Below are 253,822 nucleotides of genomic sequence, written 5' to 3'. Positions count from 1 at the left end.
GGTGATGCCAAATAAAAATTATTTTTAAAAACCCACAAGCTGCTTGTTCTAAAGTTTTCGTTTTATGCCCAACAAGTTGATCTCTGTCCTTCAAGGTAATAAAATACTATGACAAGCCAAGAACACATAGTTCTTGTCTCTTTTTTTGTTTTTCTTAGTGAGAAGCCAAGGAAACGCACATGGCTGAGAACCTGCAGGTTTGCAAGCAGGAAGAGCAAACTCCCTTCTTTCAGCATCACAAAATATTTTCTACTACTTCTGTGAACTAAAAAGCCCCTACAAAGACCTAGAGCATTGGGAAGCATTAAAAAAAGCTGATTTTTTGAAAATGGAAATAAAAGAGAATTATGTAAATAAAATAATTTTTAAATGGGAGAACAGAAAAAACAAAATTATACTTAAAAATATGGGGGAAATAAGCTTTTGCAGGCAAAATAAAGAGGGGGAAATGAAACTGAATATAAGCACAAAATTAAATGGGAAGGACAGAAATGAGTGATTCAGAAATAATGAAGATACTCTTTCATATCCATTTGGAAAGAAATATCCATAAAGGATGGACAACTTAGAAGTAACAAAAGGTTTATAAAAATAGCTGTTCCTAAAAAGCAGTCAAGAAAACATTTGAAAAATATGCAGAATTGTAAGTCCATCAGCCAGCCCAGCTGCTGTGCATCCTAAGGGATAATAGGTATTTGCTATGAAACTTCCTATAGCACTGTCAATGAAGCCTGAAAAGAAGGACAAATACTAGAAGACTGAAAAAAATTAAGTATGGCCTCTCTTTTTGAAGAAAGCATAGAATGACCTTTGCAAATCCAATCCAGGAGCTTATACTTGACTACTATGTATCTGATTCTAGAAATGCTGTGTAGCAAGAGGATGCTGTGTTTCAGAGAGAAGGATGTAATTATTTTAGTTAGAACTTTGAGTTAGTTCATGAAGGCACTATGCTGACAATGAAAAGATGCTTCATAAAAATAAACCTTTAAATGAAATCTACAGCTCACAGAGAGACCTCTCTAGGCAGGGACTAAAGCAGGAACCTTGCACACACAGCCCTCCTTTTAACACCTGATGATCTTGGCACAGGAGCTATTGGCTTTCCAGATGGTTTATTATGTATTTGCATAAAAATCTTTTTGTGATTGTGTGCTTTGCAGTATGTCTGTGCTGTAATACAAGGGAAGGCCTCTCTGTGTTTCAGTTTCATAAGGCAGAAGACTTGCTCATTTGGTCTTCACTTCTGGCAGGTGATTGTCCCAGGATACAGTTTGCACAGGATATTCAGGGAGCGCAAAGGTGGGATACTTGCAGCACTCTAGCAGAGCTGCAGAGTTGAGGGTGAGCAAATTGCTCTTGCTTCACAACATAGACCATTGGTTTTAATGAAAATTACAAGCTGGTTTTAAATCATCTAGTGGATCTCTGCAAAATCTATGGGAATGGGATGTGTGGGAGACTGGACTGAATTTTCATTATTTCAGTCTCAAGAAATTTAAAATGATTCTTTAATACCTCTTAAGGCAGTTCTTAGTTGCTATTTTCTTTCTTTCATTTCAAAGAAACAATTTGAATATTTTACCTGTATGACACCTAGCAAGCAAGAAAACTGTATTCTCCTCCTGAAGGGCACTGAGGCAAAGCAGCCTTAATGTTATTGCAAGATTTCTCAGGGAATCCCAGCCAGTCTGTTCTGCCCACACTGCTAAATAAGATGGAGGCTCCTGTTAGAGACAAACCATATAGGAAAAGGATCCTGCTGTGGAGAAGCTGAGTGTCACTGAGCTGTTGGCAGTCTTCTATGGAAAGTTGGTTTTGTTTGTTTTTTCTTGTCTAGTCTATATAATATATATTTAAAGTTGTGTTTGTTGTTGTTTTCTTTTACCATTACTGGGAATCTGTTATTTCTACATCCCTTGTCTTTAGTGTACTTCACGACACAAGAGAGTTCTAAATATATCTAAATTTATTTGGTAGACTTCTGTGTTTATACAGTTCCCACTGAAAGTGAGGTCACTGAACCAGAGAACTGACTCTCCAACTGGTTCTCAAACCCCTGTAGCATCTCACTGTCATTCTTGGCACATGAAGCGTGACCTCTTGTCCCACAGTGGCAAGGCATATTACCAAGAGGTTTTATCATAGTCTTTCTCCACATTTAATTAGTAATATTTTTTTCACAGCAGTGCATCTACCTGGCAGTTTTACTTTTTGTTTCCATTAATAACTCTATGGGGTACAGACAGAAGTTGAGAAATGAAACATCCTTGTAAACACTTGCATTTCTGGGAAAATACAGCATGGAATAAAAACCTGAAAATTATACTCACATTTTATGCCCTACTATTCCCCAAATGAATTTAAAAAAATCATGGGAACCACCTTTGGTCACAATGAAGTATCATGTGTTGAAACCTCATCACATCGACACATCACCAGCTAAGTTTAGAGTAAACTTCTGGATGCAATCAAGTAACCCATGGCCTTGGCAAAGATCTAACTTGAAGTCTCATGGGAAAATAATTTCTGGCTCTTAATTTAAGGCAAGGCCAAAAGAATCGAGCCCTGAAACTCCTACAGTTAAAACCCAGAAATCTCATTTTGATTTGAATAGTGAGCTTCTCTGTTGGTAGCAGGTATGTGCATAAGAGTTAGTGAGGCACAGATCTCCTGCTACTTTGCTCTTAATGTGGAAAAATCAATCACGCTCTTTAAACAGCAGACTTCAGATGAAACACGCAGTGCTCAATGGTTGTGAAAAGGCTTTATTTCCAAGACTTTGATATGAAGGGGAAGTTAAACAGAATTTTAACCTTTTTTGTGAGTACTTTTGAAGTGACTGAAGATCTGATTTTCATTTGCATCAAGGCTTCTGCATTAAGCTTGAAGAACCTTAAATGGGCATAAGCTGTAATTAGGACCTAGTCCCCTGTCTCTCCTAGCTTAAGGTATGTAACAACTCTAAATCTTTAATGTCTATGGATGCAGCTCCAGGGGAGAACCTCTGATGTCCAGAGATTCAACTCTAGGGAATAGTGGCAGCCTGGCAACAGCCCAGGAATACGATTAAATAAAGTCTGTCCTCTGAAACCCCCAGAAAATCAGTGTGTTTAAAAGCATTTAAAATGTATTATTTTTCTTTATACTTGCTCTTTTCAGGGTTCGTATCATACATATTATATAAATAAGGAAAAACTACTACAGTTTTGGGGTTTTTTTCAGTGGTGAGGAAGCCTAATAATTATCATAGTTTATTATCTGAGTATTTTACATAGTTGAGACATTGACTGTTATTTTATTTTTCATATATTATTTGTACATAAAAAGTATTAATGAATAAGGTCCACCAAGAAAAAGCTGTAGCTGTAGTTTAAATGAGCAAATCCAGCTCATCAGCCAGCTGATGCCATCTAAAATATGGCCCAGTTTAATTCCCCACAATGGCATGACTTTATCTCGCTGTTCTCCCCTACCTTATGGCCACAAAACCAGTAAGAATGTAATTTTCTTTGAGATTTTTCTCTCACATGTAGGTGAAGTTTCTCAGTGGATTCCTCTGTTACTACCAGGGCTCTGGCATGCAAGGAAAAAGAAAAAAAAATGCAAACCAGATGAAAAGCAGCGTTGCAAATATCTCATTTCCATTGGCAGCCAGGTTAAGAAAAGAAGGTTACAAGGGTTGTGACAGTTCACCTCTTGGCCATGAGCAGTCCTAGCAGTGAGAGGAAGGAAAAGACCAGTAATACTGAGCTGTGATTCTTCAGCACAAATCCTGTGCCAAGACATCTGTGTTCTGAACAGAAAGAAATGGAACCATTTTGGTAATTTGTCTGCTGGGTTATGGGTAAAATGTGTCACAAGAAGGATGCAGGATATGCTGGGAAATTTTTACCAATTGTAGTCCACATAGTAACGATAAAAGATAACGATGAATGAAGGCAGATTTAGTATACTCACTGAATTATTTAGCAGATGTAAGAGAGAAGAAAGCAAATGCGTGGTGTCAGGAACCTCATGATATCTCTGGTGCAAAGGACAGCAGAGGAGTTAGACAGACCCTGCAAGAGATGTACCTGAGATGCAAGAAAAATCCATTCAGTTTGAAAGCTACTTGGATTTTTTCCATGCCAAGGCCTTGTTGGGACATGAGGTCTCCCATGGCTTCTTCCCCCCACCACCAGGTAGCAGGGCCTGTGCATATAAAAGTGAGGAAAGCACTTCTATTTGGCACAAGAAATCTAGCAAGAATTTTTCAGCTTGTGAAGTAAAGCTAAAGAAAGCTGTTAGTCTTATAAGGGCAAGTATACAACATTAAAAAAAATCTATAGTACATACTATATTATTATATTGATTAAAATATCGTATTGCTATATGGAATAAAGGTTTAAAAAAAAGGTAGTCCCAGGGCCACAAAATGTGGAAGGTGGGAGAGTATTCCAAAGATGTACTGAAATATTCTTTTCTTGCAATACTGTTCCCTGCTTATCTGCTAGGAGACAGGATACTGGAATAGATGAAACTTGGGTCAGAAAAGCATTTTATTAGTCCATTTGTTTATACTTCAGTTACTGAGATCTTAGGTTAGATGTTTCATACTACAGTCAAAGGAATAATTCATTAATGCCCTTTGTGATAGCAATAATAATATATACCCTGCTGCTTATTTTCTTTATAAAAAGCAACAGCTATATTTTAATTCATAAACATGCATATTACATAATTTAAGTTACATGAAACTGAGCGTCAGAGCATCATACCTAGAGATGAAATATATTGGGTTTGTACTTACATACTGAAAGACAGGCTGTGTGTGGAGGAGTCAAAGTTGGATTTACTCTTGGAAGGAGAAAGTATATGTTTTGCTATTACCAGATTTTTCCCAAGTGTCACACAAAAAGGTTATTTCAAGCATCACTAATTAATTTATATCCAACCTTTTAGACATAATTGTAGTCCTATATAGATGAAATGGGTAAATTTGAGAGGAAACTGAAGGCTCTGACATATGTGAATGTCTGTTTAATATTTTTGTGATTTATATCTGCTAGACTTGAAAACATAGTTTATGTTGAAATAAAATTTAAAGAAAAAACAAACAAACAAAAAAAGCCCAACTGTCAGAACAGGAGGCAAAATCTGAAGTTTAGTAGCTGCCACTAATGATTCCAGATCAGATGCTTTCATGCATAGCCTACTAACCCAAGTGAAGGTGTATAATGAAAAATGTCACTGAACTGAGAAACATTTTCAGGAGCTGTTGTTGAGTTGGTAGTTGTCTTTTATTATATATTTTAGCTAGGAACACATACCAAAGCATGTTCTAAGTTATGTATAAATAACTACATCTTTCCCCTATGCAGAGAGATCATGTCTCTGAATATTGGTAAAATTCAGGATGCCAGAATATACAACTCCAGTACAAAAGCAAGATATAGAAGAGTTGATTTCATTTTCAACAAAAAATCTTTTCTCTCTATGGAAGAGAGAATGAAACAAAGTTTTTTACAGGTACTCTTAGTTGGAATAGGCTGAATAATAAAGTTTATAGAAATAGATGTCCTTTTCACAAAGCAATAGAGAGCAAAAATGCAAAAGGTGGAGACATGCCTTGTCGGACATCAGGGAGAAATTCATGGGTATGTCTCCTTGGGCTTATTCCACTGAATTAGTTTTTTCATTCATTGAAATTGCAGTAATTAAAGCAATTAAACAGAAGTGCACTCACACCACCTTTTTTCCACAGTCAAGGTGTGTTTCTTGTTAACCGTAGAGTCTACGTTTGTATATTAATAAATCCTTCAATATTCCATTAAGCTATTCAAGAGGTGTTTTTCTAATGGTAAATTATAGGATGCCTACCAGAAGCTACAGGCGTTTGGAAACTGGATTCAAAGTAACAAATCCTGTGATTCTTGTGCTGGCATCTGCTGATTTTGCCAGCGCCACTTTTGACCTGCTGACAGGCAGCGTAGGGTTGCTGCTGAGTGCCCTGAGCCTGTCTATCAGTGTACACACATTGGCAGGTGGGCAGGCAGATTGATTTGGCAGTGCAGTTCCAAAGGGCTTCTGGGGACATGGGAATATTCTTAACAGACAAGGAGAAGAAAGATAAAGACTGAAAAGCTGTTTTTCTGGAATCATTGCACACGATATGAGACATGCTTGTAGACTCAGCCAACTAGCAGGACTCCTGCTAGATGGTGAAGCAAAACTCAGATGTCTCGGCCTCATAACAGTTTGGCAGAAAGGCAAAGAACACTTCATAGAAATCTGTGTCCTCAAAGTCACCTAAGAGTTGCTGCACCAGAGCAGCAGTGTAAAAGTTGTCCCCAGTGCAGAAGAAATAGGTTGCTCTTGCTCTTTGGGAAACTGCCTGCCCCCACTTACTGCCTGCTAGTAGTTAACCAGGTTGGGGCTGGCAGATCAGCTTCTGGGCTTGTTGCCACAGAAGATTGAGATGTTTCTTTGAGCAGTGCTGCTCTACCAGGTGTATACACAGGAGGAACTGGCATATCTTCAGAAAGCAGAGGAAAGATATTTGTGTCTACTGATTTTTGGGAGCACCTTTTCTGCTTCATTTGCTCTGACAGTGCCTTCCCAATGTTTGTGTTCAGAGACTCCTATATGAAACTAAATATACCAGTTGGGAAGGGCAGGATGGACCTCTGCAGTAGTCCATGCACATGGATAATAGGGCATTAATGATTGCTGCCTAGCATCTATGCCCAAATTTGCCTCAGACTGCAATAGAGGTTAATAAAAAACATAAAAAAGGTATTCCCATGTAGCTGGCCCAGATACCACTTAAAAATACGAAAATGCTGCCAACCATTTCAAGAGCAACAAAGGAGTAGAAAACTTGCTTGGTGATATTCTCAGGGAGAAAGGTAACATAAGAAAAGGCAGAAAGTTCCTTGATGAGGCTTTTTGAAATAAAGTATAAGGATGGCATGCAACTATACAGGCTGATGGAGACAGTGGCAACAGAATCTGCTCCCTAGTAGTCTGGACACTTCAGAGAACTTCACTGTAATCTTCCTTACTCCTTATTCAGCTGTGAATAAAAACTCTTAGTTTCACTTCTTCTGCTTGAATGAAAAAAACCTTTAGACAAATTCTGACCCCAATCCCATATATGTAAAACAAGATTAACTTGCTTGACTTTAATGACATCAGTTGGGGCGTACTTTACAGAAATTCATCAACAATTAGATCACTTGGCTTAGGTCAAATGTATAAATAACAGAGGTATTTCCAGTGCTTTCTCTCTAAGGTGATTTCATTTGGCTGTCCTTGGAGTCAGTCTTTGCTCTGAGTTCAAAAAGACCTGGATTTCACCCAGGGGTGTTCCATCAGCTTAAATCTGGCCTAAGTAATACCAGAATAAGCTCTACCAGCTTAGTGAACCATGTGAGCATCCCTTCAGTTCCAAGTTTGGGGCTTTCAGTACACCTGTCCACGACTCTAAAAAGGCTGAAAGGAAACACATTTCATCAGTGCTGGGAAAACAAGAGAAGAGAAAAATATTTGCAATTCCAAAAGAACTAAATGGAAAAACATTGCTTAGAAATAACTATACACACAGCCTTTGTCTGTGGATCAGGGGTAACTTGTACTGTACTCTTTGATGTGGGATTTTATTTTCAGACCACTGCAGACACAGATTTTTTTTGAAGCAACAACTGTACTATTTACTGCATGCTACAGCTATTTTTAAAAAGAATTGCCACAAAACATGATTTGAAAAGAACTTTCATGTAAGACCCACAAACTGCTAAATCTCCTTACCAAGTAGTACATATTTCTATCAAAAATAACCTCTATTTAATTTTTCTCAAATAATAACATCAAGTTGTTACATAATTCTTTACCTCAGTAGACATCAGTGCTCCATTCTTTTCCTGTATGTTAAAGGGAGGGAAAAGGAGTTTGCTTTGATTCTGCACTACCTTGTCTTTATGTATTATACTTATCATGCAAAATAGATGCAGGCTACTATCCGTTACTTGAGCAGATCACTATGCACAGTTTGAAACTGGTTTGCCCAGACAGCTGCACATGAAACAATGTGTGGGAGAATCAGGGCCCTACACTCAACTGAAGACAATCCCGGACTGAGGGCCATACTCTCACATGACATAAGTCAACATCATTCTATTCTTAATGGAGCAAATTTTCTGTAGATAAGGATGTGGCCATAGGGGTGCTCAAACTGGTAAAGAGAAATTTCATATGGAAACTAGAATGGGAAAAATAGCCCAATATCCAACTTTTCATTTGATTATACTGAAAAGGAATTGTCTCCACTAAATGTAAATCTTATTAATTAAAGATGGAAAACAGCTGATTTTTTTTTAAAAATAGAATTGCTGCTTCTCTTGTTTCCTCCTCGCAAGCATCCCTTCTTCTGAATCCTGGGACAGAAAACTGTCTTTCCATAGAAGGTTTTGAGTAAGATATGCTTACCCAGTCTCGTGGCAAATTTGCCTTAGTCTCTACATATGAACAAAATATACTCCCTTTTAGTCTTTGGTTTGGCCATAAAGAAAGAAATAAATTTTGCATTTAGGCATACAACATCCATTCTGACCTTCATCTAACTGGAATCCCTGCCTGTACAATCCCCTCAGATGTGTGCATACAGCTTCTAATGGGTAAATTTATACCGGTGCCAAATTGAGCAACACTGCCTTGCCTGGGTGAATAGCTTTGCCAATTTGCAGCAATTGAAAGGACAGACTTTGAGGTCAAGCATTTTCCCTGTCTGCCTGTCTGGGATGCCCAGAACTATAGGTTTTCTAATGTGCTTCTCATGTTAAGGTATGGGCAGGCCACCGATGTAAGAAAGTGCCCTGATTTGGTTCTTTGGCACCGTTGTATCCAAACCAGTGACAAAACATAGAGATCTGAAACTAAGTCAGATATCCCGGCCTTTAGTTAATCAAAGCTGTAGTGTAGGTGGGCCTTGCAAAGGGTGGAAGGAGCTCCAGCATCTTGTCTTCTTTTGTCTCGTTTTGTGCTGCTGTCCTTGCCACTTTTTTTTTTTTGAGTGATAAATACAAGCAAATATATGTGCATATAATCTGCAATGTTATTTTATATAACTCAAGATTTACCTGCTATTTATATAGTATATATAAGCACATTGAGAATTTTCTAGCAGAAAATTTAAGATGACAACTGAAAAGCTACTTCTACATTTTCAAAGATGTGAAAGTACTATCTGTTAAGGAGCAAAGCTCTAAGCAATGTAAGTAATTTTCTCCCAGACCCCTTTCCTTTTGTACTCCCTCCTTTGCCTTTATTGATGCTGCTGCACTATTAAAAATAGTGCTCTAGGGTAGACCTCAGAGCCCCAGTTCCTACCAACCTTTTCCTTCCTTATTCTCAGTAGCAGAAGCTACTGCAAGGTTACTTTGTGATCAAGAAAATAAGTTTGTATAATGCCCCAACTCTGCAGCTTTCAACTGTTCCTCATTTTTTCAGATTAGTGCCTTAATTAAGTCCAAATGTTTTTCATTTTCTCTCTTATGATCCCTGCTCTGAAACCTGATGCTGGCCATGGATGCTGTCCTCTTGTGACCTTTTCTCTTCCTGTTCCTGCGGCTGGCTGGCTTTTAAATTGCGAGCAATTGTAAGAGGGTGACGGTTGCACACTTTCTAGTCTACACACACACCTGGGGGGCTGTTTGCTCTGTTTCTGAAGTCAGAATCAGTCAGGAGTCTGCTTTGCTTTTCCCATTCTCTATGAGGCAGAAGTGAGACAGAAGAACAGAATTTTAGCCAGTGGATAAAACAGTTCATACCATTCACCTGAGTCACTCTCAGTATAAACTCTTAATGCAGTGCAACAGTAATTTATCACGCCACACAAAATGTATAAACAAGATTTCTTAAGACCAGCCATTGATTTCAAGGTGATTATTTTTAGGGAGCTATCCTGCAAGTTGAGCCTCAAAATGTTCAACACAGAGGAAAGAGTTCAATAGAATAGAAAGGCAGAAATTTTAAGACTCATTTCAAAGTTAACCTGAAACAATGAAGTGCAAATTTTGCCAATGCAGTAAGTCAGCAGAGCTGAACTGAAGACAACAGACTAAAATTAAATCAGCTAAGAATCTGGCCCAAGAGAATAAGGAAAGAGAAACTAGAGAAAACAAAAAGGGGCTTGGTCTATTTCTTACGGCATGAGTAGCCCCAGTTACTGGAACTACACTGATGTAAAATTGGTTTATGTAGCAGAAAAATCAAATCATATGTCAATTGGAATTGCATGACTGATAGTAAACATAAAAATTAAGCATGAAAACCATGGTCAGAGACAATACTGTTGCAATGGGAAAAATATGGCAGTAGTATCCTGAAGAGCATTTGCATTACAAGTAAGTTAGTTTTTGTATCTGCAGGAAATAAGAGAATTTCTATTTTATCTCCAATAGAGAGCAACAGCACGTCTTGCCTCTCAAATAAAACTGTGTATCACTAACCTCATTTCTCTATATGAGGTGTAATAACATTGTAGAAAGCATGCACATGTGCTCACAAGAATTGCAAGTACCAGAAAACAAATGACGTACAGAAAAGGAAATTGTTTGTTTTTTCAGTGCAGGGTTTGTTCATTGTTCCCCTCAGAGAGAGAGATGTGCAGACAGTATGTGCTGAGTGAAATGAGTACCCCTGTCTTTTTGACCCCTTTAAAATTATTAGAATTAAATCTATACTTTGCTAAGTGAAATGTTTCAATTTAACCAAACTGTGCTGTCATGACCATACTTACATTAGGAGTTTAAGAGCCCTACTTTGCCCTCAGCTAATCCCTCACATATGAGGTTTTCATGGTTAAATTGTCTCCTGTGTAAGTAATCAAGTACGTATGAACTCTGCTGCTAGGGAAATTGAGCACAAGTCAAAATCTCTACGAATGAGTTGCTAGGAAGAGTTGGGCTAAGAGGGGGAGCTGGCCTCAGTCATCAGGTCTTCCTGAGTCTCTTTCTTACCTAGTAACTAACTCCAATGAGAATCTTAAAGACGAACAAAATCTGCTCCTGTACCAAGAATATAAATTCAATGTGTGCTCCTGCTGCCACCCTTCACTGTTCTATTAATTCTCATAATTATACTGTGAAAAGCAAACACCCATCATCTTAAAATAATACTGGTCCATGGAATAAGATGAAAGACCTAAAGGACAGCATCACTGTGTAAGAGTTTCCAAGTTACAGGCAAGTGTGCCCAGCAGGAATGAAAAGGGCAATAACAGAACTACCAGTGCAGAAGCCTTTTTTGTAGAATCACTGGAAAATGTTTTGACCAAAAAACAGCTACTGATCTGAAAGCATCTTACCTCATCTAAGAATTCCTTAACCTGTTCCCTGTTCTGTGATGGATAGTCCTAATTGTGCTAGACACCTGGCTAGAGCTTTTCATTTGAGTAAAAACTGATACAAAATTATCTTCTTCAGCCTTCTTGGCTTTATAGCTTTTCTTCGTTTTTTAAGTAGAAACAATCACTTTCCTTGGATTCACCTTCATTACTACTGAACTTGACACTATGTCTCTTGCTGTTTGCATCCAATTTTGGATCAGAAAAAACAGAACGAGAAAAGACAAAACACAAATTTTCGTCTTTCATCATCAGGCTATTTTTTCAGTGCCCTTAACACTCCAATTCGGTTTCATTTTACTTTCTTTGGGCATTTATTATGAATAGCTTAACCAGTTTGGTCTCTTTTTACAGTGTCTGTAGTTTCTCTGATGTGGAATAATATATACTACTGTCCTTAGAAACATTTCTTTAAGGAGTTTACAGCTGGTTTTTTATGCCTATGTGTGCTTACCTACCTGCTATCTAATACTTTATTGAATCCCCCACACTTCTAGTCCATTGTCTTTTTTTGCTCTTCTTCATTTCCTTTCCAAGGATCAAATACCCTGTGACTCCAAGGTTACTCTTTCATATGTAATCTTTCACAGTCTCATATCATTGTTTACTGCTTAGCATCACATCTGTAAAAGTTCTCTTTCTGCCTCCTTACTCCACTGTTTTAAACAAGAATTGCCAGTGATTCCAGGAACTCACTGGACATTGGCATCATGTTGCATTCTTTCACCAGGGAATACCTGGACAGTTAAAATCCCTCATATCCTATTCTTTGTTTGATTCTGCTTTTTGGACACAAAAATATTCACGTCTTCCTTGTTTATTATTTTGCAATTCCCACAATCAAAGCCTTCATGTTCTTTTCCTCTTTTACCTTCTCAGAGATTGTAACTTGCTCCACATTCTCAACACACCTATGTACCCTTGAATGCAGAGCAGTGTATCTTGTTCCATCTAATCTTTCCTGACCTTCCTGAACAAGTTCATGCTTTTTTTATTCATATTCCAGTCATGCCACCACCTCAGCACAGTTTGTGAGTATACTGGGGAAGGGAGTACCCATTAATGGGTTAAAAAAGTCCTAGTGCCATTAAGAAGATGTATTTTTTGGAAAGCCTGAGGACTTAAAAAACTGAAAAAGAATTAGGGGAAGTCTCCTGAGGAAAAAGGAAACTCTCAGAAACACAGGACAGAGCAGATAGAGTGCAGCATGACAGCAGTTCACACTACTCACCTTGAAGCAGAAGATAAAATGAGACTGGATAAGTGCTCTGAGAGATCTGAGAAACCACGAGTGGTTGTGCTTATTGGACACCACAGCAGGGAACAAGAGAAGAATTTGCTTATACAGACAGAACTCGAAAAATTGAAATAAGTATGTTAAGAAAGGAGTATTTTCCACTACCTACAAGGAGAGAAATTTTTAGAGACATGATTTGTGCCAAATATTTTCCTGTGCTTGATGCATCAGCAGGATTCTGGCAGGTGTCCTTAGGAAAACAGAACACATATTTGCACCTCCTCTGGGAAACACTCTTTCTGCAGATAGCTGTTCGGGTTGCGTTTGGCATCTACAATATTTCACAGGAAAACACAGGAAAGAAACAGTGGTGATGGTGAGAGTAATAAAGTATTAGATAATATTCTTACGTACAGAAGACAGTAGAAGAGCATGACCAAAAGCTCTGAGCAGCCAGAAATTTACCAAAATACCAACAGTAAATGCTGTTTAGCAGAAATAACACATCTGGGAGAAATACTGAGATGTGGATAAGCCACTATAAGGCCATTTCCAACACATTTGCTTCAGTAGGCAAGAAGGTTGAAGACTGCATTCCCCAGCTGTGCCTGCCAGGTTGGGAAGTGCTGACTGCTCAATCTGTCCAACTCCAAACCCACAGGGTGTACCTTGACAGAGGCGTGGCTGTGGCCATGGTGAATCATTGCAGGCAGCCCATGGTGGCTTACAAGGACCTGTGGCAGCTTGGGTAGCAGATGGATATTATTGGGCAGTAGCTTTGGCTGGAACATAGTTCTGTTCCAGCACATGCAAAGCCAGAGACCAGTAACTTAGGTATCATGGGTACAAGTAGAAATGGTGTCACTGCACTCATGCAGAGAAGGAAGTTTCAGCCTGAAATCAGGGGTGAAAAGCAACCATGTTCTGTGGAAAGCAGAGTCTGTTTGGCTGATTGAAGAACCTAGTAAACTTCCTATAAGGATTTGAAACTTACTTTTACAACTATGGATATCTGACTTAAAATCAAATACAAATCTGGTAAAGATAAATAGCTGAAAATATATTTTCTATACCACAAAAAGGCAGAGTGCAAAAACCAGAAGTAAATTTATCTTAGGTCAGCCTGATAAAACACTGCAGCCTTGGACAAAATGATTGCCAGAAGCTCAAGTGCCTATTAGGGAGAACACCACTATACTTTTTTTACACTTTTTTCTAAATAATCACAACTGACCTTTTTTGGTGACAAGGCGCTTGGCTAGATAAACCTCTGATCTGGCAGAGATTACTTCCTCTTAACTACAGGTGAGAACAGGGTGTACAGAAAGTAGAAATCCATGAGCAATGGTGTGGCATATACAGCTTATTTCCTCACCCTGCTAAAATGGATTTCGTGTTTGGAAGTATTTCATTTAAAGGCATCGAACAGTGATTCTGAAGGCACCACAAAAAATGTGCTTAAAAGGATACATGAAAGTCAACCAAGGGACTGAAAAATCTAAGAGTAGGGCCAGGGTTGTTTTATATTGGCCTTAAATAAACAGTGCCATTGTGGGAAGTTAAATATGGTAGGATGTGCCAAAAATACTATTCAAGCAAAAGAGCTTATGTTGGTAGCAAAATATCTCCCCCCTCTCCTCTCCCCTGGCATGAAACAGGCATAGATTTGTTTATGTTGGCTATATAAACTTCGTTGCTCCAAGAGAATTATTCTCAATTCCTGAAATAGCCTCATTTGAAGATATCAGAATATAAAAGGTGATCTCATGCAGTAGCTGTTTCATGGCAGCTGAGTTTTCTCCATTATCAGACATTATTCCTAAGCTGGCATAGAGGTTTGGAGGGGTGACTGATGCAGAACTAGGATCGAATCAAGTCATATTTTGCAAGAGAGTCTCTTACAGGCAGAGACCCCATGAGGGTGTGAAATTTGAGTCCCAGAATGCAATATAAACAAAACAAAAGGGTTTACAGCCAACCTGAGAATACGAGACCTGGGAAGCATGATTTGTCCCTCAACTGAGTAAACACAGTAGCTGCATTTTACAGCTCCAAATTCAAGAGGTCATTTCTGCCTGAAAAAGTATCAGCATGTGCTTAATGTCCATTGAATACCACTGTAATCTGAGCCACAGTCCAATCAGTCTAATAGGCAGGTCACAGAGGAAAAATATCCTCAAAACACACAGAGATTTGCATGCAGAAAGACAACACTCATATGTCTAGAGAACCACAAAGGGCAGAAGAGGTACAAACACTTTGCCTAATGCAACTGCAGCTGAGCAATGACTGGGAGTCTGCTTCATACATAAGGCAAAATTGCACAAACCACAATTTCTCCTCTCTGGGAACTAAGAGAGCAGTTGAGCTAACCTTCTGCACGCAGCCCAGTTAGCCATTTTCTGCAAGGAGAACATTACATTTAATCCAGCTGGGAGGTCCCCATTCAGGTCTCTTCCTAATGCTGCCTTTAAGCTTAATGTTTAATGATTCAAGCTGCCCTCATGCTTTTATGAATACAATATGAAAGAGCTGGAAAAACAACTGTTTGCCTCTAAGATTCATTGCCATCAGATAAAACTATGATATTTATGTGGTGTATGATACTAAAGAAAATTACTCTCCTGAGGCATAGCTCAATGCTGGCAGGAAACCGTGCAAGAGATGCTTGTTTTCTGGAACTGCTGAGGAAATTTGTTATTTCAATATCATAATAAACAATATGTACATTTAAATATTATTCCATAAAAAACTCTGTACTAACATTCAGTCAATAAGACTTTTGCTTTGTGTTTTTTTCCCCAAGGATTTTATTCAGGTCAAAACTCAGAAATGAACAGTGAGAACATCAAATTTAAACTTTTATATTAAATTACTCAAGAGCTGAGTAGACTGAGTCCATGTGGAGAAAAATGCAAAGGATCTTCTTTTCTCCACTTAATCATGCAGGTTACATTTTTCTACTGTTCTGACTTGGAGATATGCAGAAAACAAACAGTAGTTATAACATAAAGAAAATTTCACTTGCCATCCTTTATGCTTTCAAATGGAAAATGTGAGAATGCCACAGACTGAGATTTTTATTCATGTAAATATGTTTTGTTATGTTTCAAGAGTTTGTCAGACCAGGAGAGTATAAAAAATTGAATTTGACAGTTAATTTCTAATCACCTCCTTTATCACTCATTGCAGTGCAGTAATAAATCCTACTTCACCTCTCCCTTGGACTCTTTTTATTCAGGTCACTGCGTTTCCATGGCTGTTGTTTTCATACCTAAGCCTCCTTTACTGAGCTCTCATGTGTACTTCAGGATCCATCATCAGAACTCCACTGTCTTTCGAAGCCCACAAAGACCTAACATTTAGAAATATTACATTAACAAAGGGAAAGCAGTCTATAATTGGATTTTTCTCAATGTATTTAGTGCATTTGGTGATGTATATCCTTTTACCATGTCATCTTCTGTCTTAATTCACACAAGAAAATGGTTAACAAGTGATAAAATATCTGAAACACTGTGTCCTGCAGCAGCCCTCTGGGCCAAAGATGACCTGGGAAACAAGGGCAGCAAAGTTGTGTTGATAGGGAATATAAAGCCTATTTTGCATAAGGAGGTCAGAGGAGCTTGACGCACTTATGTAGCAAAACAAAAGCTGATAAAGAATGTCATTGGTCTCTATAAATACACCAGGAGGTTAAACATCAAGGAAGGAAAATATCTTTTGAAGATAAAGTACAGTGTTGGCACAAGAACAAATGGGCATAAACTGCCCATGAATGCATTTTAACTGGAAACTGAAGGACATTATGTAGCCAGTTGAGCATTCAGCCAGGAGAGAACAGCCTTCCAATGTGAGTATGGGGGCACAAGAGAGGTTGTAAGATAGAGTTCGAACAGCTGATGAAAGGCATTGTGTGATGTGGCCTAGGGCTAGTGGGGAACTGGGCTCCAAGACACAGGGGGTCCCTTCCAGCCCTCTGTTCGTTTGTTTTAATTTTCCTCAAAGGTATTTGGAGATTCTGCATGGTGATGTCTCACAGCTGGTAAAGGATATGGCTCAGAGAAGAAAAAGAAATAAGCAACATGTTTTAGTTCACCATATGTATGTTATCACTTTATTCTCAATTCACAGGAAATGAACAATCATTTAGTACTGACAGGTACATACTGGAACTTACTATCTTTCTTTTAAACCTTAAAATAATGTCCTACAGAAGTTTAGCATTAACCTTGAAGTAGACTTCACATTTTTGCCAAGATTACTGTGGTATCTTGTGAAACCTAAGGGGGAAAACAGAAAAAGAAGGCAGCAGGCAGAAACAATACAAATTGCTGCCAGAATGGCTGAAATGTTAGCAAGGTTAAAAAAAATGTCATCCAAAGCTCTCCTGCTCATAGAGATACCTCAGTGAAAGGTCTCTTGGGAGCTGCAAAAGGTTAGGTAGGTCTGATTTTCATTGGGGTGTAACCCAAATTACCTCTTTAATAGACAATTAGACAAGACAAAAGTAATGGTAAAAGCAGCAAGTGTCTCACTGAATAAAAAGACTACAGTTTGTTAACTGCATTAAGTGGAGTGGATTACAGCTATATAAGGGTAGGTCGTTTTCAGGTCTAAGACAAGGTCAATGTTTTGCATTTGTTTACCAGGATGATTCAGTTTGGCTTTTTACCTAACTTTTTAGTGTTTGCCTGAGAAGAGGTGAAGGTAAGGTATGATAGCAACTAAAGAAAAACTCAGGCCAATACTTTCTAGTGTTACTAGAGAGTTCAACATGCCTTTCATTAAAAACAGATAAGGCCAGGACCTCAGAAGCAGGCAAGTATCCAACTCTTATCAGCAGCCTGTTTGTCTAAAGGAGGACTCTGAGTGACATCTGAGAGATAGTAGGCTCCTGCTCAGTGTTCCCACTTTCTCCTTTTCCACTGATCAAGTAAATACCAGTAGTGGCATTGGAAAGTCTTGGTTTTTCCAGCCACCTATTCAACTGGTGGTCAGGATGATTTCTAAATATCAAATAGAAACAGAACCATTTGAGTTGTGAAAGGGTGTTCTGGAGACCACCTTGCCCAGTCTGCTCTTTAAAGCAGGGTTAACCTGTCCAGTTGAGGTTTGAGTATCTCTAAGGACAGTTCTCACAATCTGTCTAGGCAACCTGGCCTTTGTTCAACTATTCTCACTGGGATTTTTTGCTCCCATATGTCAAATTGGAATTTTCCATTCTTATATTTGTCTTACCTCTTATCTCTCTGCTGTGCAGTTTCAGAAGGAGTAAGTTCCATCTTCTCTACAACCATTCCCTAGGTAACTGAAAACAACTGTAAGATTTGTCCTTATCCTTCTCTTCCCCAGGCTCAGCAAAGCCACTTCTCTCAGTCTCACCTTATTGCCTCATGCTCCATCCCTTTGAGTGTCTTGCTGGCCACCTTCTGGAGTCTACCATGTATTGATATCTCTCCTGTACCAGGTGATCCCATACTGGCCACATTATTTCATGCAAGATCTCATGATTGTCAAGGGGAGAATAGTCACTTTCTTTGACCCATTGGCTTTACCCTTCCTAATACAGCCCAGTATGCAGATGGACCTTTGTTCCCTCAGGGCACGCTATTCACTTGCTTAACATGTTGTTCCCCAGGACTGTCAACTCCCTTCCTGGTGAATCACCACCATTCTGGCTGACTTCAGCCTGTTCTGCTGCATGGGGTTAATTGAGCCCAGGTGCAGCATTTGCTCTTTCCTTTGTGAACTTAAAGTTTTCTCATGTTGCATTGCTCCAGCTTGTCAGTGTCCTCCTGAGTGGCAGCTATTGACCACTCTCCCCAGTTTGATACCATTTGCAAATCTGCTGAGAGTGCGTTATGGACTGTTGTCTAAGTGCCTAAGGAAGACATTAAACAGCATCAGACCCACTGTTAAATCCAGAAAACTACTTGACTGGTTTCCAGTTAGGCTGAACCATTGGTTGATTTTCTTTGAGCCTGACAATTCAGCCAGTCTACCAGAAATCTTCAAGTCCAGCCATCCAGTCTATATGTCCCCAGTTTGGCTACAAGTATGCTATGGGAAATAATCTTTGAAGTATTGCAAAAATCAAAGGAAATGCCATCCATAGTATCCCCCTCATGAGTAAGTCATCTCATCACAGAAGGCCCTTCCTTTATTCATTCACTTTGGGTGTGCCAGGCTTAAAAGGTACAGGCAGGAAAGCTAACTTCACTTTCCATCTCTGTTTTTTTCCCCTGTGTGTACTTGCATTTGTTTCACTACAATCTATAAAGTCTATTTCCCTCTTTCTATATTGTGCTAGGAGTGATATAAATGGACTAGCACCCTTTTTTTGAGCTTACACACATTCTCATTTTCTTTTCAGGATTTTTTAAATGATTATTCACATGACTTGGACCAAATTGAAGTCTTGCAAGTAACTGTGAGGCTGAACTACCTACAGGTAATTTTTAGTACCCTCACAGGAATGCAGTTAACTTCAACTCATCTCCAGTCTGAGTTGGTGCTTTTGAAGTAGGTCTTCATGGGGTGAACAGGAAGACTATGAGGGTTTTATTATAGTTGGCTTCCTTTACTGCATTAGCGTTTATATTTTCCCAGTAGAAATCCCCAAATTGAAAATATAGAGGTGTCAGCTAGCACCACTTTAGTTAAGGTTGTGTCAACATTTCCTATAAATGTTGTTTTCCTAGGGTTTATAACTAGACCGTAAAAATGTGCTCAGCACAGAAACTTGGCATGGAAGAGTCCAGCCTGAGAGAGAATTTTCACAATTAAAAATTAAAAAGTCCACTCAGCTGTTTTTAACTAATATACATATAATTAAATGGAAATTAGTTGATTTTAAGATGCATTTTTTCAGCATAATTCAAAACAAGCTTTTATTTTAAAGAATACTTTCATGAAGGGATTATTTTATTAATGTAGTCTTGTTGCGCTTGGGAATTTTGACAAAGTCAAAATTACTGAAATATTGCACACTAGGAAATAGTGACTACCTCTGAAAATGCTGGTTTGTATAAAGCTCTTTGCTACACAAGAAAATATTTTTAATAGGCAGGGCTAATATTGCATAATATGATGTTTGCCCAACATTTCCTATTATAAAATCACATTTTGAGACTTTGTCAAGTTTTAATCATTTGGCCTGGTATTTTATATTCCAGGTGTATGCCTAAGGCTGAATTTTTGAAGAATTTTTTAGCAAAACAGTTTAGCAGATTCTGGGAACAGGAATTGAGAAAACATTTTGTTTTATTCATATTACCAAAAAAAGATAACAAACTTTTCTTCAAATAAGGCTAATTTCTCAGGGATTTTTAGTAACAACTCAAAATGCAGGAGTGGAGGCAAGTGGCCTTTTCAGTTGTGAAGTGTCTGTTGCTCTCTTTATAGAAGTCTTTCATTTAGGTCCAGTTAGAAACTTTTGAATCAAAAGCTTCTTTGCCCATGCTAAGTACAGACATTTTTATTTTAGGAGCTAGTATCTACATACATCCCATCTTTAGGCACATATGCAAGCTTCTCAGGACTGCTGGAGTGGATCAGAGAAGATACTATTTGTCTACAGAGTGTGACTGCACATATTCTGTCCCCTCACAGCTCCTGTCTGGGATGAACTTAATATGTGCACCATCTTCACCCTGGGCTGAATGTATTCTATCCAAAGTCAAAGAAAGTGGATTTCTCCAGTAATGTTTGCTCCAAGCAAAAGTCAGGGATGTGAACTCTCAGAAATATCCCTGCCAGCACTGAGGCAGTATAAACAAGGAATTCTTCAGAGCAGCTGGAAAGGAGGCAAAAAACTTGACTAAAGGAAAACAACTAACAGATGGTGGGACCAAGAAATAGAAACTGATTATGACTAGGAATTCACTGACCAAAGTGGGAAGGACATGACTGGTAAATTCTGGACTCCTCATTTAAGAAGACTGAGGCTGAGGGCCAGGATTTGGGGCTCTGGTGGATGTTCTGAGAGAACTGGGCAAGAAAAAGATACTCTTTCTTGAGAAGTCTTTTATTCCTTTTCATCGCTGTCATCTTCTCCACAACTTTCCTTACAAGTGCCAAAGCCTGTCCCCTGTCCTGACTCTGGCGAAAGAGTGTGGAGAGAACCATGCTGATCCAAGGTTGTTCATTTGGCTTGTGCCTTGTGTGTCTTACGAACCTGCTCCATGAGCCGCCTTCAATGCCATGGTGCTGAGAGTAGGGGGGACCATACCTGAAATGAGTTGCCTTCACTCCAAACGTGCATGCAGCATACTTTTTATGTAGAACTTAGCAGGCAAGATTTCCCTTGTTTTTCCTGAAATAGGAGCAGATCCTACTGCCTGAAAGACTTCCCTTCCATTGTAACTATTGCAGAGGTCTCTTGAAAGAAGTATTCCTAAAGAAATTGCTCAGCTCTAATCCCAGGTGAGGGTTTGAGGAGTTGAGATGTAGCTGCCATCCTTGAGACATAGTTTATATCTCCAATGGTCAGGCCAGGCTGAAGTTTTAGACATGTCTGAATTTCAGAGAGAGAGTTGTGAACTTTGAACATGGAGCCAAGCACTGCTCCAAACTCTAGCAAGTCCTGAATGGTGCCTAGTGGAGCCTGTGTTGGTAAAGCCAAGAATTCATCATCTGGATGTTTTTCTCCTTCTCTGTTGTATTACTTTAAAGACACTAAAATCACATTATGGTACACTGTTAGTGTTAGCTTTTTGTATATGCAGCTGATGTGACTGAAGATGTTCAGCTCCCCACAGCTGGGAAGAGGACTGCATGGCCTTCTGAGTGGAAACAGCAGAGTGCTCACAGGGCAGCCTGCTATAAAGTTCAAGGCAATGCTATGAATAGCGCTGGGGTCCTTGTTCCAGATGAAACCCAAAATTCAGTCTTCTAAATGTCTTTATTCTGAGCAAATAGCAGAACAATGTCAGAGTGAAAGATCTAAGAGAAACCCTCTTTGGTGTTGAGCTCTTCGAGTTGGAAATACTATATATCCCAATTAAATACAGCCAGGCTGTTTGAACTGCTGTGTTTTAGTAAGCAAGCAGTATATCACAGCAACACCTGAGGGTGCTGCTTTGATCACAGCCTGTCAGCATTTCCGCTGTGAACTTTGTTTATTAGAGGTAAGCTGCAAAAGATCTCGCTATGCTGAAATTTCAGTGCAAAGCCAGTCCCAGTCACCAGTTAAGAGAATCAGGGGGATAGAAACTCACATAATAGTGTCATACTCCTATGTGGGATTTTCTTTTTAAATCTGAGGCTTTTCTCCATTTCTGAAAACTAAAGTTTCTATATCATCTTCAAAGTGCATTAATCCTTACTGCATACTGAAGAAGAAAATCAAACATCTGAATTATTAAGTGAGGTGCTTGAATGGCTGGAAAACTTCTCATCAAATTTTCATCCATTCATTTTGTACAGTTTTCAGGACACAAACGAAGCGTTCCTCATCCTGTCTTCCTGCTGGACTCTGAGGTGGTTAAACCACATCTAACAGGCATAAAGGATGGGGTGGGGGAGAGAAGAGAAAGGAAGTGTCACATCCTCCGCTTTGAATAGCTAACACGCTCACAGCTTTGCTTAGCCGAATGCTTAAATCCTTCATCTGTCTGCTTGCTAGCAGGGGCCTGGGATCGGGTGCCTCTGCTGCGCTCTGTGATCAGCGGGTCTCAGTGCCGGGTTCTCCCAGGCTCCCCTGCTGAAGCCGCTCTGCTTTGTATGAGCTGATTAAATATTCAGAGCGATGGGAATGAAAAGGGCTCTGCGGCGTGGGGCGGGGGTGCTCATCCAGGAGGCCGGCTCCCAGTCCCCGTGCCAATGAATATTTAATCGCTTTGTACCGAGTGGAGGAGTTACAAAAGGAATCCCTGAAAGTCTGTAGCTTGGCAGCTCGGGTATTTAACCAAGAAGAGTCTTGGGTCAGAGCCCCTTTTCAGTATTATTCAGAAGAAGGGATTTAGGAGTAAACCCCTGAGAAATGCTTTGGCCACCACGGTCTTCAGGACACAACTTCAGGGTTGTTATGTGGAGCTGGCTTAAGTACTCAGCTCAGTGGAAGGAGCGATGTCCTTCCCACCCCGACTTAGCCATCGACGCGGGCAGTGCTGTGTGCACTGCTGGCCTCTGAGCACTGTGATCCCTTCTAGACAACGTGCAAGGAAACCAAGACACCCGCATTGCCACGGGCTGTGGAAGGGGGCTAAACTTAACTTGCAGTGCTGCTACCGCCAAGTCCCTCGGTGACTTTTGTGCTGAGGCTATCGCTTCACAGAGTCGTTTTTCACCTTCTTGACGGGCATCCAGCGACTTCCCTGGACAGCGGTGAGGTCGTGTGCTTGCTGTAGGTGAGGCACTGCCTGTTGAGAGGACAGGGTCTGAGCATGTCCTCTCGGATGGGCTTGGAATTGTAGTGTCAGACAGCTTGTACTGCTATGTTCTTGATCTGTGGTTGCCCTAGGGAAAAGAGACTTTAGAGAGTCCAGCACCTTTTATTGCTACAATATTCATAGGAAAAGTGAATGTAGGTATTTGGCCTCCTGTTTTGTGATCACAGCAACCTTCCTTACATATTTCTATAACTGCCTAGGAATAGGTAACTACGTTATTATACACTGGGGCAATTTGTATCTGCAACCATATATAACTAAAGCAACATGTATACATACAAGTAACATATACACACAAGTGTATACATCTCTATCAATAAAACTCAGGGCTCGCACCCTCTGGCAGTGATCGTGCCTGGCTGTTAACAAAGCAGTACTCCACAGCTCCCTGCGAAACGTTGCCATAGCTTATCACATCACTTCAGCTGTCACACAAGTTCATTATGGACAAAACCCCAGCCTAGATTCAGAGAAATGTTTACAGGTGTGCTGAACTCTCTGTGAGTGAAATTCCAGCCCTGTTTAGTAACACACTTGATTTCAGCAAGATCCAGCAGCTGATCCAGGGTTGACATCCCAAGGTGTGTTGGCCCTTCTCTGAAGCAGCCTGGGCACATCAGTATTACCTGCAAGTTACTGCGTTGTTTTTTATAGGAACTTGATGAAAAGTGGACGAGTTATTCTGTATCAGTTTTTGTGTGGTGGGAGAGAGAAGCAGCTACAACTGGATTTAGGATGCCAAAGGGACTCCCTCTGTCCTGCTGGAGCCCACATTGCCCTGCCCTGCCTGCAGCACTAACCCCTCGGGCTATGCTCCCGTAGAAACGGAGGCAAGCAGGGTCAGAGCTACGGGTGGGCTCCTGGCGTTCTCAGGAGGTTTCCCGTACGTCCCGCACCCCATTTGAAGGGCCTGCCCTTACTGCCTTCCCTCAGGGCTGTTGCTCCTCCCGAGAAACGTGACACTTGGGGAGCCTCCTCATCTGCTTTCATCCCTCCTCTGCCAGGTCACGATCACAATGTGCGAAACGGCCTCAGCCTTCGAGTGAAATCGGGCCCCGCGTTCCCGGTGAAGGTGACCAGATGTCGTGGTTTCAGCAGCAGCCCTGGCTCCCGCAGGGGAATCGCCTGGTCGCCAAAACGCCCCACTCTGCCAGTCCCCCCGCGCAGATGGCTGACTTGGAAATCCCACCCCAGTGCCGTCGCGTGGGAGATGCCGATCGGCCAAATCTGCTGCTGTCAGCAGAAGACAAAACCTCTCACAAGCCATGTGGCTGGCGATAAAAGGGAGCGGGCACAGGAGCAGCCCCGGGGAGGCCCCTCAGGAACAATAGCAACTCTTTCGGGATCCGACGAGGGAAGGCTGGACAAAGCCTCACACTGCCCCCAAACTCCAGCTGCTGCCTCAGCACAAAACAAGGGGCTGCAAATTTGGTTTCGTTCATGTAAATCCTCTTAGGCGGTTCGAATGAGGAGAGCAGGCGTGCACCCTCGTGTGTCACAGTCCCTCCCTCGGCCCTCGGTGCACGCAGCGTCAAGTGCCAGGCGACAATTTAATTTGGGTTTTTTTGAATTTATAGGAACGAGGTGCTTGCCGTGGTGGGAGTGGAGCAGAGAAACAAGCAGTAGAGGGGCATGGAGAGTATTGACCTGAGAAATTATGCCTGCCCTGTGCCGTTTTGCCTGGAAAAGGGATGAACTTTTCATGTTCTGAAAAGCCAGATGAACAGCACAAGTCATTAGTCACCCAGGTATTTACAGTGTTTTTCCTATTTCCTTTCTCCCATGGCCTGTGTGGTCAGCAGTATAAAATTCCTAGGCACTCCCACCTAAACACAAGTTTCCTGTTTATGCTCTCAGTGGCTTTTATGTTTAGCTGTTAAAACCCGTTGTCTAAAGTACCATAAAACAATATGAACAGAGACTGCAGGTGAGCAAGCAGGGGGAAGAAAAGCAAAGCCATGAGCAGGCTGAGCGGAGGCTGGTCTGGCCAGGGAAGCGGGGCTGAGGGAACAAAGGAACAAAGATCCGCCGCAGCCAGGCTGCTGCTCTGCTGCCCGAGAGCCGCAGGATGCGCCGGCACTGCCGCCTCTCTGCCGCGGCGACCTCAGCCAAAGGGCTGGGTTGGCTGAGCTGCCTCATCTCAAATCATCGGAAAACACCTGATATTAAAGCTTAAATGTATCAATGGGTAGTAAAAGTTAATCAAGGTTTGTCTTAGAGTTATGACACTTATTTGGGGGTATTTCATTACCAGTAGGATTACATTCGTGCTGCTCCTGTTTGGTCTGTCAGCATTTACACTGTGCAAGTTCCTCCTTTAATGTCAGTAATGTCTGCTTCATCCTGAAACCAAGAATAAAAGTTGTTGACTAGAGCAGAGATTCTCTGAGCTGCAGAAGGGAGAAGCTCCAGCTGATTATCAAACCTACCACTGGAGCCCCTGCAAATTCCTGCTCTGCCTCAGGCTTTTATACACATTGTTCAGACTGCACAAACATTTTAAAGTCATGCTGACATCAAGATGGTACTTTGTTGTGACCACATGAGATCATAATTTCTGAAGACACGGAACTCGGTAGCAGACTCACCACAGATTTAGGTAGCTCTTCCCTGAACCTTTAGGCAACTTTATATCCATAGCCATATCTATATCACAAGGTACAATGATCAACTAATACTCTTACACCCTCAAATATGCCTGCTGTTCCAAATAACATTATCATTGGCTCTTATCACCATAGATATAAAAGTAATCATAAAAATATAAAATAGACCTTAAACTACCAGAAAATTCATAATTAATACTAACATGATTTCTGTGATGACCTTTTATTCACAACAGTGTGACATAAGGGCATTTGTCAATATTGTCTTTGAATTTTTTGGTTGATTTGGTTCAACCAGACACTTGCAGCTATTTAAACATAGTTTTGTGTATTTAATTATGTCATACTTGATGCTGGTTTATACTACATATGGCCTTTACATTTAATTTATTTCATCCAGTAATTAGTAAAGAATAATTAAGCTTCCACTACTATAACTGCTTCTCATGATCTTGTGTCAGGTAGAGCAAGATGGAGCAGAAGCAGCAAAGTTTGTGTTTCAGATACTAAGATTTATCTGCTTTCAGGTTATACATCAGTGATTTCACAGTTTCTGTATACAAAGGAAGGACTGAAACAAAACAGCATGTTACACAACCTATGTGTTCCCTTACAGAGATTAGCATAAGTGAATAATACCTCCACCGTGTTCAAAATCACAACATACACAGGGAGATGATTTTATGTGTGTATATAATGTATATAAATACTTGTGACCTATATATTGCATAGATTTTTTTGTTATTGTTCATGGAGACGAAAAAGGTTCTTAAATGTGTAAAAGGATTTGATATACAATATATGTAGCATCTTTTCAACTGCTCTCTACTGACCACTGTTTCATGAGTGATACATGACTTCTCAAATGTTTTTAAACACTTTTTTGACTATAGTCTTATTTCCAAATATCACTAGATTTTCTGTGTATGATGCATGTACATGTTCCTTTGTTCATGTTGAAGGTTTGTTTATTATTTTTAACCTAAATTTCAGGCCCTTCAGCAGCTACGCTATGGGAACAATGTTACCTGAAGCACTGAAGTGGACTGAATATATTTGTGCACAGTGGGCTCCCAGAACATGTTTTAAGTGTGTGCTTCTTCTGAAAGATATTGGGTTCATCTCTTCTGGATCCACTCCACAAATCAAAAAGAAACACAGGAAGTGGAGCCAGCTGGGAGACTGGCTTTGGAAGCTGGTTCCTGGCCCAAACTAAGACACTGATGTAGATACACCAGTGTTCAAGTTTGGACCCTATGGTCATGGTTGCTTCGGATCTTCCATTTAAGTACACAGACTTCACAACAGTGTGTTCCCAGATCTCATCTTCTGATAACCTCTTTGTAGCCCTGATTAAATGAACCCCTTCCCTACATTCACCACAGCAGTTTACACTCCTCCTGATCCCCAGCTGACTCCAGCAATTGCAGAGAGGGGTAAAAAAATCTATTTGAAAGCAACTTACTGGCCTGGCTGTCAATGGAAAGTCAACACAGTCTGCAGACCAAGCTAATTTGTAGATATGATGAAGTGTTACTATAAGAAAGAGATGGGGAAAAAAAAGAGAAGGGAAATCTTTGAAGATGTCAACAAAAAGGAAGTACTTTTATGTAGCCTTGGTTCAGCAAATCACTTCAGTTTCATACTCAATATCCCAGAGAGGCATCAGCACCTGGAGTCCATGCAGGCAGGAGGTAGACTGGGAAATGACTCACTGGTGCAGGAATACAAGAGAGGAAGCCACTGGGCATCATCTGTGGGAACCTTTGAAAGGAAAAGAAAATGTCTTAGCTCACAGAAGCAGATGCAATGTGTGCATCTGACCAACAGCATAATTCTAAGAGCAGCTAAGGAAGAATGAAGAGAAAAAACTGCTTTAAGAAAAATAATCTGAAATCTATATTTAATTCTACAAGCAATAAAGCTTTTACCTGTGCTGAGGCAAAACCAGACCTGTCAGAATATGATTTTTGCCTTGCTGCTAGTTCCTAAGTGAAAGCAAACAGGAGTTTCTCGAAGAGTACATTTTGTTTCCTGTGCAGGCTACAGGGCTGCTATGTGGCAAATGAGGACCTTCTTTTGGCCCTCTTCCTCCTTTGCCAGGGACAATGCACAAGTGTGTCCTTTACTTCTCCATCTCTTGGAATGTATGGCCTTCCCTTTCTCCTGTCACAGAAGTTCTAATGCCAATAAAAATATAAAACAGGCATAACAAATTAGTTGTTCCTTTGTCAGGTCACTTGACAGCTGTACTCCTGAAAGCCAGAGAGCTTTCAGTGGCCCCAAGGGAGCCGTGCAGTCTCCAAGCTAGAAGTGCAGAGGGTTGAATTGGGGCAGAAGAGGAAAGCCTGAGCGGGCCTGCTGAATTGTCTCAGGTGGCTTGAGGCTCTCCCAGCAGTGTCCCACCTGGGCAGTGGTGTCTCTGCTGGCCATGCTTCCCTCCTGTGCCACCTGCTTTTCTAGAAGCATCTCATATCAGTCACTGTGCTGTGAGGGGTCGTGCTAATCCAAGCAGGCAGGGTAGAGGGAAAGCAACATCTTCTCTCTAGCCTGGATTTCCTGTTGGGCTAGAGGTCACACCGAGAGAGAGGCAAGAAAGAGGTGAGGGGCAAGTCTTAAGGAGCCAGCCAGCTAATGCTGCAGTCAAGACAGATTTGCACCCATGGAGTAAAAGGTATTTCCCCTATGCCCAGGCACATTTATAAAGAGAGCATGCATCCACTTCCTCTGTGCACAGCAACTCAAGAGGTTTCTTCTCTCTTCTCTTGTTTATCTCAGAGCTGCTCCTTGCAGCTCCACAGCTGGAAATTACACTTCAAAAGAAAAACATTGCTTTTTGTACCACTGACATTCAAAAACGTAATTCCAGCATGAGTCTGGATGCAAATCTGATCTTCCCTGGAGATGTTTGGTCTGGGCACATTTTTAACTTCAAAAAGTAAAATGACTAAGTATGTGCTCCTTGCCTCATGTAGACATACTACTCTTTCCTCCCTGAATTTGGTGCATCTTTCATTAAAAAGTAAAACAGAAGTTCGATTATTTGCTTGTGGTTATGGCTACTATTTTTGCATTTTGACCCAACCAATAACATGGGTGGTCCAGCTCATACACGAAGGTTGACTTGTACTCCTGAACTACAGCTGGGTGGATCTTCTGTAATGAGACATGAAGCCAGGTGGACACAGATGTACGTCACAGGTCAAGTTTGATTCAAGTTTGCAGAGTCACAAGGCTTTTAGCAGACCAATTTCTGCTTCCAGGTGGGAGTCAGAAAAAGCTCTAGCTTCATCTGTTTTTTTGAAAATCCCCAAACAAAGCACGGCTCAGCAGTTCGAGAGGAGTTTGGCTTCATCTTTATGAATTTCATAGGGAGCAAATCCATGCAAATGAAAACTGCACAAAATAGCTTCAAGAACCCCTGAAGCCAGGACTGCTGAGATTAATTTACTGTCTCAGTTTACTTCCCAAGTGTAAGTACACAGTGATTTCTGCCGGTCGGCTTCCATAAAGTCAGTAGGAGTTTTGTAACACGTTCCATTGCTACAGTCACTTTCCATTATCCATGGGTGGTTTCTCTGTTGGCAGATAAGCTGCATCCCGGCCCTGAGCCAGCTTGTTGCAGTCTGACTGGGATGGGGCTCTTAGCTCAGCCTTGGCCCCACACACCTCTGGGTGACCATGGAGCAGACACTGGAGCTGCCTGCTTCAATCTGCTGTGAAGTCAGGAGAAACTTCGGGAGGATTTGGAAGGGGAAGGGAGGGTGACAGAAGGCAGTAATAGGGCTGGGAACAAATAGTTATATGCCTTTGAAAAACAGTTTATGTGGGATGTGCACATTGAGAATTCATTCTTCACTACTGACTGCATTTTTTTAACTGAAAGGGAAAGATATGTCAGTGCTTGTAAACCCCAAGGCACAGGGTAGGTACTGCAGGGTTGTACCTCCCTGTGGGTACCAGCCAGCTTCATCCTGCCTGGGGGAGGATGCTGCCTGCTCTCATGCCCATAGGCAGGCATTGCACCCTCTCTCCCCCCATTGCTGGGTGTTGGCAGGTGCAGCCACAGACTCCACACCTGCATGGTTGCCTAATTTCCACAAATATAGCAACCCCAGGTCTGAGCTATTACTTAAAGTTCAGCACCTCCAGAGTAAAAAATTGATCCAACAGGGGTGAGTGTTCCTCAAATGAACAATTTCTACTTAGTCTCTTTCTGATGGAGAGCAGAGAGAGAAAATGAAATGAAAAAAGGATCTGTTTCCCAAGTCTATGATAATTCTAAACAGCTCTAACATATACAGTCCTGCCTTTACAGAGGACGCCACATACAGTATATATGCACATTTATATACTCAAAGCACATGTTGCATGGCAATTTATCTGTGGGATGGTGCCTTGGAGCTCTATCAAGTCAAAGAGGATTTTAACCACAGATTTGGGGTGGGATTCAGAAAGGAGATTTTATTGTTAGCTAATCTTAAGGAAAGAGGGTTAACACACACTTGGGATGCTGTGTGCAGGGAAAGTTAAAAAATAGTAAGCAGAGAAGAAAAGAGGCACTCAACATGTCAAAATTATATAAAATAGTCCATTTAATCATCTTTTTCTTTCCAAACAATGAAACTGGTTTTCATGGAGCTCCTCACACCTGCTCTCCATTTGCATGGCTTACATAGAGCTGTGTGGCAAGGGCATTCTCTGCAGCAGCACAATGTGGGCATATCGTTCATGGCCATCACAAGCAGTCTTATCCCAGTCCCCCAACAACAGAAACATGGTATTTTCTTCCCTTTGAACTTCTATATCACACAAGATTTCCCAAAGGTGAATAACTGTTAGGTAAGAATTATTAACCCCTGATAGCCTATTTTGAAATGAGATGAATGCAAAGTTGCCTGCACTAGGTCACCTTCCTCATGCTCTATTCACTGAGCATACAGAAGCTGTGAATTGCCCTCTACTAAAATCAGAGCTGAAATTCCAAATCTGCACAGAGGTCCATTTTAAGGCCTGTTCTGGCAGTTTCTGACTCTCAGTGATTGACATCTGCTGACACTGGCTCCTCCTCAAACCAAACAGTGTGGTAAGAGAAGCACTCCAGTTAGTTCAAAATAGGACATGATGCCCTTATCAGTGATCTGCAATTCCTTTGGCTTCTCCAGATGCCACTGAAAGTGCCTCTCTCCTTCCAGCACTATGCAGTCCCCTCAGAGCTGTTACTCTAGAGCTGTGGGGGTCGGAGGAAAGGTTGGGACATGCCCTACACTCAGGCAGCTATTGGAAGGCACGATCCTTTTGAGGGTTTTCTCTGGTCAGCACCCCATGTTTCACTCCACAAAGCTGCAAGAAACTCCAATAGAAATTCTGAAATTACCTCTGAGAAGCACATTTCTGTTCAAAATTACCAAGAAGAATATAGAGAAGGTGGCTTGGGGCTCTGTGACCATTTCCAGGCACGACCAGTGGGTCCTGGGAGCATGTTCTGCAAAGCGGTGTTGAGCTTCATTGCTCTACTGCTTTCTGTGTGGGGATGCAAGGACACAAAATTCAAAGAACCAGGATGAGCCAAAAGTGTCCCCAGATCACAAGAGCAATCATCCTAAAAAACTTATGCCAAATTGAATAGTCACACAACAAATGCTGTAAATCCTGTGTAACCTCACTTGTCTGTGAGTGCATGACTGATGCCAGATTTGTTGAACAGAAAGACTTAAATCACCTCAAGCTGAAAACTGCATTAAGGACCAAAGAGCAGACAAAAAAGCCTGTTCTTCCCTCCCAAGCACATCTCTCCTTGATATATGACTCCCAAAGTATCAAGAGCAAGAGGTCGTACAAGTAAAAATCAGCTCAAGGTGTGTGGGATGAGAGGAAAGAGAGACTTAGACACAGTGAGATACTGTTGGAGATTTGGCAATTCCTCATATCAAGCAGAGTGAAAATTTCAGACATCAGCAGTTTGGTCTAAACCCACTGTTTTGCATGTGGGTTTTACAAATCCAAGCTTGCACAACAGATGTCACAAAATGTCCCCAGACATGTCTAAGAGACAATTCACAGGCAGCTCCCCCCTCCTACTCACTTTATGGATTTAATCCATAATCCAGGAGTTTGATCTCAGGCATGTAAATGTTTGAATTAAATGCTTGATTTGGACCTGGCTCCTCATCCTGTCTTATTTCTGCTTGGGTTTGTTGGGAATACAAACCTTCAGACTGTGGATGTGTCATCTATTTTGTTTCTGCTGACGTTGGCATGTGAACATATCCTGCTTGTAAAGACGACGAGGTCGACCCCTGCTGTGACCAGCTGGATGTATCTCATAAGGGACTACCTCCTGTTGAAGTAAATTGTTTTTACTTCTCAAACAGAAGCCAGGAGACTTCTACAATTAATGGCCTGAAATACTGGAATGCCTGAAATCTCAAAGAAAACAGGTTGTCAGAGCACTACTCATAGGGTCTGAGAAGTGGTGACCTGTTGAACTGGGCCTCCTCAGTTATGGAGGACCCAGAAAGATGTACTGCAGGTTCATACTAACTGATAGTGATAAGATAAAAAAAAAATAATAATAAAAAAAATAAAATAATAAAATACAATATCTGCTATTTTCTATGTACGACCTTCTGCAAGGTGCTGGACCTGCATAGATGCTTCACAGAATAAAGAGCACACTGGTAACTGGAGAGGTGTTGGTCTGGTTATGGTAAATGACAGCTTTATCTGAGCACTTCTGCACAAACCCTGTATGCCCAGAAATAGAAATAGCCATACTGAATACATTAATTATTGCTTTTTCTAATTGCACAGTTATTGTTTCATCTCAGCAAAACTCACTGTTGTGCATCACACACATGGGTACTTGATATCTCTGCCCATAAGGGCTGTCTCTACATTTCAGGGCAAACACAGCCTGCTCTGAGGCTTTGGGACAGACAGCCTTGTAGTTATTTTACATGATAAGGGGAGACAGGCCACTTCAACCAAGGATGTGTGGAGAAGTGGGAAAAGGATGAAGCTCCAGCGTGGTTAGGTACTGCTTATTCTCAAAGGCTCATATTCACAGAAGGAAAGTGCATGATCATCTCAGGGGTGCACATGTGCTGTAAACATGCTGTTGAATACTGCCCAAAAACCGATGGAGGTGCATGGAGCAGGAGCAGCTATCCATCTGTGCATCCCTGACTAAGTCACAGCTCTAGTTAGGCCTGTCCTACATGAGTTTCTGGGGCACTGAAAGCAGAGAACGCTGTTCTGCCATAGTGTGACTTTCAGGACTCTTAAAAGGAAGCTAGTGTATCTACTGTAGCACAGATCTACACTGTAGCTCACTGTGTCTTAACTTCTCCACCTTGAAAGCAGTATAGGCACCCATCAGTCAATATTTTGACAGGGTCTCCTCTTTTAACTTTTTTTGCTGAATACAAAATGTACTCGTCCCCTTGGGATAATGGCCTGGAGAAGAGGCAGATGCTTATGTCCATGTACATGTCAACCCTGTCATCACTCTGTTGTGTGCTGGCTTCATTACCAGTTGGAGGAGCTCAAGAAAAGTCTGAAAGAGTACAACGGAGCCAGATGAAATTTTACTTACCACATACTTGAATAACTATTTCTACTGCAACATGATTCACTTTTCATTCTTTGTAAATTCCTCCATGATGTATTCCTAAGAGTCCACTATCTGTTCAAAAAGCTGCTTCATCCTCTTTTTAATGAGTATCAGATGCATCTTTGCAATTTGGACCAGCTTATTCAAGTCTGGGCTTCTGCAACCCAACTCTTAGAAATACATCCTACATTCATTTGGAAAGAAAAAGACACTGAAATCAAAAAACACAAGAGCTGGACCCAGTGGTCCAGCACTATGCTTGGAATGTTATTCAACCTAAAAGCAGCCAAACAGAACCCTAAATGATTTTGTTTGATGTTTAGTGAGAAGGTACCTGCCAGAGTCACATGTTTTAATGTGTGTCCATATGCTGAAATACTGCCACTAACTTTCTAATCTATTAGATTCCACCTCCTCTTTGTCCTCTCATTTCCTCTTCCTGGAAGGGAAGGATCAGTCCTATGGGTGGGATCCTGGAAGACCAAGGACATCTGAAAACAACCAAGCCTTTCTTATCTGTCATTTTGCCTCTAAGTTCCCTTTCTGCAGTGAAGACCCACTGTGAATACAGACATATGTTTTTAAAGAGACACAGTTTTTTCTTGCTGATCGCAATGTAATTAGGAAGCTATTTGGCACACACAGAAACTTCTGTACTAATTTGGCACTATCCCATCCTGCTACTGGCAGCATTGGTTTCGCTCTCCGTTGGCTACTCTCCTAGATGTCTTACAGCTCCTGGAAACATCAGCCATGACTATTCAGGGGATAAGTTTTGCAGGATGCTGACACCTTGTACAGTACATCCAGCAGCAATGTGGCTGTGTGATGTTGGCTCATTATCAGACTCCACCACTGGATCTTCTGATGGGGTATAGCATTGTAGAGACAGGTGCATGGTTTGTATTGTATGAAAGCCAGCATTAAATTTCCCATTAATTCAGATTCCATTACAAGGATTTATCTGAGTTATGCTTCAAAATGGGGTCCTGTGTCAATTCCTCATTAGCATTTTTTTGTTGAAGAACTTAAAGGAGAAAGCAAATAGTTTCCCCTTGGGCCTCACTTGCTTTACTAGGAAAGGACACATCCAGCTCCTGAGTTATGATGTTTCAGATTTCAGAGGTCTCATATATTGTTGTTGATTATCCATGGGGACATGGGTCTCCCTAATCTGACAAACTGTGTCTGGCGTTCTTCTGTCACTTAGATCAGTAAGTGAAAAAACACGTATTGCTGGTTCCTATGTAGCAACTCTGGAAGAGAGGAGCTCATAACCTTTACACAAGACTGCTTTTATCATGATCACTTGACCAGTGACTACTTTCTTCCTGCTGTTTGGATATTCTAGCTGTCCCACTAAATCAGAACTGCATGTTCTCCAAGTGAACACACATGCAAAACATGAAATAATCCATCGTGATGAAGCCTTCACTTGATGTACTACAGGACTGAAGCCACCTCCTTGGTACTATCAATTCATTTTTAGCAATCCTTTGAAATTCAGCCTGTCTTGTTGTTCACTCAATTATTTGAGTGTCTTCCAGGGGCTTTTCCTGCCTTCTCCAGAGCATTTTAGAACAGGGAAATGTAAAGCTACTTTCTCTTTCCTAGCCCTCGCTCCTGTTTTCTCAGTCTCTCCTTGGTGTGAGTGGCTACTTGTGCCTCCTCCTGCCTACTGAAACACTTCTTGCAGCTCCCATCAGTTCCAGGAGTTGTTCTCAGTATTGCTGACACCAGCCACTCATATATCATGACCTACCAAAACCAAACATGTGGAGAAGTCATTAGGCTTTTTCTGTTTGCTTTTTGGAAACTTTGAGAGTCAGATTTTTGGTTTTGTTTCTACAGGTATGAAAGCAAACTGTTCACTTCCTTCTTTCAATGAAAACTTTGATTTTCAGACAGTATTGCCACCAGTGGGAAAAGCCCCAACAAACAACACTGGGATGAGGTTCATAATAAATGAGGAGGGTCACACAGCACAGAATATCTTCTAGTGCCCTCCTGGCTTACACTTAACCCAACCCACTAAACCAGGCCAGGGAAAACATTTCTGCTCTTAACATTATGTGCAGCCACTATAACTAGTGCAGCTGCAAACTTTACTTTTATTAAAGGCTGGTGTTTTTCGAATCCTGTAGAATCCAGTAAAAACTTTCATCAGTGAATTCTACAGGTTTACTCTATCCTACTTATTCATGGTTCTCTTTATCAGCTTTAAAAGTGTTGTCTTGTAAATGCAACTGTCCCCTTTTCCTTGTTTTCTGCGACAGGCAGAAGAGCATCTGCCTGGCAAAGATGTTGATCCTCTATGCTCATGAAAATGTGGGAAGAATTAGGTCCTTCCTGCAGATTTGACTGCATTCTCCAGAAACTAAGCTTTCATTCAAAAAGCTAATGAAGTGTTTAGCCCTTCTGGTAGCAAAGATAACCATGCTTCAGTTTGCGTTTTGCAGAGGTTATCCTGTGTCAAAGCCAGAGAAACTGCTATGAAACCAAGGAGTTATGAGTTTCCTCTATTTATCTTAAATGGGAACAAAGTGTAAAACAATGTGTCAGGGATGTTGGTGTGCCACAGACTTGGAGACAGACAAAAACTTTGCTGAAGAGAGTCTGTTTGAGAAATTGATTCTGATTGGATGGGGGTTCCCATGGCATTTTGCCATCTCCTGCCTCCACTTCACTCCTTATTGTTCACTGGCATTGCTCTCCTCCAGTTTCATCTCTCAGTCCTTCCTTGCATGGTTCCTTCATGTGTCCTGAGTGAGACAATTTCTTTTTTTCCATATGGGTTTATGCACCTAGACTGTAAATATGACGATGATTCATATATGAAAGGCAAGATAGGCCATGATCCTGGTGGGAAAATGACAGGGAGAAACTTTGGCAGAAGCAATTGGAGATATCCTGAGAAGGAGAAGCAGGACCAATGCTGATGATGAGTCTCAGACACCCCTTATGCGAATCCAAATCTTTCCAGTCTCCCACCTTTTGGTGCATTGCTAGAAGGAGTGGCCATCTCCTAGAAGCAAGTGACCAACTTCATCATCCTCAGCCCTTCCACTCATTTGGGAAACATGAATTATTCACATGTTCTTTTATCAGTTCACATTGTACATGTGGTGTCTAAAGTTGCAGGCAGCAATGAGGCTGCTGGGCCACCCCTCTGTGTGCACATGTGGCTACACGTGCAGCCACATCTGCACTCCAGGGGAGGTACAGTCCTATTCTCTCCTTAATGCATCCCCCCACTGCGGCATCTCAGGCACATTTTTTTTTGCTTCTGCTGCTTAGTATCTTCACTGAGCTGTCCACAATAATGCTCAGTTCTTCTCCCCAGAGATTACAGTTAATTCAGAAGCCATCAGTGTGTCAGAGTAGTTTAAATTATTTCTTTGAAACGCGTTACCTTTTAGTTCAAGTTCATCTGCCATCATGTTAGAACAACCACTGCTGGTATTAGAGTTGTCTGGTGTTTCAAACAATCCTTTGCAGCTTTTCCTTTCTGATCAAGCTTTTATCAGCTGCATATTTTGACATTTCATTGTTCATCAAATTCCTAGTGTTATTAGGAAATGCAGCACTTAGCAAATCCACTGAAACTATGATCATAGTCTTAAGACATAGGAAATAATTCTAAAAATCTCTAAAAACCCTAATGGATACATTTCTTATCTCAAAGTCCATATTTGTCTGTTATCTGTTGTAACCAGATCCTCACAGGAACTGAAGGAAATCAGTGTAATATATGTACAACATAGTCACCTGCACAAGGATAGATAAAAAATAGTCCCTATAGACATCCTTAGGGCACTTCACTCTTAATCTTTTTCAGCCTCAGGCTTCAAACATTTATTTCCACTACCAGCTTGTCTCTTCAGCAGTTGTTAATCCAGGACAAGATTCTACCTCACCTTCTTGTTACCAGACTTCTTTCATAGTCTCATAGGCAGAATCCTATAGAAGGGTTTTCAACACTCTAAATTAATTATATCCATCAACTTGCCTTAATGTACTACTTTTTTTAACTCACAGAATTCTGTGAATTTAGAAGAAGCATGATTTACTTCTATGTCTGTCATGCCAGTATGTCCTTATCAAATTAGGAAGATTCATGTGCATTTTTACTCTAATGTTTTTCTCAATTTTCTACACATGGAAGTATTTGATAAAAAAATCATTCTTAGTTCCTTTTTTTAATGTGAGCTCCATATCGAGCAGTTCTATTTGTATTGGTACCTCAGCTTCTGCTCTATGTGAGGGAAAATTCTCTCAGCTTTTAATCACAAACTACCTTCAGATATTACAGTCACCTCATCAGCTCTTGGAATTGACTGCAGCAGAGAAAGCTGCAAAGCTTGAAATGAGAGCTTTCAACAATTTTTTTTTAAAGATCATTTTCAGATAACTATCTTACGACAAATGTCCTCCATAATTTTAACAAATCTCGTTATAATAATTCACTGGGTCTTACACACAAGCTGCTGTGATACAGTCATTTCCATGAATGACTTTATTGGGAATATTATTGCAAACTGAGGAAAACAAAAGCTCTGTGGGAACTTTAACTCTACCAGCTAGACTACTGTACTTAGCTATGAGGACTATTATTAACCCAGTTACAGAAACATTTACTTGAATAATGAATGAGATATTACTGCATGCTGTAGGCTGTGAGATTTAAAAAGAAAGTCTGAATGTGTTCACTCAGAGAAGTGGAGGAAAAACAAGGAAAAAGGAAGTATTTTGTCAAATGTTTAATTTGTCTTTTAGGTTAGTTTGGAAAGGTATCGATCAACATCTGAGGATAGTGATCTTCCTCCCAAAGACTACCAGGAAAACCAGTCCACCTGTGAAACTGCACCTTTGAGAGACTGGAATATAAATTAGGCCTTGACACAAAACTCATTTTTTCTTCTCTGTAGAAATGGAGCCTCTTCCCTCTCCCTCACTTAATCCCACACAACTCAAAGCAATTTTTTATCAAACTGCCAGGAATGCCACAATCAGGCAGTACCAAGGCACTTGCTGGCAGTCCCAATCCCTACCAGGCTTTGAGTTCCCCCTGCCTAGAAAGATGGCCAACAGTACCACAGTGCCCTGGCTGGCTCTGGGCAGAGAACCTGGTACAGAGGACTCAGAGTTATTACAGAGCCAGTATCAGGAGGGACCACTATCCCTCTGGCCACACACCTTCTTGGGGTCTCAGTCCATTGGCGTTTCCATGCAAGAAGCTGAGAGCCCCCTTGAGTATTTTATGGCCACCTCCTCGGGCATTTCTGGTCCTTTCAGAAGGAGAAAGGATTTGCAACTAGGTCTTCCATGTCACACACAAAGGGCAAAATGAGGCAGAAGATGAAGGAGGATGAAATGACACCTCCCTTTCTGGCTTTTTCCTTCTCCCTACCTTCTTGCCAAAAAAAAGAAAGAAATGAAGTGAAACTATTTAAGTGCCTCAAGCTGAACTCACAAATAGTTTTAGGACATTAAAAAGCCACATTTCCGTGTAAATTTACTCTTCCTCCAAGGATTTCATCAGCTTCTCCCTCACTCCTGGTTTTATTTTCTGACTGCTTATGGCATGTTTAGAGCCCAGCAATGAGTCCATTGTTAACACTGCTCAGTCTTTGGTTTATTTGAAATTATTTTCTTCCTCTCTAGGGCTGCCCATAAACTGTCTTTTAGATGTTTCAAACTTGCAATCTCATTTACACTCTGCCATTCTTTTACTTTTTGCCAATTCTCCAATCACATTACTAACATACTTTTTCATCATCTCTTTTTCTAGAACAGTATTTTGACTTAGCCCAACAGTTAAGTCTTTGCCTATGTGAAAATTAGCCATTTACTCTCATTTGTTATTTTTCATTAGGCTGAATTCACACACACCAATTTTGCACTGATCAAACTGTCAGCTAGGAAGAAACTTTTCCAAACTAAAAGTGGCACTGTATGCTATTTATCCATTCCCTATCCACACATTAGTAAACTATCCTGTTCACTTCCCAATTAATTCACTGAATGCCTTGAAGGCAACTTTTTGGTAGCACACTGGAAAAGAAACTGTTATCTTATTTTTTTCTGTGATTTTTAAAGATTATTAGGGCTACTTTTACTGCAAACACAACCTACAATAATTTTGTATTTACTGCCTTTTTAATATGAGGCTGTTTATATTTCTTCTGTGGATACACAGAGGAGGGATTTAAATTTTCTAGAAGACACCTGGATCACTCAACAACCTGTTCTGTCTTTCTCCTTGACCATCTGGCAGAGGGATCAGCAGGGACCCAGTCCTGGACTGTGTGTCCGTACTATGATAAATGGGTTGTCTGCTCTTCTTACAGTGGGAATCACCCTGCCATGTCCCAGGGACAACTTGAGCTTCATATTTATAGTCTCATAGCCCATTCATGTGATGAGCCTGAGACAGGCATTCACTAAACATGATGTGCTAGAGAGCAACTCTAGCTAAGATGAAATGTGGCACAGAGAGCAGGGAAGCAGCATTGCACATCACTGGAAGACCTCTTTGCTTTGAAACCTGTGGTTTCAATAGACAATTTTACTGGTTTTGCCTCCCAAGTGTTTTTTCTCCTGTCTCAATTCATCTTGTCACCCAGAAAAAAATTTAGAGTTTGTAAGGTGACACAAAAGTCATTTGAGTAAGACTAGATTAATTTCTATATTGTAGTCATTTCAAGAAAAAGCAAAGCTAATATTATGTCTGAGGGTAAAGCATATTTGGCCTGCCTTCCTATATTAATGAAAAGTATATTCCACTGAGTATTAACACTAAACAACATTACCTAGAGATATGTTAATAATAGTTTTGTAGCTTACAGGAAGATTAAGCTTTGACAATTCCCACAGAAGTCCAGCATTCTATGTAAATTACTCTTAAACCTTAACAACAGTACTACAGAACTGATAATTTATTTATTTTTAAAATGTCAGTAGGATATGACCACTGAGATGAAACATCTCATTTTCAAGAACATCTTCAGGGATGATGGCAAATTACAGGCACTCATAGTGATGCACTTGGCATTAAAGAAGTCAGTGTATGATCAAATATGACAAGTGGAGGATTGTTGTTATTTTTTTCATAAACAGAACAATAAATTTGCTTAAAAGGTGGATAAATTCTGATAGAATATAATATTCTGTAATTTGATGTTTTAGTTCAATGGCTCTGAATAAATAAAGAATTTTGTTTGGTTTTTATTTCAGAAATTTAAACTGTGCCATCTTCACAGCTCTCAGTCTGTGTTAGTTATCAAACTAAAACTGTCTGGTATTGCACTAGACAAAGAAATAATAGCCTAATAAATAGCAAAAGAGTTTTATGCAATTGTATTTTTTGCACTTCTCCCCGTCAGGGAAACTGTCACAGCATTTCCTGCTGCGACTTTATATAACACAGTGCTGTGGGGCTTGTATTTTCTTTCTTATGTGAAGTTCTTTTTCTTCAACTATTTTATCATTAATTCTTCTCTGGGATTTCTTTTTTTTTTAATCTCAGAATTTCCACTGTGGTACAAAATTATCCTGTCACCAAAACACCAATGGCACATGAAAAGTTTCTTTTGCTGAAATTAAAAAAATAATAAGTGGAAAGATCCACTTTCTGTCAGAGCAGCAATGGTCTAGGAATTAACCTATCTGTACATATGCATCCAAAGATCACAGAAGATATGAAAATATTTTTATGGCTCAGTGTAAGATTTTCCTATTTAAGAATGTCATGCTGTACCTTTTTTACTTCTTTTAGTAATATTGGTTTTGTAGGAGGATGCCTTAAAAAAAAGATACAAAGAAAGAAGTGCTTGGTGCTGCACAACTCCCACTTATAGATGCTGTCACATGTTTTAAAGGCTTTAGGGTCAGACCTTCACCTGGTACAGGTCAGTAAGGCCCCACTGACTTTAGTGCCTGCTCACATCAGGTGGGACTTCAGCTTTCATCACTTTATTGAAGTCTATGTACTGTAAAGTTGGTTAAAAATTAGAAATACTTAGAAAACAAATGTTTTCAAAGTGCCTGATGTTGAAACACAGTGTGGTCTCTACGGAACAGATATTTGTTCTTGTGTAGTCACTGTGGTCACCACTGAGAGAAGGACCACTGCAAGGCTGCATGGACAAAGCTTTGCTTTCCCAAGACTCACTTGCCTGAGTCTCAAAGCCTCATGCTTGAAGTGTAACCTTTCCATGGGTGTGGAGGACCAGGGCACACCAACTGGGACCAACAGCACAGGACCAGGGCTCACAGACTGGCACCTACAGCTACTCGGTCTGTAGCAGCAGGACACTCACAAAAAGCTGTGCTTACACCCAGTGACACCACCAGAGGTTCTTTCAGAAGCTCCTGAGTGCTCAGCTGTCAATCCTTCAATGGAAAACTATTTTTCATTTCCAAACTACCCAGAGCTACACTGAGGGAATGGCAGGTGCTGAAGTGCCCATGCCCAGTGCAGTGTTGTGTGCCTGCCTCCTGTTTCCCCTGTTTGCCGTGCACTGCTGGACACCCAGACAGACCAAAATGCCAGGATCATAGTCATCCCAGCCCTCAGCTGTGGCATAAATGACTCAAATACTGGAACAAAAATCCAGGAAAGGCTCAAATCCATCACTCTGCAGGGATCTTTGTGCTGTCTTGCTGGGGAAAACCCTTCTTCATTGTTCCCCAGGGCTCTCTTCAGTAGGGGAGTTACATTAGTTTATATACTGCTTCTTTACCATGTCCACTCCCTATCCAAAAACAGGGGCAATGATTACCTGAGAATTTATTTAAAATCCTTCTACTGTTCTGCCCCTGCCATGAGTCTTGGGACTTTCAGAACAGCAATCAGACTGTCTCAGGATTACTTTTACATCATTAGGAATGGCACCAGTCCATTCTTTTCCTCCTCATCGTATGTTACACTGGTTTCACCCTGGCCACTGCTGAGCTTTGGCCTGCAGCCTATAGAGTGCTGGTTCAGCAGGACCTCCTGCTGTTTTCCCTGTCAGGAAGCTTGAGATGATCATCTGCAATAATTCTCATAGACAGTGTGGGTTAAAAAACTGGTTCATGACTATTTTGTGTCTCATGCCCACCCCACAGCCAGGTGAACCTTGCATTCTCTGCCCAGTTCCCCTTTCTGTCACATCCACACAACAGAGCACCAATGGCTGAGAAAATCTCTGCCAGGGTTTCTACCTGCAATTCAAAGCAAAGGACTGAATGTGATAGTGTGCATGCACCTGGGAGCATGACAGGATCACAGTAAGGGCTGTTTCCTCCAGCAGCCACCTGCAGCAATTGCCTCCTCCAGCTCACAAGCCTTCAGTCTGCAGCTTGAAACCTCAGCAGGGAAATCTGGGTACTCAGCAGAGCTGAAACACACACCACTGTCTGCTACAGCTGTATCCCATGTCCTCCAGCAGTCCAGTGCACTGGGGTTTAAGGCTGAGTCCTGAACAAGGGAAATACATTCAGGCCAAACATCTCAAAAATTGGATCAGAAATCTACATCCCAAACAGAGTAAAACGCAAAGAGATTCCCACTTCAGACTAGGCTAGACAGAGACATGTAAGAAAGACAGAAAATTTCTACAAAGATTGGAAAGGGGACTAATATGTTAAAAGAGAGGAATAGAGCTACTCTTAATACTGCCAAAGGAAAAGTGTGATTGATCTCACAAAGCTTGAGGCAAAGGAACAAGAGTTCTTCAGCAGCATAAAACACAAGGAAGTAGAAGTGAGACACTCAATCCAGACTTTGCCTCAGTTTCCCACAAAGGTGATGAGCTCAATCATGAGAGAAAAATGCAGAAGACAGTAAAATGAGATGGAAATCATGGTGGAAACAAAACTCAAGGAGTTCAATGCCCTTGGTTCAGAGAAACTGGATGATCTCATCCCTGTGTTCTGAAAAAACTGTCCAAAAATAATGGCAAGATGGATGCTTCGGAAGGAAAACAAAGAGCTCAGATTAAGCCTAGACTCCTTAGTCTGTCTCAGCAGTATTCAAGGTTTAAAACAGATTCTGAAAAAAATCATAATTAAGGAAATGCATGTGAAGGGGAAAAGTGATAAAGCACAACAGTGATTTTAAGGTAGTTTCTGCCAGATTGTCTTTGAAAAAACAGGAAATTTATTTAATAAATTATTTCAGCGAACTCTCTGGACTCCAATAGGATATTTTGCTACAGGTCATATGGAAATCCTGTCTTTAAACTGGAAAAGCTGGGGTCAGTTGGGAAAGTGGAAGGTGAGTAAGGAGCTGGCTTGGAGTTAGGAGTGTGGAAGGAAAAGGGGACAATGAGTAATCCTGCAAGAAATATGGGGCTGGAGGGAGGTTACTAGGCGAGACTCCAGAGTCTTAATATTTTGATAACGACCTTGTCAAAGCCATTAGAGCTGTGCAGATAAATTAGCTGGTGACCTAATGTTAAGGAACATCATGAATAGCAGAATACCATACCAAAAAAAAGAAGTTACTGGCCCTCAAGGCTAGAGTAAAGGGAAGAGATGAAATCCTACAGTACCAAAAATGAGCTCATGCACTTGGGAAAAATTGATCTTCGTACAAACCCAGTCCTAGCTTTGAACTATGGAATTTGCTCACTCATGCCAGCCTAACACAAGAGTTATCTAATTCTCATTGACTAGAGTATGAAGGAGTCTCCAAATCACCTTTAAATTATGGAACATAATTGCACAGGCAAGGCAAGAAAAGGTAACATTTGGCACTGCTCCAGGGTGCCCCTTCAGCAGCAACTTTCATAAAATCCTCCTGTGAATCACAGCCTCACACAAAGGCCACTGGAGCTTTCTATGCTGGCAGGTACCCTGCTGCTGACTCACGGCTGCCCAGGTGGGACAGCCTGTCCCCACTCCCTGGCTGGGCACAGGCAGTGTGGGGGACACAGGAGAACTGAGTGTCCAGACTGCAATGTCTGTCTTACCACAAGTTTCTCGACAGTCATGCTCAGGAACAGGGAGTTTGGAGCAGGTTCAGTAAAAACAGATGGTCAACCTCAGGGGAATGGTTTTGGAGCAGAGCAGTCCCAAATCTCTCAGTAAGAAACTGCAGGAGCTCTTTTTTCACCCTAATGTGGAGATGGCAACTTTCATTTCTTGGCACATTTTTTTTGGTCAGTTTTCATGTGCCATGGAAGGCATAGACTCAGAAGGCTTTTTGCAGAGGAGTTTCTCTTGAGGCACATAGAAGCCTCAAGGAGAAACATTAGCCAAAAAGGAAGCAGAATCAGACTAAATTTGTTCCCTTGCCATATTGCTCTGCCACCACAGAGACAAGGGATTGAATTCAGGTCTAACCATACGTGTTTGAAAAATCACAGATGCATTTCCCAGAGCTAGAGGTACTTTGCATAAACTGAATGGAAGCAGTTTGGATTAACCTGGCTATAGATCCAGCACAGAGCCAGAATTTGGGTGTTCTCACACAATAGGCTGGAGAAAAAGGAGTCTTCTTTTAGCTTGCTGAATAGCTACTGAATAATATTTTCAATAATCTTTAAAGAGCACTTGCAATGATTAAATCTGACTCTATAAGCAGAGGATAAAGATCTCTGAAGGACTGAAATGGTAAATATTCCAAATATCAAGTTCTAGAAAGGTGTGCAGATATACAGTTCTGTATATGAAAAAACTATTAAGGTATTTATAAAAAGCTAGAAAATAACCTACCCACAAATCTCTCAAGTCAGAAAAATAAAATTAGTAGCTATTTTTCAGCTTTGAAGGTAAGGACGTCATAGGTGTATCCAATTTCCACACGTTAAGACCTCAAAATTACAGTCAAATAAGACTTTGCAGGCATTACTACTGCAATACCAGGGCTTGTCTATAAAAATGCACAGAAAGAATTTGTCTGAGGAACAGGAATTCTGATGACATGGTATCATCAAGGAGTTTGGTAAAGATCCCAAACACATCTATAATACATGGGCTGAAATCATGGTTTAAATTTATTGTTCAATTACAGCTTCAGGCTTTTGGAGTTCACTGCTGCCAAGAAATATATATGACATTAAATTATGGAATATTTTGTTAAATATTTTAATATGTTTGAGTACTTGTAACATTTTATTTAAGCATATTATTCAGAGAACAGAAAACATTGCTCTTTTCTAATTAAAGGTGTGAGTCAGCAAGACCAACAAAATGCTTACTTCAGTGTTGGAGGAAACTCTGAAGAGAGAATGAAATCCTATTAGAAAGTCCCCTATTATCCTGGCAATGCCTGCCTGAGTGACATCTCAATGTATTTTTGCTGAGTTCAGCCTTACAAGGCCATCCACTTATGGCACAAAATTTCATTTCACCATTAATTTATTTGATTTGTTGAGAGATTAATAGGCATGTGAGATGTTAGTTAAAATTTCAGAGTACATCGTGAGGCTCTGTCAGATAGAGGAAAGCTATTATTAGCAGGAGTGTAGATGTTATTTGAAGGATGGAGGGTCATGAAATCTCAGGTGGGACTGGCCACATGGTGGGAAAAGCCATGCAGACCGTGGGCAACATCTTCTCACTGCTTTGGCCAATGATTCCTGCAGCAAAACTCATTAAAAAAAAAACATGAGATAAGAGACAGTACTTTAAATTTCCAAAGAATATTCTGTCAATGTTTGAGGTGTTTTAATTCTAGTGACCACACCTGCAAGACACACTCAACCACATAGCTCTGTACAAGTATGAGGATTAGTAGACTAAGAGTTTGATCTCTCACTTACAAGGTTGGCCCCGCACCTGAAGAGCTCAGCAGCTGGAGGTTTGGCCAGCTACATCTAAGCTAGGTAGGTGTGTTCCTTGGTACACTCATGATCTGTCATCCAGAGCACTGAGATCCAGTTTTCTTTTACCTTTCCCTTTCTTTGGAAATTACAGCAGACAAACAGTGCATCCAGGCATCACCCCTGTATGGTTTTAGGATTTCAAGAGGTTACGTGAGGTAGGAAGTGCCCTTGATTCTGTAATTCATATGAAACTCTGTGGAGCAGCAAAGCCAGTGCAGAGGATTACACAAAGTTTTGCACCTTTACTCTGGCTCTTTTAATTGCTGGATGGACCAATCATTAAAGCAGCTTGGATAGGCCTTTTGAATTTTTTTGAATGATTTGTAAGCATCCAACTTTCTCCATTGCATTCAAGAACCAATAAAGAGGCTGTCTCTGATCTAAACTCTGTTAAGCAGCAATGCAGTGTCTAAACTGGGATACCCTCTCAGCTGCAAATTTTTAATAAAATTTCTAAATGGCAACATTACCGTCATTAGTAATGAAGTAGATACAATTATTGCTAAGTGAGCAGTCGATACATATTGATAGCATCACCTTCAAACATGCAGGAAAATTGCATTAGTTCCCGAGTGCATCCTACAGGGAACAATCCCTCATTGCCACAAGACCAGATAACCATGTTGTTCAAACCCATACAGTTAGACGAATAATTCTGATAACTTCTGATAGGTTTGAGAGAAAAATGTTTTCAACAACCTTCCACAAACCAAGGCTCTGATCCCTTGTGATTGAGGGGTAAATCCACAACAGAGTATGGCTACTCTAATGTTCTGTGCCCCACTTCTACTCCCCAACCTCCCTGATACTCCCTGTCACCCCAAGTTTGTCAGCTGGATACACTTGAGATGAGGGTCAGAACCTCTTCAGGCAATGACTGCACATGAAACCGGATTTCTTGGTCCTGGGAGGTCCTGGTAAAACCAGCTGCCATGGGGCAACATGGCCACTTGGTTCTTAAAGTGGGTGCTGAGCCTCAGGAGAAGGATCCCGCCTCTGAGCCATGCCTGGACAGAGACTGGTGATACGGAGCTCTGGGCCAGCTCTATCTCCTAGACAGCAGTGGCACCTCTGCTCATTCCTGTTGCCTTTTCTTAGCTATCTCCCTCAAAATCCAAGACCTAACCCTCCCATGCTCTCTCTGGGCTGTAAGCAGGCTAGATCTAACTCTTCCTTCTGCATCCTCTTCCTAGTCTCAACCACCTTCCCCATAACCATCCTTCTAGGGGACTTTCTGAAGTCCAACAGCATTGCCACTGTACAAATCTCCTGGAAACAGCTGTCTGCTTAAGTTTCCTGTATCTTAAAATAATTTATGAAAGGCTTATAGAAACCGTGGCTGAAATTAAAGCTGATAGAAGAGACTGGCATGATTTGAAAAGCCCAGTTCACTGAGAGTCATGAGAGTCACTTGAAGAAAACCTCTCTGAAGTGATACCGTCATTGCTCTGGATGAACATATGTTTGTCTTGTTCCTGTGGAAGTGTAGCACATTCTCCACCAAGACGCAGTCTCATTGTTCTAAAGAGGGATTTTCTGAACATCTGCAGGTTGTCCAAATGCTAATCTTGAAATTATTGAAGCAGTTCTCTAAAGACTAATAATTTTCCAATACATGTCAGGGTGTTATTCTGAATGCTTTTTTTCTCTTTGTTTATCCACAAAACATGAAAGAGCTTTTCCCATTTAGGGCATGAGTTTACACCTTTGAATTAAGTAGGAATATTGTTACTGAAATAATTCAATTTTTTTTTGACGTGGTACATAAAATAAAGCGTTTACAACAGCCCTGACTTATGAACATCATGTATTTTCCTTTTTAAGGGGAGTGGCATATTAGTGTTGCCAGAAGATAAATGTTCCCTGTTCTCTTTCCATGTCTCTCTCATACACATATATTTATAGTAAATGTCAAGAAAATTACAGCACCATAACTGAGAGTTTAGAAATTGCCCAGAACTATAAAAATGTTGGACTGAAAACAGGCAGAAAGAGCTTCTGACTTGCTGAGCACTGACCATGAATGCTGCAGTGGAAGATGGACATGGAGTTTGTAGTAAGAAACTGGCAGTCTCTTTAGTGAACTATCACTCCCTGTGGCTGAAAACATCCCACATAAGACATATCCCCAAAACCATTTGGGCTGAGACATAGATCTCCTCGTACTAGTACCAGAGCTTAATTTCTGCACATTGACAGTGTCAGTGTTCATGCTACCAGCCATTAAGCTTAACTCTTTCCCTTCCAGACTACTCCATTAGTATAATGCCATATTTTCTATCTGAAGATCTGTTTTATCTCACAGTTAAAGCCCTCAGTGTTGGCAGAGGACTGGCAATGCAGGATTTAACATTGGCATGTGTGCCCACAGGCAGAAAAGCCAATGATAAATGCTGTGGATAAGCAGGAAGATCCAGACATCAAGGTCTTTACTGTAAAGCATGAGAACACTGCAGCCTTCATGCCATGGCTCCCACCACATCCCACATCTCCTCTTTGCAGCATGGCTGGGAATGTCTGGGGGTACTTGTATTGCTATTCCCATATATATGGGAAAGGTGTGGATTCAAGACACTGTGACTCTAATTCACAAGCAGTTTTCAGAATTTCAGTTTTGCATGCAAAGCAATGACTCCCTTAATCCTGAATATTTTGCTATAGTCTTCGAATGCTGATGATTATTTGGAAATTACAGCTGCAGTGGTAATTTTTTTAATGGGAAAATTTTGTTCAGACAACTGAATTTACTCACTGCTTGAGAAATACACCTGTTAGTGCGGTTACTTTCCCATATAACTCACAAGGAAGATGCTGCTTTACACCCCTAATGTTAAAAAACTAATAGTTTCTTCTAGGAGTGAATGTGCAGAAAGTAAAATGACCCATAAGGATTCATAATATTCTGGGAATAAGCAATCTAAGACTGGGTAATCAGAATGGACAAATACCATAAGCACAGCAGTTTTGCCAGTAGCCACTTGAGGTTAAATAACTTGCTTGAACCTCCTTCAGACAATCATGTCAGGACTGTGAAGTCACTGTGGCAAAAGATAGATGATATTGTGTGAGTCCAAAGACATAGCTGAGGTTTATATGCTTTGTTCCTGGAAATGGATCAAAAATATTTTTGTTCTTTATTGAACTTGTCATTATCCCAACATGAAATTGGGAAATAACCAATACACTGTATTCCTCAGAAGAAAGGAGAAGGGAGACTGAGGAGCTTTCATGCTCTTTCTGAACTGAGAGGTTAAAATGCTTCTGCAGATTTTCCTCTGAATTTACTTATTTTTTCCTTTGAGAATTTTGCAGGTGGAAATGTTTCCTGTGAAAAACAAGGCTCCCAAAGAAAAGTAACTACATTGTTGCAGCAGTTGAAACCTTGGAACTACTCACAGACATTTTCACAGACTGAAGAAATAGCCAGGCAATAGGCGTTTTCAAATTGTTGCTATCTACCTTAAATCATCCAGAACAGCCCTATGTACTCCCACGTTTTGGCCTGAGGTGCAGGTTTCTTGGGCCTCCTGGAATAACTCCAAATCCCAACTGAGATGATGGTGCCTTAAGTGCTGCAGCCCGGCTTCTATTGCTGTGCAGAGCTCGGGAAGAAAAGTGATCTTGGTCCTGGCCAACAGACCACAAATTACTTGCTGAGCCCACTGTTGCTTTGTTTCCCCCAAAATAGAGGTTCTCTTCTTTTTCTGACCATGTTTTTTACCCATATGTGATGCTGATTTGTTCCCAAATGTGAAAGGAGAGCCCTGGTGGGCTCTGAAACTATAGGGGCTGGAGACTTGTCAAGCAAATGGAAAATCTCATGCTTCCTTTTCCAGACCTGACAGAGCTGGCAGCCATCTCCAGCAGCAGGTAGATCACCACCTTCCTGGAAGCAGACCCCACATTCACAGTGTCCTAGTTCAGCAGGAGGGACCAGCTAACCCTGTGTGGGGGTGATCAAAGCTGTGTGTTCTACCCCCTCTATTCATTCCCCAAGGTCAATGGGCCATTAGCAGCAGCTGCCCAGGGAGCCATTATCACCTTCACACCCAGCCTGAGGGGGGTGGAGCTGCTAAGGGGCCATCAACAGTTCAACACCCCCTGGCTCTCAGAGTTAATCACCCATTGTGTGAGTCCCCGCCTAGGGGGAGGGACTGGGTGCTCCCTGAGGGTACATAAGTGGTGGGTAAGAAGACCTCAGGAACTTCTCATCGGATCCAGAGCAGCAGCAGGACCTCAACAGGAGGAGATCACCACTCTCACCCAGACCACAGCCCTCACCTGCACCAACAGGTTTTTCTTTTCCTTTTGTTCTGGACTTGAGGGAACCACAGGGGTCTCAGCACAAGGGCAAACAAACCCCCTTGGGTTTGTGCCCCAGGACACTGGGTTATACTGCTGGGGTTTTGTGAGTTGAAAGCAATTTCCCTTGTGTGTCAGTGCTGTTATTGTAATATTATTATTAAATTTTAGCTCTGACTTATAATCTCTCTCATGGTGAGTTCATTTCCCCTGCTGGTTCATCTTTAAACCAGCACACACAGTCTCTCAGGTTAGGTCTGTTCTAGGATTCTGGTTTATTAGTGACAGCAGCAGAAAAAGCTCCCTTTGGACGCACATCCCTCCTGTTCTCCACCATGCCTTGTACCACTCTGTGCAATGTGACAGTGGCACGGGCTCTGCCAGGCTGGAGATAGCAAAGGGAAGAGAAGCATTAGGGGCAGTAAATAAGTGCATGTGAAAAGTTAACGTCATCAGTCGAAACCCTCAGATATGGAACGTTATCAATCTTTAAAAGTTATTATGCAGAAGCAGCTACTGAGTGCATAAATATTTTATAGACCTTAAACTATTGAACAGTTATTGGAGCTGGGACTTAATCTCCTTCAGCCTGACTTGACAAAATAACAGAAAAGGGGATCATAGTGAGAAAACAGACTCCAGACTGGTGTGATGAAATCCTGGAGTCCAGCCAGAGAGCCCATTCTCCTCCCATACCAGTAATTGTTGTAATTCACTGACTTTAATTAAATTACTTTTTATTCACCCCCAAAATAATCAGGAAAAGAATGGAGTGCAAAACGTTTACTAATCTTTGAAAGGTTTGCAGTGTTTGAACCTCATCACCTGTGATGTAAGGTCATCTGCATGGTAAATATTCCTAGTGCCCTTCAACTGCAAATGTAGACTTCATTTTGTCATAAAACCAAAGGGATGGACTGGATATATGAGGGTCTCTACACAGGCCCTGAAGCTCTGCCCACAGATACATAGGAAAATTACCAGTGTTTTCCTGAATGAGTGATTTATACTGTGACTGTGACACTTCACTCACCGTAATGGTTTTATTTGCTGTGTAAATTTTAGGAGAAGTTGGAAAGTCCTCCAGCGTAACTTTACAAATGGTAAGACTGAGCTTCTCCCAGCTGCACAGAAAATCCTGTGCATGATCCCACTAAACTGCGAGCTGGGCTTTGCAAACCCTTTTATTTTGCATTGACTGCTTTCCAGCAAGTGGCTATGACTTGCCCTGTCTGCAGAATGGCCCTGGAAAAGTCTCTCCTTCTTCCTGGGAAGGGAAGAACAATCTCTTTCAGACTCTCTCCTGCCATCAGGAGCTGTGCCTGTTCTCTGCCATGACTGAACCCTATGCATGCTCACAGCACAGAAAATAGCTTGCTCTTTAGCACAGCCTGACAAATGTCTTCTCTTTCTCTTTGCTTTTTGCTTGGTTTTTTTGTTTGTTTGTTCTTTTCTTTTGGTTTAGTTTTTTTGTTTTGGTTTGGCTTTTTTTGTTTTGGTTTGGGGTTTTTTCCAAATCTCTGTGTGTGTAAGGCAGGGAGGTCTGCTTTCCTGGAGTCACTCTATAAATTAGTTGACCAGCTCTGACCCTGTGGTACAAAGGCAAACTTCTCTATTAATCTACTAGAAAAGGGTCTCATTGAGGTTAAAGGGAGGCTGATTTCCAACCCCTGTTTTCACTGAATGTTTTCTCAGATTTTCTAATGCAAAACACTGGAGCAGATTTTTGCAGTAAAGGTTAAATATCCTTTTCTTTAAAGAAAAGTGTCCCTTTCTTTTACTTTTAAGACTTACCAGCCTTGATCATACTGATGAAAGCACTTGTACCAGCACAGATTGGAGAAACACTGAGCATGATTAGACTGTGTCTGCATGATAGCAGAATAGCTTAGACCCCATTAAATTAAATTAGACTCCCCATTAAATTAAATTATACTCCTCTTTACTTCTTGGGCTCACCTGACAAAAAGAAAATGAATTGCTGTGATTTACACACTGCTTTGGCTTGTACCATCTTTCTGCTTCTCGACATGTAAGACATACACATTTCAAGACATGCAAAATAAAGTAAATGAAGTTGTATTGAAGGAAACACAAGAAAGATGCAACTTTTGTTGACCTGCATGTGAATTTGTCTCAGTCCTGGCAAGGATGGAAGCTTTAGCAGGTATAGCAGGATGAAGGCCCTTCTCCTGCAGACCTAGCCCTATTGCCACTTCTGGGTTTCTCTGGTTTGCCTCAGGGATGTGGAATGGTTTTTTTATATATTCCACCTCCCTTCTTCATCCTCCGTTACTCCTATCCCTATGAAAAGCATGGAATGACATTCCTTTTATTACCATTGAAAGAAAACTTGTAACATTTCATTCACTCATTAGCAATTTTTGGTGCTTGTTTCCCTCCTGTGTGTAAGTGAAGCTGGGTAAAGAAAAAGAGATACTTCATTTTGACTTTCTGCCTACTCAATATCCCTCTCCTCTTCTTATGCAACAGCACAGCATATTATTTAGACATATTTTGTGCATTAAGCAAGTGTTTCCAGTAGCAGCTGCTATAGAAACATTGTGTTAAACTTTAGGCCGTGTTTTATTTTTAAAGTTACTTCTTCACAATGTAAATTCTGACTCTGGAAATTTCCTTCCAATGTTTAACCAGCCCTTGGGAAACACACTTGTAGCAGCTGTTCTTTTGAAGCTGGCACACAGATCAAGCTGCGTGTTAGACTAAGTGTGTTCCTCATGTCTTCATTCAGCAGAGTCACCATTTAAAGGCTGAGTTAGATATTTCCCAGCTTCAGCAGTGCTGGTGAGAATGCAGTCAGCCTGTGCCTTCAGCTGTATACTTTCAGACTTTCGGGACCTTATAGAGCTTTAGGGGTTCAATACTGCACCATATGCTGTTTGTGAATTTGCCTTCACCCAGGCAAGATAATTGCCTGGTTTTTGCATTTTTTCTGATTTTTCCTCACATCCTTTCTTCCTTCACTTTAATCTTTGCTCACAGACACCTGCTTGCAAATGTCTACATATTAGAGAGGGGCATCATATTTCCTCCATGTCCACCTTGTATGTATTCAGGAACTATTTTACATCATGCTGAATTTCTCAAAAGCCTTAACTTTGAGCTGCAAGAAATCCTACATTGTTGAAATGTAACTTTATCTGAGAATCCTGTAGAATTAAACTCGATGACAAAAATGCTGGAGAGAGTTAAGTTGTCTTCAAAGTCCCTGCCTGTGTAGAGCATTTTTTGAAAAGGTACTGCGGTTCTGCTCCAGGGATCCGAATGTTCTGGTTACATCACAGAATCTTTTCTATTATAAATCCGCTAAATCACTGATTTTTCATAAGAAAATATTAATGAAATACAAAAGATACATCCAAGTGCCTCCCTGTGTTGTGCTACACTCTTTTGTTGTAAAATAAGTCTGATTTTATGCACCACAAGGTTGATTTACTTTTTCTGCATGTAATGCAGAAAATTTCTTCACATGAAAGTTGCATTCAGTAATATTAGTTTCTTGCTGTTACAAATACTGTCATATGAGTGTGTCTTTACCAGCTCAGTGTGTCATCTCTATGGGCCAACATTTTTGGTCCTAAATGCAGCAGTATGAATAAAAACAGTCTCCATTTTAGAGGTGCAGTGAGTAAAATGCCTCTCCTGGAGTCACCTGGAGTGGGGGTGTCCAGCAGTATAAGAGCTCAGAAAGTTTTAAGACTCTCCAGACTCCCAGGTGAGGGAGTTTCAAGACATAAGGATATAAGTAGACTACAGATGCCAGTGCATGTTAACTATTGTTTTAGGCTGAAGTTCTGTTTGGCTGGTGAGCTGCAAGGTGACCTGCTGATAACCACTGTCTTGTTCACATATGGTCCTGTAGATAACTAACAGCCCTGGCCCCTGCATGCACAGAGCAGGAACAAAGCCCCTCTCTGCCTCATCTATAGAGGAAGATAACAGGAATGGCTGGTGAGGGCATGTCAGAGGCAGCAGAGGATGCCACAGGGATGATAAAAGTGGGGTCATGACAGCCAAAGACCAAAGCCTTTAGGTGCATGGCAGGAGCTGTGAGGAGACTCCTCGCTGTCCTGCATGGTAAAGTGTGATCCTACTCTCTCCCCCTTCTCAGCTCTGGACTCAGCTCTGCATGAGCTATGTCATGCAGCATCTGCTCTTGTTGTGAGATAAGAGAGTTAGTGAAAAAAGTAATATGGATACACAGCCCAAAATTCATTATAGTCAGGTTAAAATGGACAGTGAAAGGATTTCTATTTGACCACATGTGTTCATAGAAGTTTCAGTACAATATGATTCATGCCAAGAGGGCCAGGAGGGAAGGGTATTGCAGAGCAGAGGGTCCAAAAAATAACCAATTGTGCACAGGTGGACAGTGTAAATTATAAGATCTCTTAGAATGCAATTAGTGAGAGAAAAATGGATTATCTCAGTATTAAAACAAAAATTGGAGCATTGACATTTTGGATATAAAGACCTCCATGATTATTAGGTGGCAAATATGGAACTGTTTGTTCCATGTCTTAAGAAAAAATATGCAAGTTAGATGAGTGAAGTCTTTGTTTCAGCTTTTGTGTACTTCTGCAAATGTTTAGGACTCCGAAATTTAGTAAGAAGAAGACATAAGAAGTCTTCCTTCAGGTTTTTTCCCTAATGAGTCTTCAAAATATTGTCCAGCATATTTTTTGATCAGTGCCCTGATATCAGGATATCATACACAGTTTAAGAAACTGAACCAAAAAAAAATAAAAAAAAAGAAAAGAAATTTAGTAATACTTGCTAATCCTAGTCTTTCCAGGAGCTTGGCAAAAATGTTATGGAATACATGCTTTTCAAGACTGCTAGCTTTGGCAAAGCATGCCCATGAATGTAGCTCATGAAGACTCTCTAAAAAGCTTTCCTGTCACTACAGCATGTGTTTTAAATAGTCTATAGTCCTCAGTAATCTATTTTCTGGTTTCCTTCCAGGCCTCTTCATTGCTATCTCCACTTGCTGCAGAAATTGAGTACTTGTGTACGTGGGAGGCATGGTGTAGCATGGATTTATCATGGAAAAACAGAGCACTCCTTATTGGAGGCACACTGCTAATACCTCTGAAAGACTACAGGGCATGTTGGAAGGGACTTAAATCATCCACTGGTATTTATTTCAGCTCAAAGTTATGCATGCAAAATAGCCATAAAAAGGGTAGCTCAATGAATCTTTCCTGCCTTGAACTTGCACTGCACCTCCCAGGTGACCTGCTCTGGTGCAGACACATGGCACAATTGCTCTCCCATCTCTGTCCTCCTCCCTCCTCCCCGTCTTCTGAGGAAAGAACCACAATGGGAAGCTCTCAGCTGCAAATCCACTGTCAGTGTCCTTCAAGATGTGAGAGCCTCTGGGGGGGGACCCAGTGGCCTAGCAGAGCTCGACTGGCACCATCCTGCCCCTTTGCCTGAGACTTCCCATCCGGGGACACCAACCCCAGTGCTGGGGTCCCTCTGGCAGCTCCCAGCCAGGGCCCTGAGCAGCGGCATTGCTGCTGCCTTGGGACATGTAGCCAGACCTCAGGGGTTTGCTGCTCCCACCTCGTGCTGCTGCCCAGGACAGTTGTTATGTCTCAGCCCATATGCTTCCTTTCAGAGGCGAATGGCGCAATTCCTGTATACATCTGCTTTCTCAGTTTGTCAAGTACTTAAGTGCCTTTCATCTTGAAGTATCCTAGATGATAATATGCACTTATATAGCTTAAGCTTCTCTAATGAATGAGGTTCTTCATAAACACTCAGTAATTAAGCCTCACAACAGCCGGAGGAGCTGGGAAAAGCTCTTTGTAGTGGTGCAGAGGGATGAGCTGAGGCTGTGGGGAGACAGGCGAGGTTGAGGCTGCCAGCTTGACTCACAGTAGCCCAGTGGCCATGAGGCACTGGGAACTGCATCTGCGCAGGGGATGGTTGCCCTTGTGTCCTCAAGGATGGAGCATGGAAACCCCAGTCTTCTTCCCAGAAATTACTTTCCATATGAATGAGGAGAGTGAAAACTGAAAGTTTTCTGCTTCCTCAGTGCCTGCCCACTACCTCTGCCCAGAGCTTGTGGTGGCCCAGCCCAGCCCCTTGCCCGTGTTCATGCTGTGTGTTGGGATGGGGACCCTGGCATGGCTGCCATGTCCTACGGGTCAGAGACACTGAACTCAGTCATCACAGCCCCCTGGGAAGTTCATGTCCATTTTGGCCAGAGAATGGCAAAGGGTTTCTAGGCAAGACAAGAGGCAAACAATTTGAGACATGCATTCTGGAAGAAAATGAAAAAGAGAAATGTTGATATAGTCGTGAGCATTTCCCATAAGAAAACATTCCAGCCAAAGGAAAAAAGAAAAGTGCTGAACAGGTCTGCCCACAGGCCTCTCTAGCTCTGGCTCTTTTTTTTACCTTTCTCAGCACTGCTGTCATCTGTCACTGGCAGCTCTACTGTGGGAATTTCCTTCCTCTCTGTCTTTTTTGTAGCACTTTCAGCACTGTGACAATCAGGAATTGTCGGTATCACAATTCTAGCTTTCAGCTAAAAGAAAGGACCTCTTCTATAAGGCCTTTCATTGTGTTTTCCACAGTGTGTCTTCCAAAGATATAATGAAATCTGCTTGCTTGGGTCAAAGAACTTGGTACTGTTCACACTCACGTAGCTGCTACTTGTCCTATTGTGAGCTCTTATACAACTTTCAGATACTGAAGTAACCTTTGCATGTGTTCGCCCTATCTCCTTTCTTCTGCCACCTGTTTTCACTAATCCATAGGATTCAGGTATCCTGCTGAAATACCTGACAGTAATGTTGCTTTCTTCCCATAAAGAAATGAACTTACCCATTTCTCATTTTTCTGAGCCCTGAAGTTACCCACTCCAGCAGCACTGCAGGACTGTGTTTTGCCTTGCCAAGGCACCAGCACAACTCAGACAGCAGCGAGGCATTAAGGGAACCCTGTTCCTGTCCTTTTCCCAACTCTATTGTATGTTCGGCTGCACTACCAAGGAACATTTTTGATGGCCTGCCCTGCTTGCCCTCCTGCCCCATGGAGCTGGTCCTCCCTTGCCATTTTATTGCTCCTTGATGAACCTTTTAGTTCAGTTGTGCTTTCATTCTCCTCCCAGCTTCCCCATGCATCTACCTCCCTCTGTGCTGAGGGTTTTTCTGCCCTCTCAGCCCTGTGTTCAGCTCAGCAAGCTCTAGGCTTGCCTCAGTCCCCAGCAGTAAGGGACATGAGCCTTGTGCCTTCAGCACACGCTCACCAGTAAAATTGCACTAATGCTTTTCTTTGCCTCCTTTTTCTTCCCTCCCTCTCCCTTGAGGTGAGATCTGTCTTTCCTTATACCAGAGTGTGAGCAGAGAGAAACCAGACTCAAGGCAAAATTCCCATTAACTTCAGCGGGGGCAGGATTTCACCTCAAGTGTTTCATGTTCTGGGCGCTGGACAACAACATGAAAGGACTCCACACTTGTAAAACTTGAGACGCCACAGCCATTCAAGCCAAACCAACACAGATGCAGTTCCTGGTGCCCCCCCAAGCCCCTCTCTGCAACCACGCATGGTCCTCCAAGGCCTGTGAAGGTCATTAATCTCCCTCTTAGCTGTTTATTGTCACCATGTTGGCAGCTATTGCTGAGCTCGGTGTTACCTCTGCACAGCCTGAGCTGGGCTCTGACTTTTACTGCTACTACCCAGCAGTACTTGGAGCCTTGTTGTCTTTCAAGGCTGCCTCTTCAGTCCAGCCTTTCACATCTTGTTTCTGTTATTGCTAATGATGAGGCTTCACAAGACTTTGGCTGGTGCCCTGCTTCTCTGGCTTCCTGGGACACTCATTTCCCCAGCACTCCTGTGTCAAATCAGTTCCTGAAATCTATCTGTGTCTTCCTTGTTCTCCTGTGTGCTTTTCAACTACCTTCACTGCTGCACTGAGTACCAGTTGTTGTACCCAGCAGTGCCCATTCTCACTGCAGATCACAGTGCTGCCTTGTGCCTCATGGCTGTTCTGCCACTTGGACACTGTCTTACAGTGGCTTTACCCTCGGCTCCCTTTATTGCTGCAAGCCACTGGTCTCTCCCAGCATTCTTATGCCTGTGGCTGCTGACAGCCTGTCTGTCAGCTTACCCTGGGGTCTTGATTTTCCTACTCATCAGTCTCTTGCTGAGCTGGTGTTTAGTCCCTGGGAGGATCGCTGCAAGAACACAGCATTTCCAAGCAGACATCTCTTCTTGTCTTTGCAGCTTTTGCTTCTGGCTCCTTACTGTCATTCCTGCCTTTTGCTTGTTTTGTAGGTACCCAGGGGAAGAGGTCTTGTGCTCAGATTCCCATGGTACTGACTCATTTGAATTTTGCTGCTGTGCATTACAACCTACTGTCTGAGAAATGTATCTTGCATTTCATGATCTCAGTTCTTGCCTGAATGCCTTCCACAGAGCCCATTTTCAGAAAGAGAAGTAACAATTTAATATGACCATGTAGTTCCTGCCTTTAAAATAGAACAAATCTGTTCTGATGTTAGTTTAGGGCTGGTATTTTCCTGGCTTGATCGCTCAATGGTCACAGTATTTGATGTACATTCTCTGAGCATCCCATGTTGGCTGGCAGAGATACTCCCTGGATTGTCTGAGTGTTCATCTCCTGATGCCAATCTGCTGGGATTACTGCTCTGCCTATTGCTGTGACCACATATGGTTTCTTACCAAGCAGCATGGGTGGTTTCTTTGTCACTACCCCTTTTAGAAGAGACCATGAACTGCCTTACTCTCTATAGCACTTGGAGTTTTTTGGTACTTTGTTAGATGCCTAGACATTTCTAACTCAGTTTCATCATGTATTAAATACTATTTATTTTCCTCATAGAAATGCAGATTGGGTGTTTTTCTAAGGGCAGTACCTTATTTTCCACAGTAGTACTAAAAAAACCAAAGCAAACTAATCATGTAGTTGCTTGGTGTAATTACAAGTGTCATCAGGATCTCTCTGGGATACTAGTGATGCTTAAAAACTCAAAGTTGAATTAATGGACCGAAAGAAAACAGAGAAGACAAACTCTTCTCTTGGTCTTGCTCTATCCAACAGTGTGCTGGGACTCTCTTACCAAATTCCCAGGGCTGCTGGAATTTGCTTTGCCTTGTTCACAGTTGTCTTTCTGAGGCAGCAGGCTGGAGCTTTGGTTGTCCCATAGAGACCGAGGCTGGTGACTCACTGAGGAGGCCCCCAGGGTGTCCCTGTGCCTGTTCTTGGTCTTTCCAGAGTGAGAAAAGGCAGCTGCCTGTCTGTACAAATGGTCAGATTTCTTCTTTTGGTTGGGGCTTGTCAATCAACGTTCTTCAGAAATCAACAGATGTCAGACGTGGAGGATTAGCATTGGGCTACCTTTGTCCTAATGTTCTCCTTCTGACCTTTGTGCTGAGGCTTCAGAGTGCAGACACACATTCCCACCAACTTCTGTTGCACAGCTGTCTCCAATAGTCCCAAGATGCTGGAGCTGCTGGTGCAGGTGGGTTTGTGCTGCAGCACCTCTCCACCTGGCCAGATGCCCAGGGGCATTTCTGCCAAGCTTTACTTGCCAGGAGCTGCATCCAGCCTTGGTAAATGGCTGAATGGCTCATCCATCTCACTGTGCTGCAAGTGGTGCATGCTATTTCATACACTGTTAGGTATAATAATATTATATAATAATTCTATTCCATATTCAGTTTAACTGCCTTCAGCCAGTGGCGGATACTTGGATACCTGACGATTTTCTTCCAGCCACAGGCAGACCCACTCTGTGCTGGGATTGGAGGATGAATGAAGCCTGTTTTTGCACACCTGCCTGTTCTTTATCACTGTCTTGCAAAAACAACTGGTCTGCAGCTTGGCAATCGTGGGTGAATTCTGTGGAGAAGGGCAGGGGAGACTATCTCCAGCTTCAGCCACATCTCGGGCTCTCAAAGGCTGTGATCTGCAGGGCCTGCCTCCCAGGAGGGTTGTTCAGATACTGACTATCGATCCACCCACCCACTCTCCTCCGGCAGAAGCCCTGAGTGATCCTGGTGACAACAGCTGTCTTTAGTTATCTTCTCACTGGCCACAGAATAGGTTTGTGCTATGACCCAATTCTTGATGGCTTTTCTCCACCTCATCCTGCTCCATTCACCTGCCTGCACCCACAACCTGAATATTTCTTTTTCCAGACAGTGCAGAACAGGACTGAAAGCTTTCTCTGGTGTCCCATATCTGTTCTGCTTTTGTGTTCATTTTTTTTCCCAGGACAGTTTAGTGATCCTCACTATTTTGAGGAATTTATCTGTGGTTTAGAACTGTTTCTTTCACTGACCATTCCTGCTGGAAGCACATGTCTCTCAAATGACCCTCTCATTAACTGAGGAATATGTAATGTTTCCAAATTCATAGTCAATGCCAGATTTGTCATCTGTGTAGCATAATCTCCATTTTCCTCTTGGGCAGTCTCATCTGCCTGGAACAGGCTATTTGTCTGACACTGTTAACCACTGGTTCTGTGGTTTGGACATTACTTCTTGCTGAAGTCTCACTCACTCCTTGTTATTTCCTGTGTGCGTGTTGAGATCAAGAGCAAGGGAAAGTAAGCAAATAGAAAAGCTTTACCTTCTATTTTGTCTTTTCAGGGCTATGGCCATGGCTCTGTACAAACACTCAGGTTTTGCTCTTGTTTGCCTGCTACTCAGAGTATCTCCGTGGAGTCTCCACCTGCTTTATCTACTCTTGGAGTCTATTTGTTAATCCTACAATCTGCTAACAGAATTTATCCAGTGTTGGGACCAAAGGTGGGAAAATAAAGGCAATGTTATGCAAAGAAGTTGCACCTGTGACAAACACTGAGCCATGTGCACACAGATTGACCCCTTACTGCCTCCTCCAAAATATTCTGCCTTTCAGACTGTTTTCCTCCCCCAGCTTCCAAGCTGGTTCATATATCCAGAGTCTAGCTCAAGACCTCCTACCAGCATGACCTCCTACCTTGAAATCGCTCATTTTATTAAAACATTCTTCCTAGGTAGCCTGGGTCTATTTCACAAACAGGGAACCACAAATTCCAGAAGTTCAACTCTTTACTCCAGGGGGAAAATAACAAAAAAAAAAAAAAAAAAAGAACATTTATTTGAATAAAAACAAGTGATAAGAAAGAGACGAAGAATGTTTTATTCCTGTATGATAGGAGAAGGGAAAGCTTTAGATGGTTGGAAAAAATGGCAAATTAGAAAGTCAGATATTTCTGATTTCTAGTTCCTGCCAAGCAAAGATCAAATGTCATAGTGTAATTGTTTTCATATTAAACAAAGACAACAACATTTCCTTGCAGGAGGATTAGGGCAGGGGGTGGTAGAAAGGAGATGCTGGGACATCACAAAATTTGGACTTTGTAAATATTTCATAGAGTAAAAGCTACTTCTACTAGACTCCTCTGTTTGCTTCAGCCAGGCAATACAGGTGTCCACATGTCCCACTCCAAATGTAGCACATGTCTTGTATTAAGGTAGAATCTGGCTGGTATATTGAACTAATAGACTTCTGTCTGTCTTCTGCAATGAGGAGAAACCACAACTTCTTAGAAGCATATTTTGGAAAAGTAAATAAACAAGGAAAAAATTGTGGTCTCTAAGGGAGTTATAAAGTTTCAGTGACAGAGAAGGCTGAATACCAAGACTCTTTAATTTTTATTATGCATTTTTCTAAGTAGGAAGGAAAAAAACTACAAATCTAAAATAAAAACTATCAATAGCATAAGAAAAGAAATGGAACTGAAGGTTTTGTGTCAACATCTGGACCTGGGGCTTGAAAACTAGGTGGCTGAGGTCATTCCATTTTATAAACCAAGCTTATGAATGGTATACATAGCATATGAACAAGTGCAAAACCTGGAGTCACATAAACAGTGTATTTCATTCCTGAACACTGAAATAACATAAAAGCCAGAGTCAAAGGGCTGGGCTCCTCTCACCATATGCACTTCAAATATATGAGGAGGGTCTATGTGACACAGAAATAGTGATGCTGTGAATACAGAAAATGAGACTGAGCAATATTTACATTACCTTTTCTTTTTTACAGAGGTGAAGGGTAAGATTTGTTTTAACCATAGGCTGATTTGGTCAAGGATATGGGCTCCACCACCTTTTCAAAGTTCTCTGAACAAATAAAATTAATAAAATGTTTTCATAGGATCAAATTCTCATTGTAATCTGAGGCCATTTCTTCCATTAAACACATATTTACTTATTAAAGCAAGTAAGAACACTCTTTCTTTACTGAAGTTAAAAAATTAAATTAAAACTAAAATTAAAAAATTAAACAGACTGTTCCTTCAAATCTTTGGCACCCTTCTCTCCCACGCACCTTCCTGTCCCAGGCAGGAGGTCAGTCACTCACTAGTGCACGGGGATTACTTGTGACAGCTGTATTTCACCTATGACTTTATCAGAAAAGCCTGCTCTGCTCTCAATATGGCAATGGAGAGCTGTATCTGTAGCCATATATTGGCCCCATGCTTTTTGGTTGAAATTAGCAATCACAGTAAGTTAAAGGGCAGCTCTACAGCAGAAAGTTCTTCACTGCTTCAAAAAACAAAGCCCATGCCCCTCAAATCCAGTGACACTTCTGAGACAGCCAAGTCTGAACACAGCAGCGTAATGCTCCGCCACAGCCGAGGAGACAAGCAGTCTGTAAGAGCTGTCAGGGGAGGAACAGCAAGCAGAAGGCAGCATTCCACTGCGCCAGCCCTCGGTGCTCCTGTGACTTGAATGCTGCATGCAGGTCCGGTTATCTCATTTCGGAGAGTACACGGCGGAACTGCAAAGAATAAAGGATGTATGATGCGGCTCAGAGGTCTGGAAAAGCGATTGTAGAGGGAACCTGCTGTGGCTAGAATTTTCAATTTCAGAGAAGAGATGATGTCTCTTTATATCATTGTAATGGAAATATGTGAAATTACGAATAGTGAAACTATAGATGAGTGGAAAAAAATTGATTTGTTATTAGGAATTGAAGACTAACATAGCAGATATGTACATCTATGGGTGGTGAGCCCAATGCTCCAAACTGAACTTCTTATTGTAAAATTCCTTACAATACCAATTGCTATAAAAAGGGAAGGTACCAAGGAGTCTTATTCTATAGTTGCTCCTTTCTTCATGGGGCTCTAACATGGTCCTGAAACACACCAGGGGCAGGTCTGAGTGGTTGAAGGGGTTGGGCCTGATCCAGAGTACTAGTTTCTGTGTTCTTAAGAGAATTATGGGTAGGTGGCCATGCAGCATGCAACCATGTGAACATCTTCGTGGTGGAAATATGAACATACATACTACAAACATTGTGAGCTTGGAGTTGCAAGGGAAGAGTGTAGAGGAAGATCACACCAGCAGACTTCATTCCTGAGGATGTGGACACAACCCTTCACAGGGGATTTGCCTTCAAACTCAACTTGATTCACTTTAGTCTGAAGAAGAGTGAATGGGGATGATGGTATCTCTTTGCTACGTACTTATTACCTTCATCTAACTGACAACACAAACTTTTTCAAAGAACATGCCAGTGATCTGCATGAATCATAGCACAAAGCATCTGTTTAGGTTTGTTTCACTGAAAATTCTCGCAAGGCAATCTTTATCTGAGATTGCCTTTAAAATAAAAACCTGACTACTTGGACTTAAAAGGTCTTTGTCAACTTTGAAAATAATAATTGGAAGCTCCTTTCCCCTCTCTGCCTTATGTTTGATTTTTGGTATAAAATAATTTTAAACCAGTGTTGTCTTTCACTAGGTCAGACCACAGCTCAGGTAGCAGTACTGTGACAAATAAACCCCTCAGAAACCATGAACCAGAAAGCTAGTGAGAGATCATAAACAAGGGATGGATGAAAGGGTGTTACCAAATTGTAATAACTTTCAGTCCTAGTAGCAGCACCCAATGATTAGCCAATGGGATTTTCAAGACATTGCTCTGGGCCTGCAGATGATACAGAGAGGGCCAAAGTCTGCAAAGTTAATTAATGTAATTTATATACACCACTCTAAATAGGGCCAAAGATGAAGTAGAAAAATTGAATGACTCAGAGAACTGTTAAGGAAAGAGAAAATTTTTTGCATATTGAGAAATTGTAGACATCAAAATATGTTCTTACATGATGGCTGTGCTTATTTGATGTCACATGCAAATTGCAATCATCACAGCCCAGATGGCTTTCCTTTGGGTGTCTGGATAAAACCAAGGATTTATTACATGACAGAAGTCACAAGATTTAGCCTAATGACAGTAGTTCTTTGGGCTGGAGCTTATTCCCTGCTTGTGGGATGGAGGGGAAAAGCTGGATCCCCACTGCAGTTATTCAGTAGCTGGGCAGAAAAATCTGTCCCTCAACATGATCATTTCAGCTGGGTTTTACATGACCCCAAATTCCAGCAATGGGAAAGCCTTGGGTAGAAAAAGAAGTATTGTTCAGTTCATTTTCTTCGAAATGTGAAACTATTTCCTGATCTCATACAGTCATAGAAAATTTCTAAGGAAGCTCATGAAATTCTTTTTTATACAATTCATCACTAGGGACCTATATTTTCATTCTTTGAATTTTGCGAGTGATTTCAAGGGTTTTAGCATTGAGGAAAACAACTTGTCTCCATAACATCACAACAAAGAAGATATCTCTTCCAATTTCAGACTCAGTCTAACAATTTATCAGAACAAACCTTTTATAAGATTTCTGAGTGATTTGTTGTTGCTACCATGAAAATATTTTTTATTTAGATTTAGGCGTTCAGCATTTCTGCTAATGTTGCATTTCAGACACTATCTGCATGGTGGATGTTTCCACTATCCTTTCCTTCATGAGGGGACATTGATGACAATAGGAACTTTAGCTACTCATGCCTTTTCAGGAAAGGTACTACTACAGAAAAAAATGTCCTGTCCTGTTTTTCCAATGTAAGAGTGAATATACTTGATTAATGTATGTTCCTACTGTGCTCCCAAAATGCATATGCCTTCCCCAGCCAGGAAAAAAACCTTAATGGAACGATGACTTATCCTGCATTCAGGAGAAAGGTGATACATCACTGTAATTCTATGGAGTTCTGTAAATGTGCAATGTGCAGTTTTTGCTCAATTTTTAAAAATTTGAATCACATTTTTTTCTGCCAAAATCTTTGTTATGACACCTTGTATGTTTTAATATTTATTTCCTTTTCATTTTTTAATATTCCCCAGAGACAGCAAAACATGTAGACTATCAGTTAATATTTTACAATACAGTCCAAATATTTAATTGTATTGGTTGTTTCAGTGACTTAATCACCTAGTCACTGGGATTCTATTTCTATAATACAGATTGTCAATGAGTTTGGAAGATCAGTTACATTGCTGAAGACTGGAAATAATCTCCTTTCAAATGACATAAATAGTTGAACAATTCAGGCAAAATATGCTCTGAACGTACATCCAATGCAAACTTTGGCTTACATAAGTCAAAACATCCTCTCTGTTTTTCTTTAAATTGATTTTATAGACTGCTAGGTGTCTGTTTGAGTTATACTTTATGTTGTGGCATTATTAACATTATGCTTTTGTGTGTATATACTTGAAGCCACGTTTATGATTTTTTTCCCCCAACATAGTCTTATATTACTTGGATTAAAGATGTGGGTGCAAAGAGCTCATTTTTAAACAGATGCAATCAATATCACAATCTTTCAACATCTGCAGTGCAGAAATGCAGAGAACCTGGAAGGTTCAGGCTTTCCAAAAAGGAAATATCATGAGATGAAAGCCAATTAATATTTGGAAACTACACCTCATATATTTGACTTAAAGATGAATTCTAGATACAATCTCATCAGCCTTTCTATTTCTATTTAAATAAAGCATATTCTTTAATGGTTTATAACAGCATCAGTCAAAATCTATATTTTAGTGTACATTATATATTTTATATGTTTTTTTATAAGTACTGGTTGGTGAGTGTGTATCAAACCTGGTAAAATTGGCCGGCGTTCACTCAGTTTGGCTGCAAAGAGAGCCAAAACATGTTCTTGAAACTGAAGGAAAAAACCTGAGGTGAGGCATGGAGCAAGAGCAGAGAGTAGACGTGCTCCATAAAAAGGTCCTTTGCCTGCTTTTCTAGTAGTATTCACCTTTTAACACAGTAACGTCTTTGGAAGTGGTAATTTTATGGCAAATCCAAGGATGTAAACACCCAAGTTATGTTCCAGCACTACTAGGAGAAAAAAGCCTTGTCATAATGCCAGGAATTCTCTTCGAAACTTTGGGTGGGGACTTTGAGGAGTTAACTGATGCTGAGAAGGAGCATCTGAACATGAAATCCAGTAACTTCAACAGCTCCATCATTTATGGAAGCTTTTCTTCTGTGATTGCTAGGAAATCCAAGGCTGGCCAAGAGGAAGGCAGCCCGGCTCTCTGAGCAGCCCTGGGCTGCAGTGAGCAGGATGGGATGAGATGCCCAGGCTCCTGCTGCCAGAAGCAAAGAGGAGAGAAGAGTCAGTTCCTGAGAACAAAGGTACTAGTGTAAATGAGACAGACATCATCACTCAGTATCACAGAAGGACTGGGGCCTGGTTATGAACCACAAAATCTGTCTGGGAGCTCAGCTGAGCTCTGCTGGCAGAGGGAGCAGTGGCAGTGCTACCTGGAGAAGTGCAATGCACAACACTTCTGAAATTCCACCTTTGGAATTAAGGTCACTGCAGCATGCCAAACTTCATGAAACATTTCAACCTTTTGAAATGTTGGGTTTTATGGTGACCTTAAAAGTGTGAGGCTGGAGCAATGTGTCAGGAAGGTGGATACTTCTCCAGCTTTGCAGTGCAGCCTGCTCTGAGGCTAAAAATCTAAACAATTGTAACTTAGATACAGCCAAACAGATACTGCATTGTTCTCACTTTTTGTAAAACAAATTCATTGCCAGACTGAGACCTTGCATGCCAAGTTTCAGACTGAAGTGCATTTTATGGCTGAGTTATAAGCCCCTGGAAGAAGTTTGCAATGTAAATGCTGACACAGCCAGAGCTGTAACAGAATGAACTGTATTGCAATGATAGCTCATTTACCTCTAGCAAGGAGCATATAAGGAAAACTAAAGAATGTATTCTTGCTGCTACAGATCATTTAATCAGTAAAACTTATCTCTGATTTTATTTGGTAGGTTAAAACTACGAAGTTTGTGCATTAATTAAACAAGAGTAACAATAGTCTGTATATTCCTCTGCACCTCAAAATTTACATATTTGCCTGTGATAAAACATATTTATTTAAAATTTATTGAAAACTATTTTACAGAGAAGGACAATCAAGAAAGAACAGAAAAGCATAACACAGAGTAAGCAAAATTGCAGCAGCTTATTGCAAATGACCACAACCATCACAAAAGGCACATACAGGTGACTGTTTTATGTGATTGAGTACCCAAATATTAGCTGGTGCTGCTTTTTTCCTAGATATGAATAATCTAACAGAAACCCCAGAAATACTCTACTGTAGTATATCTGCTTAACTGAACAGGAAAGCCTTGCATTGAGTTAGCAAGTTAAAAATGGGAGGACAGTCATTCCTAGGTAATCTGAAGAGAGCACTCTGGAAATTTTGACCACTGACTGCCAGTGTCTGCTGCTAACCACATATACAGCACATCTGTTAGGGATCTACGTGGTGTAGAATGTGCTCAATCAAGTTATCTCTAGGCTGGTCCTGTACAAGAACCACTGCCTACGCTTTGACATTTTGTAGTGACCTCTCTGATGTCCATTACTGGGTCTGGAAACTTGGGCTTGGCAACCTGCACTGCAAAATACACCTTCTAATTCTGAAAAGTGGTTTTTCAGGCATTGCTGTCATTTCTCGATGAAATACATTCAGCCCTCTAGAGCAGACAAATAAGTCTACCCATGCAATGTACAATGTTTTCTTCTGTCCTTTATAAAACTGAAATGACTGAAATAATAATTCAGGAGATTTTGCTCTCCTTGCTCCAGTGTGCCTTGGCAGTCCCCACACAGTGAATAGTTTCTCCAGCTTCAGTGGAATGCCTCTTGGATGGAAGATAGGGATCACAGTGAATTTAGCTGGCCTGCTGCTGCTGCAGGAATTCAGGAACATGCTCTTACACATTACAGAGGAAAAACTACACAAATGTACAATGGCAAGTACATATTGTCGACCTTGTATCCAAGAACAACTATTGTATACATTGAAGTCTTTTGGGCACTTGTTGAAATAAGACCCGTCAAGAATTTGTGGTCTGAGTTCTTTTTCAGTCTTTATATGATGAAACTGAGAAAGTTTCTGAGCAATTTTGCAACACTTCCCTGTATTGGTACCCTTCCATTATCCCCTCACCAACAGTTCTGCACAGCTTGCTGATTGTCACCTTGAGCTCAGAGATTACTGATAAATCCTACACTTTTCTGCTTAGGCACAGGAATTGAACTGAAAACCTTGAACTGATTTTCTTTTTTTGTAATTTGTCTGTTTCTCCACCTACAAAGCAAAAGCAGTTTTTGCTCTGTAATTTAACTGCCGCCTCTTTTTCCATCCAGGTTGGTTTGGTATTTCCTCTACAGACCTCAATTGTTGGCATTAAAAACTTGGCCATTTCAACTCCACTGAACTAAAACTTGGCAAATAGATTGTCAGCTAACATTTAAATTATTCTACCAAGGTAGGGTTTTTTTTTAATGAGTAATCTATGACCAGTTTTTGTCCCTGCAATCCCCACTGCACTTCTAGGTGTCCTGAAGGTGAATTACTGGGAGCAACTGCTTTGGAAATGCTGCTGATTCCCTTCACAAACACATGAACCAGAGACTGTAGAGCCCAAGCTCTGAACCGAAGTGCAGTTACCATTCTGTCTGTTTGTCTGTCTGTCTTCAAGTAGCCTTTTTTACTACTTCTCCATATCAGGCCAAAATATCTTGGCAGAAGCTAAAAGGTAGACAGTCCTTACCAAAGTCAGAAGGGCAGAAAAGCAAGAAGGCATGGAGGAAATCTCTCCTAGTGCAAGATCTGGGCTTGGTCACCTCAGTGCACTGGTAGGGTATTTCTTGTTAAAAAAGGAAACATATAATTAAGGATTTTCTAGTTACAGTAATTTACAAGAAACTTACCCAGTAACTATGCTTAAAAATGGTGGGACCGTGGTGGGAAGAAGCACAGAAGAAGCAGCAAGAGCCCAGGAGAATGTTCACCCTAACTCAGAGAAATAACTTGCCAGAGGAAAGGATAACACAAAGAAGCTACAATGTAGGGCCAGGTGAGCTGGGAAGTGGGAAAAGCCCTTGACCACTGCCTGTAGAGGTAAAAGCATGAAGTGTAAAATGCACCCAAGTTCACTTCAATGCTGATGAGACAGTCCTGGCATTTCCTGACCACCAGCTGACATCCCTGTACTTGTGGTGTCTCCAAGTACGCGTTGACAGCCACTCAGCTCTCTTCCTGAGTACATCATAGTGGCATCCCAGCAGCATGGGGAGCTCGCTTTATGTGGACAAACCTTTTGGCAGTCAGCCCCACTGCCATGGCCAAGTACAGAACATTTGCCCAGAACTAGCTGGTAATTAAAACCTGATCCCAGAAGAAAAAAAATAGCCAGGAAAAAATAAAATAAATTCTTGTTCGTCCAAGAACTCTGGGTAGAAAAGGGTGGAGCTGCTCAAAGAGGCATATCTAAGGATGATATAATTTAGTTTTCTTCCTCAGAAAGACATGAAAAGGCAAGTGCAAGTCCCATCCTCCCCATTTCTGACCCCATGGCCTTATAAATGCTATGGAACTGGTGGGAGCTGGATTCACTTTGGAACAGCAGGAGTAACAGTGGAAAGACTTTCTGACCATGGTCTGATCATAAGATTCCTGGGAAATGTGGCAGACACTACCTGTTGTTTCCTGGCAAATTGCATCACAGGTAACTGCAGTTTTTAAAGGAATGCACCTTCTAGAATTGCCTGTTTTGCAGGGAAAGGAAATATTCAGAACACTGCGGTTTAAATTCTGCATAGCAACTCTATTTTTGATCTGCTAGCAATGAAAGGCTGATTGGGTTCATGGTGCACCTCAAGTTGTCCCTGACTGACGTGGGAAAAACTGTTCAAAGTCTAGTATACCAGGATGGACAACATTATTTTTCTGAATCCAGTTGCAGGGTGTTCTCTTGGGATAGGTGGCATACCATCTGACTCATCTGCTAGTAGGGTGTGCTGCTAAGTGACCACAAGTTAAATAAACTTGAATTCCTCAGTCATGACTGAGGGATAATGAGGAAAGTTCCCTTTGGCTTTGCAAGTAGCTTCTGCAGGTGTTGGACATCTGGAACTCCCTCAGCTCCCAAGACCTATAAACCATTGAGAAGAGAACAGATTTAGTAGATTATTGTGGATTTCAATGTAACACAAAATCAGAGACCTTTCTGATGAACAAATGCTGCCTGTAAGTCCTAGCTACAGTTGTTACCATGCTAAATGGCTTTTCTCTAGAAGTTACCACAAAGTCTTTGGTTTTCATGAAAACCATCTAAGCTGAACAAGGTACCTGGTAAGGACAGTCCACATAAAACACAAAAATAAATTCTCAGGCATGCGAGACATCTATTCCTTCATATGTCAGGAAAACAGAATACATGTATAAAGCCACATAATTCTGTAAAGATAACTTGTGCTGAAATTCAACAAAGCATGTTATTTTTAGTGGTTGCAGATCATAAGTGGACATTTTACAGAGAAACCTACAAAAGTTAGTTGTGCTTTCTGGTAGTAATTACCTCCCACAAATATGACTCACTTCTGCAGTTTAAATGCAATGGTTTAGTGTCCCAAAATCAACAGTTTTATAAATAAATCTCTGAATCACAGACTGAATGCCTGAAGTGTTTAAATATTTCTTAGTGGCCTGGGAAGTAGTTTGCATTTAAGATTTTTACTTCATAACAAATTCCCAGTGAGCAGAACTGATGCTAAAAGGGACTGAACGCAGACAAAGTAGGAAGGCTGCAGTGATACAGAGCTCTAAAGGAGAATAGCATAAACTAAATTTTCCCAGTCTTTAATACTTCTGCTAACAAGAAGTGGGATTGCCAAGTTAGATGTGAATAGGACCCAGGATGGAATCAGTTTTTCATTTCACAGCGTCCTCTTCCATTGAAAGGGTACCTGGAGCTGGGGTGGCCTCTGGCATGGCTTTCCATGAAGAACTGAGGGGATGGTTTCAGGTCTCCAGGAGAGAGAGTGCAAATCACATCCATAAGAAATGAAGAATGATAACAAGAGAGGAGGACTCTCCTTAGAAAGGCAACTCACTACAAGGCTAAAGAAGAAAATTTCCCTTTGAGATAATTGTATTTTATGTTGTGAAAACTATAGTATTTTTTTTTAAATGACATGGGAAGTGTCCCGAGGTGTTTCACCTGTTCGAGTGTAGGTGAATGCACTCAGGTTTGCTCCCTGACGTTTAGCACAGAAGCGTTCCTGCAGGAGGGCGATCCCTCCTGTTGTGGCGCATCCACGGTCCCCAGGGGAATGTGTTATGGGGTCTAGGGAGAGGAGTTGCATCAGGCATCCTCTGTCCCGCCTGCTGCTGCTAAACATCAATTTCCAGCTTTTTCTGGGTTCGCTTCCTGCTCTGCAGCTGTTCTCGCAGCCGGTCTGTCTGCCTGGAGTTGGCAGGACATGGGGAAACACATCGGCGCGGCGGCCGCCCAGGGGTTGCTGCCGGAGGTCGGCGATGCTACGCGGCCGCGGGCGCTGCGCGGGGCCGGCCCTGCCGCTGCTGCCCCAGCGCTCGCACCGAGCGGGGTGCGGGGTGCGGGATGCGACTCCTTCCCGCAGCCCGGAGGAGCGCCGGAAGGTCGCGGGCAGAGCCGCGCAGCGCAGCCATTCTGGCAGCCCCGGCTCCTCCGGGAGCGGGCACAGACACATGGAAAGCTGGGAGGGGAAAAAAGGCTAATCTCACCTGTGGAGCTTTACACAAAGGAAAATTAGCTCTCCCGGAAAAAGCATTATCTTTGTTATGTAGTCGTGTGGATTCTTCTAGTTTCGCTGCACGTTAAACTCAAATTTTGCTCAGTTAGGAAGAAAAAAAAAAAACAAGCAAAACCATTGCTCTCTGAGCTGATACTGCCACACCAGCACGGCTTGCTTGACTAGAGGTGACCTAAATAATATTAATCTGGTAAGAAACCCAGAAATATTTACACATCTACACAATGTGAAAAAGTCCTGATTTACACAGTTAACTTTGAAAACAAGAACACACAGAAGACAAGAAATGCAGATACATATTGGAAACCTATAAACCCTCTATCTTTATTTATTTACAAACTGATAGTTAAAATCACTACTGAATCTGGGATTGGTACTGAGAAGTGATGTATTGTGACAGCACAGAACATGCAGTCCTTTTTATTTCTATTTAATTAGAGTAAGATATTACAGAGAAAAAAGGAAAAGGCAAGAGAACAGAAAGCTAAAGAAATAGAAGTTGACTAAAAGAAACAGGGAAAAGAGCAGGGACATTTTAGATGTCATTCCCTGGCAATTAATCAAAAATTTCTAAAAAGTTCAAGCACAGACTCTGAAGCCTTATCTTCGTTTAGAAGTCTCAATGTGATCTAGAAAACAGCCCACTTATGAGTAAATGCATTCACCTCTTGGCTGACTCATCCTCAGACATTTGCCTTTCTCCTTTATTTATATTTCAGCTGCTATAAAATCTCTAACGCTTCTTCAAACCCACCTTCGTGAACACATGGATCACTGCTGTTTCTGCTGCATGACCACTCAGAGATCTGCTGTACCAGCCCCTAAAGCAGCAAATACTCCATTTGTGAGTTTTAAAAATATTTTATTGGTAACAGGATAGCGAATTTATGTTCCCTCTTCTCCTACCTCCAGGAATTGGAAAGTGTGATAACTTTGTCAGCTTCAGTTCTATCTCTTTACATTTATTTTGTCTAGAAATAGATGTTTCTCTGATATTATGCAAGCAATCATAATCAAAAACAAAGCAGTCATTACAAATATTGTGCAGCTCCATTTTTTATGACTGCACACAGTATCGTGTAACCAATTGCATTTAACCACTCCCTACAGTGATTCCCTGTGAGCTGCAGGCTGAATGTGTTGGCAGCCAGTGCAACACTTACTGTCCACAGGCTTCCAGCCCTGGTGCAGTGAGCAGGCACATGCTGTCTAAAATTACCTGAACTAATGCAACTCAAAAGAGTGAAATGCCTCTTGATACTCCTACTTAGACTTTTACATTATTATTTTACATAAAATACCAGTGCCTTGAAGAAAATCAATATATAATAATAAGGATAAAGTGGCATCATCAATGATCAATATAACTTTTCCTTTCAGAAAAAAATCAGGAAGGGGGAGTAAGGTAATAGAAATTAGCAGAAACTTAAAAGTAGAAAATGTGAGGTTGAGAATTTCAACTAACAACGAGAACAAAATGCAAATGACAGAGGAGGGAGGTTATCATGAACTTGCTGATTGATCATAGGATTAGCACAGTTGAGTCAGTGTGGTACTGAGAAATTACAAATACAATTATAGGATGAAAAAGATGATCATACTATACAGAAAAGCATTGACAGAGCAAAAGAAGAAATCAGGTTCTTGTTCAAGGCATTGGTAACACCCCTTCTGACATCTTTTGAATAACTGGGATACTCACATTCAGAAAGACAAGGTCAAATTGGGGTAGGTGCATAGTAAGGCTATGAGGTTAAGCAATTTATTTTATGAGGAAACTGCCTTATGAGACTAATAAATAAACCCTGCTACATAAAGCCAGGGAGGAGATATGGTTGTTGTCTTTAAATCTTTTCTATTAATGTCATTGATGCCAAAGGAAAAAAAAATAGACACAGGTCTTGAAATACCATAGCAATGAAACACATTTGCAGAACTAAATAGGTTTGAAAACCCAGGGTGGCTTTTCTGAATAACACCTGAGAGCTATGCAGGCACACCAGCCTTCCCAAGGCTGATTCAGAGATCTTAGACTGGCCCAGTTAGCATCAAGATGAAGCGTGTGGCAAGAAGAGCTGGTAGATTACTGGTAACTGCTGTGCCTGAACCACCTACTTACCCTGCCTATTCCTACCTCTTAGTCAGCTTTACAAAGAGTCTGAAGCCATGGGGCCGCTTTAAAAGCCTATGACTACTACCCATTTACTGCTGAGTCCCTCTCTCAAAGGGAAGCAGGTTTCTCTTCAATAGCTCAGGGAAAGACTATTTATCCTGTCTTGCATCATGAGTCTACGAGGTGGAAATAAAGGTTGCCTAAAATACAAACACCCCAAGGCTTAGCAGTTCAGGGAACAGGGCTCAGATACATCCTCCCCTGCTGCTCTTGCTGAGTGTAGCTGCTCTGCCATCCCCTCTGAGAAAAAGTGAGTAGCTAAAGGTCACATTTCTCATCAGGGACAGACAGTTTGTGCACAGGTTGTGCCCTAGGCATAACCACAGCACAGCCCCCTCTGTCCTCGCCCGCTCTCTCCTCCCTGCAGAGAGGCCAGGCCTAATTGGGTTCCTATTTTTGCCCTTGCTACAGAATGCCTGAAAAGGAAGAAGATTTTTTTCACAGTGAAAAGGGATTTGAAAGAGAAGAAATGCTCCACGAGCCAACTGAGCTCAGTGGCTCTTGTGGTATGCTCTCTATATGTGTTTAGACAATTAATGTAGATCCTCCAAGCCTTTGCCCTGGTATAATTGCCTCTCCAATGCTCTGTGTAGATATTGGTCTTCTGCTTGAGATCACAATTGCGAGATGCTTCAAGTGGCAAGTGTGCTGTCCCATCTCTGGCTGCAGTGACAGAGGGGACGGCTACATAACTGATGGAGGCACGAGGATGGCACATCACTGAGAATACAGTCTGAAGCAGTGAAGAAAATGGAGTCTGATTAATGCATCTGCAGTGCAAAAAACAGGCAGCGATTGTCCTTTATTTCTCTATTTGTGACTTTGCAATGTGGATTGATCACAGTGGTCTGAACTCAGCAGATTTTCTCCCTGTGAGCACTGGAAAACATTGATGCTCTATTTGCAAAGAATTTCTGGAAAGCCTGTTGCACATATGCATCAACAACTACTTGCTTGGATGATCTATATTTAATAGGGGTTCAAAAAGCACGTGGAGAAAATTTGTTGTGTGTACCATGCCTGGAGGAATGAGTTCCTAGGAGTTACAATGCTTTGTGTACAGGTAAAGTGGGCTGGCAAAGGGATGTGTATTTGCGTCCTGTTGTAAGCTCTGGGGCCTGTGGCTGGATTGTACCTTTCTGGGTTGTTCACCCTGTATGTAGGCAAGGCTCTGAGTAGAACTTACATTTGCTAAAATGTTTTGCTCAAGGCCTTGAGTTTTATAACATTTTTTATGATGTTTTCTCTTTGGAGCAATACCTACAATACATTCATTTTCCTTTTACCCCAGGCTCCAGCAATCACCCTAAAATGGAATTACATAACATAGCACATCTGGCCTGGAAAAGGACAGTTCAAATGTTCTATATTTAGGATGTGATCATTATTTTAATGTAGGTCTAGTTGAGGGGATTTGAAGACAGATAATGTCTCTAAAATTTGAAAAAATTTACCATGATATTTGTCTTAAGTGACTTTTCTTTGTTTACAGATCACAGGAAAGCCCTTCAGAGTTGGCACACAGGAACAATATGGAGTACAAGTGAGGTGAGTCTGCAGGGACCCAATGTATCCTGCACTCATAGCTAAATGAGTGGGAGTTACACCCCTTGAACACCACAGCATTTGGCTACACATGAATTTCTGATTATTTACTCCCTTACAATTAGTTTCTGAATTGTCTAACATGCTGTAGCTATTCTGAACACACAAAAATCAGGTCACAGTTATCCAGACATCTTTTATTTCAAAATAACCTACTACCTGATGCCATTCATTTTAAATAGTACCTCCTCAAATTATTGCTTTAAAAGCTTCCTTAAAATCTGTTAAGGGACTTTTCTGTTTCCCTGTTGAAATTTACAGTGGTCTGTTCAGCCAGGAAGAAACTAATCATGGTCCCAAATCTAAAAAATCTTTACACAGACAGTTAACCAAAATAAAGTTAAATATACGTGTTAAGTCTTTGTAGGAATTGGATTCAGCTAACCATAAAAGAGAAGTTACAGGATCTGACTGCACCATCCAAAGCACAGAGAAAACCAAAAAAGTGAGACCATTTAGTTACTTATCTCATTTTAATCAAGTTTCAAGCACATGAAATACTCATTTCTCAGCCAGCACTGTGGTTTTCAGATGGGAGGCAAGCCTTCAGGATTATTCAAAAAAGGTCTCACAAGTTATTTAAAAGTGCATATCCATTATTTATAGCTGAAGTATTTCTCTTGTTTCACTTCCAATGAAACTCACGTTTGAAATTTTTATAGGATTAAAAAGCATCATTCATCCTGGTTAAAGGCCTCACTTTCACAGTGCAGACTGAAACACATCAGGTAAATACGAAGGGCAAATGCACACATATTCATGTGAAAGGAACAGACCTCAGTCACACTGGGAAACAAGAGGGGGAACTGAAAGAGAAAAGACTGGGAAGTAGGCAGAAGAGGAAAGGAGACAAGAATAAGTACTAAGAACCTGAGTCAACATTAACCAGAAAAGACTCCCTGAAGGGAAGAGGTCCCTTTCTCATGACTTCTCTGTTTATTGATTCAAATGGAAGAAGATAGATACCACATTGTGAACCTGTTTTCTAATCAGCAAACAAACTAAAAGCTGTAATTAAAACATCTGATTTAAAGAATGCTTGAAAAGCAGCCTTACTTTTTTGACTGTGACCTGTTTGGTCTTCTTTGAGCTTTTTAGGAGTTCAGTATCAGAGGTTATGGAACAGATGGGGAAAAAATAATGCCTGCACATTTTCCCCGTTAAGATAAATAATAGGGGAAGGAGTAGGTAGATGCCACATAAGTGATAGACAAAACCTTGATTTAGCTTCTAGAACTTGCAAAAGCCCTACACATAGCAATTTTTAGTTACTGAAAATAAGTATTATATCTTCATTCGGAAAAAAAACGTAAACCCAACCCAAAAAAATTTCCTAGGTGGTTTTAGGATACAGCAATATGCCAAACTTGCACATCAAAAAAATCACAGTTCACATTGATTTTTCTTCATATCTTATATAGGAAGCGTGCTTCAGCATTCCATAAATCAGTTGCATATCTAATGTCATTAACCTTAACATAGTCTTCATCAAGGTTTTGAAGCTCTGCAGTGCCCCTGATCAGGCTCACAGCTTGCAGCAATCACGACTAAGTTTCATACATACTCCCACCAGATTTTCTAGGTCCAACGAAGCCACAAGAACATATGTGTTTGTACTGATCCCACGCTTGAGCTCACCACAGAAAAAGCTGCTCAGGCTTGCTCTAAGCCTGCAGTTAAATAGAAAAAGACAGGTAACTTCTAGGGCCTGGCCCAATATCCACCAGCTTCTCATGGAGATATGGCAATGGTAGCATTAGCCTGTCCTTTAGGTCTCATGTTGTCAAGTACACCCAGCCCTAAGAGCTGTTTCCAAACCAGGAGCAATATGTCTTATTTAAAACATGTTGGTTTGTGAACTTGTTTCCAAATAGTCCCATGGGAAAACAGTGAATTTTCAAAACTCACTACAGTTATTGACATACTGAGTAACCTGGGGAGGAAAACACACATCTCTAATCATGGAAACAAAAGACTGGCATTGTGTCTGTGGTGATTAATATAGCTTTTTTGCCTTTTTTTTTTTTTACCAGTAGTAGTTCATGTAGCAGTTAAATGCCACCTTGACACCTGACCCCATCAGATCTCGGAAGCTAAGCAGGGACAGCCCCAGTTACTACCTGGATGGGAGACTTCCTGGGAATACCAGGGGCTATAGGCTCTAGTCCTGAGGACTTCACTGTCACCATACAAGCTCACTCAGCAGTGGCAGATGAACCTTAGGACTTAAAGGGCGGGGCCAGTTCTGCACACGCTGTGCCTCACCTAAAAAATCCACTGCACTAAGATGGAAGGGCACACCCACATGGGGAGAGTCCTTCCCAAATCTTCGTTCACAAAGCCTGGCTATGATGATGAGTGGTTCAAATTCCACAACTTTTCATTTATTAGATCTTTTTGATGCCAGGGAAAAAAATATAGGGGGAGGAAGCTTCAGTACCAGAGCCTCTGACTGTGGTACATCAATAATACCTCTATTTGTTAGCAATGAGCTGGATATTAAAAACAGACTTAACAGAGAATGGAGCTCAGACATAGTGCTATATGGCAACTAATCTTCACAGACCAAGATCCCAGAATTATGTCATCTTTACACATTGTCAACTTTTTTATTATTATGGTTAGAGATGTCAGTATCCAAGGAGCATCTAATAATGCCTTACAGAAGTACCTAGGAAGAAGTCAGTAAGTCAGGTGGTCATGTTTTTGGTTTTACAGTGGTGTTAAAGACAAAGTTTATTTAAAAGAGGGACAAAAAAGTCTACACTTAAAAGTTTTGTCTGTAGCAGGGAATTTTACTGGTAAAATGGGAAAAAATAATATGCATTCCACCAGCTAAGCCCCACTAAAGTTAAAATTGCTTGGAGGTTAAATATGTATATAGTTCTGCTGTCTTTCAGCATTTTTATGGGTGGATCAATCAAACAATTCTCATTGTCCCTACTTTGGAGCATGCTTAAGTAGATGGATTTTTTGGTTGTTTTTGGATATACATGTGCTAAATTTGAACAAATTTCTACTGCCTATGTATCAGCTGAGACTTTCTACAGAAAATAAAAAAGGCATTCCAACAAAATGGTGAGTTCTTTGACAAATTTTAAGCAAACTTAAAATATAGAGCTTCTCTATATAGTCAAAATAATGTATTTTTGCTTACTTGATTTATAGATACTGATGAAAAATTTTGCTGACTTTCCACGCTTTCTCTACTGCATCTCTTTCGAAAAAAGTCACACTGCAGGATTTAGCCAGCTAAGGAAACTCCTGCCTAATGAGTTAAAATTTAAACCAACCAACAGCTGAAATTATAGCCAACTAAAACCTGCCTGTTATAATGGAAGTGTCAAACACCCTTAATTGTAGGTCACCACAGTTCTGTCTACAACAGAGTAATTTGATTTTTCATCCATAGATACGAATGGAGTTTAGGAGGGAAAACTATTTCACCTATTAAATCCAAAATCCAGACTTCACTGCTGCTCTGCTTCAGGCCAGCTGAGCAGCCACAGAATTCCCACCTCACTTGTTTGCTGTGGTTACATAGTCCTATGTTATTTCCACTATCTCACACAGGGAGCCAGAAGAACTTGGAAGATGAAAATACTTTTGCTTTCAAATATTTTCCTTTTAAAAGCAGAAAGCTGAGTATAATTCTATTAATGCATTATTATTTTGGAGGCACTGCTGAAGTCAGGAAATTCCAAGTCAATGCTATACTATATTCATTGTGCAGATGTACCACTTTCTATTCCTCTTTTCCTTGTTAAATATAACCTGTTGTGGCGTATTTTTTATTATGGAATGTGCAGTGGGACAGTTTCTGCAGCAGTGCTGAAATCTCCACCCAGGGGAGATTAGTTACATCTTAAAGTGGACGGACAAGAATGAAGCATGAAAAATGGCTGTAAGCAAGGCAGTGTGTGCCAAAAAATGAAGCTTATACTTCAGGAGACTTTAACTTAAAGAGATTCAAGATGCTGTTCATTTTCAGAGAACTTTCTGGAGTATCTCCCTGATGTCTCACTTACAGGTAGAGTTTTGTTATTTTTTTTGTAACACCATGCATTAAAAATTTGCACTCTGAATTCTGGGAATCCTTACTAAGTCAAATATTAGGCAATTCTCTGGTTCTTTATCTGTGCTTCACTATTTTGGAGCAGTTCATTCTAAACCAATTAGGAATATGAACTAATAAATATCATTATACAATATATAGATAATTAAAATGAGAAAACAAACCCACAAGCAAACAAAAAGCTGCCAAAAAAATCCCCCTCCAAAACCAAAAAAAGCTGAAGTCCAAACAACACCCAACCCAAGAGTTCTCAAGCTGCTGACACTGACTTATAGTCACACCTGTTCTCAGACACGGGTCATCCTCCTGCCTCAACGCTCTTCCTAATTGAGAATACTTCACTACAGGCTGATGCTGTAGGGTGTCTTCCAAGCTGATCTGGCTGCCCTGTTCTCCCAATGGGGTGCTAACGGGGCTTTGCCCAGGCTCCCAGGGCAGGGAGAGGCAGGCAGGGGGTGTTCCAGGGGTCGGGGACTGGGAGTAGCACCGGGCAGGGGCACCCACCCCCATCCCTTCCTGGGCCCTGAGCTGCTCTGAAGGCTGTTGGCTGCCAAATGCACATCAGAAGGGTTTTCAGAAAGCTCTGGCTTACGGCTCTACTCACCAAGCAGGAATTAAATACCAGAACGAAGTTGCTTTACTTGCCGTTTCAAGCCTCATTTTAGCCAGCACTTTGCCAAAAAAAGTTCTGCTAGACTTTCTCCGCAAAGCACGTTTTTACTTCTGTTGTTATTTCTCTCTGCCTTTGCTTGAGAAGCTTTGCTGGCTGTATGCCAGTGATACCCACTTCCACCTACCCCTCTGCCATGGGTAATGGATCCCTCTTCATATTTTCCTTGAATATTCAAATGAAGAGGCTGTGAAAGCACTCCAGCCCTTCTGTTTCCTTCTATAACTTCATAGGATCCTCATCAGTAATTAGGACTCCCAAGGCAGAATTTGTATTCACTTAATGCTAACTTGACTCAGCAGAATGTGCTGAGGCATCAGCCAAAAACTATCTTCTGTTCATCTCAAAGATCCCTGATTCCCAGGGAACAGCCTCCTCTGCCCCTTGTTTAAGTGCCTTCTGTAGATTCTCACTCTGGGAACAGTGGGATAAGCGGTGCTGTCAAGTGAGGAGGAAATACACTTCGAGTGACGGGTGCACCACCAGCAAGCAGTGGCTCACAACTGGTCAGATGGACTCTGTTTAGGAAATGCATGGGTAGAGCTTGGCAGAACAATACCAAAAATTTTACAATGGAAAATGATAACAATGATAACAATCATAACAATGATTACCTTTAGCCTTGTGGAATGTGACCTAATACTAATGGGGGAGATATAGAGACAAATCTGATACTCTCTTCCATGTATATCGTAACCCCTAAGATATCTCAACATATATCATAATAAACTTATCTTAATCTTTGTGTGTTTTATTATTATATTTTACTGTGTCATTAAATCACTGCTCCTTATTATTTTCTGCATAACAATAAGCTTGTAATTTCTTAAACTCTTTGACTCTCTTTAGACAGGGAGACTATACTCACTTAATATCTAACAGAGGAGTTTAGCTTTCATCTGATACTGATTTGCATCTTGTTTCAATGTGTTTCAATTAAATATGGCAAGCTGAAATATTCTTGCTAATACTGGGATGATTTTTTTTCCTTATGAAAGGATCCTGGATAGTCAGATAACAGAAGGCAAGTCTGTTCACTGAAATTAGTAGTAACTTTGAAAATGGAAATTACTACTCCTTAAAAACAAATAGCATCTTCTAAAGGGAAAGACAGAAAAATGACTGCTACATCATCATCCTGAAACTTACATTCTTAGGTTCCAGATCAATGTCCTGATTTTAATTGATCTGTATGTTTTATTTTTGAGATCATATCTTTAACTAGGAAGTAGGAAGGGCTCTACAAAGTCTACTGATGAACTGTGGTCCAAGGAGCATTGTGCCTTCCTGGGAATGCATGAGCCTTGCCATGACTTCACAAAGTGATGGATCTCTGTAATGAAACAGCATGCTCACCTTTCATACACGATCTAGGAGAATACAGGGAAAGCCATATGGCATGTTCTAAAATTAGATATCACTTAACACAGTACCTAATTGCAAGGCCACAGAGCCTACATCTGTTGGAATTGAGTGCAGCATGAAATGTCAAATGCAGACTTAGATCCAAGGAGGACTGCAAAAGGGAAATTAAGTGTTTTTGACATTCTTTTAACTGAGGAAGAAAGAGCTTCCTCAAGAATTTGTTGAGATTCTGATGGAGAAGAGCAAAAGTTTTGGAGAAACCCAAATCTATTCCCATCAGAAAAGTGGAATAAAAGTATTTGGAACTTTTCTGCTACCTACTCCCCCATGCTACTCTCTCCCCGAGTCGCAGAAATGTGTACCCTTAGCTGGTAGTTATCATCATAGTAGGAGCTGTTGGAACATAAAAGTCCAAATGAATCCTCAAACACTCTTCTGGTTAAGGGATTTCCCATTTTGACTAGTTTCTCAAAGCATTTGGGAAGCCAACTCTGGTGACTGAAACGTGTCTGACACGATGCATGACCTTCTGTATATTGCTTGTCATAGAAGTCAAATTAAGCATCTGCCCAGGACTGTCTTTGATGGAAATTCCAAGATTGCCTTCAGAATGGGGTTTGGATGACTTGTGTGATTAGGATTGGAAACTATTTTGAACTAGGAAAGATACATTAACACATTGCTGAGCAACACACCTTTTCAAGCTGCAGGATGAGGTGGGGTAATGTAGCTAACAGAACGCAGGGTTAAATTAAAACTGTGACTGAAAAGAGAACCGTTCGTAATTTCCATTGGTAATGTTGCCATCCACGGTGGATATAGCTGGAGCAGCTGAAAAAAACCATTAATCCTGCAACTGGAAACTGTAACCTCTTCAGCCACTTCAAATAAATGGGAGGCAGCCTGGGTCTGCAGCTACTTGTCCAGTGTAGCATTTTTAATTTGAACTACTGCTGTTTTCAGTTTGCTAATACATGGGGATTTGAACAGCAGCCTCAGCTGTGGTGGGAGTAATCTCTTGCAAAGGGACAGGGAAGCCAGATGTGGGTATAACCAAGGGATCATGAATCTAGGCCAAGCCCACGACTTTGTGACCTTCATAATTTTTAAAAATAGCTTTCTGCGTGTGTGTGTGTGAGTGTGCGTGTCTGTGTGTGCGTGTCTGTGTGTGCGTGTCTGTGTGTGCGTGTCTGTGTGTGCGTGTCTCTGTGTGTGTGTGTGTGTGTGCGCGCGCGCGCATGCAAATTGATACAATGTAGCAACAGATACATACCATAAATGTTACCTGAAATTGTTTTGCATATTTTTTAATATTCTGAAAGGTAAGAAAAGCTAATGTAGAAAAGCACCCTGACCTCTTGTGTAGCAGGACATGAGAGACAGCATTATTGAGCAACAAGCAAGTAAAAGAACAAATAGATATATTTACACAAAATATTTCCATTTCAGTTTAGCCATAGGCTTTGCTCTGGTACATTTGGTGATTTCTGGCTGGCTGGATACCGTGTCTGTATTTTCCTTTATGTATGAAGAACATCCTGTTTGCTGAGTTTGGTGTTTCTGATGAGGTAGTCACAGCAATGGATAGGTCTGTCTGTTTGCTTTTTTTGTCTTCGATCTTGCCCAAGTCAACAGAAAGGGTTATCCATCACTATTCCAAAGGAAAAAGTGTGAAGGGAAAAAGGCTGGGAAAACAGCACCAAAACAGTTTGCTTAGGATTCATACCAGTATGTATCAGGAGATGGATTAAGGAGAATGGAGACCCAAGCAATGCATATGTCCTCAAAATGCAATACAGAGGCTGTAAAACTAATGTAGTGCATTACTGTTCAATAGAAAATATGACTGTGATTTGATTCAGTTTAAGCCAAGGCTGTAGTTAAAATGTCTTGAAAAAGAGTCTGAAAATAGTTGTGCATAAGGTACCTTTCAGAGGGGAAATTAACAGGAGTTGCAAACATCATTTTTCATACCTTCTGGAATAAACATTTAAGCAAGCAACAAAATTAAGATAAAAACAGTACAGAACCTATAAACACTATTTAGGAGCAGAGCAGTCTTTATGAATCAACCAGCAACTAAATATAAAGCAGCCTAAGGTAGAGCATTCAAGTTAGGTATAGTCCTAGATTTATGGTGAAGAATGCTACTGAAGTGAGGAGCTTTTCCATTTTGCAAATTAATCTTACTCCGAAGATTAGCAATGAATCCCATGAAGTTCTTGACATTATTTAAAATAAATGACATGGCACCAAAGTACTATTATTAATAACAATTAAGCCAATTTCTTCTGCCCTTCTCTGCAAGATTCTGCAATGATGAATCCAAATACATCTGGCTGCAGGAACAAACTTTGAGCTTTAGTATTATACATCTCTGCAGAATAGATGTCACAGTTCACAGTTATCCTCTCTAGGTTGAGACTACTCAGATGTTTTATAAACATTTGTCCGGATTTCAAATATTTAAGGGGCGGGGGGGGGGGGGGGGGGGAAGGAAGTGGGGAAAGAGAAAGCTGTTTTTTCATGCCATAACATATGCTTTTGTTGCCTTTGGTGTTGTGTGATACATGATACATTACGTTAAAATCCACTGAGTTGGTATGGCCTTGTCATAAAACAGTGTCTAAATATATTTGGCAGAAAAGACATCAGTTGCAGGTGAGGCAGCAAATTCTAGGACTTTTCACCCTACAAAACTGGGAGAAAAAATCAGAGCAGAGAATGAAGTCATCTCCATAAACCCCAACCACCTCATGACAGGAAAACATACCTCACTGATTGGACTGATGTCAGGAGTAGGAGATGGGTTTAATTCATCTCACTTTACTTATGTGCCTGTGAGGTGTACCAGGCTGCACTAGATCCCCACTAACTGCAAAGGCAGTTCAGAGGGACCAGCCCAGAAATAAAACCACAAGAGGCAGGTAAGTCCTACATATGATCACCTACCACAGTTACTAAACATGAATTAGTCATCAACTGCAAGAACTCATCTGCTTCACTGAATGCTACTGAAATAGGTAATGAATCCTTTAAATAAAATTATGTAAAATACATCAATTTTTAATTGTATTACTTAAGATAGCTTTTCATATTTACAAAACAGTGGTCAATCAAGGTCCTGCAACATCCAAATTCAAACAAAGCTCTCAGTTACTGTTTTCACCTTCTGCCTATTTCAATTTACTCAGAATTTTTCAGTTAAATCTTTGGGTACATGAAAATCTGCTTCTGGTCAGCCCCAATCTTCCTAACTCTTCACTCTACCTAATCCCCTGCAGGTCTTTAGGCTTGGCTTTTCTGTACCTGACTGCTCTTCAGCAACTAATTTGGACTGTTCAGAACATGCCCTGCATGCATGAAATGTTGGGTGTAATCCATCTTTCATATAAAATCCCAGTAGTCACCAAGTTCCTCCAGGATATTAAAAACCAAGATTCGATTACATCCTCTCGTAATAAAAGTCTGAACCATCCTCACTCACCCAGCAATGATCTGAAACCACCTTCCTAAAGCCAATTCAGGTGTTTTTTATCTGTACTGATTAATGTTTTTGGTTTTTATAAAATATGTAAAATAATCATGGTACTAAAGAAAGGCTATAACCTAAATGGCCAGAATATTTATCGAAGTGGTGTAGAGAGTATTTTAAAGTCCTTCTCTTAAGATGACACAGGAGCTCTTGTCCTTCTTACAATACTTAGTCAGCATCAATAAGAGAAAATAAAGTTCTTCAAAATAGCTAAATCCCAATTATTTAAGGCACAATCCACCACAGACATCTCTGTTCAAACCTACCCAGTAAAAAACAGGGAAACTAATAAAGGGAATTTTCAAATGATTTAGTTCATAGAAACCCCTGGACCACCTGCTCTGCTTTTAACAAATGCTCTAATCCAGGCTTTTAATACTTGGGCAAAAAAGGCATTTTCTAGTTTATCTCACATAAAATCTTTTTAGGCTTCTGTTTCCACAAGGGAAAACAGAGAACTTTATAGTTTGGATGGATCCAAACTATCCTTTCCTTTTTGATACTGGAACCCAAAATCTTGATATGCAGTCTTACATGAGAATAATCCCATGCCAATTCTGTATCAACACAAGGCCATTCTTGCACTGAACTGCTGTTCCCTGCTCCAGTGAACTAAACTCAGGTATAATTGCACTAGAATTTTACACAGCTCTTTAGTTCCAACAAGTTTGCTCTGTGCATCTGAGTTTCAAACATACTATTGTGCATTTTAACACCACATGTTTCTAACTACCAGACAGACCTTGCCAAATCTGAGAATCAGACCAACTATGTTGAGAGCACCAAAGCTTCTCTTCACATCCCAGAAAATAACCATTGCAATATCTGTGTTTCTCCTTATGGCATTGACCAGTGATTTGCTGAGGACTCTTAAGCAAAATGAGACTTTAATTGTATTTATTTGTTTGTTTTGGAAGACTCTCATATTTGTTTGTTTTGTTTATGTTAATTCTGTATATTCAGAAGACACATTGCAAGCTCCAACACAACAGCTTTTCTTTTATGTATTAACAAACATTCCCTGGAGAAACATTATGCACTTTACAGTGAAAAAAAAAACCCAAACCAAGACAAATGAGAGATAACAAATGAATCATGTCTAACATTAGAATGTGATTCAGCAACTAAACCCCCAAATATAAATAAGAATATACAATGAAATAGTTAAGAAACGAATTTTAAGTTGGTATTTAAAGAGGTAAGTGGGCCAGCTGTAGAGGTATCATAACAAAGGGAATAACACCAAATGAGAGCCAAAGGAGCAACTGCACAAAACTGTGGGACAGCAAAGAGCAAGAGGGCTGGTGAGCAGAACCAAATCAGAAACAAAGTTACAGAAGGAAACACACATGAACCCTATGGGAAAGTATTCACATTACATTAGTGTTTCCTTAGATTATATAAAGGATAAGGACACTTATGCAGAGTCATCATAAACAAAGATAAATGGAAAACATGGTACTAATAAAGCTGGGTAATTTAACTGCATTACAAGTGTAATTTGATCAGTCACAAATTCAGTTGTAATTTAAAACAAAAAGTAGTATTTTGATACAGCATTTTGCTACTGCATCTAGTGGCAGAAAATAAAGTATTAAAGTAGACATTCTCAGCTGAAGTTAGAGGTATTTGGTAACCAAACAAACAAAAAAAATCACAACTGTTCACCATCCAGCACTTCTACCCAAATTTGCATTCCAATTCCATTTTGAATAAGCAAGATTTGCCTTTTGGAGGAAGAATGTGAAATGACCTTTCCAAGATTTTTTCTCAAATAATTTTTTGCCTGTGTAAAGTCTCTGAAATAGAGATCACACCAAAAGTTAAAATTAGCATAAGAATGGAATTGTAGGTCTTCGTTATGTTTTAGTAAATTTATTTTATACAGCACACCAACCTGACACAGGTATCAGCACAGGTTAATTGCTTTCAACAGAAAAGCAATATGCAACAAGTAGGGCAAAAAGAAAGCAAGAGAAACAAAATGGTTTTGAAGGCCTTTGTGACCTTCACAAGCACTTTTTCTTAACAAGGAAGAGGCTAGAGAAGTCAATTGCATATATGCAAATCATTACAGCCGTCTGTAGCTATGCACATATTGATGCCTTGTGGCAGTTTACAGCCTTACACTTACACCTTTCAAGCAGGTACCATCTTCTCAAGTTGTGCAAGACATGACAACTTATAAGACAGCATAGTTTCAGGTTTTAAATGAACCAATAAATTCATGGTAAAGTACAGAAACAGAAGACAAAATTGTAAGATGAAGAAAGTGAAAAAAAAGATAAATATTTACAAGCTGCATCCTAAGTGAATGTGCAAATTGCAAGCAGCTTGACCATTTTCTGAGCTTGTACAACATCCCAAGGTACACCTTCAAAACTCACTACATTCATTTGGAAGCACAAAGAGGAATTTGAAGACCATCTGAAAGGACATTAAACCTGTATGTTGGTATCTCTCAAATCAACATTTTGTTCAAGATTATTTCCTCTGCTAGCAGCAGTTAAGCGGTGTATTTCAGTGTCATTGTTTATTGTTTTCCTAGCAAATATTCCAACTACAATTTCTATAGAGGGGTAAAAGCATATTTGAAAAAAAACTAAAAGGAAAAACGATCAACTGAAAAATAAATTTTAGGAACTGACATTCTAAGAAATACATAGAATTGGAAATAAAGTTTCTCTAATGGAACTGGGAAGAAAAAAAAAGAATCTTCACAAACCAGAAATGAAACAAGAAACAATATACTTCGTAATTTTCCACTGTAATTCTAAATTCATTAAACTAAATGAACACCATTAAATCTACAACACTCAAGATAGGATGTGAAACTTCATTTCATAAACATGAATAAGGAGTAGGCATACAGAGGACTGATTGCTTTTATTTAATGATATGTACTTTGGAGATCACAAATCATAACACAACATACTTGAGCATTTTTAAAATGGGAAAAACTCTCTATAGGAATCATTAGCTGTTTTTCAAACATCCACACAACAGCGTGACTCTGGAAGTATTTTAGTTCCTGTCTTCAAACAATGGAAATAAATTTCAAAAAAAGTGAAGTACAGCAGTTACGCAGTCACATTTCAACTACAATATGCATATTTAGGTTGTCTAAATTCCTATACAAATTATGTTACTAGAGGACATCTAATTGCTATGGATGACCACTGTCTCAGAACTCCTCCTGTAAAGAGACATCTTCCCAAGACTGCCACATTTAGGAGGATGCAGAAATATACTACTTTGCTGAGATTTTGCAAAAGAATACAATAATTAATGTCTGCATCCTTCACTGAAAAGTCAGATTGAAAGGTGTGCACCATAAACAGGATTTCCCATTCTTGCAGCACAAACCAGTTTAGATGACATATACGATGTGCTCATATACTGCAGAACATGACAACAGCAGCAGGAATTTTATCTAGTGGGTTTGCATCCAGGATTAGAACAAAGTATTTGGTCAAAATTGTTTGACAGTAGCTGCATCCTTAATCCGGCACAGGAAATAATGAGAACTCCATATACAGAGTTGCGAAACACTCTGTTGCTTGGATTTAATATATTAAAGTTTAAAAAACAAAAGCCTAAAAGCACATTCATCCACACACCTATTTACAAGCTGTGAATGAGACACCTTTCACAAGTCATTGGGGTCATGAATAATTTGATGCAAAACACTATCCTTTGGGGTTTGGGGGTTTTAGACCTCCTTGATATCAAATATAACATATACAAAGATTGCTTCGTTTTTCTCTTCTCATCTATCAAAACGACAGCAGTGTAGAGCTACCAATGCTCCTGCCAGTTTCGGTTTTGCTCTTCAGAAACTGATGGGCAGCAGGAGTTGTTACCAGTTTGTTCCAGCTGCTTGGAAATCTCAAGAGTGTAGAGCTCAAACAGACACTGTGGCCATTGGGAAGAGGGCACAACAAACACTGGGAGACTGTTTCTCTCCACATTCTGTTAGGAAACATAAGTTGCTTAAAACAAAGAGGCAAGAATTCTTATCCAGAGGTGAAAAGTGATAAAACTCAGAGAAAATAAGCTCTTCAGAATTGCTCAAAGAGGGCCTAGAATTTTGTGGGGGCATGCAAGGAAATATTGTTACAAATATCTCTACAGATTATTTTTTATTTGCAACTACCTTCTAAAAACATGACTAAGTTTAAGGAACTAAAAACTTAGCATGAAAACCCATACCTGATATTTTGGTTAAATTCATCCACAGAATCATAAAAGACATTCAAGAATTCCACAGCACCTTAAGCTCTCATTTGCAAACAGCTCCACAGTGACAGGTTATCTTCTACACAAAAACTTGCCAAGCAAGGCTATTGAACTAAAACCAGAACTTTACCTTAAATCTTGTAATCCACTCACAATTTTTCTGACAGGTTTCACTTTTACCTTGGTTTCATGCTGCAGTTCTTAGCTACTCTTTTATTTGGGGTTTGGTACTGTCAGCCAATGCCAAATCTAACACTTTTAAATGACTCCTATTAGTTCATCAAACACTTGGTACTGTTTGAGTTGTTAACCTTCTTTAATGACTCTCGTGTACATCCTTATTAAAATGTTGAGGTCAGCAGTCAAGCAACAGTGAGTAAAGATACATATGTAAGACAATACACCTATATTTACCCTTTTTTTTGACAGATATCAGACAAATGATTTGTACCTGCAAAACCATTTTCATGTGAGTAACCAAATCCAAGATTCTCAAGACATTTTTGAGCGTACCTTTAATTTGGAAAATATCCCTTTGGATCTTTACCTATCCATTTTAGCAAAATACTTCTTTCCTAAGTGCTGACTTTTTTGTGCTGACTTTTAGGGAAGCTTGAGATGCAAGGTATGCCCACAAACTGGCAGTGTTCAGTAGTTCTTTTTCTAGAGACATGTTATGCTGCTTCCATGGAATGCAGTGGTATGTTAGACAGTGTGAACACATCGCATGTGGAGACAATGTAGAATAGCTAAAGGCCTCAAGTTCAGCAGTGGATCAATTTCTTATTGAAAGTATCCCATTTTACAGAAATGGTTCCACTGAAACGTGATCAGTTTAGGTAAAAGAATTCCCTAGAAGCACAAAACTATAAATTCTGTAGAATCATCCCAGGATAAGGAGAAAAAGGGAAAACAGGGAGAAATAAGGAAGTCTAGCAACAAATTTACTAAATTATTTTATTGCCTAAAGTCAAAAGCAAGAGTAAATAAATAATACCAGTGTTTGGTGGTAATATTTTAATTTTTAATACATCGAATAAGTTTATTAAGCGCAAACGACGTCGCTCATTAATCATCCATGAAAAAATTGCTCCCTTCCCTTTTTGATTTTTTTTAAGGCATAGAATTTTATACCTCTTCTCCTCTTTGCAAAAGTGGGAAGCGTGACTAAGGACCGCCCGAGCGCGGCGGGTTCCGCGCACGGTGCGAGCGGCGCCGCCGCCGCCGCCTCGCAGGTCGTGCCTCCCCCGGACCTGGAAGGCAGGACACCGAGGGCCAGGTGCCGGTGCCGGTGTCGGTGCCGGTAGGGACGGCCCGGCCCGGTCACACCTGGGGGCGCCGCGGGGGTCGCACCTGCCGCCGGGGCGGGGATGAGGACGGGCCGGTGCCTCAGTGCGGCGATGCTGCCCCGTGGGGACCCTCCTTCGGGGGTAGACACCCACCGACACCCCCGGCGCCCGTCCCGTGGGAATCCTCCCCACCCTCCCCGCTGCCGCCGGGCCGGGGGTCGCCGTGTCCGTGTCTGTGTCCGTGTCCGCAGTGTCTGTGCCCGTGGTGTCCGCCGTGTCCGAGCCCTCCCGGGCGGCGCCGCCGCTCCCGGTACCTGCGGGCGCAACTTTTCCCCCGCCGCCGTTCAAACGCGCTGCCGTAAAGCGCCCGTCTCCCCTGGCAACAAGGTTCCGGGCGAGCACTAGGTGTAGGAAGGTGATGTAAAAGTAAAAACACCCAGTGTCGTAAACCAGGTCCGGGGGGAGGAGAGGGGCGGGAGGGAGGGGGGCGGGCGGGGGAGGAGGTGACTGGAGCATTTAGACACCAGCGAGCGGATCATGGCGGATGGCCCCAGGTGTAAGCGCAGGAAGCAGCCGAACCCGCGCCGCAACAACGGTCAGTCACCCGCGGGGCAGTGCTGGGGCGGCGGCGGGGCCGGGGCGGGGGCCGGGCACGGTCGTCCCGAGCGCGCAGAGGGGAGGTCGGGCGGGTTCCAAAGTAATTCCCCCCGGCGCGGCTCGCCGGGAGCGCGGCTCGCCCCGCACCGTTATATCCGCTACCTGGAGCCGCCGCCGCCGCCGCCTCCCTCCTCCGCCTAGCGGTGCCTGCGCGCTCCGCCGCTGTCCGGGACCGTTACCCGCCGCTTCCCCTGCGCCCGCCCCGCCGCGGGCTCGGGGCCCCCCGGCCGCGCCGCCGCCCTCCGGCCCGGGAGGGCTCGCCGAGCCCCGTGGGGAGCGCCGGGGCAGCCCCCGCCGCCCGCCCGGCCGCGCAGCCACAACTCCGAAACTTGTTACCTGCGCGCCGCCCCGGCGGAGCGGGGCCTCCCCCGCGCCTCCCCCCGGCCCCGCGGGCGGGGATCGCCCCGCGCCCGCCCGGGAGCGCCTCTGCTGCCCGCCGGAGTTCCCCGCGCTCGCTGCCGGCCGTGCCCGCGGGGGCACCCCCGGAGACTACGCAGCCAGCAGCGGTTCCCGCGGGGGCAGCCCCAGCCTGGCGCCCCCCGCCCGTTCCCGCCTCCCCTCCCGCCCCGCCGAGAGTTGGTCCCGCAGCGTCCGCGGCCGCCCCGCCGGGCCCCGGGCAAGCGGGCAGGGAGGGAGGGTGCGCTGCGGCGGGGGCGGGCGGCGAAGTTTCTTCCCTTCCCCTCTGCGTTCGGAGGTACCTGTTTGTATAATAATGGGTGGTAACGGCTCGGCCGGGGGCCCCGCGCCGCGCTCCGTGCGTGTGTGACCAGCTGCTGCAGTCTATATAAGGAATTACATTTACATTTCAGACTTAAGGGCTGCTGTGGGGTGGTGTGGTTTTTTTTCTCCCCTTTGGTACGTGTGTTACTTTAAGATGCATTGGAAAGGTACACGGCGAGGGGAATAAACGCTCGTAACGCCCACTCTCTACTTATTTTATGGAAAATAGAGAAGTAGTTCGGTCTTCCTAGCGCGACTCTTCGCAGTAGGATGTAAAGCAGGAGATTTTGTAACCTTCCTTGGCAATTTTAGGTTTCATGTGGCATTTCCTGTGCAGGGTCACAGATAGGAAGGCTTTGCCTGCGATCTGAGATGTTTTCATACGCAGTGAATGGTCTCCGAAATAGATCAGAGTCACGATCGGTGCTTCACTTCTCTAATCCTGACTGTTCGGGGTGTAACGGTGATAAATGACGGCCTTTCCAGGCGCTAACGAGTTGGTTTGTTGCGTTGAACTTAAAAGGTTTTGGTTTTATTTTTCCTGTGTATGTTTTCTAGCAAGTATTTTTGTTTGCAAGCTCACGGTATTCATTCCTTGTCCTTGTGTAAATATTCATATTTAGCTCATGATTTGGCTGTGCCAAAGGTAAGTTTGGAAAGTGCTTTTCTCTTTACCTTATTAAAAATGTGGATGATCAGAGAAAGGGGCTTTTCTTGTTGCTGACGACATGTGTGTGACATGTGAGTCTGAACCACCCAGTGCCTGTGCAGGAGCTGTAAACATGTTTACCTGAACAGGAAAGAAATTGGATTTTTCTCTTAAAGATCCAGTGATATGAATATCGTACTCTTAGAGCGTATCAACAGATGATTTGAGAGAGAAATTGCTGAAAACCTAGCTTTTGAAATCAACGGGTGAAAGAGATTCTTGATCACTGCAGCAAATGGCAACTTGTGCAGGTAGAAAAAAAAAGATGGTGTTTAGTTTTCTCCAGCATGCATGTCAGTCCCCTCCTTTCTGCTGCTTTCGTTCTCAAGGGAGGGATTTATTTACCACGCTTGCTGTCGGTGTTTTTCCTTTGTGCTTAATATTAGAAAACCAGATTTAAGGCTGTTTAGCACAAAACGTTTGGTCTGCAGCATGTATCACTCACAGAAAACAAAAGGTGTATAAGATGCGGTATCATTCCAGGTATTTTTCATCTTCATCACTTTTGGACCTCGTTGCTGCACTTGCTTTATTATAAAAAGCCTCCGAGTCTTTATCAACTAGTTCTGCAATGTAGAACGTAGTGTGTCTTGCTTTAGGCTGGTTTTGGTTCCTTTTTTTGAGGAATTAAAACCAACTTAAGTCATTGTGCATTGAAGCATCAGGATCGGTTAGATAATAGCTTCTGGATAATAGAGATTTGTCAGCAGTGGGTTTATTTTTGAATTGCAAATATTTATTAGAGAAAATTGCTAGAAAAATGTTAACCCTTTAACCTTTAAAGTAACTAAAGGTGACGCTTTTTTTTTCTTGGGACTCTAAATGCGCTTGATTCTTATGGCTATCTCCTGTTAATGAAAAATGAGCATAGTGGGGATGCATCAGCAACTGGCTTGTCCGTAGTATAAAAAGTAAAAGCACAAAATTATGCTGTTTCCCCCTACTTACCCACAGAATATGAGATCGTTAAGAGAGAGATTGCACTTGACATCCAGTATGCCAGTTAATAATACTGGGCTATGGCATCGAGTTGTTCTACTGTAAACTTTTCTTCTGTTTATCTGGCGTTAAACTTCATACGGCTATTCTTGTACTGTAAACTTTTGTTGTGGAAGGTTGGGTTCCCCCCCCCGCCTCCCCCTCCCCCTCCCCCTCCCCCTCCCCCTCCCCCTCTCCTCTCCTCTCCTCTCTCTTCGTGTTTGGGAGCCATCCTGGTGCATTAACTCCAGCTGGAAAGACAGTCTTATCTTCTTACCTCTAGAGCTCGTTCCTTTTCTACCTTGTTTATTGGCCCCTACAGGAGATCAGCAAAAGAGCCGATTGGCCCTGCCATTAAAGCCTCCACTTACCAGGAAATCTGGCACTTCCCATCTGAAGAAAACTACTCTGTGTCATTGTCCTTAGTTCTGGCCAATACACAAAAACATCTGCTACAGCAAAGGGGTTAACCAAGCGTTGAGACCATGTGATGAAGCAGAAGCATAGGCTAGCTGGGATGCTCTCTTTCTATCTCCTTCTTCCCCTTCTCCCCCTCTTTGTATAGAGAAATGAAAAGGAGAGTTTGTTTGGTTTTGGTTTTTTTGCAGTCATCTGCATAGCCATGCTATGTGACTCCTGGGCAGGTTTCAAATAGATTCAATATCAGCAAAAGTTTTTCTTATTCTGGGTTGGTTTGCAGAGTCAGGATTAGTTGCTTTCTTAGCTTCTGTCATATATTATAGGATTGTCTTAGCTCTTACTAAATAGCAAAACAAGAAATAACACATCTTGTTCTTCAGCAATGCTGTGAGACAAGTAAAACAAGCACAGTATTTAAAACTTTCCTTACTACGGGGTAGTCAAAAAGCTATCAGCCTTCTATACAGAAGTTCTGAAAATAATGTAAGTATACCTTCATATTTTCATATGCATATTTAATGGTAAAAAGAAGAATGTGTGAATTTGGTAAATTCTGCATGCTGTCAGGTATATGAGAGGAGAGGGTATAGCCAGGTTTTAAAATTATTTATTTAACCTCCTAGTAACAGTGAGTTCATTATTAATAGGTTACATAGATTGACTTGTTAGAGTGCTATTTCAGTTGCTTTACAGTTGGATCTCCTCTCTTTTTGTTAGATAACAATTTCTTTAAAAGTTTGGTTACAAAACTAAGGACTATAAGAAGATCGTGTCTTTGAACAAGGCAAAAGCGTGGTGTGATTCTCTTTGCTCCAAGGTGTTAACTACTGGCAGGATGTCAGGTGTTAGTGACGCTTGAGATACATTCCTTTTCGTTCCTGTCTTCTCTTGCCCCCTTGCTTTTCTTTTTCACTAGGTATCATGTTTTCACTCCAACATTAATTTAAATATGCAATTTGGGATTTGTGGAATGTAGCCCAAGTTAAAATTCCAGGCACAGTGAACAGGTCTACAAGGACCACTGAATTAACTGTTTGAGTCCAGGGAAATCTCTCATATAAACAAATAACACTTCTGTTTTGATGTTAGCTACTGAAATATAATGGAAATACTTTAAAAGCTCATTATGTCTTCATTTTTCTCTCAGTAATCAGTGTTTGTTATTTTAACAGTTGTGAAGCAGGGTGTTTTAAGGGAATTAACTACCTGAGGCAGAGTTTTTTAAGGTGATTAATTCTCTGAAACAGTTTACCTTGATTATAGGACTCTGTAATTTTGCTGCTGAACAGGTTGGTCGAAAGTAGCAAAGAAGATGAAACTTTCCTTCTGACGTGGGGTTCCCCATTATACAAGTCACTAAAATTAAATTTTTGAGTTAGAAGTCTGAGAATTTGACTTCTTTGAACTCAATCCAAATTTTCTGTTGAATATTTTCTGTTGTATCAGATACCCCTCCCCACTGAGTCTTTCTGTGGACTTCAAGCTTTATTACAGGTCCTGTTAATTGATGTTACTGATTTTGGTTAGGCCCTTGCTGGGTGCAAGGCAGCTCCTCTGTTGGTGGTGCAGGGGGAAGGGGTTCTGCAGCTGTCCCTGCTTCCTTCCTGCTGGGACTCAGGTTGTGGTATTAACCTGTAATTTCTTCTTATAGAAGTTTCCTGGTGGTGAGGGGAGAGGCTGGAGTATTCTAAAGTCAAAATATCACTATAATGCCATTTTTCATGTGCAAACGGCTGCTTTAATAGTGTTTAAAATGCCAGCAATGGTTGTCGGACATTTTTAACACGTGTGGCACTCTATAGCACTGTTATATAAATAAAACTAGCTTCTGTGACACTTGGACTGTGGGGTTTTTTTGCTTGTTTGGGGTTTTATCTCATTTTTAGCAACTGCTCTCTATTGCAGAGAAACTGCTGGAACTACAGTATCGGACCAAATGGCTTTTAAGAATCCCTGCTTCTAAATCCAGCCATTATTATTTACCAAAAATATAAGGCCATTGCTTTCAACTCATTAGCTGTTCATAGTCATTTCCAAAACTGTAATTGATATTGCAAGCTGATTGGAATATGGTGTGCTTTGTTGACTGCAAAAGCAAAGTTTAACAGTGCACATTGCATCTCTGGAGATTATGAAGATTCTACTCGTGATAGGTTTCACACAAATGCACAAAACAAAGAGGTTGAAAAATGAAAATAATTCTGATTTTATGTAGACTTTCATATGGTATTTCAAAGTACAGTTCCAGATGTACTTTCAACTGCTTAGTATCAATATTGCTGAAGTTTTGGTGGTTGTTACCTACATTTTTCAGGACTCACACCAGGTAGGATCTCCTTTGTTTTGGGCCAGTAAACAGGACCCTGGCTTTCATCTGTGGTCTCGGAAACCTTGGTACTTTGTTCTGGCAGCTGTAATAGAACTGTTATTTTTGAGAACTAAATTCTCGAGTGACTTAACCCAAGGTCACACAGAAAGTCCATAGCAAGACTAAGTCTCAGTCTGCTTTTAATTCTCAGGACTACCTGTGCATTTGGCTTAAACTATAGCCTTAAAGGGAAAGAACAGTTTTGTCATTTAGCAGTTACTATTCCTTTCATTTCAAGTGTTTAAGTTCTTCCATATTTTTTGTGTTGAAATATTTGTACTTTCAGCAAACATGTGGCAAGATGCAAAACTCAATTTTGTCTTTAGTAATTTTTAGATGGTACTAAGATAGTGCCTTTGCCAGTGATGTTTCCAGTCTTCGTAGTCGATGTAATGATATGCCAGAGAAGTAGAATTTTGTTTTCTGGTGTCTTTTTGTATGCCCAGATCTGAAATTCAATGATGTGAGGATAGGCAAAAGTAAAATACATCAGGAGGGAATTAACTTAGGACCTACACTGTTAACATCAACATCTCTGCTGCTGTGGGGGGGATGTTAAGGGGACTGTTTTCTTGGAGTTTAACATCTGGGCAGAGATGATTTAATCAGATGTTGGGTTTGTTGTGACAGTAATGATTAAAGAAGAGGCTCAGGATGTGACTGGTATTTCTAAAACTTGAAAATGCTTGTTAAATAAAAAAACATAAGTCCTCTTAAAAAAAAATCCCAGAAATAAGTAAATGTCAGGCCTGGTAGGTCCATTTGGCTGAGACAAACACATACAAGTCAAGGTTTTACCATGACAGCTGTTTGTCACAGGTGGAGCCATGTGGGAAGTGGATGTGGGTGCAGGTGGGTGATGCTCCTGCCTGGGGCGCCTGGACAGCATGAGGCAAGGTGGGTGTGAAGAGTATTCTGGTATCTTCACTTAGTGAAGATGTGTGCTTAGCTCCTGTCAGGATCAGTTTTGATACACTTTCTTTCTGGTTGAGGGAAATGCTGTTTTAAGTCTTTAGTAATGATAAAAGCCCCAACAAAACAACAACAACCCAAAATCAACAAACCCTCAAGCACAGCAGAGGCCAGAGGGCTGTGTGTATGAGTGGTGCATGGGTGAGGCAAAGACTGTGTGTGGGGAAGGAGAGAGAATGAAATAGACAAGGGATTAGTTTGCTTCTCTCTCAAGGTCTGATACCTGATTTCTGATGCACCTTGGTGGCCTTCCAGGGAGTGATGTATTTGGTTGCTGTACAAGATCACTGTGGTAAATAGCTTTGGCCTCTGCTGGCTGGGTGATGCCTTGAAGTACTAGATTGTTACTGAATTATATTGGGGGTTTCATGTGTGTAGTCTCTTGTAATGCTTTCTGCTTCAATGTTACATTGGCAAGGTTTTCGAACCTCTTATAAGCCACTGCCTCTAATATTCTGATTCAGTTGATTTTTTTGAGCTAGTTATCACATGCTTGCATGTTTTTCAGTCTTGGTTTGCTTTTCTAGTCCAGTTCCTAGCATCTTACTTTTACGTTGTTGGAAAGAGTAACAGAAGTTTGGTATCTTAAAATATTGTTCACAGTTGCAGCATATTAATCGTTATGTGACCTCCTCCTTTAAAGAAAGACTAGAGTTATTTTCAGTTTTCCTATTGTATTGAGCCAGGGTTTGTTTATTTAATAACCCATTTTTTCCTTTCTTGTGTAGACAAGTGGTATTCCTGTGGGACAGTTGAGAAAAATGGGAAGCCCAGTAAAGATGAGTGACACTTGATGGATAAAGTACTGACTACAGTTAAATGCAGCATAACTTTATAATTCTATTTCAGTACTCCTGAGAAAAATGCTACCCCCATCACCACAGTATGTAAGCACCTCTCAGGCAGTAAAAATATATGTACTGAGTCTTCTCTTCCTGTATCTTGGCCTGTACATCTGATTCCTCATGTGAGTACACATTAGGAGGATAGGTGATGGTAGAGTGGAAAGAAGGAACTTGCTAGGTTTGTATCTTTATGCGTGGAGCAGCCAGGCAGTGATTCAAATGTTTCGGGTGATTAATGCTGAATTAGCCAGGTTTCTTTAGACTTGTGAAATTTGTTCCCAGAAGGGACAATAGGGAAGAAAGGAGGCTTTTTTACTTTGCCTCACTCTGTGATTGCCTCAGATGCTATTACTGTAATGTAACTATACCTTTTATTTTAACATTCTTTTTCAGGGCAACAGAAGTTAACTAAAAATATGCTTTCTCATTTTTGAGAAGTCAGTACTGTTTCAAAGCAGCCTGTTTCAGTTCTCTCCTTTTCAGCTGTCATTCCCAGCTGTCACAATCTCCTTGATGCGAGGACTTTACCCCTGTTGTTTCAAAGCAGTTTGGTTAACAGCTGCTGTCACCCAAAGGTTAAAGCCCCAAAATGGGCATCCTTTATTGCTTCCCTTATGAACATTTGCTTTCTGTTTGGTAGCATCTTCCTTATTGCTCTGTCTTCAATGTGCTCCACTGATCCTATTTTTGAAGAACTATGTAAAGCAAGTGAACTTGTCTGATGATGAGTGTATTCTTCTAAATGTGTTCGGGTGCTCAATTATGGCTGAGAAGAGAGACTAAAAAATAAAAAAAAAGGAAACTGTGCTGTGCTGAGATGACATTCCATCCTGTTCACTTATGATCTGTGAGTATAAGTGGCAGTCCTTGTTCAGTGAAAGGGCATGTAAAATCACTTCTTTAAACACCAATAACCCTGTATTATACTGGAGTGTATCAGAAGGAAAAGAAACAACTCTTTCTTAACTGCATAGTATTCTGTACTTCTTTTAAGTATATGTGTTTTATTTCATGCAGATATCCTCCCCCTTTCTGCAAGCTCCTCTGTTCTTTAGCTTCTCACAGGTCAAGCATTAGATCAGGAACACTGAAGGAGCTGGCAAGAGCACTGGAGATAAATGGATTATCAACCTGGCCTTTCACCATGATCCTGAGAGAACTTTCCTGGGCAACACTTGAAGTAAAGGGTTTAAGGGAGTCTGATATGGTAGAGTATTTTTACCTATGAACTTGTGTGCCTCTCTGTGTTAGGAGCAAATGCTAGTTGGGCCAGTGATGCTGGGAATACAGAGTACCTTCACTTACTGTGATATGTAATGTTTTTGTTATTTCAGCAAATATCTCTTTTCAAATTCTCTTTGATAGACAACTGGCAGACACTGAGGGCAGATTTTTGTTCCATTATGTAGACATCTGTCCACAGTGTGTATATGGGAGAAAGCAAAATGAAATTACAAAACATCACAAATGTGGCACGATTTAAAAAAGGCCTGGGGAAATCTATCCCATCTGAAAAAGGGCGAGCTAAAGAACAGAAAAATCAGACCTAATTGCAGGGGTTAGGTTGCTTTTTAACTGAACTGGTAGATTTGACCTAAATGAGAAGGTTGAGGTTTTTGTTTGTTTTCCTAACACCTTCCCCCTCCCTGGATCTAACATAATTTTTCTTGATGCCCAGAAGCATAAGAGAGATGAATTGTCCCTTTTGCTGAAATACACTTGTGATTAAACAGTCCTTCTCAATGCCTTGAGGAATTTCTGCCCTGTGTAGTTTTCAGGTATGCACCCGATTTTCCTTCTTTACACATTATGGTCCACTTTATTATTTCTCCTGACTTTCTGTAAACTATTTACTGTAAGTCATGTGAAGTCCTAAACTGGAAAAGAAGGTACTGTTCAGAACCTGTTACTTCTTTAGTCTTCTATCCTGTTTTCTTTGTCTTTTCATAGCTTTTTATTTTCTCCTAGTATTCCTGGTATCCCAGCTATTTTGTAAAGTGAAGTAAAATAGAAGTGGTCACATACAACTGGATTCATTCTTATGTTACTGTTCACAGGAAGGACCTAGGTACAGCTGGCCCCGCAGAGAGCATGAAGTGGTGAATAAGGACTTTGAAGCAGATTTGGAGCCGTAATGACTGGCTTCCTTCCCTGCTGCTGTCCCTTCCCCTTCCTTGCAAAGCATATTCATTGGAAAAACTAAGGTGTGGTCATCAGGCATATCTGTTCTCAACTTCCAGTAATTTTTTGCTCACTGCTGAGCTACACCATAATTACATATGCAAATGTAGTATTTTTTTCCCTCTTACCTTGTACATGTGGGAGAAGAAGATAAGGTTGCAGAGTACTCAGGGATGGTGCTGTTACTGAGGTGCTGCAGATGGCCCTAGGAGAGAAGTGTTTGTTCTGCCGGACAAGATTCAGTGGGGGATTTCAGAACCTCCACATCTCAAAGGCAACAAAAAAGCAATAGTCTTGCCAACTTTAAACTTTAGAGAGGAACAGATTGTTGGGCAACAACCTATTTTGATACATTCTAGCTACTGAAAGTGAATGTGCAATAGAGAGTTAGGTTGTAGACATACATATATCTATATGTGCAATTATATCTGATAACAACCATTAGGCTCGCTTGAGTGCACCCTGTAGTAACACAAGGTAAATGCCTGTTCTTCCTAACAGTGTTGCAACCATACTAAACCCACAAATACCCATTCTGTGGAACTGACTGTTCTGACAACTCTGCCCTTCATAGTGAGGCTTACCTGGTATTTTCTCCAGACCTGAAACTGACAGACCTACTGTACTCCTGGAACTCTAAATACAGCTTAGAGCAGATAGTGGATAGAATGGGTTCGATATTGCAGTTAAAATGCTGGGAGGCTCTTTCTGGACAAAAGTGGAATAATAACTTAGAAACGAGAAGCAAAATTGAATTGGTAGTTGTGGCATAGGAAAAGGGAAATAGTTTCAGTGACATGTAACACAGTATAACGCGCCGCAGTTCCTTGTATTTCACCACGTGATTAATCACACCTTCAGGGATCAGCTGTGTAGTTGATGTGGTAGTTACAGGATGGAGGCAGACACCCTAAATAGATAAACCAAGTTTTTACCTCAACATATGGGTGACTAAAACTAATGGCAGATTTGGTTTCTGTGAGCCAAGCCAAGTTCGCACAAGGAGAATTTTTTTCTTTCCAGCTCTAAAAGACACAAATAGACTTAGTTGAATAAAAACCATGACACACAACAGAGGTTTATGATCCTGACAGAAAATTCTTACAAGATATTTGATGAAAACTGTTGTGTGTAGATCTGATGCTTAAAAAATATTTTTGCTGGTACTGCCTATGCCAGTGCTAAGATGCTTTCCTTCAGAAACAAAATGAGTAAAGTAGTTAAGAACTCCAACAAATATGGGCATTTTCTTTATTTTGGTATGAAATTGCAAGCCCTCTCCATTTATTTATGTCAAGCACATGAGAAAATAATTAAAAGCTCCTTGTTGTGCAGTATGATATACAGATCATTTTACTGTGTTTGCTTTTTGCATATATATGTTGTCACAATAGTTTGACATGTATATACAGCTTTTCTAAAAGGTCTGAGTTCTTTTCTGAGCAGGTAGGAAAGCAGACAGGCTGAAATTGAAAACTTGCCAAATGTCTAGTTCTAATAGTTTACAGTTGCCTATATTATTTTGTCTTTGTAACTTTCGACAATATTTTTAAACATTTTGGAGATCTTGTATAGCAAATTCTTGGAACAAAAATATTTGAACTTTTCAAATTCCAAGGTGCTTGTTTACTGAGTAAAGTCTCATGCCTCAGTGTACCTTAATAGGCATCCTAATGAAGCTTTGTTTTCATTAAATATTGCCCCAGTCTGTCTACCTTTGAAGAACTTGTGTGTCTTCAAAGACAGCAGTATTAAGTAGGACTGTCAATCAAATGTGTGTCTCCTTCATTCTTGGGTCTACTGTTGGAACACTTTGTAGCTCAACTGTGTGTGTGCATGTGCAACCGTATGTGCTGTTTTCATGCCTTTTGTCTGTCAAGCTTCTGGCTGATAGCAGATTAGCCATCTGAATGTGGGCAGCAAAGAGTAATGGGCTGTACAAAATGCCTGGGGCTTCTTGCATGCAATAAAATTACTCCATTGTAAAGCAAAAAATGACAAGTCTGCCATGGAGGATATCTGTATTGGGGAGATGGAGAGAGTAGCCTTTGGTTTATCATGTTAGTGGGTGTAAAATAAACTTCCTCTTTTTTTCCAACTGTCAAAAGTATTTGTAGGTGCTTTATGGAATAGTGCTGAAGATTCTTCCAGCAGGAAAATACTGATGAGCTAAATGAGTGATGTACTATTTACTATTCCTGGTTGCTGCATATGTGTGGGGAAGAAAGGGCAGGATGGCTTAGTTTCATGTTCATCATGCAGGTGTGTGTGGTTTTTTTCTTTCTTTTCAATTTTTTATTTCAAGTGTTTTGCTTAGTTATAGGATTACATAACCTCTCCTGCAGGAGTGTTATGTTTATTAAGTCTTTTGGAAGATGTGCTAATACAGATTTGAAGGAAATTGGGCCAGAAGCTGACTGAAACAGAGGGAATCCAGATGTTGGAGGAAGATATATAAAGCTGTAGAGAGCTGGATCAGACAGACACACGAGTCTGTGTGCAGAAGCACAGTAACAGGAAAAATAACTATGAATCCTATTAAGTTTTTTTGACAGCTGTACTTACCCACTGGAAAGGAATCTGGTGTTTTAAAACCCTTTCAATTGTCTACAGTTTATTGTGTTCATAAGCAGTAGTGGCTGCTTGTACACTTCTGACTTCCAGTTACAGTTTTCAAGAAAATTTTTTTGTTAGTTTGTTTTTGTTGCATTCAAACTCTAAAAGGTGCCCTTCCCGCTAAAAAAGAGAGGAACGCTACATAATTTTATACTAAATGGAAGGTCCTCCTGGATTGCATCTGCTCGGGAAATGAAGGCAGCTTCAGATATATGTGAGCTTCCAAGATTAACTGGCAAGTCAGCATAAAACCAGTTTGTTATATAGACTAGGAATGAATTGTTAAAACATGCAAAATTGTCCTAAAATGCTTAATTTTAAATAAACCTTTTAACTGACATTTGTCTGTTTTGCGTGTTGAAATCTGTTCAATATGTCTCTGTGGGCTCTGGAAATACAACCAAAGTGAGTGGACTCTGAAAATCTATCCTTTAGCAGCAAAATGTACGAATTGAAACTTTTAATAAATAAAATGGGACTACTGTTTGAACAAGCTTTGTGTTATTTTTTTCATTCTGTTAGCTGTTGCCAGATTTCATTGTGACTGTTTTGGACATGTATGGCATTTGTTGTAAGGATCGTGTCCCTTGAAGATCTCCTTTTAGCTGTCCTTTACACAACAACTTTTCCCCAGTCTCTTGGATTGATTTACCTTAAGCAAAAACCCTTCCTAAAAATTTGTGCTTCTTTCCTCCAATAAAATCTGCCAGCTCTATATGCACCCCAAGAAAAAGAAAACAACTGCAAATGATTTTGAGACTGATTATACCACAGAGCTCCACAGATGCTGCTCCCTTACAGCAGTATTAATTCACTTTACATGCATTTTTATTTTGCAATTCAGAATTGCTTCTATGATCATATGAGCTTTTTATGGTGCTGAAGACTGTAGCTGTTGATAAAACTAAAGCTTAGTTAACTGTCTCAGGCAGTGGGTAGTCTGTAGCTGGTGACAAATAAAATACGTTCCAGACTACTTTATTAAGAGAGATTTGTGTTTTTTTTTTTTCTCATCTCCTCTTTCCTTGCCCCATGTGATTGCTGTGGTTTACAGGAGGAAGCCACTAGTTTCTGCAGTCACAGATGGAAAGGGAGGTGTGTTCACTGGTAGGGGATGCAAAGACATCTGAGTAAAAATAAGAAAGTGAACTGTGTTGTGGGGGAAGAAGGTACCTACATATTTGACAAATATTCCAACATCCATGACTGACTTGGTGCTACTGAAGCCAGTATGCTGTACTTAAATGCAACTTCCCTAAGGTGCATTAATGAATATGAATAAAAAATCGAAAACTGTTCTCTTCTTCTGTGATTTTCATAATTGCACATCAGACAGAGAAAGATATTAACTGGCTTGGACTGGCATGGCCTCACATAGTGATGCGCCATAGCTGGTTTTCAGGACAGATCTGAGTAATTGCAAAATATACCAAAGACAGAGTGGTAAAACAGTTGAAAGCTCAACTTCACTTAAGCAGAAAGTAGTATAGGAAATAATGGTTTTCGTTTCCTGGTGAGTATTTAGGTAATATAGAAAAATATGCTTTCAGCAGATAGTTTGACTTGCTGTTCTCTGTGTTGTTGCGGCTGCAAGAATGGCATAGCTGGCTCAAACACCCTGCATGAGGAAAGTCTGTAGATATGAAAAGATCTGTGCTAAAATATTCCAAATATTCATAAAAGAAGTCATGTATGGGATATATGGGGAGTAGGGGGAGAGAGGTGTGGAACTTAGTGTTCATGTTTCCTACAGTTGTGTGATTGTTCTTCATCAGTGGTAAGTGATGTGATGTGGCAGTCTGTCTGACCCAGCTGTAGACCATTTACAAACATCCCTTTTGGGTCAATTCACTGCAACCAGGAATTTTTGAGAACTCTAACTGGATCCTGCTAGGATGGAAATAAACATTTGGTTCTGAAGTTCTCTATTGAATAATACCCTTATAAAATGTAGTCCTAATACTAAAAAAAGGGGTTAGATTGCAATTTTAACAGCCTTTTGTGTTGATGCTTAAGATATTTTTTAATTTTTTTGTTGACAAATACTAGTGCAGCAGACTTGGAATCCTGAGTTTAGGACACCATAATTAAGGCCATCAGCTGCAGAGCTATTGAATGCCTGAGGTGGCATGGGGGAGAAACCCGGAAATACATGTTTTCAGGCTTAAAAAGTAACCAATTCAGAATATTTACTGCTAGATTTAGCTGAAACTACAGCATATTTTAAAACTTTCTTTGAACAGATTGTCTTTTGTTCGCTGATTGTAGTGAGGAGGAGGTGGCAAGATCTTAGTGTCTCCTCTGTGAAGTATCCAATGTATGAATTTAGAGAAGGCCTTGTATAAACAAAAGTGCAGTGCTTGTCACAAAATGAGATGCCTGAAAGGTGCCTTCTTGTATCCTTTCCCCCAGTTTTCCTTTTGGGATTTCTGGTGGCCAACCCTTGCATTAAACTTTGACAAACACAGTGGTATGCAGATGTGGAAGCTCACAGGTTTTATAGGGAATTGCTCTTGCTCCCTAGTTCAGCCCAAACCCTCAGTTTTATTTGTGTGCTATTTTCCATAGGTAGAACTGTTTCTGCAGTAGACAAGTTAGTGTATGTATTTTTATGACTGTGATACTGTTTGTTGCCAGCTTTTCTGTCTGTTGTAGGCCCTCTGTGAATCCTGCTCACTCCAGTTTTATGGGACTTCTTTTCTGTAAATAGGAAGAAGAGTCTTTTAGATGCACTTTGGGGACAGATGTTAAAAAGCCTCATGTTTTTTTTCTTATCCTGGAATTGAGTAGCTCTTGAGAGGTTAAATGTGTCAGTGCAATGTTGGTCTCACTCCTGGATGAGGTAGTGAACCCTGTCATGCACCCCCTCATCTAGCTGTCTAAGAAGATGTGCAGAGCTGCAGCATATTTTTGTCTCCATTCTCCTCCTCTTCCAAGCAAAACTGTTTTAGACAAGGGAAAAAAGTGCTACCAAAAAAGCCAAAACAATGTTTTTGAGCTTAAATAAGACTTATGATTATTGCTGCTTTAATAATAAGTGGGTTTGGTTTCTTAATGTGCAAAAGCTATGTGACTATTGCACAGTACTTCAGTGGACACTTGTATGAGGCAGTTGAGAACTCTTTAATTTGGGGAACTTACAAAGAGTGAAATGTAATCCTCAGCTGATCAGCGTGCAGTGTATGAGAACAAGGAGTGTCAAGTTCTGTTTTGGAGGAAGCATGTTCAAAATCTTTCATGTTCATTCACATGTGCTTACCTCTAGATCTTCTTTCGATTTGTAAGGGTGTTCTGGAAAACCACAGAGCCAAGAGCATGTTGATGTTACTGCCTTGGGTATTGTTGATGATACCTAATCAATACCTGTGATTCTATTTTGTTTGTAATTTTTGTTAATTGAATCTTATTTTTCTGTACCTTGCAGATTCCCAAACTATCTGGTAGCCACCACAGCTGTCTGCAAAACTCAGAATATTCTAACACTAGTAAGCAACTGTACCAACATGACAAATCTGTTTGCTTACACAGCATGATAGAATAGAAGAGATTTCTGTATCATCCTGGACACAACCTGCCAGGCATTAGGAAAGCAACGTGTTTTGTTCCCAGAGGGGGACAGAAGGGATTTGGAGAGAAGTGAGGCCTGCATTGCCTTATGATGTTTGTGTTGTCATCCTTACAGTGTCACAGAAGAAGAACAAGGGTTTTTTAGTCATCTCTCCGGTCTCAAACCCTTTAGAAGTATATCCTTATTTTTGTTGGTTTTCTCCATTTCTGCAAGTGGGACACTCATGGAAAGCCTGTTACATGTGGGTTTCCATTTAGGTGTGAGGGCTCTGGAAGAAAATATTCAGTCTTTGAGGTTATGTCAATCTTCTGCTTAAACAGGATTCTTAGTTATTAATGGAGAAGGGTGCAAATGAATAAATCATACTGGGCATCCAGAGGCTTGAGAGGGCTTATTTCCTTAGCCAAAAAGAACAGACATATTTTGTGCTTCCTTGAGAGTGTTTTTTTCCCATTTGTCAAAAAGATAAAGACTGTCTTCTGCCCAAAGGTTATTTAAATTGATGTCCTAGTGTGTGAGATGAGAGCGTGTAATGCAACTAATTCCTGTCAGTTAATGGTGCACATCCCACTAAACACCCGTCTTGCTGCTTCCTTGAGAAGCAGTTGGTGGGGGAATCCTGTGTCTGCTATGTCTGTATGCCTTTGGTGGAAACCATAAGGAATAGAGGTTGCTTTTTTGGCATATGCATTCATTATGCTTCAGTATAGGAGCCAGGGGTGGTAGTAGTAGGAGATGTTGGTGCCCTACTCTTCAGCTTTGGGGAAGTCGTTGTTGCTGACAAAGTGACAGAAACGTTGTCTGACTGCCAGCTATGGCAAACCAGCATCCTTATGTGAAACCACCTCCTGTAATAAAGTGAGGTTTGAGACTTTCTCTAGGAAAGATGTCTGCTGGTGTCTACTGATGGCAAAATGCCATATTCTATGTAATACATAAAGGCATATAGTTGTTCCTAGGAAAAGAGTGCCTTGGAAATGCCCCTTTTGAGAGAGCAGACCTCTTCATCAGCAGTAAAAACAAATAACAACTTGCTTGCTGAACTGTGACCTGTTTTGGAGTGATAGTCTTGCAGCTTGCTGAATCGACAGCTGGGCTTACCACCGTGCTGCCTGCAGCTGAGAGCAAGCTTCACAAAGGCTTTGGGAGAATACATTTGTTTTCCTGCACTGTTGTTATTTCTCAGTAGGTTTTCTGTTGCTGTTCTCCCAATTTTTGTAGCCCTGAAGCTGCCCAGCCAGCTACTGTTTCTACTTAGTTTTCAATTCACCTTCTTCAAACATCCTTAATGGCATCTGAAGACTCAAAATATTTGATAAACTGAGAAAATCAATGACAAGTTATTTGATAAAGCTTTTTGAGCTCTCTGGTTTAGCTAAGTGATTTAAATGTGATATTTCCATGCTCGAATCAACTGATTAATCTCTAGGCATGTAGAAAAAAATGTGGGTTTGGTTTTTATTTAAAGAGGGAAGGCATATAAATGCTTTGTTCAAACCTTCTTTCTGGTAATAATTCTATATTCTGCAGATGAATTATGTGAGTTGACATGAAGAATCTGGCTAAAAAGGAAAATTATCCATCTTTTCTAGATGAGACAGTGCCAGTTGTGAGGATCAAATGTTTGTGCAGAAATTATATTATTTCTGAGCTAAATTTTACTAAACATGCTGTGGCATATATTTGACTGGCATAAACTCTATGTTGGTGTTTGTGGCAATGGGGTTTTAAACTAGTTCACTTCAAATCCTAGCAAGCAGCAGCTGAAACACTGCTGAATGACCTTTGACATAGGGACCCATGAATGCCCCAAGTATGATTTCACTTTCACCACGTTCTTTGTGAATCTGAATGCTTGTCAAATCAGATGTGTGTTTAGACCTTTTCACTGAATGTGCTTGGAGGGAAAGAACAAAGCCTGGGGTCAACTTGGCATAATCCCTGCGTTTATCTTTATTCTATAATAGTGGCTTGTGGGGGATGGAGTAACTATTCTCTATGAGGTGAAAGTGCAAGTAGAGTGTAGGTAGGCTATCTGTCTTTTCTTCCAGACTTTCCCAACAGCCTAACTGGTCTCCCGTGATTTACTTGCATTAGTGTGCAGCTGACTAGGCAGATTGCTGGTTGATCCATGTGATTTTCTAGTTTTTCTACCCATCACTATTTTGTAGCTGCTGTTCCTATCCACTGGTGTAAACAAACACAGCTTGTCTTGGGTATCACTTGCAGAAATGGGTCTGTGCTACACAGTGCTTTGTTCTCCCCAGTGAAGATGGGGGTGGTGGTGTGAGAATGACATGGGTTTTTACACTACAACTACTTTTGCTTCATTGCAAATCATCTTTTTATGTTAAGAGATGAAGAGCTTCATATGGTTATGTTTTTTTTGCTTTTGCAGTCTATTAGTCACACTCAAGTAAGGAATGACTAAGTCTGTTATTACCCATTCAAATTGGGAAAGCCTTTGTCTCTAAGGGAAGAACCATAGAGTTCTACTAAATGATTGTTATAGACTTTTTGCAGTATTTTTAGATTTTACTCCTGTGGTGGATTCACTTCACAATACAGGATTGTTTCTGTGTGGAGCTGGAGTGGTCTGAATCTGTAAACGAGCTATTGTGCATCAAAGTACAAGTGGGTGGAGGAACTCTGTGACAAAAGGCCTGGTTACCTTTACAGTTTGTTCGCTGTACCTCATACACTTTGTTTCAGAAGAAAAGCACTATTCAAAGACTTGAGGATAAGGAGGCAGTCTTTCACACGAGGCTTGTGGGAAATTTCTCTCCAACTTGAGGGTTTTTAGTTTGTATAGATTTGCCCTGTACTTTCTGAGGCTTTCCCTGAAGTGACTTAATGTGTCCCTGAGCCACCCACAGCTCGTGGGGTGAACACTTCCCAGTCTGATGCTTTGGCCAGTATTTTCCACCTTACATGGGCACTTGTTTGGGGTTCTTTTGTCTACTTTTTTGTTAAATTTTGAAAAATTTATTTTTAGATAAGGGGTTTTTTTGGTTATTAAGGGTTTCCAAACTAGGAAATAACTTGCCCTCATTAAGTGCAAAGATTAAAAGCACATTAAGCAGCAAGGAGAGATATTTTCTTTCTTTTTTTTAATAACTAAACCTAATAAAAGTCATTCTGAAAATGTGAGTGTGCATTTTTAGTTTTTAAACTAAACTGAGGAATTTGATGTCGTCTGTGTTCAGTTCCCAGTTCCCTTCAGCTTCTTCCATGTGTTTCATTGTTTTCTTTCTCTTTTCATAGCTTAGAGGATAAGCACTTAAAAACCTGTTCATTTATATCACTCAGCATCCAATTTTCAGATTTAAAACATTTTCACACGAGGAATCGATGATGAGCTGGATGTTTTTGACGTTTGTTTTTGTTGCTTTTTTTTAAACGGGAATGGGGTTATTTCAGTCCGCCCTGGCAAAGAAGAGAACAAATGCTCTGGGGAGAGGAGGACTCTTCTCTTGCCCGACCCAGGCAAGCAGGGGTGGCTGAAGACAAGCAGCCACTCTGTGCTCTTGCTGCACATGAACACCCAGGGCTGGGTCCTGCTTCCACATAAAAAATGTAAGGAATACTCAGCCCCACAGGTCACAGCCCCTCACATGAGCTGGAACTAACAGGCTCCAGCACAGCAGAGTAATTGAAAAATAAAGTACCGAAGGTGTGGACCGATGCTTGTGTGAGCTGTCTGGGCAGTGGAGGCAGTAGCCGCTGGCAGGAGGGCAGAAGAAGTATTTGGTGTTAGGAAGAAGTCAGAGCTAAGTAATGGCTTTCATTGCTTGTTAGCTGCATCCTTTCAAAGTTTGTCTGTGTTAGAGAGGGATGTTTTCAGCCTGCAGTCTGCTTGGTGCTCTGGGAGATTAATTCTGAGGAACCTACTTCATCATCGTCTCTCACTGTTTAGAGGAGTATGTTTAGTGCCTTTGTTTTGACTCTACCAACATAATTTTGCTCAGAATCTCAGGCTGAACAGCATGGTGTGCTTTTTTGTGTGGCTCCTGCCCTGATGGTTTACCTTTCCCCTTCCCATTAGAAGCTGCCATACCCTGCTTATTTGGGTGTTGCACTTGCATACCTGAGTGTCACTAGCCTGCATACAGGAGCCTGCAAATCTGCCTCTAGCGTGTTTGTTGCATGCTTAGTTCAACTGTATGGCATTAATGACAGCAAGAGCTTGCATCTTAAAATTCCCTTCCCCTTGCAGGCTGTAAACTATTAAGTTATGTCTAGAATATCCACCTAAAATATATGCCACAATATTTACTGTTTCACAGTATAGCAAAACTCTGAACAAAAACTCTGAACACCATAGTTGAGTGAAACTGATACATGTTTTTCAGAGCTGTTTATGAGCTCTCATCTACTAATCTTGGGTACTTGTAAATAAAACCAGAAAATCCTTTGCTTGTATTAATCAGAATGAAAAGGCAACAGTTGAATGTTTACATTTGCAATTTCAGGTTTTTTAATTGGTAAATCAAACCTTCCATTCTTAAAATGCTACTTATACTGTTATGTAATGGCAGCTTTTATTTCTGCCTCCCCCCTCTTCTGTCAGGCTGTGAAACTACATGCTGTGTAAGTGTCTCTTTATGTTCTCTGTTTCAAGACTGTTTCAAACTTGTAATGTTAAGGCAGGTTTTCTTGTAACAAATGCTCCCATGGCTTCTGTATTGGCTGCCAAACCTGCTGTGTTCTCTTGGGATTTTTTGACTTCTACTTGGAGTGAGGGTTGGATTTGGAGAAGCATCTCTACACAGAGTGAAGTGAGAAGGCTGAACTGGAGAAGCAATGACAGAGGAAACAAACCTGCTGTTTTGTACCTAGCTGTGAAATAGTAGTTGCTCTTAGGGTCTCCCAAGAAGGTCAAAATAATTGTTCTTCTGCCAGCTTGAGGTGGGAAAACATGCAATAGAGAGATGAAGCGAGGGAATAAGTTAGTGGCAGGGCAAGGAACATCCAGTCAAACGTGCTATTAAGCAGCATTTCTTTTAAGTTATATGAATATTAAGGAGGTAACAACACTCTTTCTTTAAGACTGGTACAGTGCTGAAAATTCATCGTGGAAACAGCAAAACAATCTAGGTATGTGCTGCTGGTCTAATTTCACAGCTGATCTCAAATGCAGGTTAGTTCAAAGAGGCAGCTATATAGTTCAGTAATACGAACAGGTGACAATTCAGGAATGTAAACTTGCCATATTTTACGTTTTTCTTACTGTCCCAAGGGCAAGTGCCTGGGGAAATAAATGAACTCTAATATGCCTTAAAGTCTGTCTAATTCAGAATAATTTCAGCTGTAAAGGCACAGGCAGAAGCGCATTCAAAGCCACAGTTCCTGGCGGAGTAGCTGACCAGAAGCCTGCCACGTGGGGGTCCTTCAGCTCATCTGCCCCTGCAACTTGCCACACTGCAGAATCTTCTTGCTGATTTGGAAAGCCTGCCTTCCAAGGCCTGGAGCCCACTGGCATCAAGCATTCCTTCAAACTGGACTGAAATCCGTATTTTCTGTAAGCTACCTACCTACCTGCTCTAGTTTTGAGCAATGTAAGTGTGTTGAGTATGTTTGTGAACGGCCTTATCTCAAAACTGAAATGAGTGGGTTTGTCCCCAGTTTTCTATCTGTCTGGGGACATTGGAATTGAGCCCCCTAGCATGTCTGGCTACTGACAGCCCCAAGGCTTTTGTTCTTACTTCAAGCTTTAATTAACTACTATCATTTTGTTATGTTGAAGAATACGTAATTCTAAAAGTTACCTCACCTGTTCATTTAAAACTGGCTTTCATCCTATTTTAAGTAGCAACTACTAAAGACTGAAACAAGCTGTCAGCTCTGTCCTGCTAGTATTGCAGAATTATTTTCCAGGGTTTTTAGTTGTTGGTTGGTTTGGTTTATTTCTTGAAGCCAATCCTGTCCTAGTAGCTAAGAGGGAATACAGGGCAATCAAAATAATTACGAATTTAGGTCCTTGGGCAAAATAACAGAGGGGTTGCTACTTGGGATTACTTGACAAAGTATTAGGTGAAGAAAATAAAATTTGACTAAACAAGGGTTTAGGGAAAATATTAGCCATGGTGGTCATGTTGAAGAAGCAAAAGTGGGGAATGAACAGCTTTTGTGAGACTTCAGGACAACAGTGTAATGCAGAATCACTGTCATGTTATTTAAAACAATATTTCATTCAACTCTCCCTGTAACTGCTGCTTGAATCTATGCTTTTACATTCTGATTCTTGGCTGGTCAAGGTGGCAGGCAACTCAAAGGAAAATAGAACTGATGATATTTAGATAAAGGTGTCAGTCTCACTACCCTGGAGAATCCTGGTCACCAAGAAAACGATGTAGATGAACAGCTCGGTAGGCCAACTGTTGGCATTTCAAGGGTTAAGAATGTAGCCTGTGCTTTCCCTCTTCCCTGTGCTTTCCTATGGTTGTGTGATTGGAGCGACTGAGTGAGAGGATGTTAGCCTGCATAATTGTCAAACAAGTGGTTCTAGTGTTATTCTGTGGGCGACCAATTGATGCAATCTGGGGCTCTGTTAACAAGTTGATCTGTTATCTCACAATTGGGACAGATTAAGAACAAGTGGTCAATTTACAGCAATTCAGGGAAGTGGTGCTTTGTTGTCTTATTGTAGTGTCTGAGCATACCCTAACTCAGATTCTGGCTTCTGTGGTGTAGGGTTTGTCGTTTAGAATACATGATTTTCACGACCTTTCTTTTTTTCTTTAATTTTCTGGATTGTAAGTCCAGTGCTACATACATACATATGGCAGTTGGGAAAAATGTGACACAACTCCAATGCTTACTTATTAAAAAGATAAATCCGTGTCAGCCCTTCCCTGCTCACACAGTTCATGAATGAGGGATATTTTCCCTGAGCAGTTGTGTGCTGGAAGTCGTTCTGATGTGTTGCTATTTTTGAAGATAACTTTTGTAGGGCAGACTCTCTTCCTCCTTATGTATATCTAGAAACTATTTGCTTTTCATGCAGGCTGAAACTTGTTTGGAACGTAGTTCAGAAATTCAACACTTTCTTATTGACTTTTATTTTCTCATCAGTCCTTTTTTAGAAAAGGTTTTTTAAAGGACTGTTCTCCCAGCAGTTGCTTTACAGCATGTGTATGTTTGGCCTGTCAGCATGCCTATGTGCTTTGGCTGTGTAACTTGTAGGGTTGGCTCACAGACTTGATCACCTAAATTTAGATGCCGGGCTGTGAGCTCATTGCCTGCGCTCCCATTATAGTCTGCAGAGACTGGTCAGTGGACCTGAAGGGCTGTTCAGCTGACTGAGCACAGGCATCTGCTTTTGGGGTGAGCAGAATAGTTCTTTAGATATCATTGATTATAGTGAGAACTTAAGCAGCTATTTGGTGTATAAATGCCTAAATCTACGTTTTACTATCTGTGAGGTGTGTCTTACCCCAATGATGTTTTTAATCTCTAACAGTTGAAAAACTGGTTTATTGCATTTTTCTTTTAAAACTTCCTTACTGAATTCTCTCCTGTGTTACTTTCTTTTGAAAATAGTAATAGTGGTTGGAATTCCTGGGTGCTAAAAACTACATCTTGAAGATGATACCTGTCTCAGAGCTCTCTCTGATGATCTGATCTTAAGTTTATCTTCTAATTTTCTGGGACTCCTACACTGATATCTTATTTCAGCTGCGAAATAGACTTCCTGCCTTTCTCCTGCTCCATGAACCTCCCTTCAGAACATACCGGTGTTGAGTTGTAGCAGGAGCCATCTGACTCAAGCAGGGCTTCCTCTGTCTCATAATGGGAAACTAATGAGCAATCACTGTGCTATCTTGAAGTGTTAGGAGGAAACGGCAAAGAAATTGTACTGTTGCCTCTGACTCAGTTGCTGTGCTATCAGTTGATCACAACTAACTTTTAACTTAAAATGTTAATTTCTATTGATTACCTAACTAGTGCTTTTGTACTGAAATTATCTTAAGTGCAACTGTGAGGCATTGGAACGGGGAGGTTTGATAACGGGAAAAGCTGCTTCGAAGCTTTGAATTGTGAGAGCTCTATGAAGAATTTTTTTTTCAATAGCAGTGAAATTTTCAGTGCAATGGCTTTGAGTTCAATGTGGTTGGAGTAATTGCTACTTGTTTCAGATCAAGGAGAAGTCAATTGTGTAGCTGAACAACTTGGACACAAAAATGTCTTTTTTTACTCAATTCTTCTTCCTGTTATATTAATAGTTGCTTTCTAAAGGTTTCTTCATAGCCAGAGTGCATCTCTCTGGACATGCAGACAGCTTGGATTTTGCCATGTCCTTACTAACCACAAAATACGTTCTGTACTTAATGAGTGAAGTGACTGGGGGGCAACAGAGACAAGAAGCTGAAGAATGGTGCTTAAACAAATAGATGATTTTAGTTAAATCTCCCATATTGTGCAAAGTTGTAGCTGAAATTGCTTCATATTTTAATGTTCATGTTCAGTGTTGTTTTACAGTCTTGACTTCATTATGGAAATGAAGAGATTTATGTTAGAAACGGAGTATGTTTGCACCATGGCAATAAACTAGTGGATTGGTGGAACACAGATTTGGTGTCTTATAGGAATTCAGCCTGTAGTCATCTTTTTTAAAAATCTCAAGTTCTGAGGTTAAGTGATGGGATTGTTGGAACCATCCTTTCAGGTACAGATTTTTCAAGAGGGTACTGTAGCATCCTTCTTTCAAACTTCATGTTGATTTTTTTCTTCAGTTTGTTGTTCTACAGATACAAACTCATGCAGCCTGACAAGTATCTTTGCTTCCTTTCCTTCTCTCCCAGAAGTGTATCAGAGTAGTATCTGTCCTCTTTAAAACATCTGTATCTGGAGTTTTTTTGTGTCATGGCTTTTACTTGAGAATTGTCTGGTGATTAAAAATTACAGAGGAGATAAGTCTATATGCACAGCTCTGTTAGAAGTTTTACATTATTTTTTCCAAATTTCCATTGAAAAGAACTAATTTAATTGCAAGAACTAAGCTGTATATTAATCTATTTCGGAAGAAATCAGAATCACTTGAAGTTGTACAAGAAAATCTAGTAAGTCACCACATGCCTTCAACAGTCTGAAAATGTGATATTTGAGTGAAAATGGTCTATGCAGTGTTCTCTTCTGATCCTTTTATGTTAGTCTAAACTTTTGGGGATTTTGGTCTTGAACAGCTTCAGCTAGAGTATAATTACAGAAAACACCTAGACAGTTCTTCAGACTGTAGTTGCTCACTGCTGATGTGTGCATGCCTTAGAAAGAGTAGTCCTGAAGGACACTGAGGTCCCTGGTGGCCAGCTGATTTTGAGCTTCCAGGACTCTGAAATGACTCCTTGTTTGCAGGAAAATGCTAAGGAGGTGGTGTTGCAGTTCTTCATGTCACTAGTAAAGACCAGAGCTAGAATATCATGCCTGCTTCTTGTGCCAGCTCTTCAGAATGGTGGCAAGCATAGCGTGACATACAGGGAAGGTTGTGTTAAAAACAAACCAAACACAAAAAAACCCCAAACAAAACTAACACCACCACCATCAAAAAACCAAAACAGAATAAAACCACCCTACAAAACACCACATTTAGATAAAAATTATAGCAAAACTATTAGTGCTGAGAATAAAGAAGTGTACCTTGAGTTTACCTAGAGGAAGGTAGAAAATGTCATAGCTCAAAGGAAGATATGAAAGCTGAAGTTGGGTAGTTCCAGCAGGTAAAGGGAGAGGTGTGTTTCTTCTCAGTAGTTACTTTTAGCATAGCTTCTGCTTCCACATGGCAGATCTTAAAGGCAGTTAAAACTGGGGAAATTCACCAAAAGTTGGCTTGTGACATCCATAACTGAATTTCTTAAATGAGTTTAATAAGCCTTTTTAAATAGTATGCTCCATATTAACCAGAAATCATGGACTTCTTGAGCTGGTGAGTGAACCTTCCTTGTTCTGTGCTGCTGAAGGTGTCAGACTAGATCATCATCCTGGTATCTGTTTTTGAACCAGGGCTGGGGGGGAACGCAATTCTCTGCACATTCGTAAATGAATTACAGTTTAAATACAGGATTTCAGTATTTGTGTTCTGAGAAACATTTTCAAATACTGGTTGCTTAAGAAAAGTAAGAAAAACTTACTCAGATGCAGTTTAGTTAAGCTGACATGCATGCAATGCATCTCTGAAGTTTGGAGGATGTATGCAGCCTTTTTCATAAATACTCTTTTATGTGATAATTTGACTGTATGTTTTTGACACTTTCTTTAAAATGAGAATGCCTGCAGCCCTCTTCCCTGGCACAAGTACATTGCAGTGAAAGAGTTGGCGAGTAGCATTGGTATTTCTGATGGCTTCCCACAGATAGCTGAGATGCTAGGGATTATTATTTGCCCCAACAGGTAAATTAGGAAGTTAATTAATAGCTGATTCTTAGACCACCTCCACTATTGAGTTTTGTGAGTTTTGTGTAGGAGAGAATGTCTGGATTCTTGGAGTTATATCAGGAGAACAGCAAGTAAAACTTATACTCAGGTAGAACTGCAGATCATTTGCATTACTTATCTGTTCAAATATCAAACCTCTGAGTTTTTGAATAATGCACCTGGTCATACTCTCTCTGGGGGCTGGATGCCACTAAGTGCAGAAGACTGCCCACAGTAAGCTGGAGATGCTCCTGGTCTACCCCAGTATCCCAGATTACTTTCAACTGATTTGTTGCTTTGGAAAGAAACATAGATAGTTCCACTGTAAAACGTATTAGTTGCTGTTGGGTTCTAAAAACTCAGCAAGGAGTGAGTGTACTGTTAACATCCTTCTGTTACAAGATTTGTTGTTTTCCCCTCAAGACCTTTGAGCACTTTTTTTAAAGCCAGCTATGAAAAAGACATGCTATTGACTGAGGTGTAAGGGGAAAAGATGCATTGCTAATACTGTCAGTGATCTTTTCTCCTGTTTATTGAGTGGAATAACTGATGAAGGTAACTGCTTTGATCCTTGTTCATGTGCTGATGCACTTTAAACTTCTGCCATTACCAAGAAAGGCTACAATTGTACTTCTTACAGCATTGCACGTCTAATACTTTTGATTTGTCTTCCAGAAGGGAAGAAAAGTAGTGGTGTTTCAAGTGGATCAGTAAGGAGAGCAGAACTATGCTGGTCGTCACCATTGCTCCAACTTTAATTGCCAGCTGTTTTGCAAAGTGGTGTTGATGATGTGAAATAGTCATCTTATTCCCATCCCTCCCTTGAATGCACTCTTCTGCAGGCTCTTGCTAGTGCAGTTGGATGCCAGTATATAATGGTTGTAACCTGCAGTGCTGCCTCGCTGAGCTGGTTTTCTGCTGAACACGTGTCCTCTTTGGTTACGAGCCCTGTGCTTCGGCATATCTGAGGTGCCTTCTGGAAGCACAGCCCAGCGTGACCCTGAGCTGCACAGCTGGCAAATGGCACTGATGTTGGCCAGGATCAGCTTTGAAATGCTGCCAGCCTCAGGAGACTGTCTGGTTTCTTTACTCTGCAGGAGTTTCTGGGGGACTCTACTTGGTAACTAATGCTGAATGAGATTGCAGCCCATGGATCAACCAGCATTGCTTTACTGGATATGAAAAAGTAATATTTCATAGCTCTCTTTAATAGTGTCCTCCTGTAAATGAAGTAACAGAGTTTCTTTGAGGAGGAAGCCTTACCCAAAGAGGAGTATCGATAAGCAGTGCTATTCTGTTCAGTGTAGAATGTAGCTCTGTTTGCAGAAGTTAATGAATTGTTACAATGTCAATCATTGGTTGCACCTCTACAAAGTACTTGTTGCAAGCAACAGTGTTATAGTTCTTGTGATTCAGGAAATCTGATTCTTTCCTGAACTTTTGAGCAGATTTACTTAAGGTCTAATCTAGTGCACACAACATGCATCACAGGCTTTTCACACCTGTGTCTTGTTTAAGTTGGAATTTCTCTGGGAAGTGTATACTACTTTTTTTTTCTTTTTTTTTTTTGGGGGGGGTGGGTAGAGTGGTATTCTCAGGTGAAAAAACCATGCTTTTAACAGTATAAACCAAAACTGTCTTCACGTTTTGGATATTATAGGGATTTTAATGTATTTGTTCTGTTTCAATTGTGAGGACGTATGTGACAGGAAAACATTTTAGTTTTGTAAATTGGTTAGACTTATTTCTTGTTTTGAAGGATATGATTATTCTGGTGTATTCTTGTTGCAATAGTGTGTAACAGTAGGTGAACTGAATCAATGCCAACAGTCTCTGTAGTCTCTTAACTACAGCACTGAGGTGTTGATCATGTGCAGGGGAAAAAAATCCATGATATTTACTAGAAGAACTCAACTCACGTTTAGATCAGGATGTATCCATTTCATTCCAAACATTCTCTGGAGTCAACTTACTGGTTCTTTGTGTCCTTTTAATTTTCTCCCAGTTTCTGCATTCTTGCTATGCTTTTTCACAAATTTCTGTTTATATTGCAAAGATAATGAAAGATGGATACTTTTTGGGTTTGGGGCCCAAGTGGACCTTACTGCTTCTGGACTTGTGTGAGTTTTTTTCACTTTCTTTCCTCTTCTCCCTGTCCCCTACCCCAACCTAACTCCAGTGTTTAGGTTTAGCTCTAGCAATGCTCTGAACCTAATTTCTGGTGGAGTAGGAAAAAAGCTTTTGCTAGCCATGCAAGTGTAAAAGATCTGTGTAAGTTGCTAAATGTGATGAATGTAACAATTACACAAACATGAAACTCAGTCTTGGTTTTCTTTTGGGATGGGGCACTGAGGTTAAACTTGTAACGTTTTCAGGAAGGTCAGTAATGACTTTGGAACAGTCCTATAACAGTCATGTAGCATTGTAGAGTATTTGTCTGTGAATGACTAGGGACAGGGACATCTGTATTAAATAACTATTTTTTTTTTGTAATGGGAGTTTCTTTGAACTAGTTGAGTACCTTCTTGTTACTTTGAACAGGTCAGGAAAATGCATATTTCTTTTAATGTTAAAAGCAAACCTGTTACTTGCAGCTTCAGCATTTTAGTAGTTTCCTTGCTGCCAAGTAATACAGCAAGTTCCTGTTGCCCTGTCATCAAGATAAAAAATTTAATAACAATGGTCTTGGTAACTTATAGGCATCTCTTGTCCCGTGAGTGAATTAATTGCTAACAACATTTTTGTATCTGTCAGTGATTTCCTTTGAGGTAAATCAACGAATTTTTGTAAAAAAAGACCCCTGCCGTGATGTCTACTGGAATGGGGACAGCTGGCCACTGTTTTCCAGTGGTTATTTTGGAACAACCAAAGCAGCAGTTATGTGATAAGGGACCATTTCAAGCCTCTGTGGCCTGCACTTACTTCAGTAGAGCTGTTTAGTCAAGCGAAGCAGCTACAAATGAGTCCTCACAGCTTTTTAAGAAGGTTTGTAGGAATTTCTTTTAAATGTTTAGAAATGTTTTTGATACCTTGAGCTGTACCAGATTTTCTGTGTAGACAGCAGGCAACTGTCAGTCAGGCATGGTTGGGAAAATTAAAGATTGTTAAGGGACAAGAAAAAGCAGACAAAAGTTTTTTTTTGGATGAGGCTTTCTCATCCTAAAACTGTTAGCACTACCATAGAGCCGGGCCCCTGTCTAACCATCATGAGAAGCATGAAGCAAATGCAGTTTTTGCCTCAAGCTTTTAATATGTTGGAGTTTGGGAAACATCCCATAAAGAGTATTTCTATAGCTTTGAGGTCCTAAAAGAAACAAACAAACCCCAAATGATCCAAAAAAGCCCTGAATTTAAATGTGAAGCAAACAAATGCAAAGATGTCTGACAGTCTGTTTTGCAGCTGGTTTCAGGACAAGATGTGTGGCATTCGGCTGGGGGTAAGAAGCTGTCCAGACTCCAGTTAATCAGAGTTTCAGGATCTAGGTATTCACATTTAGAAATAAACATCACTGGTTTTAGATTTGCTGTTTCGGATTCCAGGCTCCCCCTGCTATTTTTATATTACTAAATGACAAACCAAATGAAGTATATTAGGTACAGCAAAGGCACTGCTTAGAGCTTACACTGTTACCCATGGAGGTGAGATGTAAATGAAGAGCTCAATTTGTATTTTGAGCATGAGAATACATCTTTGCTGGTGTAGTTCCACTGATCCAAACATGAAAGTTGTTACATTTTTGAGTTAGCAGCTTTTTGGGAATTGTAAAGCAGCTTGCTAATAAATTCTGTTTAAAATTATCAGACTTCTTGAACTGTTGCAATGCTCCTGTGTTATTTAACTATATAGATATGTGCTGCCTTCATCCCTTCATCCGTTTCTTCCAGTTCTTTCCAGAGTGAGACAGGCAAAATCAGTAATTGTCTTCTATGATGCTGTGCCATCAGTAGTCTTAGTGGAGAGGTCTACTGCAGTCCTAACTGCAATCCTGAGAAGTTGATCTGGTTATATTTTGGCACTTCTGTAATATTTGTATGGATGCCTCTTTGCCACACATAAGAGGCACCAAATGACTGTTTTTCAGGCCATACAAGTCTGGATGTAGGTGGCCTCCTAGATGTTTTCTGCTCTTCCCTCAGCTCGCTCCACTTTAGTGAATGTTAGTGGACAGAGGAGAGAGAGAACCACAGTAAGTGAAGGTAATATGTGCTTCAGCTGGTGAACTCTTAACTTATTGAGGTGTAGGAATGATACTTAGACCTATCTCGAGTGGGCATTCCTGTGGTTTTCCTTCTCTCAGGGTCTAAATGCTTTTAAGGGTGTGCTTAACAATTCAGACAAACTTTCTGCACAGAAATATCGTCAGAAGCCAAGTTTTGTAATTTGCAACTTGTATTTAAGCTTGTCCCTTTCCATTAGAAAAAGGGTAAGCAAGTCCTTAATAACATGTCCCAGGGCAAGAGTATTTTCTACAGATAACTGCTTGGTGTTGTGTCATGGAAGGAAACTAACTTTCAGTAAGATCAGGAAAGTAGACACAGTGATATATTCTTGGAATAAGAAATCAGGACAGAGCTGGTAGAATAGGATGAAAATCCTAAATCTGTTGCTGCATGTTGATAGGTCTCACTGTTCAGCACGTGTATTGCTATATGCTCTGTGGACTCAAATAGGGGTGTTATGAAGGTTTACAAACCAAGGCTTTTTGCTGCTGCTTGAGAAACAAAAGTTTTGAAACAAAACCACCTGTTCATGAGTTGCTTTATGAAACCAGTTATTTCATATTTCCCCATGTAGATATCAAAGTAGATTTATACAGCATATCCTTGCATTATGTAGTACTTAATCATCATGACTTCACTCAGTGTTCCTGCAGGTCATCTAGGAATGATCAAATTTAGAGGCATTAAGTGAACAAGATGGATTTCCTCATTCCTCATTCTTATGGTGTTGCAATTCCTGTACATTTCAAGTTCTGAAACTTAATGGCCATTTCCCCAGTATGGAAGCATCCACAGAGTTTTCTCAACCATAAGTAAATGTCATAAGAGGTAATTTTTTGTTTTCCTCCGAAGGTGTCTGGCCAAGATGTGGTAAAAGTTCTTATCCTGATACTGAAGCATTTCTTGTAAATTACCTATTCCCTGACCTCTGTGAAATGGAACAATTCTCTTGGAAAAGCTTTTGGTGTGATCTCTTGTGATTGTCATACATGCTGTCTTAACATAAAAGATTTATTTTGTTTATTTTGAATAAGAAAAGAGGTGTCTGCTGCTATCTGCAGTTGATTCATTTTAAATGCACTATTTAGAAGGGGAAAAGTGTGGCTCAGGAAAAGGATTTAATGGTGAAGTACAGAAAACTTGCCTTTGAAGCTGTGGATGGGGGAAATAAAGTTGGTATTCCAGCCACCCATTGATACCTCATTGCAAAGCACTACTGTTCTTCTGAGCAAGTAGGACACCAAAGGCAAGACAGTGGTGTGCTGGAAACTCATCCTGATTGCCTTGGTTTCAAAGGTGTTGGCGAGAGGTGTGGCAGCGTGACTTGTGTCTGATACAGCTATGGCAGTAAAAGTTCCCCAAATCACTTTTGGAGTTTTATATTGACAATACACTGATTTTCCTGTAGCACATTTGGAAATACTAAAATAAGTTAGTAAATGTTATTAGATCTGTCCTTGTCTAAAGCAGACGGTGCAGGCCATCACTTGGCTGGTTGTACAGTAATGGCAAAGCCCTTGGGTACAAGTCTTGTGCTGCAGAGTGGAATGGGATCCTTGGACACACGGAGTGTGGTGCTCCTTACCGTGAATCTGAAGGATGGTGTAGCATGACTTCACTTTCATGCTGGTGAGTGGTGGTTCCAGTGGTTCTCTAATGCAAGAACTGAAGGCTGAACCTCTTGTGAGTTTGGAGAACCAGGCTTTTTTCCTCAAGCCTGATTAACTGTTAATTCCTTATCAATTTAACTTCTGCTGTGTCATGCCCTTGATTTTAACAGCCGTGACTCAGTATGTGCTCACCAGCGCATTATGCTCAGCTCAAGGGATTGCCTTCCCTTGGTCATGGCCGTGCTTTGGCGTCTGGGTCGGGCAGTGCGCGGTGTTGGGTTACCCACGAGAGGAAGGGTGTGGAGGAAATGTGATACAGCTTGACAAATGGCCTGTAACCCTTTTAGCCTGAACCTGCCAGAACATACACACATAGTCAAGGCCATATGCGGCTTAAAGATTCTTTTAATATATGAAAAGAGAAGAGCAGCTGGCAGACATAGCTCTAGGGGGGTTTATGTAGTTGATATGTCCCAGGCCTGAAACTTCAGGGAACCAGCCTAGTTGCAGGAAGATGCCATAACTTATGGCTGTGTTTTAGCTCAAGGGGAAAAAAATAATTTCTAAGTTGTTTTTTATGAAAAGAGCATAAAAAAAGCGGGAAGAATTATCAGAAATTGTACTTTAAGTGCAGATGGTTGGTGTGGTGCTTTTTCTGAGGGAACAGTAGCTGGCAAAAACAGAATGAAAAGACTCCCATACAAATGTAGGGACTCGTAATGCATTTGAACATGCACTAAAGCCTGAGGGTAAAGAGCAACCCTGAGCAAGAATTAAAAGCATTGGAATAAAATGTTTTCTTCATTTGGCCCAACTTGAATTATGTTTTTCCCTAGTAAACTTCACAGTTTAATATTTTAATACTGTCATTCATTTTCAGCTAATAGCCAATCTCAAGCCAAGCAGATTCATGTTCTTAAGTCTCTTGTAAAGACCTCCTTGTCTCTGTGATGCATTGAAGAAATGATGCCAGACATTATGACTCCATCAAATCTCTAAAGGCAAGTATTCATGTAACTGTCAATAAACAGCCTTGAGAGGCTGCAGGCTTTATTGAAGTCTCAGTGTTCCTCTGACACCCTTGTTTGACATCGTGCTAGTCAAAGAGTAACAAAGGAAGTGACTTAATTAGGGGGTGACCAGAAAAGCAATCGAAGGAGGAGCCGTGTTCTCAACACTTTTTGTGTGCATTTTATACCATTTCCCGTGCACTTACCTGGGCTGAAGATGTTTCTGTGTAACTATTGGTTTGTTGTAAGTTCATCTTCTGTCTCATACTGCGGGGGAAGAAGAAAAGTAGGAAAATTTTCCTTGGAGGTTTTTTTGCAGTAGCAATGGCCTAGGGTTGTCTCTCAGAGCATTCACTGAGTGAAAGGAGTGCCCAGGGAAGCAGCATGAAAGGAGACATGGCAGACTGTCCTGTGGGCTGAGGTACACTGGTTTCATCTTAATTTAATGTGAAATGTGGGGGAAGATTGAGGATGGGGATTGTAAGCTCTGTATTACATAAAGGTATAAGATTCTGGAACTTATTTTTGTGTGAAGGAAGCATTATGTAACAGAATAAAATATTAATATGAGATTTTTAGCAAGTAGACAAATTTAAGATTTAACACTTGTCATAGACAGCTGCATTAAAGCAACTGGATTTATATGATTCAGAAATCTAAGAACTGTTTATTTTGTTCAAGGAAGTCTCTCCCTGTGTGTCTTCTGTACTCCCATCCTTTCATCTTCCATTCATTTGCTTCCCCTCTTTTGGGGGAGAGAGATGTTAATTGACTTTTATGGATTTGAGACTGGCTTAGTGCACATAGATTGGCAGTAAATTTTTGTACTTGTTAACTGTTAATGATGATTTCCTCCTCCTCCTGAAAATACATTTTATGGTCAGACAAGTTGTGGAAAAGTTCACTTAAGTTTTTCTAACAGTGATTTTTAATGCTCCATTTGCTGGGGTGGTGCAGCCAAAGTGGGGAAATCAGTATGCCTGTGAGTTCCATGTTGGACACGTTTTGCTAACAAAGGTCAATGTGTACATTTTCACTTCAGGAGTGTTTGGAGCTTGTCTTTGCTAGACCTCTGGAAGAAACAGTTTGTTAGGCTTCATTGCCTGTTGAATGGGATTTTAGTGAATGGTTAAATTACTTTGTATGTGAACTATGACTCTTTTATGACCTGCTTAAAACTAATTAACACACCATGCCTACTTGAAGCAACTTGTGAGTTTTGACTTTGAACAAAGAAAAAAACCAAACTAAAAACTTGAGCAAGTGCTAAACTCCTTCAATTAGACTTTAGTCCACTTCAGAAATATATATGAAACAGACATGGTCTACTTTTCTTTCTTATTATATTCATCTTTTTTTTTTCATCTACAGCCAGTCACAATAAAATACTTCATTATGTTCTACCATGGGAGGGGTGGCAATAGTAGCACATGCAGAGGTTTGACCTTTAAAGGCCCCTTCAAGCCCAATCTGTTCTATGATTCGATGTTTCAGGGCAGAAGCATATCCAAGGCCTAACATCCACCCCCCCCCAAAAAAAAACCCAAAAAACCCAAACCCCAGACAACCCTGCCATTAAGCAGAGAATGTAGAGAAGTGAAAAAGGAAAAAGCATGAAGTGCTGCTTTTTTAGTGAGGCTGTTCTTTAATTGAGAGATTTTCAGTGCATTTGGTGGTATAAAGGAACGTAATTTGTAGCAAAAAGTAAAAAAAGTATTACTACCAAACATGAAATCACACTTGATAGCATTCAGTTTTGTTGGCTTTGGTGGTTTGTTGTTGTGTGTTTTTAACTTGTATGCTGTCTTTTAATTTCTTACACAGTTTTGCAAGTCATGTATAATATTTCAGGAGCAGTATCAAAATACACACCTTCAGTTTCTTTATCTAAAAAATATCATTCTTTCTTTCTGGGCAATTCTTTGCTTAAAGAATGGCTGAAAATTACTTTTAGCCTCAATGGCAGGGATATCTTATATCTTCCTTCTCATCTCGCTGTCTGTTTAGAATATATAATTTAAAATAGAGGTGCTTCAGAGGCTTTCCCAAGCTATTTGTCTGTATTAAATGTTGGAGCTTCAGTTCTAATCACTAGTTGAGTGTGCAAGCCTGTGCTGCCTCATTTGTTGGAACATTCAATTGTCAAGAAGAAATCTGATTTCCAATAACTGAGTGGCAAGGAGTCTGAAGCCACTACAGCTGAAAAATAAGTAACCTGAGGAGATGAAGGAAAGAGACTGGGTTATATCTTGGTGTTCCCTTTAAATATTTTTCTACATGAACTGAGTGTAAGTTTGATAAAAATAGATGCTGGGTTTTTTCCTTGCAAGTCCTGAGATATAATTCCAGCTTCATTAAGGTCAGGCTGCTGGGATCACTCTTCTACTGCTGTATTACAAAAGAAGCCCCACCTATCATGATACCAGGGCATATAACTATGTGAATTTTGGGAGGGATTAAGGGATTTAAAAGCGAAGCTTTTATATAGATTCGAGATCAAAGTGTAGTAGCAGCGTTAAATAAATGCTGAAGAGTCACAATTTGTGCTTCTCAGTTCTGAAAGGTAGGTAAAAAATACTTGAAGTAAAGCACTGATATGTACATCTTCAGATTTAAGAGCCCTCCAGTGGCTAAGTGTATCTTTCACTTAGGCAAATGAAAACAGCATGGACTAATATGGTTTTATAGAGGTGGTCCTAAATACATTTGTAAGATTTCCTTTTAATTTATGTCTGTTTAGGCTTTATCTTATTTAAGGCACTGCTGTATTGCAAAAGAAAAAGGTGGCAGTAGCGTTTCTGTTGTGGGCATCTCCCCCCTCCCCAGACCCTGTGTATTTGTTTTTGTTTGGTTTAGGGTTTGCTGATAAACTGGCAGCTTTACAAAAAGCCCATGAGGTAATCGCTCCTTAAACAGTGATTTACATGTGGCCTTTTCTTAATGTCATGATAGTCATGCGGAATCTCCTTGATCGTGAGAGTACTGCCAGTGCTAGTCAGACACCGAGTTACTGCCGAGGCTCTCACTTGCCATTGTAGCAGGATATAAGGCTCCCTCTCATCCTTGCTAAACAACAACAACAACAAATTGCTTGGAGTTACTTACAATCTTCCTGTTGGTTTCTCTGTCTTCCACTCACTTCTGGAGGATGGCATTGCATTTTCTTTGCTGTGGTTTTGCATGTGGATATGGGTTTGGGGACTTCTGTGAGTCTTTCAGGAACTTCTGTGTATTAGAGATCAACAGCAGAGACAGCTGGCTGATTGCTCCTGTGTTTTTTTGCAGGCAGATGGAGCAAAAAGCATGTCAGTCTTTTTGGCACTATTTCAGCTACACTTGCCCTCTGCACAAAGGACTTTTATATTTTCTGTTATACTGAGGATCCTTGTATAGCAAAACAAATCATGATGGGAAAATTAAGTATATGGGTTATTTGTACCCCTTGTGACTCTTCACTATTGTAATCCTTCTGTTCAGCTTGTGATAGACTTCATGTTGAAGCCTTTGTTCTCTTCTAGGGAATACTGCAAGACTTTATCTTGCATCTAAAAGTAAAGCACACAAGATCTAGAAGCTGAGAGATCCAGACCCTGTCTTCTTAATGTATGCGGGGAAGTATATATATTTTTATATCTCTGTCAACAAAACCATGCAAAACATATAAAAATTTGGGAGCAGGAGGTTTTGGAGAAAACTGTTTTAATATCATTACAGGGAGGTAACTTCTGTTAAACACCAGCCTATTATTTTGGGTTACCCCTGAAGAATAGCAGGAAACTTTTTTAGAGTGTGGGTTTTTTCCTTGCTTTCATTGTGGTTTAAAATCTGAAGATTAATATCCACACACTAAAAAGCTAAAATTAGGAAAGCATCATACCTTGAGGAAGTTGAAACTTTTTCCCTTAATTTATGCTCATTAGTATATGTTTTTATCACTTACAATCCAGAAAATATGACAGATTTCAAAGAACTGAGAATGTTTTTTGACTAGAGAAAAAAAGTCTCAGAGTATTTCTGACTTTATATAAAAATGAGATTTGGGAGGGTATTTGACAGGCTTTTTTGGCTGCCACTGCTGTAACCATTTTCTGTTAGAAACCTTTGCTGGGATCAGTGACTACTCACCCCTTGCTGAAACCATTTTGCTTTAGAATAGCAGATGCCTCTGAAGAACATGGGATGTGCCCAGAACGACTTTCACACCTGTTGAGTTGTTCCACTTATTCCTGAAGAAGTGCCCATCTTTAAAATTTCACAGGTGGTCTTGAATAATGAATCCAGAAACAATTAAACTTTTGTCTTTTTCACTGTTAACTACATTTTCATCTCAGAGAATTTATCTGAAAGAACACATTGAGGGAAGAAATTCAGCTTAGGAACTTTTTTCTGGTGGACAGAGACCAACATCTTCAGACAATTGGAGTTGTTTTTTTGGGTTTTGGGTGTTTGTTTTTTTTTTTTTTTTTGTTTTGTTTATTTATACTTAATTTTTTTGTCTCAGCAGAATTTAAGCTGAAAGTAATTTTTCTCTTCATGTAAATATTGAATTTGGCGTTCTGGATGTGTGCATTGTAGGACTGAACTTAGAAAACTAGAACAGAGTTTTTTCCTTCATCTGTTTTCTGTACAACATGATGTAATGTGCACATAAATTGAAAGGATACACTAATTTGTATTAAGAATGTGAATTCTCTGTACAGTACATTTATATGTATTGAATGGGTTTTGCTGGGGAATTTAAGGAGAGCGGGTGCATTGCTGCTATTTCTCCAGAACTTCTGCACAGCTGTGGAAGGTGTAAAATATTTTAAGTGATCAGGCAAACTGCTTGTGCAGTTTGGTTTAACTGCATCTTTGGATTAGAGGGATGTATAATTGTAATACACATTCTATTTATCACTTTCATTTTACAAGATGTGAGATCTGTAGCATGTACAGCACTTGAATACCTGTTAAAGCAGCTTTGAGCCTTTCTAGAAAAGTGGGTTCCAGATGCACTGACAATCTTGGTCTCCTATGACAGAATAAAATGAGACTTAAGACTTTTTCCCTGGAATTCTCGGTGGTGTTCCTCACAAACTGCTGTGACCATCAGATGCCGCTGGGACTGACTAATTGTAGCCTGAGGGTGTTTTATGTTACCTGTCTCAGTGTATCAGCATGCAAGTGGTACGGTTGTATGTGAATATGGGTATGTTTAGAAGAAGGGATGGGGTTGATTTAATGTGTCTGCTTCTCTGAGCTACCTGTGCTCGTTCAACATGGCGACTTGGGTTGCTGCACCTCAGCACCTTCCGAGGATGAGGGATGACACTGTTTGTTGCCTGCTGGGATTCTGCTGTGGTGGAAGCCTATCTCAGTTCAGCTAGACAGTCATTTACACCTGAGTTTACATTTACAGTGCCTAAACCTGAGTTTAGGTTTACAATGGCTCTTTTCAGTGCGTTTAAGTGGACCAGCCTTTGCATCTTGAGTGAGGAGGTATGAAAGTTGTGACCATGTCTCAGAAAATCCTCCATTTCCTTTGTTCTCATGTTGAATAAAGTAGAAGTTATGGTTTTGATGTTGGAAAAGAGTAATTCATGGTGTATCTGATGCTGAACAATGGAAACTGGTAAGCTGAAGGATGAAGCACACCACAGCCAGCTTTGTGAGAGCATGGTCAAATCATGAGGAGGACTTAGAACAGGGCTTTTCCTTCCCTTGTCTAATCCTGTTTCAGAGTATTGAAGGATGTGTGGCATTGACGAATAAGCATTCTTTTTAAATAAGCATAACCAACATATCTATAATCACCTTGATCTGCTTGGTTGAAGAAATGAAAGCCTGACTTATGTTACAGTCTTCAAGAAGTTTCACAAAGTACAGAAGTTGAACTCAACTCAGCTAGCTGTGAGGAAGTCTGGCTGTTTCTACCCAACCACCTCAGTATTTCCACACTGAATCTCGCTACTGGTTTTGTTAGTCATTTTTCCACCTATTTTTTTTTCTTTCCCCACTAATGTGCAAATGTGGGTAAAGAACTTGCTGACAAAGTCACAGAGGTGACTGCTTTTAACCTTGCTGTAACTTTCTACTTTGAGGAGTTTGGAGGTTTGGTGCATGTCCTCCTTGTAACAAACACTCATTGTTTCCTCCCACATTACATGTTTGCTCTTCCTTGCTACCCTGAAAGGACAATAGTGAGTAAAAATCTGTCCCCCTTATGGAGGAAAAATAAATCTCATCTTCAGTTTTTCCTAGTGTCTTTGACTACTGTACTGACAGCAGGTTCAAATGGAGAGTTATGTTCAGTTTTTGCTGCTATCTAGCTCTGGTAATCAGTCTCCCTCTTCTGAATCAATAATAGACACTGACTTTAAGGTTTCCTGATGGTGAATGAAGAGCACGTGTTTGGGTTTGGCTTGTTTAGGGTTTCATTTTTGTGGAGTTTTGTTTGTTTGTGGTTTTTTTTATTTCATCAATACTTTATGTAGAGCATCTCCCACTTACCGTGCCTTTGAATATAACTCTGTAACTTAGAGGTAATCAGGTAATTGGCAGTCCCTGAATATTGTCAGCAGCCTCCAAGCCCTTTCAGCAGATGGCTGTTAGGCATTAGGTTACTGTGAAACATTCTGTACAATAATGATAATTTGCTTTCTATACTTACCAAGAACATACCCATCTAATGTTTAGGATACTACTTGCTGCTTTTCATTGCCATTTTTATATAATCTTTAAAAGTAGGCTAATGTGGAATTATTTATTTTGTTGGTAGATACTCACCAGCTTCTTGCAGTTAAGTAGATAATTGAGGGAGTTCCATGTGTCTATTTAAGGCCAAATTTAAAGACCTTCCCTGGAATTAGATGGAGAGCTCTTCAAAGGCCTGATCCAAAGGGGTTTCACCTAATTTTAGTTTCACATTGGCTTGCATTTTGGTTATTGTCCTCACAGATAGCTCACAGTTTTGGCTGTACTGCTTATTCCACAGCTTAACAAAAATTATGATGGCCATTTTAAGTAGTGGGGATCAAATGATGTAGTTTCAAGAGTCTTTCAAATTGTCAGAAACTTCTTACCAAGATTTAGCTCCTCATGCCTTTTTTAGTTTCTGACTTCAGGTTCCTTTTAGGTAAATAACATAAGCAGAAGTTAAAACTTGGGTTTGGTTAACTGCATTTCATAGGCTGGCCTGATTCCTCCTTGGTGTATGGATATCCTTGTTGAAAGTTGAGGCAAGTTGTAGGATGTGTTAGAACTTAGATCTACTTGAGGAAGCAAATGCAAGAGATGTTAAATCTTCAGAGTGTAGAGAAAATGCTAATTCCATACTGTAATTGTACTGTTAAGTTCAGCTCAAGATGCCACAAAGTGATGGGAAATTAAACTTTGCTGGTTTTTTAAGAGTTATGATGGACTGGAGCTGTTCAGAGCAATCCCTCAAGCAGAGCCATTTTGAAAATTGATTATAATTAGGCTTTTGGCAAGGCTGTTCTTTATTTTGTTTACTTAGAATTGAAGTACTTGAACCAGGTTATTTACCAAAGTAGACAGAAAATTAGAATTTGAATGATAGTTTTACTAGTAGTAAATCCAACTGTGATAGTAGAGATGCCTCATACAACAAGAATACAAATTATGAGAACACATCAGCGAACTCCATGACTGCAGTTTCAGAAGAGAAGTCAAAACTACTCATGGTTTGAGTAAATTGTGAGTTCCTTTGAGTGTTTTACAGATGTTTTGTGAAGTACTGTGTAACTCAGAGTAATGCTCTTGATGGAAGGCAACTGTACACTGGGGGCATAACTAGAAGTGGGGTTATTAATAAATGAGGATGCTTCTGAATTAAATTCAGCTTATGTTAGGAAAATAATAATTTACAGAGGTACAGTTACAGTACTTCCTGAACAAAGTAAATTTGAAAAGCAGCTTTTGTCAGTATAATTAAGGCTGTTATGGTATTGATATATCAAAATCATACCTGTCAAGATTTTAAAACCAGACCTTCATAGCAGCATGACGTCCGGAAATGGTCTGGCTTGAGTAATATGAAAATGGGCACGTGCAGAAGTGTGTGAATCTTTTTTTGTGTCTGTTTGAATTAATAACCTTTCCTCACACTCTTCAGGATGACAAATAGTGACAGCATACCCAAATAGACAAATTATTGGAATAATAATGATGAATACCCTCCGATACTTATGCTCTGAAGTCTGTCAGCTATAAAGCTTTTAGTACGTGTAAAAGGCACGGAAAGCTAGGCAGTGTAGTTGTTCAGAAAGTGAAAAGAAATACTCAGATTATCCAAGTTATTCAAGCTGTAATAGTTTGTGTTTGTCAAGCTTTAAAGGACCATCTTAAGGCACTTCAGTATATGGAAGAAAAATGCTTCTGCAGGAGACTGTAGTCTCACAGCACAACTGTGCTCCCCTGATGAACTGCTACCAACTGTGCCTGCAGACATTCCCCGGGCCATTGCATACACCAGTCCCTGCTTGTCCTTGAGGCTTCAGCTCATGAATGAAGTTAATGCTAGCAGTCTTCAAGGATGGTTTGAAACTGTAATTCATATTTTTTTCCTACCAGCTGGTCGCCTGTTCGCTGAACTCACAGTTCTGCTTGGGAGTCTGCACTCTGGTGTGAAAAGCAGCCAAAGCAGCAGTTTCTACAGTGTAAGGAAGGGATTGTCTTATTGACTCAAGAAGCAGAAAAAGTATGTAAGTGTTTATCCAGCTAGGATGGGAGTGCAGCTGGGAAGCAGGACACATTACATGTGTCCCCTATTCTGAGAGGGTAAGGAGGTTGCTGAACTAATTACAGTAGTCTGTTAATTACATTAGTCTGTGTCCTAATGTATTAGAGGATCTGTGTGTTCTGGGAAGATAGGTCCCCTACCAAAGTTAAAATAACATTCCCATTGTGGTGGATCCCCTGCAGGGTCAGAAGTCCTGCCAGCAAAGCTGCTCCAGCATGGGCTCTTTCTGAAAGGGTCCACAAGTCCTGTCAGGAGCCTCCTCCAGCACAGGCTTCTTACTGGGTCACAGCCTCCTTTGGGCACCCACCTGCTCCAGCATGGGGTTCTCCATGGGCTGCAGGTGAATATTTTCTCCACTGTGAGGCTGCAGGGGCACAGCTGCCTCACTATGGTCTTCAGCACAGGCTACAGTGGAATCTCTGCTCCCGTGCCTGGAGCATTTCCTCCCCCTGCTTCACTGCCCTTGGTGTCTGCAGACTTGTTTCTTACATATCCTCACTCCTCCCTGCTGCTGTTATTCCAAGCAGTTTCCCCCCTTCTTAAATACTTTGTTCCAGAGGTGCTACTGCCGTTGCTGATGGGCTTAGCCTTGGCCAATGGCAGGTCTGTCTTGAAGCTGCTTGGCATTGGCTCTGTCAGATACAGGGGAAGCTTCTGGCACCTTCTCATGCAAGCCATCTCTGTAGCCCCACCACTACCAACACCTTGCAATGCAAACCTGATACACCCCTATATCCTGTGATGTTCTGTGAGGAAAGTTTGAAGAGAGGAGGAACCTGACTTTAAGCAATATTGGCAAGACTGTCATTCTGTTGCAGGGATTCGGCTGAGCCAAAAGCTTCCAGCAAGAATAATGCTGCCTTCTATTATCTTGGCTCATCCTTCCAGTGGTCCCAGAGCATTACTAACAGCCCCTTTTCCTGAAATTATTTTGTTTGTAGTGACCCAACACACTTGTTGACAGGGTGGTATGTATTTACATGCACTGAAAGTGAGAGAAGTTTCAAATGTCAAGTGTAGAAGTGTAATGGTGTTGGGCCATTGTTAGGAGTACATGTGGAGATGGCCTTGACCTGTAATTGCACTGTCCTGGGTTCTCAGCTGAGAGGTGTGGTAACTAATAGGGTTGTGTGTAAATGCCAATAAAAGAGGCCTTACAGTATTTAATTAGCACAGAAGATCTTGTGTTTTGCAGTCTGAAGTAATTAACTGGTTTTGGGCCTGGTAGCTCCATTTTAAATGGTGGTGATCTGTGTCTCCTAATTTAAATGAGATGCAGAAATGAGAGGGCAGAATGAAGGCTAATACTCAAATTTAGATATTGAAATTCAGACTGATATTTGACCTTTCCTTTTTTGCCCCCCTTTTTTAAACTGCAGCATTCTGTTTATTGAAAACAGAAAAAAAATTGAGATAAATATATTTCATAGTTTTGTGGTGGTATTTTAGGGTTTTTGGAGATTGATAGACTTTAAGTTGGAAAGGGAGAGCATTTCCATAAAACTGATGCTGAAGTCTCTGTAAAAATCTCTTCATATCAGTTAAGATTTTTCACAGACTGTCTGCGATACTTCCATTAGTGTGCATGGGCATTAGTGTTTAACCTGCTGTGCACATCTCTGTATTTTGGTAAGCTGCATTTTTCATAGGGAAGTTGGAGATTAACAGAATAAAATATGATTCTTCCAACATCTAATGAATTCAGGATAGGATTTTGATCTTCAAGAGATGGTATTTATTGGCAGTAGGTGACTAAATTTCTAAATCTTTTGCATTGCTAAGTATACATTTTATAGGAGTTGTTTTCAGTGATCTTTGTTGGTCCCTTTCAACTCAGGTTACTCTGTGATTATTTGGGAGGCTGCTCATATTAGGGGGGCAGGGGAAGTGTTTTAGTACGGGCTTATATAAATGATGCTTGTTGTCTTCCATAATCTGCCTGAGCACCTTCTTAGTTTAGGTAACCTACACTTGTATCTCTAACCATTTAGGTTTTTCTATTTAACCTCTTGTAAAGTTCTACTCTTAAGTGTCTTCTTGCATTCATTTAAAGTTAAGAGCATCATGATGTGAACAGTAAGTCTCCTGTAGCCTGCTGTAGGAATTTTATCCCTTACAAAGGCAGTTGTTTTTGCAGAGAGAAGTGTAGAACTACATATTAATCTCAGATAACAGTTGCAAATCAGGTTTCTGGAGAAAGTGTCATGAACTACAAGTGTTTATATTTCAAGGGAAAACTTAAAAAGCCACGCAGAACAGACATTTCAGTATCCTTCCTGAGAACTTGCACTTGTGTACAAGTAAGTGCTGTTTCACTTCTCTTTCTTGAATGGAGAACAAATTGCAATTATTCAAAGCTATTCATAAACAAGTATGACTAGTTCTCACCATAACAGGAAAACATAAACAACTGCAGTTTGACTAAGTCTTAAATTGTGCATTTTATTTTCAGTGGAGAAGATGGATGATAAAGCACAGCATGAAGTAGATATTTAAGCTTTGCAAACATTTCATATTAATATAATAGTTTGCAGTCCCATACATTGTGAAGGTACTCCTGTGGTAAGATTGAGGTAGTTTGGTTTTAGTGGGAGTTATTGTTCTTGCAAATTTTAAGTACTTCTCCCTCCTTACTCTTAAGCTGTCTCTGTCCTAATCTTTCCTCTTCCATACGTTTATTCTTCTTTCAACTAAGTTTTTGCTCACTTGTAACATACCAGATACTTTCTAGTTACAAATTAGCAGCTGCATGAAACAAAACAGAATTAGAAGAACATAGAAAAGGTTAATAAAGAGGAAAAAGTGCTTATAATTAAATAGCTTTGAAGAAATTGAGAGAAAACTAGAGAAATTGTACTTGTTTTGCTTATGTGTAACTTCCCATGCTGCATTTTGAGGGCACAAGCAGTCTAGCATCTAACGTAGGTTTAAAGGCTTTTTCCTCTTCAGTCTACTGCTAGTGCCCATAGTGTGGAAAATGTAAAGCTGAAAATGGCCAGATTAAAGCATTGTATTCTGACTGCCATAAACATCCTCTCTCCTTATGAAAAGCAGCTGAAGACTGCAGATGAATTTGCGATGTAAGTCTGCACTATGTATATTCACTGTCAGTTTGGTACTGTGAGGGTTTATAAAAAATCCTTTCAGAATATGTATTGTATTTTTCGGTGTAAACTACCATTCCTTATAGTAGCTTCCATTTTTTTGCTCACATCTCCCTGTCAGAGTGTAGAACAGCAGCCAGAAGAAGAAAAAATGAAGCTGGATGTGTCTCAGTTGCTGAACGAGTTACAAAAGGTCCTTGTAAACTACTGAGAGAGGCTTGCTAGTTGTGTGCAAGCAATGGTGCTCATGGAAACTGTTGCATTATACACTCTACCTGCACAACCTGCCATAGCAGCTTGTGGGTTTTGCTTTGTAATCTGCCTGTTGCTGTGGCACTTCTGCAGGAGAAGCTTGTTGCATTCCTGGTGTTGAATTTTATTTGTTTATACTTGATTGTCACTGTCTGGATATGGGTTGAAATGTACTGATTGAACACCTGTTGCTTTAGATGATACCACCAACACAGGGAGTTTTTAAAACTTATGTATTTTCAATTGAACTTGGGAACACTTGTGCAAAACATTCATTCTTCTATGGAACAGGCCTGGATGCGGTTATTGCCTTTCTGTTTGGCATGTGGAAATAGTTAACATGCATAATCTTGCAGAAAGTGAACTGTGGTCACTTTTAATAGGGAGGCAATAGTTTATACTGTGTTCAGTGGCATTAATGATTCCTAGCTGAAAATAAATGATGGTAATAAATGAGAATATTTGGTAAAAGTTTTGTATGCCAAGTAGAAAGTCCGCAATGCTGGTGTTATAATGATGTTTAAAAGTGTGGAAAAAGTTGAAATAAAGTTGTTTCAAATCCTGAGCAGTAATGGCATTAATTCCCATTGCTCTGCTGTGCAGAGCAACAATAATCCCTGCCAATCTCCTCCATTTGGGCGGGACAAAAGGGTGGGGAAGAATGTCAGACTGATAGCATAGTTTTCCAGTCCTGTTTCAAATGTTTATTGAGCCTGCTAACAAATACAAAATGAGCCAAAGTACTTGACAAAGAGAGGGCTTGACTCTTTTTGTTGCCCTTGTGCCATTATGTAATGCAATGTTACACAGAAGTGGGTCAGAAAGATAAGTTCCATGTTCCGTGATCCCGATGGCTCTTCATATCAGATATTGAACACTTAAAGGTGAAAAGTAAGCCAAACAGGCTATGTTTAAAACCAGAATTCCAGGAGGTTTTTTTTCCTGATAGCATTGCTGTTGAGGGCCTTAATTTTGCCGCCCACTCCCAGCTCTTCAACCAGTAAATTTATTGATTTATAAAAGGCTGGAAACCAAGATAATTTCAGTTGGAAATTTTGCATTATTTGGCTAGGAAAAATAATCAGGAAGACCACCAGGACTGTTGTTAGATGATACAGATCCTGACCTTTCTTCCTCCTCTTTCCTTCTGTTTATGATGTTCAACCTACATCATCCAACTCCAAATAAATGTTCCTGGACTAGGGGCAGTGTGTCAGTGGCACAGAACTTGTTATTTGCCGTTTGTACAGGTCCAGGTTGCACTACATAGTTTTTATTTAGCTAGTTATTTAGTTAATCACACTTAACCATAAACAGTGGTTTTGTTTGTTTGTTTGTTTTAAATAAAAGACATCTCTCAGCTCAAGTAAATAAAAATAAAACTCAGAAAACTTGTCCTTTTGGGATGGCCTACATATCTACTGACTGTGTGTCAGCAGTAAACAATTGTTCTAAGAGTTGATGGCATTGGCATTCAATGCAAAGCTAAGCTGTTGGTAAAAGCAGACCAGAGTTTTCCCTGGAGTTGTATAGAGAGCAGATTTCTTTATATTGTCGGTACTTCTCAAGATATGAAAATTACTGAGGGATGGACTTATGTGAAAGAATAACATTTTGGGGTGTAGGTTAATTGGAACTGTGGTGCTTTGTCAGTCTTTGTGATGAGCGTCTTTAAAGAACAGAAAGATTCTGCTACAAGAATCCACCCTTTACGTAGAAGTTCATTACTGTTTGTCCCCCCATCCTCCCACTCCCTGCCCTTACTTGTGGTGGTATCTAGTATTTAAAATCTTTTAATCTGTGAGAAAATCCTAGTTTGGTTTTATTGTACTCTATAGATAAAAGTGTTTAAACTTCATAATCCATTTTCTTGCAAGTGTTAATTGATGGTAAATACTTGATGCAGGCAATAACCTCTTATGCAGGTCTTGGGAAGGATAACTGAAACTGGAGTAAACACCAAGCGATGTCCCTTGAAACGCAAGAACTTCGGAAGTACAACATTGCTTCTCTTCTTCATCTATTTTAAGGGAAGACTGTTGTTGTTCTTTTTACTGTGATTTAGCTCTTATTATCTGACTCAAGTTTGCAGTAATATTCTCCAAATTGATGTTAAAGAGCATCCCTTGTGCTCCCTTCCTTCCCAGTCTCCATCCCTGTATCTGTCCATCCCACACACATAGTCACAGTAATTTATTGTTGCATATTGACTTATGTGCATGGATTGTGCTTTTGGAGGGGACTGGAGGAATGTTAGAAAACAGTTTTTTAAAGACAAATTTAAAATTTCTACTGTCAGATGCCTAAGTCATCTCTGCAATGATGAAAATGGTTGAAAACATTGCAGTAATATCTCCTGCATCAATTCTCAAGTGGAGGGTTTATTTTTTTGTACAACTGGCATTTTAAACCTTCAAATGCTATAGATTTCCATTCAACTTTATAGCCAGACATTAGAAAAGCTCAGGCTGTAGGGCCAGTGGAGAGAGAACCTCCTTCATTTGGTCCCATTCAGAGCTGTAGTGTAAGGGCTGATCTTAACTCGAAGAAGTTCTGGTGCTTATGTGCCTTCTGGGAATTTGTTAATCAACAGCTTCTTGTGTGTAACTATCTTGAACATTTTGTAACTTACTTTCAGTGTTTCATTTTTTAAATTTGATTTGGATGCAAGTTGTGTTCATTGTTTTAAGGTGCTTAAAAATTCAGTTCTGATTCTTCAGCAAGTATCAAGCTATTTCAGAGAGAAGTTGTGTGTAACTGTACTGTCTTGACCTAGAGAATGTCTGAAAATATTTTTGTGTGTCTTTCCTCAGCCTATGATGAGAGAGAGACAATAAACTTTGCATCGTATGTGCTTGAATATGTATCAGGGTGCTGCATTCTGGGTACTCCAGTGTTACCCTTGAGAACATCTCTTGCTCTTGTTGGCCCTTTTAATTGCATGCTGAGCAAATTATTTTGTTTAAGATAATTTGGTTTCTTTTTGTGACTAGTATGGGGTTTAAAAGTAAAAGCTTCCCTTCTCTTGTTAATTTAATCTAGTAGTCAGGATCTTTTATGCTGGTTATTACTTTGAGAACTTCAGTGATGGCACTGTTGTGCAGTTTGGGGTATGTGAGCAGTGTGAAATGCTTAAGAACTGGGAATTATAAACTTAAGCAGCAGTGGTATTTATTAAGTGTAAGTAAGGCAGTTCTTTAAGCAGATGTTTATCCTAGGTAATTAAACAAGCTGTAATAATCACACTGGAGAAGCATTCTAGCTGATCAGGCCCTGGCTGAAATTTAATATTAAAAAATTAAAACACCTCCATGTTTCTTGCAAGAGTTCAGCCTTCTGGAAATGCACACGACATTGGCTAATAAGACCAATACCAAAGGTGTCTCTGCCTTAGGAGGAGGTGGTATGCAGACGTTCTGCTGCAACTGCCAGGGTATAACTAATGCCCTGGTTTCAGCAGCAAGTGGCTGCTTGTAAATACTGCAGTTTTGGATTTCTCATGCAGAACTCCGTAGACACCGTTTGCTTTAACACACACTGTTTATTCTATTTTTCATGTGAATTCTTGCTTGGTTTATGTTACAAATGCCAAATAAAAAGTCCATTAGGAGAAAAGCTTGGCATAGTACTCATAATTTAATTGTCAATAGTTTTGTGTAGTATGAACACAGAGATTTTATTCTAATGAAATCCTCTCCTACATTTTTATTATTAAAGGCAAATTAAAAAAAATTAGTACTTCAGGTTCTTCAGTGTCTGGGTGTACTGAAGCTCCACATCAGTGTGTTCTTCCCCCACACTTGTGCAGGGGTTACAGTAAGTCAAATAAGGCATTTATTTCAATGAAAATCAGAAAGGTCTAGTAGAAGAACGGGCTTAACATACTTCATAGGCAGAAAATGGTAGCCTTTCAAAAATCATGTTGCAGTATCCAGATTTTGTTTTTTGGTCTACTCAACCAAATGCATTTTTAAAAGCATTTCTTATTTTATTTCCTACTCTTTCCCCTCCCTCCTGTGCCCTGTATGAAACCATTCCTGACCTCTGGTTGCAAAATACTGTTCTATTATTAACTTGTTTTTAAATCTTTATAGAACAGTTTTATAAAATGTCCAGTTACCACTTTTGATACTATAAGAGATCTCTGCATTCCTCCCATGCAAGTTTAAAGGGAAAGTCCCCAACCACTGAAAGGGGATCATTCTTTCTCCTCCTCCTTTGAATTAGTTTAGAGCAAATTCTCAGAACTAACAATTTTGATTTTAACCCCAGTGATTTTGTTTCCTTCATGCCTTTAGAGTAAAGATAAAAAGTAATTTTGCACAGCTATGTCACATTGAGGACTTCCAGCTGTTTAGTTAGGAACCAAAAGCATTCAAGAAACCATTATCAAAGAGAATAGATGTCTGTGGCAATAGAAGTATTATTAAATTTGTCTCTATGTATTTAAATAGTCAGATAGAGGTATCAAAATATGCACTATAATGAATAATACAGAGCAGTACAATACAGCTGAGGCATATATTGCATTAATTTTCTGATTATATGGCTGTATATGATTATTGTGACTGGTAAATTAAAATGAAGTGAGAGGAAGAATAGACAGCAAAGTCAAATTTGAATTGTTAAAAAATTACATTTAAGAAAAATGACCTGTTATCTGAACTTGGAGACTTCTTGTCAACAGAAAATGTTAATTTTGTCCTCCATCTCCACTGTCTCCTGGTTAGCTGACCCCCAAAACAGAGTGAAGGTGGCAGAAGCTGCCTGTAGTGTTCACTCTTGTATGTCAAATTTCAGTTCATATTCTTGTCTATTTTATAATTGTGCTAAATTCTAGACTTAAGCCATCATGAATTAACAACATGCTTTCAGTCTTCTGTCCTGAACTAGAAACTTTTAACTAACTCTCTCTTGTTCATGAATGGGTACAATCTTATAGTTTTTTTGGGTCTGGGTTTTTTGTGGTTTGGGTTTTGAGGGTGTGTGTAATGAATAGTTTCACCTATTCTTAGAACCATATCAAATGTTCCATGGCCTACATTCAAAACCTCAGAGCTGGGATATGACTATTACTTGCATGGAAAGACCACAGGATGATTTGGTGTGGGACTTGTGTCAAGACCTTGGATGTGGCCAGAGCTCTCTGCTGTCTTTTTGGTCTGATGCTGCTTTTGAGTGTCAGAGCTGCACACCCACTGTCTGAGCTCTGCAACAGCTTTGCTCCTACCAGCGCTTGGGAGTTTCCAGTGAACCAGCCTTTGTTTCCTGCAGGAGTTGGTGAACTTTTGTGTGTCATGTCTGAAAAATGCATGGTAAACTTAGGTTAAAACATTAGTCTAAAATGAAAAGAAAAAAATCTTTATCCTAATAGGATAAGAAAAAGGTCTTACAGCAAGATTCTTCAAAAGCAACTAAAGACATACAACACAATAGGAGGACTTGGATCAACTTTCAAACTTTTGTTGCACTCTTTTTGTCTCTGAAGTTACTCTCTAATTTTCATGACTGGAGAGCTTCTATAATTTCTGTTGAAGCTGATATAATTGCCAGTGTTTATCACCAAGCAAATCAGCTTGCTTATTCAGTGACTCAGCTTTAAATCAAACCGAACTGTATTTTAATCAATATGGAATTTCGGTATGCTCTAAATGAAAATATGCACTTCAGAAGTGGGAGGGAAAAAAGCAGGATGACTTGGTAGCACCAAGGCAGGTTGAAAAATATAATAGAATAATGTTTTCCTAACTTATTTATTAGTCAATTGAGAAGATATTTTTCTTGCTTTTTAAAGTATATTGAAGTTTTCTGTATGGCAAACACTTTCTACTGCTATTATGGGTTGATGAATAGTAGTTCTGTTGAGGATTATGGAGTTTAATGAATATATTATAGTTCTTTATACATTTAAACAACTACTGAAAATTTTTACCTATTTGAGAGTTCAGTACAGTATTTAAGCCTCAATGATTCAGATATTTGAAAATATGAAATTCAGAGTTTTTTCAGCTTCAAGATATCCTGTCAAAATATTTGTATATTTATTGCCTTTGATATATAATAAATGTCAAGATTTGGCTGTGAATATCTGACGAATTTTTTTATGTGTACATAGAGACTTGTGTATTGTCTCTGCTGAGTGACATGACCTTGTACTTCTTTTGAGAGTGTGGCCTGACACTTGTAGGATTCGTTTAAACATGTTTGCAATGTATTGATCTTGAAATCACTTAGTTGTGTATGTGAGAACACAAGTATTCCTGGTATAAGGAACTTGTTACTTCCAAACATTCTGTTTCAATCATTGTGATTTCCCTTCAGCCAATACTGTCCTGGATAACACTGAATGGAGCTGGACATCCCCACAGGTATTTCTAACATGAAATCTCATTCTAGTTGCATATGTCAATAGGAGACATTATTTTAAAAGAAAATAAAGCAAATGCAATGTTAATACATCTGAGTCATCTTACTGGTCTTCTGTGCTTTTATTAAATAAAATAATAAATTAATTTTATTAACACCCAAACTTAACCCGAATGAATTTGTGTTCAGAAGGAATGTTTAATTTGGTTGTAAACATTGTTGAGTTCTCAGAAACCGAAGAATCTTTTAGCACAGTATACAGTGGGGGAAAATTATTATGTATTTAATTATGTACGTACAGTGGAAAACACAGCACATAAGCAAGCTGCAGAAGTGCAAAAATAAAAGCTGTGATTGCTGAAGGGATGACAGAGCTTTCACTTCAGGCTGGTGTTGTGCTCTGGCATTAATATGTAAATATATGCACTTACAATCACATCGTCCCCAGTTGAACTTTGTTGTTCCCTCAAGGTCACAATAAAATCATTGCCCACACTGATTTTCTTCATCAATAATATGATCTGAAGGATCTGAAGGTACCTTTTAAACTATACTGTAAGACTGACAGATTCCACAAAGACCAAAGAAATGCTTGGTCCTCCTTTTAGAGAAGGTGATCAGTTTGTGCAAAAAGTTGTCAGTATCCCAGTACACAATATGACACTTTCATCACACAGCAAAAATGTCACGGACCAGATTGCTGGGGAGATTGCAAGGAAAAGTGGTTTTGATTGTTCTAAATTAGGCACTGAACCCAAATTAGGATACAGGAAGTGCAGCCGCTGAGGAATTACTGTAACAGCAATCAGACTATTTCTTTCCTGCAGGGATGTTTCATCTGTCCAAAACCAGTCCTCTGCAGGGTTGGGGAAGCCACACACCCCCAACTGGGAAGTCTGAAAGAATATTCCTTAACTCTAAGAAGAAATGGAAAGGGGCAGCTGAGAGTGGTGTGATTTTTCTTGAAGCCTTAAAATCACCATGGAAGCTACAATTTGTTGGCTTCCATGAAAGATCAAGAGAGTTTGTGTGATTGGATGGTGCAATAACTGGAAGTATGGGAAAAGAAAGAGAACCTTCTCTCATAAAGTTCAAATGGTGCCCAGCATAGGGAATAGAAAGTATGGTGAGCTCAGGTGGGCCTAATCCAGAAACACTAAAGAGAAGGCCAAACCAAGAGTCTGGGCAACAATTTACAAGATGCCTGAAAAATATTAAAGCCTATTTTTCAAGCATCAGAAACAAGAAGGCTTCTATAATACTAGAAACTGATTAATATATGGAAGCGGCACTTGAAAACAATAAGTTTGCAGAACAAAAAAGCATTATTTTTAGGTAACTGCTTACAATGTCAGAGGTGGGGCAAGTTCACTTCAGTCCAGCTCTGCTCCTTTGCCAAAGGAAACTTCCTTATAACAGGTTGTTATGACTCTGGAGGTGGGGGGAATGAGCCGACCCCCAGGTCAAATGTGGTCTTCCTTATGAATGACCTGAGAATGAAATCTCTGACCTACCTGTGGCATGTAAAATCATGCCCAGGACTGCTTCCTTATGGGGCAGCTGGGGAGGAGGGAGCGGCCCCAAGGTGGATTTAAAGACCTCCAGAACCTGCACCCTTGATGGGACACTCCTGATTGCTCCAAGAGAGTCACAGGGCATGTGGACAAGAGGGATATGCAGTTGACATGGTTAGACAAAACCCATGTTAAGGGTTCTTAAATTGTAGTGTAGAGTAAGTTAATGAAGATCTTTAGACAGATAAATTCCTTTGACATTGAAGGTACCAGAAAAAGGGAGTGGTGATAAAATAGGTTTCTATATTTGTATGAGTATCCCTTCTGGAATCTGTACTGTTCGATACACTGCTAATGTTATAAATTATCTGTAAAAGAGAGTGCATAGCAAAAAGTAACTTCTGCTAATCATGGGAAGTTATTCAGGGTCATAGAACCAAGGGTGACATGGAATTGCAGAGAAATTTCATACCAGAATAGCAAAACCAACATATGAAATTCAGTGTATTTTAAAACTCTAATACTAAAGCAGAGTCTTTGTTCTGTGATAAAGGACAAGTAGCTGATCTGTGATTCCTAATAAATGCATCAAAAGAACAGGTAGTTGTCTCTCTTTCAGAGAGACTAAAATCTAACATGATAAATAACATTTTTCAACAGACATTCAGGTAATAAAAGGAGTCGTGCGGAAACAGTGAGAACATGAAAATAAATATTAAATGCAGTACTATTAAAACTGGCATTTCTCTTCATACAACTTAGGTAGTGTTTTAAGCAAGAAGTGTATGAGAAGTAGAATTGCAGTTCAAGAGAGGTGGAATAACAATATGAACATTCAAAATGTTAAGGAGAGTATAGATGCAGACAAAAGAAGAAAGGAGAATTGGAAAAGTTGGACTTAGAGCCAAATGAAATTGCAAGTTCATAAAAGCTGGTTTTTGCTCTAAGTTTTGAAACTAAGTAACACTGCATTCTAACTGCTGATTGTGAGATCAAGTATGTAAAATCCATTTTTACAAGTACAAATCAGCTGATGTAAACTGTGTAGCTGTTCCAATGATGAGGCAAACTGCAAAAGCATAAGAAATGAGAATTGGAGAGAGGGAACTGGAGTGAAACATGGTATATATTTTGGTAGGAAAACTCCTGACTTCTCCTTAGAGTCTTGATTTATATTTAAAGCATTTATTTGAGGCAAATGGTCCTGATTACTGCAGTTACTTTGTGTCTCCAAGGAAATGGATACCATAACATGCCGTGAAACTAAACCAATACTGGCACACTGAGAAGGTTTTTATAGTTGATTATATATCAGATTATCATATTTACCAAATTACATAAAATGAAAATATCAGCAACATTTCATCTGGCCTGTAACCAGCATAATCTAATTTAAAATGACTATGATACAAAACCCAGTGCAGAATGGGAAAGAACAATAAAAGGAAAAATTACAATCTAAGAGGCAAGTGTAATACAAGGAGGAAGAAAAATCTGGCAATATAGTTGCTTTACACATGTGTTGCTACTATAGAATTACTTCTCTTGTAAGAAGAACCAAAAGAACAGATTAATTCACTGTCAAATCAAATTTTCCCCTTGAGACTCCATATAACATTAAAAATGGGAACTGTGGATTTTAGCAACTCTCCATCTGAACCAGAGTACAGCAGACTCCAGAGAGTCCATCTAGTTTCTGTAAATTTTTTTTTTTTCAAGACAAGTACAAGCCATACCGTTCTTCACCATTTTCTTTTTCGTTACCTTTTCATGAGAAGACTTCTCTTCAAATATATTCTCTGTTCAGTCTTCAACTTCAGGAATGGAATTTTTTTCTTCAAATGAAGCACACCCACTCTAAATATGCAATACATGTTGGATTCCAGGGTTTCTCTGGGTGTCTTTTTTATCCCGTTTCAAACTTTACAACCAAGCTTTTCCAATAGAGCTCAAGAGGATGCATGCAGTCAAGGAGAAAATATGTCAGCAGTTCTGTTTGTTTATATTTATTCTCTAGGAGTGATTGATAGGTGTTGAAGTTTATTTTGGACAAAGAGGTACTATATTTTTCAGGGAAATTCATCCTTAGTCATGCTATTGATATGCATATAAAGTGAGTCACCATCACCTGTTCTTTATTCACAGTGCAGAGGTAGAGGACATGACCTGTTCCCTGTGTAACAATAGTTTTTTCTCAGCTTTTGGCAGATCTGTAGATATTCTGACCAAGAAACAAACACTCACATGTGACCAGAAAAGGATTATTTTTAAAAATTGTTGGTTTTTTCCTGGTAATTTTACTTGTTAAACTTTACAACAAAAGAAGCTTTTAATGTTTTAAGTGGGCTATGAACATAATTTACCACTTTGAGTTTAATTAATTGTTGATATCCGAATCTTGTCAAATGTAATTTGCTTTGAAAGAAGCACAACAATAAATGGAGTACCTGGAGATTGTAGTCTAGGGCTTGAGAGCCTTGTTCTATTAAAAGGAAAGAAAGAACTCTTGAAGTGAGACCCCTCTGAATTCCTATCCTTGATCTATGTGTTCTTATGTCTTAAATGGTTTTAGGTTTTTTTCACTTTAAGTGAACATTCAGAGGTTAAAAAATGGCAAACTACACAGTTAATTTGTATCTTGCTACTTCCTCTCTTTTCTATCTTTTCATTCCAAACGCATATTCCTTTGGGAATGCATGTGTATAATTGCAGGTAGTTTCCTGATCACTTGCATTTTTTCCACGGAACTCAGATTTTGGTGCAGATGTGGGTCTGTGTTTAAGGGAAACAAATTCACAATGGTTTTCCACCTGATTGTATTGCTTTGTGTCTCACAGTGTAGTGTTCAATGCTACTCTGAAATAAACAATATTTCTGAACAGGTGTTCGTAAAACTTCACAACTGTCTCTTTTCACAGTGTTGCTTTGAGGTGTGATTGTAAAGAGAAGGTTTTCCATCAATTTTGAGTGATGTTTTTACATTCTTAAATACTTCAGTGCTTAAACTTGCTTTATGTGTGACTTAATAAAGAAATCCTGTGCGATACCAAGAACAGCTCCCAGTGGCTGTAGCTGCAGCTGATTATTTAGTGCCTGTTTGCTTTAGAAGCAAATTCAGGTGGATATCTGAAAAAAAAAAATTGAGAAAGTAGCATGATTAATGAGGTTTTAAAAATTTGGTCTGAATGCCCTGCTTCGTTTTAACCGAGAATCTGTACCAAAGTCAGGAACAGCAGGTGATTGTATCAGCCAGAGACTGTCCTGCTGCAATGCTGGTGTCATTCACAGCTTTGCAAGTTCTGCAATAAATGAGCTGTAGATTCTACTGTCATGCACAGTTCCTCATTCTTTCCCAGCGGAGGTGCATCCTCAAATACTGAATGGTAATACAGATTTGGCAGAAAGGGCCCCAGGAATGATGATTTTGTATCACTTTATTTTCACGTGGGGTGAGAGGGGTGGAGTTCAACAGCCTCAACTTTCAGTTTCATTCTGTCAGCCTCTATGCAGTTCCCCAGCAGGTTGTGAACCCTTAAATTCCGCAGGAAATTGTGTTGCTTGGGCTGTTGCTGGTAGTTACACTGACTGCTGTGGGATAGGAGAAGGCATCTTTTGCTAGCAAAGTGTATAGTCTTTGCCAAGAGAGAAGGTAGGTAACACTTAGGAGTTACGCATTCCAGTAGAAGCTTTGAAAAAGTCTTTCTGGAAAAAATAGATGCTCCTCCTTCTTTTTCTGCCGCTCTGGTTTCTCTTCCAACTTGTTTTCATACCCCATACCCCTTCTCCATCTTTGATGTTTGTCTTAAGCTTGTTTGTGATACCAAACTGCATTATTCAGAGTTCCTCTGTCAATCACACTCTTTGTTCAGACTGTGCCAGTATCTTCATGAAAGCTTACCTGGTTCCCTTCTCCCTTTTTTCGGACTACCATTCTTTATTTCCTTCCTTGAACCTATTTTCTTTTTTCTTTTTTTAAATTTTTGCCCCTTTTGATATGTTCAGTATTGTGCCCCCACCTCACCTGTGTCTATGAGGAGAAAAGCCAAAGAGCTTCATGAACCTTCTTCTCACTGCCTTTCAGCTCCAGCAATGATACGTATCTCTGAGTGCTTTCTGTTGCAGTTCCAGAGTTTCCCAACTATGTGATAGTCCTGCTTGTGCCTTTCCATCTGTTTCCAGAATTTTTTCACCTTCTCAGCATGGTCATTCTCCCTCTTCATCCAACTGCTTGTTAGTCCTTTATCTGCCATTTTTCTTACTCTTAGTCAGTCGCCTCTTTTGTCTTCCATCCTCTTTGCCCAAATGCTTTGGCTTTCCATTGACCCACCCTCTAGTTCCCACTGTCCTTGCCAAGGAAGCTGAAGGCTGTCCTTGCCAGCTTCCTGCAGCTTCCCACTCACCAGATCTGCTACAATCTACTTTTTTCCTTTCCCTCACTTCATTCATGCCCTTTGCATTCTAGTCACATTTTCCTTTCTGTGTTGCCTAGGTGTTGGCATAGAGTAGTTAAAAGCATAGGAGAAACTTTCTGGCTTCTGGATCGTATTTTCAGTGCTTACCTAACCAAAGAGCTAAAATTGTGGGGAAAATCCATTTTTTAAAAGACCAACTTTATCCTTGAAGTCATGGTTGTTACAGGAAGATTGTAAAACTTTCTTGGTAGAGCTCCAAAACTTTTTCTAGTGCCGCTGTGGCAGTGCTCCTCCAGATAATGTCAGTGCACAAAAGAGACTCAGTTGTTGGGGCTGTATCTGTGTACTCTATAAAACTGTTTGGGTACTGTAACTTGGAAACTTTTACTCCATGGAAAATGGAGCATAGAGACCCCTGAAAATATTAGGGGTGTCCACAATTTTTTAGAAGGCTTAGCTGATAAATTTGAAAAAAATCCTACTGAGACTTGCTATGTGGTGTTGTGGGTCTCAGGTTTATTGTCATTAGTATGTACAAATTTATTATTCCCACAGTGCCTTGAAGATGTATTTTAGTCCAACTCTAAGGGACAAAAACAGTAAAAGGCAAATTCCTACCCCATAATTTGCACATTGTTAGACATACCCAGTTCCTTCTACTGAATGTAGAGGTGCCGCTCTGCTCAAAGATGAGGTTTCTTTTGTATGTTCAAGGTCTTAAAATATTTTCTGTATCCAGGTTTTTTGAAATTATTGGAGCCGTTTTATGACAGATGAGCTCCATGTTGAGTATTTGCCTCAAATTAGATTATATGTCAAAACTCTAACAACGTTGTCTGATGTTACTTTTTATAAGCAAGTGAAAACAAAATGTTCTAATAGCAACTTGAGTGTTGAGCAATCTTTAAATTTCATTCTAACCTGCATAATTTTAAGCAGCTCTTGTGGAATAACAATAAATGCCTCGGTTGGGAGCTATCCCTCAACCATAATCACAAGGTAATTAAAGACCCTCTTCTGCCTCTTGACCACAGCTGTCCCACCTTTAATGTTGAGAGTGTGCAATTCAACCAGAGCCAAATCAGTAAAGTCTGGTCTAGGGCTTGGATTTTTATTGTCTTCTAAAATAGAAATTATTCATCAAAACTGTGCCTTGTTTTCTGCAACTGAGTCCTCAAATCTGATTATAAGGACCATGTGCCCTGAATCAGACTAACGATCTGGCTAGTGAGTATTCTTCACTGGTTCTCTGGTTTTTGAGGTCCCCTGTGATGGAGGGTGGGTTTATACCTTCTACTTCCAGTCTTCACAGAGATTCCCATGTAGGGGAGGCTTTCCTGCATGGAGCATTCTGGCGTGGCCTTTTCTCTTTCATGGTCACATGAAATGTGACCAAAAGCTCTTTGCTCTCATATCAGAAGATTTTTTCCAAGACTATTCTGATCTGCCAGTCTTTCACCAAAACTGCTTTAGAACCTGAAAGCTTCTCAGAATGACTAGATCCTCCTTGGTGATTGAGAAAGTGGGGAGAAACCTTCCTGAAAAGCTGCTGCACAATCCCCATCCCTGCCTGAAGGTCCCCTTACCCTGCCGTGTGCTGGTCTGGCAGGTGGTGCCAAGACTAGAGAGCCCATGGATTGTATTTAACCAGCCTTGGTGGATCCTGTGCTGCTTGTCTACCCCACCTGCTTCAGAAGTCAAGTGCTGCCTTACATCTTGCAATCTTCTATCTGAGGCAAGTCTTCCTCAACCCACGTTTCTGGGCAGAGCAGCACTGGGTGTCATCCACCACCTCTTTGGACACCTTCAAGGATCGGTGGGTGTTGGCAGTGCTGCATTGCTTGTCTTCTCCTCAAAATCCATCTTTCAGCCTCCAAATCCTGTCAGTTATTTGATTTATTGTCCCTCTCTGACAGATGAGCTGTTTGATGTTGCAACATAAATGGAGAAAAATGTGAAAGATGGTTACTGACTGCAGGTGCTGAGGGAACAGCGTGAAAAAAGAACAGCAAACCATCCACACTGAGCAGAGTGTGGTTCCCGTAACTTCCCGAATCAAAATCTGCATATAGTAAAAGTCAAACTACAAGATTTTATATTTATCTGCTCTATAGAATGTCTCCTATATGATCTAATATACTATATTATGTTACTCTACAAAGTTTTCTCATCATTCCTGTGTACATGTTTCCTTTCTATTTAAATCTGTAGATTTTTTTTCCTCTTTTTTCACTCTGTTTTTTCTAAATTGTTGGGTTTTGCTTAGGGAGAGATTTTTCAGTGACAAACCTACAGTAATAATAGCTATTTTGTTTAGTAGTAAATTACCTCATGTCACTTACTTTGTTGTTAATGGATAACAGCTGATACTTCTACCTGAGCTGTCACACACTTCATAATTGTTTTGTGTAGTGTGTTAAAATAGGCAGTGAGTTTGAGCTGTGTAAACATGAAACAGCTCTTATGAAATGGACTGAAAGCATTGTCAATGAGTTAAATACTGAATATGTGGATGCTTGCAAAGACTTTCATTTTCTGTATTAATGTGGCTGTATGAAAGTTGATTTCTGTGTCTAACTTTTTATTTTAGAAACTTCATTAGCATAGTTTTGCTTTTTACCAACAGCCCATAGCAGTAGTCGAAAGACATTTGATGTGGTTGTTTCTATATGCCTTTATTGGGATTACACTTGCTTTTACCCAAGTTTCACTATGTGTAAAACTAGTTTAGAATTTCAGTTCATTGATTTTTAGTTTTATCCCTTGAAATGCAGGGTATGTGTATGTGTGTATGTATTTTTTTTATGTTTATGGCTTTTTAAATATCTAATTTCTAAAAGTAAACCCATCCGCTGACACAGAGGGTAAGAAATCCAACCAGTAGCATGCCATTACATAAAAAATACTTTGGCAAAACTTTGTATTTTCTGCTTTTGATATGTAAGAATCATTCCTTTGCTGGATTTCTCTGCCTCTTTATTAAGCTTGTACCAAAAAAAAAGAAAAAACCACATATATATACATATACATATTTCTATACACACACACACACACACACACACACACACACATATATATTCTGTCTTTCTGGGAGAAAAAATCCCAACTTGTTTTGATGGTAGTAAAAAACGATTTCCTAGCATGATACATGAACTGGAATTGGATGTGACAAGTGGAGCCGCAGTCTTGAGGAAATAGATTATTTGATTTTTCCTATTTATAAGTTTCATGCTGTTTTAAATTAGGTACACCTGTGAAAATGAAAAGGAATATATTTTAGTGCACTTTGTTAGAGAAAATATACAGCATTTTTAATTAAATTGTGTGGTGACTAGACAGCCTAATCTGTTCTCCTTGGAAATTTTGTGAATTTTTTATTTTCCTGACACCACTTATTTCTTCCTTTCTGTTTGAGCCTCTTTAACTTGTAAGAATTGATACTCTCTTCCCCCTGTTTTTCCCTGTTTACTTTTTCCCTACAGCATTGAAAACATGACCCTTTGAGGTCCTTCCTGGCTGGCATAAGATCATATGGCACACATTGCTTAGGGAAGAGGAGTTGGAAGAGTCCCTTTTGGGTTTGATTTTGAGGGGTTTTTGTTTTATTCTTTTCTTGGAATAGTTTCAGCTGGTGAAAGTTGTCACAGTTGCAGTTTTACTTTGCAAGTGGCACTTTGATTTAAACATTGTAAGTCTGGAAAACAGCAGGAAGCTGTGACTAAAAATAGCTGTAAATATTTCCTTATCTTCTTAAGTACTAATTGACAAAATCTATACTGCCCTCATCTGTTCTTTTCCTTTCAATTCCTAAACATCTGCTTCACCAGATTTTCCTCATAACAGCCAGTTCCAAACTCTCAGATTTAATCTTAGAAGCAACATCTGACTAATTATTTTAAATATATATTCCATGTATTCAGCCCTCCAGTAACTTTACCTTGAAAAAAGCAGGATTTACCTTGTAAAAGCAAGGAGGTTTTCTTGTTTGTTTGTTTGTTTGTTTGTTTTCATTTTTGTTTGGGTTTACGTTTTGAGGGGGGTTGGGGTGGGGGTTTTTTGGTTTTTTGTGAAAATTTCAATCATCTTGCTGTAGTTTGTCCTATGTTTCTTCCTTAGTGTGCTTGTCTCTTTTAAAAATTCTTTTTTGCTGTTAAATGCCTTCACAAAGTTCATGAAGTGAAATTTTAGCAGATCATTTGTCTTAACTTCTGAATGCAGAGTTCTGCAAGGTTTCATTTAGATGTTTAATTTGCTTTTTAACCAAAGAAAGGTATCTACGTGTTACAAAAAGATGGCATAGTGAAGGTCAGGAAAGATGGTTCTAACATGGCCAGTAATGTACCCTGAATGACACTTTATTTGGGATTTAGGGTCCTCAAGTGCAGTTTATAAATGTGCACTGTTGTTAAGATTTAGTTCCTGTCAGAGCTCTGTTAAGTAAGGTATGTTCTATTTTAAGTAGTTAAATGTTACAAATTTTTTATTACTGATCATAGTAGCTCTCATAATTTCAGGAGTCCTCAAAATGATCATTTTTAGGTGTCCTTAATATCTCTCAAACTGGATCCAGAGCTGAAAAACCATTGAGCCTCAGAGATGAGTGTGATTCTCTTCAGCATGATTTCCTTAACTGCTTATAATCTTGGAATATCATCTAAAAAGACAAATAAAGCAAAGGTTTTAAAAATGTGGAGAAGCTGCCTGCAAAATCTGAATTATCCCAGTCATACATGGACTTGAGAAAAGTCTCAGTGTAATGTTTTTTAATTGAATATTAAATTCTGTGTGCCTGTCACATTACTTTGATATTTTGTTAACCTCTCTGAATTCTGTGTGTTAAAGTAAAAAGGCTCTGCAAAGTGGTGACCTGCAAATAACTGATGGGGAAGAGAAAGCTCTAAGGAACCAATCAAGGAGCATCTGTGGCCAGGGCTGCCATTGGCTGAACTTGCAGGGACATCAAGAGTGTAAATGTTTGCAGAGGCTTTTAAGGTACCAGAGAATATTGTACAGGTAAAGATTTGTCTTTCAGACTTTTGCTTTCATTCACATCTCTCTTCAGAATTTAATGAAAAGTATCTTTTGAAGATGTCGATGCAAGGTTATTTCAGATCTCTGCCTGGAAACTCTCAAGAGCCAAAGTAAATTCACCAACATTATTGACAAGAAAGGAAACAGTGTAGAGAAGAAGGAAAGGTGCAAGTCTGACATCCAGTCTAAGCACTGAGTTATCACAGTTGTTATGCAGAGCAGCCAAGACCCAAGAGATCAGCCTGGACACCAGCTGGAGGAGAAGAGTATATGTAAAATGTGAAGGATGGCCCCTCCATACTTGGAACAATTACAATGGTCTGTGATTATAGCTATGTACTGTCCATCACATCTGTTCCTCACTCAGTGGTCAGTGCTCAGAGCTTGCTCTGGCTGTGTAGCTGCTGCTCAGGTCACTCCTGCAGAGGCACTTGGTGTTCACAGGAGCAGCTGCACTCTGTTGAAAGTCTGATCTGCACATGTACATGGCTGTCAAAATGATAAATACTTTTAAAAACTTGGACTTAAGTACTTGACACTGAACTTCCAAATTATTGAGCACTTTGTTTTTTCGTGGTGTGGTTTTTATGTATTTTTTAAGGCTGGTCTTACTTTGTCAAATGGACCGTAGTCTTCCTACTGTCAGAGCAGTGACATGAAGATGTTTAAGTATATGGATACAAAGAATCATAGAACATGCTGAGTTGGAAGGAACTCATCAAGAATTACTGAGTCCAACTCCTGGCCCTGTGCAGGACACTCAAAGAATCACACCTCGTGCCTGAGAACATTGTACAAATGCTTCTTGAACTCAGACAGGCTTGGAGCTGTGACCACTTTCTGCGGAGCCTGTTCCAGAGCCCAACCACCCTCTGGGTGAATAGCCTTTTCCTGATACCCAAACTAAAACTCCCCTGAGTCAGCTTCATGCCGTTTCCTCAGGTCCTGGTCACTGGTCATGAGAGGGAAGAGATCAGTATCTGCCCCTCCACTTCTACTCATGAGAATGCTGAAGACCCCAATGAAGTCTCCCCTCAGTTTCCGCTTCTCCAGGCGGAGCAGACCAGCTACCCTCGGCCATTCCTCATATGGCTTCCCCTCAAGGGCCCTTCACCATCTTCATCACCATCCTTGGGATGCTCTCTAATGGCTTAATGTCTTTTTTATATTGTGGTGCCCAAAAATCACAGGAGGCCGCCCCAGTGTAGAGCAGAGCAGGACAATCCCCTCCCTTGCCCAGCTGGAGATGCTTTGCTTGATGCCCCCCAGGACACAGTTGGCCCTCCTGCCTGTCAGGGCACTGCTGACTCATATTGAACTTGCCATCCACCAGAACCCCCAGGGCCCTTTCCACAGCAATGCTCTCCAGCCTCTCATTCCCCGCCCTGTGCAAACAGCCAGGGTTGCCCCATCCCAGTTCCACAGTTCAGCACTTTCCCTTGTTAAACATCGTATGACTGGCGGTTCCCCATCTCTCTGATTTGTCAAGGTCTCTCTGCAGGGCCTCTCTGCCCTTGAAGGAGTCGACAGCTCCTCCCAATTTAGTGTTATTTGCAAACTTAGTATTCCTTCCAGTCCTGCATCCAAGTCATTAATGAAGATGTGGAAGAGAACTGGGCTGAGGATGGAGCCATCTGGAACCCCACTAGTGACTGGATGCCCTCCTGATGTTACCCCATTCACTGTATCTCTTTTTGCCTGACCTGTGAGCCAGTTGCTCATTCATCATGTAACACAGATATTCAGCTGTGTGCTGGACATTTTGTCCAGAAGGATTCTATGAGAGACAGTATCAAAATCTTTCCTGAAGTCCTAAAAGATTCCATCTATTGGGTTTCCTTGATCAGTCAGTTGGGTTACCTTGTCCTAAAAGGAAATCAGTTTGAATAAGCAGGACTTTCCTCTCATGAAGCTGTGCTGGCTGTGACCAATGACTGCATTGTCCTCCAGGTGTTTTTCCATACTCCCAGAATAATCTTTTCCATGATTTTACTGGGCACTGAAGTGAGACTGGCAGGCTGTAGTTTCCAGATTCCTCCTTCTTGCCCTTTTTGAAAATTGGGACAACATTCTGCCAACTTTCAGTCATCTGGGACCTCTCCAGATTCCCAAGACCACTTGAAAATCATCAAGAAAGCCTTTGCAATGACATCAGCCATCTCTTTGAGAGTTCTTGGGTGAATCCCATCAGGCTCCAGAGATTTATAGGGCTCCATCTGGAGCAGCAGATCCTGCACAAGTTCGTGGTCAACTGGGAGTTGATTATTCTTGTAGTCATGGTCCTTCAGCAAATATTGGATTGAGTGATCCTTCAGTGATACCTATGCAAATTAAATCTGACCACCTGCCTAGTGAGAAAGCATTGCCTGTCTTGTACATGGAATAAGACAAAAATCACGTGGAAAATTAGCAGGTGGTTATGTGAGTAAAATGTCATAGGGCCTCAACCTGAATTTGCAGACGGAGCCGTTATTTTCCCCTCAGCTGTGAATTTGTCTTCCTTGCTTAACTCCTGATTGTGTCTTTTATGTAATCTATGCTGAGTTATTTTTATATGCTGAGTCTGCTCTTATCTCTTCTACAATGCTCAGTGCTTTTCAAATTAATCCCTACAACTGTGTATTAGTCAGAATGTTGATGTATCACATGCCTTGCAGAGGGTATCTGCCAATGGCTTTCAACAGCTGATTTGTACATCCTAAAACTTTCCCAAGGACGATGCAGATGACTCTATGATGAGTGCAGCTGAATTCAAGTTTTTAATACATTTTCTTGGTTACTGCAAGCATAAGTCTTAAAAATAAGATCTGTACTGATCTGTAAAGTAAAAACTTGTGGATTTGCTCCTTATTGTGCTGTTTCTGTCCTACACACCCCTGAAAGTGTGCTCTTGTAGGAATTTAGTTTTATTGAAAATAGTACTTTAATCTGTCCTGCAGAAAAATTTGAAAAATCAACTTACAAAGATGAACTAATTAAGGCAGGGAAGTTAAACACTGACCTAAAAAAATTATTCAAGTTAGAATCAGAATTAAAAAACCCAAACTAACTAAAAACCAAACAAACACAAAACTTAGATCTGCTTTTAACTTTATTTTCCTTTAATGTGCATGATTTTCTGCTTTTCATCTCAATGTTAGCAGTTATACCTGGTTATGTCTTTTAAAATTGGGAATTTAGTATAGTGTCAAAATTAGAATACATGTTGCCAGATTTGTCAGTTTTTTCTTCACACTCTAAATCTTTAATACTGTTAATTTTAGGTTTGCTTTAAGCTGCCAACTATTTTTAGCATCTAAAATTTCAGATCTGTTCATGTCCCGAGGTACAGCTCGCTCACCTAATAGCTACGGCATAGCAACTGGTTACAGGATTTTGCTCTTACTGAGTACCTAGGACATTAATACATTGCTATAATAAACCTGAAAGTGTTAAAGTAGCTTTGTACATGAAAAGGAAAACATAAGACTTACGTATTTCAGTTTTGAAAAGAGAATATTAATAATGTTGAGAACTTCAGGAGCACTTCTGTCCAGGCTCCTTGGAGTTGGCTTGAAGTTTCCTCTTTGTGCTGATGTGGAGCTCTCTCTTCATTCCAAAAATGATGGCCCATGTATTTATTGCAATTTTATTGACTCAGCAAAGGCTGTCAAACACATTTTTTTGAGTGTAATAGATTCTGAAAGTAATTTTTAGTGTAGCTAAAACCTTAGAAATTGGACAGAATATCAATGAGCAGGACAGCATGGATTTCTTTGTATGAATAGTGTAACACTGGAAAAGCTGCTTGCAGGTTGATACTCATCTTGCCACCACTTAATGTCTGGGAGAGGATACACAGCCAGAGACCTGAAAGAAGCAGAAGTAGAGAATGTTTTACTTTCTTAAGACATCCTTGCATACTGCCTACCCCTGTTTGTTATCAGGGAAGTTTGTCCAGCCGCTTGTTCACCCATGGTCTCTGTTTTCTTCTGCTTAGAAGGAGAATAGTAGACTTCAAACAGGCTGAAACAAATTCTCATAGCAAAATCTAGGAACAAATAAAGCCCTGAAACTGAGAGAAAAGGCATTTTTGGCTGTTAGGGGTGGGAGGCTGGCAGACCTGTGGCAAATCAGTGCACAGGAAACCCCTTCTGCTCTTGCCCTCCAGTAAATATCCACCCATCACTGCAATGAACCCTGATAACTTGGTGCTTTGCAGTGTGATCAGTTGGGTGACCAAAGAGTTTCCCTCTCAATTATCTAATGCAAATTTATTTTTCAGGTGTGTTTTGTGATGTTTTATAGTTTAGCTATACTAAACATAAGCAGTAGCAGAAACTATTGCTTTGAGAGGATTTCTCAGGTCTGTTCGGGTTTTCTGTCATAGTGGTGATGTGCAGAGGGAGGGTAGGACTTACAGTCAGTCAGCCAACTTTTCTTTTTACTGTTTAACTTCATTAGAGCTAATTTGATTCTCTTATCAGTGAGATCCTTAACTGGTGACAATTCCAGCTATTACATCTGGGACTTGAATCTTTTTTGTTGGAATCAAATAATACAGTCAAAATATAATTTTTTCCCAGATATGCTGAAGTGAGGTTGTACTGTCACATCAAGACCCCCAGACTGTTTCAGTGCACTCTTCCCAAACATTTCAGAGGAGGCCAGTCAATGAGCTTAATCTCAGGGTTTCAATATTGAAGTGTTTCTTTATTTTTTCTTCCTCCAACCTAGTGTCAGATTATCATTGTAAGAATACTGCTTTCAAATGTGGTGGGACAACTGAAATTAGTCTATACAATGATCTCTCACAATTAACATTGGAACAGAAGATGTAAGATCTTGGTAACATTTGAAGGAATTTCTTCATAGAAAGGATTTTCAAGCATTGGAAGAGGCTGCCCAGAGAGATGGTGGAGTCACTGTCCCTGCAGGTGTTTAAGTTGAAACTGGACATGACAATTAGTGCTCTGGTCTAGTTGACATGGCGTTTGATCAAAGGCTGGACTCAGTGATCTCAGAGATCTTTTCCAAGCCCATTGATTCTGTGATTAATTTCTTTGATGCTCATGAATGTGTTTTCTAATATAACTACAACTGATGAGAATTACAAGATATTTATATGCATGTTGCATTTTTGAAGTTATGTATAACTCAAAATATCTGGTCACTCTTCTGTGATGCTTAGAGCATAAAGATGCCACTGACAAAATGTTGAATTTTCTTATTTTAGTCATGCATGTGCTAATACTTATCACTTCTATTTCTCCTTCATTAGTTGCAGAAAATTTTTTCAGTGTTGAAATGAATTCTCGGTTAGTGAATGCACAGCTGCTCCTGACAAGTGCTATAAAGACTGTATCTTTATCTGTTTAAGTGACATTTATGGGTTTGAAACTCCTATTGCACCAAAAGACCAGTATTGTGGAGAGGTTTGTTTTCCTTGCTGTTGAAAATTTAAATATTTCTGGTGGTCTCTTACCTGTGTTTTCAAAATTGTGAGTGCTGTCATGGTTTGTTTTCTAAATTTGTGGGCACGTGTGTTGTGCATTCAGTAGGTGAGCTGCACAGCAAGGGCAGGGGTTGCAACATTCAGCCACTCCTGTAGGGATGCTCTGATTCATGGGGTTGATGCTGATTTGTGATGATAATGTGTTATTGAGGTACTACACAAAATCAGATTAAATAGGAAAGCTGTAATGAGCTTGAGGGGAGTGATTCTGCCCCTCTACTCCATTCTCGTCTGACCCCACCTGGAGTGCTGCATCCAGCTCTGGAATCCCCAGCACAGGAAGGACACTGATCTGTTGGAGCAAGTCCAGGGGAGGGGCCACCAAGATGATTAGAGGGATGGAGCTCCTCTCCTATGAGGAAAGACTGAGAGAGTTGGTTTGCTCAGCCTGGAAAAGAGAAGTCTTTGGAGTGACTTAATGGCGACCTCTCAGTACCTGAAGGGAGCCTACAAGAAAGATGGAGAGAGACTTTTTACAAAAAGAGCATGTAATGATAGGGGAAGGGGGAATGGCTTCACACTGACAGAGAGTAGGTTTAGATGAGATATTAGGAAGAAAGTATTTACTGTGAGGTGAAATGAGTTGCCCAGAGAGTTTGTAGATGCCCTGTCCCTGGAAGTGTTCAAGGCCAGGTTGGATGGGATTCTGAGAAACCTGATCAAGTGAAAGGAGTCCCTGTGCACAGTGGGGAGGTTGGAAATAGATGATCTGTGATTGGGATATAGAGGATATTACATTACTGGAAATAAAGCTAATTGGCACAGCTTGCAGATGGCTGTTGATCTGCTAACTGCTTGTCGCAGATTCTGGAGGTAGAATTTCTTATCAGTCAGTTTTTAGAATCTTTCCAAAGTTACTTTAGAAAATAATTGTTTTAAGAGATAAAGTTAATGTGTAAGCATTTTTTAAATAAAACCTTTAATTTCAGATGGTACCTTGCAAAAATAACTTTCCCCTTGCTCTTTTGTAATCTCTAAGATCAATTCATAGTTTCAAGTTTAGTGTTGACTTTTTGTTATTTTTTTCTCACCTTCAAACCTGTTTATTTTTCATTTTCTTAAATATGACTATTTCAAATTTGGTTTACAGAACAATATAAATAAGGTTTGTCTGTACACAGACTTTTCTTAACTAACCTAAGGGAGGAGGAGTTGCCATGTAAGTTCTTCCTGAAAAGATTTCACTAGAGGAAATAAGATTACAGTCTTCAGAACAATTTTTAGTCTAAGAAGGCAAGGCTCCGTATAGATACAAAACAAAGTCTAAGCTGCTAATTAATATGAATAAAGTAAACATGTGCACCTGCAGATGTGGATTCCAGACTTCTTTCATCTAAGCCTGCCTTGATGCTGCTATCTCCACCTGTCCTGGGATTTCTTGAGCCATTCACTTAACTGGGAGAATTCCATCCTTCCCACTTTCACTTCTCATTCTCATGTGGTCAGCAGAAACCCAGGAGCTCTATGAGGCTGGAGCCCCAGGCTCTGACCTTTCATAAAGCTGGCAGAGATCTGGGGAACTTTGTGTTCTGTCTCAGCACCCCTCACCTCACTTATGCTGTGTGAGGTTCTCCCTTACCAGCTGGTAAGAGACGTTTGAGACTCTTTACCGCTTATCTTATAAATGTATGATTTTCTTTGTCATTAATGAAAGAAGACCGTCTTTATGTATCGGAATACTTGTTAAAAAGCAAATATGGACAAAGTTACCTTTCTCTGAAACATGCTTTTCTGTGTTCTGAAAATAATAGTGGTTGATCACTTTGCCTTGCAAGCCTAACACAGAGGGAAACCTGTGAAATTCTATTCATATGAAGTGATCTCAAATGTAGTTGCTATTTAAAAGTTAGAATTAAGTTTACTGTCTGAAATATTTCACTAGGTTTAATAAATAGATATAGTTTTTGATAGGTTAGTTGAAGCTCTGGCATTGGTGCTAAGGTGAGAATTCATCTAATGAACAACTTTAAATTTTGTAGTGCTTTTTCATTCATAACAATGGAATGTTTTATGTTGCTCATGCAATCAGGTTATATGGATCCTAAAACACTTAATGATGTCGTTCAGTTTTTCTCCAGGAAGCAGTACATTAAATTCAAGAGTATCATATTAATTCTGTGAGATTTCCTACTAATAATAAGCTTTTTGTAGTCTGTCGTCAGTGTGTGAGGTTACTAATGAGTTTTAAAAGTTGAAATAGGTATAGAAATCACTCTTTGTTGTATTTTCATCTTAAACTAATTTCTTCTTTGGGATGATTTAAATATGGACCTGGAAAAGGGAAAGCATAAACCCCCATTTTTAAAAAGGGAAAAAAGGAAGACCTGGGGAACTACAGGCCAGTCAGTCTCACCTTAGTGCCCAGCAAGACCATGGAGCAGACCCTTCTGGAGACTATACTAAGGCATGTGAAAAATGAGGAAGTGTTTAGTGACAGCCAATACGGCCTCACTAAGGGGAAATTGTATCTGGCAAATTTGGTGGCCTTCTATGATAGGGTTATGTCAATGGTGGATGAGGGAAGAGCAACTGATGTCAACTACCTGGACTTGTGGAAAGCATTTAACACTGTCCCATGTGACATTCTTGTCTCTAAACTGGAGAGACATGGATTTAATGGATGGACCAGTCAGTGGATAAGAAATTGGGCGATTGGTCCCACTCAGAGAGTTGTGCTCAATGGCTCGTTGTCCCAGTGCAGACCAGGACGAGTGGCATTCCTCAGGGATTACTGTTGGGACTGGCTGTTTAACACCTCTGTCAGGAGCATGGACCGTGAGATCAAGTCCACCCTCAGCAGGTTTGCTGAGGGCACCAAGCTGTGTGGTGTGGTGTTCCTTCCACTGGAGGGAAGGGCTGCCTTCCAGGGAAACCTTGATGGGCTTGAGAGGTGAGCCCATGCAAACCTCATGAAGTTCAACAAGGACAAGGGCAAGGTCCTGTGCCTGGATCAGGGTCCTCTGCTCTGCTCTCATGAGACCCCACCTGGAGCTCTGCATTCTGCTCCATGGCTCCCAATGTAAGAAGGACACAGACTGGTTAGAGTGAGTCCAGGAGGCCATGAAGGTGATCAGAGGGTGGGAGCACCTCTGCTATGAAGACAGGCTGAGAGAGCTGGGTTTGTTCACCCCAGGAGAAAAGAAGGCTCTGTGGAGATTTTATAGCACCTTCCAGCACCTAAAGGGTGCCCACAAGAACACGGAAGAGGGACTTTTTACAAGCACATATACATTTAGGACAAGTTGTAATGCCTTTAAAATGAAAGACAGTAGATTTAGATTAGATATTAGGAAGAAATTCTTTACTGTGAGGATGGTGAGGCAGTGGAACAAGTTGTGAATGTTGCATCCCTTAAAGCCCAGGTTGGATGGACTTGAGCAATGTGGTGTGGTGGAAGGTGTCCCTGCCCATGACAGAGGAGCTGGAACAAGATGATCTTTAATGTCCCTTCCAAACCAGACCATTCTGTGATTCTGAACACATAACTTCTAAGATATAGAGTAGGAAAAAACTCTCCTGTCAAATTCCTTCTCAGAAGGCTTGTCAGCTGCACCAGTGTGTAGCTAATTCAGAATGACTTCAGAAAGCAAAATTAATCTTCCCATAGATACTTTCTGACAACTGGCTCATCTTTTCATATTATTGGCAAGAACCACATTAAGCCATTCTGTCACTGATCCTTTTTTCATTGTTCTAATTCCTTTGCTCAGCAGGGTAAACTACACATTCTCTTGGAAATTCCCTGATGGTAAGCTGAGAGAAGATGTACTCCATGTGACAGGACAGCTGAACGTGGGCTTATGTGTCCACAATGAGGCCAGTTGTGTAGGATGGCTTCTGATTAGCCCAGGTTAGCCCATGGATAGAAGAGCAGAATTCAGAACTGAGGATTAGGTGATACCTTTTTTGTTTGTTGTACCTAGCAGCAAGTTATAGTCATCATAAATGAATATATAATTTAGTTATCCTGATTCATTTCTCCAAGGATTTGATAAAACATCCATTATACCTGGTATATCATCTGACAGCAGCAGTGTAGGCATAGACACAGAAACAAAGGAAGCAACACATTCTAAGTCCAGAAGGAATTTGAGCACTTCTTAGTTGCATACAGTAGGGAACACTGAAAGCAAATAAATGAAACTTTAGAAAACTAAAATTGTGATTAAGATATTTTGAGCTTGGGAAGGATCCCTTTCTTTGGTACTGCGCTAGTTAGTTCTTCAGCTGTAAGACACTGTGTATTTCTCTCTGGGCACATTGGCAGCTGTTGCTGTACGTGTGTGCTCCTGCCATCACAGGCACAAATGCAGTCAGAAAGCACTGCAGCTGCCTGAAGAGAAACATTGCACAGCAGTGGCCTGTGATCAAGGAAACATTTTAAACTGGTCACAGGTCCATGCAAATCTGTTTGAGGTCTTGCAGATCATACTTGGACCAAAGACTCACCTAGATTAAAACTTCCAGACATCTATTTTCTGCTTTTACTGTAGCTTGTGTTTTTGAGGAAAACTTTTACAGTTTGAGTAGGTGTGTGTAATAAGTTTGTAACTCACATTTGTGTGATCTCATAAAATTGAGGGAAATGGCTTTGCAAACTTATTTCTAATCAGTGTCATAATTTCTAAATAAAAATTTTAAAGGAGCATAAGAAAAGTGGTGCTCTGTGTTACATTAATGTTAGAATGCTCAAACCTTCTTTAATTGTTCAATATGTTTTAGACTTTCTGTTGCTTTTCCCACTGTTACTTTCTAGCAGTTTATGACTGGATTAGGGACCCAAGCATTAATATATGGGCTAGAAATGTGGGACAAAATTAAGCTCTCTACAGACAATCATTTTTTTTTCAAAAAAATAAGACTGAATACTCCCTTGACATTGGTTTCGTGTCTCAGGCTATAAACTGGTCTGAAGAGGGTTTGGAGTGGCAGAGCTTGACCTACAAAGAAAGTTCTCTGCTCAGAGTACGACACCCACAGCAGAAGGGTTAAGCTGTTTGCAAACTTTAGGAGTTCCTAGCTGAAATTACTGCTTTTTTTTCCACCCCCCACCTCCCCTCCCTTAAGCTTATTTGTAGTTACATATTGTTTTTTTAATCCCAATTTATCTGCACTACTGCTCTGAATGAGTCTGAAATAGGTGATCTGTTTCTCTGTGGCAGCAGCCCTGCACTACTAAGCCAGGCTGAATAGCAGGATGGGTTTGCTTGGTCCTGGCACAATGTTGTGACACCTATGAGGGTTTTGTTGTGATGCTGTCTTCTGTCAAGCCAAGCTGGGACATGATGTAGCTCACTTCTGCCTGCAGAAGAGACCGTATGCATAGGTAGGCCCTTCTGTGCATATACAGCATGCCTTACTTTTCTGCAAGTCTAATTCAGTGATGGTAGTACCATCAGCCTTTTGTAGTAGCCTCTAATGAGCTGGCCAGGATCACTCTCCCGTGATGCTGTCCCCCCTCATACTTTTTGCAGGTGTCACTCACAATTTCTACACATTATAGGAAGTTCAGGCCTCTGTTCCCAAGTATATTTAAATAAGAATATTAGAGAACACTAGGGGTAAAACTGAAAGCCAAATGGATTTTATACAAGGGAAGTTACCTCAGTTTGCTGATACACATTGTCTACCTGCTGGGTGAAGGTTCGAGCAAACCTTAACCCAAAGGTGTCTGTTTCCTTTCAGGCTACTGCCAGGTATCTTCTCCCAGGTATGTTCTTCCTTAAGTACCTTGTCATAGTCACCTGTGCTAATGAGTTGTCAGCATTTTAGATGCCAAAATCTGGGCTGTTCCTGCTACATTCATTCCATTTGGTCTCAGAGAGAACTAAGCACTCCTACAGGACAGCCCAGCTCTCCTGAGGCAGGTGCCTGCCAGGGTGCACTAAGCATCTATTTGAAGCACCAAATATATTCTATTTAAAAAAAAAAAACACTGACATTCTTCATTTGCATAGTATCAAAGAGGAATATAAAACAATAAAACATAATTTGAGATGTTGTTTACTACTTAGTCCCCTGATGCATATCCAATGGAGCAGGAGTATAATTAAGGTGTAACTGATAACATACTGTGTCTCAGTCCAGATATTGCATCATGACTGGGACACATATACCTGTCCTTAAACTGTTTAATTCAATGTAATTTGCATTAAACTGTGTACCAAATGTTTTATAATAATGTAGATAAACATTTAGAAAGGCATTTGTATGTTATTGATAATAACAGCTTGGCTTGAGCTATGCTTTCAGCAGGTGGGATGGCTGAGAAGTGTTTGAAGCAAGTAGAATCAGAAGTGAAATGTAGTAGGGCTTTTCATAAGCACGTCAGCAGACAAGACTGTGTTTTTTAAGTCTATGTTGAATAGGTTAGGGTAATTATTATAATTGATTTATAAAGTTAAAAATAATTTTATTGTAGTATGATAAAAGGAGGGCTGTGCTTTTGCTCATTGTTCCTGTTGCAGTGAACTCGTGTTCATGTGCAGATTCCTGTTCGTGTGTGCCCAAAGACCTTCTTTGAAATGTTATCTCTAAACTTGAATTTAGTTAGCTGATATTTCATCCCCTGTGGGCTGCCCACCTGCTAGTTTTTAAAGTTTTTACTGCATAAGTATTGGTTTTCATTCTCATTTACAGCTCATATTGGCATAGCTGTTGTGCTGCTTTCATCTGTGCGTGTATCGTGTTCTTCTCCGTTTACGGTGTTGTGGTCGTAACACACTGAGTAATATTCTTCTATCGCATGAGAACTGCGTTTCATTTTGACTCTTTTGGTTCATAGCTAAATTGCATCCTTTCTGGGGATACACCCTTTTTCATTCCTGCTTCTGTTCTCAGCTCAGATGGTTAGAGTACAAACACAGCAATCCCCTTGCTGGATTACAATAAAATTGTTTCCCTTGCAGGATTAGTTGACTGTTAAATAGATTGCAATGATTTTCAAGGATATTAGGCACTCATAAATTATTGTACTTATTTATATGTGTGTAAATGTATATGTATATCTGCTTATATATATGTATTTTATAAAACTCAAACCATGTTTTTTTCTTTTTTACTTTTCATAGAGGTCACATCTGATACTAATGAATACAAAGAACAGGTATAAGTTTTTTGTGTTCTATGTCTTTACTACTTTTCTTTGGGTTTGGGGCTCATCTTGCTCTGGATTCTTTGGTACTTTGGGGTGAACTTGCTTTTTTTGGTGTTGGGAATATGTAGCATCACTCTTGGTACCCAAAGGTCATGGGATTTGATTGATTTCATTTGCATGATCCTTTCATACTTGCTTGTGGAGTGCCACTGTGGGATTGCAACTCTCATGATCTCTGAACAGTAGTGCTGAGTAGCTTTGTCCTAAAACATCTTCACAGTTCAGACCTGTCACCGCTCCAGTTTTTTGTGCTTTGTGGATCAAAACTCTGCTCTTCTCACTGTGGCAGGAAATGTATCACAATTCTTTCTTTTGTTTATCAGAACTTAATATTCCTCCAAATGAAAGCAAACTATCATGAGGCTCACAGCAACCACTGAAACTACTGTGACACTCGACCTCTCCCAATTACCAGGTTGTAAACCCTGCTGTATATTGAATGAGAAGACATTTCTATTTTGTTGAAGATAGTTCAATGAAAGTATCCTCTCTAATACTAAGAAAAGCTTGAAATCCTCCATCCCAAAATGCTCCTACAAGTAAGAAAACATGTATAGTTGATTCTGTGTTTCTTCCAGAAAACTCTGACTGTGAACATACTGTAAACAGAATGTAAGAGGTTTTGTCTTTAGCAAAAGTTGTTAAGATAAACAGTCTTCTGCAGAAAAAAAATTAAAAAATCAGGAGTGGCTTATCAATAAATGTAGAATAACAGAATACGATTCACTAAGAGCATATAAGATAGTGCATACTTTTTCAGAAAAATAGTTATTTCTATTCAGACATACATCCATTTCCCTGACATAAGTTTAAAAAAAAAAAGGAAAAGGCAATTAGTAATAGTTATGGCTATCTGGAAAATACTGTCCAAGCTCCTAGGAACTTAAGGTAGATGGAGGGTGTACACCTAAGAAAACAAAGTTTTAAAGCTTTGGAGCATGAACCAAACTTTGTTGGTTTTCAGGTTGAACAGGCCTGTTTCTTTGTGTAAGCTCTTTCCTTTTCTAAATATTCAGTAGGGCTGTTGTCAGGGACATGACACTGAACCAGATGAAAAAGTAACATTCTCAAAGTGGAAATGAACATGTTCTGAGGTGCCCATTGACAGCTGAACTTTTTCTACTTTATTGTCAGGGAACTGAATTAGCAAAGCTTGCTCCTTGCTTTTATGTAGAACTTGCTGCACTCAGCTGCAGTTTTATCCCTTCACTGTGTAAGCTGCTGTAATGTGCTTTATTTAAGACATGGGAATCCAGTGAGAAGGTGGAGCTGCATAGAATGCCAGTACTGCCTCACTGTGGGAAAATTCTGAGAACTGTCACTGATTTCTAGGGTGTTTATGAGTGTAGGTAAAGGTTTTGATAGTTATGTAGTTCTTAATTGGTCTGTATACCCTTTGCCTGGGCTCACTCTTGCTTTCTGAGACCATGAGAAGGCAAGAGGATGAAGCAGGACAGGCAGGTCCGGCACGGTGCCATGGGGATGCAGCTCTGGGCATGGCCCACTCAGTGCAGGCAGAATTAACTGTGCCTCCTGTGTCTGCCCAGGTGTATGAATACTTAAATATGACATTTTAATATTAAGGTATGTTCCTATCTAGGAGGAAGATTTAGGTGTTTTTGCTGCTCATGGGAAATACTAATTTTTTTAGAATCAGATAAGCAGCAGCCTGTGAACTAAATGAACTTCTCCTCATGTTCAAAATACCTTTGAGCTGAATATAAGAAATAAGTGAGGCTTAAATTGTACCTGGGTTAAATACCTCAGGAAAGTTTGGGGAGGGGGGAGGACTGGGGTGCCCCACTCATGGAACCCTTCTGGAATGAGCAATCCACAATGGAGCGGGTAAGGACTATCGATATTTGAGCAGAAACAGCTCAATGTGTATCAGTAGACCTTGAAACCTGCAGATAAGTGTCTGTGTATTAGGAGGGCCCTGAAAATGATGAGCAGTCCAGAGGGGAAGCTGTATGAGGAGTGACTGAGGTCACTCTGCTTGTTCAGCCTGGAGGAGACTGAGGGGAGACCTCATGGCAGTCAGCAGCTTACTCACCAGGGGAGGTGGAGGGGCCGGTACAGATCCCCTCTGTGTGGTCACCAGGGACAGGACCCGAGGGAATGACATGGAGCATTGTCAAGTGAGATTTTTAAGCTGTGTGTAAGGGAGCGATTCTTAACTCAGAGGGCAGCTGAACACTGGAACAGGCTCCCCTCGCTTGGTGCTCTGACCACCTGACTGCCGGAGTTCAAGAAGCATTTTAACAGTGCTCTCAGGTTCATGGTGTGATTCTTGGCACTGTCCTGTGCAGGGTCAGGAGTTGGACTTGGATGATCCTTGTGGGTCCTTTCTTGTAAGAGTCTTACACCTTCCAACTCAGGATATTCTATGATTCTATGAGTATCAAGTTAGAAAATAAAGCTTGTGATAGGAAGGGGTAGTACTTCTCACAGTAACAGCTCAGCAAGGGGTTAGTAAAATGAGAACTATTTGGTTATTTTTTTTCTTCTAAGTCTTTCTTTTCCTGGTAGTGCTAAATTAACTTCTTTAAATTGCTGTCAATTTAATTATTGTAATGTTTCTGAGAAGAAAATATGCCTAAGTATAAATATTTCTAATTTTTATCTTTTTTTCCCAAGCTCATTTGTGAAGATTTGATTTTAGTGTTATTTATCATGTACTTTTATCAAGTAACCTTGAATATGAGACAGTATGGGGAACGGGGGAAAAATTAGAACTCACTTCTACTTGTGCAGTTCTTCTTTTGTTTATGTATTAATTTCTAATTATTTGCAGTCTCAAGAAAAATAGAAAACAGGGTCTTATATGAATCAGGATTCTATGTAAATTGTTTCTTTGTGTTGTTCTTCTGGGAAAGCACAGGGAAGCTGTTTCATATATGCATGAAATGTTTGGATAGTACATTTACTCATGCAGTGCGTGTATTGTATTAACTTAATTTGTATTACTACATATTTGTAAATAACATTGTTGGAGCTGGATTTTGTGAGCAATTCTTAATAGTTTCATTTCTTTCAGCTCTGTTTGCAAACTACCACATAATTGGGCTGGTTTATTGATCTCACAGAGATTACGTATCTGACACTGCACCAGTTAATAGATGGTTTTGTTGCCTTTCTTTAAACTGAGTCTTTGAGAACACACAGTTCTGTTATGCTGTAGAATTTAAATTGCTTACGTACTGGAATATTTACTACCCTCTTTGTTGTTTCATTTCAGAATGACCTTATTTAAAAATGTATGAGGCTATTTATAATCGACTCTGTGGCAGTGATTAAAGAGGTGTGAATAATAGCTTATTGGAAGTTGACAGCTCCTTGTTTGCTAAACTGCTGTTAGAATGTTTATGCTGCTCAGTTGTACCTCATTTTTCTGAGGGGAAGCTGCATTTTGACAAGTGCATAGAACAGGTATAGTGGCTGACATTTTTATTATTTAAAGAAAACGTTTTGCCTTTATTTCTTTAACTGCATACAGTGAATTAATTCTGTGTCTAATGATCTGTCTGTAGTGTGCTAATAAAACAAGAATGAACAAATTAATTTTTACTTGGAAAAATCAGATGTTGTTCTTCCCAAATAGAAATAGTAGCTCCAAGCGCATTTGGTCAAGCAATCAGGCATCTGTCTTTCTGAGGAGAGTAGGGCTGGTCTCTGATGTTTCTGATCTGAGATTAGGATTCTGGATATCTCTTACTCCAGGGAGGCAACCAGGTACTTTTTTTTTTTGCTATTCAAAATAAGAATCAAGGAACAAAGAACCATGACTTATTTGTATGACATGTTGAAGTAATTCAGTTTTTTCTAACAGCATACATGGATACCAATAAGCTTGTAGGTTAGACTGATAATCAGATAATACTCGGTGTTTATCCATACAGCTGATAAGCACAAATAACTTGCTGGCTTCTGCCATCATTAATATCTCACCTGACCCAGTGGACCCATTTTAAAGGTGAAGAGTAACTAAAGCTACTGTTCACTCTTGTGTCTTGGCTTATGGGAATAAGTAGTTTCTTGTATGTCTGTACACCCCATGGTATTAGAATAAAAGATAAAACTTTTTAACTTATATTGGAGTGAGTATGTCAGAATATGGCAAAGACTTCCATCTGCATCTTGAGTTTCATGCAACTAAAACTTGGTAGTCAGTTTTCTTCATTACAGCATTGTCTTTTACCGGTGACCTGACCATACTTTAAAGCACATCAGAACTGTTTATTCAAATTGTTTAAGAAGTGGTGCAGAAATTAATAATTTCATATTGGCTTATTACTAAGAATGTTTCTGATTTTACTGCACTGTCATGTGTAATGGTACAAGTCACAGTAGAATTATAGAAAGAATTTATAATTTTTCTAGATCCATGAAGAATTCGTAATAGAATAAGTGGCCACTTAGAAATGCTGTCATCAGGACATTTCTGTATGTGTTAGCCCATAATTTCAGGGATTTTACCCCTTAAGGTACTCAAATGAGATATTGCAGAATTAATATTCAGAGTGCACCAAGTTAATGGACTACTATAAGATCTAGGTATTGTTTAAATGAATACATTGTAATAGTAATCTTCATTACTTTTCCAGAACTAGATTGTGCTTTTTACAGAGAAGGAATGCTGTTTCCTAGGTGTGTTCAGATTATGATAAGGTATTTTTTTCAGTTCTTCTGGTTGATAATAACATTTTTCACTCAGCTTCCTCAAAATGCTGCTCTGCTTTAGGTGGCCAAAGATGAATGTGATGTCTCACTCGGGAGCTGGCTTGTTTGTAACACTGAGTGTTTCCATTGAAGGTAGTCAGTCAAAATGCTTGGAAATTCTCCTACAGAAAGTAATCTGAATATCATATGGCTTGAATTTTCTTCAGGCATGTATGTAGAGTGTGTATCAAAATTATGTAGCTTTTCCAAACAGATAGAATTTAATTTTTTAAAAAACATTGTTGGAATATCAAAATTCTAGAACTATGTATGTTTCTTTAAGTGCTTACAATGCTTTCTCATGAATGTGTTTGGTTTATTTATGGCTTGTTCTCATAAAAATGCCCTAAATTCTACTTTTTCATCTAAAAACATATTGTCTGAATTTACTATTGAGGATTGGGTTCAGTATCTGCTGTCATGGCTTATTTTTTTATTTCTTCAAGGTTCCTAACTATTCTGCTCTCCCCTTGTATATCTAACCTCACTTCTGGGTTACTTGGAAACGCAGTGCTGCTGTCCTTCCAGTACAGTAGGCATAGTATAATTTGACTATTTATCTTAAATTCTTAAATTTATCTGAATTTGTTATCTTAAATTGTTCATCATCTTGGCCACCCTGAAAGTCTTGTGTCTCAAAAGTCACTGTCATTGCTCAAAACTTACAGTCACAGAGAGTTTACACTTTTGTGTTGAGAAAGTTTGGTTAATTTTATGGGGTTTAATGGCTTTAAGTTGACGTGAGTGGTAAAATGACCTTGTAGTAAGTCAGAGAAAGAACCGGGACTGAAGCCAGTGTGGGAAACACATGTGTTTCTGTGCACTGTGTAGTAAACGAAAAGTTTAATTACCCACTCCACTCCTTCTTTATTTTTTTCTCTTTCCTTGTGTGGCCTTGAGTTTGTTAATCAGCAGACCTCCTAAGCGAGCCAGATGATGTATCATTACAGCACCTTTACAGCTGCTGGTTTCCGGAGCATGGCGATTCCCTGCAGTGGCCTGAACTGGTGGCTTCCTATTAGAGTACAGTGTTTACCAATTGATCTAAATTTAGCTGGTAAAACAAAGTCAATTTTTGCTTTTACACTGAAGAGTTTTTTAAGTCACGTCATATTTAAACTGTAATGCGGAGCCTTGTGGGTCTCTTCGAAATTCTTTTCTCTTTATCTCTCTAGTTTTCTTGTCCTCCAAAAAGAACCAATGTGTCATTTATGGCAGCTTGCAGAAAGACAAAGGTGTATTTATCAACTCTTATTTTCAGGGAGGAATGTTTATTTCACCACATGTGTCTCATGTTGGACTTAAAAAAATAAAATTGTAGGAAGATATTTCATAGGTGTGTCTCAGTTTTTACCAGTCCACAACAAATATCTCAAGCTTATACACAGTGTCTCTGACCACAAAGGTTCACCCTGATAATTCTCTTTCTTAACAGCCTGGGAGTTCAGAAAAAGTTGTACATCTGACTTTGGATCCCAAGAGAAGTATTGATTTCTTTAGACATTTTACCAGGTAACACTTCATACTGGCCATAACACCTTTGAGTGTTCTACTCTCTGTGGTGAAGGAAAGTTACAGCACAGAATCTGTCCATACAATCCTTAGCCCAGTGGAAATGCATCTTTTTCCCTCCTGCCTTTCCCAGAAGGGCTATTTCTGTCAGGAAGCCTTGCACAGTTGTGGGGTTTTTTTCTTTTTATATGTCTGTCTCATCCTTCCACCTTCATTTTGGCTGTTTATCTCTCATGGGCGTATTGATTTCTTATTCAGTGACAACTTCTCAGTAGCCTTCTGCTCACTGACTCTGCTTGTGCTCTAGTCCTCTAATCCCTGCACCTCCCTTTCTCTGATGGCATCAACAGCTTCGAAAAAGTCTAAATTCCCCTACAGAAGTAGTCCAGAGTTGATGTAGACCCTTCTGTGATCCTGATTGCTTTAGGAAACCATGTTTATTTTAGTTAGAAAAAACACAACAATAGATAGACCTTACAAATGGGTATGTTCCTGGGAAAATCATCAGAGATTGGAAAATGTATTTCTCATTTCAGAAGAGATTCAAAAGTCAGGTCTGATCACATTCGAATGCTTCATTCTTCTTCAAATTCTGTGTTCCCTTATTCTTTTTCCCTTAGGAAATTAGAGGTTTTAAGACTAGAGGTGTTTAATATCTGAGATATTAACAGCCAACTCTCCATTATTGAGACTCACAAATGGAGTAACTAGGTTAACATGTTTTATATTTTTTAGCATTGTTGTTATGGCTGTTACTCCTTTTTGTAGCATGTCAGTGAATTGCAGTTGCACTGTTCTGATAGAGCAAGTAAGATTCTTAAAAACTAAAATCTGTTTATAAATTTAAAGTATATATACTCTAAAATAGCTGCAGGTTACACTATGCCTTTGCTGTCCTCAGTAGCTCTCTGGCTTGTAATTTTAATCAGATAGCTCTTGAGAAATGTCTGTGAAGCAATAAAAAACAATTCAGAAGGTATTTGAAAGTTTTTCTTCCTTTCTAGAAGTTCTGTCTATTCATAAGAGACCAGATACAGTAAGTTTGGAAATCATTTGCCTTCTAAACAAAACAGCTTTACTTGTAAAGCACATACTCCCATTGAGGCTTATTAGTGATCAGCTGGTTTTGTAGTAGCCTTCACAAAGAAAAGTCTCTGTTTTGAAGTGACTGCCAGATGTTTCTTATTGTCCCCCTCAGTCTGTCTGTCTTTTCCATTCATTTATAACATGCTGGCAAAATTAAATTTAAGAATGCCTCTAATGCTTGCCAAGTCATTTACATGAATAAATATAGGGTCAGATATTTTCTCTTTTTTTTTTCCTTTGTAAACTGGTCTCTTTGTTTAAGCTACCCTGTAATTGATCCTTAGTTAGATTGTTCTTTATTGCTGTTCATTCACCTTACATATGAATTTCAATGTCAAATGAAACAGATAAGCTCTTTTAAATTAAACTCTCGTAATGTTTAACTTCATCCTTGTGTAGCCAGTGGGAATTTGAAGGTGTTGGACTAAACTGAATACAGTTATTCATCAGCATTAACAAGTCTTGGAACATACCTGCTGCACAGTAAATTTCCAATATCACAGTTAAAATCTCAGTTCTCTTTTATGGACTGACAAATCATCTTCATTTGCTGGACTGTTTTTTAAAGTATTTTAAAATGTTGGTTAGGAACCTTTTACGAGCTTTACTGCGCCATGTGTTGATCCTGTGCAAACGTTGGTCTGTGCTTTCTTGGAAATTCGGTGTATCATGGAGTTGCAAACTACTAAAAGTAATTATGAATATTTAAGAAAGGTTTTACCATTAGCTTATTAGCTACTGTTCATTCAGCTTGTATTACTCATGTTAACACTAACAGAGGAATGTCAAAAAGCTTTTATTTCTCCCTTCTCGTGTTTTGTGCCAACACTTAATTTGCCCCTCCAAATAATAATTATAATCTGAAGTCTCTCTTTTATATTTAAAAAAACATAAGCAACAAATGAATGGAAGATTGGAAATATTTTTGCCTGTGGGGATTCTTTTGGGGACTGGAAATCCTCGTGCCTGTGCCAGTTACAGCCCTTTACTCTTGTCCTGTGTGTGTTTGTGAATTCCACATCTCCCTTGATGGACCCTTCCCTGGAGTGCTGGCAGCCTTCAGGACTGCAGCAAAGATGGGGGGATGGCCTCATGTGACAGCTCCACTGGTCTGCAGGTCACTCATGCAGTGCTTTGGCTCAAAGAATTGAATTTACCCCATTTCAAGCTCATATTCATTGAGGTCGTCAATGTCCATGTGAAAATGTGTTTTGTTGCTGTCTGTAGATGCTTATGCTGTTAGGAGAGGGAAAGGGGTAGACTTGATTTCCCCAGAAGAAGCTGCAATAAGGAGTCCAAGCAGGTGCCGTGTTGGACCAGAAGTGTACTCTCCTGTGCTGTGATTTTTCTGTATTGAATTGGATAAGTGGTTCAAAAAATTATTTTACTAGAGATTGTGTATAGATTCAGTATTTTCAGTAGTCAATTAGATTTAAGATTGTATTTTTTTTTTCCTTAGTAATCATAGAATCATAGAATATGCTGAGTTGGAAGGGACCCATCAGGATCATTGAGTCCAACTCCTGGCCCTGTGCAGGACACCCAGACAATCTCACCATGTGCCTGAGATCATTGTCCAAATGTTTCCAGAACTCGGACAGGCTTGGTGCTGTGACCACTTCCCTGGGGAGCCTGTTCCAGAGCCCAACCACCCTCTGGGAGTAGAACCTTTTCCTGATACCCAACTGAAACATCCCCTGTGTCAGCTTCATGATGGTTCCTCGAGTTCTGGTCATGAGAGTGAAGGGATCAGTACCTGCCCCTCCTTCACATTTTAAGGAAAATGGTCTGAAATAGTTTGCTAGAACATCTAATAGCTTGCTAGTTCATCTAAGTAGCTTATGTCAAGAAGTGAATGAGTTTTAATTTAGGCTAGTGCCTATATTATTTCTTTGTGCTAGAGTGCATATGTGAGTGGATTTCAGCAAGAGGCTCTTGTATGTGTTCCTCTTCCTTCTTGCAGCACTTTCTCAGTGCTGGTTTGAATCTTCCTGTCTCTGATGGGCAGCAGCTGCAGTGTCAGTGTCAGTGTGGCTGTGCAAATCCTGAAAACTTATGGCGTTCTATCCATACCTTCTTTGGGAACCTGACTTCTTTTGAAGCATGTGCTAAAAAAGACTGCGAAATCTTGTAATGGATAACTAAGGGTTCTTCTTCAACATGAGGGCCAAAGAGCTAGTTTGTCATTTTTTGGTCGAAAGATCTAGGTATAATTCCCTTTGCAGGGAGATGTAGTAGCTATATGTGAAAAATCCAGATGACAGTTTTTAAAGATGTTAACCCTGCCTTTGCAAGCATCTATCATAAATTACTTACCTTCAGAGAGAGATAAGCTCTTACTAATGGGTGGTGTGGACTACATTCACAGTCTTTTGAAATTAAGATGTTAGTATGGCAAAACATACTTATTTCTTCAATATAGTGTCAGAAATATGCATTAGGTTTCATTCCGATTTGTATAAATATACAAAGGTTTATTTAAATGTATAAAAGTTCACTAAAATAGAACTTCCCATTATTATTTTAGCAATGTATGTAATCCTCGTGGAATGCATCTTTTGAAAATTAAACTGTTCCTTAAGCTTTATACTTCCATTTAAACAGGATAAACGAGACCTTTCATAATCTCCTGTAGCCACCTGTTTAAATAGAACACCGGGGATTGTCTACCCTTGAAATCTGGTAAAACAGTGTAAATCCACTGCGTATTTTTTTACTGGCTCTTAATTCATACTCCTACACTGCCGTAGGTTTCTGGGAATGATATCTGTTCATTATCTTGCAAAGCAAACAAGCCACACTTAGAAGTTAGGTGGTGCTTTATTTCCCACTTCATGCAAATAAATTATATAGATGGTCAGTGATTTTGTATTTCAAAGGAACTGAAAATCAGTAATGTGAAAAATCTGTATTCTAAAAACGGGTATTGCAAAAATATAGTAGATAGTTCAGAATTGGAGAGACTTGGAACTTGCCATACCACCCCCAGACAGTAATTTTCTGCTGCCAGTGTTTTGGTTGATTAGCTGTGAATATAAATGCAAAAAGTTATGAGCATGTCATATATGAATATGTGTAATAAACTCATGTTGTCCAAGGTGCAAAGCTACGTGTAGCAAACCAGATCATTCAAATTACATACTAAAACTGTGTTCACCTACACTGATATTCCAGCATCAATTTGTAATCCTTATTTTCAGAAGAAGTGACTTGGGAATGTTTGCTATAACAATTTTTCATGATAATAGCATACAATCGCTACAAATAAATTACCCTGATTCCAAAAGTCAGGACATATTTTGAAAACTGAAACCCAGAACACCATTAAAATGCTATGCTGTTACTATCTGAAGGTAGAGGGAAGGCAAAATGTAGCTTGTCAACTTACAAGATAAATAAAAAATAAAGTCCCTTCACTGTGTCATAATGAGGGAACAGCCAAGGGAGCTACTTGAATATTGTAGTGTTTAAACCTGTGATCAGAATAAGTAGGTGAGCATCATGCATTTGACAAACTAGCTCTCTTCAAGAGGTATGTTTAAGAAATTACTCAGAGATTTGGAGAAAATGTTGTGAATTATGAAATGAAAACAAATTTATACTTTCTAAAGAAATTTGATTTTATAACTTATATATTTAGGTTATATTTATGTGAAATCTGTTTGAAGTTTCATAATGTATTGTGGTACTTTAGGAATGAATGAATAAACAGAAATGTCAGGGCTTCTTAAGGCATGTGATTCATTACAGTGATATCTCTACCATGTATAATTTTCATAATGCTGAATACTCTTCTGGTAGCACCTTATGATAGTCATAAAACTTCAGGGGCAAGAAAGAATTGCTGTCATAGACTGTTCTTGTATATAAAATGTGCCTTTAGAGTGTTGGTCTTCAGCTTACATCTAAGAGGATATCAAAATTTTATAAGCCAAACTGGTGCTCCTGTATTTCAGTCTTTTTATTATCCTTTAAATAAATATTTACTGAATATAAACCTAGGTAATTATGTAATAAAATAACCAGTATTATGAAATATATCATACATACTTAGATAAACATGTGAACTGTGTCTTCCTGAAAAATTAACTTGGCAAATGACATTTGAATTGATTAATACAGAAAAGTTTGGTTACAAGGTGATAATTTCTACTATCCTGACTTTTTCCCTGCAGTGCCAAAATGTGTCAGTCAAGTTTTTCAGTACGGATTAAAGTAATTATCAAACTGTAATGCAGATTAAGTCTTCAACGAGGATAAATCCAAAGCACCTGGTATTAGGATTGTGTTCAATTTATGCTGCAGTTATGAACAGGTGCAGGATATTGCACTTCTTTGGCAAGTTGGTTGGTATGATGGAACTTGTATGTAATTTTGGTGTATGTGGTTTATGCCTGTAAATATCTTTAAATTAGTGCCTCCATCTTGCTGCAATCAAATAAGTTCCTCTTCCCGAGCATGTTCTCCCAAATGATTGAAAGCCATTGAGACATAGTGCCAGTTAATGATGTAATTTTCTATGGCTAATCTTTAATTGATGACATTTTTCTGTGTGTAAGAGTTAATTTTTGCTGTAGTAAGAAATCATGTATTTTAGAAATGTGTCTTTGGGAAAGTAAGTAATGCTGTTATCTCTTAAATACTTCTCTTGGGTAACTTTTTTAATATGTGAGAAATTGTATAACGGAAAAAAATGTCAACTATCTGGAGTAGTAGCATTTTGAACATAGAGCAGAGTGGTCCAGTCACCAGTGGAAAGGTAGTTTTTGAAGAGTAAAACAGACTATGTAACACATGGAAATACTTCTTCCTCTCAGCCTTTCCTCAGTTTAGTTCACTGTTTCCATTTGTTCAGTAATTGGAGGTACTAAAGATGAAAGCTTCTCAGATATTTATACATTTTATGCTTAATTTTTATGGTAACCATGCTCAGTTGTCTTGGAGTCAGTAAACCACTACAGCCCTCAGACTGTTCTCAGCTGTGAGGACACCGTTTGGATGTGTAGATTCATTTTTCCAGTCTTCTGAATAAACTGATTAACTATATAATTAATACTAGTAACAGAAATGCAAACTTACCAGTGAGGAAATAGGACATGAGGGAAAGGTTTCTACTTTCTTCCTCTTTAATTTGGAGAAGAGAGTGACTATATATTTTCTGCCTACCCAGAATTGGTCCCTGCAGTATATTTTTGAAAATTCAGACTTTTTAAAAAAATCATAAACATAAAGATTTTTCTGTTTGTGTGCGTTCAAATTTATGGGAGAATTATGTGTTCTTTATAAAGTGAAACATGGGCAGAGAGCAGGAGATTTAGTCAGAAGTTCCTGCCTTGGCATTACGTGGCCTGTTTATTATTATATCTGTTTAATATTCATTCTGTCCACATGGATTCACAAATATAAGTACTTGTAAAAACTTCATGTTACAGAGGAGGAGTTTTGTCACCTGTAATGAGTGAACACTATTCTGCATTTTATGAGGGTACGTGAGGGACAGCATGTAAGATGGGGGAGCTGGAGGAAAGAAAGATGAACAAAGGGACACGACTTCTCCTCTGCCAAGTGTTTAATGCTGCAATGAAATTATTGGAACTATTTTTTTCCAGTGGATACTAAAAAACAATACATGGAGGGAATATGATTCTTTCTGCTCACTGCTCTGAGTTTTCATAGATTCTTCCTTGAAGAATTAAACTTCTTGTAAGTTTTTATAAAGCTTCCTGACAGCAGCAGTTGACATGGAATTACACAGAGTTAAGTTCTCATTTCTAGAAAGCTCTTGGCTTGTACAATGGTGATAACAGGCAAAGGGTGCAGTTAATTTTCTCATACACCATTGGCTGTCTTGTTTCTGAATGTTGGTTTCTTTCTTATGGGACCATTTTTAGTATTTTCAAGCCAATAAGCACCTTGTAATAATACCATTTTTCAAATTATGCTGCCACTGAGAACTTTTGTATTTGCATGTAGAATTTGTATCAATCCAGAGACCATAAGGAGAGAATATTTGGACAACAGTTAGCTTTTTCATTGGAAAAAGGACCATCATTTGCAAATCCAATGGAGAATTTACTATTGCAAGTCCCTCTGTGTCACTGAAAGACTGAAAGGCTTCATTTTGCAAAGCTATGAAGTTTCCATTTTTAGCACAGAAGAGCTGCAAAGTAGTGAAAACTCTTAAAGCAGCTTGCTGAAAATGCATTTCTTAAGTTACTTTTTTGAAGTACCCCTAGCAAGAGAAATACTTCAAAATCAGATCATTTTTGTATTATTATGTAGGTATACATTTCTGAATCTAATTGTAGGCTATCAAACCTGAAAATATATATGTAAGTATGCTTGTGTATGTGTGTATGTATAAACATGTTTTCCTGTATTTTGAGATTATTATCAGCCCAAGACTAAATACCTGAAATGTTTGTGTGTGTACTCTGTCCTGCGCATCTCAGGACTTATGTCAGTTCTACACACAGCTAAATTCTCATCTGAGCACTGGAGTTGATTTTTTTAAGTCATTTCCCACCCTTGTAAGGTCTATGAGTTTGTAACAAGTAGGATTAAGACACCACTGATGGCAGGAACTCCCCTGTGTCTGCCCCACTGGGAAGCCTTGAACTCCTTCTTGGTTTTCAAATAGCATTACCAAATATTCCTGTTTCAGTGTGATTTCACATATAGGACTAAGTTACCCTAAAGTGACCTATGATAGGAACAAAGGCAGCCAACAGCAAATTTAATCACTGAGGCTGGAATATTTGCCAGATTGCTCCAAGTATCACTTATGTCATCTCAGAGTGAAGTGCCAGAGCTGTAGCCATTACCCTCATTGTGGGGAACTGGTCGTGACTTAAATCATCAGGCTTTGCTCCAGACTTTGCCATCAACATTAAGGATCAGTTTGTTTTTAGTGTCAACTGCTGATAGATTTTAAACCCACGATTCAAAATTGACAAGCAGAAAAATTCTATTTACACCATTGATTTTAACGTGTGTTGGGTAAGCCAAGCCAAACATCCAGTCTCTGTTTTGGTAAAGCCTTTAGAGTACATTTCAGTCTTCAGTCTCCTTGCAAAGCATTAATTTAAACTCAAAGTTTCTTTGAGTTGACCTGAGGACCAAATAATCCAGTACATGTGTATTGAGGTGATTTTTATATCTTAGTGCTTATTAAGTTTCTTGAATTTTATAGGTTTTAATGTGTCAGAATATTCAATTAAAGTGTGTGTCAAGCTGCATTTGACTTGACATTAGTGTTCAGTTAAGAGGCATAAAAACATTTTGAAAGAGGTTTTTATTAGTTAAACAAAATTATCAGAAATGTGCTCGGTACGTGTAAATATTTAGACTTATATATTTTCAACTTCATGTATTTATACAAACACAAGTGGGAGATGTAATTCTGATGACTTCAGGCAGAGGAAGGACTGAATCCAGTTTCCCTTTTCCTATGTGAGCACACTCACATGTGTATATGTCTAAATAAACATGAGACAACCTTTTATATGTATATATAGTTCTGTTTTCCACAGCTATAGCACTGTTCTTAAAAGCAGAATTACTTTTCTGAAAATTGCAAGTATGTTCTTAAATTAAATTTTGAATGGATTGCTTCAGAAACTAATCTCTGGCAGGCCTTTTGTTCCTGAATGATTTATTTGAGAGCATAATACAGTTTCCTCACACTTTGCACAAGATCACACTGTGTATTTTTAGTGAATTCATCAAGCTGCCCAACGGAATGCTTTTTGCTGCCTCCTCTCTGCTCTGTAGTGCTGCGGGCCATCCCAGGGCTACAGAAAGTCACCCTGCTCCCTGAGGGAGGCAACGACAGGATTGTGAAGAAGCAAGTATTTTCACTAAGGATTGCTTGTACCTGTTTGAGAAATAAAGTGTTCTCAAATTGTCAAGCCAGTAGTATGGCAGATAAAATTCTCAGTGGGTAAAAGTGAATTAATGTATGTGGAGGGAAGGTTCTGTGATGGATTCTGAGCTCAGCGTTACCATTCCAGGACAGCACTTCTGGGTTTACAGATAATAAACCTCTAGTAATGCCAGTTTAATTACTTGTGTAAGTCAAAAAAAGCCCTAGAATATGGTTGCATTATTAGAAAGGGATAGAGAAGCAAGCAGTGCACTGTTATGTTGCCATTCTAATCCAAGATCAGTGCTGGGGACAGTTCTGGGTTGTCACCTCTCCCCCTGTAAACACAGTGATGCAGCAGAACAGCAGAATGCCCAGAGAGGGGCAGCAAAAATGATCAGCGGAACAGCTTCTGAATGAGTAACAAGTGGGCAAAGATTCCTGTCGTATGAAGTGCATAAAATCATGAACAGCATAGAGGACACAGGTCGGGAGAATTTGGGGAACACCCACTGAATTCAGTGCAGAGCAGGTTCAAAACCAACAGAAGAAACTTACTCTTCCCATAACACAGAGCTGTGAAACTGTTTGCTTCTGAATAATATAGGTGACAAAATTTTCATGAGTTCAAGAAGTAAGCAGACAAATTCACAGAAAATGAAGCTATTAGAAGGTATGAAGGCAACACGTCTCATTTTCTCATTTGCAGAAGCCAAAAAACTCCAGGCAGAGAATTTTAGTAGAAGCATCAACATATGCCTTCTCTTTTCTTACTCTCTTTCTTGTGTTTTTCCTTAAGATTGGTAACATGGTCCTGTAATATTGTTGCATGTCAAGTGTATGTATTAAACTGAGAGGAAAATGAGGAAAAGAACATACAGGTCTAATTTTACTGAAGCTACTGGGGAGCTTGTCAGTGGAGAGGCAGAAGTATGACAATTCATTCAGAAGTAGTAACAAAATTGGTAGTATATCCTAAAATCTAAATATGAAATATTGAATGTTAAATTATTATATTTCAGACTTTGCAATATATTTTCCTTAAAATATTTTTCAGACTGGACTTAATATTATATAGGTGCAGATTTTCAATTGGGCTGACAGAGAATTTAAATGGTTTCCAAGAGATGACTGTAGACTCTCAGCAGAAATCCATGAACCAAGAATTCACTTAAGGGAGTACAGGAGTTGTTCCAGTTTGTAGAATCAGGACTTTTTTCTGAGAGTATACATGCATAAGCTTTCAAAACTTTTTATTGAAAGAACCTTTAGAAGTAGGATTTCTAAAAGATCATCTTCAGAATGTAAATCTCCAGCCTGTTCAGTGTTGAAATACTGAGGCCACACAACATGGGCTGGTTACATGGTGTGCAACATCTTCAAAAATTCAAGGATGTTTGTGTTAACTCAAAAATCCTAAGGGTTTGTTGTTTTTTTCCAGTAGAAGTTGATGGGGTTTTTTGATTAAGTATGGAAAGGTGTAAAAGAGACAGGTAATAAGAATGCTGGACCAGAGTCTCCATAAAAAACAGTGACCATTGTCAGGTATTGAAGTAAAGGTTGTACTAAGTTCAAAGCGTCCCTCTGTCCTGTGTGCTTCCAGATCCTGGTGTTACATGTTAGACATTTGGGCTTAGTTCCATGAAATCTTGTTCTCTTTTTAGTGTAGTCCTGTCCTGTTGCCACTGATCTCAAATTATTATCATGCATATGCCACCACATGTTTTTATCTTGTCGAAATGAGTACATTTCTATCAGGATTTCAGTGGTATGAACTTGATGGGGTCATTCTTCATGTTGGGAATGTCATCTTTCGTGTCTTGTAGTGATTCTGAGGGCAGGTGTGGATGGGGAAGCAGTGAGTGGGTACCTGCTGCCACTTTTTTAGGGAGCTTTCCTTCTGTTGCCACCCAGGTCACTTGTCTTTTTGGGGATTCCCCAGTTACAGTAAATGTTATGGAAACAGTGAGTCCTGTAGTCTTTCATCACCACAATATGAGTGTTTGCCTTGAATTTCCTGGGTTTGCTGGTTTTAAATCAAAGAACTAATAACTATTTTCCTTTTACATACTATCTTAGAATTTGACTAGACATATGTATCATAGTTTCCTAGCTGTATTCAAACAGCAAAGTAAAATATATATCTTTTTTAGCTCTTTAATCACTACTTCCATTTGAACACGTTTCTTTTTTAATTGGATTGTGCAATATCATATATCTGCTCTGCATTTAGGACTCTAAAAATTCAGAAAGCATAGCTAATTTTCTGCATTTCATTTTGCAGTCATTTGCTCTTAGAGCAAGGAAAGCTCCAGCTACAGATAATAATGTATTCTTTAAGAATCAGAATACTGTATCAAGAAAGTGATCAACAGGAGAATAAGTAATAATGCATTTTTCATGTATCTTTAATTACTATTTCATAATTATTTCAGATGTTATATGGTAATGATATAAAAATTAGTTTTATAGAATAAATATTTAGTCTTCAGTGTCATTTGTAATACATTTGTTGAGGCTTTCTGTTAATCTGCGAAAGTAAAGCTGAAATTAATAATTAAACTTTAATAATTTAAACTTCTTTGCTAAGGTTGCATAGCATACGTTGAATGGAATAGGCTGGTATGTGTGTGATAAATCACAGGTGCCTGCCTGGAGACCTGTTCTCAGTGGTCTACAGCCATGGTTCATGATCTGAGGCTGACTTGGCTTTTGCAGTTGAGGATGAGACCCTTCAGTGTTCTGCTGCTTCGCCCTGCGGCTGAGGCGTCCCTGGAGCGCCGGCGGCTGAGGGTGACGTGACCTTTAAATTGTCCTGGCGTTTCACAGAACGGTGTCTCATCATGGAGGCACTGACTGCTCTTGGTGCCAGTTTGCTGTGATCCAGGCTGGATTATTTTATTTAGCTAGTGACTACTTTTAAATGACATTAACTAAAAGTAACTGGTACTGAAGTCTGAAATATTTGTAGATACTTCAGCAGGAAGCTGTAACTGTTCCAAGCAAGGGTTTATATGTGGGTTTTTTTCCTGCTTGGAATATTTTGCCAAAATAGAACGTCCTTGAAGTCGTCATTTATGTATATTCAATTTAATTTCTTGGAGAGGTTGTAAGCAGTGGTCTGTACATATTGTGTTTGTATTGAGTAAGTTTCTTTCTCCATCCAAAAAGGTTTAATTAAATGTATCTCTCCTAACTTCAGCAATACTGTGGCGCCAGGTATAGAGCAAGGCTTATGAGCTTGTTGTCCTCTTCATTCAGTGGGGACTATTCTGAGAAAATATCAAGGATGAGAGGAGAAAACACCCAAAATGATGTGAAGATAGCAAGGTCTAAACTTGGCTCTAGGATTGAACTGGAGAAGGGAGAGGGGAAGGATGGTTACCTCTGCAACTGGATCCCACGTGCCATAGTTCCAGTGTGCAAAGAGCTGTGAAACCTGCAGCCAAAACCTGTCTGACCAAATGAAGGTAGCAACTTGCTGCTGCCATCCTTTAGTCTGGTAGGGCACCAGGGGCAAATTTGCATTGCTATTTGCAGCCATGAAGGCATCAGTGTGGTACCATGTAATGGACTGTTAATTACCTAAAAACACAGTAAATTATAGTGTTTTATTGGGGTTTTTTAACCATCATTTCAATTAAAGACTATTAATACATTCTTTGAAATCAAACACTTGACTTTGAAAGCTGAGCATTCAAAAGAAGGTGGAAAATGTCGAAATGAAGATTGTTCAAACTATTAATTTGTCCCTTGCATATGTGCATAATGATAAGATATTTAACTATGTGATCACTTAATTTTTTCACAGGAGGAATGGTTCCCAGAGAATGAATCAGGGGTGTTTATTAAAGGAAGCTGTTGCCTCCAGAACCCTTGCCTTAATTGCTGGAAAGCATAGTAATTTAAGTAGATGGATGCAGGAATCAAAAACACTCTAAGCATTTGAAAGCTTGGCTGAAAGACTAGTTTTCATTCTCTGTCTCTCAAAGAGTTTTTATGTGATTCTGGAAGGTCACTTATTTGGATGTGATCTCTGTATGTTTCTGGTTGCTGTGGCACTCGTGCCAAGGTACCTGGGCTCTGGACACAGCTGCACTTGGAATGAACACATGTGTGTTTTGAATATATAAAATGCTGTATAAATGCAAAGTCCTCTGAAATTTGAGGCCTGAAGTGCCTTACACTGACATGGCAATGCCAGGATTGCCAAAAGACCCCTCTGGTTTTTAAGTGGCCAGTTTCTTCTCTGTGAAGTGGAAATGTTTTCATCTTCCAGCTACAGCTCAGTTAATGGTATGTTTTGAAGCACTCCTGATGAATGCCATGTAAAGAAATTATATATAATGTAGAATATGTAATCATATAATTATGCAGCATATATTGTTATATTGCATATGAGCACAGGCAATATATTATCATATATAATATGGAATCCCATTCTGGATAACATCCTGTCAGTGAAGCTTTGGGAACACTGCTGGATGAACTGAGCATTCCCTTCATATCACAGCACTAGATGAGGCAAGGATCCTGTGGAAGGAAAACAGCATGTAATCATTTAGTTAGAGTTACTAACTAGGTAAATGAGGTAAATGAGTTTTTCCATCATTTAAAGTGCTCAATTTTCTCCTGCGTTTGGTGGTGGTTTACTTGGGCATCCCAAATGTGCTGATGCATTTGAAATGCAGGCTTGGCAGTTTTATTTTCCCCAAAGCTTTTTGTGAGAGGAAAACAGAAGTGTTAAAGCCAGATTTCTTGCTGGTTTTATTGTGTTGCCTTGTTGGCAACTGTTGAAATCCTGGAGACCATTTATTCCTTGCTTTTTATGGAGAAGGAGGAGTTTTTAAGTTTTGCAGAATTGGCACATAAGTATAGTGAGAATGTATGAAAATGCTTCAAGGTGAAGAGAGCCATAATGAATAGATTATATCTGAAATCACAAAATGTATAATGAGGAAAAGATGTTTTTTCTCCATAAATATAATTCTTTAAGACAAACTTTTCTATTATATTTTTGTTTCCCATAAAACCACTCTGACTATAATGTAAGGGGTTCTGCTTGGTTTCCCAAACTAAACAGGAAATTTATTTTAAAAAAATCAAGTACTCATTATCAACATCACTGAAATCTGAACTTATGCCTATGAATTTTGATCCTTGTTCTTACTGATCTCCTCTACATGTGACAAATGTAAATACATTGATATTTTATATTAATGATCCTCTACATTTAAGCATTGCAGTAAAACTCAGTCAAGACAAAAGGCTAAAATGAGTTTTCCACTTTCCTCCTGTTTTATGTCTGTTGTTACACTTTTTTTTTTGAAGTTGCATTTACCATTTCTCAGGAGAATAAATTCATAAATCTCTTCTGCTTGGTGAAGATACATATCTATGCTTTCTATTTCACACAACATTACAGCATCACTTACAGTAGCTATTTTACTTTGCAAAATCCATTACTGAATATTAATCAAATAACAATTTATTGATTGAAATGGACCAGATACTATTTTTAGGCAATTTGCCCAAATTTGTTGTTTTAGAAGATGTCAATACCACAAATAGTGGGAATTTGCTGCATTTTTCAAGTAACACTATGTAAAATATAGAAACATTGAATGATTTTTTGAAATTCAAAAGGCTCTTTTGTCATGGTCATGCATGTTCTATGTGAGACATTTTTTCTCCTGAATTGGAAGGAAATGAGATAGTAGCCTGTCAGTTCATAATGTTACTCACTTCCTGCTTACATGCATTTTTAAATGACTAAAATATCTACTTAAAAAAAAAAAAAGAAAAACTAGCTTCAGAAGAGCAGGAGACTAGTTTGCTGTTTATCTCCCTTAATAGATAGTATTTCACATAAAAGAGTCAGTCTGGCTTGTCGTGGGCAAACAGTGACAGGTGCAGGTATCACAAAGTACTGTCATTCTGTGCCTCCCGAGTGTAGTTCTGACACCCACTGAAGGAAGGAGTGCTGCAGCCAAGACAAGTGTGCACCTGCAGTCCTGGGCTTGCTCTGTGCGACCCGACCACACTGCCTGAGCTGCCCTCTCCAGAGGGGGCTCAGCCTGGAGTCGCTTGGTTTTCAGTGCCAGTTCTTTCCCTGCAGTTTGGTTCCTTCTACACCCCACTGTTTGCTACGTACATACAGCCTATCCTCGTCATACATATCTGTCTGTAACGACATGTTGTTTGTCAGTACTGTTTCACAAACTATTGTCCAGAACATAATAATCTCAAAGGAGACATACAGTAATGCTGGCATTCACATTGGAGTGATCCTGTTGCAATTCTGTTGCTCCACTGTGACTTCAGCTCTGGAGTTGTTCCCTGCCTGTCCTGGTGCAGCCTTGTGCTGGGCGTGCACGAGTGAGAGGCACCGTGGCTCCCAGCAGTCGTGGAAGCCCAGCAGCTGTCAAGGCACTGCCATCCGCATGTGGAAAGAAGGAATAATAATGTGACTCCATGGAGATGCCCCAGACACACCATCTGGCCAGACTACTGAAAGGTTTGGACCTCTGTGCTTCAATTGAAAGTATATTGATCAGTATTTTGTTTTTGTCTGTCCACAGTCACCAATTATAATAACGTGGTAGAAGCAAACTCAGATTCAGATGATGAAGACAAATTGCATATAGTGGAAGAAGAAAGTGTAACGGATGCAGCAGACTGTGATGGAAGCGTGCCAGAAGATGACTTGCCAACAGACTTGTTACCAGAAAACAGTGAAAGAGAGGGAAGTACAAACAGTTGCTGGGAAGGTGAAGGTATGTTTCTTTTCATTGATGGTGCTATGTAGGGAAAGTTTCTGAAGAATTCGATAGAATGGTTTTTGTCACTTTGTTACTAAAATAACTTGTAATATTCACAATCAAAAGAGGTTTTCTAACATATTTATTGGAACATACTTCATGTTCTTTATTTATTCTTTGAGACAGATTCAGAGGTGCATTAATTCCACTGGCATTGTTAAATAGGAGTTTCCAATCTGTAGATGCAGCATTCCGAAGGGTGGTCAGACACTAGTTACTTGCTTTTAGTTTTTCCAAGTCTTTTTACCTGGCGGGTCTCTGCCAAGTTCAGGATTTACTCTGCTTCAGGAGTGAGCAGTAAGCCAAAAACATGAAACTAAATAATATTCAGATGTCAGTTTCTCCTTGTGAGCTGTTTCTGCCTTTTTCCTTGTAAAATATAGACAGAAAAAAACTTCTTAGATTATTAGTTTTAGAATTGGCTTTGTAAGTCATAATGAATCTCTGTTTTAAAAACACTGGAAGGAGGTAAATGTTGTACATATTATGCAGCAGCTTTAGAAGCTGAAAATTTTAATCAGTCAGGAAATGGGCCTTTTTTTTCTGTGGAATCAGATACTGAGTTTCATAATATCACACAGCATGCTTACTTTTGAGCCAAATTGGGATGCACAAATTAATGGAATTTATTGTGGAGTTTGGTCTTAATACCCTGAAAGATACAGGACATTTTCCAGCATATCCCTGTTTGTGTCTGAACTCCAGCCACAATTCTTAGCATCCGCCTTTTAAAACTGATGGTTTAATACACAGTGCATGACCTCACATCTAAATAAACAGAAAGCAGTCATATGGTCCCTAACTGCAGTCCAGCTGAGAGAGAGCAGCTGAGAGTTCAAAGAATAGCATCAACTCAGCCTGGCTTTACATAGCTTTTATTGCCAAGGTATGCTGTGCCAGGAAATGAGTATTTTGGAGCTAAGTTATTAGGTAGGTAATTTTCTTAGTTCTCCGGTAATATTTTTGCTCTCCCGTGGGCTGTATCTATCAGAAATTGCAGTTACATTAAAATGGGTTGTGTGTAGACTTGAATCCTTCAAGCATAGGTGTAGGAGCCCTGAAATAGGGAGGGAAAAGGAGAACTGGCTCCCAGAGGTTCTGGGTCCAGACCTTTGGGACTGGATGTTTCCTGAACATGTACCCATCACACAGTGTCTTGCCTCAGACAACCTTCTAGGGGTTTTCAGGGCTCAAGATATATGATGGCATCTTTTTTGACTCCTTATTTCAAATGTACCATGTTAAACCCAAATTCAAATTCTGTTTAGTTTCAAATTCTACTGTGATTGTAGATTCACAATGTAGGCAATGTCTCTGCTTTGGTCTTTGCTGACAAACACAGTATTTCATCTGTGCTTAGACAGATAAAAGATTAATCAATTGCCATACAGGCTTGCTGAACTGCCATAAGTTTCTTCTGTAAAAATTAAGCACTCTGAAGCCTCCTTTGTAGCAGTCTGGACGGGTTTTTATTTGATAGTAAGTTCAAATTTCTGGCAATGACTACATGAGAAAAATGAAAGCTACATTAGATATTATGGAGCTTTGATTTGCTCTGGTAAAGTACTGTTTACTCTTTCTATAGCTTTCCTAAAAGGAAAGGTGTGAGCTGAAAATCATATCATCGGTCTTGGTTGCCTGTTAGAAATCTGGAGGGAGAGGTACTGAGTACATGATCTCTCTCATACAGGGAAAGGTACTGGGGTAGGTGTTGTGCAACACTAAATCATCTTCAGGACTGGTGATTATCTTTAAAACATACACTACAGCAGTTTTACCAAATTGTGTTTCATTGGTAAAATAGTGCTGAGTAGTTTGGAGTTTAGCTGAACTTGACATAATGAATTTTTTACATATTTATTCTGTTCACGGTTGCCCAAGAATAGAAACAATACATGTAACGTTTCTTTATCAGATTAGTTTCCTTCTGTTTCCAGTCATTCTAACTGAATTTCTAAAAGACCTTTGGAACAGGTGTTTTAAATATAAGGTGTGTTTCTCAAGAGGTTTAACTGAAACAGTGCTGCAGGTTTAAAAAAGTGAACCACGTGTATCCTGCACGAGTAGTTGACAGTGTGCCAGCATTCATGTGTGCAATGATTCTGTAATCTGATTTTTTCTTTGCTGCAATTAAAAGGAAAAAATCCCCAAGGGTTAAACTTACTGTTTTAATACATTTTAAAAAGCATTATTGAATACTGTAAGTATTTAGCTAATCTGAAGGTCTCAGAGCTAGAACTAAGATATCTTTGAAAAATTGAAAATTAAAAAAAAAAATTCCAGACTTTGAAATGAACTTTTAAAATGAATGAAGTTATGTTTTATGTTTAAGCTCTTCCTGGAACTCAAAAATTCCTTTAACTCATAAAAATTTAGGTAGAGCCCATGTGCTCCAGACTGTGTTCTTACATTTGGTGGGTTGTTGAGGGGAAAAAAAATCTTTTTGATCAAGAATCAAACAACTATAAGCTGTAAATAGTGCTTGCTACATCCATGTCAGAAAATTAGCTCTAAAGAATTTTAATTAGAAACTCTTGATGGGCTTTGGAATTTATTCCATTCTCTGCAGATAAACACTGCAGTGGAAATTTCAGTGAAGTTTGTCTTTCTGCTTACAACCAAAATTTCCATTTCGCCAGTGGTTTATATTTGATCAGTTATCTTAGCCATGCAGAGACCTTTGCAGTCAGCTCATGACAGCAGTTGTTGTGCATGTTCACTGCTAGTTAGCACCGTTCCCTCTGATCTGAAGATCATTAGTGTTTAACCCTGGGAAGCCCCACTGTGTCTCTAAGCAGCAGCCCAAAAGCAGTTATGAGATACAGAAATTCAAGAACCTGTTTTACAACTATTTGATATGTCCAGATGTAATGCTAACATGAATATTTATGACCTGGATGCTATTCATGGAGACCTGTATTTAAGCTGTCATTCAGCAGATAGGTTGAGTTTCCTCTGGAACTCAGAGCTTTGATTTCTGCTGGGTGGAACAGTGTCCCCCATCATCACATCCCATTCCATGGCTTCCCAGCAGCTCTGTTTGCTGAGAATTCTGAGAGCACAGTTGCAAAGTTACCTTTCTCTGTGGGCCATACATAACTATAAAGAAGGAGCTCTACTTAACATTTTTCAAATTATTAATTGTTCCTACAGCATTTAGGAAAATCATCCACTGTGGAAAAGGGCTCCTCCCCTGTCTTATTCCCACTTTTAGCTATTGGGAAGAGACAGTACCAAACAGAGGTTATGATTATTAGAATTGATAGGGGTTTTAACTTCACATTCCCTTGGGAAGCATCGCTTTTATTTGTACTGAAGCCAGTGGAATTTACTAGAGACACTATAATTTAAATTTCTATGAGAAATAACGTACCGATATTCCCCCTCTTCCATAGACCCTATTTCATAATGGAGAGTAATCACAAACCCTTTTTAGAGGAAAACTGTGAGTGTGCATCATGATTGATTTTAAGAAATTAAATTTTAGATTTAAATTTGCATTGCATCCAGGCATCCATCTTAAAAATTCTGAACCAAGTCTGGTATTGTGAACCAAAAATATAATTAGTTTACAGTCAAGTAGCTAACAATAAAATACAGGCTGTTTGGGTTGGGTTTTGTTGAGGTTTTTAAAGCTGGCAATTGCAATTAATGTAAGTTTAGAGAGCTACAGTTTCCTTTTAAGTGCATTTCTTGTTTATTACTAGTTGCAGGTACTTTGTGGGATTTGGTCAAAGTAGACAGAATTAACAAGCTTTTCTTTTGAGGAAGCTGGTTCTATCTGAGAACTTAAAGTTCTAGAATTTATCATCATCCACATAAAGGAGAAATTGGCTTCTCCTAATTGAAAATTTGGAACATTCTGGGCTTTTGACTTGCCAAACCAAAGAATTTTTTCCTGCACTGAGGTAGAGTGAAACAAGGTAAATAGAAGTATAACAGTTGCCATTTCAGATCATAGCAACTGTGTGGTCTAACCTCCTGTTTCACCTGGGAGTCTTTTTCTGCCATGTAGGTCTGAAGCATCCAAGGTTTCCATAATAAAACTATTAAACAATATTTTAATTTCACATATATTAGCATAGTATACTACAGATAAAAGAGCAAACCAACCAATGTAACTTTCCTATGTACTTCTGCTGTAAATCAGGTACTGACAGAAATGCCAGCAGTGGCTTTTCCTGCACTGAGATAGAGCGAAACAAAGGTAAATATGGGAACTTCACAGTTCAGGCTACCCAGCACACCAAAATTAAGAGCAACATAGGCCATCTATTGAATTGAACTGACAACCTATAGTGAGTTAAAGCTTCCATCCTGCATCCTAGAATGCTGCAGCTCAGCAGAGCTGGCAGAGCCTGGGTGGCAGGTTGGCTCTGCAGTGTTAGTTCTGCGGGTGTCTGGGACCTGCAAACTCATACTGAGTATTGGAATCGATACACGAAACATTTCTGCACTGCACACTTGTTCTGAAGTGAGGAGCACATGTTTACAAACCTCTTTCTGTTTAAACAATCACAGCCATAAGTGGTTTCTAGATGATTTAGAGAAAGAGAACACATTAGGTTGCTGTTACAGACATTACCAGCAAATAATCATTTCTGAAAACTGCTAATTGGAGAAAATAATGTAAATGTATTTGTTTTATGATAGTCTGGTTTCTGGAAATACTATTCCACTGTTTTAGATACTTGCATTTGTAGATTGGGTCATTTAAGTAGCTGACTCTGCTGGAGAAACACATTGTCCATATCTCTACCTCTCTTGAAATAATGATTAGTGTTTAGTATTGCTTCCTTTTAAGAATTGGATTCCTTAACCATCAAATATCTTCGTGGTTCAGCTGATCACACACTGCTGAGATAATGTGCCACCCACATTTTTGAACCAATATTATGTTTAAATGTAAACAATACGGAAATTGAAAATAGCACTCAAGAAATAAATATATTAAGTTGTTGGGGAGGGGGCACTTTTTTTTTTGTGGGCTTTTTTCAATACTTGTTCTTCTTTTTGTGAAATATGCTATTTCAGCTGGAAAAGAAACAAAGGAAATCCTGGGGCCTGAAGCTCAGACAGATGTAATTGGATGTACAGGTATTTCTTTGTTAATCCAAGTCTCTTATTCATAAAGTGCTGTTAAATTTTGACTAGGTATTTGGAGTGTCCTTCTGAAATCTTTAGAATTCTCCCATTTCTCTTTATAAAACTGCTAGAGTTCTTAAATTGTAAACAGCATTTTAGCTGAGGAAAAATAGTCTGGGCCCCCTTTGTGTGTCCTGAGCCCGGAGGTGTCGGTGCCGTGACACGGAGCAGCCTCTTGCCCACGTCTGCCCCCAGAGCGGCTGCAGCACTGCGTCTCTGAGGGGCAAAACAAGGACCAGCAAAGACCTTACACCTGGCTGTGCAAGTCAATAGCTGGGGTTTTAAACTATTAAGAAGTATACAAAAATAAACATAAGATAATACTATATTTTATTATCAAATAAAATCAAGCTTCTGTTTGTACTGATTGCACATAAGGCAAAATAAAATGGTATTTCCATTTCAGACTCAAAAACAGGTGCTTTGTTTTTTCTTGTATTTCTCTGCGGGACAAATAATTATCATATAGTCCATCCAGCTTATTTTAAGTTGTATTGGTTTGGAGTTTTTCTTAATGCCATAGATAGATAGATAGATAGATAGATAGATAGATAGATAGATAGATAGATAGATAGATCTTATCAGAATAAGCCTTATTTAGAAACAAACAACCAAACAAAAAGACAAACCCCACATCTAAATATTGATATGTTTAAAGCTGTAGATTCACACACTCTTTTCAGCTCCTGTGAAGTCAAGTCTCTCCACGCATGCATGCAAAGCTACATTATACATTGCATTACAGTCTGTGTGTGAGAATACCTCATATCGTAAAAAGATTGTGTCACGTTGTGAATTGGGTATGTGACTTCACACTGAGAGCTGAGTGGTAAAACTCTCTCCTAATGAAAAGATACCTCACATTAATAGTGTAGAACATCTGTCATGATTTAGTGTGCTGCAGGCAGAGTTCTCACAGAATGCTCCACCATGGTAAAAATAAATTATATGAACAATGTATTTAGGCAAATACTTGGTAGCAAATATTTATCATACAAGCATTACGTAAAATATTTCCTTTATTATTTGCTAACATTGGAATACAGTTGTTCTTTCTTTAGAAAACAGTGGTTTTTTCTTTAGTTTTTAACTGGAAAATGTTAAAGGTTGTTAACTAGATCCAAAACCTTTTTGATATTCATTTCCAGCACCAGAGAGCAAGCCACTCAGAGTTCATGTTTGCTGCATTTCATCTGGCCAGCTTGTTACTCAGAGTTTAAATATCTTCTGGGCTTGTGCTAATGGACAGTTATAAATAACATTTAAAATTATGTCTTGAAGGCAACACATTTCCTTTTGCAAACATAGGAGCCAAGATGGTAAACTGGCCTTCAAACTACAAGGGCTAATTAATGTTGTGTTTAAGATTTGCAGGGAAGTTGAGAGGAACAGCTAAATCAAAAATGATAAAAATGCACTGAGTTGAAGAGGCAAACTGTGTTTAGTCAAGTTTTTAAATATCATTATGCTACTGATTTTCTGTTTTAAAACTTGGCATAATCTGGCATCTTCAAGGGCTTGACCTACATTAATATTTGTAAAGAGTTTTTAAATCTTTGGGTAGAGGGAGATTTGACACTGTCAGTTACTGAATCTCATTTATGTTCTTTTTAAGCTCTTAATTTCATACCTTGTGTCTTGTTTTTCTCTCTTAGTAAAAGAAGATGAATGTGATTCTGATGCAGAAAATGAGCAAAACCATGACCCTAATGTTGAAGAATTCCTTCAACAAGAAGATACAGCTGTTATTTACCCTGAAGCACCTGAGGAGGACCAGAGACAAGGCACACCAGAAGCCAGTGGTCAGGATGAAAATGGTAAATAGGTCACCAGTTCAGTTCTCATGAAATAATTGTATTAACTACTTCACCCAAAAGTTCTGCTGCATTTAGGAGAAAACAGTGCATACACCTGTAACTTCAGGTGAAAAAAACGTTTATTAAATAATTATAAGAGGATGGGATCATCGTGCAAAAAACATTGCTACTCGATTTTGTGAATCAAGGTGTTCACTGAGGTTCAGTTGTATGAGTACAATTATGGCCTCAGGTAACTGGAAAGAAAGATTTAAGCTTTCATAAATGCATTCAACATCATTATAACAGAATAAACATGTATTAAATGTAATGGGAGTAAAGCAAGCTAGCGTGGTTTTATATAAGAATAACTTAAGGGGAGTTATGTTTCTTTTTATATTTCTAAACAAAGCTACCAAAAGAGTCTATTAGATGGGATTTCTTCTATTGGGAAGCCAGTCTATGACAGGCTTCGGGGATTTTTTTCCCCTGGAAATACAACAGTGGAGACAAAAGAAGCATTGCATATACAAAAATGTTTATGTGAAAAAATAGTGACCTGTCATTATTTAGAAGTAGATTGTGGACTGTTTTCTCTGGAGAAGTTTCATGCTTAAGGTGTTCTTCTGAGTGAGATGAAAAATCATACTTTGTTGATTTCTTCGTCATGAAATACTTGAAAGCAAATCCTGTTCCGATTAGATTTGCATTCCGTGCTGCTTTCTGAAGTGTTCAACTTGCATAACCTGTGACAACTGTAGTTGCAACCAGATTGTGTTCCTTCATTGGAGGATTTACAATTTTTCAAAAGAAAGTAGCATCCTAAATAAATGGTTAGGAGTTGTTGTATTCTAGTAGTTTTAAAAAAACGTATGTAACTAAACGCAGAAATGTCACTGTAGCTGTAGTACTGTACCAGATTCTGAGGGAGAGCAGTGAAAGAGGTAATGCTAACCTTTCTGTTCTGTTCCTCCAGAGATTTTATTAGAGATTTTTTTTTAAAGTACATTAATGAATTTAAGATTTTATTATGTGGTGTCAGTGGCATGGGTGGTAAGATCAGTTTGATTTCCATGTATTCATTAAAAATACGCATTTGTATTAAAATTTGAAACTGGACCTATCCTAGTAACTTCGCAGAGAAGTATTCTGAAGATCACAATGCTGAACAAAAATGTTCATTGTTCTAATCATTTGGAACAGAAAATGCCAAAAATATAGTGACATTTGCTAACGATACATGCTTCAGACTGCAGGACTGGACAAGAGAAGTCACAGAGGATCAGAGTTTTTAGTGACTTTCGTAAAGCATTGCCGTTTGACCATTTACTCTGATGGAAACAGAACTTATGTGACATTTCCTCTGAGTTTTATTTGTGCTGAAATGGAATATTCTTTATGTCAGGTGAATTGAATTGTAGGTGGAAAAAAGAATTGAAGGGAATGATACTGTATCTCTACATGTGGGGATGGATTCATTTTTGGACAACACGGCTAAAGCAGGAAAAGCAGAAAGGGGTAGAACATCACAAAAACCAGTAGGGGTGTTACCTTGATTGTTACTGGAACAAGTGTAAAAACCTATATGATAGAAAAGGTGATGCTTTTTTAGTAATTATGAAACCTAGTCTGACTCTTCCTTTTCACTGTTGCAAGAGCAGTGACACATTCAGTAAAAATAAAGTCAGTGAGTTCCACACAAACAGATGAATCTCTACTTTGTAGAACATATAATCAGTCTGTGATGATAACTGCTGGAAGAGGTCAGGAAGGTAAATAATTCAGAAGTACTTTCTAGAGTAGTGGTTAATTTTATGAGTATTAATAATTCTTATAGTTCTGAAACTTCAAATGACAGTGCATAAAAATGTGCCCCTCGTGCGTCAGAGCATAAAAAGTTAATCAGTAAAGACTTTATGCCTTTCTTTCCTGCTCATGCTCGGCATAGTGCATAGGTGCATCCTTGCAGTATTTGCTTACCCTTTGTCTTGGAGCATGGAAGAGTAGCATGGTCATGGAAGAGTAGCATGGTCATGGGAGCATGCCTATAAACTGATGGTTTGATCAAACACAGCAAACCCTACATTTATTTAAGCATACTTTTGTCAATTTATAAAGAAAGATTTTTTTTCAAACCTTGAAAAAGTTTATTTTTTAAGGATAGAATAAGTTACAATGTATGGTGGGTAAATATGTTCCTAATAAGAAGGGATGGAGTTAAAACTTCATAAATGGTGGCATGACAGAAATAGACTTGCAAAATCAATATTGAGCTTCAATCTGATTTCACTTTTCCCTGTACAAATACAAAATTAACTTTATTAAAACCAGCAAAATGCATTCCATAGATCACATTAGAGTCATATTTATGCTCTCGTGTTTGATGTCTCTCCTTTCTGTCCCACAGAAAGTATGTCCTACTAACACATACATGTCTGTGTATCATAGAATTGTAGAATGGTTGGGTTGGATGGGACCTTTAAAGGTCATGTAATCCTGCAATGAGGAGGGACGTCTTCAACTAAATCAGGTTGCTCAGAGCCCTGTCCAATCTGACCTTGAATGTTTCTAGGGAGGGAGTATCTACCATCCCCCTGGGCAACCTGTTCAGATGTTTTACCACTGTCATCATAAAAAATGTCTTCCTTATATCTAGACTCAATCAACCTTTTTTTTGGTTTAAAACCATTCTTCCTTGTCCTATCAGCATATTGTGCTGACTTCCTCCAGTGTACACTGGGGCAACCATACCACAGTATAGTTAGTAGCATAATACCTGTGGAAAAAATCTAAATTATCATTAGTCCTTTCCTAAAACAAATGGAGCTTCTAGCAGCTGCATATTTTCTTAAAATAATATATGTAAATGTAAAGGCTGTTTTTTGAGGCTAATAAGTTTGGAACTTGCATTTATTTCAATATGTGGTATTGTCTCTCCTCTGTAGGAACACCAGATGCATTTTCCCAACTGCTCACCTGCCCATATTGTGATCGAGGGTACAAGCGCTTTACCTCTCTGAAGGAACACATCAAATACCGCCATGAAAAAAACGAAGATAACTTTAGTTGCTCATTGTGCAGTTACACGTTTGCGTACAGAACACAGCTCGACCGCCACATGACATCACACAAATCAGGAAGAGATCCAGTAAGTGGCGTTCGAATTAAGGATTTATTGTCCTCTGTAACAACCTGTGATTTGTTATGTGGGTAAAAATGTACAGAGCAAGGAGGCTGTTCACACAGGGTTGTCTGTGTGCTGAAGTTCCGGTCCCAGAGCACACACTTAAGCTCACTGCTCAAGTCAGGATTTTTTTGTAGCGGACAAAGTTTGAGATCTGAATTCCTATGCTTCATTCATTTGGGCACTATGGTTGGGCTTAAGTTTTAGTTTTCAGAAGTTCTTGGTAATTAGTTGGGTTTTCTCCTGTTCATTGGCTAAAATTGTATAAAATCTTCAGTGAAACACTTTCTTTCATAAATCCTGTTTGGATAATTCACAACTTACTGTAGCATTTTTGCCCTTAAGAAACAAACCAATGTGTTTCTTGAAGTGTGAGGTATGGTTTTTAAATGCAATTCATGCTATAAGACAAAATACAAATAATTAGTGCATAAACTAGTGTTTCACTACTAAATGAATCAACAAAAATGGCTAAAGATGTTGTTTTCTCTGGTTCATGGCCTGACTTGAAGGCATGGTTCCCTGAAATGCCTTCCATAAGTTAGCCATCTGATCACTACAGACAGTCCTGAGATGCTCTTCTGTCTCTCTTTTCTTTTCTTCTTTTATGCCCCAATTTTCCATTATCCATCCCAAGCACATACTTCCATAGCTTATCAGGCCATTGAGAGACTCAGGAACCAATTGAAACAGTCAGGAATTATCCAGATTAAAAACTATATAGATTTTCTACCACCTGGTTAAAGAGGCTTGGAGATATTCCCTTCTAAGGACAGACTAGAAAGATTGATGCTCTCCAGAGATGATACAGGTGACAAACATAATGGAAAGATACTAAACATAATGTAAAGGTAAAGGTACTTCAACCTGTCTGGTAGGTTCAAGTCAACATACATTTTGTTAAACTGGAAAGGCTGTAGCCCAGAGTAAAGGAGATGCTTTTTTACACATTGTTTATTAACCTCAATTCTATAAAGTATCACTGAGTTGAAGAATTTACCAGGCTTAAAAATTTATTATACATATTTATACCTGAGTATTCACGTTGATGGGTAAATTAAACAGGTAAAAGAAATATTGACCATCCTGCTGCAAGGGTTTTACTGTCTCACAGGGTCTGGAATACCTCACCAGCATATTCTAGTGTGACAGTTCTTTTTTATTCAAATATCTTTCCTATGAATATATTTCCCGTTTCTGTCTCACTTTGTTTTTCACTTGGTTTCCACTTTAGAAGTTACTGTTGTCTTATATGCATCTTGTATTTCTAACTATAAAATCTATGAATGCTGTTTGTGTAATGTTTTTTTTCTGAGCTACCACATTTATTTTCAATTTTTTCCAGTTACAAGCCTAAAAGTAGAATAATAAAGTAGTTGAGGGGGATGTGTGTAGTTTGAATGAAAAAATAAAAAATGCCATGTGAGTAAACACTCTCAGAAGAATTGCTACAAAGGGAAACTTAAATCATATTCCTGCAGATACATTTTAATGGGTTTGTACTTTTGAAGACACAATTGTATTTAATTCATGTTGTTTCTATTAATTATCTGGAACTCAATATGACACCTGTTTAAACGTGCTCTTTTCTCTAGAGCTGTAGCCAGAATTAACACTACAGTAGTTTAGATACTTACCAAATTTGAAATCTGTATTTGTTTATGTTATTGTCACAAAGTTGTCATGCCTTCAGGATTCGCTTCATGTGCATGTGCATTGTTACAACCTTTGTGTAATGGACAATGAACTTCTGTCCTTCATAAAGTATAGACCTATAGTTGTGAATCTTAAACAGCTGCATATTTAAAACATAATGTCTTACTCTTGAAGAACTTCACCTCAAAGTAGACTATTTGTATAACTTTGCTAGCTGGTTCATGTCCAGCATGGGACAATTTTGTAATTGTCCTGTACAAGGAAGAAAGAGCGAAGATAAAATCAAGTCTAATGAAGGCAGTGAAAGGGCCTCCTTCTGAGTAGGGGGCAGATATGCCAAACTGCAGCTATTTCTGCTTCAGCAGAGAGACTGCACCTTCTCCTTCGTCCCTCCCTCCTCCCCCATGTCCCTCACAGCTCTCCTGGCTGTTCCTACACCACTGACAGTTCATAGGAGGTGATGCTGCTTATGTATCATCTGCCTTCACATGTGAAGCACCAAAAAAGATGTTGAAGTATGAAAAGGTGCTTCTTGTATTTGTTCTAATTTTTTTCTCATCAATTTACAAAGCACCTTTAGTTAGTCTTTCAAAATTTCGTGGTGCTGTGCACACTGCTGACAAATGGCAGTTCTTGAAGACCATGGTCAAAACCATTTGTGGAAATAACCCAATATACCTGTAGTTCCTGTCTTTCAAAAACCTTTTGAGGATTCTCATTAATTAGTTTTGTTTCTCTGGTATGAAAAGAGTGAGCTTCAGTCCTAAGCACAGTAAATATTTGATGCAGGAATATATTATTTGCAAGTTACAGACCTTAATTCTGGTGTTTCTTCTTTCAATCCCTGAAGGAGTGCAGAGGAATATTCTTTGAATGCTGCAGTTAATTGTTTAATGAGCAGAAAATGGCAGTTATATACAGTGTATTAAAAATATATCAGACATCACTGGCTTTAACAGTGCTGAAACAGGGAAAACTATTTGAATCTGAGAAAATAAAGGTGAACGAGTATCACAGGTGGTACTTCAGAGAAGTGTTATGACTTCTCAGTTAAAGAAGAACCTTCAAGGTAATTCTGAGGAAGTCCCAGGTTTATAAAACACTATAGGATAGACAGCAAGAAAGAATTATATATGTAACAAGATAAAGGCAGAATAGGTTTGGAAACACTACCTAGCAGAAAGCTCAAAGCATCTTATAGCTATGACCAGGAAAGCAGGAAAACTCATTAAAAATTTGATAAGAGAAATGTGGACTTCCCTGCCTTAGAAACAGAACATTAAATTTTAAAGGCTGGAGCAGAAACATTTCTGACAGATTGAATACACGCACTGGTGTTTAGTATGAATATTTATGTCGTCCAGCATCTGCAGTAACTATATATCCTGAGAGCCGTTAACTTGTATAATCTCAAGTCAAATGGTAGTAACTGATTCTCTGCAGGCTTAAGTAAATCCTGACATGGTCCTCTGGACTCAGTGCAGTTGGATCATTAAAGTGAAATGCAGTGAGTCAGCCACAATCATCTAGAACATCATCTTCAAGGGACTTAGTTAAACAGAGCTGAAAAGCCATGTGGACTAGCAAAAGACAGCTGACAAACCCAGGAATAAGGGTCAACTGCTAATCAGGATAAGTCAGAGTGGAGGCTTCACTGCAGAGCCTGGGAGGAGGCAGGAAGGAGCCACCCTGCGGAGGGTGGGAGCAGTATTTACTGCGAGGCAAAATCTGCAGCTTAACCAAGCGCTTATCCCAAGGGAACAATCAAATTAGAGTATTTGGAAGTAATTTAGTTTATCTTGTTTCATTTTGTCTCCTGTTAGCATTTGTAGCATATAAAGGAGGACAAGAAGTTGAATGGCAAGGGTTGATTATTTGGACATCATATCTCATAGCAGAGAGCTCAGACTTTCATCCAGCAACCTGCGCAGCTCCAGGTTCTTCAGATCTGTAGATGCCAATCAGAACAGGGTCATCATCCTGCACTTTTCTCCATCCCCACTTCTCCAGCACAGTTCTCTGCCCCCAGTTATGGCATCTGCGCTCAGGGAAGAGCCTCAGCACTCTGAGCATCTGCTCCCAGCGCTGCCGGCCACAGCAGAACCAGAGTGAGGGGTAGGAGCTCCCCACCATGGTGTCATACCAGAGGAAGCCAATCCACACCAGCCTGTTCCTGGGACTGCTCATAGGAAGGCTGTTTCCCCCAAATACATGAATAGCGCCATTAATGAGTTTATGAAAATACATGCTCTGGTTACCAAAAATCTGCAGCTGCGTTCAAATAGTGGTAGACTATCTTTTTGCCAAATGAGCTCTACTTAGAAAGGAGCTGCTGGGTTTTTTTCAATAAATAATTTGTTTGAACAGAAAAATTTCTAATTCCTCCATTTCATGTTGGTGATTAAGCTGCTTCAACTTCTAAAGTGAATGTAATTTTTATCCTTAAAAATACATATTCATGTATTTATACGGTCTGTGACAAAATTACATATCTTGTATATACATGTCACATACATACTACACATATTTACATATCTGTCTGAGTTTTTGCTTTTTTTGAACTAGCAAATAAGGAAGAGGTTTGATGTTTTGCAATTGGGAAATCCCTCCATATTTTTATATATTTTTATTTCATTTTTTGCATTTAATTTGTAAATTGCTTGTGACTGAGGGTACCCTGATTGTCACTGAGCTAACTTCTCTTTAGCAATCCTGTGGCATCACTATATAGAGGAATCCAAGGCTAACAGTAAGCGCTGGAAGCATGTAAATGGAAAAATCAAGTCAACAGATTAAACTTTAAAAATGCTTTTAGAGGCTTTAATGTTTCTCTGTCCTGCATGAAATATTCTGTAGGTGGTGGGCTCAAGGTTTTTCTTGATGTTTTTGCTGTCACAGGTAGAATTAGCCTGCCCCTGAAACTTCTTACTCACATAATGTGTCAGTGTAAGCTTCATCTGAGCTTAGGAGAAGGGTCAAACTATATTTTGGGTTTGTTTTGTTTTTAATTTTTACTGCGCCAGATTTATTGAGAATACACGTCTCAGTTTTTACCTGATTTGAGATTTGTTCCTTTTTTATGCATTATCCATTCCACCTTCAGTCTCTTACAATTGTGGTTGATTCTTCTCAGTTTTGTATTGCATTTTGTCTCTTACAAAGAAAATACAAGGTGTTTCTCCAACACACTGTCCTGTGCAATAATTAAGAATTCTTTCTTACAGAGACATGTGACGCAGTCCAGTGGTAATCGAAAATTCAAGTGCACTGAATGTGGAAAAGCTTTTAAATATAAACATCACCTAAAGGAGCACCTACGAATCCACAGTGGTAAATATATCAAGCATTGAACTGAGTACAAATGTTGCCATTTCTACTTTTTATGCCTTTTGTGTGATAGCAGTTTTGTATGTCCAAATTTAAAATACCAGTGTTTTCCTTATTTTTTCCCCTTTGGGACGCTGAAAGCACTGACTGCAGCCTTCAGCTGTGTGCAAGGATTATGTTAAAAAAGAGTATTTACAGAGAGTATTTACAGTTTCAGTTTAAGCTCTTACAGTTGAGGAAAACTTGACTTGTGGCAGAAGTGGGGACATCCTTCTAGTCCTTTTTCACTTGTCTGTTTCTTCTGCAATGTTTGCAGATCATTCAGTGTTTTATAAGCCTTGCTAGAGAATTTTAGTCGATAATTATCAGGGCATAAGATCTTTGTGTTCCTACTGTGGTTATGATTGTCACCATTCAATACTAGGCATATTAAAGTAGACTCAGGAAATAGTAATAAACAATTTATTTAAAAAGTTACAATTTATAGGAAATGTTATATATAATAATATATTTTAATATATAATATAACAATAGATAAATGTGGTCACTCAAAAGAGATTCTCAGTTTTGGTCTTTAATGGAACTGATAAGTATTATAGGAAGATATGGGTAGGTTATATTGGAATTTGCCACAATAAAATGTGCATAGTTTCTTAGACAGTTATGATTTGCATTTATGGTAGTTTTTCTTTAGTTAATAATTTTCTTTTTTTTTCCCATTCTGAAGTATGCAGCTTCTGATGTTAATAGTGGTATTATTAAATGGAATTTAATTAAAGCTGTGATTGTCATATAGACAGAAATACTGGAACACCTGATCATGTGGGCTCCATCCTGTATCTACTAGTGGTTCATGTACTTATTAAAGGAGCCTTGGATCAGAGCTATAGATGATGTAATTACTGTTCAATTCACTGTATAAGATTTTTTTTCCCCTAGGTCTCTTTGAGAGGCTATTTTGATGTATTCTTTCTGGTTACTATTTGATTTTTTTAACCTAGCAAACTGTTGCAAATGCCTTTTTTTCTTTTCTTTTTTTTCTTTTCTTTTTTTTCCTTGTCTTTAGGAGAGAAGCCATATGAGTGCCCAAACTGCAAGAAACGTTTTTCCCATTCTGGTTCATACAGTTCACACATAAGCAGTAAGAAGTGTATTGGTTTGATGCCAGTGAATGGTCGAGCCCGGTCAGGGCTCAAGATGTCTCAGTGCTCCTCCCCTTCCCTTTCTGCATCACCAGGTAGCCCAGCAAGACCACAGATACGACAAAAGATAGAAAACAAACCTTTGCAAGAGCAGCTTCCTCTTAACCAAATTAAAACTGAACCTGTGGATTATGAATTCAAGCCCATAGTGGTCGCTTCAGGAATTAATTGTTCAACCCCTTTGCAAAATGGGGTTTTTAGTGGTGGTAGCCCATTGCAGGCAACCAGTTCTCCTCAGGGTGTGGTGCAAGCTGTTGTTCTACCAACAGTAGGCCTGGTGTCTCCCATAAGCATCAATTTAAGTGACATTCAAAATGTACTTAAAGTGGCAGTGGATGGTAATGTAATAAGGCAAGTACTGGAAAACAATCATGTTAGTCTTGCATCCAAAGAACAAGAAACAATCAACAATGCATCTGTACAACAACCTGGCCATTCCCTCATTTCAGCTATCAGTCTTCCTTTGGTTGACCAAGATGGGACAACCAAAATTATCATCAACTACAGCTTGGAGCAGCCAAGTCAACTTCAGGTTGTTCCACAGAATCTAAAAAAAGAAAACTCTGTTCCTGCAAATACTTGCAAAAATGAAAAATTGCCAGAAGATCTTACAGTGAAGACTGAGAAAGATAAGAACTTTGAAGGAGAGACCAATGATAGCACTTGTCTTCTTTGTGATGACTGTCCAGGGGATCTTAATGCACTTCAAGAATTAAAGCACTATGAAACAAAAAGTCCTCCTCAGCTTCCCCAGCCCACTGGAACAGAAGCTGAGAAACCCAACTCCCCTGTCCCATCAGAAGCTGGGGAGAACAACTTGTCTCCTGGTCAGCCACCTTTAAAGAACCTTCTATCGCTCCTAAAAGCGTATTATGCATTAAATGCACAACCAAGCGCAGAAGAGCTTTCAAAAATAGCAGATTCAGTAAACCTACCACTGGATGTGGTAAAAAAGTGGTTTGAAAAAATGCAAGCTGGACAAATTTCTGTACCGTCTTCTGGACCATCTTCTCCTGAGCAAGTTAAATTAAGTAGTCCTGCAGATAATGATGATCAAGCAGCAACTGCAAATGTTAGTGAACCGCAGAACAGCACAAACAGCTCACAAAATTCTGTCAGTACAACAAAATCTCAGACTTTACCAGAGGAGTCAACTCTGAATGGTTCACACAGTAGCACGCCATCTGCATCGCCACTCAACCTCTCTTCAGCAAGAAACTCACAGGGTTACACGTACACAACAGAGGGTGTACAAGAAGAGCCACAAATCGAACCTCTTGACCTTTCGCTACCAAAGCAACATGGAGAACTGTTGGAAAGATCTACCATAACTAGTGTTTACCAGAACAGTGTTTATTCTGTCCAAGAAGAACCTTTGAACTTAACTTGTGCAAAAAAGGAACCACAAAAGGACAACAATGTTACAGACTCTGATCCTATTGTAAATGTAATCCCACCAAGTGCCAATCCCATAAATATTGCTATACCTACAGTCACTGCCCAGTTACCTACAATTGTTGCCATTGCTGACCAGAACAGTGTTCCGTGCTTGAGAGCTCTTGCTGCCAATAAGCAAACCATTTTGATTCCACAGGTGGCTTATACATACTCTACTACAGTTAGTCCTGCAGTTCACGAGACCCCACCAAAACATATCCAAGCCAATGGAAATCAGGTACTTTGATCTCCATATTCCTCTACGATGTATGTGTGATGTATTCAATCCATATCCGTGCTGAACTAACAGAAAACTATCAGGACGAGTTAAATAAAAATACAGATACAAGCTATCGGGCTTATTCAACTTGATTGTAAATGGGTAATAGATGTTACTGTTCAGCCCTCTGCAAAGCTAGTTAGCTCAGGCAGCTTGAGTCCAGACTAACAGAAACTGATGTGCATGAACAACTCAGTTCTTCACCATAATTAATCTTCTAGGACATTTAGAGCTCACTATTTTAAAGACAGTCTAATTTTTCTAATTTTCCTGATCAAAAAGCAAAATAAAACCATGGGCTTCTGTCTTTTGCTGGCTTCATATCTATTCTTTTACCATATTGAGAAAATAAACTCTCTGAACTTTTTGTTACTCCTATCATGCTGCTCTGCTCCCTTGACTTGCAGAGTAGCTGAATTCTTCCTACACTGTAATGGCACTTTAAACATAATGCAGATGTATTTTCAATTGAAAGTCAGACAGGTATTTATCTTCTTCTGCCATTGCTTTATCCAGTCCTGCTCCACCCTGGGTACATCCAGGTGGGGTCTAGTACGAGTCAGTCCTCCTGAGAGGCACCTGTACACAGTGAGGTAGGGACAGGACAGAAAAGTGACTGACATAAAGACTGAGCATTTCTAATTGGCTGCTCAGCATTTCATGCAGGTTTCTGTATTGCCGGAGACTGAGGAGCCTTGAAGAGTTACAAGGTTGCTTATACACTAAAGTTGATGAGACAGACACTTGGGGTAGCTAAACATGTACACTCCTGTATTCAGATTTAATAACATATAATAAAATCTACTTGTAGTGATACTGCTGATATCAGTAGAAAATCCTGTGCTTCAGCACTTGAAATGTTTAGAAATAGACAACAATTAGGATATTTTTTAAAATATTTACTAATGAAACATTTGAAGTCCCCAAATTTTGGGGTAAAGTAGTATTTGTGGTAGTTTCATAAGGAAGAAGGTAGTGAAATATGCAAATCTGAATGGTAACTTAAATAGCTTTTTGTGCAAGCTTCAACAAAAAAGTACAATCTTAACTTCATAAAATCTGCAAGGTAGCAAAAGGTTGTTGACCAACATTAGTTAAAAAATGCAGTTAGATGGTGAATTTGGTCTTCAGCTTACTGAGGTACTTTATAGGTCTGTAATCTTTTTCATCCTAACATTGCATTTATTTTATGGGCCCTAAAATATGATGTGCTAGTGTAGTTTCGATCTGGCCAAGAGTCAGATTTGGATGTGATTAAAGCCTGTCCCGGTGAGAATTCTGCATCTGTACAATGGCAGGGACAGCAGAACAGAACAATGCAGTGAAAGATTTTTTTTTGACTGTGGAAGTCCAAACAATTTTGTTTGCTTACTTATGGAATTGAATAACATTGCAGCTTCAGTTTATATGAGTGAATTTTTTTAATTGAACTCAACCTTTTTTGAATTTTTTCTGAAGGATGAAAGGCAAGACACTAGCTCAGAAGGAGTGTCCAATGTAGAAGATCAAAATGATTCTGATTCAACACCCCCAAAGAAAAAAATGAGAAAGACAGAAAATGGGATGTATGCATGTGATTTATGTGACAAAATATTCCAGAAGAGCAGCTCATTATTGAGACATAAGTATGAACACACAGGTATGTACTAGGAAAATATGTTTATGATCATTATTTCTTTAATATTGTGTAACTGATAATTCCAACTGGAATCCAGTTCTTGGACAGTGTAGGAAAGTATAATAGTCCTTCTTATTGCCTGTGCTCAGATTTCTTTAGAAACCCATGTTTTGTATATTTGTTTGACAGAACAGCAGTTCTGTCTCCTTGAAAGACCTAAATCCTAAATATGAAAAGGGAAGTTTTTGCATCTGGCTTATGAATAATCATCTGCAAGCCAAGCCTGTTACCGAGGATGTATTGCTTATAATTTACCTTACCTGGTTATAAATTAAGAAAAATTTAAAATTAAAATATAAATTAGGAAAAAAGGATTGTGTATGTGTTCTGTTCTTTACACGAAAGGCCGTGTATCTATCTGGCATGAAGGATTTTCAAACTGAGCCACATTTGTAATGATCTGAAGTTAACAGCTATTCATTAGGCATAGAATCTAACCCCTAAAGAACACCCTTTTGGCTTTGATTTTTATTTTTAATTTCTCATAGTTGTTTCTCTTGGCTCCAATTGTGGCATATCTTTAGGATTTTATTAACTCTCATTCTCTTATTTCTTCTGTGATATCTTAAAATGAAAATTCTGGTGTTTTAAATTGGTTAGGTGCCAAGTATATGCTGGATTTTGTATTATATATTTCTTTCCTTCTGGCTCTGTATTTCCTCTTCCCCACATCCAGAAAGTAAACTCTTTGGAACTTCTGGCTACGTCCTTGATGCTGCTCTGCTTTCTTGGCTTGCAGAGTAGCTGAATTTTTATATTAGACTAATTATATTTCTACATAATATTGTTTTAATGTTACCTCTCATATAGAATTGAAAAGATAACAAATTCCCTTTTGTCTTACTACTTGATCAAGTTTCTCAAGTTATATGCATTAAGACTATCTCATTTCATACCTTTCTTGTCCTGAGACTCTTTTAACTCCTTCTTTTCCTAACTCAATTGTTCTTTCCATTGCAGTTTTAAGTTAAATGAAGTGTTCAAATCACAGAATCATTTAGGTTGGAATAGACCTTTAAGACCATTGATGTCCACCATTAACCCAGCACTGCCCAGTCCCAAAAGTGCCACATCTACATGTCTGCAGGGATGGTGACTAAACCCCTTTCCTGGGCAGCCTGTTCAGTGCTTGGTAACCCTCTTAGTGAATGAATTTTTCCTAATATCCAACATAAACCTCCCCAGGCACAACTTGAGGCCATTTCCTCTCGTCCTATCATTTGTTACTTTGGCAGAGAGACCAACACCCACCTCGCTGCTTGTTTGACATAAGGGGACACGGATGTGCTGATAATTTGTGTAGTGTGACCAAAAAAATGCCGACTTATTGTCTTTATCTTTTCTGTCTGGGCTAAGACTGCAAAGTTGTTTTGTGTAATGACTTAGAAAGCTGAATTCAAAATAACATTACTAGACTCCTGATAGATTTATGAGAGTCTCTAAAAAGAAGACAAAGTAGAAAGCTGGAAAACAGAGCAGAAAACAAACTGACTGAAACAACGAGGATTTTTCATGTCAATACATGTGTGGTCAGCAAGTTTTGTACATTAAATATTCACCTGTGTCAACCTAGATTTTAGATTATTTTTCTCTTTACCTGTAACATGGAAGAAGGACCCAAAAACCAACATAAAAGCTTAGTTGATTTCAAATTACCATCAATATAGAAAAGTTAAAATGTTTTTGAGTTGAACTAGTTTACTGCCAGAAAATTGTCTCCTTTCTGATTTATATTTGCACTTTTTTGTGCTAAAAGTTACATCGGAGAATCTGTTTGTCCTTCTATGATCAGTTTTGCTATAAAGAATTATAAATTATCCTTGTAATTGTGTAAATGTGCCCTTACACCCTTTGAGTCCTTTGGGCTCCGGTGAGAAACTCAGGCTGAGAATGCATGGAGTAGAACATCTTGTTAAATAAAATTTAATCATTGTTGGTAATATGTTTGCCAACAGCCTTTTACAGTGAAAACAACAGTGTACATGTTTAGAACTGCAGCTACAAGGTGTGCAATTTTTTGTGCTTTGTTTTGTAGGTAAAAGACCTCACGAGTGTGGAATCTGTACAAAAGCATTTAAACACAAACACCATTTGATCGAACACATGCGACTGCACTCTGGGGAAAAACCCTACCAATGTGACAAATGTGGAAAGCGCTTTTCACACTCGGGGTCTTACTCTCAGCACATGAATCATCGCTACTCCTACTGCAAAAGAGAGACAGAGGAGCGGGACAGCACGGAACAGGAGGAGCCAGGCCCGGAGGTGCTGAGCAGTGAGCACGTGGCTGTCAGGGCATCTCCATCGCAGATCGACTCAGATGAGAGGGAGAGTCTAACCAGGGAAGAAGAGGAATACAGTGAAAAAGAGGAAGAGGAGGAAGAAGAAAAAGATATAGAAGGACTTCAGGAAGAAAAAGAATGTAGGGAACTGCAAGAAGTAGAGGATGAAGAAGTAGAAGAGGAAGAAGGGAAAATTGAAGGTAACAAGAACGATGAAGCTGTAAATCAAGCAAGCAATGCAGAACCAGAAGTTATACAAAGTAATGGGCAGGTGTCCGAAGAAAATAACAAATAAAGCTTAAATGCTAGGGTTTTTCTATAAGGAAAAAAAAATTGGTAATGAAGTTCGTTCTATATTATACGTGCTTTTCATGGAAACACAGTAGCCTGCATACTGTGATTTCTGTTCACTACTGTGTAAAAAAATATATATATTAAAAAAATGAAAAGAAAAAAAAAAAGAAATCCAGGTGTGCCTGAACCTCAAACTTAGTAATTTTTCACAGTTTTCAAAGTTAGGAACAAGTTTATAACATGAAGCAGATTAGAAAAATACAGTGACTCTGGAAGCAAAGATTTAACAGGTTGTAGGAAGCCTGATTTATTAGACAAGCATCTGGCATTGTTTGTTTTATCAGTATTAATTTTCATTCTTAAGTTGATTAATTTTTAAACTGTACAATTGGGAGAGATTTATATGATTTTTTTTATGGTAAAACATTTCCTAAATCCGCTTCAGTATTTTGTTATGTTTTAAAATGTGAGAACTTCTGCACTACAAAATTCCCTTTTGCAGAGACCTGTAATGCAGTTGCAAACAGTGCTTGGCTACCTTTGTAAATTCAACCTAGAAGGTAGCAGTTTATGACATTAGATGTTGTAGTAGAGCATATTATCATTTAAAGTGTATTGTTAGCCTTAAGAAAGCAGATGATAGAAGAACTGAAGTTTCTTACTCATGTGGTTAAAAATGTAGTTGAGAAGATTGTCGTTGAGTTCTGATTGCAGGGACTAACAGTGTTAATACTGGTAAGGACAGGAAAGTCGTCAAAAACAGTGTTTGTAATTGTGTTTTGAGTATGTAGTAACAATATGAAGGATATGATATGAAGCTTTGTATCTCCTTGGCCTTATGCAAGACCTGTGTGCTGTAAGTGCCATTTATCAGTATTACAAAGGCTCTAAGCAGCCTTTATCCAATGTGTGGCCTACAATAACTAGCATTTGTTGATTTGTATCAAACTTCTAAATTATACATGGGGAAAAAAACACTCAGCCATCAGAGAAGTAAAAACACTGGTATATTTCATTATTTAATTGTTTGGTGGTATTTTTGGGTTAATACCTGACTTGCAGAATTTCTCTACAATAATTACAAGGGAAATTTTCTAATCTGCTTTATTGCTTTATTGGTTTACTTTAATTTCAGACACATACATGACATGTTATCTGGCTCATAAGTATTTTCAAATGTTAGTTATTATGGACCCCATTTATTAACAATGTTAGCTGATTTTTACCTATCAGTATTATTTTATTTCTTTTAGTTTATAGCTCTGTGCAACATTTTGTACTGTATGTCTTCAAACCTGGCAGTATTAATACCCTTCTTACTGACATATGTACCTTTTTAGTTTTAGAAAACTTTTATATTTATGTGTCTTATTTTTATATTTCTTTATTTATTACACAGTGTAGTGTATAATACTGTAGTTTGTATTAATACAATAATATATTTTAGTATGAAAATTTGGAAAGTTGATAAGATTTAAAGTAGAGATGCAATCGGTTCTCTTGCATTGAGATTTGATTTAACAGTGTTATGTTAACATTTATACTTGCCTTGGACTGTAGAACAGAAGAATTAAAATGGGAATGTATTAATTTTACAATTGCAATCAATTCATTTTACCTTTACCCAGTTTTTAATATAAAGCTCTTAAATTTTGAAATTCACTGTGTGACTAATAGCATGATGCTCTGCAGTTTTCTTAAGAGATTAGTCTAACCATAAAACTCTCATTTCCTTAGTAAGCCAAATTAGAATAATCTTATAAACAGTGTTGGGAACAATGTTTAACATTTTTGTGCCAATTTGTTCCTGTATTCATGTATGTATGTTACAAATCTGAAACTTCATTTTTAAGTTCCTTGTTACATCACGGTCATTTTCTAGTTTTTTACCAGACTCCCCATCTCACAATAAAATGCGTCAACAAGTCTGACTTACTGTCATTATTGTAGTAATTTAGAAAGTGGGTTTAAATTCTTTCTATGAGTTACTCAGACACAGTTCCTGCTTCAGTGCCAATACTCATTTTCAGTTGTACGTATGGAGCACAGGAGTGCAGGAAAGATGGGACTGTGCAGGCACAGGGACTGCTAAAGGTGGGGCTGTGCAGGCACAGGGACTGCTGCATAAGTATGTTGATTTGCCAGTGTTAGGAGAACATCTGAGTTTTCAAAACAAACCATGTGGGTTTGTCTTTTTTTTTCCATATCTATCTTATATACTGTTTATGCTCTCTTTTGATAAGACTGGTTTTAAATGAAGTCAGGCTGTAACTGTTTTCTTGACTCAGCAATAAGGTACTTGTCTGTGAAAAGATTGATGTATATATTGCTGTTGAACTTTCCAAAGATACAGTGCCATTACAGATAAATCATTTCAGCAATGTAAGTACAAAGGCTTCAAAGTTGTATTACATATGCATGTTTACAATGCTTTGCCATTTAAGCAAAGTTCTGTTCTTTAATGATCTCTAAAATGGGATTTCAGTTGCTAATTTGCAGGATTTTTTTACATAACCATCATGTGCTTTTTTTGTATTTACATACTCAAGTTTTGGATAATTTTCAATCTTGTCATCTCAGCATACAAAAGATTTATTCCATATATTGTTTTACTTTATCTGCATTTTGCTTTACAGTATACCAATATTGCACTTCTAAGTGGAGTAAGCTCATAGCTCAATAGTGTCACTGAAGTAAATAGGAGACAAGTGTTTTGAAAAATATAACCATTTATATTGCATCAATAATATTGCCTTGTCATTATTATCATACCAGAACTAATCAGAATTTCTCACAGGTAAAACTGTCTCTGCTGTGTTCTAGGTGATGAAATGCACTTTTTTGAAACTATGTTAAGATTTTTTCATATTTTTTATATTCCAAGATGACTGTGGTAATAAACCCAGTGAGACATTTGTTGAAATGGAAACATTTTGCTGTCTTTAGTATTAGAAGAAAGAATTTTAATAAACACAAGTTTACTCACAGAAGTGACTGCTGAATGTGAAAGGCCAGTAACTTGAATAGAGAGCAAAGTCCGAGCAGTTTTGATTCAGGAAATATCACTGGTTTGGAGAAGAAAATTTATATTAATTACTTAGACCATGAAACCGTTATTAATGTTTTTATCTTCAAAAATAGATCTGTGTATTGAATTTTACATCTATTAAGCTCAGAGGTGTCTCTGATGTTTGTGACCTTGTAACATCATTTATTATCTCTTTGAAAAATGCAAAAGCCATGCTGTATCTTCATTTAGCTGAGTAAACTCATCTGGAACCCAGAGGTGCTTGGAAGATGTGATGCAGCCCCTTCAGTGAGATGCCTGCAGTGCAGGTGGCTGCGTGGTGTGGAGATGCCCAGGCAGCCCTGGAGGAGTCCAAACCCACGGTACCAGCAGCAGTCCAGCTGTGGCCATGTGGATCTTCTCTCTACATTAATGGTAAAGCAGTTTAAAGTGCAGCAAGTCACACACAGAAAAATGAAAGCAAAAGTGTAAAAACCCTTTGCGTTCTCTCCTTCAGAGCTAAATAAAATGTGCCAAAGAGCAGGAAACATGGAATGTGTAGTTTTGATGAAACTCCACTGTCCTGTGACCTGCTCTTCAGTCAGAAGATGACAAGTCCATCAGTTGCCCTGTGAGCCCAGGCTGGTATCTGTGCCTGCCTCTTCCTCAGGCTCACCATGCCTGGCTCATGTTAGCACAGCAGTCAGGGACAGGCACCAGTCCAGCCTGGCAGAAAGGAAAGCATCCTTGGAATGCAGCATGGGAAAAGCACTGCTGTGCCTGATGTGATGGTTTCTTTTCTACTACTGACCCATCTCATGACTATAACACATTGCTGTTTCAAAATTAGTTGCAGTTGTAAAATTGTGACAGTGGTACATCCTCTTTCATAAAGTATTATGAAAATAGGAAAATACTACAAAGTAACTATAGGAAGAATGTTACAGAAGAAAATAATAAGTTTAATGCCCTGGGATGAGGAATAGCCTTACAAGATCCTGAGCTAATAGGAGTTTCCAAGATCCTGAGCTAATAGGAGTAGAAAGACAGGCTTAAGGCTACAGAGAAAAGCAGGAGATACCTTGAGGAGCAGTAACTGCTTCTTTCAGTAATATTTGTGTGGCATCCCAGTCATGATTCTAGCAGCATTCTCAAATTCTCCATAGCAGCATCACTGTTACTTGCTGTTTTTCTGGAGCAGCCTGTCCATATCTGTAATTGGTAACAGCAATAATCAGCAATGTTGTATGCATGAGCTTAAAAGAATTGTTTTGACTTACAAATAATCAAATAAATTAATGGATACTAAAGAAACAAATGAGGAAGTTCTGTTACTTTGGCTAATCTCAGGCTGACTGTGTGTTTCAATAAATAACCTAAATTTTAGTAGAAGAATAATGCACCATGGCATATTATCCCAGAATATAACATAGTTACCATGAAAGGCTCTATTTTTCAGACTGAAAAGTGCTTCAACTGGCAACAAGTTTTGTGCTCACACTCTTAAGTAAAAATATTCTAATACAATTATTGCCAGTAAATCCAAGATCACTGTCTATATCAGCACTTTACTGATGTTTGTGCTGGCAAAGTGTACCTGGGATGGTGGTGGCCACCAGACTGAGTGGCAATTTGAAAGCAAAGCCATTTACAAGAGAGGAAATACGACACTGCTAAAAACATAGGTTTTGCCACAGCAAAATGCTGCACTGGGGCTTTTGTCATCAAAGCAATGAAAGATCAGGAGTTCACACTCCAACAGAGAAGTCTGTAACAGAGAAATGAGAATACTTTGAGGGTACTGAAGACCATTAGCGGTGAAGGTAGTGGTTTGAGGATAAGAAAAGTCCATTTTGGTCCTGGAGGATGTAGTGAAGATGGGTGATGGCTTTTGAGCAGAGAAATAGAGAGGAAAGCTTAATCCGCACTGGCCTGAGCACTTCTTCAGAGTGTGTTCTTTTTAGTGTATTTACTACCAGTAAGTCTGCACACAATTCTCCACTTGGACAGAGGTTTTGTTGCATGTTTTGCAGCTTGTATTCTGATACTTAAGCAAAAAAGTACTTTTTACCTCTTTGCTTAGCAGAATAGCTTGTTTAATTATCACTACAATAATCTGTAAATTTCTTGGTGGAAATTCAATATTAGAGTAACTTTCACATCTGTACTATGTCATTTATTGTTCATGTTTTTCTTAGACAGTTGTTTTAATGATATTTGCGTAGTCTGATTATTACGAAAGAAAAAAGCACATAAAGGTGTGATGATCAAATTAACTCTTAAAAGTGATGAAATATTTACAACTTTTGTTTTATCCCTCTGCACTTTGAAGGTCACTAATCTCTCCCACAGTCATCTTAATGTATTATGCCTATCATGCAGACTGAATATGTGTTGTCTCTAGGGGAAACGATATATTTCATTGCTTCACAAGAAAAATCTGCTTGTTTTTTTAAAAAATGTGGTTAGAATATAAACTGATAGTTGAGATTAAACATGAAATTTTCTGATGTCAGGAGCACTTTTGTGGCAGAGTTTTTCCTAGTAGCCAAGTGTGGAAGTCGTGTGATATTAATCTACAACTAGGTAAAGTTCTCCAAGGGCTTACTGCTACATTAGCAGATCCCCCAAAAAGATCTTTAAAAATTATGAGGACAATCAGAAGTGAACTTTAGAATAAATATATTGAGAATGCTATTCTGATCTTTCTTTTGGTTTTCTGGTGAGTCTCAAGTTCTCTGATTCTGCTTTTAGATTTCAACACCTGTATTGGGGACTGTCCTTGGGTTTTGCTCACTTTTGTGTAGACTAGGGTTTGTGTAATAATGGATTTGCGTTGTGTGTTCATTCAGGAATTAAGGGGATATGTTATTAAATGCAAAAAACCCTGAAACATGCCCACTAACTTGGTGCCATTCCTGCTGAACTTATGCTCCTGTTCTCCTTGGAAAGCCTTCCTGCTTTTAGCATACTGTGGACCGACAGAAAGGCCACAAGTCTGACAGCACTTAATATGGCGGAGTCCTGTTTCCATCTCTTACTTCTCAGCTGTTCTCTCCTTAGGCCAAATCCTGCCATGACTGGTGATGAACATCACCAGAACCCTTGATGAGTCTGCAACGCTTTCTACCGTTTTAATGACAGGTAAGCTATTGCAAAGATATAGCAGGAGCATTTTCCTCTTTTGGTGTCCAAAATCTGTTGGACCAAGTTGTTCAGGAAATGAGTTAATTGGAAAATCATGCAAAATCCTGAAATTAACAAGCACTTCCAACAGCTTTGAAAGGCTATGTCACTGTACTCAAAAGGGTTCTTGGAATTCTGCTTCCTCCTCAATCAAGTCAATCCAATAATAGGAAAACATCTCTGTGGACAGTAGTCCTCAACTTCTTCTGGCTGTGTGTAATGCTGTCACTGGTCATCTGCAAACCAGGAGCTGAGCAGCTGTTTGACCAGTACAGACTCTGAGTCCTTGTAAGCAGTAAGTGTCAGAGTGAGGGGTAGGAAGATGCAACTCAGAGGATCAGAGCTGATTGTCCTGCCAGCAGCACTTTCCCATGAGCTGCTGGGGCTGCTGCTGGCCAGGCAGTGTCTGAAGTGGTCACAGTCACAGCCTGACCTGGGTAAATGATTTCAGCTGCGATTGTAGAGATAAGGAGGGCTTCCATCAAGACAAGCTGACTAAGTTGACCTCTAAACAGCCTTTTTCCCCCCTGTTTAAACATCTTCAAAGGCCTCTAGCCAGAGTGAGCAACCATACTTTGGAGGACCTGCTGGCCTGCATCACCTAAGCCCAGAGAAAAGCCACCCCTCAGTCTCTAAATTGCAAATGCCTGAGTAGTGATTCATGTGTCCCCAAAAGATGGCATTGTCTTTAAAATCCTCTTTCCATCTTTTTAATCAGGCTTCTTCCTACTGGCATTCTGGTCTCCCAGACAATCTGTTGTGTCAAGTACTCTTAAAGGTCCTGAAGCTTAGTGACAGGTACTCAATAAACCAAGGAACAAGGAATTCTAGTACTTGCACTTGTGGTGAGTGTTATCACCATTTTTGTATCTTTTCCAACCCTGATTATGAGTTTTCCTGTCTTAGGAGAAAAAAAAAACAAAAGCAAACTGATAGAAATAAATGCTGAATGGTAGCATAATTTCCACAGGGTTATTCAGGCAGAGTTGGGAACAGAACTGAGGACTCTAATGGGAAAGCCTTCTGCCTTTTACTTTAGCATGCAGCTTGTTTTGACGAGTATGGCAAATGGAGCCTTTCTGTGATTTTCAGCAGGACAGGGAGGCTCAGCCTTTAGCAGCTACCCTACTTGACTAAATTATCCTCTTACACTGCAGTCAGAGGCCAGTTCTTCAGCTCAACCAACAGTTTCAGACTTTGTATACAATAAAAGTATCCAGTTCAGGGCCAGCAGATGCCAAAAAAGTGCTGATGGGACATTTGGCTCGGTGGTCAGTTGCCACTAGCAATTTCCTTCCAGAGATGTTCCCAGAAACCAGTAGTATTTGTGTCTTACTGCTCCCTGCATAAACTGCTGCTGGGATGCTGCTGTAAGTGAAGCAGTGAGGATGTTGTCATTCTGGGAGGAGCTCAGGTTCTGCTGGTGGCTGTTATTGAGGGGAAAGCTTTGCTGTTTTCTAGAGCTCCTGCTGGCCCAATACATTATCTGGTTCCTTGCAAGGTTTTTTGTGAAGGCCTCCTGTCAGGGACATGGGGTTTGGGTCTCAGTGGCTCCCCAGTGGAGGATCCTCCTCAATCCTCAGGGGAATGGAGAGGAAAAATCATGTCAATGCAGTAAATTGCGTGTATGTTTAAAAATACAAATTGTTCCATCCTTCTTTACAGAAAATGCTCAACTCATGATTACTTATGTCAGTGAAACCATTGTAGGATCTGCTTTTTCTCCTTTGCTATTAAAGTATTCTGATTTTTTTTAACATCAAAGAAAACAGAAACTTAATTCCTGCTTTACTGTAGTTTATTTAACATAGTTCTTAACTGTTGCCTGACTATCTGTGTTTAAGAACAGTGCTGCATTACTTACTCTCTGGTAATAGAAATATATTTGGTTCAAGGAACTCTGAACCTTTCAGCTCACTGCATCTAAAACCAATCAAAAATAGCTGGAGAATCTGATGTAAAGAATTGCAAATATTTCCTGACCAGAACCATCTATAGGTCAGAGACTATGTATGTTTCTGCTTTTTTAAGTTGTATATTCAAAACCATTCTTCAGGTCCCTCTGCTGCTCCTCCTGCTAGCCAGTTGCTCTCAGTTTTGCCCCATAGGCCAAATCCACCCAAACACTTGTGCACCCCCTGCCATTGCTGTAGGTAAATACAGTTCTAAGGCTGTGGCCGTGCTCCAGTGACTGTCTCTACTGCTGGAAAAGCAAAGACTTGAGAACACCAGAACAGGAGGCAGCCTGGCTTCATTGTTGCAGCAGAACTGCCTTGTATAGTCAACCAGACCATTGCACCATAGTCTGGTCACAGACATCCTTCTAAGCACAAATTTTAAATTTCTGTGGGATTTGTCATGGTTAATACCTTTGTATTTCACAAATTAGTTTTTCCTGTAATTACACTAAATTAGCTGTCTTGTGTAACTTCTGAAATGCATTTTGCCCACCTTCCTACTTCGTTGTTTAAGGCAAGTTTTGTTACCTGATGTGGAGTTTGCTGAGTGAGTGCTGATACCCAGTTCTTGTGGAAAGCAGTCTTTGCTCGCCCACAAGCTGCATGTTAACTGTCAGTGTCCTGCAGCATGTGGAGATGCTCTGTTGAATGATCAGTGGTGACAAGGAGTGGGAAAATGCTGCTGTATCATCTCTGAGGTGCAGGATAATTATAATTCTCAGCCCCAAAATGGCAGCAATAAATTAAAGATCTTTGTAAAATATTATTCCCTTGCTATAAATCTCAGGTAACCACCTACCTTGGTTTTGGCCTTGATCTCCTAAGCAGTGGTGTTTGTGAGTGTGCTGTGTGTCCCCTTCTCTCATCTTACATTTTGACCTGATGAGTATGTCTGCCCCATTGTGACAGAAAAGGTGATGTGAAATCCTTGCATGACTTGTGGATCTTGGCTGCCTAGGGCAGAGAACCAAACTAATGTCCTTGCTAGGCAAATACAGATATTGCCTCATCCTTTACTATCCTAAGTGCAGTTCTGAACCATCCCCAGCATGTGCTACTGCATGTCCAGCAAAGAGAGGTAGGGAAGGTGATAATGACTTTCATTAGTTCAGTTGCCCTCTTGTTAATGCTGTTACTTGAGAAGACAAAAAAGAAAAAAACCCAAAACATGAAAGAGCAAGCATGAATGTCTAATTAGTAATTTACTATTGCACTGTCTTTAAATAGGAGACTTGAATCATGGTCCCAAACTACAGTGTCTGGCCATTATCCACATGGGACACTGCCAACAGGACTGACACCCTCATCTCCATCACAGGCTAAGGATCATGTTCATTTGTTCACTCTTCAGCCAAACAAATAGGAAATTTTGCCATGCAAAGTAGAACTAGCCCAGCAATACAGTCTTTGTCTTTAATGGGGGCCAGGACAGAGCATGCTGCCTTGGAGCCTCCTTGTTTCCATGGAAAAACTGAGCCCAAGTTTCATATGTCCCTCATGAGTGCCGTAACATGGATGTAATCATGGATTATCCTGTTATTCCCACACCAGTGTGTAGCTCAGTCCAAATGGTTTAACTGGGTTTAAGCCTGTTTCACCAGCTCCCCAAGGGGCACAGGTGAGGGAAGAGCCGGTCTGTGGGTTCTGATGGATTAGTCACAGTCAGCACACTGATGCTGGTGCCCTGCTGGGAATGCCGGAACCAGATGTTTAAACCTCCTGAGAACTGTATTTCCAAACTCTGAGCCTGCAATTTAGCAACCATGGCAGTCTGTGACTGTTGCTGCTGCTGGGAGGGAGAATCCATCCTTTTCTCATCCTCTGCCCTCTCCCAGGCTGGTACAGCCCCATCAGGACTGATCCTTAACAAGTAACAAGTAACCAGCCATTTTTCCTGGGTTATTTTTCAGCTGAATCAGTTCACCAAGTAACACCAAATCTCTTACCAGACTAAGAGAAAGGAATGATGGGGTGTGGATTTTTTCCTTTTACACTGATGCAAAGCAGGCACCAAACATGTTCTGAAATGTTCTCCACTTTAATTTAAAGCTGCTTTGCCAAATAGCAACAACCTGTGCAGTTTATTTGGCTAAGACACATGTCCCAGTATCAGTGTTGGGAAACAATTTAGGAAAGATCCTCTCATTGCTGTCAGTAGGAGTAACAGCTCACAGTTAGACTGCTGTGTTTGCTCTGCTTTTAATATTGCACTGACACTGGTTACTCTGAAATGCTGTGTAAGTAAGCAGAGTCATGTAAATTAACTTCTTAGTTCCTTGTGACTGCACAGACTTACAGCCATTGCTAAAAACTTCATTTATTTTGTGATACATGCAGATAATTTTTGTTTTGAGCTAAGAACCACTTCCTGTGCTAGTTGACTTAAAATAGTGCTTCCCCACTCTCCCACTCCTATGTCTGTGCTTTGCATGCTGCTGCTTTTGATAAAAATATACAGTCTGGATGACAGGTATTCTACTCCTCTGGGTTTACTCTACCCATCACAGTGTTTCTGTGTGTTCTGGTAGGTACCAGAGTGAAGCAAAAAAGGATGTAGCTTAAGATTGTACTGAAGGCCAAAAACTGCAGTAAATGGCAAAGGTGAGCATAAACCCCAGCAAGAGTGGGCTGCTGGCAGTGTGACATGTTCTCTGCAAAGTCACAGGGCTGCTTTGCTCTGGGCTGCTGAGTTATTGTCAGTGTTAGGAAATGGCCTTTGCCCCATTGCATCAACCTCTCTTTTTCACTTTCAAGCTGTTACATGAGCAGAGGACACAATTAGCTCTATTAGTCACTTAGCTGATTCAAAATCTGAATGAGCTGGATTTTCCCTCGCTTATAAATGAGGCACTGGCAGCAGGATGTCATCACACTGAAACTGCAGGCTACACATAGGAAAGAACTTGAGAGCTGACCCTGGAATAAAGTCCAGAGATCTCTGCTGGGAAGCTATACAGTGCAAAGGGAAAATTGAGTGCACCAAAATGTGATGCAAATCTGCAAACCCTGCTAAAAATGTGGAAGAAGGGGCAGGCTAACCAGGCAGAGAGATGGGACAAACGGGCCCATGAAGACTGGAGCTCCTGAGGACTTGGAACAAGGTGTCTAGTTACTTTGATTAATTTTGTGGTCCCTGCCCGTGGTTATCCTCCAGTTCATGCTGGAAACTGAGTCTGGCACATGCAGGGTAGGAAGAGTATGTTGTGCCTTTTATGCACCAAAATATACCATTTGTTTTATATTTTTATGTTATTGCTCAATATTTATTTGTAAAAGTAAAGAGCTTGCTTCAATTTCAAATATTATGAGAAAAACACTCTAAAGAATTACTTCAGTATGTACTTTACCTGCTTGTTACTGCAGTCAGGTGGGAACCGTTCATGTGCAAGTAGACTGCAGACCTGAAAGCCTTTTTTTCTTCATAAGTCACCTTCTCTGAGATGCAATGAGCTAAGGAGAAACATTCCAGCCAGAAAAAACTGGAGGCAGTCATACTTGGCCATTATTTAAGCCTGTTGGGCAATACCTCACAGTAAACCACCAGTCATAAAGCAGCAGAATTATTTACCTTCATTTCACAGAAGAAAATCTTTCCTGGAATCAACCTGATGTTTCTCTTTTTTTCTACTGGTGTTTCCCAGCAAGCTACTGCTGGACAACTTTCTCTAGAGACAGGAACCTGCACCTGAACATGATGGGGGATGCTTGCAGCTGTCTCGGAGAAAGGGCATCAGGCTTTGTGCAGCTGTTTCCTCACCTGACTTAGGAAGAAATATTCTCACTCCTTACAGCTTTTTACTTTTTGGCGGTGGTAGTCATGATTCCAAGCTGTGAAGACCTTTTCCACGTGTAGTAACAGGCTCTCTGGAAGACCTGCCACTAAAATTTCTGAATGTTAGGCAGGAAAGTCACAGATGATCTTGGTGACCCACGGTACTGCCACCACTCCTCACCTCCAGAGATGGTGTTCCTTTCGTCCATCAGTGTTCCTGTGACCCTGCTTTCAAGAGGGAGCCAAAGCACAGCAACAATGAGGATATTTTAGTGGGGTAACTACAAAAACCCAAATGAGAATAAATTATCCAAAATCTTTCACAAGAAATGGAGACAAGGGGTAGCTGGAAATCTGGAAGTTGCCCACATTGCCTTAGAGATCACTACCAGCAGCCTACATCTGTGCACCATATGAGCAAGTGAGAAAGTGTCTTTGAGAGGGGTGTAATGTTGGTCCTGTGTCAATAATGGATCTAGTCCAAGGCACTGAAGCATCTGCTCTATATTTCAGTATTTTATTTCTTACACTTGTAAGGATATTCGAGAAGGTGAGTATCCACACTAAAAAGACTGCATGTGAAAGAAACACTAAGATGTGGTCATCACCAGCCAAAACACTCGCTATGCTGGGAGGTAATTTGGACTCTCCTTCAGGTTACATGTCAGTGTTGGAATCAAACGATCACCATATGTAGGTCTGTAAAGCTCTGAAATTAGCTGTGCTGAGACCAGCTCTGTGATGGCTACTGCTGGATGCTTAACTGCCAGTGCAGGAGAATTAAATTATTATTGGCTCCCAGCGTGACTCCTATATACTGTTAATTCATTACCTGTGGCTGAATTGCCAGCACAGCGAGGAAAGCCTCTTCCTTGTCTCAGGGAGTATCACCAAAAGAAAAGTGGTTAGTCAGTGGAGCCCTAGCAGAGAGGCCCACAGCCCATTCTAGCTGTGAGATAAGTGTGTATGAGAAGTGGTGTTTGGAAAGCAACAGTTTAATCCATGTTCTCTACACTCACACTATTGAAAGCAGACAATATAGACTCCTACTCTATGTGACATGGAAGGGAATAAATCTCAGCTACAGTTTTTCCATCCTTTTCTCTTGTACAGCCTCTCACTGACCTGACACAGGGAATTTTCTTCTTCTACTATTACTACATACTTCTTAAACCTTGGGAGGGGTGAGATACTCTTTTGTATTGGGGCATTCTCCCCAGCAGCACCAGCAGGAGGCAATTAGGATGCTGGTGATGTTCTCTTCATCCCTGAACAGTTAATGAATTTCATCCTCCCATTGTTGTGGAGTTTCCCTGGGACCTGCAGCAGGGCAGGATCCTCCACACTCTGCAAAGGGTTTGCTTCCTGGTAACAGAGCAATCCATTAGCTCTTGTAGCTGTTGTTCTTGAACTGAAAGCTCTGTGTTCTAAAGCCCAGCAGGAAGAGATAATTAACACTAAATTGTGTATTCTGGGCAAAATCCATCCACTTCTGCCAAGATTACAAGGCCCCAAATACAGTGGAAATACGTGTGGGGTGGATGCTTTTTGCATAATGTGGAAGGAAGTGTGCATGATTGCACTGTTGGTCAGCGCAGCCCAGAAACAGGATCTGGGGTTGATGTTGGTCTGTGCCAGTCCCACACCCTGGGTAAGCTGTGGGTTTGATGGTGGTGGCTCCAGCAAGGGACGAGGAGGCAGCGCCTGAAGGGACATGTTTCTGCAGTAACATGCCAGGGAAATAGCCCCTATCCCAGCTGTTCCTCTTGTCCTGTTGCCTTCCTTGGCTTTCACATGTGCACTCTGCTGCCAGCCCTGCTGGGCACTGTATTGTTCCTAGTCCTTCAACTAGTTGTGCTTTAGGATGCTCCAGGTTTCAGTTGGGAGTCTGTTGTAGGAGAGACAGAAACCCTGTCTCCTGCACAGCAGTGCAGCATGATCTTTATCCATGTACTGGGTTCCCCTGCTATATGTGCTTTAATAAACCTACTGCTGTTCCAGTGTTTCTTCCTCTGCTTGGGCAGCCAGCACTGTTCAGATGCTTGTTGCCATTTTTCCCTAGGAAGTTCTGCCTGAGTCCAGCTGCTGATCCAGGAATACGTATGTTGCTTTTCTGTGGGTCTTGTGTCTACCTGCCAGCCCTGGCAGATGCACCACTGGAATTGCCTGTACTGGAAGTTACTCCAGCCCCATGTGTCCAGGTCATGTCTCTGAGACCAGGTGAACTGGTGCTGTGCAGTAAGATCCGTCGAGTCTCAGAGCTTGTCTCAGCTTCATTGAATGATTTCAGGACTAAACCATTTGATGTCCCATACAACTGGATATGTTCAAAAGCAGTTGGTCATGATGGATGCTGGCTGCAAAACTAGATCCTGAGGATAATCTTGAGGGACTTTGATCTGAGGAAGGTCTGCTTCCTTTAAGATTAAAGATCTGGAAGTGCTCTAAAAGGTGGTCTAAATTTGCACTGCAAAGGCAGTCCTGCTGTACCAAACCCCACTGAACAAAAGCAGAGATTGGAAGACATCACATTTCACCTGTTTATAATGGATAAAATGACGTCAGGTTTCTGCCTGACAGCTAAGTGTTAAGTGTTCCTTATCTTCTCATTCCCACACAGAAAATTCCCAGTCCTTCAGCCTTTTGCCTTGGGCTGAATCTTCTAAACTTTCTGGCTTTCATATGAGCTTCTTTCAACCTTGTCCTACTTCAATTTTCCTTAGTGCATGATGCTGAGATCTGGACACAAAACTACTGCAGAGAATGCACGGGTGCCAATTAGAGCACAATAATTTCTTCTGTGTCTTACATGAAAGATGCTTGCAGGTGTGTCCCAGGATGACATTTGCTGTTTCTTTTGTTGTGAGCCAACAAGGCTGTGGGTCCCTCTCTGCACAGTGCTGCCTGGCAGGTCACTCTTCATGAGGGACACAGCTTGGGCTTGTTTCTTGGGGACTTTTGCATTTGATATTTCCCTCTTAAGTGCTTTTTACTGACATCTATTTGATTTCTGACATCTATTTGATTTCTGACAATTCCTTGGGGGTTTTCAGGATCAATTTGAATTCAAACCTCATCTTCCTGTGGGAAATAGTATAGATGACTTGTGGACAAGATGATAATTTATCTTAGTTTGAGTACTAAAAGAGTAGTTGTTGTGCACTGGCTGCATGGACTTGTGCTTGAGAGGCAGGAGAATTATGTTACTCAAAGGCCGTAACACTTCAGACAAATTACTATTGGTTTCCCTTCTACAGTAGATGTCATAATGATCAGGATATTTAGCAAACCATTCTCAGACTGAAAAAATGTATGGGTTGGTCACTTGCCTCATGAGCTGCTCCCCCTGGTCCCTGGCTACAACTAGTTATTTCAGAACTCGTTTTTATTCCACCCCTGCTGAGAGCTAGAGGTGATGTGTCCTGGAAGTCCAGTTCTGTACTGGGTTTGGCGGTCAGGTTACTGGGACAGTATGGGAGGCCCAGTCAGATCTGAGTGAGTGTCCAGCACTGATCAGTTCCCTTCTCATGATGCCCAAAATGCTGAAAAGGGTAAGATCAGCCTTGTGTGTGCAGTCTCATAGGTTAGCACATTCCTCCTCCTGCACAGAGCTGTGAGTTAACACTGAACCTTTGGCTCATTGCACAGACTCAAGGCTGAGGTCACCAGGCCAGCCCTGGGCAGGGTGTCACTCTGCTGCTTTGATACTCCGTTGTCCCATTAAGTAAGTGGTCAAGAACTTTCTGGCATCCAGCTGTCAAACATATCATGATTAGATCAGAGTGTTCTGTGAGAGTTCATGTTTTCTTAGCTGATGCATAATGTTAAATGCCAGCTTTGGCTTTTAAAATAGCTTAGGGCCACTGCCTTTGCCTGGTCTGTGCCAGATTTGTGACAAACCTTGCTGAAACATTATTTAATCCTCCCAATATGACAATGAAATGTTGACTTTTTTAAAAAAAGCAACCTACACTGTGTTTTACAACTCATTTTATATCTTTCCTGATATTAAATCTATACCTTTTTCCTGCTAGTTTCCATGCAAAAGATTTTTCAGGATGACACTGAGGAAAATTAATTAAAGTAAGATGATGTAAAAACACAAAAATCCAGCAAACGCTTACTGCTTCAATCACAGCAGGGCTGTTTTCATAACCTTCCTGTAAAGTTAGGCATTGAGTTATTATAGAACTAGGCTTTTTTCTCTTAGAAACAATTAAAAAATGAAGTTATGGGAGAATTTGCTCAGGAAAAGCACTAAGAAAGAAACAAAGACACTTGATGGCAGACATGGCAGGTGCTGAAAGCCTGGGAAGTGGTGTTAGTTCAAAGAACCTGAGCGGTAGGAAATAAGATGGTCTTTCAGCAACATAAGAGCCAACACAGCTCTTTAGAGCTATTACTGTGGCAACATTGTCATTGACTTGAAAGGTGCTGACTGGACTTGCAAGGGGTTATCAGGCATTTCTGTGGAGTGTCAGCTAGGGGACTACTGTTAAATTTGTATGGGCTAGAATCCTCACCCCCCTTTGAAAGTATGATCCCAAGTGCATCTCTCATTATTATTAAATAGATCTCTTTCCAGTTAGTGGTTGTTTGCAGTGCTGGGTGGCTCTGGATGCCTGAGAAATAGAATTGTGCTAGAGTTTTATGAAGATTTTTTTGTTTATTCCTATACCTATATGCAACTTCCCTTCCCCCTCCATTTCCTAAAATAATTCCTGTGGGATTAACAGCACCCACGTGTTGGTTTTGCAGCAGCTGCTCTCAGATGGACTGTGTGTTCCACGACATTAGCAATTCTACTGCAAAAAGAAAAGATGGGAAAAGTGGCTTAACTGGTTCCTTCATGGCTTCTAGAAACACTGGTGTTTGGACAATAATCCACAAATGAAACAGAAGCTATTGGTATGACAAGCAAGACCTTCCTTCAGTGACAAGATTTGTCATCATTCATACGACAAATCCTCATGAATTTACATGTGAATAAGGAAGGTGGCAGGTCACTTTAACGCTCCCTCTGTGTCCTGATTTCTCAGTGAGAAACAAAGATACTGCTGTTTGCCTGGATCCCTGGGACATGTCACTGCATTAACTGAGCTCTCCCCATGAGGGAGCCCTCATGGGCAGGGCAAATTATGATGTTGGCAGCAGTAGCTTCTTGTGCAGTCAGCATGTAAACAAGTCTTCCCTCAAAACCTGGAACAATCTGCAGAGAGCCACCATCACACACATCACTGTGATGTTAAAAGAAGGTAAACTGGCAGCTTAGGTGCAACAGCCTTCCCCCAGCACTCAGCTGCTCCAGCACTCAGCTGCCAGCTTCCCAGGCCAGCACAGAGAATGGTGACGAGGTTTACAGCCTAACTTCATGGGATAAATTCAAGGTTATTGAATTGCAGACTTGGTTGTGGATCTCCTGCTCACAGCCCTCTGGAAGCAGAAGGCAAAGGCTGTGCACTGAACCCCAGGTGACAGGTTTGCCACACTCAAACCGTGAGCAGCCCCTGATGCTGCACATCATGGCTGGTCCTGCCACGGACCTCTCAGTGGGGCCTCGGAACTCTCTGTCCATCCTGCATGGTGAGAGCATCTTGTGGGGCTGCAACTTTGTACCCACACTTTTAACAGCCTAGGTATGGGGTGACCAGAGTTTGGGTTGTGTTTTTGCTAGTACATCATGTTCTTTTCCTTTTTATTGCTCTGAGGCTGAGGCTACTTGTGCAGTAGAGAGGTGTCCCTCTTTCCTTCCTACTCCTGAGCTAAGAGGCACAGCTCTGGCTCCTGGGTTCTGGCTGGGAAACCCCCACCTCTGTCCCTCTCACCTTTCTCCCTCTCATCATCTTCTTCCAGCCATGCTGGGATTTGGAGCTCTTGGAAAGAGTGATGCTTTGTTTAATCCTCATCACCTTTTTTGCCTGGAAATTGAAAACAAAGGAAAAATTTTATGTTTTGAGTAAACTCGTAAAACTGTTTTGAAGCCTCAGAATTAAGCTGTTTCACAATTAATTATAATTCTCTGCAAAGAAATACAAGAGGTCAAAGGACATGGTGAAGTAATACATTAGGGGAAGCTGACAGGAGAACAGTAAGTTTGGACTTAAGTGAGAATTTTTTGTTTTGCTGGCTCTTGGTATGGAGCCAATAACAACAGAGCAGGAGCTGTCTTGAAATGACCATGGAGAGCAGGTGTGCGACAGACAGTATTGGAACTACTGAAAATAATACTCTGAGTTAGTGCACTTCTGTTCAATGTCTTTAAATAAAAATAATTATTATATTAAGGCAGTCCTGTGGTAAAGATTTGCCCTTTGTGGGATGCATGAGCATGGAAATGTTGTTTTATTGGCAACCACTTTGCATCCCTGGGAAGACTCTTATGGGACCACCTCCACACCACGCAGAAACAAAGAAGTGTCTTTTGCTTTAGTGTAAGTTTTGGGTTCTACAATCTGCATTCTGTTGAAGAGTCAGGAGTGCAAAGCCACCTGAATTAAGAGATTTTCCTCCCTTCAGAGAGCAACACAGGCATCTGCTGCCTACCAGCCCCTCTGACAGCAGCTCTTGTTGTTCCCCATTTTATGCACTGTTTCTCCATAGCAGGTTGAGAAGCAGTACTACATTCCCAGAACCAGGAGTCATGTCCACCATTGCCAGGGGAACAAGTACTGCTGTTACTATCCCCAATCTATGCTGCCTGCTCCATTTCATTGTGCTCAAAACATGTTCACTCTCCATCCAGCCCTTTTCAATAAGTAAAAGTTTTGTGTACAGATCCTGAGGGTAGATGAGCTCCTGAAGTCCTCTTGGAGTGAACAGTAGTTGTGAGGGCTAAAGACCTCTCAGGCTGTATGGGTTTATCCATCCCCCCACTGACGTGACTTTTATTTCCCCCTACTGTCTATTATTTTAGAGCCTGTATTTGCTGCAGCATGTGTTTCTCCTCCTCATTCATGGCATATAAAACCGCTTTGATTCCTGCTACAACTTCAGTTGGCTTCTCACCACCACACTGGTGAAAGATGAATTAGAAATGGTTCCTCTGTGCTGCAGGCATGGCAGAGCACACCCAGTTTTCCCCCCAGCTCGCTCTGTACAGACAAGAGAAGATGAAATATAGACAGCACCAGAAACCACAGGGACAAGGAAGAGCTTTCCACTCAGATTAGATTCCAATGGCTTTTTTCAATTGTCAAATCAAAAACATGAAGTTCATGTACTGGTAACAATGAGATTTGTACTGTACTTATGCCAAGGACTGTAACACTACACAAGAGATAAGCTTCTCCCTAAGTATATAACCGCATTGCCAGGCAAAGGCAGGAAAAAACTTGCCTTACTTCATTCAAGTGAAGCTTAGACATCTCTCTGAAACTTCCAACACCTAATATTCCTGGAGAAGAGCTTCTGGGCTAGGTTGTTCTGCATTAATGGTGTGACAAACCATTATTTCTGAAAAAAAGGGTTCAAACAAGGTTATATAGCAACAAGTGACTGAAGAGAAAAGATGGATTAATATATCTTTATGTCAGGATGGTTAGTATTATGCGGGGTTGATAAATTTTCTTGATGTGGCAATTTTTTCCTAAGACCAGATTATTAAATAAGTATGGTGCTAATTGCATGACAGCATTGTACTAGTCATAACAAGATCCTCTGAAACCTTTTCTAAATTCTCTTCTGGATAAAATTACAAATATGCAGAGGAAAACACTCAGAGTGATTCGATTTCATGTCACCTTCATTTTCTTTTGACTGGAAAGAGAAACATGATGATATAGAATAATGAAGAAATAATTTTTGCTGAGAAATGAGCAGGTATTATCTACTATTTTGGTGGTAAGGGAGATGACAGAGCAGGAGAGATGTGGTCAGTGTCAGAAATAAAAAGGTAAGAGGGAATCTTACATGTGATAAATAATAAACCCAGAGAGACGTATTGGAAGAATAATTTCATCAAACCCAGCTGGGTCCAAGTGTGTGTCACTGCTGAAGGCAGGGCAGGACACAGGTGAGGTGCTTCAGTTTCCCAGGCAATAGATTCATCTGTTATAACATCACTGAAATCTGCCAAGACCAGAGCATTGTTGGAACTTAAAAGGCACAGGGTTCCCCAGTTCAACTCATCTAATATGTCTTTGAGCATAAAATGCAAGAGGGAGGGGGAAAAAAATGGGAGGAGTCCTTCGAGACGCGGGTGCAGGTGCAGACAGAAAAGCATGAGCTGGAGAGAGCAGAAAAAGTTACTGAAAAGGTGAAAAAATTCCTGAGAAAATAAAATCACTTTGGATCAAGAAGAAAACTGAGCTACTACTTCTCAGGATGCACTGAAAAGTCAAAGCCGGACATGTTAACACACAAAATCTATAAAGGACAGTGAGGGAAAAGGAAAGGAAAACCTGGCAAAAGGAAGAACAGGTGGGGACTGAGGATAATCTTCTCCCCTCTGGTTTTTGGCAGTATCCTGCCACCATGGCGGGTGGCTGGTCTGAGTTAAATAGCAACAGCAGGATGTAAACGTGTGTGTCAGGTGATGCTGGGCAGGTGCAGAGGACAGTCAGAGCACAGCATGACTGTCAGTGAGAGGTGATGGTGCAGTTGATGCTGTTACCATCAAACCATATGCAGCCCACAGAGGATGTCAGGGTGAATGGATGGTGGGTGGCAGGATGGGGATGAAGAATACAAGAAAACAGAGGCAAATTGCACAGCTGGAGAGGCTGGGAGAGAGAGCAATCAGGAGAGAAAGCCATTTCTGCTGGAGCAATTGTCCATGGGAAAGGCAAAAGACTCTTCACAGGTTCAAGCTAAGAAGATGCTTTCCGTCTGCTGATAGAGGAGCAATACTCAAATCTCCACTTCAGCTGGATTCTATTGAATCTAATGTTGCCTCCAGGCAGCAGGAGGTTTCCCTGAAGGAAATGCATATACAGGGAGGCAGTGGTGGAACTGGACTTCAAAGTAGGAGGTCATGGGGAGACACAAGAGGGAAGACCCAGCAGAAGCTGGGCAGAACTGATGGGGAAGGAACAAAACTGCCCATATGCAGAATGTGCCATTTTCCCGTGGGCACAGAAATTTGGGGAGGAGTTGGAGGGAAAGTGGAGAGAGGCTGTGGGGAAGACACCTTTGGCAGGACCTGTCAGAGGAGACAGAAAAGAAAATACAGACATTGGGAAGGAAATCTGGAGAAAAAAAAAAAAGAAACTAATCCTGTGCCAGGAGCAGGCACAAGTCAGCAGCAAGAGGGCACTGAGAAGAGGGGAAGGACTGGGAAGGGCTTTGATCAAGGACTTTAAGCTGAGGGTTTGAGCCAAAGAGGCTGTGCAGTTCAGACAGATGTGGTGCCCTGATTCCTGCTTGTGCTGTGGACTCACTGACTGGGGCAGAGAAAGGCTGCCTGCAGCCAGCATTGTGGCACAGGACTGTTACTGTTTGTTACCCTATTAATGTTATCACAAAGTACCTGTTGGATTGGAGAAGCACCTGCTTCTTCCAGAGCCACTGAACACCAAAGGAGAGGGCTTAAATCCCATTCCATTTTGTCACTGGCCATAAAATCTGCAGTGTCAGGACAGCCTTAAATGGGTGTTCTGGTAATATTTGCAGTGGCAGATGATACTTAAATAAGTGTTTAGTGTAGAGCAAGCTTTTTTCTTAGCGGTTTGTGCAGTGCAGATTGGTGAGCAACAGTTTCATTTCTGCTTTCTGCCTCTTGTATGTTTAAGCACTTTAGACTGTGGCCTCTGGCAGATTGTGTAGGAAGTGCACCACTCTCAGATGCCTGTGGACAATTTTATGGAATGAAATTATGCCTCTCTTCTATGAAACTGCCCCATGATTTAAAAGTAAAATTCCCTTTAAGTGTTTACACTCCTCACAAGTAGTAACCCAATAGCAGACATAGCCTTAAATTTTCAATTAAATCTCTTTTCCAATAACCAAGTCTGCAATTTCAAGGGGTAAATTAAAACTTTGCTGAAGTTGTACAGTTCTCCATAGTTTGAAGGTTGCTGGACAAATACCCCAGGAACATCCCTCCACCTTCCATCCATCACAGTCACTTGACTGAGCAATGGGAGGAAGAGCTAGGGATGATGGTCTGTTGGGAGAGTTGCTGAGAAACACACTGTAAAAGCCAAAGTAGTCAGAGAAGAGCCAGAGGGGACAGGGCAGTTCCCTCACGCAGGGCCGAGCAGCTCCCTCATGCAGGGCCAAGCAACTCCTTTTGCTGGAGAAGCAGGGAGTGCTTCAGCTTCTGCAATAGACTTCCTTGGAGTGTTTTTTGCCCAGTCCCCTGCCTGGTTCTTCTTTCATAACCAGTGCTCTGTTTCATGGCTGTGCTTCTTCTGTGCCATTCAGGGCACTGGCTGCTGGCCGAGTCATGCTGTGGTGGTACCACACCCCACCTCCAAGATAAGGAGTGGCAGAACCCGGACCTCAAGCAGAGCCAGAAATAGGGAAGCCAGTTATCTGAATCACAGTGTCCCAGTTTAGCCTCTGCTGATCACATGCTGTCTGCTCCCTGACAGCTCTGCACTAATGTTACAGACATCAGCAGAGCCCTGCTCGGAGGCTGTGCCTTCCAGTCAGAAGTAGAGTCATGAACTGGAAAAAAAGCAAATACAAGCTAAAATTGCAACATCTTGAGGCAAAGAGAAAGAAAAAGAAAAAAACCCCAACACCTGATGGGGAGGGATGGCTCTAATGCTCTGCTTCATCTTACATAAAAGCTTTTTCTTACCTGTCCTAATTTAAAAGTGTGGGTGAGGGTTTAGTCATGTTAAAACTGGCATCTGAAGCTGCTGTTGTTTGTCACATTGCTGAAATGAGGTACAGTGATAATGGGAAGGAGACACTGGTAATGATTCAGGTCCAAATATTCAGAGCAGGAAAGAGAAAAGATTGCTAAGAGAAACAGCATAAGCCCAGACAAAAACTGTAATTACTGTATCAAACTGAATGTTTGCAATATATTTTATTGAAGGTAAATATGTTCTGCAGCACTGTTTTTAGAGAACTGCTGCTTTCCTTCTATTACAACTGCATTCTGGTCACCATCCTTGTAAGTCCAGTGGTGGTGCCAGACAGGTCAAGGCACTGACTCTATTCTGACAGTGAAGCTGAGGCCAGACACTGAGTGTCTGCTTTTTTCCAGCTCTCAGGAGCTCGGTCTTATGCAGCACCATGGCAGGCTGACCCCACCGTGCTCCCCAGCATCCTAGTCCCTTGGGACTCACCCTGCATATGTCCTGGCCATGGGCCATACCTCCAGGATTTCCACAGGGAAGCTCTGGTGCAGAGATGGGGACAGCATGTGCTTGTGAGGCCATCAGTGACCAAGATGAGATGCATCAGTCAGTTCACAGTGAGTCTTGCCAGTGATGGGCAGACACAAGAGGCACAACTCACTTCCAGCTGGGCTTTGTCTCTTCCTCATTCCCCACTTAGTGGTGAAGGTGGTGCAGGGCCTCCCACAGTGTTTGGTCATGAGGATGGGGCAGCTCTTCTACACTGGCTTTTTCTGGTAAAGCAACAGCAAGCAGAACGTCCAGTGGGCTGCCCTCCTGGGGCTAAGAAAACTCAAAAACCCAAAAGGGAAGTGAAACCACCCTTTCTAGAACATGGAAATGCTGAGGAGGTGTTTCATGCTCCAGCAGCCAAGGAGGTTCAAAGGGCAGCAGAAATCCCCCAATGTGTCAGCTATCAGCAGCAGAAGATGAGGGAGAAGGGGCAGCACTGCAGACAATCAGAAGGAAGCCGCTGGTAGGCAACTGAGGCAGTGATGAGGAGCCACTTAGTCCCTCCTGGCACCAAGGAAAGGAACAAGGGACAGGAAGGATATCCCAAGAAAGAGAAGGGCACAGTGAGGGAAAACAGTGACACACAGCTACTCTCAAACACCCAGAGAGGAATGGAGTGGGATGTGTAAGAACTGCACCATAACTACCCTGAGAGAAGTCAGGATAAGGACTCCCTCAGGAATCCCTGCAATAATTTTTTCAAATTTATACTGTAAAACTGCAATTCCCTTGTTCTGCCTGTAATCTCCCCACAAAAGGGATTCCTAGCAATGCTACGGGATATGTCCACAAGGAAAAGTTTTCAACATAGGTCTTTTAATCAATGTTTCCTGAAAATTGTGTGTAACATTTAGAATTGAAGTGGCATCTAAAACATAAAGCAGAACAAATGTTTTTGTTGCAGTGACCAAATTACAATGACTGCAAGGGCATGAGCCTGAGATTCTAAGGCAAAACAACATGCAATATATCTTTTTTTTATTATTTAAAGCAAAGGTAACAAAGACAAAGAAAGGGGCCTCTGGAAGGAATACTGTTCGCATTAAGAGATTATAAGTAATAACAACCAGCTGGAGAATGAAAGATCTCAAATTTATGTAGAGATTGTCAAGCTACTCAGAGACAGCATGCCAAGAAGACAAACCTCTCTCTTCCAGGTCCAGTTACTGCCAGGTAAATTATGTCTCAGCCATACTTGTAAGAAGCAATAGTGACCTCGCATGGCTTTCTAAATTATTCCAGCAGATTGTGATCCCAGATCTTGTTATTACTTTGATAGAATAATCTAAATTCAAATCAGGCAATCAGGTCTGAATGCCAGGGCACTCCTGTTCTCCTAGAAATAAAACTTCATTGCATGATGGGAAAGTTGGTGACATGGGGTGGGAGAGAGGAAATAGTGTTCAGCCCTTGAAGGATCCTGTCAGGCCATGGACAGGTGTTGGTTCAAGGATCTAATACTTATTTTGCATCCAGTAGTTTCAGCACCAGTGATCACCTTGGAGCTGACTTGGGACAGGGATGGAGTGACACCTGAACTTTGACGGTTCCCTACTGGCAAAACCTTTTGCTCAGGAGTGTTTATTTAAAAGAAAATTCTTATTTTCACAACTCCTTTGATGTAACAGACAGGAGGCCTTTTCATTTCCAAGATATCAGTAACTATTAAGTTTAGGCACCAGAAGCTTCTGGGAAAATTCCCTCTCTGTCATCCGTGGCCCTATTACAATGTTCTTACAGGGCTTGGGCCAGGATGCTTGTAACTGGGACACAGCACTCTTCCACAGAAAAGTCAGTAACATTCTTCTTTGGAAAATATAAGGCCAAATTTCCTACCAATGCCATATAGCAGTGCAACAGCCCTGGGGTCTGAGGCTTGCTGGGCATCCAAGGCCAATATGTAGCAAGGCAGCTTTCTCTACCTGTGTCCCCAGACTAAGTATTTAACAGCTGCAAAGTAGACAGCTCTCCAGTATAATCAAGAGTTCACAGTCAAAGTGAGTTATTCTGACCAACTGCAGTGATGGTGATGATGTGGACAGTAATTAAACTTCTACCCAAGGAAGCTCATGAGCACAGAGTGCTTCGGCTCAGCACCAGTGTGATTACAGCCATCTCCTGGTTAGCACTAAACCTTGCTCCAGCTTCACTTTGGTTCTGGAGCTCCAGATTCAGAGTGTGTTTGTACATGGGACACTGCCAAATCAGCCCATGTCACATGTTCAACACAAGCTCCAGGCAGCCTGCAGCAAAGTGGGGGATAAAAACCTCAGACAGAGTTTGTAGATGCTCAGGTCTGTTCACAGCCCTTTGGCAGAGTCTGAACTCACACTGGAGCCACAAATCCTCTCTGACCAGGGTGTCTGCCTGAGAGACTGCCTGCCAAAATAGCTGCTCACATTGTAGTGCGTGTGCACAGAGTTTAGTTTATGAGAGACCTGTGCGTGACTGCCTGTGGAGGAAGGGAAGAGGGCCCGAGGTCACTATTCAGAAAGGAAGATGCTGAAGAAAGTTGGTGCTGCGTGTGCAGCTTTCCACCACCTCTGAAAAGCATTCCTGAAAGCTGACACTGCCAGTAATTTTTTGTTTTGTTCCAAGGTGCTCATACTTCAGATGGCGACATCTTGACATTCACATCCATTATGTGAACGGATTGCGGAAATAACTCAGCTCTTACTCTGTCTGTGATATTAATCCCCAGCTGCTGGCTGCAGCACAGAGCCTGCCTCCACAGCAGGCACCCCGAGCAGTCCAATGGCCCCCCAACCCCTGCTGCGCTTTGCCACAAGGAAGGCAGAGAAGCATTTCCAAAATCCGCCTTTCCCTGCTTCAAAATCTGAATCCAAGTAGACACATTAGAGCTTCCCTCCTCGCTGTGCAGCCACAGGTGCTTGGGGTGAAATATAGGGCCTTTAACATGAGCATTGTGATAATATAGTATCACATCATGGGAACCAGACAGGCTTCATTAAAATCGTACAAATGAGAAGGGAGCCATCAAATTAAGATCCACGGCTCTTGTTCACATGGCAAAATATTATTGGCTTTGAGGTGGGAGACACTGTTGCCTTTTACACCCTGTTGACTTTTAGTGCTGGCATTTTTAACACACACTCTCCAAGCTGGTTTGGAAAATACAAACCGTGGTAATTGCTCCAAAGCTCAGTTCATCATTCCTTGGAACAGATGTCAGTGCAGAAGGAACCTGCTGAAGGAGAAGGGGAGGAGTGAGGGAAAGAGCTGAGGAAAGGAGCAGAAAATCAGAGTAATTTTGCATGAATGAATTGGGTTGCCCATCTGGACACAGAGAGAGGGCTGCCAGTGCACTTTTACCAGTGTGCACTTGTACAGTCAAGGTATTTAGGAGAAAACACATTAAATGAGGAATACAACAAGGGCTGAAAAACAAATACTCCCTTTGTTTAAGCATTCCCACAGTTAAAACCTTGCCTGGCTGCAAAAAGCAAAACTGATTAATTTTCTTTCTTATTGTCTTTCTTTGGGGACGGGAGGAAAAAAGAAGGGAAGAAGACCTGAAGTGGGAAAAGAGAACAAAAAAAGCCTCCATGGAGCCCTATGTGTGAATGCTGCCGAGGAGAGCAAAGGCGCGCTGACAAAACAAGCCAGGAATGCTGAGGCCCAAGTTCTGAAACACATACGGTTTATGTTGTTCTTACCACAAACCAAAAATATGTTCCCATTTGAAATGGTTGAATCCACAGCTGTTTTAAAATCCCTTGGTACTTCAGAGACAAATGATCCAAGTCAGACTGTGCTAACAGGGTCAGTTTTAGAGCCAAGCGAGAGCTGTGACTGATGCAGAATCACTGCAGCTCCATCCCTTTCCACATCAATCATAGCTCAATGAAAATCCTGTGGGGCTGTCGGGCTCTCTTACAATATTGTTTACATTAGAAGATGATGTAAAGCTCCTCCAGCAAACTGCGCTGCTGGATTATGATCTTCAGCAACAGCAAACGAGCTTAAGTTGCAGCTGCAGGACAGCACAGAGAGATGCAGGCACATACCCCTGAATTTACACCTACAAAAGCAGTCATTAATGTTTCATAAAATATACCCACTGATGCATCTCTGCAGGCAAATTCTCTCACTTTAAACCGATGATTAGAAAGCACCTTGGGGTGAGTCTGCATTCTAGGTGCTCTATAAAGTAACCACCTTGTATTGCCATAAAAGCCAAAATGGCTTTAATCCATTTCCTCACAATAGCAGTTTTAATTCACTCTGAGAGGGCTGGCTGTCAAGAAAATAGTATTTTTCTCAGATTCACACCTGAGGTCAAAACCTTGCCCTCTATGCCAGAGCTAATAAATCACAATTCTTTTTTCCTGCTCCTTTTGAACAGCGAGGACAGTCTCTTGCAGAAAGACAAAAAAGGGTTTTTGCAGAAGCAGGCAAGGCGTTGTGGGGGAGGGATGTGGAAAAAGTCCCAGCAGCATCCCATAATCACGTACAGGGGAGGGCAGGCTTGCAGCTGTGCTGGGCCCTGAAAAGAAAGACTCGGCACCTGTTTACTCTTGACTGAAAGGTCTCAAGTTATGGCTGCAATGCTCTAATATGTCCCATTAAATATTTGCATATTAAACATATGGAAAATAAGTGACAGGGAGTGAATAGGATTGCAGCCTCTCCCACTCTCCACAGGCCTCTCTAATTGGTCCCTCTCATCCTGACACTTGATTGCTCTGACGACAGGGTGGGTTTTAAGGCAGAAATTCCTCAGGCATTCCAGTGGTGCAGAGCAGCCACTGCTCACAGACAAAGCCCTGGCTGTTGCCATCACAGAAACCTGGAAGCTGGCAGCCTTTTCCTCAGCCAACGAGAGGAAACTGGACAGTCTCATGCAGTGTCAACAGGAGCTATTACAGCAGATCATGAGCTCTATTCAGCCCAGCTTTCCCATTAACATCCATTCCCCAAACCAAGGAGAAGCCTGAAATCCAGAAATATTTCCTTTTACCTACAGAATCTATCTGCATCACCTGAGCTCCTGTGAAAGGTTCTCCTAACCACAACAGCTCCTGCTGTAACTATAGCCAGGAAAAAACACTCTCTGGGCTGCTCAGTGAGATGACAAGGTGCCCATAGAGCCTGCTGCCATCAGCCACCCAACAGCTCCTCCTGCTCGGCCAACCATGCTTTGTTTGTGACCACCCTGCCCACCAGCAAAGTGTCCCGTACCAGTGATAGCAGATGGAAGCTGGTCTTGCTGCACTTCCCAGTTCAATGTTTGAGCACTTGGAAAATCCATGCAGTGCCAGAGAGCAGCCATGGGGCTGGGAGCACTGGCAGTGATGGGAGCATTCATACCAAAGTGCAGGAGGCCACTCCATCCCCTGGCCAGTACTGTTGGGATGAATGCTTTGCTTCACGGCACCACGGCACCCTGGGCCTGAGGACAACAGGAAATGTGGTTGGTCACACAAGCCATTTTGCCATGCACATTTGACAGACTCAGCTGAAATCAGACCTTGCATGTGGCAGTTGATGTCTGGTTTGATATTCTGTTGACATGGTCTGGTTTTGGTTGTGGTTTCAAGCACCAGCCTCACAAGCATTCCTGCCTGTGCTGAACGCTTTTCATTTGTCAAGAGTGTCAGCAGAGGCCCCCGCAGCTCATGAGCTGGATCTGGACAAGCATCAGGAGAACATTAAAAAATGGCCCCACTGCCTGGGGTGTGAGCGCTTGTTTAGGGCTCTCCAGCCTGCATGTGAACTGCAACCCTTGCCCTGCAGGGCTCAGAAGAAGGGATTACCATCTCCTGGTGTCCCACTAATGCCTGGCATCCTTGCAGGGTTTCCAGGATGTACCACAGCAGCAGCTCACTCCATCAGATACAACTCTGCAGCAACAAGTCCTTGGCTCTGCACCCCCAGGCTCCCTAATGCAACACTGTGACTACCAAGGGCCTTATTTGGCTAGCCAGCAGCCTGGAGGACAGAGCCAGGTGCAAGAGAAAGCCCCTTTTTGTATCCTGTCTCTTTGCAATAAATGCTGCTGTGTGCTTTGCAGCATCAAAGAAAGATGCCTCATGCTGGGAAAGGATGCCTGATGCTGCCCAGTCTCTGGGGGTGTTCCTTCCACTGCCTCACACTGGAAATGCTCTGCTCCTGGCACAAAGAAGCTTTATTCTTATTGCAGAGACTTTTATTGTGCCAAAGGAACTTGTTCAATACAACAGCCCCCTTTGTGCAGCTGCTTCACCCAGGAGCCATATGCAGTCCCAAGGCAAGGCTTGAATGCTGCAGAGGGCATTACATGATCCTTCTGCACAGAGATGCATTCAGCTCAAACAGTGCTACTTTTGTCTTACTTTTTGGTGACTGACTGCTGGGGGAAACTCAGATGAAGACAATGGCAGGGAAAGTGTGTATGAGCCCTGCGGACACTTTATGTCTTTTCACTTACAAACATGTAGAGAGAGAAAAAAAATCGGTGAGTTCCTGATGTGCCTAATTGCCCAGCAGCAGCAGAAAGTGAGTTGGCAGTGTCTGCATCAACCCACACCGGCTGGTTCCTCGCCTCACCATATGTCTGCTCAGACACGACTCCCCCGAACAAGCCACATGGCAGCTTGGGCACTCCATAAGGGCTGTGCATGCTGTTCTAGAGAAGTAATCAAAAATAATTCCAAATGTTCACTGTCCTTGCTGGAGACTAGAACTGGACTTTTATGATGCTTTTCTATTCTGTACTTCATTGTAAGCAGTAGAGATGCTGGGAATGCAACCCTACCCTCTTACCAGTCACAAATTTCAACAAATGGTTTAATTGCAATGACCAGCTCAGTTGGCACTTCCTACTGCTCTTTACTGACTGGATTATTTTCAGTCACAAAACATCTACAATCACATGTTAGCTTGTAAGAAATGCCCTCTCTGTCAGGTGTTATTGCTAAGTGACCCTGAGCTAGAATGGTCACGGGCTTTCAGAGGTCTGGAAGGTTTAGCTAGTGCTGTCGCTCAGCTACAGGGTGAGTTTCTGGAGCAGCGCAGACTGCAGATCCCTGCCTTCCATCTGACTCCTGCCTTCATCACACCAGCAGAAGACAGCACTGCTGGTTGTTACAACAGTTGCCCTCTCCACCAAATCAACATTTTTCAGAATGACATTCAGCAGTACTCTGAGGTCCTCTCTCATTGTACAGAAGCACCTCTTTACCAGGATATATGCATTTCCATGATCAACACAGTGGTCTCAGCTTCTTGGTTCTTGCTGATGGGGGGAGGAGAATGCCTGTAAAATCTTTTGTCATTAGCATATCATTGTCATCAGCATATCACCATTAGATGCTGTAGTGTGATGAAGGGTGTTTTGGTCTGGCACAGTCCTAACAGTAGCAAGGTTAATAAACGTCTTGACATGAGTATTGTGCCCATCTCTCTCTCTTGGCATTTGGCAAATGCCTTTCTCTAAATCTGCTATTCTGTTACAGGCTCAATCAGACAAAAATCTTGATTCCCTTCTTAGGGCAATGAAACAAAAAAATCTTTGCCAGCAAATAAGACCACAAGTACAGACTCAGACATTTGTTACCCACCAGAGGCTCAACCCATTTTTCTTCTCAGGCAGTTTTGTACCCCATGATGGTCAGGTATGTGATCTCCTCTTCTGAATTAACTTCAGTGGACAAATGATCCCTAGAGGAAGGGCAAGAGCTCTACCTGCTGTAAAGGCCCTAGGAAGAGCTTGAATCTGGCAGTGAAGCCGCTCAGCCCAGGGCATGCTGGAGGGAGATGGGGTGTGCAGAGCATTGCTGGACTCCCGGGCCACACTCCTCTTCTCTGGAAGCTGTGTGCAGAAATGCAGATGGAAATGTTTTTCACACAGGCACTTTGCAAACTCTCACCCAGGGCAGGCAGCTCAAATCCTCAAGCAGCTACCAGCTGAGGAAAAGTGAGCAGTGTGGCTGTGCACAGAGATTTGGGTCCACCACTACTGCTGTGCCTGGCGTCTCAGCCTCCCTCCCACCCCTAATCCCCTCTCAGCTATCTGCTTTAGCACAAGGGTAGCCTTGGCTGGGCTGCCTTTTTTTTTTTTTTTAATCTTTCCAGGCTGCCAAAACCCAAGCTGTCAAATACAAGTTAACAGACCGAAAACACAGATGTCCACTCTTGACTGAATTTTCCATACAGACTGGTCATGCTCAGAGCAGCTTTTAAGGTCAAAGCACTGGTCCTTTTACTATGCCTGCCTTCCTCAGCAGTCAGCCACTCATTGCCAGTGGCATTCACTACACCTGTCTTCTGTGAGCATAACTTTTCACGCACACTGATTTCCCTGAGCACTGGCATACAGCATACGCGGTTACAATTTATTAGGGACAAAAGCAAGGACTTCATGACATATATACTTTGTGTAACGTAGTGCAGTGGGGATCAAAGATTTCTCAGCTGAAGTGCTTGAGACTGGCCTGAGGCAGGGGGATTCAAAATGTGAAGAAAGTAAGTCTAAATGCTCTTTTCACTCACCTGGAAACAGAGATGCTCTGCTTGCTCACAGACCTGAAGAGGCTTGACCTGCACATAGGCATGCAAAGCTATGGCATACTGGTATTATTTGTGTGCTGCCCACGAAGAACACAGAGCTGGGGTTCTCTAAGGTTTGCTAAGAGCCTCTATTATTTACCACCCAAGCATGGGCACTGAGCACCTTCTTCATCAATATGTCTCAGATCTCCAGAAGGCAATATACCTGGTCTGAGATCACCACTCAGCTTCCACATCATTGAAACCCCAGTTTTTGTCCTGACACTGACAATAAAACCACATACTTAAGGAGCAGATCAGATCTGTCATTGTACCAGTGTGGGAGAAACCTGTTACTTTTACCCTGAAGAATGTCCTGGTCTGTCCTCCACCTTCCCTCCTGGCTTACCTGTTTCATTCACTTGCCACAAATTCTCTTCTGAACAGTAAAATCTTTGAGGGCAAGGGATGTCAGAACGGAGATAGGCTTGTGCATGGGCCACCACAGAGGGTCCTGGGCAGGGTAGCCTGATGAAACCTTAATACACAATAAACTACAATCATAAAAGCATAAGCTAGTTGTTGAAATCAAACAGTTTCTGCCAAGGCCACCCAAGCTGGTGACTTCAGGGACTGTTGAGCTGTAAGTGAAAGGCAGTTTTTGTGTGTCAAACTGCCAGTGTGAAATCTGATTGATTTCTGAAACACTCACCCACCAAAATTACTCCTGAGAAGCCACAGCTCATTTTCAACAGCATGGGAGAAACTCAGAACTGCATAAATATTAAAGTAACGTCTCTTCTAATGAAATGATCAATAAAGTGCAGCAAAAATAGAGTGAATACAATAATTCTCTACATTACTGTATTAAATTATTTTGTCCTCTGTTACTCTAAGCCCAACTATTTTAAGGTGAGGTTGCAAGTCTTAGCGAAATATCTGGGATGCATTTCCAGACAGGTGGACTTTTTTAGATTTTTTTTTTTGGCTTTGTCTGGAGCATAAAGAATGGGCCACTGCCAAAGGCAGGGTACCAGGCTTGACAGACCAGTGGTCTGATCAAGTCTGGCATATCCTTTGTTCCTCTGTTCCAATTTAATGCCTGCTGGGAGTGAATTCCAGTCATGTGGGGATGTTTTTGCCAGTGAATATTTACCAATATCCTGACTACCCTGGGAATACAGTTAAAAAACTAACTCCTAGGGATGAGAATACATACTAGAATAAACACTGAGATAAGTCATGAGCTTTTTCCATTAACACTGAAGTGAACCACATTTGGTTCAATTTCCATGTACATTTAGGACTAAACCAAAGCTAAGGCACATACTCCACGTGTCATTGTTAGTAGACCTGGATTTTTAGGTCAATTATAAAGATGTGTATCATGTTTAATGAATATATTATTTTAATGACCATTTGGTGCTTATCTATGGGAACCGGCTGATGATGTAGCATTTGTTCCACCTCTCTTCTAGCTGCTAAACTCCATTAAAACAGGCAGGAAATCATTAACACTCTTCCCCAGTGTCACATGTAAAAGCAAGTATTTGCAGCAGCTATGGGAATGGCATGTCAGTAGTTGAATAAGATGAGGTGAGATCTGTGACCATATGAAGAAATGGAGGATGTTGTCACTGGGTGGGTGATCTCTGCTCCAGCCAGTTGATGAGTTTCAACCACCACACTGCCCTTTTCATCTCTTGAAACAGTGTCAGGAGTAGGTAAATGTGAACTGTTCCTGGCCTCAGACACATCAAGTGAGACCTGTGAGGATAGGGGACATCTAAGGTCTTCCTACATGAAGTCCACAAGAAACACACCTGCACAGGAGCTTTGTAGCACAGCTCTGCTAACACAGTGGCTGGAGGAATTCCAGAAGTACAGAATAGCCCTGGCCTATGTGGCACTCAACAAAGCAGTGCTGGCAGCCTCAACACTCAACCTGTCCATCTGCTTGAAATTACAAGACTTTACAATAGCCCACAGCAAGGATGGGAGACTTTTGAATTTTAAGGCTCTTACACGGCATTTGATAATATTTGCTGTCATTTCTCTATGAGAAGAAATGTTAGAAAGTTGGTGGAGAGTTTTGTATATATTTTAGTTTGTTTTATGCTGAAAACATCCTGTAAACCCTTGTTGCAGAGTATATTACTTCAAGAAAAAAGAAAGCTCTGGTGCTGTCAGCACAAATGCTCTGTTCTGCTCTGTGATGTTGGCCCACTGTCCTGCACACAAATCCCCAGTCTCTTGAGGGGAGAGAGTTTCACCTTCCTGCTTTCATGTACAAAATTATGACAGGGTCATGATTTGCTTAGGTGGAAGATGTTTTGGGCAGAGAGGGATCTGGTGTTGCCAGTTTCACCTTGGCTTATAGAACTTTGGAGGTCTAATAAAACCCAGGCCCTTGGAGAAGTTTGTCTGTTCCCATTCATGCCTTCACTGGCACTGACCTTTTCCCTTCCCATGCAAGACCTCACTATAGGTATGCAAAAAGGAACAGGTCTGAGGATTTTCTAGTTCTTCCTCCTGCCTCATTTGGGTCTCACATGCACAACTAATGGACATCTGAATCTCATTGAAGAGGGCAAATGAGCAGCACAAAGATATTGCTAGTGGGCAGTCTGACCTGGGAATGCACATTTGTACCACCTCTAGTCCTGGCTAATTTGGGGTGACATGGATCTAGTTGTGGTGGAAGGAATGAGACAGAACTCCAGTATTTATACAGGTCACCATATAACCAGAAGAAAAGTAGGACAGACAATTTTGCACTAACCTGCAATGTTAAGTACTTAATCAACAACTTAAATATTCTTCAAGTTCCCAGCTTGACTGACAGCACCTGAATAGCTTTCTGCAAATTAAGTTGGCTTAAATTTAAGCACATTAGGGTTCTCTAGTTAGTACTGACAGTCATAACCAGGGTTTCAGCTATGCATATTTATGCTACAACACAGATAGGATGTTCAGTCTAGATCTGGAGGATTTAGGAATCTTTAGAGTTCCAAAAATAAATGTAATGGACCAAAGTAGCAGAAATATGACATCTGCTCCAGTGCGTGATTTGCAAGAGACTGTAGGTCTGTTCCTTTGAGAGCATTATCATTGCCAGAAAATACTAAGTCCTAAAAAAGTGTCAACTATAATTTGCAAATACTGAGCCACATTCCTCACTCATTCCTTTCCAGGGCAGCCTGTCTACTCTGTATCCGTTTCGGATGCTTCTCTCTATTTAGTGCCAAAGGGTCTCAGAGTATTAAATGTACATACCTTCATCATCCTTGCAGGGTAGCAAAGTGCTGTCACCAGTTTTTAAAAGATGGGGAACATGAGCCTTTGGCTTGCCCACAGCCTCTGAGGAAAAGCAAGGAATAGAAAGACCGTTTTCACAATCCTGGTTTCCCTTTCATCCTTCCTACTGGGTGGCTCTGCCTTTGGGCAGCAGCTTTTAATGTGTAGGTCTGCTGGTGAGAAGTGCAGATGAAAGCAGTGGTTCACTCTTCAGCCACAGCAGTCTGGCTGTGTGCTACTGGCTAAAAAAACAAGGTTCATGTGCTTGTTGGAACAGGCAATGTCTATTTTTACACAATGCTCAGCAAATAATAGGCAATTTGCAAATGATTAGTATTTTATACCTGTTATTCATTACTCTGCCTGTCATTTCCTTGTGTGCCCTGAGTGTTACAGCTGTTCTATCATTTCCAAAGTGAGGAAGTCAGAAGTCCTGTTTACAGGGATGCAGTTTTTGGCACAGCTCCCACACCACTGAGAAAAAGGCACATAACTAGCAGCAGAAAGGAACAAGAGCTTTACAGAGCTTGTGAAGGCTGTTTTTAGTGCCTCTTACTCAGTTCCAACTTGCCAGGAGATAGAGTTCTGAGTTAGACATGTTAAATGCTGCCTCCACAGTGGTTTTCAAAGTCTTTTTTTTTAACATGAGTTAAACAGAACCTGAATTATAAACATTTGCTTAGTCTTTCTCTCTTCCCCTCCCTCCCCTCAAAATTGCATCAATATTTGATATTTGCTACCTCTCAAAGCATAAACCTTGCCATATGGGGCATGTAGGCTGAGAGATCCCGAAAAGAGCAATATGAATAATGGATTCTTTTTTTTTAATTTCACAGCCAAAACTGTTACAAAAGAGTGAACCCCCAAATACTTTCTTCAGGCCAGAGACAAAGGTTGGTTTTGTTGTTTTTTCCTGAATTATCTGCCCTTGCCATTATTATAAGAGCAATTCAAAGTTAAATAGAAATAAAAAGTGTTGATTCCTTTTAAATACAAAAATGAATTATCCAGAAGGTTCAAAGTTTTCTTCCTGTTTCGGGGGAGCTCACTGGGGTTCAGTCCAGGTGGTTCACTGTTCACACTTACTAACAGATTTGATTGTTCTGAAAATTTCTTGGCACAGGGAGCTGTGGAAGCTTCGGCTGAACAAAACTGCTCAGCTAAAGGCTCCACCTACTGAACCACATGTATAGCAGTAGCTGTTTTCTCCTGCAGCAGTTCCTTGGAAGTCTAGCAGGGCAAGTTGCCTTTTAGGCCAGAGTTGGGTGCTAAAAAAAGCATCACCTTTTGTCATATTATTGTATGGAAACAATTATACAGTAATCCTTAAACCATAATGTCATATCATCAATCTCTGTATTCAGTATGTCACTGAGAAAATGAAAGATTTTAATTAAAGACCTTTTAAATAGTTTGAATAAATACCAGTTTGCACTTTCAGAAGTGCCCAGTACACACTATTCCAGCATCTCTGAAAATGCAAGAGGTGTCTTTTTTCATCTTTTATTTTTTCATTTTTAATTTTTTTTTAATTAAAAAAGCTGGTACTTGGTGCATGGTGCAAAAATACCAAAGTTAGTATAATCTCTAGAGGGGATCAAAAACTCAGCAGGCTTCAGGGGTAGCTCCCTTGGGTGGCAGACTTGGGGCAGAGGCAGAGTCCATCCCCAGTTCCAGGCATTCTGACTTGGAGCAAACAGTTCTGCAAGATCTGCCTTGGAGGGGACACTTTTTGTGGAGAAAAAGAACATTTACTAATGTAGCTGTTAGCTGCATTAACAGGAAACCAGGTGTAGACCAGGTGTAAACCAGGTGTATTCACCAGGTGTGAATAGTTTAATTTCATTTGGCACTTGGATTAGGCGTATGCTATTTATAAGCAAGCGATGCCAAGTGATTCCTTAGGTCTTGCAGCACATGGGAGCCTATTTAGCATGGAGTCAGGGGCTTCTGAGCCCACTGCAGGGAGAAGCTGGGAGCTCTGTTTGGTCAGCACTGCCCAAACTCAGCATACAGAGAGGAGATTAAGTGTCTAACTAATGGAATGGTTACTAACGAGCAGCCCACGTGTGTCTCCTTGGCTTTGTGATCACATCCCTGAGAAAATGTAACCTTCTGTGCTGGATAACGTTTGCATGAGGTGAGGACAAGTGGTTTGTTCTTGCTTGAGCGCCCTCCCTGGCGCAAGGAGAGGTTTGGTATCTTCCGCCGAACACAAAGAGCCATTCCCAACCCTCCGGGCAGGACGCTGTGGTGAGGAGCTGCATGGCACTGCCTTGGTGGCAGTGAGCAGAGGGCCTGCTCAGTGCATTCCGTGTGCACTTTGCTTCACTGTCTAGATACTGTGACTTTCATTAGATCCAATTCAAATTGGAAATATGGCCCTGGTAAATTTTCCAGAGCATTAAAACGTTGTCAGAGAAATAAGCAGAGCATTTAACCCATCAGATTTGGACCAGCTGCAACTTTGCCAGTGGAGGACAGAGTTAGTCCCAGTAAAACCAGTCAAAATCAGGATAAAACGTGGCATAGGGAACTACTGAAATCAGGGGAAACTGTCAACTCAATTAGGGATTGTTATTTCCCATGTCCACAGTTATTAAAAATTTTGTAGTGCAGTCTGATGGCAAAAGGATTGATAACAAATATAATGACATTTTGTCTCCTGCTCACTGTCCTAATATTACATTATTGCAACAATAAATCCTTCAGATAGAGCAGTTGCATTCCCTAGACATTCAGTCACTGTGGTCCCACACTTCTGTTTGTCTGAAACATGATGGGCACCTAGTAAGGCCATGTGCAAGTGTCAAGACAGTTTGCACTGGCAGACGGGGCACTGCCAGGTGCTGTGTCTGTCCCCACAGCTGACTCGCAGGAGGTCTGCACATGGCTGCTGATAAAGTGTGTTGTTCAGAGAAGACCTCAAGCATGGCTTGTTTGAAGGTTTTGGGTGCATGTTGTCCCACTAATTACTTCCTATTTCTATACCCTGCACTTTGCAGGCAGCACTGAAGTGGGAGGGATCATTTATATTCTGGAGGACAGAGCTGGTGCTGTTCAGGGCTAGCTTAAGAAGCTGGATAGATGAACTGAGAATACTCTCATGAAACTCAACAAAGACAAACACGAAGTTCTGTACTAGGATGGACCAACCCCACACAGCAGGACAGGTGAGGGTCAAGCAGACAGGGAGTGGTTTGGCAAAAGAGGATCTGGAAGTCCTGGTGGGACATGAGGCAGCAGTGTGCCCTGCAGCAGAGGCAGCCAGCTCCACACTGAGCTGTGTGAGCACAAAGCAGAGGCAGTAGGCTGAGCAAGATGAGGGTGTATCTGGAGCACTGAGGCCACTTTTGGACTCTACAGTACATCAACAAACCGGATGGCCACAGAGGTAGTGATGGGATTGGAACAGATTGGTGTGGGAAGAAGGACTTGAGAGCTGGGCTTGTTCAGCATGGAGAAGGGAGGACTTCAGGAAGGGGCTCTGCAAGGGGCAGATGGAATCAGATTCTTCAGTGCGACACAGTGATAGGCAATAGACACCAGCTGGAACATGGGAAACTCAGATTAGGTAGTGGGGAAACTCAGATTAGGTAGTGGGAAAACTTTTTTCATCAGTAGGGCAGAAGAGGGTCCTGACATTGCAACAACTTTCCCAGGGAGGTTGTAGGTTCTCCATTCTTGATGTTAGAAATCCAGGTGGTCAAAACCCTGAGCAACCTGCTGTAGTTGACCCTCTTCTGAACAGCAGGTTGACAAGATGATCTCCAGAGGCCACTTCCAACATAAGTTAGTCTGTGGTTCTAAGGCACTGTCCAGGATAACTGGTGAGCTGGTGTCCTCAAGCCTGTGTTCCAGAGCAGAGTTTCAGGTTGGGTACTTTGAGCTGACCACTAAAGAGAAGCCTTTCACTCTTTATTGAGACTTTAGAGAAGTTATACAGGTAAATAGGTGCGCAAGATTGGATTGTGAGAATATGGTCCTTAATTACCTGTAAGCCTTATGACACAAATACAGCTGTGAACATTTAATTCTGCTGCAATGCTAGATCTACCTCTTTCTGGAAATCGCAACCTGAACCTGAACCTTTCTGTTTCTTACAAAACTAATACACACTTTCTCAGCTTTCCAAAAGCCTTAGCTAAATACTATTAATATTGCAAAGAATTTCAACACTTGCACAGCTTAATTAATATAGACATTATTGTTGAGACCAAAGCACTTGTATCAGATGCCATCTTCAGACAAAACTCTGAAGTGTGACATACTATGTTTTTCACTGGGATTTTCTGTCTGTTGCTTGTTTTCACTGTCTCAGTCATTTGTTACATGCAAAACTACACAATGAGATGTGAGAAATATGCTGGTTTCAAAACTGGTTTAAAAGACAGCAAATACTGACAGAAATAGCTGTTTAGTATTTCCTAGCATTCTTTTATCAGTCTGTCTCAATACCTCTTATAAGGCAATTTTTCTTACTTGTCACGAAACTACTAATGCATCAGTGCATAAGTTATCTGCAGGCCAGTCCACATTGCTAATTAGCTGGAGATTGGTCCAGGAGCTTTCTTATCCTATGTTCATTTATATCTCAGCCCCTAAACCTAGATTATAGTGTAACCTCCCACTATGATCTAGAGCTTTCTCTAATCCCATGGCCAGTGAGCTTGTTAGAAAAGACTGAATTTTTCCTTTAAACATAATTTAATTGAGAGTATTTTTCCTTCCTGCTGAAAAGAGTAGCCAAAGTTTAGAACTTCCAAGTACCTGAAGCCACTATGAGCTTGTAAAACCTCTGGCAAGTTATTACAACTGCTTGTGTATGGGTTTATGACACGGAGTTGTAAAACAAATGCATTTTAAAGCCTCATCCTTGCACTGCCCTACATGAGAGTGTTTCAGTGTGGTGTGACAGAGCTCCGTGCTTTTCAGTACATACTTGCAGGCTCAGGCCATAAAGCTATACAAGCCACTCTTCTGCACACATTCAGCTTGATCTGAAATGAATAGAGGTGAGCAGGTTCTGCTCAAAATAGGAATCCAGTCTCCTCCTGGAATACAGATATACGCAGACATTCATAGCTGTAGTGAGATGGAGAAACAGAAAGTATCTCCAGAAGCAACCTATGTATCTGTTTATGTCCTAGCTCTGATTGTCTTGAAAAGCAGAAAATAACCTTCCTTGTCGGTTACCTTTCAAACAGTAATGATTGCTTTTGAGTATTGAGGCACTTTATGTGCTAAGGGTGTTCTTAGCAGTACTTTCATTATTCCAGGCTGAAATTAGAAAATGTCTGCCATTTCCCACTGATAAAAGGTACAGAATGGAGTAAAATAACAGCATCACACTTCATCTTTTTATTCTAGAAAGGACTGATTATAGCACAGAAATTTTCTGCATAAGGTTATCCAACAGGCGAACACTGAATGTACAGAAAGTGGACGAACTTGTCAACTCTTCAGAGACAGATTCCTTTTAAAGGTGAACTCTTTACTGGAGTATTTGACACAGGCAGAGAAGAAGGTGTTAATCTGTTCACATCCAAGGCACAGTCTGCAGGCTGCTGGTAATTGCTGCCCCATAAATGTGCCTGTCATGACTCCTTAGTCTTTAAATATCCAAACTTAAAATAGAAGTCCGTGCAACATGTTGAGCCCAGCACTATTGTTTTGTGAGGCAGTATTATTCATTTAACTTCAGCCAACTGCTCTCTATATTCAGCCTGGAGGAACAGATTCGAATTTGCAACCAGACAGGGAGGCTGGGAAGCTATAACTTCTTCTTTGGGCTGATAAACTAGTGCATCTAAAGTACAGTAAACAAACGCCCATTGGAAACCCATTCCAGTGCTGTGTCCCCTCCTCCCCCCCTGCCACAAATAGCAGTGATCACAAGGGAACCTGCCTTCATAAACAAATACCCTAGACCTTAATTCTAGTATCAGCTGCATGACATAGTGTTGCTGGTATGTTAAACACGGAGCATAACAGCAGGATACACTGTTAGGTCATACACGGCAATATAAAATAGTAGGTAAGGTCTGTGCCTTCTGCTGGGTGTGGCCCTGGAGCAGGGCACTTATTTGTAACTACATTGCCCTCTACTGACAGATGCACAAAGAGGTTGAGAGCCTAATCCTGCTGAACTTAACTCGGAGTGAAGCTGTCCTGCCACTTGTGGTGAGGCAGAAGCACGAGGTGGTGTCACGGCTCAGCCTGGCAGGACATACGAACATTCATCTGCTTTGGTGGAGGCACTCTTTATTCTAGTCCCAAAGACGCATACTTGGCCATGAGTCGGTGCTTTCCACTGAGAGAGTCTCTTCCTTTATTGAAAACAAATAAACAATTGTTGGAGCTGTTTTCTCTGCATTCTTCAACCTTTTGTGGACACTGGAAGTAACCATGTGTGTAATCCAGCTGCAGACGAACAATCCTTGTGAGTGGGAGCGCCTTCAGCCGTCCTGCAGCACCTTGCAGCTGTGAGGAGCCTCAGCGCAGCCACATCCTCTAGACAATTGTTACTGCTGCTTGTGACATGGGAATCTTCATGGGCTTCACAGGGGCAAACTGAGAAGTATCCCTCCATATCTCCCTGCAAGAATCATCAAAGCAGTGGGTGACCAACAGGTCTCGGGCAGTGATTGTTGTTCTGTGGTTGCCTGGCAGTGATTATTTTTCTGTGGTTGCCTACAGGAGTTGCCAAAGCTGACAGAGCAGTGGGCTAAAAGAGCACAGTCTTGACTTCTGCACATCACAAACTCTCCATTGGCTTATTTCTAGCTTTCAGCAGAAGCTGTGCTGTCTGCTCCTTTCAACAGTCTCTCACTCCCCATATGTCTTTGAACCACCTCCAGCAACATGTGGGTTGCAGAGGACATGGCTCTCATCTGTGGAGCTGCAGTTCAAAAGGCTGAGAGTTGGCACATCAGATTAAAATGTCTGTGAACTCATATTCTGGGACAATGGTGTATTTTACTAAGGTAGTTCCCCTTCTCTGGACTCTGTTTAGTGAGGTGGAATGAAAGCTCTAAAAAAGGCAAGTGCAATTCTACAGCTATGATAGCAAGGGGAGTTATATTTTATCTTCTCAATTAGCAATTCATACAATCAAGATATATGTTCACTAATGTAGGGAAAAATCTCAGGTGCTATACATTTTTCCAGGGGAAATTTCCATTAGTGCCTTTGCTATAACAATTCAAATAATGAAAATTTCTTGTCTGGACTGTGCAATTTTTTCCTGTCTCAAAAGATACCATTTCATACCATGTGAAACCAATAGAAGAAACATGTTATTTGCATGAGAAAACATGTATACATTCACATGTGTGAAAAGGATGTGTGCGTATGTGTTCTTCTACAACAGGATGCATATGATTAAAATCAGCACACTTGCTTCAGGCACGAATTATTTTCTTCCAGTCACTGATGGATTTGAAACGTTTTCAAATATTCCATGAAAACAAGTGGGAACATCTGTGAAGCTGATGGGCTGTGCTGTGTGTGGGACAGGGTGAGTTCAGAGGAAGGAAACCAGCCATCGATCAGCTCACCATCAGGTGTCATCTTGAAATGCTGGCGTGGAGGGAAGCTGGACATGGGAAGGAACTGAGCAGCAAACAAGCCACACATGAAGCCCTGGGATAAAAAGTGCAAAAACAATGAAGCTTAAGTAATGGAGAACTCCTGCCATGTAGGAAGAGGAACAGGCTGCAACTCATTCCAGCCCAACCACTTCAGGGCAAGCATGTAAATCATCTGAGTGTGCACACAAGATGCTATTTATAGCTGCTAGTTGAAGTACTTCTTATTTATTGTTGTGTTTATGCAGAAGGAAACCCAC

The 253,822-nt window shown here is 40.3% G+C and overlaps 1 protein-coding gene across 4 annotated transcripts; it reads left to right on the top strand.

The window, feature by feature from the left end:
• Positions 1–91,815: 91,815 nt before the first annotated feature.
• Positions 91,816–211,127, top strand: ZEB1 (zinc finger E-box binding homeobox 1). 4 transcript variants are annotated; one of them, XM_071559960.1, is made up of 9 exons: positions 91,816–91,915; positions 188,440–188,634; positions 193,714–193,776; positions 195,480–195,641; positions 198,566–198,768; positions 203,685–203,790; positions 204,854–206,664; positions 208,165–208,345; positions 210,420–211,127. In XM_071559960.1, the coding sequence occupies exons 1-9, from the start codon at positions 91,858–91,860 to the stop codon at positions 210,959–210,961; spliced, it is 3,321 nt and encodes a 1,106-aa protein (XP_071416061.1). In that variant the 5' UTR covers positions 91,816–91,857; the 3' UTR covers positions 210,962–211,127. The 4 variants fall into 4 exon arrangements, with proteins under 4 accessions (XP_071416061.1, XP_071416062.1, XP_071416063.1 ...); XM_071559962.1 differs by lacking the exon at positions 91,816–91,915 and adding an exon at positions 92,401–92,671; XM_071559963.1 differs by lacking the exon at positions 91,816–91,915 and adding an exon at positions 93,869–93,889.
• Positions 211,128–253,822: the final 42,695 nt, after the last annotated feature.

This window comes from Pithys albifrons, chromosome 7 (assembly GCF_047495875.1).
Source record: "Pithys albifrons albifrons isolate INPA30051 chromosome 7, PitAlb_v1, whole genome shotgun sequence".
NCBI lineage: Eukaryota > Metazoa > Chordata > Aves > Passeriformes > Thamnophilidae > Pithys > Pithys albifrons.
The sequence above is the reverse complement of the archived record's forward strand: the minus strand, read 5'-3'. Positions and strand labels throughout refer to the sequence as shown.

Excerpts from the sequence above, each read along its gene's own strand:
- ZEB1 (XM_071559960.1), top strand. The coding sequence starts at position 91,858 with ATGGCGGATGGCCCCAGGTGTAAGCGCAGGAAGCAGCCGAACCCGCGC. Across the intron at positions 206,665-208,164 it reads TCCAAGCCAATGGAAATCAG|GATGAAAGGCAAGACACTAG; the intron begins GTACTTTGATCT and ends TTTTTTCTGAAG. Across the intron at positions 208,346-210,419 it reads ACATAAGTATGAACACACAG|GTAAAAGACCTCACGAGTGT; the intron begins GTATGTACTAGG and ends TTTGTTTTGTAG.